The 243,422-nt window shown below is 37.1% G+C and overlaps 11 protein-coding genes, 2 long non-coding RNA genes and 1 pseudogene across 13 annotated transcripts; 3 read left to right on the top strand and 11 right to left on the bottom strand.

The window, feature by feature from the left end:
- Window positions 1-72,074: 72,074 nt before the first annotated feature.
- On the top strand, window positions 72,075-72,806 carry LOC146734978 (uncharacterized). The gene has a single exon (XM_085507297.1). It carries the CDS (start codon window positions 72,075-72,077, stop codon window positions 72,804-72,806), a length of 732 nt encoding a protein of 243 aa, XP_085363423.1.
- A 3,991-nt stretch (window positions 72,807-76,797) lies between these two features.
- LOC144346511 (uncharacterized) lies at window positions 76,798-152,626 on the bottom strand. Its single transcript, XM_085506904.1, has 3 exons — window positions 151,964-152,626; window positions 106,001-106,025; window positions 76,798-79,426 (listed from the first exon to the last, which is right to left on the bottom strand). The coding sequence occupies exons 1-3, from the start codon at window positions 152,615-152,617 to the stop codon at window positions 77,319-77,321; spliced, it is 2,787 nt and encodes a 928-aa protein (XP_085363030.1). The 5' UTR covers window positions 152,618-152,626; the 3' UTR covers window positions 76,798-77,318.
- On the top strand, window positions 106,062-148,733 carry LOC102807021 (CST complex subunit CTC1-like). The gene is made up of 29 exons (XM_085506811.1): window positions 106,062-106,068; window positions 109,066-109,227; window positions 111,279-111,409; window positions 115,978-116,050; window positions 116,560-116,692; window positions 117,337-117,405; window positions 117,706-117,781; window positions 118,142-118,228; window positions 120,487-120,579; window positions 120,892-121,089; window positions 121,568-121,629; window positions 123,297-123,396; window positions 125,219-125,299; window positions 125,459-125,586; window positions 125,912-125,953; window positions 127,770-127,929; window positions 129,705-129,884; window positions 131,764-132,202; window positions 132,689-133,125; window positions 139,055-139,216; window positions 141,003-141,112; window positions 141,556-141,677; window positions 142,162-142,300; window positions 142,525-142,635; window positions 143,132-143,290; window positions 145,393-145,494; window positions 145,654-145,822; window positions 146,544-146,682; window positions 148,630-148,733. Exons 1-29 carry the CDS (start codon window positions 106,062-106,064, stop codon window positions 148,731-148,733), a joined length of 3,975 nt encoding a protein of 1,324 aa, XP_085362937.1.
- Window positions 152,627-174,128: 21,502 nt separating the features above from the next.
- On the bottom strand, window positions 174,129-176,189 carry LOC146734977 (uncharacterized). Its single transcript, XM_085507296.1, has one exon. It carries the CDS (start codon window positions 176,187-176,189, stop codon window positions 174,129-174,131), a length of 2,061 nt encoding a protein of 686 aa, XP_085363422.1.
- A 20-nt stretch (window positions 176,190-176,209) lies between these two features.
- On the bottom strand, window positions 176,210-178,635 carry LOC102801369 (uncharacterized). The gene is made up of 2 exons (XM_006820878.2): window positions 178,597-178,635; window positions 176,210-178,102 (listed from the first exon to the last, which is right to left on the bottom strand). Exons 1-2 carry the CDS (start codon window positions 178,633-178,635, stop codon window positions 176,210-176,212), a joined length of 1,932 nt encoding a protein of 643 aa, XP_006820941.2.
- A 473-nt stretch (window positions 178,636-179,108) lies between these two features.
- Window positions 179,109-180,713, bottom strand: LOC146734976 (uncharacterized). The gene has a single exon (XM_085507295.1). It carries the CDS (start codon window positions 180,711-180,713, stop codon window positions 179,109-179,111), a length of 1,605 nt encoding a protein of 534 aa, XP_085363421.1.
- A 16,767-nt stretch (window positions 180,714-197,480) lies between these two features.
- On the bottom strand, window positions 197,481-198,864 carry LOC146734975 (uncharacterized). Its single transcript, XR_014931303.1, has 2 exons — window positions 198,788-198,864; window positions 197,481-197,756 (listed from the first exon to the last, which is right to left on the bottom strand). It is a non-coding gene; the product is annotated as an uncharacterized LOC146734975 (long non-coding RNA).
- Window positions 198,865-204,743: 5,879 nt separating this feature from the next.
- On the bottom strand, window positions 204,744-212,815 carry LOC102801304 (uncharacterized). The gene is made up of 6 exons (XM_006812023.2): window positions 212,373-212,815; window positions 210,859-210,908; window positions 209,165-210,484; window positions 207,944-208,085; window positions 207,051-207,112; window positions 204,744-205,170 (listed from the first exon to the last, which is right to left on the bottom strand). Exons 1-6 carry the CDS (start codon window positions 212,498-212,500, stop codon window positions 204,761-204,763), a joined length of 2,112 nt encoding a protein of 703 aa, XP_006812086.1. The 5' UTR covers window positions 212,501-212,815; the 3' UTR covers window positions 204,744-204,760.
- Window positions 212,816-218,800: 5,985 nt separating this feature from the next.
- Window positions 218,801-220,932, top strand: LOC146734974 (uncharacterized; annotated as a pseudogene).
- A 2,737-nt stretch (window positions 220,933-223,669) lies between these two features.
- Window positions 223,670-226,790, bottom strand: LOC102810032 (receptor for retinol uptake stra6-like). Its single transcript, XM_006812017.3, has 5 exons — window positions 226,669-226,790; window positions 226,348-226,511; window positions 225,248-225,370; window positions 224,040-224,212; window positions 223,670-223,946 (listed from the first exon to the last, which is right to left on the bottom strand). The coding sequence occupies exons 2-5, from the start codon at window positions 226,466-226,468 to the stop codon at window positions 223,881-223,883; spliced, it is 483 nt and encodes a 160-aa protein (XP_006812080.3). The 5' UTR covers window positions 226,469-226,511; window positions 226,669-226,790; the 3' UTR covers window positions 223,670-223,880.
- Window positions 226,791-228,146: 1,356 nt separating this feature from the next.
- On the bottom strand, window positions 228,147-228,775 carry LOC144357143 (uncharacterized). The gene is made up of 2 exons (XM_078011612.1): window positions 228,582-228,775; window positions 228,147-228,427 (listed from the first exon to the last, which is right to left on the bottom strand). Exons 1-2 carry the CDS (start codon window positions 228,761-228,763, stop codon window positions 228,277-228,279), a joined length of 333 nt encoding a protein of 110 aa, XP_077867738.1. The 5' UTR covers window positions 228,764-228,775; the 3' UTR covers window positions 228,147-228,276.
- A 409-nt stretch (window positions 228,776-229,184) lies between these two features.
- On the bottom strand, window positions 229,185-233,132 carry LOC146734973 (uncharacterized). The gene is made up of 5 exons (XM_085507294.1): window positions 233,031-233,132; window positions 231,892-232,039; window positions 231,406-231,481; window positions 230,040-230,112; window positions 229,185-229,202 (listed from the first exon to the last, which is right to left on the bottom strand). Exons 1-5 carry the CDS (start codon window positions 233,130-233,132, stop codon window positions 229,185-229,187), a joined length of 417 nt encoding a protein of 138 aa, XP_085363420.1.
- A 274-nt stretch (window positions 233,133-233,406) lies between these two features.
- On the bottom strand, window positions 233,407-234,442 carry LOC146734972 (uncharacterized). The gene is made up of 3 exons (XR_014931302.1): window positions 234,335-234,442; window positions 233,640-233,731; window positions 233,407-233,454 (listed from the first exon to the last, which is right to left on the bottom strand). It is a non-coding gene; the product is annotated as an uncharacterized LOC146734972 (long non-coding RNA).
- A 26-nt stretch (window positions 234,443-234,468) lies between these two features.
- On the bottom strand, window positions 234,469-239,436 carry LOC102801425 (stimulated by retinoic acid gene 6 protein-like). Its single transcript, XM_085507293.1, has 9 exons — window positions 239,295-239,436; window positions 238,147-238,232; window positions 237,347-237,660; window positions 235,681-235,801; window positions 235,374-235,459; window positions 235,088-235,230; window positions 234,819-234,951; window positions 234,552-234,600; window positions 234,469-234,507 (listed from the first exon to the last, which is right to left on the bottom strand). Exons 3-9 carry the CDS (start codon window positions 237,586-237,588, stop codon window positions 234,469-234,471), a joined length of 813 nt encoding a protein of 270 aa, XP_085363419.1. The 5' UTR covers window positions 237,589-237,660; window positions 238,147-238,232; window positions 239,295-239,436.
- Window positions 239,437-243,422: the final 3,986 nt, after the last annotated feature.

The raw sequence follows: 243,422 nt of genomic DNA, 5'->3' as shown, positions 1-243,422 counted from the left end.
TTCAAGATGGCTGGCCAATGTCCAATTTCCATGTAAAAGTGCTAAATAGTAATTTTTACATGTCCGTCGCTGTTTCTCAGAGATGACTAGGCCAATTTGGATCAAAGTTGGTATGATGATTATACATATTGGATTATAGTTGCATGTCATATATTTTTGTGATTCAAACTAATATGGCTGACTGATGGCCATTTTGTTTTTCATTATACCCATGCTACTTTATCTTGAACGCAATGAACGTTTCTGTTCAAATTTTGTATAAAGATAGTAACCAAGAAATATATCGGCACCAACATGATTTTTGTGATTGAATTCAAAATGGCTGGCCAATGTCCAATTTCCATGTAAAAGTGCTAAATAGTAACTTTTACATGTCCGACGCTGTTTCTCAGAGATGACTAGGCCAATTTGGATCAAAGTTGGTATGATGATCATACATATTGGATTATAGTTGCATGTCATATATTTTTGTAATTCAAACTAATATGGCTGACTGGTGGCCATTTTGTTTTTCATGATACCCATGCCTACATTTCGGTATCAATTTTGCACGACAGTATACCAATAGATACATCAACATGAACATTATTTGTTGTAATTTGATTCAATATGACTGCCCAATGTCCAATTCTCGTCAAAAAGCACTAAATCATAGTTTTTTTACAAGTTTATCTCCTATTAAATGTACAGACATTTTTGTGCCCATGTTAGTTCATAAAGTCATAGAACACATTTTTGGTTAAATTTCTAAAGTCTGTGTGACTGCGAGTTATTAAAAGATTCTGAATGTAATAAATCGATATGACAGTTTTTTCTGTGAATGCATCTCAAAACCACAGGTCTCAGGTCAAAGGTGAGACTAACTTGTTGTCATGATGTTTTCCAGTGATTTCTCTAGGTGCAATCCAAATACAGTAGGTGTGTCTTGTTTACCTGAGATTTGCAAGAGTTTGAGCCGGCCAACCTGTATTTTTCATGTAGTTGATTACTAACATGTTGATTTCCGATTTTAGAGCCAGGTTTTCAACTCTGTTTATCATTTTCATATAGCAATCTCCCCATATGTTCACATTGTCGTATATGGAGTTTCAACCTGTGGTATGAGACCCACAGTCATTCTATCACTGTGTCAAAATTAAAGGCAGTGGTAACGCTACGACCACTGTAACATTATCAGCTGTCGGCACTGCAGTAAATTTACAGGTATATACCGCTGCCGATATCTTAGTTTTCGGTGACAAAGTGCACACATTTCGATTTGCAAGTTGATTAAAAGTAAAGTACATCCAAGCACAGTCCCCAGAGGAACTGTGATCAAAGTAGGCAGCGTGGTGTTGTTTTTAAACACTGCGGAAAATCATGAATTCGGATTACCTCCATCAGAATTTTCAGCCAGCATGCATCGATCGCAATATCGCAACATGCATTGTGTCGCCCTCGGCGGTGGTCCTCAGTACAATACAACCTCAAGAATAATGTATTTCCTGAGTTCGTTTTATAAGCAGTCTCATCTGCAGTTGAACAAATTTTGCCTTGAATGAACATTTACAGCAGTTTCAGCGCAAGTCCATCATTTAATTTTTCGAGATTTTTTTTGATACTTTTTGCGACTGGCAATTAAACAATTAAAAACTGTAAATAACCTATGTGCAGCAAATCTGATTAAATCTTCATGGTGTATGCTGCCTTTTTTTAATTTAGCGATGTAGCATGAAAACAGTAGTAATGGTTTGAACAGTAAATTTCAAGTGCAACAACAAGTCTTCGTCTTTTGATACTTATTTGCTGTCAGTAACACATATCAATTATCCAGCCAAATCAAAAGTCCGGATTCACGTTCTTGGAGGCTCTGCTTAATTCGAGACTCGAGCGTAACAGTTCATCAAAACAAAACAATTTATTCGAAACTCTTTCAGTATTCTTCTCATCAGTATTTAGAAGATTGTTTTTTAGGCAAGACGCACTGGAAAATGAAGCTTGCACACAAATAAATCGGCACAATTTTGTATATATAGTCACAACGAGATTGGTTTGAATCGCTGTTTTTATGCAAATTTGTGTGGTCGTCCCGGGACGCACTGTCTAGACTTTGTAACCGCGGTTTTGATTAACCCAGGTTTGACCCAAGTGATTTCACCCCTAAATGGTTTACATCATTGAACACATACAGCAAAGCTTATTCCCACGTGGACAAGTGACCTTTGAATGTGTATCACCAGTAATCAATCAAGAAGAAACAGTAAAAACAAATTCTAAGATTTAGACTACTACTTTCTCAATTTTTGTATGATATTTTCACACAGGACATCTGTTGTTCGAACTAAGAGAAGATTTTATACTGATGATAGATGACAAAGTTTGATGACATTTGGAATAGAATTAGTAAAGTTATTCTGTACACATTAACATTTTTAACAATGACGTCGAAACCACGATGACAGACATTTTCCCATTAATATACCTTTCCTTTTCATCTTATATGATACGGGCAAGGTAAAAACTAAGGATGAAGACTATAAATTTTAAAAATCAAATGGCCATTTTTCCTGAATTAGATCATCAAATGAATTTACATATATGTGATATGATCAGTAATGTACATTGTATGTGTAAAATTTGAAAATGATCAAGCCACACATATCATGAGATACTGATGGATGTACATGTATGTACAGATACACAGAGATAAATCTATCCCCATTTATGAATTCTGTTTGAATTGCATTTTACAACAATGAGGTAACAAATAACTATTTGAATCTTCTTGTTTCTCAGTTAATAGTAAATGTGCAATATTAATCTCACTGTCATTAATTATATACATGTTCTATATTTCAGCAGAAAAATACTTTTGGTGTAAAATACTCGTCCAAGTTTTCTGGGACAAATGTATGTATACATATTGTTAAGCCATTGTCAATGCCAAGATGACATCCCATTAATATTTACACTCGTGTGACAGACATGATACAAAGTTAAACCAGTTTATTTGAGCCAATTCCTTCCTTTATTCTACCCACAATATTCATTTGACACACACTGTCACATTTTCGTACACAGTATTCAAACACAAATTGTATTATGTAAATTAAAATCATTGCACAATAATGAGTAGTATCGAAAATTAAATGTTTGAAGCAGCAGTTTTAGCCTCATTTCCTACTAAAGAAATCAATCAGCATGTTTTGGTTAGCTATTCTAAATTTGTATGTTTCTTTTTAAATTAATTGTGTCTCCTACACTTAGTAACTGTTCTAATAAATCGGAATGTCCCTGGGCTACAGCAAATTCTTCCAAGGAGAATGGAGAGGGACAGTTAGCAGTACTTTATTGATTCTACAACGTACACGAAAAGAACACTTATCTATTGTAGTGCTGGATCGCCTTCAGTTATGTGATAACTTCAAAGTTTCCTCCCAAACACAATTCCCTTAAAATTTTGTTTATTGTTTTCAAAAATCTTCCTGATTTACCTCACCTATGAAATGGTTGATCCCTCTAATCGAAACATTACTTTGCGCAATCGAAATCTGGACGACTTCCATGTTGGGCTCCAGTCAATTTCAACCTCGACCCCTCTTACCTCGGGCGAAACGGGGCGAATATGGGGCATTAGACAGTTTTACTGCCAAACTGTTCCGTGGAGGTGGGGTAATAGCCGTGTTTCGTGTCCCGTCATCGCTAGCTGCGCATGCGTATACGTTCATTGAGTAGCATGCTGGTAGCAAGCATGGAAGACAGTGGCGATCGGTGTGTGTGTGTGTGGGGGGGGGGGGGATTTGCCTATCCTTGGAGGTGGGGCATTTGGCAAATTTTACAACAATAATTTCCAAATCCCCCACTAAACCCCGAAGTGGGGAGGGTGGGGGTTGACATTAACACCCAACCTCGGCTCACAGTCACTTGGGGGCTGAAAATCAATAAATACTAATTTTCAAAAAAAATCATCCGCTATACGTATATAAATAAACAAGTTGTGAAACACGGCACCTAGTAAATCGACACCCTGTCGGTTTCAAATGTCGATTTCTTACCTTAAAATGCGAAAAAAATTTTTTAGAGGGGGTCAGGTGTTACGTTAATAACCATTGTTCATAATCGCTAACTTGGTTTTATTCAAAACTGCACAAATCCCGCGTTTTCAGATGATATCCGACTATTTCATGAACGAAAATGGCCAGCAGCCAGAATCAAGGGGGATTCGCACAGAGTTCTGGGTAAATGAAGGAAATACTCGCTGTTACGGCACGCCTGATTGGCTGAAAATGAGTATGCGCACTTGATTTACCCAGAACTCTGTGCGAATCCCCCTTGATTCTGGCTGCTGGCCATTTTCGATCATGAAATTGTCGGATATCACCATAAAACGCGCGATTTGTGCAGTTTTGAATAAAACATAGTTAGCGATTATGAACAATGGTTATTAACATAACACCTGACCCCCTCTGCACTTTTTGTTTCGCATTTTAAGGTAAGAAATCAACATTTGGAACCCACAGGGTGTCGATTTACTAGGTGCCGTGTTTCACAACTTGTTTATTTAAATACGTATAGCGAATGATTTTTTTTGAAAATTAGTATTTATTGATTTTCAGCCCCCAAGTGACTGTGCCTCGGCTGTAGTGGCGGAGATGATACTAGATTTGAACGTATTGTTGTTCATATACACGTTTCAAGTCATTCTGAGGAACAAAATATAGATACTTCACCTGGGTGTACTTCACCTCTGGCTTGTCTACTTTTGTAGTCATCTTTCGTTTATACGTTGGGGTATAATCTTGTCTGTTCGTTCTACAACAGTGCCTACCGACGCACGAGGTCACCTGGTATATCAGCTGTTTGACCTCGTCACAGGGTTCATGGCTGTTTGACCTCGTCACAGGGTTCATGGCTGTTTGACCTCGTCACAGGGTTCATGGCTGTTTGACCTCGTCACAGGGTTCATGGCCGTTGTCCAGCTGGAAAAGTGCCATGTATCTGAGTTGGTTGTTTTAGTATGATTTTTCAACAATATAGTATGGTTTAAAACATCATAAAATAATAATGAGTCGGGACTCCGAAAACAATATAACTTTAAAGCATATGTATTTATCTTTAATTTATACAATACAATGAACTTATCATACTTATTGGTAATATCCGACGCATTTACTTATGCCATTGTTTTGACTGCACCCCTTCCATCCGTTCTTTCCAACATTATGTTTTGCAGGATATTGCATGATATAAAGTGGAATAGATCGTACATCTCATATTTAAAAAAAAACAATATATATGAACAAAAAACTAAAAGTAAAAAACAAATATATAAAAAGACTTGACTTATAAATTCAATTACATAAGTTTACTGTACAGAACATAAAACTTCGAACATAAATGCGTGTCAGATGATTAAGCACGCCAACGATCACTTTTAGTAGACGTGTAGAAAGTGAAAAAAGTATGTTTCGTCTTAGAGCGTCAAATGTGGGAATATTGGAGGACGTTAGCATCAGTCCCTGGGCCGGCCCAGGAATAAACTAAATGCATTATTATATGCTCCACGGAGTTCATAAATATCTTACTATGTGTATTTAGTAATAAAACTACCACTAAAAGAGGTCACTGAAAGTCTTTGATATTCACACGGCGATTGTAATGAGTACCTTAGATCAGCTGAGCGAATGAGATCATGATGTCAGACAATGTCATAAAGCATCGTCCATGGTGAGTGACTTATTATTTGGCATTTCGGGACACATGCCTTGTGTTTCTTCTTATTTCCAAACAAAGCTTAAAATAACGCCAGAATTCAACTGTGCGTCGAGCTTTTGGTATTATTAGTCATTGTTCGCGTACAATTGGCATACTGTAATTTTAACAGGTATACCCTGTTCGCATGACCTGCTTAAGTATCACCTAATGAATATTCATGACTAACTCTTATAGTAAAAAATCCAATAACTAGCTTAATATTCTACGTAGCTCAATTGGCAGCGTGTGTCAGATCGTCGCAGTGTGAACTGTAATATCTGGGCCAACAAAAACGTATGTAAGTCCTAGATCATATATGACATGAATTTATGAGATCAAAGTAATTTAACTCAGAATCCAAAACACGATAATTACCGATAGTGTTTATAGATCATGGGTGTGTTCTAAGACTGTTTCTAAAACAAACTCCGAGTGGTTCTGGCTTCACATGTCGTCGCACTGCAATCCTGTTTTTTTTTTTTTGTAAATGAGTTTATACCCAGAAATGTGGGCTGAACGATGTTCAAATGTGGAACGCACACAGGTCACTTGAATGTATTATATAGTGGTGCAATTACTATGAGTAATATCTTCTTTTCAGTTCTAGCCAATTATCACATTTCTGATGCAATTTATTTATTTAATTAAAGTGAAACAAATAAATTGTGTTTTACAGTATCATTATATTTACATAGACATGTGACAGAAGGACTTTTGTTTCGTATATAACGTATGGCATGACATATTACAGTTTCATGTCGCCACAATATAACAGCAGTCGCCCTATAATCGATCAGATGAGAACACTACTTTATAAACTTTAATAGTAATAATTTTTGCACGATGCAAGGTGCAATACTTCGATTTTATCATACCGTTAATGCCCCAGATTTGTCATTTGTAACCGAATACAAACAGCTTACAATATAGATGCACCCATCTCACGGTGAACCATAACTAAAAAATCAGCAATATTATAAGACAGAATTTTGGTCCCTGCTCAATAATGATAAACTAATTTCCATCCTAGATTATGTGTCCTCTTGGGTAGTTTCATTACTGTCTTCTCTTAGTTATTTACAGACCCTAATTCTGGTTTCTGGGAAATATATTCACAAATTGATAATCTTTTCATTTTATCCACTATATTAAATACATGTAGATATTTACCATAGGGTAGGTTGTATTATGGCTTCATAGACTATGAAAAAGCTTTTGATAGAGTGGAGCATTATATTGTTATGAGGGGTTTGTCCTCTAAATTTAAAGTTTCCTCCTATGAATGTAATGTTTTGTTTCTAGGAGTTTAAGTTATTCCGACACCTGTGGTTCACCCTGAAAATCTTTTATATAGATACGCAAATTAAATCGACAAACAATGAAGACACAACACAAGTGAATTCTAGAATTTTCAGGATACATTAGAAAACATAATGATACCGACAAAAAAACACCCCCAAGCTACCTTACGACAAGTACGAAGAATGAATAAAGTTTTGAGGACGCCAAAAATTAAGCCGTTTCAACAATTACGTGGAGATAACGACCCTAAGAGTCCAGGATGATTCTTTGCACTTCAAGTGGAAGCAAGCGCTAAGACTTGATATTCTAATTTCCTTTGGGTTTTACATACCGGCGATCATGTCTACGGCAACTGTTATTAAATAGCCTTATGAGGTCCTTTATAATTGTTAATTTAAATATTGCTAAGTAGACTTCATTTATAATTTCCAAGTATTAAGAAAGGTGTTGTTAAGTTTTCAAGGAGATTTTATTGCATCACATGGCTTTAAAAAAATGCCAATTGTCAATTAATTAATGTGTCGTTTTTAGAATAGTTTATATATTTTGCGAGTTTAAATCTATTGATTTGAGAGACACTTTTATATCGTTTTGAAATAGAAGAGACGAGCATACGTGTCTATTGCTGCATAGATGAAAACATTTGATCATGTTCAACAGAATTATGTGTACCTCGGTAATATTTTATAATTATGATATACATTTTTCTATCTGATCTAGGAAACAGCTGAAAATATGTTAGGGAGGGCATGTGTCACCATATTGATAGACAATCACGTACATGATTTCACCTATGTTTGTTAAGCAATGAATCACGCGTATTATGGGCTTAACTCCCCCGAATCGGAAATAGTCTACCAAATGTCCTTGATTGATGTAAATATCTTACAAAAACATTGGTGCCCAATTTCCAGCTTTATTCAAAGTAATTCAGATATAAAATTTAGTATAAAACCAATGTAAGCCAAGGTCAGAGGCCAGTGACTCCAAAATGATGGCTGACAGATAAAGTTGTGTGTAAAGCTCTGTGAAAGTCGTCTGCTTTATTGCCATCAAGCAATCCTAATCCTGACTGGTTGAAAGTATAAGAATTGTGTTGGGTGCTGGGTCAATCTATAAATACGGTGAGAATACTATTCCTTGCAATTTGCTGTGTTTTATATGTGCTGAAACTTTCCATGCTGCTCGATATAAGTGCCTATTGATTATCATGCAATAACTTGTGCAGTGAACATTACATCATATAATTGTGTATGGTCGATTGAACTATCGGCTATTTACAGCACATTTATTCATTCTCGTTGATGTTACACTTGAATGCTTTATCAATTCAGTGTTTTCTGTGTTTATGTCAGATCATGCTCTGCATGAATATTTACTGTAAAAAAATAGTGAATGTGAATTTACCCGCTTGAGGGCGCTGTTTTCCAAGCCATGTAGTTTATGGTATGCTGTATTTTACTGTATGAATTGTTATGTACAGCAATTTGCTTATTGACGGTTTTTATTCGTTTGCAGTCAGTCGTTACTTGTCATGCGATATTTGGACTGGAATAAATTTGTTGCAAATCGCTACAACTAGTATTGTAAAAGCTCTATAATTCTGTTTTAATGGCTGAAACAAATTCCTGTGAATTTTGACTTTCGAAATTTATATACTCACTTGTTTTGTCAAATGACCTTTTGTCAAATACAGAATTGCCTTAGAACACGTTGCGACATCACATTGTTATTGTTATCATGTAGAATGCCTTGTGGTGTTTTTTTCTTCACCAATCTATTCAATATATTAAGTGTGGATGGAATAGCATAAGTATAAACACGTGTGAGTGCGTTTACGTGAGTAAAAGGGGAAGATGAGACTCAGTGTCTCATCGTGTTCTAATATTTATTTCCAACACACGTGGTCGGCGCCTCTGATTGCGTTTATTTTGTATTTTTATTCTCGAAATGTATTACTGACTGCATTCGTTTTGTCATTTCTCGCAACTGAAAGTCCAAACTGACTTTGTTTTGGCTGTATATGCATGATCAGTCATAAGGATAACAGATGCTGTTGTGCATTTGTCCACTAGCAACAAATCAACCTGTTTTACGTACTCTTGTAGTCTGGAGGACGTGATGGCTCTAGAAAGGTCCGTTGGTTTGTGTGCACAAAGTACGTGTTTCAGTGTTTGAACGGCAGTGTCATTAGAGAAAAAAAAACTATGTTACAGCACTGTGCTGTATCAATATGTGTTGAGTGAACAAATATTTCTCTTTTGTATACATGTGACTTTCTTTTGATGGTCAGTAAGCTCGTTCAGAGAAAAAACTAGCTACCCGTTCATTTGATTCCGCCATTTTAAATTCACCAAATAATGTGTTGTTTCTTTTGTGAGTTCTGATTGAGTGATGCAAATGAGCCGAAGTGAATCTTACAATCGTTTGAGGTCGTGCGACATACAGTAAATCGTGGTGAAATATGCCAAGGGTTAATGTTGAGGCTTCGGCCAAAAATGGTCATTGGCTGGCGAAGATGTTGAAATTTGAATGAAATTTGAATGTTAAAAAACAGGACAATCAAATGTCATTTGTTTGGGCTCTCTCCAACTGTGGCCTGCCTAAGGACTGCACTGTATTCTTTAAAATGAAATGACCACCAGTCGGCAAGTTTCTGCAATGTGTATTACGATTTTGATACATTGTGGCCTACAAATAGCTGCCATTTGGCCATCTTTAATCAGATCATGAAATAAAAGCAAAACACACATGGGAGTGCATACTGGTGAGAAACCATACACATGTAAAGAATGCAACAAGTGTTTTAATAGGAAAGGCGACCTAAAAACACACATGAGAGTGCATACTGGTGAGAAACCAAACCAATGTAAAGAATGCAACAAGTGTTTTACTCAGAAAGTCCACCTGAAAACACACATGGGAGTGCATACTGGTGAGAAACCATACCGATGTAAAGAATGCAACAAGTGTTTTACTCAGAAAGGCACTCTGAAAACACAAATGAGGGTTCATACTGGTGAGAAACCATACACATGTATAGAATGCAACAAGTGCTTTAACCGGAAAGGCGACCTAAAAACACACATGAGAGTGCATACTGGTGAGAAATCATACAAATGTAAAGAATTCAACAATTGCTTTAACCGGAAAAGCCACCTGAAAACACACATGAGAGTGCATTCTCGTGAACAGCCATACCAATGTAAAGAATGTGACAAGTTTTATAAAAACAAATGCAGCCTGAAAACACGCACGAAAGTGCATATTGTTCAGCAACGTCACAGTATTAGGAAGTTAGAAGAAACAGAGAATGATGGACAAGTACATGTATTTCGTGTAATATTTATGTAGTGTGCTACATTTCTTTCTGACCAGTTTTTCAATATTCATGTTGAAAAACTGATCAGAAAGAATGTTTGACATAACGGTTCAGTTTCAAAATGGTGACAAATATAGTTATCCCAGCATTACACTGGGCTTCATAAAGACTAAATATCCATCTTATCAGATTTGTTTCATTACAGTGATTTATTCACAGAAATACATTTAAAAGAATGCAAGTTGCAAGAACTACCACTATCGTTTGACACAAAACATTAAATTGCAAAAGTAAGTCAGTGTCAGAGAGCTAAAAAATTAAGCGACTACATGACATTCTGTACAGAAAGTATTCATCCTCTGACAATTGTGATTACCGTAGTAAAGTTGTTAGTCAGAAGCTCTGTGTAAGGGTCAAAAGTATAGCAGGCACTCAATTCTGAAAATGAACATTTTTTTAGCTCTGTTGTCGACTTTGTTGAGTGGAGCTTATCATATGAATGATTGTCGGAATCAACTATTTATTTGTTTGACTTCTTCTTAAAAATTACAATTCTTATTGCTTTGATACTCGGTGTATATGTACCTCAGGTATAACTCTTTCATATTTGTTCATTTCGTAATGATATCTTCAATTCTCGATTTATAATGAATATTTTTGTGATATTTGGTAAAAAGTGATATTTTCACTATTTGCATAATTAGTTAATTTTTGGATTTTACACTGATATCGCTAGTACTAATTATTCCATTTCATTGAATCTTGGCACATAGATGTTGTAGGATAATGCACAGACCTGATAGTTTTGGGTTAAAATCAGATCATATTAATTAACTAATTTGCATAATAAATCATAATGTTTGCTTCTAATCAAATTTAAATGAAAACTTCGTACATACATGAAGATGGTCTGTGACAGTACTTATCTTATCTTGGTACATGTGTGCTCTAACATAATGTGATGAACAAATTAGATTTATGTTCATATACATCTATGATAATTATCTAATTTGCATAATAATTTACTTTTCAGCTTTCCACTAATTTAGTTAGGATTAATTATAATATTAGAATGAAACTTTGTACATGTGCACCCTGAAACAATATGCAGACCTAAATGTATGCATAATAATAGCTTAATTTGTATAATACTTCATTTGGTTCATTGAAGTAATCCACAGACATGATTAATTTAATGTTGATAAACATGCATATTGAATATCTATTATTAGCACATTTCTGATATCTAAAAAAATCAGATTTAAATTGAATTCATCGTGCTCTGGAACTAATTAGATTAAAAACCATGGATGAAAAATCAAATGTATTTTCTATATGTATTATACTTAATGTGTCTCCAATACTCTTGGCACACGAGGGTGCTTTCTAAGCTTTCTTTGATTATATTTAAGTATACTAATCATATTTGTCATGTTCTGTGCAATACAAATATTCTGCCAAGTTCTATGTACCCCCCGGCCAAGTCTACCTTCTGTTTGATCCCAATGTTTACGTGTCTATTATATATATATAATAAACCATGTCATCGCTACGAATGTTTTAACTGCGTCAATGTCCATACTGTGTATGCATAACTGTCTACGATGCACATGAATTACAAAGTTCTGTTAGATAATTAAGTGGTAAAATGTCAAGCAGGTGATTATTTACAGTAAATGTCATGAGTCAAAAGGCCAAGATGACCATAAGTGTGTCTGTCCACGGGTTCGATTAACTACTTTATATAGGCTGTCACACTGTGACATCATTTGTTTGTTTTTTTCCCAACCAACAAGCGAATGTTAACAAATCTCACTCACTGATCAGTACGAGCTCACAATACGCTGCGATAACATTGCATGTAAGTTGCAGAGACAAATAGTAATGATTAAAATTTACGACTGCATATATTCAATATTTAGATCTTGTTTGTTCAAGGAAATTTTCATTATGCAGTTAACCGTTATGTCCTTCATTTCAGTTCATAATTGAAATTCCGGACTATATAATATTACAATATTATTTACATGCCATAAGAATGTATGATGTAAAAATGATCTTCATTGAATGTTTTCAATTGTACACGACATTTGATGTAATACCATTTCTGCTATGCTGTTGTCTTGCACGACTTGACACACAACATCCAATGGGGGGAATAGTACACATTTTTGGTGGAATAAAAATTGCGTAATGAGCTGCATTGCCATTGCAATTGCATTTCAGGAGTATTGTTACAATGATGAGACAGAAATGACCACAACAAATATGCACGTTTTATTACAATATTACTTACATGCCATCTTAATTTACGAAGCACAATTATTAGGGTCTGTGGGAAAACGGTCAACAGATCAAGTCAAGAGATTCATCATTATCTTTGTTGAATGTTTTCAATTGTACGCAAGTTCTCGCCTGACTGTTATTAACCAATCAGAATGCAGTGTTATACTTACTCAATTCTCCAGGAATCTCCGAATGCATTCTGCTAACACAATGATGAGTGAATTGTAGATGTCATAGTATGATCTGTTTGAATTATTCTATGCAGCAAAAAAACAGCATTTTTTTTCTTCAATTAGGGAAATTAACAATTGTTAAATGGTAAACTGAATATGGAATGAAGCATTGTTGACTGGTCATTGTCGAAGCGGTCACTATAGTGTACACATTTACACGATATTCACAACGGTCGTTATCAATGCTGTATAATATCAATTTGATTACTAGTATTCGGAAAAGTCAATACTCCAAGACCAGTAGTTTTTATGACCAACCAGTGAAATTTTGTGAGTTTTGGAAAGGACGCGGTAGTGGAAAAGTCCCCAAAGTGGTGTTTTATTAACAGAAACACATACTTGTATATTTCATATTCTAAATGTTCTTCATTTAATGAATGCCTCAGGGAGCTAGCTGTGGGGCACACATGCTGGACCTCAAGACCCAAGGTCTCTGGAACACCATTTAGTTAGCCAAACACGGCTCTCTGGACCTTTCAGACCCACATCGGGAGCAGATGGGTATTGGTTAGATGTGACAATGTCACGATGGTGACCTACCTCAACAAGCAAGGGGACACAACAGATTGACAGAGGGATCCAAAACACCATCATAGCTTATGCTCTATTGCGGACTCTGACCAAATTGGTCAAATTTCAGACAGCCATACATTGGTTATACCAATCATTCTTCCATAGAAACCACCAAACCATGGCGCACGTTTGGTATAAATTTCCATGTGGTACGATGTTGTGATAACAGGGACTTCACTTTCGGGTCTGACATGATCTTGTGGAGTTCGGTTGCAGCCGACATGAAAGTTGACGCATTATCTGTTATTAAAATTGATGGGGTTGAGCGCATGCTGGGAATCGTCTGAATGCGAGTATGAATGAATTAGTACTCATATCAGGGACAAGTTCGAGGTGTATGGCTCGAGTAACACCACAGGTGAACAGACATTCGTACGCCTTGGTAGTGGTGTTACAGGTAATGTTCTTCACATACATAGCTCCAGCATAGTCTATTCCACAAATAGAAAATGCAGAGGCTTCTTGGACACGGTACTCCGGAAGTGGAGTAGTTATAGGTTTACTATAGGGATGTCCGTCAACTTTCTTACACACAAAACATGCAGGACATAATTGGCTACATGGCGAATCGCAGTTACCACCAGTTCGTATCAGTTGGTCACTTCCGAGACAGTCACGACAACTCAAATCACACTCTGAAATTTTGCTGTGTATCGCTCTCAATTATTTGTATTATCAAACCAAACACCGACATTCACGCACTTTTTCTCGCCATGACCCAAAGCGTTAACCCACATTTCAACGAATGTCGGACGTTTCGAAAAGGGCGGACGTTTCTGCCCCTGGCTCTCTTCTGTAAAATAAACGATCTTCAGTATTTGCAATTATCGTTACAAGTAATGTTGCCGACATTAGTAAAGCCATATAGAAATATCTGCCAATCAGATCAAGCAAACAGTGGTGGTGACATATAAGAAAGTAACGGTATACCACTTTTATCGTTAATATACGGAATGAGCATAAAAGGTCTTAATGATTTACTTTCATTATGAAATTCACATCTATTGTTATATGTGTAGATATCAGTAATCTCATAACAATAAGTGCCGGTAGTATACGTATAAAGATATTAGGTTTATTCTGGAGTGGAAAATAGTGCTTTGTTAGCCAGTAGACGAAACACATTGAGTGACGAGCCATTTAAAATGGGCATTTAGATATCCATTGTTTTTTTAGTTGTATATATTTACTTGGTATTAATTTAAGTAAAAAAATACAAGTTCATAAGGGTCTAATATTTATGCCCCTTTTATTACGTCTATATTATTATTATTATTATTATTATTAAATTTTAACATGTTAATTCTTTCTTATGGTCTGGGTGAAGCATGGTACAACCAAAGGGTGAGAAATTCTGAATACTTTGTTAAGCTTTTCAAACAGCGTTGCTTGGACATTGATATTCAAAATTGGCAAAGTTGACTCGAGTTATTTCCGAAGTTGTGTTTTTATAGAAAAGTTAAATATATATTTGGTCAAGAGAATTATCTTAAAACAGTCCAAAAAGACAGGGAAGCATTGTGTCGCCTAAGAATTTCTGCCAATTGTCTACGTATTGAAACTGATAGAAAATTCCATAATACACGCACAGAGTTTGTATTTTATGTAATACTAATTGTGTAAAGGACGATTACAATTTTTGCATTATCTATCCGTTTTACCAAGAGTTGAGATCTAAATACATCCCAAGTTATTATTAAACATTTCCCTCACCCGAAAAATGTATATCGCTATTACAATTACAAAATGCAGTAATCTTGCGTAATATTTCGAATTTGATTTTTCTCGCCACAAAAAAGCGTAGTACAATTATTTTAGTCTGACAATTCATGTTTTTTTCATATTTTCTTGTTCTTTTTCAGTCACTGTAAATTGACATTGTCCTCTGTAAAATGGTATGTAATTACAATGAGTATAACTTGGGGCCGGAGGCCTGCAGTATTATGAATAAATTTATTTATTATTATTATTATTATGTTTACAGAAATATGTAACACAGTCTAATACGTGTCGGCATACAGTTGTTCACAGAAATATTTAGTACATGGTCTATTATGAGCTCTACTTAGGTAGAAACGTCCGCCCTGGTCGAAACTCTTGGCTGAAACGTCCGTCCACCCATTTTAACAGGATGTAAATTCACTTGCACATGGCTATCATTTAGTAACTGTGATTTACGAATTATAGACTCATTATATCATTTTTAATTATTTCTCTATTTCTCTAGCACCAGTCCCTGGGCCGACCCAGGAATAATCGAAATGCATTATTATATGCTACACGGAGATCATAAATGTCTTACTATGTGAATTAAGTAATAAAATTACCACTAAAAGAGGTCACTGAAAGTTTTTGATATTCACACGGCGATTTTAATGTGTACCTTACATCAGCTGAGCGAATGAGATCTTGATGTCTGTCAATGTCACAAAGCATCGTCCATGGTGAGTGACTTATTATTTGGCATTTCGGGACACATGCCTTGTATTTCTTCTTATTTCCAAACAAAGCTTAAAATAACGCCAGAATTCAACTGTGCGTCGAGCTTTTGGTATTTTAGTCATTGTTCGCGTACAATTGGCATACTGTAATTTTAACAGGTATACCCTGTTCGCATGACCTGCTTAAGTATCACCTAATGAATATTCATGACTAACTCTTATAGTAAAAAATCCAATAACTAGCTTAATATTCTACGTAGCTCAATTGGCAGCATGTGTCAGATCGTCACAGTGTGAACTGTAATATCTGGGCCAACAAAAACGTATGTAACTCCTATATCATATATGACATGAATTTATGAGATCAAAGTAATTTAACTCAGAATCCAAAACACGATAATTACCGATAGTGTTTATAAATTATGGGTGTGTTCTAAGAATATTTCTAAAACAAACTCCGAGTGGTTCTGGCTTCACATGTCGTCGCATTGCAATCCTGTTTTTTTTTTTTTGTAAATGAGTTTATACCCAGAGATGTGGGCTGAACGATGTTCAAATGTGGAAGGCACACAGGTCACTTGAATGTATTATATAGTGGTGCAATTACTATGAGTAATATCTTCTTTTCAGTTCTAGCCAATTATCACATTTCTGATGCAATTTATTTATTTAATATTTAATTAAAGTGAAACAAATAAATTGTGTTTTACAGTATCATTATAATTACATAGACATGTGACAGAAGGACTTTTGTTTCGTATATAACGTATGGCATGACATATTACAGTTTCATGTCGCCACAATATAACAGCAGTCGCCCTAAAATCGATCAGATGAGAACACTACTTTATAAACTTTAATAGTAATAATTTTTGCACGATGCAAGGTGCAATACTTCGATTTTATCATACCGTTAATGCCCCAGATTTGCCATTTGTAACCGAATACAAACAGCTTACAATATAGATGCACCCATCTCACGGTGAACCATAACTAAAAATTCAGGAATATTATAAGACTGAATTTTGGTCCCTGCTCAATAATGATAAACAAATTTCCATCCTAGATTATGTGTCCTCTTCGGTAGTTTCATTACTGTCTTCTCTTAGTTATTTACAGACCCTAATTCTGGTTTCTGGGAAATATATTCACAAATTGATAATCTTTTCATTTTATCCACTATATTAAATACATGTAGATATTTACCATAGGGTAGGTTGTATTATGGCTTCATAGACTATGAAAAAGCTTTTGATAGAGTGGAGCATTATATTGTTATGAGGGGTTTGTCCTCTAAATTTAAAGTTTCCTCCTATGAATGTAATGTTTTGTTTCTAGGAGTTTAAGTTATTCCGACACATTAGAAAAAATAATGATACCGACAAAAAATCACCCCAAGCTACCTTACGACAAGTACGAAGAATGAATAAAGCTTTGAGAACGACAAAAATTAAGCCGTTTCAACAATTACGTGGAAGATAACGACCCTAACAGTCCAGGATGAATCTTTGCACTTCAAGTGGAAGCAAGCGCTAAGACTTGATATTCTAATTTCCTTTGGGTTTTACATACCGACGATCATGTCTACGGCAACTGTTATTAAATAGCCTTATGAGGTCCTTTATAATTGTTAATTTAAATATTGCTAAGTAGACTTCATTTATAATTTCTCAAGTATTAAGAAAGGTGTTGTTAAGTTTTCAAGGAGATTTTATTGCATCACATGGCTTTAAAAAAATGCCAATTGTCAATTAATTAATGCGTTGTTTTTAGAATATTTTATATATTTTGCGAGTTTAAATCTATTGATTTGAGAGACACTTTTATATCGTTTTGAAATAGAAGAGACGAGCATACGTGTCTATTGCTGCATAGATGAAAACATTTGATCATGTTCAACAGAGTTATGTGTACCTCGGTAATATTTTATAATTATGATATATTTTTTTCTATCTGATCTAGGAGACAGCTGAAAATATGTTAGGGAGGGCATGTGTCACCATATTGATAGACAATCACGTACATGATTTCATCTATGTTTGTTAAGCAATGAATCACGCGTATTATGGGCTTAACTCCCCCGAATTGGAAATAGTCTACCAAATGTCCTTGATTGATGTAAATATCTTACAAAAATATTGGTGCCCAATTTCCAGCTTTATTCAAAGTAATTCAGATATTTTAGTATAAAACCAATGTAAGCCAAGGTCAGAGGCCAGTGACTCCAAAATGATGGCTGACAGATAAAGTTGTGTGTAAAGCTCTATGAAAGTCGTCTGCTTTATTGCCATCGAGCACTCCTAATCTTGACTGGTTGAAAGTCTCAGAATTGTGTTGGGTGCTGGGTCAATCTATAAATACGGTGAGAATACTATTTCTTGCAATTTGCTGTGTTTTATATGTGCTGAAACTTTCCATGCTGCTCGATATAAGTGCCTATTGATTATCATGCAATAACTTGTGCAGTGAACATTACATCATATAATTGTGTATGGTCGATTGAACTATCGGCTATTTACAGCACATTCATTCATTCTCGTTGATGTTACACTTGAATGCTTTATTAATTCAGTGTTTTCTGTGTTTATGTCAGATCATGCTCTGCATGAATATTTACTGTAAGAATTTAGTGAATGTGAATTTACCCGCTTGAGGGCGCTGTTTCCCAAGTCATGTAGTTTATTGTATGCTGTATTTTACTGTATGAATTGTTATGTACAGCAATTTGCTTATTGACTGTTTTTATTTGTTTGCAGTCAGTCGTTACTTGTTATGCGATATTTGGACTGGAATAAATTTGTTGCAAATCGCTACAACTAGTATTATAAAAGCTCTATAATTCTGTTTTAATGGCTGAAACGAATTCCTGTGAATTTTGACTTTCGAAATTTATATACTCACTTGTTTTGTCAAATGACCTGTTTGTCAAATACAGAATTTCCTTAGAACACGTTGCGACATCACATTGTTATTGTTATCATGTAGAATGCCTTGTGGTGTTTTTTTTGTCACCAACCTATTCAATATCTTAAGTGTGGATGGAATAGCATAATTATAAACACGTGTGAGTGCGTTTGCGTGAGTAAAAGGGGAAGATGAGACTCAGTGTCTCATCGTGTTCTAATATATATTTCCAACACACGTGGTCGGCGCCTCTGATTGCGTTTATTTTGTATTTTTATTCTCGAAATGTATTACTGACTGCATTCGTTTTGTCATGTCTCGCAACTGAAAGTCCCAACTGACTTTGTTTTGGTTGTATATGCATGATCAGTCATAAGGATAACAGATGCTGTTGTGCATTTGTCCACTAGCAACAAATCAACCTGTTATACGTACTCTTGTAGTCTGGAGGACGTGATGGCTCTAGAAAGGTCCGTTGGTTTGTGTGCACAAAGTACGTGTTTCAGTGTTTGAACGGCAGTGTCATTAGAGAAAAAAAATTATGTTACAGCACTGTGCTGTATCAATATGTGTTGAGTGAAAAATCGCCCTGCTCAATTTTCAACAAATATTTCTCTTTTGTATACATGTGACTTTCTTTTGATGGTCAGTAAGCTCGTCCAGAGAAAAAGCTAGCTACCCGTTCATTTGATTCCGCCATTTTAAATTCATCAAATAATGTGTTGTTTCTTTTGTGAGTTCTGATTGAGTGATGCAAATGAGCCGAAGTGAATCTTACAATCGTTTGAGGTCGTGCGACATACAGTAAATCGTTGTGAAATATGCCAAGGGTTAATGATGAGGCTTCGGCCGAAAATGGTCATTGGCTGGCGAAGATGTTACTATGCATGAAATTTGAATGTTAAAAAACAGGACAATCAAATGTCATTAGTTTGGGTTCTCTTCAACCTGAGGACTGCACTGCATTCTTTAAAATAAAATGACCACCAGTCGGCAAGTATCTGCAATGTGAATTACGATTTTGATACATTGTGGCCTACAAATAGCTGCCATTTGGCCATCTTTAATCAGATCATGAAATAAAAGCATGTGCACATGTCCGATAGGATGCATTGTGTAAGATACTGCTTGATACTGACTGATAGATGGACACACTCATGGAGGTTATTCCACATTTCTATCCAAAACTTTAATTTTGGTTGTATCCTTTAGCAATGTTTGACATGCCTAACAGTTTCATTAAATCTTGTAATGTAGAAAGCATTACACAGGGACTTTATTTTAATTTTCTGATCCATCCTCCCATAAGGTGAATGACATCTACCACTATTGTTTAAATTAGACAAACTGGGATCGAGTCAAAATCTGAGCCCAATTAAGACATAGTGTGTAAATACCAACTCTTAATACCCACTAATGATAATCTACAAAAGTGTGTGGGCATGATACATGTTTTTTTTACAGAAATACCTACACATATCTTGTAATGAACAGATATAACTTGAACGATGCATGATGCCTCATTGCAATTCAAAGAAGTAAATAGACTAATATGTACAATACAAAAAACTGAACATGGCCAATCTAAGGGCCGTCAGGGTAAAGGTAAGCTATCTGGCAGTGTCAAATAAATGGGAATTAGAGCTCTCAGATCAATCCTCTTAGCGGTAGCATGTAAAGCTGATCATCTCCAGAACCCATCTGGAAAGTGTGGTACAACTCGCTAGGACCTGTAGTTTTCCATCTGCATGGCCAGTGAGCCTGAGTACCTCTCACTCCTGGTAATTCAAGAGCATGTGCACCAAGCATGCAGCTGCTAGTCAGCCATCTTTGATTTGATCGCGAAACTAAACATAATAGATATGTTTCCTAACATTTATAATGTATTAATTTGAACAAAAACTGACAAAGCATGCATAAGATACCACATTTTCAAAAAACAAATTGTCAATCCGTCATCTTGGATTGAATCAGTTCTTTTTTATTGGACAGACATTTTTAACAAATATGATTATACTTCTTTGTAAAAAAAATGTTAAATCTTCTACAAATACAATAAAACCACAACTAGTTTCTTGGAATCCACAGTGACCTTCCAATGGCAGTGCATGCTTGGCCGGAAACAATTCATTGAAAATAGTGTACCGAATCAAGTGCGTACTATACCCTTTGACTTGACTTCACAAGCATTAGCGGATGAATATCATCTGTACAGAACATCACTGTAGTCAGTTAATCTTTAATCTCAATGACACTGACTTGCTTTCACAATTTAACGTTTTGTGTTAAACAGTCGTGGTAGTTCTTGTTAATTGCATTCTTTTAAATTTATCTCAGTGAATGAATCACTCCAATTTCAAGTGTTAAACATATCAAGAGCCAAAATGAATTTATAATGCATGAAACCCAGTGTATTGCCAAAGTAATTATATTTGTCTTCATTTTGAAGCTGTGTACCATTATGTCAAACTCAAACATTTTTTTCAGTTTTTTTGTCAATCAAAACATAACATTGAATCAGTTAATCTTTAATCTCAATGACACTGACACTGACTTGTTTTCACAATTTAACGTTTTGTGTTAAACAGTCGTGGTAGTTCTTGTTAATTGCATTCTTTTAAATTTATCTCAGTGAATGAATCACTCCAATTTCAAGTGTTAAACAAATCAAGAGCCTAAATGAATTTATAATGCATGAAACCCAGTGTATTGCCAAAGTAATTATATTTGTCTTCATTTTGAAGCTGTGTACCATTATGTCAAACTCAAACATTTTTTTCAGTTTTTTTTTGTCAATTAAAACATAACATTGAATTTTTTTATTTCAGGGCTTGTTGATAAAAGCAACACAACATCATATAAAAAGCCATTAAATTTCAACTCATTCAAGTGTATAAGGATCAAAACGAACATATATAGAGACTGTAGTACACTACATAAATATTACACGGAATACGTGTACTTGTCCATCATTCTCTGTTTCTTCTATCTTGCTAATACTGTGACGTTGCTGAACAATATGCACTTTCATGTGTGTTTTCAGGCTGCATTTGTTTTTATAAAACTTGTCACATTCTTTACCTTGGTATGGTTTCTCACCAGTATGCACTCTCAAGTGTGTTTTCAGTTGGCCTTTCCAGGTAAAACACTTGTCACAAACTTTACATTGGTATGGCTGCTCACCAGTATGCACTCTCATGTGTGATTCACGTGGCCTTTCTCGGTAAAACACTTGTCACAATACATTTGTATGGTTTCTCACCAGTATGCACTCTCATGTGTGATTTCAGGAGGCCTTTCTCGGTAAAACACTTCTCACAAACTTTACATTGGTATGGTTTCTCACCAGTATGCACCCCCATGTGTGTTTTCAGATTGCTTGTATTGATAAAAAACTTGTCACAAACTTTACATTGGTGTGGTTTCTCACCAGTATGCACTCTCAGGTGTTATTTCAGGTAACCTTTCTCGGTAAAACACTTCTCACAAACTTTACATTGATATGGTTTCTCACCAGTATGCACTGTCATGTGTGTTTTCAGGTTTTCATCCCGGGTAAAACACTTGTTGCATTCTTTACTTTGGTATGGTATTGCACCAGTATGCACACTCATGTGTGATTTCAATCTCTTTGTATTGATAAAACACTTGTCACAAACTTTACATTGGTATCGATGCTCAGTATACAAATTGACGTCACTCTGGTATGGTTCCCTGTTTGACATATTCCTGGTACTCAACTTTTCAAGCACTCCCTGCAAATAATAATACATTTCATTTCCTCAGAATGTATCATATGTGAATTAAGCGGGTTGAACACAGTCAAATATAAGTACCGGCAACGTTAAAATCCTAATATAAACCGTGGTTCATATTAAAATGTGTCAATATAAAAATTGGGATCAAAAGCTCAAGTTTGGGGTACAGTTTATATTAATCACTAAATGGGCGTGGTCATTTTCCTCTACAACACGTGCACAAAACAAACAATACACCGTACAACCTTTTGAATATAGTCGCAACTCCAATTTAGGCATTAGGGAAGAGTGATAAGCGTCACGTCACAGTAACATGATAAAAAAAATACTCAGTATATTAAATGTAATACATGTATGCAATTATTTTTTTTTATTTTCTTCGTAACAGAAAGTATATTCTGAGAGAAGTTTCAAATAAAAACAAAAATGAATGCATTGCTTAGTAGAAAACAATCATGGTACGGCAATGCAATCCGGCCATGCTTTGGCTTACAAGTGAATAACTTACTTCTTTTCAAAGTGTTGAAATTGTTGGTTATTACTCAGTAGTGATTATAATAAGGCACGAAAAATAAAATCGTTGAATTGTTATGAAATACAATTAAATTCAACTTATTTTCACCGTAGGCGAATGATTTCGGTCACATGTAAATGATCGATGTGATACGATATCCGCCATATTGTTTGAATGCACACGAGACGTGTTTCTTGACTGGATAAGGTCAAGTCGCCAATTAACCAATCAAAATGCTGGATGGTGCCAACATGTTTGAATTACCATAGCTCATTTAAAAATGTTAATGACAGTTCAGCAACTTCACGGTGAATGCAACACGGAAGAGATTTACCGATAATGTAGTGCGATCTTTTCGCTTTGATTTTCGTGGAAAAACAACATGATTATTTTTAAATCAAGAAATTAGTTGTTTTCAAAAGATAAACTGAGCATTGAAAAAGAATTTAACACTTTTACTGTGATAACAGCTCATTGTCGAAAACTTGCGAAACATGGACTTATTTATAAGGAATATTGACAAAGGTTGCCTTATTAATAAGTGTGAATATTTTTGGCACATTGTCAAAACAAATGAATAGGATTACGAACAATGCCGTTTTGGACCTGCTGGATGAAACAAAGTCAGTCATGCTTTTGTTGAATTGGGGGTGCGGTTAGTAATAGGTACTTTTCAAGTTTTCAACTTCTCTGCACAAATCTGTAGCCGAGACTGCTCTATCACCTATGGGCAGGGATCCTTGTGGCCGTTCGGGCTGGCTCAACAATCAAAGTTTGACCTACAACGACGGGACCCACCCTAAAAAGATCTTCCTCAATGGATTGCGTGTCTCTTAGGCAATAATTGATAATGACGATTTGCATTCTCTAAAAGCCTGGCCACAGAACATGTTCGAGGGGCACCTGACACAACAGCTAATGAGTTTGCCATCACACAAACCTCATGTGCTCGTACTTGATGTCCGTTACAATTTCTAGGTGGATCACTTAGACAGTGTTTGTGGTTTATGATTACACATGGTCGACATAGGGCCATAACACATAACCCTGCCTCGACTCTTTAGTATGTCTCTCATAGCAGCTCAAAGCTTTAACAGGGCATAGAAGAAACTCCTCGATGACGATCAATCCGTGTCTTTTAGCACAGCTTGATTGTCCATAAAGGCGATACAAACATCCAAAAAAAAAACAGGGCTCCTAATTACGCCTACCAGAGGCGAGAGCTAGTAGGAAAACTGTTTTCCACGTCAAATATTTCAGTGGTGCTGATTCCAGCGGTTCAAAGGGTGGTTCGACAAGTCCCAATTGGGAGGTTGCCTAAATTGGAAGCCAGGTCTTCGATTATGAAAAGCAGTAAACAGTCGCCCCCGCTGAATACTTGTCCATCCCCCTCTTGTTGCTGACATAAGCATCAAACTTGCTTCCTTGGGAGGTACCAACCAAGGAAGAGGAGGATCTACTACCTCATCCCTTCTTCCTGGGAGAGAGGGGGCACTCTTCTCACCCCAGGTAGAGTAGGGGCGATTGCTCCCTGGCTGCTTCTGGCCAGTGGGTGCTGATTTCGGTAGTTGAGTTTTCTCCTCTTAGGATTCCATCTGTACCATCTGGTCAGTGGCTTTCCGAAGCTCCAAGACTGCAACCTCTGACGTAACAATCAAAGTGGGTGGAAGAGGTCCGGTCTGCGTAACTGAGGTGGTGACTCACCCTGTTACTCAGTTCGACTGCATCCCGCTGCAGAGGTAGTCCCTGTCAAGAGAGCCAGATGACACTGCAGGATATCACATATAGCCGTGCAATACTGGTCTCAGAGGCTGGTGCGTTCTGCCTCTGAGACTGGGAACGCACTGTTTGGTCCAGGGGAAGAGTCTAGTCTTAAGATTACTCCCACCCTGGACTATATTCTTTCGCAGGGGACCAACACTCTCCCACCATCAACGTCTGTGCGCCCCATGCCACATTCAGGAATCTGCTCGACCAGGAGAGCCGTGTAGTCGGTGTTGCCTTTGATCTCACCGTCACGACGCTACCAGAGCAACTGCTTTAGGACCTAGGGTGAGAGTATGAACATCGGGTCACTAGGACCGATGACCTCCCGCATCACCCCAACGACGCGGTTCAACGGAGGGCTGCCTGCAGGATTAGACATCGTCATCCCCAGAGATCGCGCTGTTGTTCGTCAGAAGCCCAAATCGCTAAACAGAATTGGGAAACCGTAAAAACATTGTCGCACTGCAAGTTATAAATAGTATGACACAATAAGCTAGGAAAGCAAACCAGTGTTACTGCGCATGCGCCAATTTACAAATGGTAAGCTAGTGTGTCACTTTGTTTTCTGCCACGTCATTACAGCAATGAGTGACCGTCGGCCCGCGAAAACTCAAACTTCCTTTCTATGAACAGTCTATGAAGACAGTGCGTGAAAAGTCCCATCACAGAATTTGACAGCAGTTTGAGTCAGACAGGATTGAACTCTGACAAAAAATGAAACTACATTATCACAGTCTTTAGACTACAGTGCAACCGACCCCGAAGCAAAGAGACATCAACACCAAAGTCAACCACGTCGCCAAAAGTCTTGGGTATACAAGAAAATCAAAAAAATTAAATCAAAATGTTTTACTGACTTATATTCCCTGGCTACAGCACGATGGGGAAAAAAAGTGTTTTATTGTATGGTGTACCGGATAGCCAAAATGCTGAATATATTCACACTGGAAAAAATGCAAATGCAACCATTCACAAGTAAGATCACAAAGCTGCCGTCGTCGGCTCAAAACAGTACAGTGATATGAAACTTGTATCCGTTGAGTTGTACAATAAGGCGAAAGACACAATAATGTATGCTATGTGTAATGTTACTAGTTGGCCAAAGAAAACATTGCTAATAGGAAAGACTGGGAGTTTAAATCTCCTATGTCGAGAAATTCATGTAAGTTCACTGAAATATTTGCTTCCTAATTTAAATTAATTATTCAAAAATAATTATTATGGAAAGTTCATTGATTTATTTTTTATTTTATTTAAAGGACCTGAACTTCAGTATTCTGAAGGCATCTAATGTGTTTATTTTACCATTTTGTATTATTTGTAATATTTAAAACAAATATAGTTGCATGATGTTGATTGAACAAGAATTTTATGTTTCAACATAATTTTTATTGGAATTTTTTTTACTCAAGCTGTAATCAACAATTGCTCAACGAGTACATCAGGGTATGTGTGGATGGTTGACAGACTTTCAAGAGATAATTTCTGATCACATTGAAAATGATACACTGCAAAACCCTGGCAAGATGTATTCTTTGATGGTTGATGAATGTACAGATGTATCCGTAGAACAATACCTAATTATGTATTTGCAGTTCATGGAAGATGGCATTCCTGAAAATCATTTTTTAGTCCCCATTCGGACGCAGTCCGAAAATGGGGACTTATGTTTTGACATCTGTGCATTCGTGTCCATGCGTGCGTGCATCCGGGCCCGTATCTTAGAAATGCCTGGACCAATCACAATCAAACTTCAAACATACACCATACATGACATTATACATATGCACATCAATTTGTTTCACGATCTGATTCAAGATAGCCGAATAGCAGCTATTTTTGTACTGACAAATCATCAAAATTAAGCATCTCTCGGCTGTTTACAGATGGATTTTGTTGAAACTTGGTATATACATTGGATATTATAGGACTTTGATGTACATTATTGTGTGTTTCAGATAATATTCAAAATGGCCAACTGGCGGCAATTTTGTTTTAATGAATGTGGTTCTAGTGCCATATGTCTGACATGTTTTGACTGATAATGTTAACATTTTAAATACTCAATACATCATGTCATAGATATACAGATTATTGGTTTGACGATCCTATTAAAATGGCCACTAACCTCTACTGTGCATCAACCTCTACTATAGATCAACCTCTACTGTGCATTAACCTCTACTGTGCAACAACCTCTACTATGCCTTAACCTCCACTGTGTATTAACCTCTACTGTGCATCGACCTCTACTGTGCATCAACCTCTACTGTGCTTTCACCGCTACTGTGTATTAACCTCTACTGTGTATTATCCTCTACTGTGTATTAGCCTCTACTGTGTATTAATCTCTACTGTGTATCAATCTCTACTGTGCATTATCCTCTACTGTGGATCAATCTCCACTGTGCATTAACCTCTACTGTGCATGAACCTCTACTGTGCATGAACCTCTACTGTGCATGAACCTCTACTGTGCATGAACCTCCACTGTGCATGAACCTCCACTGTGCATTCACCTCTACTGTGTATTAACCTCTACTGTGCATTATCCTTTACTGTGCATCAACCTCTACTGTGCATCAACCTCTACTGTGCATTAACCTCTACTGTGCATTAACCTCTACTGTGTACTAACCTCTACTGTGTATCAATCTCTACTGTGCATTATTCTCTACTGTGGATCAATCTCTACTGTGCATTAACCTCTACTGTGCATCAACCTCTACTGTTCATCAACCTCTACTGTACATCAGCCTCTACTGTGCATGAACCTCTACTGTGCATTCACCCCCACTGTGTATTAACCTCTTCTGTGTATTAACCTCTACTGTGCATTATCCTCTACTGTGGATCAATCTCTACTGTGCATTAACCTCTACTGTACATCAACCTCTACTGTGCATGAACCTCTACTGTGCATTCACCTCCACTGTGTATTAATCTCTACTGTGTATTAATCTCTACTGTGCATTATCCTCTACTGTGGATCAACCTATACTGTGCATTAACCTCCACTGTACATCAAACTCTACTGTGCATTAACCTCCACTGTACATCAACCTCTACTATGCATTAACCTCTACTGTGCATTAACCTCTACTGTGTATTAACCTCTACTATGCATCAACTTCCACTGTGCATCAATCTCTACTGTGCATCAAACTCTACTGTGCATCAACCTCTACTGTGCATTAACCTCTACTGTGCATCAACCTCTACTGTGTATCAATCTCTACTGTGCGTTAACCTATACTTCCCCAACTATTTCTTTCACGCACTTACTCGCTTCGATTTGTATTTCTAGAAAAAATGTTTATTTGTGAGTTCTTATGACCATATTTACATACCATAGTTTATATTTGTCCCCATATGGTATTATGTGAATGTAGTTTTTCCATTGTTTGATCAGATTGTCAGTAAGGAATAATTGATTGATTGATATTTTGATTTCTCATTCCACAGCAATTCCGCTGCTTCTAATCTTAGCGGCAATGCGTGAGAGACTTGTCATGTTTTCTCAGCTGAGAATGCTGGTGATGATCATGGAGAACATTCTGTGCAAAAGACTTCGCGAGAGCTTAAGGACGCATTTCCTGAGAGGCAAGCTGTGCCAGTTTTACATGGAAAAACATCTCCTTCATATTGGTCAACTTTATGCCTTGGTACTTTATGCGTGATCCCTAAAGGTCACACAATCTGGTACTTTATGCATGACCCCTAAAGTCATACATCCTAGTACTGTATGCATGACCCCTAAGGTCATACATCCTAGTATTTTACCTTGTGTCATCACAGGAAGCGCTGTCTCAGAACAGTCCTATGTCATATGACGCTTTAATAGCCAATTTTGGCCAAAATAGCGCTATACACAGAACTTGATACATACTTCTATTTATAATTAAAGTTGCGTTTTAATCACATATTTTAGCGAAATATTGTTTAGTGAATGAAGCGTAAATTTCATGCATAATTCAATCTTTTGAGCAGCAGAAACTGACACATAATAGCGATAATACAATGTGTTTACCTTCCGAACCCAAGTTAAGGAGATCAGCTTCTTACAGGTCAATAACATGTTTGAGCAAGATTTCAATGAAAGGAAGTCTGAGGAAAAGATATCCCTGGAGGATAGACAATTTCTACAATTTGTTACAAGTGTAATTCATCAAAGACAAGATGACCATTTTGAAATATTCCTCCCATTCAGAGAACCTGAAATCAGTCTTTCCTGAGCTCAAGCAGAGAAACGTTTACAAAAGTTGAAGTACAGGTTACTAAAGGATGACCAGTAGAAAACAGACTATGTTGAATTCATGAATGATATCATAGATAGTGGTTATGCTGAAGCAGCCCCTCATGATAAAGAACATGAAACACAGGTTTGAAATAGTACACCCCCACCAGTGTGTTTACAATCCCAACAAGCCAGAGAAGGTGCGAGTTGTGTTCGATTGTAGTGTTGAATATCAAGGACAAGTGCTTAATCATCACCTACTTCAGGGCCTAGACTTCTTAAATAACATGACTGGAGTTCTGTGCCGTTTCAGAAAAGAACCTGTGGCAATTATATGTGACATTGAAGCCATGATCATGCAGATCGGTGTTGATTTTACGGATCGCAATTATTTGGGGTTTCTTTGGTGGAAGGATGGTAACATAACCCAAGAACCTTCAGATACCGAATGACAGAATTTAACTTTACTTTTGGAACTGGTCGATCACCTGACCACTCATCTATCAGAGTCATTTGAAATTTATTGAAATTGGTGGCCATTTAATGTTTGGAAATGTTTAAATAATCTATATCCTTCGAGGGCCATTGTGATATTCAAACGGCTTTTATGATATATTTATTCACTTTCGCGAACTTTTAACTACTGGTCTGGATAATGTAACAACATAGGTAATATTTCCATGTAAATCTGACAACTTTGCACGAGATTTTCACAACTTTGTATGCACTTTGTTAATCATTTTGCGCTTGGGTAGTGGAACAATGTAGTAACATAAATAGCTTTTAAAGACTTTTACATATTTTTGTTCTAAATTTAACTGCGGGGTTCCATACGAAATGACATAGGGGGGAATATACACGCAAATGAATCAAATTTTAAAGAGCTTTTCACATTCTCAGGGTGTGTTTGTTCATTTTACAGCCGGCTCGTATGACAGTCTGCTAACATGGGAGATTTCAATTGGATTTTATTCATTTTTTACAGTTTATAACTGCAGGGTTAGATATAACAACAATTTAGATAAAAAACATGCACATCTACCAGCTTTGCAATCGGTTTAGACAACTTTGCTCGTTCTTTCAAGAGGTAAGAGCAAAGAGGTGCAGACTGCAAAAAAAAGAAAAAAACTCTACGGCTGGTTTTCTCCGGTAGTCTCCCATGCAAGTACTAACCTCGACCGATTTAACTGTACTTTTGGAACTGGTCGATCACCTGACCACTCATCTTTCAGAGTCATTTGAAATTTATTTTAATTGGCGGCCATTTTATGTTTGGAAATGTTTAAATATTCTATATCCTTCGAGGGCCACTATGATATTCAAACGGCTTTTTATGATATATTTATTCACTTTCGCGAACTTTTAACTACTGGTCTCAATATTGTAACAACATAGGTAACATTTCCATGTAAATCTGACAACTTTGCACGAGATTTTCACAACTTTGTATGCACTTTGTTATTCACCTTGCGCTTGGGTAGTAGTACAATGTACTAACATAAATAACTTTTTTAGACTTTTACATATTTTTGTTCTAAATTTAACTGCGAGGTTCTATACGGAATGACTTACGGGGAAAATACACGCAAATCCATCAAATTTTCAAGAGCTTTTCACATTCTCAGGGTGTGTTTGTTCATTTTACAGCCGGCTCGTATGACAGTCTGCTAACATGGGAGACTTCAAATGGATTTTATTCATTTTTCATACTTTATAACTGCAGGGTTAGATATAACAACAACTTAGATCAAATAAACACGCAAATCTACCAACTTTGCAATCGGTTTGGACAACTTTGCACGCTGTTTCAACAGCTTAGACCAAATAGGTGCAGACTAAAAAAAACAAAAAAACTCACCGACTGATTTTCTCCGGTAGTTTCCCATGCAAGTACTAACCTCGACCGATTTAACTGTACTTTTGGAACTGGTCGATCACCTGACCACTCATCTATCAGAAGCATTTGAAATTTATTTTAATTGGCGGCCATTTTATGTTTGGAAATGTTTAAATATTCTATATCCTTCGAGGGCCACTATGATATTCAAACGGCTTTTTATGATATATTTATTCACTTTCGCGAACTTTTAACTACTGGTCTCAATACTGTAACAACATAGGTAACATTTCCATGTAAATCTGACAACTTTGCACGAGATTTTCACAACTTTGTATGCATTTTGTTATTCACTTTGCGCTTGGGTAGTGGTACAATGTACTAACATAAATAACTTTTTTAGACTTTTACATATTTTTGTTCTAAATTTAACTGCGAGGTTCTATACGGAATGACTTACGGGGAAAATGCACGCAAATGAATCAAATTTTAAAGAGCTTTTCACATTCTCAGGGTGTGTTTGTTCATTTTACAGCCGGCTCGTATGACAGTCTGCTAACATGGGAGACTTCAATTGGATTATATTCATTTTTCATACTTTATAACTGCAGGGTTAGAAATAACAACAACTTAGATCAAATAAACACGCAAATCTACCAACTTTGCAATCGGTTTGGACAACTTTGCACGATGTTTCAACAGCATAGACCAAAGAGGTGCAGACTAAAAAAAACAAAAACAAAAACTCACCGGCTGGTTTTCTCAGGTAGTCTCCCTTGCAAGTACGAAGCTCGACCGATTTAACTTTACTTTTGGAACTGGTCGATCACCTGACCACTCATCTATCAGAGTCATTTAAAATTTATTGTAATTGCGGCCATTTAATGTTTGGAAATGTTTAAATATTCTATATCCTTCGAGGGCCACTATGATATTCAAACGGCTTTTTATGATATATTTATTCACTTTCGCGAACTTTTAACTACTGGTCTCAATAATGTAACAACATAGGTAACATTTTCATGTAAATCTGACAACTTTGCACGAGATTTTCACAACTGTGTATGCACTTTGTTATTCACTTTGCGCTTGGGCAGTGGTACAATGTACTTACATAAATAGCTTTTTTAGACTTTTACATATTTTTGTTCTAAGTTTAACTGCGGGGTTTTATACGAAATGACTTAAGGGAAATATACACGCAAATCCACCAAATTTTCAAGAGCTTTTCACATTCTCAGGGTGTGTTTGTTCATTTTGCAGTCGGATCGTATGACAGTCAGCTAACATGGGAGACTTCAAATGGATTTTATTGATTTTTCATACTTTATAACTGCAGGGTTTGATATAACAACAACTTAGATCAAATAAACACGCAAATCTACCAACTTTGCAATCGGTTTGGACATCTCTGCACGCTGTTTCAACAGCTTAGACCAAAGAGATGCAGACTAAAAAAACAAAACAAAACAAAACTCGACGGCTGGTTTTCTCCAGTAGTCTCCCTTGCAAGTACTAACCTCGACCGATTTAACTTTACTTTTGGAACTGGTCGATCACCTGACCACTCATCCATCAGAGTCATTTGAAATTAAGTGTAATTGACGGCCATTTAATTGGTGGTAATGTTTCACAATTCTACATCCTTCGAGGGCCACTACGATGTTCAAACGGCCTTTTATGATATATTTATTCACTTTCGCGAACTTTTAACTACTGGTCTCGATAATGTAACAACATAGGTAACATTTCCATGTAAATTTGACAACTTTGCAGGAGATTTTCACAACTTTGTATGCACTTTGTTAATCACTTTGCGCTTGGGTAGTGGTACAATGTACTAACATAAATAGCTTTTTTAGACGTTTACATATTTTTGTTCTAAATTTAACTGTGGGGTTCTCTATGAAATGACTTAGGGGGAATATACACGCAAATCCACCGAATTTTCAATCGCTTTTCACATTTTTAGGGTGTGTTTGTTTATTTTACGGCCGCTTCATATGACAGTCTGCTAACATGGGAGGCTTCAAATGGATTTTATTCATTTTTCATACTTTATAACTGGAGGGTTAGATATAACAACAACTTAGATCAAATAAACACGCAAATCTACCAGCTTTGCAATCGGTTTGGACAACTTTGCACACTGTTTCAACAGGTTAGACCAAAGAGATGGAGACTGCAAAAAACTCACCGGCTGGTTTTCTCAGGTAGTCTCCCACGCATGTACTAACCTCGACCGATTGAACTTTACTTTTGGAACTGGTCGATCACCTGACCACTCATCCATCAGAGTCATTTGAAATTAATTGTAATCATTGACGGCCATTTAATGTTTGGTAATGTTTCAAAATTCTACATCCTTCGAGGGCCACTGCGATGTTCAAACGGCCTTTTATGATATATTTATTCACATTCGCGAACTTTTAACTACTGGTCTCGATAATGTAACAACATAGGTAACATTTCCATGTAAATTTGACAACTTTGCACGAGATTTTCACAACTTTGTATGCACTTTGATAATCACTTTGCGCTTGGGTAGTGGTACAATGTACTAACATAAATAGCTTTTTTAGACGTTTACATATTTTTGTTCTAAATTTAACTGCGGGGTTCTCTATGAAATGACTTATGGGGAATATACACGCCAATCCACCGAATTTTCAATCGCTTTTCACATTTTTAGGGTGTGTTTGTTTATTTTACGGCCGGCTCATATGACAGTCTGCTAACATAAGAGGCTTCAATGGATTTTATTCATTTTTCATACTTTATAACTGCAGGGTTAGATATAACAACAACTTACATCAAATAAACACGCAAATCTACCAGCTTTGCAATCGGTTTGGACAACTTTGCACGCTGTTTCAACAGGTTAGACTAAAGAGGTGCAGTATACAAAAAACAAACAAAAAACTCACCAGCTGATTTTCTCAGGTAGTCTCCCATGCATGTACTAACCTCGACCAATTGAACTTTACTTTTGGAACTGGTCGATCACCTGACCACTCATCCATCAGAGTCATTTGAAATTAATTGTAATTGACGGCCATTTAATGTTTGGTAATGTTTCAAAATTCTACATCCTTCGAGGGCCACTACGATGTTCAAACGGCCTTTTATGATATATTTATTCACTTTCGCGAACTTTTAACTACTGGTCTCGATAATGTAACAACATAGGTAACATTTCCATGTAAATTTGACAACTTTGCACGAGATTTTCACAACTTTGTATGCACTTTGATAATCACTTTGCGCTTAGGTAGTGGTACAATGTACTAACATAAATAGCTTTTTTAGACGTTTACATATTTTTGTTCTAAATTTAACTGTGGGGTTCTCTATGAAATGACTTAGGGGGAATATACACGCAAATCCACCGAATTTTCAATCGCTTTTCGCGTTTTTAGGGTGTGTTTGTTTATTTTACGGCCGCTTCATATGACAGTCTGCTAACATGGGAGGCTTCAAATGGATTTTATTCATTTTTCATACTTTATAACTGGAGGGTTAGATATAACAACAACTTACATCAAATAAACACGCAAATCTACCAGCTTTGCAATCGGTTTGGACAACTTTGCACGCTGTTTCAACAGGTTAGACCAAAGAGATGGAGACTGCAAAAAACTAACCGGCTGGTTTTCTCAGGTAGTCTCCCACGCATGTACTAACCTCGACCGATTGAACTTTACTTTTGGAACTGGTCGATCACCTGACCACTCATCCATCAGAGTCATTTGAAATTAATTGTAATTGACGGCCATTTAATGTTTGGTAATGTTTCAAAATTCTACATCCTTCGAGGGCCACTGCGATGTTCAAACGGCCTTTTATGATATATTTATTCACTTTCGCGAACTTTTAACTACTGGTCTCGATAATGTAACAACATAGGTAACATTTCCATGTAAATTTGACAACTTTGCACGAGATTTTCACAACTTTGTATGCACTTTGATAATCACTTTGCGCTTGGGTAGTGGTACAATGTACTAACATAAATAGTTTTTTAGACGTTTACATATTTTTGTTCTAAATTTAACTGCGGGGTTCTCTATGAAATGACTTATGGGGAATATACACGCCAATCCACCGAATTTTCAATCGCTTTTCACATTTTTAGGGTGTGTTTGTTTTTTTACGGCCGGCTCATATGACAGTCTGCTAACATGGGAGGCTTCAAATGGATTTTATTCAGTTTTCATACTTTATAACTGGATTGTTAGATATAACAACAACTTAGATCAAATAAACACGCAAATCTACCAGCTTTGCAATCGGTTTGGACAACTTTGCACGCTGTTTCAACAGGTTAGACCAAAGAGGTGCAGACTGCAAAAAACAAACAAAAAACTCACCGGCTGGTTTTCTCAGGTAGTCTCCCACGCATGTACTAACCTCGACCGATTGAACTTTACTTTTTGGAACTGGTCGATCACCTGACCACTCATCCATCAGAGTCATTTGAAATTAATTGTAATTGACGGCCATTTAATGTTTGGTAATGTTTCAAAATTCTACATCCTTCGAGGGCCACTACGATGTTCAAACGGCCTTTTATGATATATTTATTCACTTTCGCGAACTTTTAACTACTGGTCTCGATAATGTAACAACATAGGTAACATTTCCATGTAAATTTGACAACTTTGCACGAGATTTTCACAACTTTGTATGCACTTTGATAATCACTTTGCGCTTGGGTAGTGGTACAATGTACTAACATAAATAGCTTTTTTAGACGTTTACATATTTTTGTTCTAAATTTAACTGCGGGGTTCTCTATGAAATGACTTAGGGGAAATATACACGCAAATCCACCGAATTTTCAATCGCTTTTCACATTTTTAGGGTGTGTTTGTTTATTTTACGGCCGGCTCATATGACAGTCTGCTAACATAAGAGGCTTCAATGGATTTTATTCATTTTTCATACTTTATAACTGCAGGGTTAGATATAACAACAACTTAGATCAAATAAACACGCAAATCTACCAGCTTTGCAATCGGTTTGGACAACTTTGCACGCTGTTTCAACAGGTTAGACCAAAGAGGTGCAGACTGCAAAAAACAAACAAAAAACTCACCGGCTGGTTTTCTCAGGTAGTCTCCCACGCATGTACTAACCTCGACCGATTGAACTTTACTTTTGGAACTGGTCGATCACCTGACCACTCATCCATCAGAGTCATTTGAAATTAATTGTAATTGACGGCCATTTAATGTTTGGTAATGTTTCAAAATTCTACATCCTTCGAGGGCCACTGCGATGTTCAAACGGCCTTTATGATATATTTATTCACATTCGCGAACTTTTAACTACTGGTCTCGATAATGTAACAACATCGGTAACATTTCCATGTAAATTTGACAACTTTGCACGAGATTTTCACAACTTTGTATGCACTTTGTTAATCACTTTGCTCTTGGGTAGTGGTACAATGTACTAACATAAATGGCTTTTTTAGACGTTTACATATTTTTGTTCTAAATTTAACTGCGGGGTTCTCTATGAAATGACTTATGGGGAATATACCACTGCGATGTTCAAACGGCCTTTAATGATATATTTATTCACTTTCGCGAACTTTTAACTACTGGTCTCAATAAAGTAACAACATAGGTAACATTTCCATGTAAATTTGACAACTTTGCACGAGATTTTCACAACTTTGTATGCACTTTGATAATCACTTTGCGCTTGGGTAGTGGTACAATGTACTAACATAAATAGCTTTTTTAGACGTTTACATATTTTTGTTCTAAATTTAACTGCGGGGTTCTCTATGAAATGACTTATGGGGAATATACCACTGCGATGTTCAAACGGCCTTTTATGATATATTTATTCACATTCGCGAACTTTTAACTACTGGTCTCGATAATGTAACAACATAGGTAACATTTCCATGTAAATTTGACAACTTTGCACGAGATTTCCACAACTTTGTATGCACTTTCTTAATCACTTTGCGCTTGGGTAGTGGTACAATGTACTAACATAAATAGCTTTTTTAGACGTTTACATATTTTTGTTCTAAATTTAACTGCGGGGTTCTCTATGAAATGACTTAGGGGGAATATACACGCAAATCCACCGAATTTTCAATCGCTTTTCACATTTTTAGGGTGTGTTTGTTTATTTTACGGCCAGCTCATATGACAGTCTGCTAACATGAGAGGCTTCAATGGATTTTATTCATTTTTCATACTTTATAACTGCAGGGTTAGATATAACAACAACTTACATCAAATAAACACGCAAATCTACCTGCTTTGCAATCGGTTTGGACAACTTTGCACGCTGTTTCAACAGGTTAGACCAAAGAGGTGCAGTCTACAAAAAACAAACAAAAAACTCACCGGCTGATTTTCTCAGGTAGTCTCCCATGCATGTACTAACCTCGACCAATTGAACTTTACTTTTGGAACTGGTCGATCACCTGACCACTCATCCATCAGAGTCATTTGAAATTAATTGTAATTGACGGCCATTTAATGTTTGGTAATGTTTCAAAATTCTACATCCTTCGAGGGCCACTACGATGTTCAAACGGCCTTTTATGATATATTTATTCACTTTCGCGAACTTTTAACTACTGGTCTCGATAATGTAACAACATAGGTAACATTTCCATGTAAATTTGACAACTTTGCACGAGATTTTCACAACTTTGTATGCACTTTGATAATCACTTTGCGCTTAGGTAGTGGTACAATGTACTAACATAAATAGCTTTTTTAGACGTTTACATATTTTTGTTCTAAATTTAACTGTGGGGTTCTCTATGAAATGACTTAGGGGGAATATACACGCAAATCTACCGAATTTTCAATCGCTTTTCGCGTTTTTAGGGTGTGTTTGTTTATTTTACGGCCGCTTCATATGACAGTCTGCTAACATGGGAGGCTTCAAATGGATTTTATTCATTTTTCATACTTTATAACTGGAGGGTTAGATATAACAACAACTTACATCAAATAAACACGCAAATCTACCAGCTTTGCAATCGGTTTGGACAACTTTGCACGCTGTTTCAACAGGTTAGACCAAAGAGATGGAGACTGCAAAAAACTAACCGGCTGGTTTTCTCAGGTAGTCTCCCACGCATGTACTAACCTCGACCGATTGAACTTTACTTTTGGAACTGGTCGATCACCTGACCACTCATCCATCAGAGTCATTTGAAATTAATTGTAATTGACGGCCATTTAATGTTTGGTAATGTTTCAAAATTCTACATCCTTCGAGGGCCACTGCGATGTTCAAACGGCCTTTTATGATATATTTATTCACTTTCGCGAACTTTTAACTACTGGTCTCGATAATGTAACAACATAGGTAACATTTCCATGTAAATTTGACAACTTTGCACGAGATTTTCACAACTTTGTATGCACTTTGATAATCACTTTGCGCTTGGGTAGTGGTACAATGTACTAACATAAATAGTTTTTTAGACGTTTACATATTTTTGTTCTAAATTTAACTGCGGGGTTCTCTATGAAATGACTTAGGGGGAATATACACGCCAATCCACCGAATTTTCAATCGCTTTTCACATTTTTAGGGTGTGTTTTTTTTTTTTTACGGCCGGCTCATATGACAGTCTGCTAACATGGGAGGCTTCAAATGGATTTTATTCAGTTTTCATACTTTATAACTGGATTGTTAGATATAACAACAACTTACATCAAATAAACACGCAAATCTACCAGCTTTGCAATCGGTTTGGACAACTTTGCACGCTGTTTCAACAGGTTAGACCAAAGAGGTGCAGACTGCAAAAAACAAACAAAAAACTCACCGGCTGGTTTTCTCAGGTAGTCTCCCACGCATGTACTAACCTCGACCGATTGAACTTTACTTTTGGAACTGGTCGATCACCTGACCACTCATCCATCAGAGTCATTTGAAATTAATTGTAATTGACGGCCATTTAATGTTTGGTAATGTTTCAAAATTCTACATCCTTCGAGGGCCACTACGATGTTCAAACGGCCTTTTATGATATATTTATTCACTTTCGCGAACTTTTAACTACTGGTCTCGATAATGTAACAACATAGGTAACATTTCCATGTAAATTTGACAACTTTGCACGAGATTTTCACAACTTTGTATGCACTTTGATAATCACTTTGCGCTTGGGTAGTGGTACAATGTACTAACATAAATAGCTTTTTTAGACGTTTACATATTTTTGTTCTAAATTTAACTGCGGGGTTCTCTATGAAATGACTTATGGGGAATATACCACTGCGATGTTCAAACGGCCTTTAATGATATATTTATTCACTTTCGCGAACTTTTAACTACTGGTCTCAATAATGTAACAACATAGGTAACATTTCCATGTAAATTTGACAACTTTGCACGAGATTTTCACAACTTTGTATGCACTTTGATAATCACTTTGCGCTTGGGTAGTGGTACAATGTACTAACAAAAATAGCTTTTTTAGACGTTTACATATTTTTGTTCTAAATTTAACTGCGGGGTTCTCTATGAAATGACTTATGGGGAATATACACGCCAATCCACCGAATTTTCAATCGCTTTTCACATTTTTAGGGTGTGTTTGTTTTTTTTACGGCCGGCTCATATGACAGTCTGCTAACATGGGAGGCTTCAAATGGATTTTATTCATTTTTCATACTTTATAACTGGAGGGTTAGATATAACAACAACTTAGATCAAATAAACACGCATATCTACCAGCTTTGCAATCGGTTTGGACAACTTTGCACGCTGTTTCAATAGCTTAGACCAAAGAGGTGCAGACTGCAAAAAACAAACAAAAAACTAACCGGCTGGTTTTCTCAGGTAGTCTCCCACGCATGTACTAACCTCGACCGATTGAACTTTACTTTTGGAACTGGTCGATCACCTGACCACTCATCCATCAGAGTCATTTGAAATTAATTGTAATTGACGGCCATTTAATGTTTGGTAATGTTTCAAAATTCTACATCCTTCGAGGGCCACTACGATGTTCAAACGGCCTTTTATGATATATTTATTCACTTTCGCGAACTTTTAACTACTGATCTCGATAATGTAACAACATAGGTAACATTTCCATGTAAATTTGACAACTTTGCACGAGATTTTCACAACTTTGTATGCACTTTGATAATCACTTTGCGCTTGGGTAGTGGTACAATGTACTAACATAAATAGCTTTTTTAGACGTTTACATATTTTTGTTCTAAATTTAACTGCGGGGTTCTCTATGAAATGACTTAGGGGGAATATACACGCAAATCCACCGAATTGTCAATCGCTTTTCACATTTTTAGGGTGTGTTTGTTTATTTTACGGCCGGCTCATATGACAGTCTGCTAACATGGGAGGCTTCAATGGATTTTATTCATTTTTCATACTTTATAACTGCAGGGATAGATATAACAACAACTTAGATCAAATAAACACGCAAATCTACCAGCTTTGCAATCGGTTTGGACAACTTTGCACGCTGTTTCAACGGCTTAGACCAAAGAGGTGCAGACTGCAAAAAACAAATAAAAAACTCACCGGCTGGTTTTCTCAGGTAGTCTCCCACGCATGTACTAACCTCGACCGATTGAACTTTACTTTTGGAACTGTTCGATCACCTGACCACTCATCCATCAGAGTCATTTGAAATTAATTGTAATTGACGGCCATTTAATGTTTGGTAATGTTTCAAAATTCTACATCCTTCGAGGGCCACTGCGATGTTCAAACGGCCTTTTATGATATATTTATTCACTTTCGCGAACTTTTAACTACTGGTCTCGATAATGTAACAACATAGGTAACATTTCCATGTAAATTTGACAACTTTGCACGAGATTTTCACAACTTTGTATGCACTTTGATAATCACTTTGCGCTTGGGTAGTGGTACAATGTACTAACATAAATAGCTTTTTTAGACGTTTACATATTTTTGTTCTAAATTTAACTGCGGGGTTCTCTATGAAATGACTTAGGGGGAATATACACGCAAATCCACCGAATTGTCAATCGCTTTTCACATTTTTAGGGTGTGTTTGTTTATTTTACGGCCGGCTCATATGACAGTCTGCTAACATGGGAGGCTTCAATGGATTTTATTCATTTTTCATACTTTATAACTGCAGGGTTAGATATAACAACAACTTAGATCAAATAAACACGCAAATCTACCAGCTTTGCAATCGGTTTGGACAACTTTGCACGCTGTTTCAACAGCTTAGACCAAAGAGGTGCAGACTGCAAAAAAAAAAAAAAAAAACTCACCGGCTGGTTTTCTCAGGTAGTCTCCCACGCATGTACTAACCTCGACCGATTGAACTTTACTTTTGGAACTAGTCGATCACCTGACCACTCATCCATCAGAGTCATTTGAAATTAATTGTAATTGACGGCCATTTAATGTTTGGTAATGTTTCAAAATTCTACATCCTTCGAGGGCCACTACGATGTTCAAACGGCCTTTTATGATATATTTATTCACTTTCGCGAACTTTTAACTACTGGTATCGATAATGTAACAACATAGGTAACATTTCCATGTAAATTTGACAACTTTGCACGAGATTTTCACAACTTTGTATGCACTTTGTTAATCACTTTGCGCTTGGGTAGTGGTACAATGTAGTAACATAAATACTTTACTGTATAAATAGCTTTTTTAGACGTTTACATATTTTTGTTCTAAATTTAACTGCGGGGTTCTCTATGAAATGACTTAGGGGGAATATACACGCAAATCCACCGAATTGTCAATCGCTTTTCACATTTTTAGGGTGTGTTTGTTTATTTTACGGCCGGCTCATATGACAGTCTGCTAACATGGGAGGCTTCAATGGATTTTATTCATTTTTCATACTTTATAACTGCAGGGATAGATATAACAACAACTTAGATCAAATAAACACGCAAATCTACCAGCTTTATTTGCAATCGGTTTGGACAACTTTGCACGCTGTTTCAACGGCTTAGACCAAAGAGGTGCAGACTGCAAAAAACAAATAAAAAACTCACCGGCTGGTTTTCTCAGGTAGTCTCCCACGCATGTACTAACCTCGACCGATTGAACTTTACTTTTGGAACTGTTCGATCACCTGACCACTCATCCATCAGAGTCATTTGAAATTAATTGTAATTGACGGCCATTTAATGTTTGGTAATGTTTCAAAATTCTACATCCTTCGAGGGCCACTGCGATGTTCAAACGGCCTTTTATGATATATTTATTCACTTTCGCGAACTTTTAACTACTGGTCTCGATAATGTAACAACATAGGTAACATTTCCATGTAAATTTGACAACTTTGCACGAGATTTTCACAACTTTGTATGCACTTTGATAATCACTTTGCGCTTGGGTAGTGGTACAATGTACTAACATAAATAGCTTTTTTAGACGTTTACATATTTTTGTTCTAAATTTAACTGCGGGGTTCTCTATGAAATGACTTATGGGGAATATACCACTGCGATGTTCAAACGGCCTTTTATGATATATTTATTCACATTCGCGAACTTTTAACTACTGGTCTCGATAATGTAACAACATAGGTAACATTTCCATGTAAATTTGACAACTTTGCACGAGATTTCCACAACTTTGTATGCACTTTGTTAATCACTTTGCGCTTGGGTAGTGGTACAATGTACTAATATAAATAGCTTTTTTAGACGTTTACATATTTTTGTTCTAAATTTAACTGCGGGGTTCTCTATGAAATGACTTAGGGGGAATATACACGCAAATCCACCGAATTGTCAATCGCTTTTCACATTTTTAGGGTGTGTTTGTTTATTTTACGGCCGGCTCATATGACAGTCTGCTAACATGGGAGGCTTCAATGGATTTTATTCATTTTTCATACTTTATAACTGCAGGGTTAGATATAACAACAACTTAGATCAAATAAACACGCAAATCTACCAGCTTTGCAATCGGTTTGGACAACTTTGCACGCTGTTTCAACAGGTTAGACCAAAGAGGTGCAGACTGCAAAAAAAAAAAAAAAAAAACTCACCGGCTGGTTTTCTCAGGTAGTCTCCCACGCATGTACTAACCTCGACCGATTGAACATTACTTATGGAACTGGTCGATCACCTGACCACTCATCCATCAGAGTCATTTGAAATTAATTGTAATTGACGGCCATTTAATGTTTGGTAATGTTTCAAAATTCTACATCCTTCGAGGGCCACTACGATGTTCAAACGGCATTTTATGATATATTTATTCACTTTCGCGAACTTTTAACTACTGGTCTCGATAATGTAACAACATAGGTAACATTTCCATGTAAATTTGACAACTTTGCACGAGATTTTCACAACTTTGTATGCACTTTGTTAATCACTTTGCGCTTGGGTAGTGGTACATTGTACTAACATAAATAGCTTTTTTAGACGTTTACATATTTTTGTTCTAAATTTAACTGCGGGGTTCTCTATGAAATGACTTAGGGGAATATACACGCCAATCCACCGAATTTTCAATCGCTTTTCACATTTTTAGGGTGTGTTTGTTTATTTTACGACCGGCTCATATGACAGTCTGCTAACATGGGAGGCTTCAATGAATTTTATTCATTTTTCATACTTTATAACTGCAGGGATAGATATAACAACAACTTCGATCAAATAAACACGCAAATCTACCAGCTTTGCAATCGGTTTGGACAACTTTGCACGCTGTTTCAACAGGTTAGACCAAAGAGGTGCAGACTGCAAAAAACAAACAAAAAACTCACCGGCTGGTTTTCTCAGGTAGTCTCCCACGCATGTACTAACCTCGACCGATTGAACTTTACTTATGGAACTGGTCGATCACCTGACCACTCATCCATCAGAGTCATTTGAAATTAATTGTAATTGACGGCCATTTAATGTTTGGTAATGTTTCAAAATTCTACATCCTTCGAGGGCCACTACGATGTTCAAACGGCATTTTATGATATATTTATTCACTTTCGCGAACTTTTAACTACTGGTCTCGATAATGTAACAACATAGGTAACATTTCCATGTAAATTTGACAACTTTGCACAAGATTTTCACAACTTTGTATGCACTTTGATAATCACTTTGCGCTTGGGTAGTGGTACAATGTACTAACATAAATAGCTTTTTTAGACGTTTACATATTTTTGTTCTAAATTTAACTGCGGGGTTCTCTATGAAATGACTTAGGGGAATATACACGCCAATCCACCGAATTTTCAATCGCTTTTCACATTTTTAGGGTGTGTTTGTTTATTTTACGGCCGGCTCATATGACAGTCTGCTAACATGGGAGGCTTCAAATGGATTTTATTCATTTTTCATACTTTATAACTGGAGGGTTAGATATAACAAAAACTTAGATCAAATAAACACGCAAATCTACCAGCTTTGCAATCGGTTTGGACAACTTTGCACGCTGTTTCAACAGCTTAGACCAAAGAGGTGCAGACTGCAAAAAACAAACAAAAACTCACCGGCTGGTTTTCTCAGGTAGTCTCCCACGCATGTACTAACCTCGACCGATTGAACTTTACTTTTGGAACTGGTCGATCACCTGACCACTCATCCATCAGAGTCATTTGAAATTAATTGTAATTGACGGCCATTTAATGTTTGGTAATGTTTCAAAATTCTACATCCTTCGAGGGCCACTGCGATGTTCAAACGGCCTTTTATGATATATTTATTCACTTTCGCGAACTTTTAACTACTGGTCTCGATAATGTAACAACATAGGTAACATTTCCATGTAAATTTGACAACTTTGCACGAGATTTTCACAACTTTGTATGCACTTTGATAATCACTTTGCGCTTGGGTAGTGGTAAAATATACTAACATAAATAGCTTTTTTAGACGTTTACATATTTTAGTTCTAAATTTAACTGCGGGGTTCTCTATGAAATGACTTATGGGGAATATACCACTGCGATGTTCAAACGGCCTTTTATGATATATTTATTCACATTCGCGAACTTTTAACTACTGGTCTCGATAATGTAACAACATAGGTAACATTTCCATGTAAATTTGAGAACTTTGCACGAGATTTTCACAACTTTGTATGCACTTTGATAATCACTTTGCGCTTGGGTAGTGGTACAATGTACTAACATAAATAGCTTTTTTAGACGTTTACATATTTTTGTTCTAAATTTAACTGCGGGGTTCTCTATGAAATGACTTAGGGGGAATATACACGCAAATCCACCGAATTGTCAATCGCTTTTCACATTTTTAGGGTGTGTTTGTTTATTTTACGGCCGGCTCATATGACAGTCTGCTAACATGGGAGGCTTCAATGGATTTTATTCATTTTTCATACTTTATAACTGCAGGGTTAGATATAACAACAACTTAGATCAAATAAACACGCAAATCTACCAGCTTTGCAATCGGTTTGGACAACTTTGCACGCTGTTTCAACAGCTTAGACCAAAGAGGTGCAGACTGCAAAAAAAAAAAAAAAAAACTCACCGGCTGGTTTTCTCAGGTAGTCTCCCACGCATGTACTAACCTCGACCGATTGAACTTTACTTTTGGAACTAGTCGATCACCTGACCACTCATCCATCAGAGTCATTTGAAATTAATTGTAATTGACGGCCATTTAATGTTTGGTAATGTTTCAAAATTCTACATCCTTCGAGGGCCACTACGATGTTCAAACGGCATTTTATGATATATTTATTCACTTTCGCGAACTTTTAACTACTGGTCTCGATAATGTAACAACATAGGTAACATTTCCATGTAAATTTGACAACTTTGCACGAGATTTTCACAACTTTGTATGCACTTTGTTAATCACTTTGCGCTTGGGTAGTGGTACATTGTACTAACATAAATAGCTTTTTTAGACGTTTACATATTTTTGTTCTAAATTTAACTGCGGGGTTCTCTATGAAATGACTTAGGGGAATATACACGCCAATCCACCGAATTTTCAATCGCTTTTCACATTTTTAGGGTGTGTTTGTTTATTTTACGACCGGCTCATATGACAGTCTGCTAACATGGGAGGCTTCAATGAATTTTATTCATTTTTCATACTTTATAACTGCAGGGATAGATATAACAACAACTTCGATCAAATAAACACGCAAATCTACCAGCTTTGCAATCGGTTTGGACAACTTTGCACGCTGTTTCAACAGGTTAGACCAAAGAGGTGCAGACTGCAAAAAACAAACAAAAAACTCACCGGCTGGTTTTCTCAGGTAGTCTCCCACGCATGTACTAACCTCGACCGATTGAACTTTACTTATGGAACTGGTCGATCACCTGACCACTCATCCATCAGAGTCATTTGAAATTAATTGTAATTGACGGCCATTTAATGTTTGGTAATGTTTCAAAATTCTACATCCTTCGAGGGCCACTACGATGTTCAAACGGCATTTTATGATATATTTATTCACTTTCGCGAACTTTTAACTACTGGTCTCGATAATGTAACAACATAGGTAACATTTCCATGTAAATTTGACAACTTTGCACAAGATTTTCACAACTTTGTATGCACTTTGATAATCACTTTGCGCTTGGGTAGTGGTACAATGTACTAACATAAATAGCTTTTTTAGACGTTTACATATTTTTGTTCTAAATTTAACTGCGGGGTTCTCTATGAAATGACTTAGGGGAATATACACGCCAATCCACCGAATTTTCAATCGCTTTTCACATTTTTAGGGTGTGTTTGTTTATTTTACGGCCGGCTCATATGACAGTCTGCTAACATGGGAGGCTTCAAATGGATTTTATTCATTTTTCATACTTTATAACTGGAGGGTTAGATATAACAAAAACTTAGATCAAATAAACACGCAAATCTACCAGCTTTGCAATCGGTTTGGACAACTTTGCACGCTGTTTCAACAGCTTAGACCAAAGAGGTGCAGACTGCAAAAAACAAACAAAAACTCACCGGCTGGTTTTCTCAGGTAGTCTCCCACGCATGTACTAACCTCGACCGATTGAACTTTACTTTTGGAACTGGTCGATCACCTGACCACTCATCCATCAGAGTCATTTGAAATTAATTGTAATTGACGGCCATTTAATGTTTGGTAATGTTTCAAAATTCTACATCCTTCGAGGGCCACTGCGATGTTCAAACGGCCTTTTATGATATATTTATTCACTTTCGCGAACTTTTAACTACTGGTCTCGATAATGTAACAACATAGGTAACATTTCCATGTAAATTTGACAACTTTGCACGAGATTTTCACAACTTTGTATGCACTTTGATAATCACTTTGCGCTTGGGTAGTGGTAAAATATACTAACATAAATAGCTTTTTTAGACGTTTACATATTTTTGTTCTAAATTTAACTGCGGGGTTCTCTATGAAATGACTTAGGGGGGAATATACACGCAAATCCACCGAATTGTCAATCGCTTTTCACATTTTTAGGGTGTGTTTGTTTATTTTACGGCCGGCTCATATGACAGTCTGCTAACATGGGAGGCTTCAATGGATTTTATTCATTTTTCATACTTTATAACTGCAGGGTTAGATATAACAACAACTTAGATCAAATAAACACGCAAATCTACCAGCGTTGCAATCGGTTTGGACAACTTTGCACGCTGTTTCAACGGCTTAGACCAAAGAGGTGCAGACTGCAAAAAACAAACAAAAAACTCACCGGCTGGTTTTCTCAGGTAGTCTCCCACGCATGTACTAACCTCGACCGATTGAACTTTACTTTTGGAACTGTTCGATCACCTGACCACTCATCCATCAGAGTCATTTGAAATTAATTGTAATTGACGGCCATTTAATGTTTGGTAATGTTTCAAAATTCTACATCCTTCGAGGGCCACTGCGATGTTCAAACGGCCTTTTATGATATATTTATTCACTTTCGCGAACTTTTAACTACTGGTCTCGATAATGTAACAACATAGGTAACATTTCCATGTAAATTTGACAACTTTGCACGAGATTTTCACAACTTTGTATGCACTTTGATAATCACTTTGCGCTTGGGTAGTGGTACAATGTACTAACATAAATAGCTTTTTTAGACGTTTACATATTTTTGTTCTAAATTTAACTGCGGGGTTCTCTATGAAATGACTTATGGGGAATATACCACTGCGATGTTCAAACGGCCTTTTATGATATATTTATTCACATTCGCGAACTTTTAACTACTGGTCTCGATAATGTAACAACATAGGTAACATTTCCATGTAAATTTGAGAACTTTGCACGAGATTTCCACAACTTTGTATGCACTTTGTTAATCACTTTGCGCTTGGGTAGTGGTACAATGTACTAATATAAATAGCTTTTTTAGACGTTTACATATTTTTGTTCTAAATTTAACTGCGGGGTTCTCTATGAAATGACTTAGGGGAATATACACGCCAATCCACCGAATTTTCAATCGCTTTTCACATTTTTAGGGTGTGTTTGTTTATTTTACGACCGGCTCATATGACAGTCTGCTAACATGGGAGGCTTCAATGAATTTTATTCATTTTTCATACTTTATAACTGCAGGGTTAGATATAACAACAACTTCGATCAAATAAACACGCAAATCTACCAGCTTTGCAATCGGTTTGGACAACTTTGCACGCTGTTTCAACAGGTTAGACCAAAGAGGTGCAGACTGCAAAAAACAAACAAAAAACTTACCGGCTGGTTTTCTCAGGTAGTCTCCCACGCATGTACTAACCTCGACCGATTGAACTTTACTTTTGGAACTGGTCGATCACCTGTCCACTCATCCATCAGAGTCATTTGAAATTAATTGTAATTGACGGCCATTTAATGTTTGGTAATGTTTCAAAATTCTACATCCTTCGAGGGCCACTGCGATGTTCAAACGGCCTTTTATGATATATTTATTCACTTTCGCGAACTTTTAACTACTGGTCTCGATAATGTAACAACATAGGTAACATTTCCATGTAAATTTGACAACTTTGCACGAGATTTTCACAACTTTGTATGCACTTTGATAATCACTTTGCGCTTGGGTAGTGGTAAAATGTACTAACATAAATAGCTTTTTTAGACGTTTACATATTTTTGTTCTAAATTTAACTGCGGGGTTCTCTATGAAATGACTTAGGGGAATATACACGCCAATCCACCGAATTTTCAATCGCTTTTCACATTTTTAGGGTGTGTTTGTTTATTTTACGACCGGCTCATATGACAGTCTGCTAACATGGGAGGCTTCAATGAATTTTATTCATTTTTCATACTTTATAACTGCAGGGTTAGATATAACAACAACTTCGATCAAATAAACACGCAAATCTACCAGCTTTGCAATCGGTTTGGACAACTTTGCACGCTGTTTCAACAGGTTAGACCAAAGAGGTGCAGACTGCAAAAAACAAACAAAAAACTTACCGGCTGGTTTTCTCAGGTAGTCTCCCACGCATGTACTAACCTCGACCGATTGAACTTTACTTTTGGAACTGGTCGATCACCTGTCCACTCATCCATCAGAGTCATTTGAAATTAATTGTAATTGACGGCCATTTAATGTTTGGTAATGTTTCAAAATTCTACATCCTTCGAGGGCCACTGCGATGTTCAAACGGCCTTTTATGATATATTTATTCACTTTCGCGAACTTTTAACTACTGGTCTCGATAATGTAACAACATAGGTAACATTTCCATGTAAATTTGACAACTTTGCACGAGATTTTCACAACTTTGTATGCACTTTGATAATCACTTTGCGCTTGGGTAGTGGTAAAATGTACTAACATAAATAGCTTTTTTAGACGTTTACATATTTTTGTTCTAAATTTAACTGCGGGGTTCTCTATGAAATGACTTAGGGGGAATATACACGCAAATCCACCGAATTGTCAATCGCTTTTCACATTTTTAGGGTGTGTTTGTTTATTTTACGGCCGGCTCATATGACAGTCTGCTAACATGGGAGGCTTCAATGGATTTTATTCATTTTTCATACTTTATAACTGCAGGGTTAGATATAACAACAACTTAGATCAAATAAACACGCAAATCTACCAGCTTTGCAATAGGTTTGGACAACTTTGCACGCTGTTTCAACAGGTTAGACCAAAGAGGTGCAGACTGCAAAAAACAAACAAAAAACTCACCGGCTGGTTTTCTCAGGTAGTCTCCCACGCATGTACTAACCTCGACCGATTGAACTTTACTTTTGGAACTGGTCGATCACCTGACCACTCATCCATCAGAGTCATTTGAAATTAATTGTAATTGACGGCCATTTAATGTTTGGTAATGTTTCAAAATTCTACATCCTTCGAGGGCCACTACGATGTTCAAACGGCATTTTATGATATATTTATTCACTTTCGCGAACTTTTAACTACTGGTCTCGATAATGTAACAACATAGGTAACATTTCCATGTAAATTTGACAACTTTGCACGAGATTTTCACAACTTTGTATGCACTTTGATAATCACTTTTCGCTTGGGTAGTGGTACAATGTACTAACATAAATAGCTTTTTTAGACGTTTACATATTTTTGTTCTAAATTTAACTGCGGGGTTCTCTATGAAATGACTTAGGGGAATATACACGCCAATCCACCGAATTTTCAATCGCTTTTCACATTTTTAGGGTGTGTTTGTTTATTTTACGGCCGGCTCATATGACAGTCTGCTAACATGGGAGGCTTCAAATGGATTTTATTCATTTTTCATACTTTATAACTGGAGGGTTAAATATAACAAAAACTTAGATCAAATAAACACGCAAATCTACCAGCTTTGCAATCGGTTTGGACAACTTTGCACGCTGTTTCAACAGCTTAGACCAAAGAGGTGCAGACTGCAAAAAACAAACAAAAACTCACCGGCTGGTTTTCTCAGGTAGTCTCCCACGCATGTACTAACCTCGACCGATTGAACTTTACTTTTGGAACTGGTCGATCACCTGACCACTCATCCATCAGAGTCATTTGAAATTAATTGTAATTGACGGCCATTTAATGTTTGGTAATGTTTCAAAATTCTACATCCTTCGAGGGCCACTACGATGTTCAAACGGCCTTTTATGATATATTTATTCACTTTCGCGAACTTTTAACTACTGGTATCGATAATGTAACAACATAGGTAACATTTCCATGTAAATTTGACAACTTTGCACGAGATTTTCACAACTTTGTATGCACTTTGTTAATCACTTTGCGCTTGGGTAGTGGTACAATGTAGTAACATAAATAGCTTTTTTAGACGTTTACATATTTTTGTTCTAAATTTAACTGCGGGGTTCTCTATGAAATGATTTAGGGGGAATATACACGCAAATCCACCGAATTGTCAATCGCTTTTCACATTTTTAGGGTGTGTTTGTGTATTTTACGGCCGGCTCATATGACAGTCTGCTAACATGGGAGGCTTCAATGGATTTTATTCATTTTTCATACTTTATAACTGCAGGGTTAGATATAACAACAACTTAGATCAAATAAACACGCAAATCTACCAGCTTTGCAATAGGTTTGGACAACTTTGCACGCTGTTTCAACAGGTTAGACCAAAGAGGTGCAGACTGCAAAAAACAAACAAAAAACTCACCGGCTGGTTTTCTCAGGTAGTCTCCCACGCATGTACTAACCTCGACCGATTGAACTTTACTTTTGGAACTGGTCGATCACCTGTCCACTCATCCATCAGAGTCATTTGAAATTAATTGTAATTGACGGCCATTTAATGTTTGGTAATGTTTCAAAATTCTACATCCTTCGAGGGCCACTGCGATGTTCAAACGGCCTTTTATGATATATTTATTCACTTTCGCGAACTTTTAACTACTGGTCTCGATAATGTAACAACATAGGTAACATTTCCATGTAAATTTGACAACTTTGCACGAGATTTTCACAACTTTGTATGCACTTTGATAATCACTTTGCGCTTGGGTAGTGGTAAAATGTACTAACATAAATAGCTTTTTTAGACGTTTACATATTTTTGTTCTAAATTTAACTGCGGGGTTCTCTATGAAATGACTTAGGGGGAATATACACGCAAATCCACCGAATTGTCAATCGCTTTTCACATTTTTAGGGTGTGTTTGTTTATTTTACGGCCGGCTCATATGACAGTCTGCTAACATGGGAGGCTTCAATGGATTTTATTCATTTTTCATACTTTATAACTGCAGGGTTAGATATAACAACAACTTAGATCAAATAAACACGCAAATCTACCAGCTTTGCAATAGGTTTGGACAACTTTGCACGCTGTTTCAACAGGTTAGACCAAAGAGGTGCAGACTGCAAAAAACAAACAAAAAACTCACCGGCTGGTTTTCTCAGGTAGTCTCCCACGCATGTACTAACCTCGACCGATTGAACTTTACTTTTGGAACTGGTCGATCACCTGACCACTCATCCATCAGAGTCATTTGAAATTAATTGTAATTGACGGCCATTTAATGTTTGGTAATGTTTCAAAATTCTACATCCTTCGAGGGCCACTACGATGTTCAAACGGCATTTTATGATATATTTATTCACTTTCGCGAACTTTTAACTACTGGTCTCGATAATGTAACAACATAGGTAACATTTCCATGTAAATTTGACAACTTTGCACGTGATTTTCACAACTTTGTATGCACTTTGATAATCACTTTTCGCTTGGGTAGTGGTACAATGTACTAACATAAATAGCTTTTTTAGACGTTTACATATTTTTGTTCTAAATTTAACTGCGGGGTTCTCTATGAAATGACTTAGGGGAATATACACGCCAATCCACCGAATTTTCAATCGCTTTTCACATTTTTAGGGTGTGTTTGTTTATTTTACGGCCGGCTCATATGACAGTCTGCTAACATGGGAGGCTTCAAATGGATTTTATTCATTTTTCATACTTTATAACTGGAGGGTTAAATATAACAAAAACTTAGATCAAATAAACACGCAAATCTACCAGCTTTGCAATCGGTTTGGACAACTTTGCACGCTGTTTCAACAGCTTAGACCAAAGAGGTGCAGACTGCAAAAAACAAACAAAAACTCACCGGCTGGTTTTCTCAGGTAGTCTCCCACGCATGTACTAACCTCGACCGATTGAACTTTACTTTTGGAACTGGTCGATCACCTGACCACTCATCCATCAGAGTCATTTGAAATTAATTGTAATTGACGGCCATTTAATGTTTGGTAATGTTTCAAAATTCTACATCCTTCGAGGGCCACTACGATGTTCAAACGGCCTTTTATGATATATTTATTCACTTTCGCGAACTTTTAACTACTGGTATCGATAATGTAACAACATAGGTAACATTTCCATGTAAATTTGACAACTTTGCACGAGATTTTCACAACTTTGTATGCACTTTGTTAATCACTTTGCGCTTGGGTAGTGGTACAATGTAGTAACATAAATAGCTTTTTTAGACGTTTACATATTTTTGTTCTAAATTTAACTGCGGGGTTCTCTATGAAATGATTTAGGGGGAATATACACGCAAATCCACCGAATTGTCAATCGCTTTTCACATTTTTAGGGTGTGTTTGTGTATTTTACGGCCGGCTCATATGACAGTCTGCTAACATGGGAGGCTTCAATGGATTTTATTCATTTTTCATACTTTATAACTGCAGGGTTAGATATAACAACAACTTAGATCAAATAAACACGCAAATCTACCAGCTTTGCAATAGGTTTGGACAACTTTGCACGCTGTTTCAACAGGTTAGACCAAAGAGGTGCAGACTGCAAAAAACAAACAAAAAACTCACCGGCTGGTTTTCTCAGGTAGTCTCCCACGCATGTACTAACCTCGACCGATTGAACTTTACTTTTGGAACTGGTCGATCACCTGTCCACTCATCCATCAGAGTCATTTGAAATTAATTGTAATTGACGGCCATTTAATGTTTGGTAATGTTTCAAAATTCTACATCCTTCGAGGGCCACTGCGATGTTCAAACGGCCTTTTATGATATATTTATTCACTTTCGCGAACTTTTAACTACTGGTCTCGATAATGTAACAACATAGGTAACATTTCCATGTAAATTTGACAACTTTGCACGAGATTTTCACAACTTTGTATGCACTTTGATAATCACTTTGCGCTTGGGTAGTGGTAAAATGTACTAACATAAATAGCTTTTTTAGACGTTTACATATTTTTGTTCTAAATTTAACTGCGGGGTTCTCTATGAAATGACTTAGGGGGAATATACACGCAAATCCACCGAATTGTCAATCGCTTTTCACATTTTTAGGGTGTGTTTGTTTATTTTACGGCCGGCTCATATGACAGTCTGCTAACATGGGAGGCTTCAATGGATTTTATTCATTTTTCATACTTTATAACTGCAGGGTTAGATATAACAACAACTTAGATCAAATAAACACGCAAATCTACCAGCTTTGCAATAGGTTTGGACAACTTTGCACGCTGTTTCAACAGGTTAGACCAAAGAGGTGCAGACTGCAAAAAACAAACAAAAAACTCACCGGCTGGTTTTCTCAGGTAGTCTCCCACGCATGTACTAACCTCGACCGATTGAACTTTACTTTTGGAACTGGTCGATCACCTGACCACTCATCCATCAGAGTCATTTGAAATTAATTGTAATTGACGGCCATTTAATGTTTGGTAATGTTTCAAAATTCTACATCCTTCGAGGGCCACTACGATGTTCAAACGGCATTTTATGATATATTTATTCACTTTCGCGAACTTTTAACTACTGGTCTCGATAATGTAACAACATAGGTAACATTTCCATGTAAATTTGACAACTTTGCACGAGATTTTCACAACTTTGTATGCACTTTGATAATCACTTTTCGCTTGGGTAGTGGTACAATGTACTAACATAAATAGCTTTTTTAGACGTTTACATATTTTTGTTCTAAATTTAACTGCGGGGTTCTCTATGAAATGACTTAGGGGAATATACACGCCAATCCACCGAATTTTCAATCGCTTTTCACATTTTTAGGGTGTGTTTGTTTATTTTACGGCCGGCTCATATGACAGTCTGCTAACATGGGAGGCTTCAAATGGATTTTATTCATTTTTCATACTTTATAACTGGAGGGTTAAATATAACAAAAACTTAGATCAAATAAACACGCAAATCTACCAGCTTTGCAATCGGTTTGGACAACTTTGCACGCTGTTTCAACAGCTTAGACCAAAGAGGTGCAGACTGCAAAAAACAAACAAAAACTCACCGGCTGGTTTTCTCAGGTAGTCTCCCACGCATGTACTAACCTCGACCGATTGAACTTTACTTTTGGAACTGGTCGATCACCTGACCACTCATCCATCAGAGTCATTTGAAATTAATTGTAATTGACGGCCATTTAATGTTTGGTAATGTTTCAAAATTCTACATCCTTCGAGGGCCACTACGATGTTCAAACGGCCTTTTATGATATATTTATTCACTTTCGCGAACTTTTAACTACTGGTATCGATAATGTAACAACATAGGTAACATTTCCATGTAAATTTGACAACTTTGCACGAGATTTTCACAACTTTGTATGCACTTTGTTAATCACTTTGCGCTTGGGTAGTGGTACAATGTAGTAACATAAATAGCTTTTTTAGACGTTTACATATTTTTGTTCTAAATTTAACTGCGGGGTTCTCTATGAAATGATTTAGGGGGAATATACACGCAAATCCACCGAATTGTCAATCGCTTTTCACATTTTTAGGGTGTGTTTGTGTATTTTACGGCCGGCTCATATGACAGTCTGCTAACATGGGAGGCTTCAATGGATTTTATTCATTTTTCATACTTTATAACTGCAGGGTTAGATATAACAACAACTTAGATCAAATAAACACGCAAATCTACCAGCTTTGCAATAGGTTTGGACAACTTTGCACGCTGTTTCAACAGGTTAGACCAAAGAGGTGCAGACTGCAAAAAACAAACAAAAAACTCACCGGCTGGTTTTCTCAGGTAGTCTCCCACGCATGTACTAACCTCGACCGATTGAACTTTACTTTTGGAACTGGTCGATCACCTGACCACTCATCCATCAGAGTCATTTGAAATTAATTGTAATTGACGGCCATTTAATGTTTGGTAATGTTTCAAAATTCTACATCCTTCGAGGGCCACTACGATGTTCAAACGGCATTTTATGATATATTTATTCACTTTCGCGAACTTTTAACTACTGGTCTCGATAATGTAACAACATAGGTAACATTTCCATGTAAATTTGACAACTTTGCACGAGATTTTCACAACTTTGTAGGCACTTTGATAATCACTTTGCGCTTGGGTAGTGGTACAATGTACTAACATAAATAGCTTTTTTAGACGTTTACATATTTTTGTTCTAAATTTAACTGCGGGGTTCTCTATGAAATGACTTAGGGGAATATACACGCCAATCCACCGAATTTTCAATCGCTTTTCACATTTTTAGGGTGTGTTTGTTTATTTTACGGCCGGCTCATATGACAGTCTGCTAACATGGGAGGCTTCAAATGGATTTTATTCATTTTTCATACTTTATAACTGGAGGGTTAGATATAACAAAAACTTAGATCAAATAAACACGCAAATCTACCAGCTTTGCAATCGGTTTGGACAATTTTGCACGCTGTTTCAACAGCTTAGACCAAAGAGGTGCAGACTGCAAAAAACAAACAAAAACTCACCGGCTGGTTTTCTCAGGTAGTCTCCCACGCATGTACTAACCTCGACCGATTGAACTTTACTTTTGGAACTGGTCGATCACCTGACCACTCATCCATCAGAGTCATTTGAAATTAATTGTAATTGACGGCCATTTAATGTTTGGTAATGTTTCAAAATTCTACATCCTTCGAGGGCCACTACGATGTTCAAACGGCCTTTTATGATATATTTATTCACTTTCGCGAACTTTTAACTACTGGTATCGATAATGTAACAACATAGGTAACATTTCCATGTAAATTTGACAACTTTGCACGAGATTTTCACAACTTTGTATGCACTTTGTTAATCACTTTGCGCTTGGGTAGTGGTACAATGTAGTAACATAAATAGCTTTTTTAGACGTTTACATATTTTTGTTCTAAATTTAACTGCGGGGTTCTCTATGAAATGATTTAGGGGGAATATACACGCAAATCCACCGAATTGTCAATCGCTTTTCACATTTTTAGGGTGTGTTTGTGTATTTTACGGCCGGCTCATATGACAGTCTGCTAACATGGGAGGCTTCAATGGATTTTATTCATTTTTCATACTTTATAACTGCAGGGTTAGATATAACAACAACTTAGATCAAATAAACACGCAAATCTACCAGCTTTGCAATAGGTTTGGACAACTTTGCACGCTGTTTTAACAGGTTAGACCAAAGAGGTGCAGACTGCAAAAAACAAACAAAAAACTCACCGGCTGGTTTTCTCAGGTAGTCTCCCACGCATGTACTAACCTCGACCGATTGAACTTTACTTTTGGAAATGGTCGATCACCTGACCACTCATCCATCAGAGTCATTTGAAATTAATTGTAATTGACGGCCATTTAATGTTTGGTAATGTTTCAAAATTCTACATCCTTCGAGGGCCACTACGATGTTCAAACGGCATTTTATGATATATTTATTCACTTTCGCGAACTTTTAACTACTGGTCTCGATAATGTAACAACATAGGTAACATTTCCATGTAAATTTGACAACTTTGCACGAGATTTTCACAACTTTGTATGCACTTTGTTAATCACTTTGCGCTTGGGTAGTGGTACATTGTACTAACATAAATAGCTTTTTTAGACGTTTACATATTTTTGTTCTAAATTTAACTGCGGGGTTCTCTATGAAATGACTTATGGGAATATACACGCCAATCCACCGAATTTTCAATCGCTTTTCACATTTTTTTGGGTGTGTTTGTTTATTTTACGACCGGCTCATATGACAGTCTGCTAACATGGGAGGCTTCAATGAATTTTATTCATTTTTCATACTTTATAACTGCAGGGTTAGATATAACAACAACTTCGATCAAATAAACACGCAAATCTACCAGCTTTGCAATCGGTTTGGACAACTTTGCACGCTGTTTCAACAGGTTAGACCAAAGAGGTGCAGACTGCAAAAAACAAACAAAAAACTTACCGGCTGGTTTTCTCAGGTAGTCTCCCACGCATGTACTAACCTCGACCGATTGAACTTTACTTTTGGAACTGGTCGATCACCTGACCACTCATCCATCAGAGTCATTTGAAATTAATTGTAATTGACGGCCATTTAATGTTTGGTAATGTTTCAAAATTCTACATCCTTCGAGGGCCACTACGATGTTCAAACGGCCTTTTATGATATATTTATTCACTTTCGCGAACTTTTAACTACTGGTATCGATAATGTAACAACATAGGTAACATTTCCATGTAAATTTGACAACTTTGCACGAGATTTTCACAACTTTGTATGCACTTTGTTAATCACTTTGCGCTTGGGTAGTGGTACAATGTAGTAACATAAATAGCTTTTTTAGACGTTTACATATTTTTGTTCTAAATTTAACTGCGGGGTTCTCTATGAAATGATTTAGGGGGAATATACACGCAAATCCACCGAATTGTCAATCGCTTTTCACATTTTTAGGGTGTGTTTGTGTATTTTACGGCCGGCTCATATGACAGTCTGCTAACATGGGAGGCTTCAATGGATTTTATTCATTTTTCATACTTTATAACTGCAGGGTTAGATATAACAACAACTTAGATCAAATAAACACGCAAATCTACCAGCTTTGCAATAGGTTTGGACAACTTTGCACGCTGTTTCAACAGGTTAGACCAAAGAGGTGCAGACTGCAAAAAACAAACAAAAAACTCACCGGCTGGTTTTCTCAGGTAGTCTCCCACGCATGTACTAACCTCGACCGATTGAACTTTACTTTTGGAACTGGTCGATCACCTGACCACTCATCCATCAGAGTCATTTGAAATTAATTGTAATTGACGGCCATTTAATGTTTGGTAATGTTTCAAAATTCTACATCCTTCGAGGGCCACTACGATGTTCAAACGGCATTTTATGATATATTTATTCACTTTCGCGAACTTTTAACTACTGGTCTCGATAATGTAACAACATAGGTAACATTTCCATGTAAATTTGACAACTTTGCACGAGATTTTCACAACTTTGTATGCACTTTGTTAATCACTTTGCGCTTGGGTAGTGGTACATTGTACTAACATAAATAGCTTTTTTAGACGTTTACATATTTTTGTTCTAAATTTAACTGCGGGGTTCTCTATGAAATGACTTAGGGGAATATACACGCCAATCCACCGAATTTTCAATCGCTTTTCACATTTTTAGGGTGTGTTTGTTTATTTTACGACCGGCTCATATGACAGTCTGCTAACATGGGAGGCTTCAATGAATTTTATTCATTTTTCATACTTTATAACTGCAGGGTTAGATATAACAACAACTTCGATCAAATAAACACGCAAATCTACCAGCTTTGCAATCGGTTTGGACAACTTTGCACGCTGTTTCAACAGGTTAGACCAAAGAGGTGCAGACTGCAAAAAACAAACAAAAAACTTACCGGCTGGTTTTCTCAGGTAGTCTCCCACGCATGTACTAACCTCGACCGATTGAACTTTACTTTTGGAACTGGTCGATCACCTGTCCACTCATCCATCAGAGTCATTTGAAATTAATTGTAATTGACGGCCATTTAATGTTTGGTAATGTTTCAAAATTCTACATCCTTCGAGGGCCACTGCGATGTTCAAACGGCCTTTTATGATATATTTATTCACTTTCGCGAACTTTTAACTACTGGTCTCGATAATGTAACAACATAGGTAACATTTCCATGTAAATTTGACAACTTTGCACGAGATTTTCACAACTTTGTATGCACTTTGATAATCACTTTGCGCTTGGGTAGTGGTAAAATGTACTAACATAAATAGCTTTTTTAGACGTTTACATATTTTTGTTCTAAATTTAACTGCGGGGTTCTCTATGAAATGACTTAGGGGGAATATACACGCAAATCCACCGAATTGTCAATCGCTTTTCACATTTTTAGGGTGTGTTTGTTTATTTTACGGCCGGCTCATATGACAGTCTGCTAACATGGGAGGCTTCAATGGATTTTATTCATTTTTCATACTTTATAACTGCAGGGTTAGATATAACAACAACTTAGATCAAATAAACACGCAAATCTACCAGCTTTGCAATAGGTTTGGACAACTTTGCACGCTGTTTCAACAGGTTAGACCAAAGAGGTGCAGACTGCAAAAAACAAACAAAAAACTCACCGGCTGGTTTTCTCAGGTAGTCTCCCACGCATGTACTAACCTCGACCGATTGAACTTTACTTTTGGAACTGGTCGATCACCTGACCACTCATCCATCAGAGTCATTTGAAATTAATTGTAATTGACGGCCATTTAATGTTTGGTAATGTTTCAAAATTCTACATCCTTCGAGGGCCACTACGATGTTCAAACGGCATTTTATGATATATTTATTCACTTTCGCGAACTTTTAACTACTGGTCTCGATAATGTAACAACATAGCTAGCATTTCCATGTAAATTTGACAACTTTGCACGAGATTTTCACAACTTTGTATGCACTTTGATAATCACTTTTCGCTTGGGTAGTGGTACAATGTACTAACATAAATAGCTTTTTTAGACGTTTACATATTTTTGTTCTAAATTTAACTGCGGGGTTCTCTATGAAATGACTTAGGGGAATATACACGCCAATCCACCGAATTTTCAATCGCTTTTCACATTTTTAGGGTGTGTTTGTTTATTTTACGGCCGGCTCATATGACAGTCTGCTAACATGGGAGGCTTCAAATGGATTTTATTCATTTTTCATACTTTATAACTGGAGGGTTAAATATAACAAAAACTTAGATCAAATAAACACGCAAATCTACCAGCTTTGCAATCGGTTTGGACAACTTTGCACGCTGTTTCAACAGCTTAGACCAAAGAGGTGCAGACTGCAAAAAACAAACAAAAACTCACCGGCTGGTTTTCTCAGGTAGTCTCCCACGCATGTACTAACCTCGACCGATTGAACTTTACTTTTGGAACTGGTCGATCACCTGACCACTCATCCATCAGAGTCATTTGAAATTAATTGTAATTGACGGCCATTTAATGTTTGGTAATGTTTCAAAATTCTACATCCTTCGAGGGCCACTACGATGTTCAAACGGCCTTTTATGATATATTTATTCACTTTCGCGAACTTTTAACTACTGGTATCGATAATGTAACAACATAGGTAACATTTCCATGTAAATTTGACAACTTTGCACGAGATTTTCACAACTTTGTATGCACTTTGTTAATCACTTTGCGCTTGGGTAGTGGTACAATGTAGTAACATAAATAGCTTTTTTAGACGTTTACATATTTTTGTTCTAAATTTAACTGCGGGGTTCTCTATGAAATGATTTAGGGGGAATATACACGCAAATCCACCGAATTGTCAATCGCTTTTCACATTTTTAGGGTGTGTTTGTGTATTTTACGGCCGGCTCATATGACAGTCTGCTAACATGGGAGGCTTCAATGGATTTTATTCATTTTTCATACTTTATAACTGCAGGGTTAGATATAACAACAACTTAGATCAAATAAACACGCAAATCTACCAGCTTTGCAATAGGTTTGGACAACTTTGCACGCTGTTTCAACAGGTTAGACCAAAGAGGTGCAGACTGCAAAAAACAAACAAAAAACTCACCGGCTGGTTTTCTCAGGTAGTCTCCCACGCATGTACTAACCTCGACCGATTGAACTTTACTTTTGGAACTGGTCGATCACCTGACCACTCATCCATCAGAGTCATTTGAAATTAATTGTAATTGACGGCCATTTAATGTTTGGTAATGTTTCAAAATTCTACATCCTTCGAGGGCCACTACGATGTTCAAACGGCATTTTATGATATATTTATTCACTTTCGCGAACTTTTAACTACTGGTCTCGATAATGTAACAACATAGGTAACATTTCCATGTAAATTTGACAACTTTGCACGAGATTTTCACAACTTTGTATGCACTTTGATAATCACTTTGCGCTTGGGTAGTGGTACAATGTACTAACATAAATAGCTTTTTTAGACGTTTACATATTTTTGTTCTAAATTTAACTGCGGGGTTCTCTATGAAATGACTTAGGGGAATATACACGCCAATCCACCGAATTTTCAATCGCTTTTCACATTTTTAGGGTGTGTTTGTTTATTTTACGGCCGGCTCATATGACAGTCTGCTAACATGGGAGGCTTCAAATGGATTTTATTCATTTTTCATACTTTATAACTGGAGGGTTAGATATAACAAAAACTTAGATCAAATAAACACGCAAATCTACCAGCTTTGCAATCGGTTTGGACAATTTTGCACGCTGTTTCAACAGCTTAGACCAAAGAGGTGCAGACTGCAAAAAACAAACAAAAACTCACCGGCTGGTTTTCTCAGGTAGTCTCCCACGCATGTACTAACCTCGACCGATTGAACTTTACTTTTGGAACTGGTCGATCACCTGACCACTCATCCATCAGAGTCATTTGAAATTAATTGTAATTGACGGCCATTTAATGTTTGGTAATGTTTCAAAATTCTACATCCTTCGAGGGCCACTACGATGTTCAAACGGCCTTTTATGATATATTTATTCACTTTCGCGAACTTTTAACTACTGGTCTCGATAATGTAACAACATAGGTAACATTTCCATATAAATCAACAGTGAAGAATCATTCGAATTTACGATTTCCGAGTGCCGACAAACACGCTCATTACGCGTGAACTCAAAAAGAACCAAAATCTACGTAAAATTATTTCTGGTTTTGACAAATACCGGATCAACAGTCATACACAGACACTAATAATTTACGAATTTACACAGTGAATATTACAAAAGTTCGTAGTTGTTCAAAAAACAATCTCGGATCTGTAATTTGTAGTAAGTTCATGGCCATCTTCAAAGTCAAAACCCTCAAAGTCGAAGTCGGCGTCACTGTCGCTGTCTAACAAGATCCCTACAGCTTCGTCCTCAAGTTTGTCGATGTCGTCGCACACAATTTTGACTTAGCAAGATTTGTTTGAATCATTTCTATAATTAAACAGAAACCAAACCGCCCTGTTCAGGGCCATGACATATTTCAAAAAAAAGAACCATATACATTTTTGTTGACTGGTAAAAAATCTTGAAAAAACAAACAAATGTAAACTGCGTAAATAGTGGTGACCCAATGCGCTGCTCTATTTATTTCACAGCTATTTTGCGTTTACTCCTCATTTTTACGCAATTGACATTTATTTTTCAAAATTGTTTATCAGAATCACAACAGAATGCAAGGAAGTCGGCTGTTAATACAACGGACAAAAACAGTTTTTTTTTTATTTTTTATTATTTTATTACAGGTGTAGAAAACAACTGGGGGTATGCTAGTGTTAAACTTCAGACTGTGCACACAAAAAAGATTTAAATAAACAATAAGCTTTAACGTTGTATTTCCTTGATTCCGTATAATCCTGTAGTCTGGACTTGATAACAGTTGCGACCATAGAGGGCGCTGTAATCCAAATGATAATAATTATAAAAATATAACATGCAAAAACACATCAAATACATTGACCATACGTTTATTCGTTATTTGACACTGTCATCAATGAGCACATAGTAAATCACACAACACAATAATAATTCCTATAGCAGCTGATATGTCTCAAATATTCAGTGCTATTTGTCTCCATAGCAACAGTCAAATGGAGTATATATCCACTCCACAATATAGAAACAACATGATACATAAAATGAAATAGTTAAGGACTAGTTCCGTCACTAACAACTAGGTCAATCCAATGCAAACACTCCAATTATAACGTGGGGAATTGCCCGTTTTGTGGAATTCAAAAATAGCCAAACAACTAAATTGCAATACAATTCCTGATGCAACGTTGTAAATCCACACTCATGCTAAACTCATCCAATGTGATAGTGTAACACCAGGAAAAAATCATATGATTCAATATACTAAATAACCCACGCTCGTCAGTTGCGATTGTTTACAGTTATCGTTGAATTCAAACTACATGGAGTGGGAACACACAATCGTAGTTGCAGTTAGTTTGTACAAACCTCCAGCAAATCTTCTTTGTTGGTCAGCGATGAGCCACAGTTCCAGGAATACACTCGCCACAATTTCTCCAAAACGCTGGTCGGTGCTGTTGTTACGGCAATGCGATGGTTAGCAGTTCGTCTCGGCAAATGTCGGCGAAACTTGAAGCTGGGCGACGATTTCCATGGAAGGCGGTAGAAAGTTAATCAACGACTCTCACCTCCGGGTGTGCTTTAGCTGTTCAATCAGGTTACTTGCAGTCACTCCGGTGTTCGGCGCTTCCTGCAATACGGTCTGGCACTGATTTGATAGTTAATTCAGGCAGAAATTGAGATGTTTCTTGAATGCCCGGGTAAGAAAGTTTCTATCAATGGCGGTCTCGTGGCTTCCAACTGCGCGCGCACGCAGTACAAAATGTCAACAATTTGAAATTCCGTGGTTTATTGTGATGACGCGTTGGGTACATCTATGTGATTATGAAATATGAAATAAAATACGCAATCATCCAAACCTCTCATACGTATCGAGTGACCTAATAAACTACCAAAACCCTGTAAACATGGGACAAAATACAATGTTCCAGGATAAAACAAAAAGAACAAATCTCCTAATCTGTAAAACATCAGCCAATTAAATTGGGCTGAAAACAAGGTGTGACACTAGGATAGAAAGTCTACTTCAAAGTTTGTGTACAAGTCAACTGTCATGTCGACTTGTTGTTTTATTCTGCAAACAGTTCAGGCCAAACTTTGAAATGAATCAGAAAAACCTGACTAAGTGATTAACGTTTGCTGTGAATACAATGGACAAGATCATGTACAGTTTTACCTCTAGAAATTGTCTTGTGGTGTGAAATAGAGATTTCATGATTACTGTAGTGAGTCCTACGCATGCTACTTTTGAACTTGTTCTGGTTAATAGAATCACATGGATACTGTCAACAACTATAGAAAGGTTCATAACAGAAATGAGTGATGATATCGCCAAATTAAAAAAAGATATATATGTATATATTATTCACACAAATATGCAAGAACTCATGAAAAACGCCTGGGGACAAACACAATTTACTAACACATTTTTAGTTATTTTATGCCATTTGTGTGATTTCAAATAAGATCTTTGTCACATCTCATACAAGTTGTGTACCCTTTGTCTTATATATTCTTGATATAATCAAACTAGAAAGCATATATGTCATCAATGATAAACATTCGCTATAGTACGTCAATCACAACACAAGGATTGTTTTAAAATTTACTAGCCATTTGTTTCATTACAGATTATCCATTAAGAAGTTTTGGATATGGTCAAAAAAGATACCAAACTAAAGTCCTTCCCCGTGTATCTATTTTGTGTTGCCATGAATAAAATGTTCTACTAGGTCATCTCTCACAGTTCTGTATATATTTCTGTTTTTTTCTTCTCAACTGTTATCACCTTTTACAAAATATACAGTCACACATTCTTAGTTCCTATCGGATGTAGTCAGTATGGGAACTTATGCTTAAGGTCTGTCTGTCTGCCAATTTTGATCAGAGTTTGTACAAAGACAATCAATGCACATTGATTACTTTTTACAACTAACAACTGGTTGTTAAAAAGAAATAAAAATCAACCTATCTTGACTGATTTCATTCAAACTTGGTTTTGACTTGATTGTGTGACTGGTGACAAATGTTTTGTTTTTTACCATATTTCAGACATGCCTTATTTAATTTTTTTAAAGTTATTATTTAGACAAAACTTGTTAATTTGGACAAATACAAATAGGGACTAATATCATTGAAAAATTAATTGTTTTAGAAAAATGAAAAAAAAAATGCTTCGAAGAATTAGTTTTTAATACATTTATTCATTTCAACTTACGGTATTCATAGAATTATTATCATATGAATAAAAATGTGTAGGTGTTTTAAAACTTTAGAATTGTGTTCTTCTTCATGATTTTAGTTTTTGTATAATGTACTTCAACTCTTCGATAAGTAAATTGGATGTGATAAATAGAATTGTCTCCAACTGTGACCTATAGAACTGTATGCATGTAAAAGTCCACCAGTCAGCTATTTTGAATCAGAGGCTATTACATCCAAGATGATTGATCTGAGAGCTCTTACTCCCATTAGTTTTGTGATGGTGCAGCGTTAGACCATGGTGCTGGCATCTTGGGCACTGGAAGTCGTGTAAAGGTCAGACGATGATAAACTCACACACACAGTGACCTGTTACAAGACTTTGCTGTTGTGGAATAGTTCTTAGGGATTTACCAGGACACCGACAGTTAGCTTACCCAAAACTAGTGTTTGTGACACGTCCATTGCCAGACAACACTGGCATAGGAGAAACTGGCAGACTGAATTTTGCCCAATTTGGTCAGAGTTCGCAATAGAACATAAGCTATGATGGTGTTTTGGATGTCTCTGTCAATCTGTTCGAGCGTCTTGACCTTGTTTCCCTTTGCTTATTGAGGTAGGTCACCATCGTGACATTGTCATATCTCACCAATGGCTAACTGAGTGGGCTTCCGGAAACCTTGGGTCTTGAGGTCCGGCATGTATGCCCAACAGCCATCTCCCTGAGGCATTCATCAAATGAAAAGCATTTAGAATATGAAATATACAAGTATGTGCTTCTGTAAATAAAACAACTGCAGAGATACAAACCATTGCGATTTCAGTGTAATTATTATGGAATTGAGGGCCAAACTGCATTGTTTCAATACAGGGAATAATTACAATGATGTTACTGTACTCGTCCGACTCAGTGCCCATCCTCCACTTTTGGGGCATTTCTACTACTGATCCAGGGTTCACGTTCGGCCAAGTGCCAATCCTTTCCAAAATTTCACTGGCTTGTCATAAAAGCTGGTCTTGGAGCATTGTTTGACTTTTCCGAATACCGGTAATCAAATTTATATTATACAACATTTATAACAACCTAGACTATAGTGACTGTAGCCGCGATTTAGTTTTATTGTATTTTTATTGTACGTTCATATATGATATTTCACGATATACGTTCTTTTTCTGGAACATTTGGACAGAAAAGTCAATTCATCGATAGCACTCGACGGAGATAGATCCCAAATCGTTTTTACCTGAAAGCCGGAAAACTGAGGTCAGTTACTCCCTAGACAATTAGTAATAATGGTCTGATGTAGCAAAGTACCAACTATTGTAATTCAGTTTAGAAGTATTTAGAGATTATATTTGTATTGTTGAGGTGAGACCGCCTTTGTGTGTCAATTCTTTTCCTACTTCAATATACTGATGGTCAAGCTACGTGAGGGACGAGTAAATATGAATAGTATCTAATTAGAAAGCTATAAAGGTACAAGGGTGCGCGTATATGAGTGAAAACGGTGTGATCAACAGAAATTGTGATATAGGGCGTCGTTGAAAGACTGAAATGTACCGATATGGGAAGCGACGTTTGAGTTATTTGCGACGTCACGAAATCAAGAGTTTTCCGTGGATAACGTCACCGTCATTCAGTAAAATAAGAAGATATTAGAACATGAGTAAGTAGTTCATTATTAAGTGAGATCTGAAACTTGTTCTACGAACGCGAAAACGTATTTCTGCTGAGTTCCAATTCGCGTTCATAACTGATCGTTTTCTACAAACACTGGAACGTATTTCTGATTAATTACAAGTCGCGTACTAAACTGATCGTTCTAGAACACTATGCTTTGAAGTATTTCGAATTTGCGAACCATCTGTAATAGTATTTCCTGCTACCGATTAATTTTTGAGTATTGACTAGCGTGTATCAGCATATTTTATAACAGTGACATCTGTCCACATAGTGCATGTTAATCGTCAAAATGAGTAACATAGAAACACAATCGGAAATATACATATGTACTAAATCTAAACTGGCGGACAGCAAATCTAATGAGGAAAGTGGCGACATCAAAGCGTCATCATGATTATTTGGCAAAGGTGACCACACCACTACAATTATTAAAATTGATACAATACCAAAGTGTGTATCAATTAAAATACAAGAGTCTAAAGAAGACCAAATAAATAGATTGGAAGCTTCCAGGTCAGCATACCTTGATAAAGTTACCGAGAAATGGCATCAGATCTAAATTGTATTGCTAGATAAGAATCACGCTCCTCACGTTGAACATCAATTACAGGAATGGCATGGAATGGATTTCAAACAGGCTGATAATAAGTACAGACAGTTATAACCCCAAGAGAGCAAAATATTAGACTATGACGCCTGGGTAGCTCCACGAAAGTAGAGAATTGGTGGCGATCTTTCCAGAGATGTGGATGACATTAAACCATCAAGATTACATGGAATATGTACCAAGATCTCATGATAGTATTAGAAGTAAATTATCGTCACAAGCTGGTAGTCGTTCTACTCGTGTTAAAATTAATACGTACAAGGTAAGCATATTGGCTAAAAAAGCTGAGTTGATGACGCGTACTTCCACATTGAAAGAAAGACAACAACTACCTTAACGACGCATTAAGGCAAAACGGGAAATGGAGCTGTTTGATTTAAAAACTGAACAGGAAATATAAATGTTTGACATAAGGAATGAAATCGCTGTACAAGATGCAAAGCTTGAAGTTTATAAGGCATATGAAACAAGTTGAGAAGTCACAGAACGACAATATTTGCAAGCAGCATTTGAACCAGAAATAAAAGAAAATGCCACAAATCGTAAAATCACAAATACAAGTAATGGTGGTACATACAACACTGAAAAACAAGATGACAAAAAGAAAAGCCACGGTATTAATAATAGTGTATCATACTAAATAAAGGAAATCACTTGGATACCAGCAGTAATGGCTATATAAATTCACATGACAGTCGATTGTTGGAACTGACACAACTGAATTTCAGAGGAGACCCACTGAAATATAAAAGATTCATCCAGGCATTTAAGCATGGTATAGAAGTCAATACAGACAACCCAGAAGATAGGCTTTATTTCTTAGAGCAGTACACAGAGGGTGAACCAAAAGAAACCGTCAGTAATTGCATATATATAGAACCTATATATGGAAATGGTTAAGCTACAGCAAGAAAATTGCTAGATGAAAAATATGGTGACCCACACAGAATAGAAATGACATACACAACATACACAGGTGAAGTCAGAAGATAAAGTTCGACTAAATGATTTCTTGATATTCCTGACTAAGTGCCACAATGCAATGCAGGGCAAGGTACATTTAAGGGAGTTGGACAATCACAAAAATATAATGATGTTGGTGGATAAATTACCATATAGAGTGAAAGAACCCTGGAGACGGAAATCGGAGGGCATCATGTTAACCCGACCAGTCCAATTTAAAGATTTGCTCGACTTTATGGTATGACAGCTGAACGCAGTCAGTGTGAAAAGTATACTGCTTTTGCTTTTGTTTGTGTTGCTCAGACACTTCATACCAGATACAAAAGTGTAAAAGGTTTGCCAGTAAAAACAACAAAGACAAGAAGCAGCTGAAAAAGAAATTACTGGGAAGCCAGTAATCATACCAGTTAGAGTAAGAAGTAAGTCTACAGGTTTGTCAACAGAATCCTACGCATTCATAGATACTGGTAGCGAGGATCAGACAACAGCTGAATGTTGGTGGACACAAAACAAGCAGCCTATCAGCTGAGATAGCTTCGCTCAGCAATGCACATTTCAATTGAAGAACTGAATATATCATTAGCAAATGAACAATATCAGTATCAAAGCAACAGGACTTGCTGTTTTCAACAAAATTCAAAAATATCACTTTTCACCAAAAATAATTAGATAATTGAAGATATCACCACGAAATTAAAAACTCTGAAAGAGGTCCACATGTAGTACCTACATATGTGATATAAAAGCAATTGGACTTGCCGTTTTCAACAAGAAATCAAAAATATCACTTTTTACCAAAAAATACAAAATATTCACTTAAATTAGAGAATTAAAGATATCATCACGAAATGAACAAATCTGAGAGAGGTCCACATGTAGTACCTATATATGTAATATCAAAGCAATTGGACTTGCGGTTTTCAACAAGAAATCGAAAATATCACTTTTTACCAAAAATGACAAAAATATTCACAAAAATTAGAGAATTGAAAATATCATCATGAAATGAACAAATCTAAGAGAGGTCTACCCAAGGTACATATACACTAAGTATCAAATCAATCAGGCTTTTAGTTTTCAAGAAGTAGTCGATAAAGGAAAACATTGACACGGACAATCACTCATATGATAAACTCTGCTCGACAAAGTCGACAGCGGAGCTAACAAAGCTGAATCTACACACTGTAACTGGATGTAAAGGAACAGACAGTTATGCAATTAAGGACCTAGAAGTCATGAATTTGAATGATTGTGAAACTAGAATCAACTTTCCCATTGTTTACATACAGCGTGGGATACCTGTCTCTAAAGAGGATATTTTGACACAGCTAGACATACAGTGTTGTTAATACTTGAAAAAGTATATCTACCAAGTATAGATGCAGATATTGGCTTGTTGATTGGTAACAGTGTACCCAAAGCTTTTGAGCAATGGGAAGTAATAAACAGCGAAGATAATGGTCCTTATGCTGTAAAGACAGTTTTAGGATGGGCTGTTAATGGATCCCTGAAAAGGGCTCGTCACAAAGAAGACTCAAGTCAACACAGTTCGCATGCAGTTGTGAACAGAATTCAAATTGGACAAAACCTTAATCAACAGTTAATCAATTACCTAATTTAGAATTCCCAGAAAGAATTATTGATGACAAGCCAGAGAGGTCAATTAACGACAACAAGTTCATGGAAATCATGAAAGCCAAAGTACAAGACATAAATGGACATTACCAGGTACCATTGCCACTTCGTAATGAAGATGGCCAGATGCCAGACAATAGACCAATTGCCGAACAGCGACTGAAACAGCTGAGAAAGAAATTACAAAGAGATCTGTCATATCACCAGGAATATAATCAGTTTATGGAAACTGTATTTGCCAAAGTTTATGCTGAGTCAGTATCATTAGAAGAGATGCCGGGAAAAGAGAGCAAGAAGTGGTATATTCCACATCATGGTGTACGACATCTACAAAAGAAGAAACTGAGGGTTTTATTCAATTGCAGTGCCGAATTCCAGGGGACATCACTCAATAAGGAGTTGTTACAAGGTCCTGATCTAACCGACACATTAGTAGGTGATTGATACGTTTTCGTCTAGAACCAGTTGCATTGATATCCGACATAGAAAGTATGTTTTCACAAGTTAACATATCACAGAGTAGAAAGATTTTCAACGTTTTCTGTGGTGACCTGATGGTGATACAAGCAAGCCTGCAGTAGAGTATAGGATGAAAGTTCATATCTTTGAAGCAACTTCACCACCAAGCTGTGCCAATTACACTTTAAAAGGGACAGCTGAAGATAGTTCAAATACAGAAGCCTTAGTTCTTGATAGTATACGAATCAATTTCTATGGTGATGATATGCTAAAATCTGTGCCTACAATGAAAGAGGGTATAACTTTGGCTAAGAATATTATGACCACTTGTAAGGAAGGTGGCTTACCAAATGGATAAGAATTATAGATGGGTACTGGGAGCAATACCAAAAATAGAGAGAGCTAAAGAAGTTAAAGACTTGAACTTACAAATGGATGAGTTGCCAGTAGAAAGAGCTCTAGGCATGCAGTGGAATGTGGAAGCCGACACATTTGGTTTCAGGAACTGCATCAAAGAAAAGACAACTACCAGAGGAGGCATACTGAGTATTGTCAACTCTATGTTTGACCCATTGGGGTTTGCAGCTCCTGTGATTCTGCCAGCCAAAGTTATACTCCAAGACCCATGTAACAGTAAGTTGAACTGGGATGCTAAAATTCCTGCCAAACAGCATACAAAATTGAATAAGTGGCTGGAGGACCTACGTAAGTTGGAAGAGAACTTCAAGATTAATAGATGCCTGAAACCAGAAAATTTGGTAAACCAATAAATACCTAGTTACACCATTTTTCTGATGCCAGTGAATTGGGTTATGGTGCAGTGTAATACATTAGGATGGTGAATCAGAATGGACAAGTTAATTGTATTATTCTAACAGGCAAAGCCAGAGTGGCACCAATGAAACAAATGACTATTCCACGATTAGAGTTGACAGCAGCAACATTGTCAGTGAAACAGAATAAACTCATACAGAAAAAGATGGAAATGAAAGTGGATGAGACATTTTACTGGACCGATAGCATGACTGAGCTTCGGTACATAAATAAGAAGCATACAAGATTTCACACTTCAGTTGCAAACAGAGTGGCACTGGAACGAGAAGGATCAGTACCTGCGCAGTGGTCATATGTGAACACTAAGGACAACCCAGCAGATGAATGTTCACGAGGACAGTCTATAGATGACTTTCACGAGAATAGTCAATGCATTTATGGACCACGAGTCTCAAGAACAAATCCAATTGCTGAATTAATACAACATTACTCAAATTGGTTCCAGCTAAGGAAGGCAGTTGCATGGCTGTTGAAGTTCGAGAAAAAGTTGAATATCCGATGGGAGAATAAACACCAAGCTGTAGGGCTAATTAAGCAGAATGTAGATTTTGTGTTGACTGTACAAGACATATGTGATGCTGAACTGGCTATCATTAAATTTGAACAACACAGAGTCTTTGCAGAAGAAGTTGCCATACTTAATGGAAAAGAGAAGTATGTGAAGCGAACCAGTCGTCTCTACAAATTGAATCCTGCATTAGGAACATATAGTCTGTTATGGGTAGGCGGTTGATTGAGTCGAGCAAACCTCTCAGACGAGAAAAAACATCCACTGATTTTACCTAAAGATTTTACCTAGATGTATCTGAATTAATCCTACGTGATATTCATGAGAATGGTGGACACTTTAGGAGAAATTACATAATTTGCGAACTAAGAATCCGAAGAAATATTGGATTATATATCAGGGGTAAAATTCTTCTACTCGGGGGTTCTCCACACTTGTCAGGGGGGAAACTCGTCTCGTCTCTCTATCTCGTCCCCTTGAGGTACGGGATCGGGAAAGTCACTTATACTTTACAGTCAAATAAGACACACACAACGAAATACGTTTCAGCTCTCGTCTTAGTCGATCTGTGGAGCACTCTATAAGACACAGCGCCCTGGGGAAAAGTCCCCAAGACTCTCACTAGGCTGAACCAAGACTTGCCCAAGACTGGACTGCCTCAAGGCTCGCCCCTGGACTCTCTCGGACTCTCGACTGCCCAGGACTGCATTCGACTGCGTCTATCGTGGAGTATTCGCCAAGATCAACTCAAAACTCTCTTTATTCATTTTCAAAACTCTAACCAATTACAATGCAGTAAAAAGACTCTAGGGCGTAACCTTCAATCATAAAGCCATTCACACTAAGTACTGAATACGTCATATCTTTTGATTAATCGTTCACTACATTAATAACTATGGATATAAACTGTCAAAATGGCGATGATTATCTGGTAATTAGTTCCAAATCACTGAGCCAAGTTCCGTCCAAAACTTCAAATAGGCCTACACAATGACAGACATAACACAGCAATTCAGCTAATAATCAGCTAATTAAGTCAGTCAACAGATACGCGAAAACAAATTCATGACATATACATGCTAACTCTGCAACAAGAAGTATTGGAATTCAGAAGATGGCTGATTTACCAGTTAAGCGCGTATCTTCTAATGAACCACCATTCACAAGAATGGGTGTTGACCTATTTGGCCCAATTGAAAATAAGAGAAGAAGAAGTGTAGTGAAAAGATATGGAGTAATTTTTACTTGCTTGGCAAATTGTACTGCACATATTGAAATAGCTGAGTAATCGAGTACTGACATCAAAGCATTGAGGCGTTTCATAGCAAGAAGAGGACAGGTGAAGTACATCATATCAGACAATGGAACCAACTTCATCGAAGCCAATAAACAGTTAAAGGAAGAGATAGACAAATGAAATAAAGCAAAGATATCCGGGTTTCTTATACAAAAGGGATTAACTGTAGTTGTAATACGCACCATAAGAAAACTACTGAGATCCATTATGGAACAACAACTGTTAACAGATGAGAGTTTACAGACTTTTATGTGTGAAGTACAATACATAATTAATAGCAGGCCAATCAACAAGCTATCTGATGAAGCTTAAGACATTGAACCACTGACACCTAATATGTTAACAATGAAAGATGTATCTCTCCCACCTAATTTAACAAGAGTTGGCAGAGCCATCTCGATGCTGGGAAAATAAGAGTATTTAAAGGTGTGTTTTGGAGCAATGGATTGGCGAACAGGCAACAAATCACTTTCAAAAACTTTGACTTTGTTTTAATGTTAACTTGAAGTATACATGAGGGTACGTATTATTATTTATTTATTTTGGAAACTCCGGGTTCGGGTGCGTTTCATACAAGAAGATCGATACGAACTACACCGCTGAGTGTAGTAGACATAATCCCGATGGCAATAGGAAGTTCGAAGGCAGCTAATACAGTTGATTTATAACAGACGAAGTAAATGAAAATCACTTTTCAGTTCTCGTTGAGACACAAACGTAATTTAATACACACTACTACACCACGGTCAGTCACACAAAGTCCCCCAAATACAAAAGGGAGTTTTAAATGCACCGGGGAACACGAGACAAACAATTGTGCATACTTAGATGACGACTCCAGGCTATACGCAGCGCGAAAATGGTAATTTAAACTTTGCTCGCAGATTTTCTCGGGCAGATTTACATAATACAGTTCGATAACACGGCCAGTCACATAAAATCCATCAAAAGGGAACTGCATGTCGTATAATGCCAAAACAGTACCATGATTTCACAACTTTCGTAATACGTTTGCTTTTATCGACGTCCACTGTACAACAGTTTAATGTCTTCCCGTTCACAAGAACACAAAGCCTAAACTATCAGAAATTCGTAACACATTTGTAAATTCAATCTATCGAAAAAGTATAAAAAGCATTTTTATAAACAATTTTTATTATATAAATACACTTTGAAAAAAACAAGATTCATAAACATAAATCTATTTGAATACATTCTCACTACAAATTACACAATACTTATTTTCTAATGGAGTTTCTCCACAACACAAACTATTGGAATCATGCACACGTGTGAGTACTTCGGTGACACATTTTATAGCTACGTCCAAAATAGTCCATTATTTATTGCGCAACTGTGACCACACGACATCATTCTGTTAACATCCACACATTTTCATAAAATCTCCATGCAATTTTTGACAATTTATAAGTAAAATACACTACAATTTACTCCAGAAAAATAATTTTCTTGGTACATTCCTACATTCTTGCATACTAATGAGGGATTCAGACACATTCCAAGCTGAACAATTTTCTTGGACTAATAACAAAGCTGGTCAATCCTTTCCCAGCAACAAGACGGGTATATACTTCAAAAACAGAAGGAAACAAGTTCAGTACATGGCAGACTTGTTTTCGCGACGATGAATAAAGGAATATCTACCTTTATTGCAAGAATGACAGAAATGGTTGAGGTCAAAACCCAATCTGAAAGTTGGTGATATTGTTCGCATTAAAGATGACAACACTCTTGATGTGTTTGGCAATGGGCATTATAGTCAAGGTTATTGCCGATAAAAATAATCCTGTGAGAAGAGCAATGGTAAAGACCAAATATAAAATATTGGAACAGGCTTATGATAAGTTATGCGTGCTATTTGGAAGCGACAGCAAAATCGTCAGTTTGATAGCAATATAAAAAGAATGATAGAAAATCCTGACAGACTAAGAGTTGAAGTTTTGGTACATTAGTATGTATTTACATTGAAGTGGACCCATCAAACCCACTTTCTCAACCATAGAACATTCAAAAACGTTGCAGAAGAACAGAGTGCAGAACCATCATAGTAATAAAAATCTGGTAGAATTTCCTGGACCATTTGAAGAATACGTACATTTTTTTAAGTGCCTTTCGAATTTTATTAAGTTTCGTTTTCATTATTTATTCTGTATTTTTGATTTTTATTAGAATGTTATCAAGATCATAATTAGGGGCTGGAATGTAGCCGCCGTTTATTTATATTGTATTTTTATTGTACGTTCAACTTTTTGTATTTACGCCCTCTTGTGGCTGTAATATTTTACGCTCCGATATACATTCTTTTTCCGGAAGATTTAGACATAAAAGTCAGTTCACAGTTAGCACTCGACGGAGATAGATCCCAAATCGTTTTTACTTACGTTAAGACGAATGGAAGCTAGAAAACGTGTAACTGAGGTCAGTTACTCCCTAGACAATTAGTAATAATGGTCTGATGTAGCAGAGTACCAAATATTGTAATTCAGTTTAGAAGTATTTGGAGATTATATTTGTATTGTTGAGGTGAGATCGCCTTTGTGTGTCAATGCCTTTCCTACTTCAAGATACTGATGGTCGAGCTATGCAAGGGACGAGTAACACCAAATAGTATCTAATTAGAAACCTATACCATTACCATGTGTAAACTAATCTTCGACAATGACCTGTCAACAATATTTCATTCCATATTCAGTTTACCATTAAGAAATTTTTAATTACCCTATTTTGAAAACAAAATATGCTGTTTTTTTGCTGCCAAGATTAATTCAAACAGATCATACTTTGACATCTTCAATTCACTTCCGCATTGGGTGAGCAGAATGCCTTTGGGGATTCCCGGAGGTGCGTTGGTACAACACTGCATTCTGATTGGTTAATAACAGACTTGACCTATGGATGTTGTGTTGCATGTATTATTGCAAGAGGTGGTCACACCCATTTTGAAATGTTACATGAACTGAGATTTTCGATTTCACCCCTTCTCTCTTTTAGACCTCATGTAACGAAATGTGGAATGATTACATGCATTCCTTATAATCCGTTTCATTATGCAGATATTTCACATCAATTATGTGACCAAATGGGTTTATCTGAAATAAAGGATCTTGCTGTAACTGTGAATATTCAAGTGTTCCTTAAATTGTTTTGAGTAGAATATGTAATATCAAAGCAACCAGACTTGCGGTATTCAACAAGAAGTTGAAAATATAACTTTTTACCAAAAATATTCATTAAAATCAGAGACTGGAAGATATTATGAAATGAACAAATATGAGAGAGGTCAACCTGAGGTACATATACACCTGGATATTTTGCCTTTATGAAGCCCAGTGTAATTCTATAATAACTATATATATAACTATATAACATTTCCTTCTGATCAGTTTTTCAACATGAATATGAACACAGACTGTAGTACACTACATAAATATTACACGAAATACATGTACTTGTCCATCATTCTCTGTTTCTTCTAACTTTCTAATACTGTAACGTTGCTGAACAATATGCACTCTCATGTGTGTTTTCAGATTGCTTTTCCGGGTAAAACACTTGTTGCATTCTTTACATTGGTATGGCTGCTCACCAGTATGCACTCTCATGTGTGATTTCAGGTGGCCTTTCTGGGAAAAACACTTGTTGCATTCTTTACATTCATATGGTTTCTCACCAGTATGCACTCTCATGTGTTTTTTTAAATCGGCTTTCCTGGTAAAGCACTTGTTGCATTCTTTACATTGGTATGGTTTCTCACCAGTATGCACTCTCATGTGTGTTTTCAGGTCGCCTTTCCAGGTAAAACGCTTGTTGCATTCATTACATTGGTATGGTTTCTCACCAGTATGCACTCTCATGTGTGATTTCAGGTAGCCTTTCTCGGTAAAGCACTTGTTGCATTCTTTACATTGGTATGGTTTCTCACCAGTATGCACTCTCATGTGTGATTTCAGGTGGCCTTTCTCGGTAAAACACTTCTCACAAACTTTACATTGGTATGGTTTCTCACCAGTATGCACCCTCATGTGTTTTTTCTGATTGCTTGTATTGATAAAACACTTGTCACAAACTTTACATTGGTATGGCTGCTCACCAGTATGCACTCTCATGTGTGATTTCAGGTGGCCTTTCTGGGTAAAACACTTGTTGCATTCTTTACATTCATATGGTTTCTCACCAGTATGCACTCCCATGTGTCTTTTCAGGACACCTTTCATGGTAAAGCACTTGTTGCATTCTTTACATTGGTATGGTTTCTCACCAGTATGCACTCTCATGTGTTTTTTCACAGCACCTTGTTGGGTAAAACACTTGTTGCATTCTTTACATTCATATGGTTTCTCACCAGTATGCACTCTCATGTGTGTTTTCAGATTGCCTTTCCAGCTAAAGCACTTGTTGCATTTTTTACATTCATATGGTTTCTCACCAGTATGCACTCTCATGTGTTTTTTTAAAACGGCTTTCCTGGTAAAGCACTTGTTGCATTCTTTACATTGGTATGGTTTCTCACCAGTATGCACTCTCATGTGTGTTTTCAGGTCGCCTTTCCAGGTAAAATACTTGATGCATTCTTTACATTGGTATGGTTTCTCACCAGTATGTACTCTCATGTGTGTTTTCAGGTAGCATTTGTCGGGAAAACACTTGTTGCATTCTTTACATTCATATGGTTTCTCACCAGTATGCACTCCCATGTGTCTTTTCAGGTCGCCTTTCATGGTAAAGCACTTGTTGCATTCTTTACATTGGTATGGTTTCTCGCCAGTATGCACTCTCATGTGTTTTTTCAGGTCCCCTCTCCAGCTAAAGCACTTGTTGCATTCTTTACATTCATATGGTTTCTCACCAGTATGCACTCTCATGTGTGTTTTCAGATTGCCTTTCCAGCTAAAGCACTTGTTGCATTTTTTACATTCATATGGTTTCTCACCAGTATGCACTCTCATGTGTGTTTTCAGGTCGCCTTTCCAGGTAAAATACTTGTTGCATTCTTTACATTGGTATGGTTTCTCACCAGTATGCACTCTCATGTGTTTTTTCAGGTTGCCTTTCCAGGTAAAATACTTGTTGCATTCTTTACATTGGTATGGTTTCTCACCAGTATGTACTCTCATGTGTGTTTTCAGGTCGCCTTTCCAGGTAAAATACTTGTTGCATTCTTTACATTGATATGGTTTCTCACCAGTATGCACTCTCATGTGTTTTTTCATGTCACCTTTCCAGGTAAAATACTTGATGCATTCTTTACATTGGTATGGCTGCTCACCAGTATGCACTCTCATGTGTGGTTTCAGGTGGCCTTTCGTGGTAAAGCACTTGTTGCATTTTTCACATTCATATGGTTTCTCGCCAGTATGCACTCTCATGTGGCTTTTCAGGTGGTATTTCATAGTAAAGCACTTGTTGCATTCTTTACATTGGTATGGTTTCTCACCAGTATGCACTCTCATGTGTGGTTTCAGGTGGTCTTTCGTGGTAAAGCACTTGTTGCATTCTTCACATTCATATGGTTTCTCGCCAATATGCACTCTCATGTGTGGTTTCAGGTGGTCTTTCGTGGTAAAGCACTTGTTGCATTCTTTACATTCATATGGTTTTTCACCAGTATGCACTTTAATGTGTCTTTTCAGGTAGCATTTCCAGGTAAAACACTTGTTACATTCTTTACATTGGTATGGTTTCTCAGTATGCAGACTGTGTTGTTCCATGTTTGACATATTCCTGGTACTCAACTTTCCAATCACTCCCTGCAAATAATAATACATTTTATTTCCTTAGTATGTATCATATGTGAATTAAGCTGGTTGGTTGAACAAGTTCAAATACAAGTACTCAAATTGCCAGGTAATTTACATTTCCAAGGGAAAAGTAATGTATGATGAGTGTTTATGGTCAGAATTATTTAAGAAACTTGATGTAAACAAATACCAATGATATTGTTTACAAGATAGGAGGTGACCCCATATTCAAACACTTAGGTCATACCTGGGTTAACCCCGTCTGCCCTTTTCAGCCCTATTCAGACCTACAATATGCAAATTTGTAGTAGGTCTGAACCTCACTCCCAGATTAACAGCACATTAACATCCCCACTAAAATAAACAACCCGAGAACAAAGAAAGACAGACCAGGGAATTTCAGGTTTAGATTGGGAAAACCTGCATGGGTTTTTCTTACAATACAGTTTCAAGGAGGAAGATTCAAAAGAGATTTCAGTAGCAAAAAAAAATAAGTTGCATACTATGGAGCTCCATGTTCATACTGAGTGTGATATTTTGAAGTGTTATAAAGAATTCCAGCAGAGAGTTTTTTTGCAAGTCATGTAAATGCTAATAAAATCAAAGAAAGCTTAGAAAGAACTCCCATGTGCTGAGAGTATTGGAGACACATTATATATAATTTGAAATTACTTAGCTGAAAACTAATTATGCAAATCAGAAAATTAACATGAACAGATTTGATTGTAAAACTAATGAGGTCTGCGCAAATTTATGTAACAAAAACTCTATGTACCAAGTTTAATTGAAATGTGATTAGAACCAACAAATTATGAATTATTATGCTAATTGGGGAAATAATATGAACAGAGTTTTACCCCAAACTAATTAGGTTTGTACATTGTCCTAGAGCATCTTTGTACTAAGTTTCATAAAAATGGAAATTAGTACTTTAGATATCAGTGTGAAAGCTTAAAATTGGTTAATTATGCAAATTGGGTAATTAATATGTACAGATTTTAACCCACAATTATCCAGGTCTGTCTATTGTCCTACAGTATCCATGTATAAACATTCATTGATATGTGATGATTACGGTAGTACCTGAGATATCAGTGTGAAAGTTGGAAATTGGTTAATTATGCAAATTAGGTGATTAATATGCACAAATATTTACCAAAAACTAATTGGGTCTCTGCATAATTTTAGATTCATTGAAATGTGATGATTAGTACTTTAGATATCAGTAGAAAAGCCGAAAATTAATTATGCAAATTAGGTAATTAATATGCACAATTATTTACCCTGAAACTAATCAGGTCTCTGCGTAGTCCTAAAGGATCTATGTACCAAGTTTCATTGAAATGCGATGATTAGTACTTGAGATACCCGTGGAAAAGCTGAAAATTAACTAATTATGCAAATTAGGTGATTAATATGCACAAATATTTATCCGAAACAATCAATCTCTACATAGTCCTTGAGTATGTAAGTACCAAGTTTCATTGAAATGTAATGCTCACTACTTATATCAAAAGCTGAAAATTAATTAATTATGCAAATTAGGTAATTACATGTACTGATATTACCATAAAAACTATCAGGTCTGTGCAGTGTCATATGACATCTATGTACCAAGTTTTATTGAAATGTGATGATTAGTACTTGAGATATCAGTGGAAAAAACGAAAATTGACTAATCATTATGCAAATTAGGTAATTAGTATCCACGGATTATTACCAAAAACTAATCAAAACCTAGCATTAGTTCAGAAAATCTATGTACCAAGTTTCATCAAAATCCAATGAGTGGTTGTTTAGATATCAGTGGAACAGTCATGGAACCACTAAAAAATAGCTAATTATCATGCAAATTAGGTAATTAATATGCACGGATTTTTACCAAAAACTAATCAAATCTGCGCATATGTTCAGAGCATCTATGTACCAAGTTTCATCAAAATCCAATGAGTGGTTCTTTAGATATCAGTGGAACAGTCATAGAACAGCTAAAAATTAGCTAATTATCATGCAAATTAGGTAATTAACGAGCATGGATTTTAACCAAAACCTAATCAAAACCTAGCATTAGTTCAGAGCATCTATGTACCAAGGTTCATCAAAATCCAATGAGTGGTTCTTTAGATATCAGTGGAACAGTCATAGAATAGCTAAGAATTAGCTAATTATCATGCAAATTATGTAATTAACGAGCATGGATTTTTACCAAAACCTAATCAAATCTGCGCATTGGCCCAGAGCATCTATGCACCAAGTTTCATCAAAAACCGATATATGGTTCTTGAGATAGCAGTGGAACAGTCGGACACACATACACACATACACACACACACACACACACACACACACATACAGACACACCAACTGCAAAGACTCCCATTTTGTGCTTCGCACATGGGAGTCAAAAACCTTGCATTTGTTTCATAAATCTATTTATATTGTCATTTTTAATTGTGATGAAAATTGTATTTATTTATTTCTGTGATTGGTAATAATGATCAGTTTCCCACAACTTAGATTGTGATACAAGTCAATATATTTGTTAATGTGAATAATTAGTTAAAGTATCTGCAATTAATTACAGATACGATAGGTTTGATATAATTTATGTCCATATTAAATGTGAATTAAGTCATGAACCCTCTATTGTGATATACCCAGTATATGGTAAATTAATGTTTGAAACAGAACAAGGAAAAAATGCAATAGAATTTTAATGAGCAGTTTCTTAGGATGATTACTTATGTTATATACATGTATATATTTGGGATGGTCAGTAAAATATGTTTATCCATGGAGCTAAATGGTCAGTGAGACTGCAAGTTATCAAAAGATTATGGAAGTAATAAATCGACAATGACAACATTGTTTTATGTGCATGCATCTCAAAACCATAGGCATCATGCCGCTATTCAACCAATGACCATTTGTAGCCCCCAATTCAAATGCCTTGCAAGAAACAATGACATTTTTGAAATATTTTTTTCTCAGGTGCACCTTGTTTGAGGGCGTGCATCACCTGGGTCAAAGGTGAGACTAACAAGTGGTCCTTTATTTATATAGCAGCTGTATACTTGTGGATTTATTCTGTGTGTATTTGTTCTAATCTTGATGTATTTCTAGTGATTTTTCTAGGTGCAATCCAAATACAGTATGTGTGTCTTGTTTACCTGGGATTTGCAAGAGTTTGAGCCGGCCAACCTGTTTTCTTTTGTAGTTGGTTACTGACATGTTGATTTCCAATTTTGTAGCCATGTTTTCAACTTTGTTTATCATTTTCATACAGCAATCTTCTCATATGTTTACATTGTCATCTAAGGAGTTTCAATTAGTGGTATGAGACCCACAGTCTCTCTATCACTGTGACAAAATTGAAGCCAGTGGTAATGCTACGACCACCGTAAAACTGTCAGCTGTCTGCACTGCAGTGAAATTACGGGTATATTTTTACGGGTATATACTTTTCGGTAAGATTTACTTTCATTTTTTTTACAAGACATGAATGTCACAGTCCCCGTTATTTGATTATAAAGTAGTACAAGGAACATCTGCAAACAGGTGAATGAATATGTACTCTATGTGGGTACAACTCATCATGAAGTGATTTCCTGTAATCTAGTTTTGTACTGACAACTAAAAACTTCCACTGACCCATGTTCAGAATCTACTGAGTGCAACAAAACTATGTGTCATACATGTATACTTGCTCAAAAAATTGCTTTCATCAAAGTTCAAATATTTTTGTGAGGGTGTGATCATTATTGCCAAAAGCACATCTACTCATGCCAAGTGTAATCATACCAAATATGAATAAAACGACACGGTGGTGGTAAAGATAGCAGCAAATAACTGCATTGTTTTAATTTGCATATTTTTGGGAGAGCGTGGCCATTACTGTCAGAAGCACATCTACTTGTGTCAAGGTGTAATCCTACCAAATATGAATGAAATCAACTCAATGGTTGCTGAGATCAAAGGAAATAACTGGATTTAGCTAATTTGCATATGTTTTGGGTAAGGTGTGGTCATATTAATAATAACCTAAAAGATGACTTCTGATGATAAGAAAGCTATTTTGAAATTGGGTTCTGAGGTTCTGCAAAGTTGATTCTGAGTTCTGAAAAGTATACACTACCGATTGAATACATTTGGTGAAACTTGTGAATCAGAAATCAGGAATTCATGAATCTGAATTTAACAGAATCAATTATTCTGAGCATGCTCATTTGCTCTGTCAGTGCAGTAGAGAGAGGTAATTTTGGATGAAAGTCTTGAAAAAGACCCACTTAGGATTTTTCAGATCTGGGAAAAAAAAATACGTGCATATATAACACAGACATGTTCATCAACTTGCCAAGTTTCATTGACATCTTCTGCAGAGTCTCTGAGAAAATGTGAGAGATAACTTGAAAATAAAAAAAGAAAGTAAAACTAGTACTCCTCTTTCAGGCTTTGCCTGAACAGGGACTAACTAACTGGTCAAATCAACACAAAGATAACTCTGTTAATCCTAAAAATAAGTGTGTGAACGAGATCAGTTCGAATCGCTGTTTTTATGCAAATTTGTGCGGTCGTCCTAGGATGCACTGAATAGACTTTGTAACCGCAAAATTGGGCTTTATTTGTGTGGTTTGGGCTAACTAAGGTTTGACCCAAGTGATTTCACCCCTAATTGATTTACTTCATTGAACACGTATAGTAAAGCATATTCCCACTGGGACTAGTGATCTTTGACTGTGTATCACCAGTAATCAGTCAAGTAGAAACAGTAAAAAAAATTCTTTGATTTAGACTACTACTTTCTCAATTTGTGTATGATATTTTCACACAGGATATCTGTTGTTCGAACTAAGAGAAGATTTCATATTGATGATAGATGACAAAGCAGTGTTCTCCACAAGGGGTTTTAGGTTGGCGGCCCGCCCATCAAGTTTTACGGCCGCCTAGTAACTCTCAACACCCGCCCACCAACGTACATCCAGCTGAAATTATTTGTAAAAAGCTTGCATTGTTCTTCCCAAGCCTAAACAAAAGAGTAGTTGCCCAACTCTTTATTTTGCTATTGTTTCAAGAGTCCAAACATAAACAATGACCACTGGAAGTCTGCAAGCAGTTATCAAATGTATTCATGGCAATGTGTCAATCGCCTGAATTCATCGTCGCCCGACATTGTTGCCACTTATTGCTCACGATACGCAACTACAGTGGTTTAAATTTACAGCTGTATTTTTAATAATCCTCTTCCGATCACGAAAGAAAGAAGTAAATAGGAACGAAATGTATATGCACAGTAAATAAACAAATATATTAGCAGATTGCATGTAAACTCGAACAAAAATTAAAATTCTAGCCGTATTTACAACGTTCGCTCGATTTTCGTCGTAAAAACAGCATGGAGTAGGCAAACTGGTGACCTTTTGGCCTACCCCATTCAACGACCGCCGGCCACCCACCGTTGTTGGCGCTGTAACGATTTAATGTCTAAGTTGCATAGGGGAACAGCGCATTCTGGGTGTTCGTGTACTAAATTCGGAAAGCGGTAATAAACATCAAACATGGCTGCCGGATTAGTTTACCGCGAGTATTTGTAATTGAATAATATTTTAGTTATCTTTTCCATGTTTTTTTTTCAATTTATCCATTTTTTATGTCTAATCTTTCGAGAACATAGCAGATTCTTTTCTTTTGCCGATTGCTGGCATTTTTTCTTGAATTCCAAAACAACGTGTGAAAACGCAACGTATCGTGACCGTAAATGCGTAAATGCATCTTACCGTCCGTCAGCATGGGTGAGTACTGATGCCACAAATAAAAAATGTTATGAGTTTTATTTTGACAAATCGTCCGTTTTGGCGTCGGGGACAAATCATCTCGTATATTTTCTACATTATAACTCTTGTACTTGCTCTTGGTTACTCGAATTGCATTTCATGAACGTAGAATAATTTGCGAACGTGTAAATCACCGATTTCAAACTTTTTGCATTTCGTAAATAATAATAGTGACCAATCAGTTTGTATTTCAAAAAATTGTAACATGTTTCAATTAAATTAAAAAGAGAATAGTAAATAACTTAGTGTGTATTGCAGTTCATGACATAAATGCTAGAATGCTCTATGTAAATGACATGCAAATTAATATGCAAATTTATGCTAATTAGGCCGCCCACCAGCTATTTTGGATTGTGGAGAACACTGCAAAGTATGATAAAATTCGGAATAGAATTAGTAAAGTTATTCTGTACACATAAACATTTTTAACAACGACGACAAAACCATGATGACAGACATTTTCCGCTTAAATTTATATACTTTTTATTTTCATCTTGTATGATACGGGCAAGGTAAAAACTAAGGATGAAGACTATAAATTTTAAAAATCAAATGGCCAATTTTCTTTAATTAGATCAGCAAATGAATTTACATATACGTGATATGATCAGTAATGTACATTGTATGTGTAAAATTTGAAAATGATCAAGCCATACATATCATGAGATACTGATACATGTACATGTACATGTATGTACAGATACAGAGAGATAAATCTATCCCCATTTATGAATTCTGTTTGAATTGCATTTTACAACAATGAGGTAACAAATAACTATTTAAGAAATAATGAATCTTCTTGTTTCTCAGTTAATAGTAAATGTGCAATATTAATCTCACAGTCATTAATTATATAAATGTTCTATATTTCAGCAGAAAAATACTTTTGGTGTAAAATAAAGTTTGCTGGGACAAATGTATGTATACTACATATTGGAATTAGGCAGAAGGTTCTCCGAACGCACCTACATGTATTCACATAGTTCATAGCCACCATAGACTCCGGTCAGTCAAAATGACTATTTTGAACTGTAGGTATTAATCAGCGATTCTGTCAATGACGGAGAGATAGAATCCAGGTCAGGGGAAGCCCCATGTCCCCAAGATTTTTTTCCCTTACTTCACGAACCACATGACCGAGAACATATGGCCGCGCCAATACGGCTGGATATCCACTCTGGTTCCTTTCTCTTTGCATCGAGGACTTAGACCAACGCTACGGAAAAAGTGGGGTTGTTGGGGGGGCCCGGAGTGTATGGTGGGTATGAACTATGTGAATAGGCAGGTTCAGAGAACCCTCTGTCTAAATGCACTACGTTCAATTACCCACCATAGACTCCGGTCAGTCAAAATGACTATTTTGAACTGTTACCAGAGGCATACCTGCGGTGAGTGGGTCAAAGGGGGCCCCCTGTCCGAGGTTGGCCAGTGACGACCACCAGGGCAGGGCTTCCTTCACTTGGTTCGAGATCAAACCCCGCCTATCTAATTCCCATAGGAGAGCTTGGCATTGTAACAACAAGTGTTGTACCGGGCGGCTGCGTAGTACGGCCTGGGGAACCACCCTTCAAAACCGAGGTCATCATTCCGATGATCCGCATTAGTTCTCGGAGGGACACCGAGGGAGCGCTGACTAGGCGTTCGGCTAGGCTGCGACCCTGAACGTAAAATGGAAAAAAAAAAAACTAATGCACCACTTCCCAGCGCCGACAACACAGTTGAAATGTACCGACAAGTCTGAATGCAAATGTGATTGCCCATCGGACAACTGAAATAGTAAGGGTATTGTCTTTGTGGTTTTTTCCAGTCACATCAAATTTGCTTTCCCAAAGTGCTACATTGTAAAGGAAAATAGTTGATACAAATTGTTTTTCATTGCGTAGATAATTGCTTACAAGGTAGTCGTACGCAACCATTTAGAAGCAAGTAATAATCACATCAACAACCGGCTACAACAAGAGTTTTCAAAAGTTTTATTACACAAAATTAAATCTTAAAAATGCTCACAATAAAGATAATATAAAAGTGTTCTTACTTTCTGACAATATTAAGTAGGTTCAGTGATATGTAATAACAAATACGCGATATTTACATTGCAATTTTTCAAGTATCGGCAAAACGAAATGGCTGCCATTTCAAGACACTGAAAGTAGTTCTAAAATTGTAGCCCACAATTCGAGCATGAAAAATTACGTATTTCGTTTTAATTTTCAATAAAAAATATTAATTTCATGCAATTATTTAAGGTAGTCCAATTTTACAAATATTAACGAAATCTTAAACTAAAGCATATGTTGTATTTTCTACAACATAATTTTTAGTTGAACAAACACAGCAGCTGGGAAATGAGCGATAGGTGACAATTAACCTGGTGGGGTTCACCAAGGAAAAACAATCAAATTGTAGCTATGTGTGGCTTGAAGACGTTTCGTGATTCTGTTATAATAAATAAGTAAACCGAAACAAATTTTTATTTTTATTATTTGTTTTTTATACTGAACTTTTTAGTCCCAATTTATGGGACATGTAATTTTCTGTACAGGACAAGTGAAATTTAAAAGCTCCAAAAATCTGTACTCTCAGAGGAAGTGCTGTCGTGGATCCACTCTTTTTAACTTGCTAATGGTGTTACATGGCAGTTAATTATACTGCTGGTAAGTGCAAGTTTGATAACTTATGCTATGGCTGTAGTTATTAGTGACTAGACAGCCTTCTTGTTTTACTTTGTAACAATGATTATATTTCCAAACTACAAGTATCGAAAGATTATTTGACTTTAATTGCTGTCCATATATATCCCCAATTGCATGTACCAGGGTCATAGATGCACACATACACCGTGAGAACACATTTTAGTAGCAAAGACATTTAGTAACGTGTCAATTTTGAAATTTTCCGAGGGGTACTTTTATTTCAGGTGGTACTTCTATTTGAGAGGTGAGAGTAGCTATACCAAGCCTACCTCTGTGCCAAACTCCATGCCCAGGAACACCAACTGTGCGTTGGGACGAGATGGACTTGTCGATTTACTAAAGAGCCCAAGTGGTGAAGTAAATCCTGTGTTAGCCTGACGTATTTGGCTTATAACCCCTTGTCCGGGTTATGTAGTAACCAGTTGTCTAGGTACGGATTGAGGTGTACCGACATTTGGTGAAGCAGCAGCACTACCTGTTTTTTTTCACTCTGGTGAACACGTAGGGCGCTATGCATAACCCGAACGAGGGTCACTCGAAATTCGAATACTTGGCCCAGCTGGGTGATTCAAAGGAGATGGCAACTTGCTGGATGCATCAGTATGTGCAGGTAGGCCACGCTTAAGTCTAGCGGGGCTAGCCACGCGAAACGGTGGATGGAGAGAAGAACGCTGAATGGCGTCTCCATGCGGAACCGATCCAGGAGCACATACTGATTCAGTCTGCCTACATGTAGGTCCAGAACTGGATGCCCGCCACCTGTAGATTTGGTACTATGAACACATTTGGGTAGAAGCCTGGACTTAATGCCGGCTGATCTATCCTGTGTATGGCACCCTTTCCAACAAACTGCTACTTCCTGCCTGATTGCTTCTGCCTTGCGAGAGTCCCCCGGCAGTGTCCAATAGGGGAGACACCCTAAGTTGTGACCTGGCCACTCGTCGAACACATGCTTGTCCCCTCAGTACATGTAAGAGGTACATGTAAGCGTCAAACACGCTTCCTCCGCTTCCGGGGTGGACGACCACCTGGCCCTTTCCTCTCTGGGGGCGTGTCGCTACTTTTCCCTCCCTTGGTAGGGTATGAGCGCTTGCCTCCTGGCTGACACTGGCTAGCGGATGATGCCCAAGGGCGTTGTGTTTTCTGTGCTAGGGGTGCCCTCCGCTTACCGTTGGCAGGCCCACCTGGCTAGCGGATTCGGTCTGAACCCTCTGGTTCATTGCACTCCGAAGCTCCAAGACTGTACCAGCCATTCCCCGAGCAAAGTGGGTGGAAGATGTCTAGTCTGCGTCACTAAAGTGGGGACGTATCCCCTGACTCAGTTTACCGGCGAAAACAGTAATGACGCCGGCCTAGAGAGCCACGTGACACTAGAGAATGTCACAAGTAGATGTGCGGTGGCCCACCAGTAAATGTGTCGCCTGGTCTAGGAGGCTGTTGTGTTCTGCCTCTGAGGTCTCAGAGTTCTGGGCGCGCACAATAATGCGCTGAAGCAACTCTGCCCTCAGGGTGTGATTGATCGTCTCAGATTGAGCTGGCCTTTACCCGGTTTGCCGAACGGAAATTCGTGGTACCGGGGTCTGGGGAAGGAGCCTTGGGATCCGGTTGGGGGTGTTTTGGTCTCATCCCACACTTTGAGGTCTGATCCCGAAACCACACGGGCCGGGTAGCGTTTGGTCTAGCGGAAAGTGTTGCATAAGATTTTACCCCACGTAGACGTTAAGTCCTTAAGAGTTACCTCCTCTGCGGCTCACCAACGTCCGTCCATCAACACTGTTTGCACGCCCCGTGCCCAAGTTCCCACTCAGACGGACAGGGAGGGACGTGCCAATGGGGTTGCTTTGAATCCCAATGTATGTGATCCCATAAGCCGGGCTGGGAACAGGGGTTCCGCAAATGGGGACGCGTTTGAATGCAAATGATGCTTTCGTGTTTCTTCCTGCTTGCCCACCGGGGGGCCGCAGTGGAGACAGCTTGCTCGGGCTGCGTCTGATCTACCCGGCCTGCCGGGGACGAAACCCGCCCTGACAGTCCTTCAACCAAAGCCCTCATCTCCCGGCGCAGTGCGAGGAAGGATCCACAAAGTGACCCGCAACGGGACCCATAGGAGGAAAAGACCTCCAGGGGCACAGCTTCGCTGTAGCCGGTAAAATCGGGTAAATCATCGCCTGAAAACACATACTGTGAGGATGCCTTCCGATCAGTGGGGGGGGGGGACCGAGAACAAATATTGGTACCTCCATCATAGGGCCTCCTACTCGACGTATGGGTACACGAAGTACTTTTTACTCATGCCAAACTCGCAACTCACTTTAACCGATTTTCTTACTGGACATGCAGCCTTGGTGTGACAATACGAGCGACGTGGTCAGTCTCAGCGATTTTGATGGCTCTGAAAAAATATATCAGGCCTCAGAACTCCAGTGAAAAAACACACGCCTTCAAAGCAAAACCCCGATCCCCGCACACAGCTACATGTATGCAAAAGGCATTTGCAATGTGGGTTCTATGCTGATAAATTCTGAATATAACCACTGCAGAGTCGACTCAAAACAAGGAGACCAAAAAACAGCAGCAAGCCCTGGTGCTGTCATTACATCTACTCATTTCTAAATATGTAGATCAAGTGTAAAATGAAGACGACATGCATGAGGGAAGTGAATAACAGTAGGAAAAGGTGTTGTAACGAAATCAACAAGTGATTAAGCTACGACGTCCGGGTTTTATTTCTTTGTTGTGAAAAATGCTACACACAAAGGGGAAAACGACACAAGGGTAAAAATGACGGGTGCCGCGCCATCGGCAACAACCCAAGCTAGAAACCCGGACAGGAAAAAGCAAGTGATCCAGGCAGAGCTCGCAGACTTCATCTCCAGAGCAGAGTGGATATCCAGCCGTATGGGCTCGATCACGTGGTTCGTGACGTAAGGGAAAAGAATCTTGGGGTCATGGGGCTTCACCTAGATTCTATCTCTCCGTCATTGGCAGAATCGCTGATTAATGCCTATAGTTCAAAATAGTCATTTTGACTGACCGGAGTCTATGGTGGGTAATTGAACGTAGTGAATAGTCATTGTCATGGCCAAGATCACATCCCATTTTTAGTGACTGTAAACATTAGTGCTACACTCGTGTGACAGACATGATACAAAGTGAAGCCAGTTTATTTGAGCAATTCCTTCCTTTATTCTACCCACAATATTCATAATGCATTCCTAGCACAAAAATAATAATCAGCAATCTTCTATTACATTCTGAAATTGATACATGGGGATATAATTTCCAGTTTCATTCAAAGTAATTCAGATATTTTAGTATAAAAACCGAGGCCTCATCTCAGAAAAAAGTGCTGCATTTAGACATGCAGGATAACAGAAAATCTTAGCTGGATTTTGCCCAAGTATTTTGTACAGGTGTCTGTCAATAATTAATGATTTACTGAGACAAATATGAACTGCCTTATTATATTCATTGTGTGACTACTGCATTATTTGAAAAGTAAAGAAACACCCTCATGTTGCAAGCTCTGCTTTGTATGCAAATCAACTCAATATTTAGTTGGTGTTCAGTGGAGAAAGAAGTCAACTTTACTGTTGCCTCCTGAGAATCTACATCTTCAAACACTGTTATCTTTGTTTTTAAATTAGTATTATAAAAGCTCTATAATTCTGTTCTAATAGCTGAAACAAATTCCTGCGAATTTTTAATTTCAAAATTTATATGCTTGAACAAAAAAATGTTTTGTCGAATTACGTGTTTGTCAAATACAGAATATCTTTAGAACACGTTGCGACATCACATTGTTATTGTTATCATGTAGAATGCCTAATCTAATGATCAATAAAAATATATTGACTGTTGTGTTAATTCAAACTTTAAACTTTTTCCTTGTGGTGTTTTTTTCTTCACCAACTTATTCAATATATTAAGTGTGTCTAGAAAAGTATAATTATTAACACGTGTGAGTACATTTGCGTGAGTAAAAAAGGAAGATGAAACTCGATCCCTAACTGCAACATGTTATAATATATAATACACACGTGGTCTGTGCCTTTGATTGCATTTATTTTGTATTTTTATTGTCGAAATGTATCACTAGCTGCGTTCGTTTTGTCACATCTTGCAAATGAAAGTCCAAACTGATTTTGTTTTGGCTGTATATGCATGATCAATCATAACGATAACAGACGTATATGCATATGTCCACTAGCAACAAATCAACCTGTTTTACGTACTCTAGTAGTCTGGAGGACGTGATGGCCCTAGAAAGGTCCGTTGGTTTGTGTGCACAAATTACGTGTTTCAGTGTTTAAAAGGCAGTGTCATTGGAGAAAAAAAAAACGATGTTACAGCACTGTGCTGTGCCAATATTTGTTGAGTGAAAAATCGCCCTGCTCAACTTTCAACAAATATTTCTCTTTTGTTTACATGTGATGGCAACAAATTTACAATGCAATAAGGTACATGTACATGCAGCTTTGTTTCTAACCAGAAATATTGCATCGGGTCGGGGATATACCAGGTACATGTAAAAACTGTCTCAGTTGCTAAACCTCCATGTATCTTTTATCCAATGCGTACTTGTACTTTGAACATTTGCAAGTTTTCCTAGGTGGTGCGGGACAATGCAATTTTTGATAGGTTTTGTTGAATTATGAATAAACTATGATAATGAACACTACATGAAAATTACGCTGCTACTTGAAAATCATTCCACTACATGGAAATCGGTCTACTTCCATGGTTGCACTTGTGTGCAGTTGTAACACTTACTCTTGATATCAGAGACCCACTTTGTGACCTTTAATCACAACTAATATCATTGCGATCGCTGTAGCCGCCAAGTTAACAGTGCTTTCTCTGCTTACCCACCATATTCCCACCCTGGCTTGTAAGGGATTCTTTCCACTGCTATTTACAGCATTTAATATTTACTTTAATATGCCTTGACATTGTACAACATTCGTTATTTGTTTTTTTTTTGCTTTTCCTAATTATACTTTGAGATATTTCTTTTGCAATGTTTACAGTCTTTATATTATTAACTATGTAACAATAATTCCTTTCGTCTTTTATCAGTTACAAGTCTGCTGAATTCTGGTTTCCCTGTGAACATTTAAATGTAGAAAGTTTTGCTATTCTCTTTGTAATTTGACAGTACTTTTTATATTTTGTTTTCTTGCCAGTTATGAGATGTGTTTATTTTTTTCCTTTAGGGTGAATTTCATTCGTAGTGTTTTCGGTTTGTAGTACAGGCAACAGTTACCAGTGGTCTCCCCTGACTCAGCCTAGCAAATGATTTGAATATGACCTTTGACATTTCCACCGCTAGTTGTCAAAGGGGAAGACCACTGATCTCATCAGTAGTTGTTAATTGTGAATTTAAGATTAGTAATAAATACCCCCTACTGTACCCAAACACCGTCTCTGTGTGAGTGATATTGTGCTGTCCGCCCCCCTCAACAAACCCAGAATTAACTGTACGATTTCCGCAGCTGTTGTTTATGGGGCTCGTCTTAGGTCTTATCATGGAACTAGTTTATAGTTCCATGGTCTTATGTTTGTCATAAACAAGAACCAAATAAAGTATGAAGTAAGAAAAGCAGCTAAGCACAGTCACAAAACATGCTAACAACAACATCAGTAAATTTATGAACTTACCGAACACTAAATGAGAACTGGAGAAAAAACACCGTTTAAAAAGAAGCAGAATTGCTAACAAGGAACTGTTACTGATGGGACACATGCGCATAGAAATGCAGTTTTGAAAGATGGTTTACAAAATTAATCTAAACAACTTGGATTGTACCATTTATTTGTAGGAGTTCATCCTACCCCACCTAGGGCACGCCCAAATTAGCGATTTAATGTTTATATTGACTACACGTGAGTAAGAAAAAAAAGTAACAGAACTTCTGTCTAAGTTCGAAGTTATTACTTATCTCGGCAATAAGTCCAAACGAAGGTAATTCTCATTTTCACATATAGTTACGTGTTCCAACCCTATGCTATGAATGGTATGTCCCTGTCTAAACTGTGTGCATCGCGAAACAAGGTCATTGATGATGCATTATGTTGCTTGGAAAGATGTAGTGTAAATTTACCAGTTACGCGCCGTTTTCTGTGGATTACTAAAGATATTAGTAGAATAATAATTAATAGAATGACAAGATGGTATGCTGATTGGTGATGTGTTCCGCTCGGACATGAACGGTGAAGTGTCGTTTTATAACTGAAACTACAGGGCTCCCTGTGCAAACACTTGGGGCCCCATCACGGTTACTAAAAGCTCAGAGCTAGAAGTAACCGTGGCCCCATATGCAAAACTTGCAAAGACCATTCAGTCTTCAGTCACTTCACTTAAGCACTTTTACTACTAGCTCGACTCTTGCTGTTATCATTAACCGGGATCATTAATATATTCACGCACCCTTTGTCCTAGATTTCGATATTAGACAAACTTTTTATTTCCCGCCGTTTTGCGATTGTATTTTCTAGATTCTTTGATTGAACCACAGTCCCTCTATAGAGCACGGTTACTTTTTTAGTAACCTTGCATAGAAAGACTGTGATTGAACGCAGCCTTTACAGTTCATTCACAGGCAGTTGGACAAACTTATGTATTTTAATAAATTATTAGGTAATAAAATGTTATATAACTTTTCTTTTACCCCCCCCCCCCCTTCTGACCTTTGTTTATACCATTCTTTCCTTTATCACAATCTTCGTTACCCGCTAATGTTATATGCAAATTTGAATGCGCGATGTAGACACAACATTCGACACCCTATTATAGTATAATATCCCATTGGGTGTGAATGTTGTGTTTACATCGCGCGTTAAAATTTGCATATAACATTAGCGGGTAACTAAGATTGTGATAATAAGGAGGAGGGTCTATGGTATAAACAAATCTTCGCTAGCAAAGGTCTAAGTTTATTCCGTCGGTCTATAGGTCGAAGACACGAGACCGTGCGATTCGGACGATGTATAAACAAAGATCAGTGATTACTTGAAATCGATACCAGGAAGGGGGGGTAAAAGAAAAGTTATATAACATTTTATTATTTAATAATTTATTAAAATACATAAGTTTGTCCATCTCCCTGTGCTTCATTCAAAGTCAAAAGTTGACCGTGTCGGTGCCGGTCTGCAACTTGCCCGTAATATAAGCATGATCATGTGAAGGTAGTTAATACATTAATAAACGCTGCTCCTGTCACTGGTAGTATTTGCCATTTGATAGGAAGACGGCCACACAGTCATGCCATGTAGTCCCAAACATGAATATGACTTCTGTTTGCAAAAATGCACTATGTGTCCGCACTAGCACTTGCAATTTGTACATACAAAAAAAAGTTAGGAGAGACAACAGTGACATTCAATGCCCGGAACTGTCGCCTGGCACAAAAAAAAAAAAAAAAACATTTATAAAAATAAATCGGACTGCTCGGACTGATAAGTGTGATATATAGAAGATAATATTTGGTAATCGTAGTTCTAAGTAACTATTAAAAAATATCTATTTTCAATAGTAACTTAGAACTTACTTAGAACGATTACCAATTTATTATCTTCTATATGATCATGTGAACACTGCCTGTAACTCGATCAATTTAGCAACACGAAAAACAATTCATGTAAATATGCTCTAAATTATAAAACTTCATGTCCTACATACATACAACAAGCGACGTTCGCGTTATAACAGGCTCCGTGACGTTCGCGTCGCCGCAATAAGCTCGATGTGACGAACTTGTTGAGGTGCGTGTATTTAGTTCTTGCGACGTAAAAACCTGTTCACATCGTTGATATTGTTTTAAGCTTTTGCCATCCGTCAATAAAAAAGCTCTTTTCTAGAGAATTATTATATTATTAACGATGACTACTATACAGCCGACCAGAATTGCGCAAACCACCATTGCCCACATTCAACTACGTATGGTTGACGTCACAGAATCGCTTCCCCAATAGAGGGCATTACTAAAAGTTGAATTATCGCAGATTAAAACTTTTTTTTTTCTTACATTGTATGGGAACTGAAAATACAATATATATATATAAAGATCTCTGTTGGATCTAAAACGAATAAACCGCCAGAGAAGCAACCGATTTAAATCGACAGTTGTGCCAAAAGTCACATTCAGCTCAACAGTCAACAGCTCGACAGATAACTTGAAAACGAACTGCGCAAACAGAGTTGTGTATTGGAACGACATTTTTTGCACGTATCTACGTCATTTTGACGTCGCTTAATCACTTCGCCGATAGAGGGCATGACTCATGGGAAATGGTGAGAGCATGAGAGCAGAGGCACACTGTAACAGCACGGCAGAGAACTGAAAATCGAACTGCGCAAACAGTTCTGCGCACCCACAAGTATGACTTTGAGATATACATGGAAAGGTCAAGTTCTTCTAAACGAAACTATGTATATTGTATTCTGTTGGTCAGAATCGCAATCTATTAAATACTTAGATTGAAACAATAAATTTATTGCAAACAAAAAGATCCTGTTGTATTTTACATTGTGGTATTAAAGGGTGGTGGTCGTTGTACAGCGCGTGCTCGGTTTTCATGCAAACGAACAAATATAACCAGCCAACCAATGAGCACAGACCGTAATGACACCATCTAAAAATGTTCTAATGTGTTTCCATCGACCAACAAAAACCTCTTGTTTCGGTTTGAATTGTGAAAAATATTTATAAAAATAAAGGAAATATGGGTCATGTTGATAGATACTGAAATAAACATTTAGCTCATTACATTCTGAAGCCTGAATTTGAGAGACGATTTTGATCAGACTCCAGCTAACTGTTGAAAGTAACCACAGGTTTTTTTCTTTACCCCGATCATAGCAAGTTACGAAAATCATGGAGAATGCAGAGGCACTTATATTTAACTCTAGTACTATTGCTCAAAATGTTTTCAGTGACTTTTGTCAGTGACAAGTTAGTGCATGCGTTTGGGAACTGCGCATGCGCGGGTCTCTGCTTCAAAATATCCGCGCAGAGGCTTATGTACATTTTGTTCTGGTGTTTCGATTTTCATAGGATTTCCCTTGTTTTAGTTCGAATAAAGGGAATATAGTAAGTCGATCGATAGTTTATACCGATATCATGCTTGAGTTTGTGAAGCGGATCTAAATATAATTTCGAAAATCAATGGTGCCGGTGTGCAACTTAGCCGAAATAAAAGCATGATCATGTGAACACTGCCTGTAACTCGATCAATTTAGCAACTCGAAAAACAATTCATGTGAATATGCCTTAACTTATTGTAATCGAAGAAACGAAACGAAACGTAACGAAACGAAACGAAACGAAACTGGATGACAATCATAATAAAAAATAAACTGTAATCAGAGAAAATAGGTTTTATACGCACAATATTGACAAAAATATTCCGTTTCGTTCCGTTTCGTTTCTTCGATTACAATAAGCCGTTACAATGAACACTGTGACGTTCGCATAAAATAAGCGTAAATCCATAAAAAGGCAGATCTGGAAGGGACGTTTCGAAGTCAGTCGTCCGTGGGCCAACGTCGAATCAACAACGTCCCGTTTACGAATATTAAGCGTGTGATGGCGCTGTTTATTACGTTTCAACACAAAGGCGGCCATAGTAATCCCCTAGCTGAACGTCAAATGGCGGCTGAGTTGAAATTGAAACATGTACTGGTAACTTCAAACGGATTCTGTTTTGATATAGCCGGTAGAATAGTGTACAGAAGAGTGTGCGTTGAGGCGGCTGGGTCAAAATAGACGATGGATGCCTTATTAAAAAGGGCGACGAAAGAAGGACTTGGCAAGACGAGTGCGGTAGGTAAAATAGCGAGTCCATAATTATTGGGTACGAGTGTAGTTCATTTCTGTAGATATGGTTTATTACGTCCGACCGTATTCACTTACTTGTCGTTGGCTTCGATAGTGCGAAAATAGATCAAGACACTGTCCTGATGTATGACCCCGATATTACGTTGTCATAACCCAAATTATCCTCAGCTTCGCGGGCTGCTCTGAATGTCGACGTCCTCTGTCCTGATATGAGCCCCATATTAGGTGTGGGGGGGGGGGGGGCAAGGCAGAGCTCCAGAAGGAGTACCTACACTTTATGCAATTTTTTTTTAAATTATGCTAATTTATTCATGACGTAGCAGTTTCTGTGCTCATGAATATTCATTAATTTGTGGGTCATTACATTTTAAAAGGGGCGATATATTATTTTTGGGGGAAGAGTTAGAAAGGGGGATTAGCAATCCTTAGGGGGTCAATACAAAAGAAGGGACCCATTTGGAGAGCAGCCATGCTCCTCGTGTCTGTTGTTGCACGTGACCTACAGCTGTCAACTGTGTTAGTTCTTCGACTGTGTTCGTTCTTTGACGACTTCGACTGGCTTCCATGTGAGGTAGTATTCTTGTGTTCTGTTTTCCTGACTTGAGTTTTTGAATCCGCTGTTTATGATTTTAACGTCTTTCATGTCTTTTGTAGGAGTGTCCAATCCGTGATTCGAACTTGCGATCTTTGAGTTCCCAGCGCACTGTCTTGTCCACTGTACCACGAGTGTCTTCACACAGGAGTTAGGATTTAAGTCCTATTCATAGGACACTGTCTTCACTAGCATTCAAAAATCTAACTAAACATACTGGATTCGAACCAACGATCGCTCACATTGCTGACATAGTACAAATCAACTGAGCTATGTGGGTAGTCATGCAAATTAAATAATTTGTTGTCATATTTAGCTTTATTGCCAAATGGTGTTTGCGAAAAAAAGATGGGCAGGCAAGGGAATTGAACCCAGGTCCTCCTGGTCACTATGTAGAGAACTGACCCACAAGACCACAATGGATTGACTGGATGTATTTGCATTTGATAAGACTATATAGTGTGTATATATATAGAAATACAACATATTTCTATTATTGAGTTACAATTGTCCAAAAAATTGCCAATTTTGTGTTTTTACTTGTGTAAACTATATGCATGCCATAACCCGTTAGTGTACATCTTGCCAATTGGGTGTTTGCCATTTGCGTTGCCCATACCTGACCCGACCCTAACCCTAATGCCAAGACACGTTCCTGTTAATAATTCCGTTGCCCATACCTGACTCGACCCTTACCCTAATGCCAAGACACGTTCCTGTTTATAATTGCTCAACAATGATACTCTGTTGTGCACTGTCTGCGGGTAAGTTGCATTGATGTCAACTGATTAAACAAGTCGCGTTTAAGTAATTTCCACTATTAACAAGTGGTTAAATTGTGACAATAAATGTGTGGACAAATATTTGAGATTGATTTTGGTGTAGACAACTCTCGTTTAATTATTTTACACCATTACAAGTTGTTAAATTGAGAGAATAAATGTCTCAACAAATATTTAATACTTAGTTTGATGTAAACAACTCACGTTTGATTAATTCCCACAATTACAGGTTGTTAAATTGAAAGAATAAATGTGCGGACAAATATTTTAGACTTATTTTGGTGTAGACAGCTCTCGTTTAATTATTTTACACCATTACAAGTTGTTAAATTGAGAGAATAAATGTGTGGACAAATATTTTAGACTTATTTTGGTGTAGACAGCTCTCGTTTAATTGTTTTACACCATTACAAGTTGTTAAATTGAGAGAATAAGTGTGCAGACAAATATTTTAGACTTATTTTGGTGTAGACAGCTCTCGTTTGATTAATTCCCACAATTAAAAGTTGTTAAATTGAGAGAATAAATGTGCGGACAAATATTTTAGACTTATTTTTGTGTAGACATCTCTCGTTTGATTAATTCCCACAATTACATGTTGTTAAATTGAGAGACTAAATGTGCGGACAAATATTTTAGACTTATTTTGGTGTAGACAGCTCTCGTTTAATTATTTTACACCATTACAAGTTGTTAAATTGAGAGAATAAATGTATGGACAAATATTTTAGACTTATTTTGGTGTAGACAGCTCTCGTTTAATTATTTTACACCATTACAAGTTGTTAAATTGAGAGAATAAGTGTGCGGACAAATATTTTAGACTTATTTTGGTGTAGACAACTCTCGTTTAATTATTTTACACCATTACAAGTTGTTAAATTGAGAGAATAAATGTGCGGACAAATATTGACCATCATATTTGTGAGTAAATACCTGTTGTTTAATTAATTTCCACCTCTACAAGGTTGAGAGAATAAATGTGTCGACAAATATTTGATACTTATTTAGGTGTAAGAACTCGTGTTTGACCAACTTCCACCATTGCAAGTTGTTAAACTAATGAAATAAATATACTGGTATCATTGGATATTTGATTTAATTGTGAAACTTTCTAACAAAACGTTAACTGCTGGCTTCGAACCCTCAATCAACAATTCCGCAGACACGGTATAAATTCAACAACACCACAGAAGATATTCGTCTGTTGCCTGAATTGTTTTCGTAATATAGGGAACGCCATCGACACTTTAACAAAACTTACCTTGACTTGGGTCTTGTTTATCTCTTGTCACAATCTGGAAACTGTTGAACAAATTGCGCGTCGTCCAGTTTAAGACGTTAGTTATTTTATTATTTATTCATTCAGTTTTGTATGGTGCAGTTTTGTGAGGTTTATTATTTTTTGCGACGTTCTTTGTTTACTTGTTTACGGTTTGAGAGATTTCAGTTTATTTGATTTACGTTTTCACGGTAGCTCTGACCGGGACTCGAACCCACTGTCTTTTCAAGCTAATTTTGTTTTATTTTGATGGCACGCTTGTGTACCACGCCACGACGTTGGTCGTTAAGTGGTGTTCATTTTTCTAACTACTCCAGTGTTCCGATGAGTTGAACGGAAAAGCCAAAACGATTGCTGGTTTCTGATTGCTTCGGTTCTGGTGAGTGTGTATCTAGTGTGATTCGAACCCATGTCGTTTGTATTGGGCGTTTTTTTATTTCCCATGTTAGCTACGCCGTAATATGCAACCACTTCCCCGTTTTAGTGTGATTTTGAGTGTTTAATGATGTCTTCCTCACCCGTCACGCCATGACCCAGTTTCAACCACACGGCCATTTTGCAACACAGTTCGTGACCCTCGGCGTCACCCGACTGACTATATGAGCGTTCTCTTCAACTGTTAAGCTAGGATTTATTACCGTTATTATCATTATATTGTCACGTGATTTGTTTTACCTTATGTGTAATGTCTTAAGTATCTTTATTGTAATTTGTATATACCAATTCGTATATACCGAGGAAACGACCCCGATTGAAGGTCATGTATTTTATGACGTCACCAATTCGTGTGTAGGTACTGCTTCTAGATCTGTGCCGGGGGGCAATATTAAGTTTGGCCATTAAATCACTTATCTGATCATTGTCCTATATCTGTGTCTCTGTCTGCATGTGTTAAACATAATATGGTAGATGATCATAGCCTGCTTTCCCCTTTACCCGGCAAAATTATCTGGGATGGCGACAATCGGGAAAATTATATTAAAGCAATTTCTATTAAGAATATAGGGGAAAAACTTCAACATTATCAGATTTCTAATTTTGTTGATGTTGATGAAGCAGTGGCTAACTTCAATTCAATTATTATTAATGCAGCAAAGAGTTTTTTTAAAGTTATCAATTCAAAAAAAAAAAAAAAAGGCTAATAAACCAAAACATAAAAAGTGGTTTGACAATGATGTCAGTGAGGTAAGAAGAAACCTAATTAAATATTCGCATTTATCAATAGTATTAGACAAGAACGATATAAAATTAATAAAAAATACAAGCATCTAATTAAGAATAAAAAAAAGGAATATAAAGCTAATTTATGTAATAAAATCATTATGCTTAAAGAGTCTAATCCTAAGTGTTTCTGGAAGTTACTTGAGAAACTTGGTGATTTAGATAAAAACCCACAAAAGCATGACAACATCAGTGTAGAGTCATGGTTAAATCACTTTAAATGTTTAAATAATAAAGTTAACGTGGAAGATAAAAGCTTCTCACAGACTATTGTAAATGATATTAGTAGTATGGAAAGTTTAGATGATTACAAACACATTATTAATCAAGATTTCACTAATAAGGAAGTATTGCAGCATATTAAACTTTTAAAGTCAGGCAAAGCTTCAGGCACTGATATGATTTAAAATGAAATGTTGAAGCATGGGGCTCCCTTTATTATTAATTCTCTTACTAAAATGTCCACACAAGTTTTAAATTCAGGCATTATGCCATTACATTGGAACAGTAGTCTCATTATTCCTATTTTAAGTCAGGTAACCCAAAGGATGCTAATAACTATAGAGGCATTGCCATTTCTAGTTGTGTATTTAAATTATATATTATGATGCTAAATACTAGATTAACTAAGTACTTACAAGAAACTAATCAAATAGTGGATAATCAGTTTGGCTTCAAGAAAAACCATCTTACGACAGATAATATTTATATTCTTAAATCCTTAATTAATAAATATGTCAATTGCAAACTGAAAAAAATCAGGGAATTATTTTTTTTCATGTTTTATTGATTTTTCCAAAGCATTTGATTCAGTCTGGCGAGAAGGGCTGTTATATAAACTTCTTCAGTTAGGTGTGGGTGGAGATTTTTATAAGGCTATTAAAAACACTAAGTATAGCATTCAATTGAGTGCAGGGATTACTCCATATTTCAATTCAGAGGGGTAAAACAAGAGTGTGACCTCAGTCCTCAACTTTTTAATATTTTTGTTAATGGGATCTGTGACGATGTTAAAAATTTTGACCCTGTAGATTTAAATGGCTTGAAGCTCAATTGTTTGTTATATGCTGATGACTTGCTATTGTTTTCTACAACCCAAGAGGGGTTACAAAAGTGCATTGATGCAGTCCGAAATTACTGTAACAATTGGCATTTAAAAGTAAATATTAACAAAAGCAAAATCATTATTTTTAATAGACGAGGTAAAAACTTAGAAAACAAATTTCAGTTTTATTTTGATGCCACTAAATTACAGTGTGTTAATTATTATAATTACCTTGGCATTGTTTTTCAAACAAATGGAAAGTTTCATAATGCTATGTCTAGGCTACAAGACAAAGCCCAGAAAGCACTGTTCAAGATGTACAAAATGCTTTGGATCAGTGAGGAATGTTATTCTGTTAGTCTGGCTAAAAAACTATTTAACTCTATTATCAAACCCACAGCTTTATATGGGGCTGATGTGTGGGGAGGGGTTATGCTGAACATCTACAAGGGGTCTGGTAAAAATAAATGTACAGTTGACAATTGCAATTTTGAAACAAAACTTTTCTCAGATAAATTAATTCCTGAAAAACTCCACATGAAGTTCTGTAAAAGAGTTCTGGGTGTGCACAGGAAGGCATCTATTGACCCATGTAAATGTGAATTAGGTCAATATCCACTTATATTGGATATTTGTGTCTCAGTTATGAAATATTATCAAAGACTAGTATGTAAAAAAAAAAACAATTCTATCATTGATGCAGCCTATGATGAATCCAAAACTTTTGTGCATGACCCATGGCTTAACTTTATACAAAAATTACTAGTCATAACAGATCTAACTATTTCAGATCCACATTAGAATAATTTTTGTGATATTTTTAAAGAGAAGCTCAAATGTTTGTACCGTATGAAGGGGAAAAACAATTTGTTGAACAATTGTAAGCTTGACTTTTACAGGCGTTCTAAAGAAAATTTGAATTTGAACATTATTTAGAAAAAATTAAAAATTAAAATCATAGAATAGCTTATACTAAATTTAGAACTTTGCACATTTTCTTCCCATTGAATCCGGTAGCCACAAAAGCATTTTGAAGGAAAACAGGCTACGTAATCTCCATGAATGCAATGCAATAGGGAATGAGAAACATTACATTCTATATTGTAATAATTGTCAAATCAAAGAACAAAGATCTAGATTTCTTGCAGCTTTATACATCTATGCCCCAAAGCTGGAAGATTTTAGCATGGATGAATTATTTCCTATTATTGTTTCAAGTAATGATTTTTTCATTCTTAGCATTATTGCAAAATTTATTTTCTATATTCTCGATATGTTTTAGTACTGTAAGTTTTTGTTGTTCTGAATGTTTTGTTTTGTTATTGTTATTTTTGGACTTTACCCAAGATTTCATTGGTACGTTCCAAATAAAAAATTCTATCTATCAGAAATTCATAGTTTATTTACAAGCTGATAGCACCAATACCCATAAGCATCAAAGTATATAATAGGTCAGTCAGACTTGCTTCCACAGAGCACAGACCTGAGCTTCATAGGCATTCCGTAATGACTAGCTAATATGGAATGTGTTACAAATAGCATTGATCATTTCTTTGAATTACGTTTATTTCAACAATGGCATTCGTTTGAAATGCAGAATTAACATATCATATGTATTTGCCACCCTCTTATCATTGAACTACGATGACACAGCGATGACCATGATGCATTTATGCTTAGGGTGTGGATGTTCAAGCTCGTTACGGTCAAAAAAAAACATTCACTGCACGGTGTTCACACTTTCACTCGCATAAATGCTGCTACTGGAACGTGGCGACAGTAAAGATAGTAAAAAAAAGCCACGAAAAAGCCAGTAAATTAATTCGTACTGAGTCACATGTAATATTATTGGTCTTTCATTGGCAACTTTAGAGAGCATCTGGTCCGAGTCTCATTCCTGTTCCATTTACCGTCATATGCTGCGTATTTCTGAAATACGCTTTTTATCACAAAGTAACAGTAAACTACATGTATACTAAACACAGTATTCATTTTATTAAGGGACGAATAAGAGTATTTCTGGTTTGTATTTTCTTAGTAGCATGTCTCCTTTTCCGGTTCATGTTTTTGACGTTTATCCAACAAAATCTCAACTCGTACACTATTTATTGTCATAAATACTATATATAATCACTGCTGTGATATTCATAGTCACATACATCCATTTTGGCATGACATAATCAATCTGTAAGTCCGAGAAAACGCATCTTTACTTGAGCTTGGCTGGAGCTGTTTACTACAGCGTGACTTTCAAGCAAATAATCCTTATTGTTTAGAAGCGTATTTATAGTATACCTGAACCTTTAAAGCTTGGAATTCCTATGTGGATAGTAAAACTATTGTCAAATCTATCACACCTATAGTTGAAACTAAGAAGGATCCAAACAATTTACATGTAATTATATGGGAAATATATTCATGTACTTTATGGAGGAACACTTACCTAGGTATTTTCATGAAATCAATGGAAAATGTCGTCTTTGGGTGACATGCCTGACATGTGATCTAATTAAATGTACATAGATTGGTGAAGGCACTGATTTATGGTATCTACATGTACGGCATACGACCTGATTGATGTATATTAATTGGTAGGAGCCACTGATTGGATGGTTTCTGTAGGCATGTGAGGTCGGCGGGCAATCTGGTTGAACTTGATGCATAATAAATCTTGATTAAAACACATGTGCATACATGATCATAGGAGATAATTTAATTGTTTTCATATCACAACTTTTAACATTGCTCGGGTAAAGATGCAATCCATAACTGAGTTACAGCTTTTAAATAGTATTTTGTGAATCCCAAAGAAGTTTATTGATGAATGAATTCTTTGCAAACTTATTTTAACACCACAACTAAGAAGTAAGTCTTTTGCTCTTGTAGTTTTTATTCACAATTTCATTAATAATTAATCACATTTCATAATTTTGGGAGATCATTCATGCTAATATAGCGATGAAATCAAAATGTTAATGCTTTACTAATTTATCTGTTTCGTAAAATGGTGATTTTCAGGAGAAGAACTGGCTGACTAACGCATACACTAGTCTCAAAGAATGTGCCTTTAATGCAGACGTCGGTGTGAACGAGTCAAGTAAAGCTACTATTGGAATTGTCAAACAAATAATATCAGGTAATGACTGGTTAGAGGAGGTTGATATTTGAAAAATATAATAAAAAACATTCATGACATCGGTTATTGAAATTAGGTAATTTACATATTGTAATGTATATGTAAATTCCTTAAATTTGCATATGGTTGAAAATAATTATATATGTTGAAATTTAGATTTTCCAGTGATTATTGGTGGTAGTGCAACAAATATTTCTAGAAATATTGTCCACCACTCATAATGCAAGTGACCTGGCAGGTACATAGATAACTTTCTGTCAAAGGTTATATTTCATGATTATTGTACATTAAAAACCATTTAAACATTTCTGGAAATATTGTCCACCACTCATAATGCAAGTGACCTGGCATATATAACTTTCTGTCAAAGGTTATATTTTTGATTATTGTACATTAAAAACCATTTAAACATTTCTGGAAATATTGTCCACCACTCATAATGCAAGTGACCTGGCAGGTACATATATAACTTTCTGTCAAAGGTTATATTTCATGATTGTTGTACATTGAAAACCATTTAAACATTTCTGGAAATATTGTCCACCACTCATAATGTAAGTGACCTGGCATGTGCATATATAACTTTCTGTCAAAGGTTATATTTCATGATTGTTGTACATTGAAAACCATTTAAACATTTCTGGAAATATTGTCCACCACTCATAATGCAAGTGACCTGGCAGGTACATATATAACTTTCTGTCAAAGGTTATATTTCATGATTCTTGTTCATTGAAAACCATTTAAACATTTCTGGAAATATTGTCCACCACTCATAATGTAAGTGACCTGGCAGGTACATATATAACTTTCTGTCAAAGGTTATATTTCATGATTATTGTACATTGAAAACCATTTAAACATTTCTGGAAATATTGTCCACCACTCATAATGCAAGTGACCTGGCAGGTACATATATAACTTTCTGTCAAAGGTTATATTTCATGATTATTGTACATTGAAAACCATTTAAACATTTCTGGAAATATTGTCCACCACTCATAATGCAAGTGACCTGGCAGGTACATATATAACTTTCTGTCAAAGGTTATATTTCATGATTATTGTACATTGAAAACCATTTAAACATTTCTGGAAATATTGTCCACCACTCATAATGCAGATGACCTGGCAGGTACATATATAACTTTCTGTCAAAGGTTATATTTCATGATTACTGTATTGTACATTGAAAACCATTTAAACATTTCTGGAAATATTGTCCACCACTCATAATGCAGATGACCTGGCAGGTACATATATAACTTTCTGTCAAAAGTTATATTTTTGATTATTGTACATTAAAAACCATTTAAACATTTCTGGAAATATTGTCCACCACTCATAATGCAAGTGACCTGGCAGGTACATATATAACTTTCTGTCAAAGGTTATGTTTTATGATTCTTGTTCATTGAAAACCATTTAAACATTTCTGGAAATATTGTCCACCACTCATAATGTAAGTGACCTGGCAGGTACATATATAACTTTCTGTCAAAGGTTATATTTCATGATTATTGTACATTGAAAACCATTTAAACATTTCTGGAAATATTGTCCACCACTCATAATGCAAGTGACCTGGCAGGTACATATATAACTTTCTGTCAAAGGTTATATTTCATGATTATTGTACATTGAAAACCATTTAAACATTTCTGGAAATATTGTCCACCACTCATAATGCAAGTGACCTGGCAGGTACATATATAACTTTCTGTCAAAGGTTATATTTCATGATTATTGTACATTGAAAACCATTTAAACATTTCTGGAAATATTGTCCACCACTCATAATGCAAGTGACCTGGCAGGTACATATATAACTTTCTGTCAAAGGTTATATTTTTGATTATTGTACATTAAAAACCATTTAAACATTTCTGGAAATATTGTCCACCACTCATAATGCAAGTGACCTGGCAGGTACATATATAACTTTCTGTCAAAGGTTATATTTCATGATTGTTGTACATTGAAAACCATTTAAACATTTCTGGAAATATTGTCCACCACTCATAATGCAAGTGACCTGGCAGGTACATATATAACTTTCTGTCAAAGGTTATATTTCATGATTATTGTACATTGAAAACCATTTAAACATTTCTGGAAATATTGTCCACCACTCATAATGCAAGTGACCTGGCAGGTACATATATAACTTTCTGTCAAAGGTTATATTTCATGATTATTGTACATTGAAAACCATTTAAACATTTCTGGAAATATTGTCCACCACTCATAATGCAAGTGACCTGGCATGTACATATATAACTTTCTGTCAAAGGTTATATTTCATGATCATATAGCCGTATATATCGTAATTCTCTGTAAGTGTTAATTCTGCAAACTTTTTACTTTTTGTTGATTTTAACAATTTAAGTTTCATGAAAGTCACTGCAAGAGTACACTGCTACACAATATTATCATTTTCCAAAATTAGTAAACATTTAAAGCAAGAATGTCTTTACCTACGCATGCGTCAAATGGCCATAGCGTGTCATTGTTTACAAACAAGCATCTACCCATAAGCCTTCGCATTTTTAGCGTGTGTTGTTATCGTCGTTTTGGACTCCCACGCGTGCGCAGGTGACAAAACTCCCGCTTTAAGGGCAATTTAATCCATTGAGCGCCAAAGTCAATATTTGCCACTATCAACAAATTTTAAACCCACACAATTTTTTTTATAATTTTTCAAAAATGTTGATTAATACTTGTCGCTAATGGGAAATTAAGTCCATTTGGTTCAAAATTAAAAAAAATTCAGGGAAAATTATGACGCTCAAAGTGTTAACATGAATTTTATCTATATTTGTTTTTGAAGACCCTGTACCTTACTGAATATTAATACAAAAGTCACTGTTATTCGGTGTGTCCAAAGAAGTTTTCAAGTAAAGTTTTCTCTCTTCAAAATAGTGAGAACTTCCAGACTCATGAAATTCGCAAAAATGTGTCTGAAACGAAAGCAGTTTTACAGAAGAGGTTCTTTTTTACTTGACAGTGTTCAGTAAGCAACAAGAAGAAGAGGAAATCAAGTCATTACCGCTAAGATACAACATTATCTCTTGTAAGACACTGCTACAATCTCAGCGTACGCCATGTTTTTCAAATCTATCTATGTCAGAGAAGCAGCATAGAAAACTGATTCAAGATTCACTCACAGGTAAGAAATCACTAAAAACCACAGTGAACTAAATACAGTTCAGTTATTATTGTCTGTGCACGTTGTCCACATTTAATAAATTGTGTCCGCTGAACAACATTGAATGGTTATGTCAGTGATATGTTTAGTTACAGATCTTGTTATTAATTCCTATATCTTTAATACTTGAGAGATCTTTCATTCTTCCCACCAAAAATGTATTGCAATACTTCAAAAATGTATTCTTTGTTAATTTAGACCAAATAAGTTGGTTATACATACATTTTGAGAAAATTGTTTTTTTTTTTTTTTTGATATTATTGCAGCAGAGTTCATTACTCCCGTCTTCAAATAACGAAGTACGATTAAATGATTATCTGTCGTCATTTAATATTATATAATATTATGATAACATTGTTTTCCTGATTTATACGGTATTACTTTTATTGTAGCTGTTATTACACTGTAATATATTTTTCCACAAGATTAACTCACATGAACTTCTTCAGATACGCGAATGCTCACAATAGAGATTTACTCTAAGCTACGAATGACCAATGCTTTAGTATATTATGTCAATGTATCAGTGTCATAAATACATTATTGTGATTTGACGATACCCTGTTTTAATTTATAAAAAGAGTAATCTAACAATACAACATGAAACATTGGATTCAAAATCATCATTACGGCATTTCGGCTCGCCACTATAGGCAGACGCGATAACAGCCACGCCACACTCACTGTGTTAAACGAATGCTGTTCGAAATGACGTGCAGTGAATACCTGTCGAATGCCAGGCGAATATAGCGAATATAGCTATGTATTCAATGTTCGAATAAACATGTCTTAGTTACGTTTGATCTCGGAGGCCAGCAGAATCAACCCCTAGATTGAATCAATATATTGTACATGTAAACAAACAGACAAATGTTACATGAAACATAGGATTCGATCTCACAATCACGACATTCGACTCACTACTGCATGCAGACGCGCTAACTACCACGAAACGCACTACACCAAAACAACGTAATTACAATTACGTTAAGTAAACATCGCCCTACAGCGACTAGATGGTAAATAAATTCAATAGCTGAAATCTCATTCATCACAAACAATGTATATTAAAGCAGTGGAGATGTCACCTGTGCATGCGTCAGATGGCCGTAGCGTGTCTTTTTTTTTTTCTCTTTACACAATTTTATTTCATTTGATTACAAACATTACAGTAAACATTAATTACATAATACAAAACGACAAAGACAAGCAAACAAGAGTAAAAAAATAAAACAAAAACAAAATAATTGCTAATACACTGAAATCAAAAAAATTTACACACTATCAGAGATAATAGACCACTTCCGTAAATGTAATTCCAATTTGTTTTTAGATATAGCTATATGCTTTTCAATCTCGCATGCTTCAGTTACCACTTTATGAAAATATACATCACTCGGTAGACTCTTACTCATTTTACAATTATAAATATATTGCTTCCCTAAAAGTACCAAATAATTCGCCAACACTGAAAAATCAGTACAACCTAAAATTATCTGCCTGAGGGAAAGAGCATCTGGACCAAAGATGTTTTTAAATACATCACTAAAGGCAAACCAAAATTTTTTTGTATATTTACAATAATAAAAAAGTTGGTAAGTAGTTTCCGTTTCCTGATGACAGAACAAACAATTCGGACTACTAACCTTTGATGATTTCATTTTAAAAAGATCATAATTAGTAAACAAAATTTTATGTAGTAACTTAAATTGAAATTCTCTTGATTTCGTGTCGATTGCTGTCCTAAATGGTAAAACGTAATATTTAGACATTTCAGCAAAATTGAGTTTAAAATCTTTTATAAAATACTCTGAACTATTTGGATGAATAGTCTTTGCACGAAGAAAGTTATTTTTTATACAATTGGTTGGTTATACATACATTTTGAGAAAATTGTGTTTTGATTTTATGAAAGCAACAAAAGTTGACTTTTTTTTGTTTTTTCATTTTGTGAAACAGAACAAAATTTGACTTTGGTATTCTCCGAATTAATTATTTTTTATTTTACTTAGGTCCAAAGCTTTTAGATAGAACCCATTTATTGCTGATTGGCAAGCTGACTGCGAATCCTAGATTTTTGAAAGATAAAGATAAATGTGGTGATCTTTATTTAGAAGATAATACTGCTGCTGTACTTTGTGAGGTAAGAATACCTATGTAACCAAATTTGATTCCCTAAAAGGTAGCATATCCATTTACTTTCAGGTGCAACAGGTCATTATACCATTAATTAAAATTGTTTACAAAGAATTCTAAGCATTTGTCATTTGCAAAAATATAATTATTATCTTTACGAATCTGATCGCAAAAAACAAAATGAAAACCTATGTGATTGAATGTTACTATTACCCCTCAAAGTCTACTGCACATCACCCTATACTCCCCGCAATCTCTATTACCCCTCAATATCTTTACCCCTCAACGTCTACTGCACATCACCCTATACTTCCCTCAATCTCTATTACCCCTCAATATCTATTACCCCTCAATATCTATTACCCATCAATATCTATTACCCCTCAATGTCTATTACCCATCAATCTCTATTGCCCCTCAATATCTATTACCTCTCAACGTCTACTGCACATCACCCTCTACTCCCCTCAATCTCTATTGCCCCTCAATATCTATTACCCATCAATCTCTATTACCCTTCAACATCTATTACCCATCAATCTCTATTGCCCCTCAATATCTATTACCTCTCAACGTCTACTGCACATCACCCTCTACTCCCCTCAATCTCTATTGCCCCTCAATATCTATTACCCCTCAATGTCTACTGCACATCACCCTATACTTCCCTCAATCTCTATTACCCCTCAATATCTATTACCCCTCAACGTCTACTGCACATCACCCTATACTCCCCTCAATATCTATTACCCCTCAATGTCTACTGCACATCAGCCTATACTCCCCTCAATCTCTATTACCCCTCAATATCTATTACCCCTCAACGTCTTCTGCACATCAGTCTATACTCCCCTCAATATCTATTACCCCTCAATGTCTACTGCACATCAGCCTATACTCCCCTCAATCTCTATTACCCCTCAATATCTATTACCCCTCAACGTCTACTGCACATCACCCTATACTCCCCTCAATATCTATTACCCCTCAATGTCTACTGCACATCAGCCTATACTCCCCTCAATCTCTATTACCCCTCAATATCTATTACCCCTCAACGTCTTCTGCACATCAGCCTATACTCCCCTCAATCTCTATTACCCCTCAATATCTATTACCCCTCAATATCTATTACCCCTCAATATCTATTACCCATCAATATCTATTACCCCTCAATGTCTATTACCCATCAATCTCTATTGCCCCTCAATATCTATTACCTCTCAACGTCTACTGCACATCACCCTCTACTCCCCTCAATCTCTATTGCCCCTCAATATCTATTACCCATCAATCTCTATTACCCTTCAACATCTATTACCCCTCAATCTCTATTGCCCCTCAATATCTATTACCCCTCAACGTCTACTTCACATCACCCTATACTCCCCTCAATCTCTATTACCCCTCAATATCTATTACCCCTCAACGTCTACTGCACATCAGCCTATACTCCCCTCAATCTCTATTACCCCTCAATATCTATTATCCCTCAATCTCTATTACCCCTCAACGTCTACTGCACATCAGCCTATACTCCCCTCAATCTCTATTACCCCTCAATATCTATTATCCCTCAATCTCTATTACCCCTCAACGTCTACTGCACATCACCCTATACTCCCCTCAATCTCTAATACCCCTCAATGTCTACTGTACATCAGCCTATACTCCCCCCAATCTCTATTACCCCTCAATCTCTATTACCCCTCAATATCTATTACCCCTCAATGTCTACTGCACATCAGCCTATACTCCCCCCAATCTCTATTACCCCTCAATCTCTATTACCCCTCAATCTCTATTACCCCTCAATGTCTACTGTACATCAGCCTATACTCCCCCCAATCTCTATTACCCCTCAATCTCTATTACCCCTCAATATCTATTACCCCTCAAAGTCTACTGCACATCAGCCTATACTCCCCTCAATCTCTATTACCCCTCAATATCTATTACCCCTCAATGTCTATTACCCCTCAACGTCTACTGCACATCAGCCTATACTCCCCTCAATCTCTATTACCCCTCAATCTCTATTACCCCTCAATCTCTATTACCCCTCAATATCTATTACCCCTCAATGTCTACTGCACATCAGCCTATACTCCCCTCAATCTCTATTACCCCTCAATATCTATTACCCCTCAATGTCTACTGTACATCAGCCTATACTCCCCTCAATATCTATTACCCCTCAATATCTATTACCCCTCACAGTCTACTGCACATCAGCCTATACTCCCCTCAATCTCTGTTACCCCTCAATATCTATTACCCCTCAATGTCTACTGCACATCAGCCTATACTCCCCTCAATATCTATTACCCCTCAATGTCTATTACCCCTCAACGTCTACTGCACATCAGCCTATACTCCCCTCAATCTCTATTACCCCTCAATCTCTATTACCCCTCAATCTCTATTACCCCTCAATCTCTATTACCCCTCAACGTCTTCTGCACATCAGTCTATACTCCCCTCAATCTCTATTACCCCTCAATATCTATTACCCCTCAAAGTCTACTGCACATCAGCCTATACTCCCCTCAATCTCTATTACCCCTCAATATCTATTACCCCTCAATGTCTATTACCCCTCAACGTCTACTGCACATCAGCCTATACTCCCCTCAATCTCTATTACCCCTCAATCTCTATTACCCCTCAATCTCTATTACCCCTCAATATCTATTACCCCTCAATGTCTACTGCACATCAGCCTATACTCCCCTCAATCTCTATTACCCCTCAATGTCTACTGTACATCAGCCTATACTCCCCCCAATCTCTATTACCCCTCAATCTCTATTACCCCTCAACGTCTACTGCACATCAGCCTATACTCCCCTCAATCTCTATTACCCCTCAATCTCTATTACCCCTCAATCTCTATTACCCCTCAATATCTATTACCCCTCAATGTCTACTGCACATCAGCCTATACTCCCCTCAATATCTATTACCCCTCAATCTCTATTACCCCTCAACGTCTACTGCACATCAGCCTATACTCCCCTCAATATCTATTACCCCTCAATCTCTATTACCCCTCAATCTCTATTACCCCTCAATATCTATTACCCCTCAATGTCTACTGCACATCAGCCTATACTCCCCTCAATCTCTATTACCCCTCAATCTCTATTACCCCTCAATGTCTACTGTACATCAGCCTATACTCCCCCCAATCTCTATTACCCCTCAATCTCTATTACCCCTCAATATCTATTACCCCTCAAAGTCTACTGCACATCAGCCTATACTCCCCTCAATCTCTATTACCCCTCAATCTCTATTACCCCTCAATATCTATTACCCCTCAACGTCTACTGCATATCAGCCTATACTCCCCTCAATCTCTATTACCCCTCAATATCTATTACCCCTCAATCTCTATTACCCCTCAATATCTATTACCCCTCAATGTCTACTGCACATCAGCCTATACTCCCCTCAATCTCTATTACCCCTCAATCTCTATTACCCCTCAATGTCTACTGTACATCAGCCTATACTCCCCCCAATCTCTATTACCCCTCAATCTCTATTACCCCTCAATATCTATTACCCCTCAAAGTCTACTGCACATCAGCCTATACTCCCCTCAATCTCTATTACCCCTCAATCTCTATTACCCCTCAATATCTATTACCCCTCAACGTCTACTGCATATCAGCCTATACTCCCCTCAATCTCTATTACCCCTCAATATCTATTACCCCTCAATCTCTATTACCCCTCAACGTCTACTGCACATCACCCTATACTCCCCTCAATCTCTATTACCCCTCAATCTCTATTACCCCTCAACGTCTACTGCACATCAGCCTATACTCCCCTCAATCTCTATTACCCCTCAATATCTATTACCCCTCAATATCTATTACCCCTCAATCTCTATTACCCCTCAATGTCTACTGCACATCAGCCTATACTCCCCCCAATCTCTATTACCCCTCAATCTCTATTACCCCTCAATCTCTATTACCCCTCAACGTCTACTGCACATCAGTCTATACTTCCCTCAATCTCTATTACCCCTCAATCTCTATTACCCCTCAATCTCTATTACCCCTCAATGTCACTGCATATCAGCTGAAATTATCACTTTCCAAACCAGTCAACTTAAATATGCAAGCCAATTCAAATCTTTTAAAATTAAAATCCTCAATAACTTCAATTTTCTTTAATGTTCATTGGTTTTGAAAAAAAATTGCCCCCAAAATTGAAAAATGATTGGAAGAAAATTTTGTACTGCAAAATACTTTATTTTCAACTCATCAAAAATCAGTGAAAAATTCCATACAAAACATCCAAAACGTCTTTTCAGCAAAAATTGATTTCAGCGAAAATAAAGTATTTTACAGTAGTTCACATTTTTCTGATTTGTCTTTCTAAAAGTATGAAGTATTATGATGGAGCACAGCTTATGGTATTTTGTAACTTACACATGAATTTAAAAAAAAATTAACTTTTTTATAAACAGATTACCCGAGTGACAACTGGACTGTTTTTCGAGTGAATATTTTGTAGTATTTAATAAATCATTATTTCTTTGTTTTCTTTCTACAGTTTATCACTGTTGATTTTTCATGGTTAGATCAGTGGGTTATAATTCCTACCTGGAATTTTATTCTGCCAAAAGGTAAGTTTGTATAGCTTAGCTGAAATTAAAATAAGACAAATCAAATATCCACAGACTGGTGAATGTAAGTTATATGATTATGAGTGCTTCTTTAAATACCAAAGTCTACTTTCATTTCCTTTCACAAATTAATCTTGCATTACCAGAATATATTTTTTTTTCATATTCAAGCCAAATTTATATGAATCCATTTGATCCAAACATTAATGGAAAATTATTGAAAAATACACTAAAAAGTTTAAAGGATTAAATATGCTTTAAACTACAAAATGAACTATTAGGTCTCTGACTGCGTGAATATAAAAACAAAAGAATTAACAGCAAAATTAAGATTATTAAGTGTGCTCATATAAAAGCAAAAGAATCAACACTAGGCTCAGACAGAGCATATATTTAGTGAATAAAGATGATGATTGATTTATTTATTGAGAGTCTGATCCTCATGGCTTAAACTTCACAGAGGCATCAAAGAAACAATCAGTGTTCATTGTATTGAACGTATCTTCCAGGGTTTGAAGGCAGCTGTTATCTTGAAATATCAGACAGGTGTTTGCCTATGGAAATGTTACAAGAGAGTCACTCAAATATGAAAGGATTGCAAGTAATCTCCACCACACTAGCACTGCGTATCCTTGACAACAGGTGCAGCTATTCAATTGTTGTTTCACATACATATCTCAGAAAAAAAATCTTGTTTTTATTTTGTATTGCTTGAATTATTTTTCTTATGCTGTTTTTTATTTGTCACCCACATTTTTTAAATTCTTGAAAGTGAAAAGAATGGTTAGTAATTATAGCTAATTGGTCACATGACATGCATAGCAACTATCTTCTCAAAAACCACAGTACGAATTAATTAAAGTGTATAACGTTTACAGTCCATGTGCTTCAACATTCGTAATGGAAACTGTTTTGTTTTTCCCGTCCAAAATTCAGTGCAGATATTTTAATTTTTGACCAAAACATTTGTCAGTTTTCTTCAACATTTCATGTGGGGAGGAACAGACTGTACACAATGATTTTGATGCTGGTGCCAAAAGTTGACAATGGAACACAAAGGGTAATTGTATTTGTGTGAAAGTGATGGCATGTACTGGTAATAGAAGGTCATAGGAAATTTAACAGTCTTCGTACTGCTTGGTATGATACCCTGCACTGCATAAAAAGTCAATTGTTTGATTTACAAAATTCAAGAACTACAAGATGTTTGTGGAGCTTGAATTATTTATTATTTCAATGCTAAACAAATGTGAAATATTTAAAATACAATCTTCTGTTTATTTCAGAAATAATTATAATCTTACTAGGAGTGTTACATTACATGGTGAAATTACTGCACTCAGTCCAGTACACAGGTAAATGACCTCTGATTTTACTTTCAAAGCATGTAGGAACATTGTGAAATGATCTAGCTATGTAAGTGTTTTTAAACCAAATAATAAGGACACAGTACTTCCATGACTCAATCCCTTGCCACGAGAAAGAAATACTTTATACATAGACTACAGTTTTAACTTGTAATTTCTTGAATACCTGCCCTCTCAGGATCATATTTAGTTTCTTTTGTTTTTATTCACTAGGCCCAATAGTTGAATGTGAACATTCATAATTATTTATATGCAATCACAGCATATTCCTTTCCAATTTGTTTACAGAAAGCCAGATTCTGTGGTGTTTTTCGTAGAACTCACCTCCCAGGAGACAGAAGACAGAGTTTCATTGGTTCTTAAGGTATGAATGGACACATTTTATAAACTACTTGTTTGAACTTAATAAGATAAGGGTACAAATGTATGTGATATGTGGTGAAAATTACAATAAACAATAAACATAAAATAGCAAGAAAAACAAAACAAGTTGATGAATATATGTACTATACAATCCTTATCTTATAAATTTATCATTTGTATTTCCGATTCCATCCTTCCAAACTTTTCTGAAGGATTCATGAAAATGTTAAGAGAAACCTAAATGATTGAAACTGTCAGTCAATAAATTATATTCTCTGGGTTTAACGTGTGCTTTGAGATGTAATGCAAGGCGATGCATGCCTGTAAATTACAAAAATAAAACCGTGTCTTATCCATACAGGGTATCCAATTTTCACATTGGTATCATTTTCTGCGATTGAAAGAAGAGTTTGCATTCACCAATGTTGTTCCTACTACAGTCAGTAAGGTAGAGTAATACATTCATCATAGGCTACATTTACTGTCATTATTATGCATATAGTAAAATTTGAATTTTATTTTTTTTATCTCAAAGTGTGAGTCATCAGACCAGATCATGATCAGCAACGTATAAAATGCATTTAAGTATTGTTATATGGGGACTCTGTAATGTTTTAGATTTTTTTTTCTAGGTTCCATTGTATCTTTTTTTATTCACTGTTTTATTTATTGTTTTGCTTTGCATTTCACCATCCATTTTTCAATGACTTTAACTTTGAGTGTTTATATGTGAAGATTCAAGAAAGAAGGTAGTTAAATAATATTCTTAGAAAAGTAAGCAGTTAATGTGGTATTTTAAACAAGAGTAGAAGACTAGTTAGCTTGCTGTCACCTTCTGGAAATGCCTGGTATTATGGTCATTCTTCAAAAGTGAATCTGAGGGTGAGTTGTGTGGGCATACAGAAGCCATAACACTGATGTCTGCGTGTTGATCTGCGTGTATGTTCTGAGGGCACACAGATGCCACGCAAGACAAGTCTGCGTGTAATACCAATTCTTTTGCTTTATTACTATAAATAAAATCCATTAACCTAGCAGTAAAACTGGTTTTCAGTAGGGAATATTTGGAGATGTCAATAGAACGAATTAAGCAAGAAGCTAGGTCCTGGTTAAAAGTTGTCAAGGCCAATGTTCAATCTGACATTCAGTGTACTTAAATAATATTGTTAGAACATCGTGATTGAACATACATACTTTGTGATACCAGGTGATGAATAATGACTAGGTATTCATTCAATTCTGAGGATAGAAATCTAAATAAGTTTGATTGCGGTTGGTATTTTACAAACCCAAACCATTTCTTGGTGCGATTCAGGTGTTAATGATTGGCGTTGAAAGAATGCAATCTTCAGTTTGCTGTCCACAATCTTGAATGAGTTGGACTGTACTATTTTTGATTAACCGTAAGATTGTTACCAAACACATCAACACTTTTGTTCAGTGGCTACTCCTACATTCTGTTTTCAATGAATTTGTTTCACTGTCAGACTGTGGATTATTTAAAAAGTATAAAATGTTACAAATTTGCCAAAATGTATTAAGGAGAAATGAACTAATATAAAATTCGTTACAAATCTTACAACATATGGGATTTACTTTTTATAATACTCGTGGTGAACCTGGTCTGCTCCGACTGAAAGTGAACGGTATTAACTTTGGAGGTGATGCCGAACTCGATAAAATGATAAAATGAACAGTTAGAAGAACAGCAGCGAAGTATGAAAATGACAAGTGAACTGGCAGCGTAGCTGATTTTTACAGCGGGCACAAAAAAGTTGCATACATTCAACCCAATAAAATGTTTGGGCTTCCAAACACCACCAGACATTCGCCTGACTTGATTAACTGATTGTCAAAACACCGGTCGCGGTATATTTGATGTATAGTCACGATGACTGCGTATTTGGATTAATATTTGAACACAATATTTGAGTTCATCTCTGTTGTCAAAACTCAAAATGATCACAACGTCAACGGCATCTATGTTGTTTTCTTACCCCGACACAAGCCACGCCGTGACCTGTACCATGGACTTCTTGTTTATATGGTAATGCTACCCCAACTATCTAAACAAAACCCAATAAAAAACATTCTAAAATAACGTATTGATACCGAATTGATTTTGGTTTCATCGACCCATGGAAAAAAACTCGCAACTTGAAGGCCAACAGCTTCAATGGAATGTAACATTCACAACTTGTAGACATAATCTATGACAAGTGGTCGTCGCTTAATCAAACATTGTCAGCAGAGATGGATTTTAGCTTAACAGTTCAAAATAAGTGGCGTACAACTTATTGTTTTGTTTTATTTTATTTTGATGCATTCAAAAATATGAATGATGTCACTTTTCAAAACTGCATTTTTTTGGTCCTTGGCTTACTTCATAACGATAACGTAGAAAAGAATTGACAGTACACACAGACTTGATTTGTGTGGCTTCTGTGTGCCCTCAGAATGTACCTGCAGATCAACCTGCAGACATCAGTGTTATGACTTCTGCGTGCCCTCACAACTCGCCCTCAGATTCACTTTTGAGGCACCCGTAAATGAATGCATTATTGCATGTTTGTACCACACACACACAGAATGTTGTGAGCTTGATATGTATGGCTGCCTACTCAACAAATGCACTGCCAACTTTGCTAACAAGTTATTATTCTTATAGTAAGATTGACGCTTAATGTTCTTGTTGACATATTTCAGGGTAGCAATAATGCGTACTCTGTATTTGCGGCAACAAATAAGACAAAGTTTTATAAGATACGTAAAGAAGACTGCAAAGAAATTACGATTAAGGTAATACGAAGACAAAAGTTTAATTATGGCTGTAGTTACAGCTAAATATCATAAAACATTTTTTGAATAAAGCAATATCACCTAGCTCTGTTGGCTGATATTTTTGAATCGTGCTTGAGGTGTTTTGGACAGTTCATTTCATAGGAGGTGTGTCTGTATTAAATGTTGTCATGGCAATAGACCTGTATGAGAGCAGTGCCAATTGCAGTATTGCAAGTTTACACAACTTTTATAAGTAATTTGTAGACAACATCTTACATAAGTGCAATGTAAACCAATCTGGTTTTAAACACTTATTTTTGTCATCCACAGAGATTGGAAACTAGGTATTTGTGTAAAGGAAATATTGATGTTCCAAATACAGATACACCATGTGATGATAAAATTACAGAATGTCATAGTGATCCACCACCTTGTAGTCATGGTGATAGTGAGTCGCCAGGCCCGTCCTACAGTCATACTAGTAGTGTTAGTGGAAGTGTACAGCGGGAATCATTGTGTTCATATAAAGTAAGTATCATTTTACTGATGTAAAGTGAATAAGGGCAGGATAATTCACATTCATGGGCATCTGGATGTGGAAATAAAAAATAAAGCATCACCCCTATCCCCCCCCATAAAATTGGTCCAACCCATGACATGACATGACATGACATATTGACTCTGAAACTAAAGTATATCAATTTAATTGTCAAGTCTGATCATATTTGGTAGGTCACATATTAATATATTCAGAATGTTGTATATCAGCGGTTACATAGATGTGCCTTGTCGAACACCCTTGATGTAAGTTGCATGTAAAGGGTGCATATAAACACTACTAATGTACGTCAGTTAACACACCACTTAATTACAGCCAATTATGTGATGCTGGTGGAGATATTTACACTGGATTCCCAGAATACAGAATCTGAAATTGCCCAGTAAATCTGCACTGCACAGTTAAAGTCACTAGTCAAAAGTATTAGTAATTGTATTTGTCTTTCAGGGAACCATTACAGAAGTGGTTAATTCTGAGGCTGGTGTGTATGACCTTGACAGTAAAGTGCGGTAGGTGTAAATGAATGGCTTTATGTATATATTGGTTATCAACCCTGTCCAAACCATTATATTTCATGTAGGTTATATATTGGTTATTAACCCTGTCCAAACCATTATATTTCATGTAGGTTATATATTGGTTATTAACCCTGTCCAAACCATTATATTTCATATAGGTTATATATTGGTTATCAACCCTGTCCAAATCATTATATTTTCATGTAGGTTATATATTGGTTATCAACCTTGTCCAAACCATTATATTTCATGTAGGTTATATATTGGTTTCCAACCCTGTCCAAACCATTATATTTTCATGTAGGTTATATATTGGTTATCAACCTTGTCCAAACCATTATATTTCATGTAGGTTATATATTGGTTATCAACCCTGTCCAAACCATTATATTTCATGTAGGTTATATATTGGTTATCAACCCTGTCCAAACCAGTATATTTCATGTAGGTTATATATTGGTTATCAACCCTGTCCAAACCATTATATTTCATGCAGTTTATATATTGGTTATCAACCCTGTCCAAACCATTATATTTCATGTAGGTTATATATTGGTTATCAACCCTGTCCAAATCATTATATTTTCATGTAGATTATATATTGGTTATCAACCCTGTCCAAATCATTATATTTCATGTAGGTTATATATTGGTTATCAACCCTGTCCAAATCATTATATTTTCATGTAGGTTATATATTGGTTATCAACCTTGTCCAAACCAATATATTTCATGTAGGTTATATATTGGTTTCCAACCCTGTCCAAACCATTATATTTTCATGTAGGTTATATATTGGTTATCAACCTTGTCCAAACCATTATATTTCATGTAGGTTATATATTGGTTATCAACCCTGTCCAAACCATTATATTTCATGTAGGTTATATATTGGTTATCAACCCTGTCCCCAAACCAGTATATTTCATGTAGGTTATATATTGGTTATCAACCCTGTCCAAACCATTATATTTCATGCAGTTTATATATCGGTTATCAACCCTGTCCAAACCATTATATTTCATGTAGGTTATATATTGGTTATCAACCCTGTCCAAATCATTATATTTTCATGTAGATTATATATTGGTTATCAACCCTGTCCAAACCAGTATATTTCATGTAGGTTATATATTGGTTTCCAACCCTGTCCAAACCATTATATTTTCATGTAGGTTATATATTGGTTATCAACCTTGTCCAAACCATTATATTTCATGTAGGTTATATATTGGTTATCAACCCTGTCCAAACCATTATATTTCATGTAGGTTATATATTGGTTATCAACCCTGTCCAAACCAGTATATTTCATGTAGGTTATATATTGGTTATCAACCCTGTCCAAACCATTATATTTCATGCAGTTTATATATTGGTTATCAACCCTGTCCAAACCATTATATTTCATGTAGGTTATATATTGGTTATCAACCCTGTCCAAATCATTATATTTTCATGTAGATTATATATTGGTTATCAACCCTGTCCAAATCATTATATTTCATGTAGGTTATATATTGGTTATCAACCCTGTCCAAATCATTATATTTTCATGTAGGTTATATATTGGTTATCAACCTTGTCCAAACCAATATATTTCATGTAGGTTATATATTGGTTTCCAACCCTGTCCAAACCATTATATTTTCATGTAGGTTATATATTGGTTATCAACCATGTCCAAACCAAGGTAGAGGAATGAGAGTCGGCGTCAAAGTTGAGATTCTCAATGCTCATTTGAAAGTTTACAAAATGGTATGTATGTCTGAATTACATGCAGCGGGATTATCAAGTGATATGTAACATTCTATGAGTACACTATCTTTATAATAATCTAATTATTTAATTATACGTCTTTGAATTCTTGAACACTTGGTACTGGTATTGGAACCTAAAAAATAAATGGAATTTTCTCGCCAAATATAAACCTCCTATTGAAACATGTCTGCCATCATTGAAATATTGCTGGTCATTCGGAATTCACATTTCTTAATAAGGTATTATATTGGTTTCCAACCCTGTCCAAACCATTATATTTTCATGTAGGTTATATATTGGTTATCAACCTTGTCCAAACCATTATATTTCATGTAGGTTATATATTGGTTATCAACCCTGTCCAAACCATTATATTTCATGTAGGTTATATATTGGTTATCAACCCTGTCCCCAAACCAGTATATTTCATGTAGGTTATATATTGGTTATCAACCCTGTCCAAACCATTATATTTCATGCAGTTTATATATCGGTTATCAACCCTGTCCAAACCATTATATTTCATGTAGGTTATATATTGGTTATCAACCCTGTCCAAATCATTATATTTTCATGTAGATTATATATTGGTTATCAACCCTGTCCAAACCAGTATATTTCATGTAGGTTATATATTGGTTTCCAACCCTGTCCAAATCAATATATTTTCATGTAGGTTATATATTGGTTATCAACCCTGTCCAAATCATTATATTTCATGTAGGTTATATATTGGTTATCAACCCTGTCCAAATCATTATATTTCATGTATGTTATATATTGGTTATCAACCCTGTCCAAACCATTATATTTCATGTAGGTTATATATTGGTTATCAACCCTGTCCAAACCATTATATTTCATGTAGGTTATATATTGGTTATCAACCCTGTCCAAATCATTATATTTTCATGTAGGTTATATATTGGTTATCAACCTTGTCCAAACCATTATATTTCATGTAGGTTATATATTGGTTTCCAACCCTGTCCAAACCATTATATTTTCATGTAGGTTATATATTGGTTATCAACCTTGTCCAAACCATTATATTTCATGTAGGTTATATATTGGTTATCAATCATGTCCAAACCATTATGTATTCATGTAGGTTATATATTGGTTATCAACCATGTCCAAACCAAGGTAGAGGAATGAGAGTCGGCGTCAAAGTTGAGATTCTCAATGCTCATTTGAAAGTTTACAAAATGGTATGTATGTCTGAATTACATGCAGCGGGATTATCAAGTGATATGTAACATTCTATGAGTACACTATCTTTATAATAATCTAATTATTTAATTATACGTCTTTGAATTCTTGAACACTTGGTACTGGTATTGGAACCTAAAAAATAAATGGAATTTTCTCGCCAAATATAAACCTCCTATTGAAACATGTCTGCCATCATTGAAATATTGCTGGTCATTCGGAATTCACATTTCTTAATAAGGTATTGTTTGATACTGGGAAATTTTAAGATATCTGATGAATAATAATGAAATTAATGTCAGACATATAATTTTTTTGGAAAGTTGTTAAATGACTCATTGTTGATGTTTGTTATTTTCATTATATACATGCACTATCTAAATTTGTAAGGGTTGTTTATTCTGCCATATCATCACTGCTATACCTTGGGTAGATTCTTATTTTTGGTTTGATTGGACGCATGTTTTCTTGGCACTCCCAATCAGAAATCAGATTTGTGTATTTTACTGAGATTATGGGAAACCTTTGAGAAATGTTGACATCATTTAATATGTAAAGTTACTGTCCAGAAATAAATAATTAATGATTTCATGATATCTTTATATAGATTCCCAGGATTCGACTGTGTTGTTGTACTCTCAGTACTGTTTTCATTACGGAGTTCTCACCTTTACTGACAGCATACAGGGTAATAGATCGATTCATTCACTTGATTGCAATAATTTTTTTGAAACATTTTTATGTGTTTATTCATAATTTTCAACGAAATGGACATAATTTCCCATTACCCTTGAATTATTTGGTTTTTTTTATGAAATTAAAAAAAAATTCAATGGTTAATTTTCAGCCATTTCTGACCAACACAAGCGTCTACATGCACCTGTTGTACTCCAATAATCTTAGCCTTGTGTATTATCAATGGCTGGTTGACATGGCAATGCAGATGAAGAAGAAATTTGTACCTCAAATTTTGAGGTATGTTGTACCTACAGATTGTCTCTTTAGAATCAAGTTGCTCATTTTCCTCCAGTTTCCCTCTCAACATTCATAGTGTTGAGGTACTAGTAAAATCTGTCTTCACCAAAATTCTATGTAAATTGAAAACCAGTTTAAACTGAGTAATATTTCTAGTTTTCTCTTTGTATTTACTCATACCTGATTAAAGAACTCAATAAAGTGAACATGTTACATTGACTGGTATTCATACACATGTGTTTCATATATAGTAGTATCTGCTGATTTTAATTACTTTGTATTGTCAAATGTTTACGGTGTTATCTAATGTTTTTTTTTTATTCAGTGAAAAGCTGCTAATGGGCATGCATATACCAAAACACAACAAGTAAGTGAACTGAACCAGTGTGGTAACAATGTTATGCATAACTAGAGATAACAATGTGTGCCTAATTAGTGATGATAATGTATGCATAACTAGAGATAACATTGTGTGTCTTATTAGTGATGATAATGTATGCATAACTAGAGATAACAATGTGTGCCTAGTGATGATAATGTATACATAACTAGAGATAACAATGTGTGCCTAATTAGTGATGATAATGTATGCATAACTAGAGATAACATTGTGTGTCTAATTAGTGATGATAATGTATGCATAACTAGAGATAACAATATGTGTCTAATTAGTGATGATAATGTATGCATAACTAGAGATAACAATGTGTGCCTAATTAGTGATGATAATGTATGCATAACTAGAGATAACATTGTGTGTCTAATTAGTGATGATAATGTATGCATAGCTAGAGATAACAATGTGTGCCTAGTGATGATAATGTATACATAACTAGAGATAACAATGTGTGCCTAATTAGTGATGATAATGTATGCATAACTAGAGATAACATTGTGTGTCTAATTAGTGATGATAATGTATGCATAACTAGAGATAACAATATGTGTCTAATTAGTGATGATAATGTATGCATAACTAGAGATAACAATGTGTGCCTAGTGATGATAATGTATACATAACTAGAGATAACAATGTGTGCCTAATTAGTGATGATAATGTATGCATAACTAGAGATAACATTGTGTGTCTAATTAGTGATGATAATGTATGCATAACTAGAGATAACAATATGTGCCTAATTAGTTATGATAATGTATGCATAACTAGAGATAACAATGTGTGCCTAGTGATGATAATGTATACATAACTAGAGATAACAATATGTGTCTAATTAGTGATGATAATGTATGCATAACTTGAGATAACAATGTGTGTCTAATTAGTGATGATAATGTATGCATAACTACAGATATCAATGTGTGCCTAATTAGTGATGATAATGTATGCATAACTAGAGATAACAATGTGTGCCTAATTAGTGATGATAATGTATGCCTAACTAGAGATTACAATGCGTGCCCAATTAGTGATAATAACATTTACATAACTAGAGATAACAATATGTGCCTAATTAGTGATGATAATGTATGCATAACTAGAGACAACAATGTGTGTCTAATTCGTGATGATAATGTATACATAACTAGAGATAACAATATGTGCCTAATTAGTGATGATAATGTATGCATAACTAGAGATAACCATGTGTGCCTAATTAGTGATGATAATGTCTGCATAACTAGAGATAACAATGTGTGCTTAACTGATAATAATGTTTGCATAACAAGTGATAACAATATATGCTTAACTAGTGATGACAATGTACACCTAACTGGTTTTAACAAAGTATGCTTAAAGCGCGGTGGTCGTCGCGCAGCGCGTGTCCGAATTTCATATAAATAAACAATGTATTTTACACGCGTTGTATACGTCGCTATGAGTCCCATGTCGAACAGGACGCGGCACGACGACTGTCGCCCTTTAAACTGAAATTATTTCAACATTTTGCATTGTTATAATAGACAGGTTATGAGCTGAGATCCCAAATCTCAGCATTACAATGCCAAGTACACTTTATCTGCTTTCAATAAATGAACAGGATGCGACACGACAACTCCCGCCCTTTAATTGATGACAACAATTATGCCTAACTTTGGTAACAATGTAAATAAATTGTAAATAACTGTAAATAAGTTTGTATCATTTTTATTTTTTGTTATTATAGTGGTGATAACAACAAATATATGTCTATTGAAATAATTATTTGTTGTCTTCTTTTCAGACCAGAGCAGAAGATTCCTGGTGTCTTTTTTAATATATTAAGAATAGCATCTCCATCAGATCAGAAACCATTATTACCGAAATTATCTCGTAATATATATGCTGAGTTTCTTGATCCAAGACATCCATGTTCTGTGGTTGGATCAGATGCAGTTTCCAAGGTAACCCTTACCTTTGCAAGTTTCTCACACTTCTCATAGGTTTGAAAACATTTTCTCAATACTTTTCAGTATCTGGGAGTTTTCCCAATGTTTGTCAGTGATTGAAACAGACTGATTGGTTGTTTCAGTGCTCAAAAGACAGATATTTCCTTCAATTTTGACCACAGGTAATGGAGCGTTTGAAAATAATAATGATATTTTTTATTCACATAACACAAAATGCATCATTGCTCTGTTCTTAGTCCCTGTTAGGACTAAGTCCGAAAATGGGGACTTATAATTCAGTTTCCATCCGTCCGTGTGTCTGTCCATGTGTCCATACTTCCGGAGTCATATTTCAGAATCCTTTGGACCAATTCCATTCATTTTTTGCATGTGGTTAGTACTGTATGTGGGACATATGCACATGCGCAGTGGTTTAGCAATTCGATTCAAAATGGTTGACTGGCAGCCATCTTGTTTTTTGAAAATGTTGCATTTTGGACATGCTTTGTAAGTTTTCATTCAAATTTGGTACATAGATTATACATGTTAGGATACACATCCTCCGTCCATCTGCAAGTCTGTCCATCTGTTCGTTCGTGCATCAGCCTGTCCAGAGTAATATTTCAGAATCCTTTGGTAGACCGATTTCGTTTATTCTTTGCATGTGCTTAGTACTTTATGTGGGACATATGCACATGCAGTGGTTTAGTGATTTGATTCAAAATGGCCGACTGGCAGCCATCTTGTTTTTTGAAAATGGTGTTTTGGACATGCTTTGTCAGTTTTCATTCAAACTTGGTACATAGATTATATATGTTAGGATACATGTACATGACAATTTATTTCGCAATTGGATCAAAGATGGCCGACTGGAAGGCATCTTGTTGTTTTTTTATATGTTGTATCTTGGATATGCTTTGTCAGTTTTCATTCAAATTTTGGCACATACTTTGTACATGTCCATGACAATTTGTTTCAAAATCGGATCAAGAAGGGATGATTGACAGCCATCTGACTTTTTGGCCTTTCTACTATATTTCCAAGATTTATGTACCATTTTCATTCATATTTGGCACATACATCATACATGTCAGTGTCATCCATGTATCATTTTCATTGATATTTAGCATGTCATAAATGGATACATTGTACATGTCAATTCAATTTGCAATTTGATCAAATTGACTGGCGGCCATCTTGTATGTTTAAAATGTGATAACTTGGACATGCTTTCACTTGTGATCTATGTTTTTCTTTGCTATGTCTTAAACCGGAGGGGTCGTCATGCAACACACATTCAAATTTGATTTTGATTTGAATCTGTTGTATACGCCACTTGGGACTCAAGTTTGAAGGACACGCTCGCGACAACCTCTCCACTTTAATATGACAAGCACAAAGAGAACTTTCAAAAATTTAACGAGGACTGTGTCATTTTCATTGACTTGTTCACTTGAATATTTATTTATGAAAAAACAAAACAAAGCAAGCATGCATCTGATGAAAACTTTGGTCTTCTCACTTGCGGTATACGCCACAGAAATTAACAGGAGGGGAAACAGTGTGAAGAAGAATGAAAAAGGATTTTAAAGGGAACAAAAACAGTGTGAAGGGGAATGAAAACAAATTGAGGGGAACTCATTGTGGTTTCATTTCATTTTTGAGAGAAATGAATTTGAGAAAACTGTCTAATTTTATAACATTTTACTGAGAATCTCTACAGCAAATCACAGCAACTTTCTTGCAATTACATTAAATTATGCAATTTTCTGAACTGTTTTAATTCCTAGTCTGATCTGTACACAATTCCTACTATGGCTGAACTTAAACAAATGCTAGAAAAGATGGCATTTCGAGAAGAAAGCTGGAGACCTGTAGATTTGTTAGTATCGCAACAGACTACAAATTTGAATGAAGCGTTATATTGGCGCTATGACCTCATGGAACCTGCAGATTTCAAACCGCCATTGGTGAGTAACCATAGCTTTCTAGTATTTAATGGTAGACTCTGTTTTAAAATCTAATATTTCTTTTGAATAGATATTTGGGGTAAATATCGTACTCCCCCGATCATAAGCCCCTCTCCAAGTATAAGCCCAGCCCTCTGTTTTAGACATTTAACGAGTTTAGGACATCCCTGAGTATAGGCCAAGGGTGTTTTTACCGGGTGTCGATTCATTGTATAAAAATTGTTATTGGTGTGGTTCCTGCTTTTGCATTAATTTTAAAGTGCATGGCGGGCGAACTTACGGAACATGGTTCACATCTTTTCTATTCTGTTATTTACTCACGATGAACCCCGTTGTTGCAATACTGAAGTCCATATTTCTTTTTGGTAGTAGTTTTCAAAACGCCAAAAATGTAATCATCAAGTTGTGAAACCTGGTCATTGAACATCGTTTTACTTTTCTGAATAATTGTGTCCATTGAATGGGGGGTGAAAAAGCAAACTATTCTTCGACGTGACTTGTTAATGACCGTGAAAGGCTTAAATACTTCACCCACCCTCAGTTTACCTTTTGAAAATTTGCAAAAATTGTTTCTTTTTGTCAAAATCAGTGTTAATAGATCACATTTTAACATCAGGGTAATTCACTTCTGCATTGCGATGAAAAAATTACTTAATCGGAAAACTCCATATGTATGACACAGCATTTTGATTGGTTAACGAAAAATGTGACCTGTCAAATAAAGTTGTTTCAGGTCAAATCATGCTGAAAAACACAATGGCGGAAATTGCTTTGAGAGCTTGTGTACGATCGAAAACATTCCACACTGAAGATAATGATAAAGATCTTGTAATTAGTTTCTGAGCCTACACACGGCCCCTCTATCTCGGTCAAGCAACGCCAGACATTTTTGTTTGTTTGAATCCGGGTTGCGGTTAAACAAACTTCTTGTCCACGACAGGGATAGAGGAACTTGTCACACAACATGTACTTTATTTCTTCACATATACTATCAATTCATGTTTATGGTTTATCTCGTGTGTGCTAATTAACTCTGTGTCCGAACTACAACAGTAACAACCATCGTAGTTTTCATGTCCGTTGTGGCAAATTTAACACCTCTGCGAGGTGTGACTGCTTTTGAAGCCTTCCATTGTTTTCACGTAAGCGGCGGCGTGTGACACAGGAATTCTATTTTACAGTCGTGACCACGTATTTTTACTGACGTAAAATAAAATATTTACCATGGTAAGAAAATGGTGTGTTAGGAAGGCTTTTTTATCAAACAGTTTATTCAATAGTTTGCTTAGAACCGTGATCAGGGGAAGTGTAAAAGATGTAATATTTCTCCGAGACCGGTACTGTGAATGAAAGATGTAATTTGGATAATTTTTCATGGCTGGGAAGATGGTTACAATATTAAACCCCCCAACAAATTATCTTTTCTGAGGTGGTCCTCGAGCATAAGCCCATCCCCTAATTTTCCCGATTTTACATGTTCAGGCCCCTGGGCTTATGATTGGGGAAGTACGGTAAACTAATTTCTAGATTGTGAATCTCAATTGAGAACCAAAACTGCAAACAAGTTTGATGTAATTTTTACTCTTCTTTTGTATGGATATTTGGGGTAACTAAACTAATTTTTGGATTATAAACCTCAGTTCCATTTATTTTCAATTCAAAATGATCGCAAGTGTACAGTCGGCTTTTACATTATAGGGAAGTGATTGTTTTCATAAGATAGACTCTTTCATTCAGCAAAATATCAGGTGCTTTGTCATTTTCAGCATTTTACTGTATCTAACGTACTGTGTTCGTCCTTCCATTAACAGTTTACCAATTTAAAAATAATTGAAAGGCAAGGTTGTAATAGATTTGCTATGTTTTTTTTTTCTCTCAGTTGCTCATCGGTCACTTAGAAGTCTGTAATAAGACCGGACTCTTGCAGTTAGTGGACCAGACTGGTTCTATTGACTGTGTAATTGCTGATCTTGACGATTCAGATCACAGTCATACCTGCGATCCAACTTGCCTATACCAGAACACTCAGTCACAGAATCAAACAAGACGTTTCAACTGTCCATATGTAAAGTCTTGGTGTTTAGGTCAGCTACTTAGACTGAACAGATACCAAGTTGTGGTAGAACGTTTTCTCATCAGCAGCTTTCCGTCTGTAGAACAGTTGGGCTGCTCCAAGTACATTGAAAAGTCACAAATTCGTAGCTATGTGCAGTTTTCTATGTCTGATGCAGTTAATTTCCACAAGAAACTAAATCGAGATAATGCTGGATGTAATGACACTGTATCACTGAAGAGGAAGCGAGAATACAACAAGAGCAGTACAGTTTTGACAAGATCACGCAAGTGTCCTACATCTTCTACAACTGCAAAAATAGGGAGTCATAGCGATATTGTGATTTGTGAAACAACAACAATTTAATAGTTACACTATCGGTGATTAATAACTGACTTACGGATGGGATGAATCACAAATTTTGCTATGATCATACTAAATTTGCGAGAAATAATTTGTTTTCGAATTTTGCCAGTAAAGTGAAATTGTTGGGAAATTCATCAGTCAACAATCTCAAATTACCATGGACATTTCTGTGAAGAGAAACACCCTAGCTATTTCTTTCACACACTCACTTCCATTTGTATTTCTAGAAATATGTTTATTTGTGAGTTCTTGTAACCATATTTACATACCATAGTTTCTATTTGAACCCCCTATGCTAGTATGTGAACGTAGTTTGGCCATTGTTTGCTCAGATTATCAGAAAGAATTAATTGATTGATTGATATTTTCATCTCTCATTCCACAGCAATATCTACTAGTGTAGAAAGACCAGAAACAAACCACACTGGCATGAAACCAACAACTGATGTCGTGCAGTTATTTGTGGTCAATGACAAACAATTTCTGCATGTGAAACCAGTGACTGTCAATGGTGAGAAATCCATCCAGTTATCTAGTAATGTTGCTGTGACTCTTCTTGGAATGCCAGATATTGTGTCTCGTAAGCAGGGTATTGAGAGTATAACAAAAGTTGATACAGACAGAGACGCTGCATCTAATCCTAGCGGCAATGCGAGAGAGTCTCGTCATCATGGAGAACATTCTGTGCACAAGACTTCACTAGAGCACAAAGACTCACTTCCTGAGAGGCAAGCTGTGCTAGTTTTACAAGGGGAAACAATAAAATGGTATCATCTCCTTCATAATGGTCAACCGTATGCCTTAATAATGCCCAGATCACAGGTATGATACATTATGCATGACCTCCAAACGTCACATATTCTGGTACTTTATACATGAACTCTAAAAGTCACACATCCTGGTACTTTATGCATGACCCCTAAAGGTCACACATTCTGGTACGTTATGCATGACCCCCAAACATCACATATTCTGGTACGTTATACATGAACTCTAAAGGTCACACATTCTGGTATTTTATGCATGACCCCTAAAGGTCACACGTTCTGGTAGGTTAAAAGGTCACACATCCTGGTACTTTATGCATGACGCCTAAAGGTCACACATTCTGGTACGTTATGCATGACCCCCAAACATCACATATTCTGGTACGTTATACATGAACTCTAAAGGTCACACATCCTGGTACTTTATGCATAGCCCCTAAAGGTCACACATTCTGGTACGTTATGCATGACCCCCAAACATCACGTATTCTGGTACGTTATACATGAACTTTAAATGTCACACATCCTGGTACTTTATGCATGACCACTAAAGGTCACACATCCTGGTACTTTATGCATGACCCCTAAGGGTCACACATCCTGGTACTTTATGCATGGCCCCTAAAGGTCACACTTCCTGGTACTTTATGCATGGCCCCTAAAGGTCACACATCCTGGTAATTTATGCATGCCCCTAACGGCCACACATTCTCAGACTGGTACTTAATGCATGACCCCTAAAGGTCACACATCCTGGTACTTTATGCATGACCACTAAAGGTCACACATCCTGGTACTTTATGCATGACCCCTAAGGGTCACACATCCTGGTATTTTATGCATGGCCCCTAAAGGTCACACATCCTGGTACTTTATGCATGGCCCCTAAAGGTCACACATCCTAGTACTCATTGCATGGCCCCTAAAGGTCACACATCCTGTTACTTTATGCATGGTCCCTAAAGGTCACACATCCTGGTACTTTATGCATGGCCCCTAACGGTCGCACATCCTGTTACTTTATGCATGGTCCCTAAAGGTCACACATCCTGGTACTTTATGCATGGCCCCTAAAGGTCACACATCCTAGTACTCATTGCATGGCCCCTAAAGGTCACACATCCTGTTACTTTATGCATGGTCCCTAAAGGTCACACATCCTGGTACTTTATGCATGGCCCCTAACGGTCGCACATCCTGTTACTTTATGCATGGTCCCTAAAGGTCACACATCCTGTTACTTTATGCATGGCCCCTAACGGCCACACATTCTCAGACTGGTACTTTATGCATGGCCCCTAAAGGTCACACATCCTAGTACTTATTGCATAGCCCCTAAAGGTCACACATCCTAGTACTTATTGCATAGCCCCTAACGGTCACACATCCTGTTACTTTATGCATGGTTCCTAAAGATCACACATCTTAGTACTTATTGCATGGCTCCTAAAGGTCACACATCCTGTTACTTTATGCATGGTCCCTAAAGGTCACACATCCTGGTACTTTATGCATGGCCCCTAAAGGTCACACATCCTAGTACTTATTGCATGGCCCCTAAAGGTCACACATCCTGTTATTTTATGCATGGTCCCTAAAGGTCACACATCCTGTTATTTTATGCATGGTCCCTAAAGGTCACACATCCTGTTACTTTATGCATGGTTCCTAAAGGTCACACATCCTAGTACTTATTGCATGGCCCCTAAAGGTCACACATCCAAGTACTTATTGCATGGCCCCTAAAGGTCACACATCCTGTTACTTTATGCATGGTTCCTAAAGGTCACACATCCTGTTACTTTATGCATGGCCCCTAAAGGTCACACATCCTGTTACTTTATGCATGGCCCCTAAAGGTCACACAATCTGTTACTTTATGCATGGTCCCTAAAGGTCACACATCCTAGTACTTATTGCATGGCCCCTAAAGGTCACACAATCTGTTACTTTATGCATGGTCCCTAAAGGTCACACATCCTAGTACTTATTGCATGGCCCCTAAAGGTCACACATCCTAGTACTTATTGCATGGCCCCTAAAGGTCACACATCCTGTTACTTTATGCATGGTTCCTAAAGATCACACATCCTAGTATTTATTGCATGGCCCCTAAAGGTCACACATCCTAGTACTTATTGCATGGCCCCTAAAGGTCACACATCCTGGTACTTTATGCATGGTCCCTAAAGGTCCCACATCCTGGTACTTTATGAATGGCCCCTAACGGTCACACATTCTCAGACTGGTACTTTATGCATGACCCATAAGAGTCGCACATCCTGGTACTTAATGCATGACCCCTTACGGTCACACATCCTGGTAATTTATGCATGGCCCCTAAGGGTCACACATCCTGGTAATTTATGCATGGCCCCTAAGGGTCACACATCCTGGTAATTTATGCATGACCCCTAATGGTCACACATCCTTGGTACTTTATGCGTGACTCCTAATGGTCACACTTACTGGTACTTTATGCATGACTCCTGATGGTCACACATACTGGTACTTTATGCATGACCCCTAAAGGTCACACATACTGGTACTTATTGCATGGCGCCTAAAGGTCACACATCCTGGTACTTTATGCATGACCCCTAAGGGTCACACATCCTGTTACTTTATGCATGGTCCCTAAAGGTCGCACATCCTAGTACTTATTGCATGGCCCCTAACGGTCACACATCCTGGTAATTTATGCATGCCCCTAACGGCCACACATTCTCAGACTGGTACTTTATGCATGGCCCCTAAAGGTCACACATCCTGGTACTTTATGCATGACCCCTAAGGGTCACACATCCTGTTACTTTATGCATGGTCCCTAAAGGTCACACATCCTGGTACTTTATGCATGGCCCCTAAAGGTCACACATCCTAGTACTTATTGCATGGCCCCTAAAGGTCACACATCCTGTTATTTTATGCATGGTCCCTAAAGGTCACACATCCTGTTATTTTATGCATGGTCCCTAAAGGTCACACATCCTGTTACTTTATGCATGGTTCCTAAAGGTCACACATCCTAGTACTTATTGCATGGCCCCTAAAGGTCACACATCCAAGTACTTATTGCATGGCCCCTAAAGGTCACACATCCTGTTACTTTATGCATGGTTCCTAAAGGTCACACATCCTGTTACTTTATGCATGGTTCCTAAAGGTCACACATCCTGTTACTTTATGCATGGCCCCTAAAGGTCACACATCCTGTTACTTTATGCATGGCCCCTAAAGGTCACACAATCTGTTACTTTATGCATGGTCCCTAAAGGTCACACATCCTAGTACTTATTGCATGGCCCCTAAAGGTCACACAATCTGTTACTTTATGCATGGTCCCTAAAGGTCACACATCCTAGTACTTATTGCATGGCCCCTAACGGTCACACATACTAGTACTTATTGCATGGCCCCTAAAGGTCACACATCCTGTTACTTTATGCATGGTTCCTAAAGATCACACATCCTAGTATTTATTGCATGGCCCCTAAAGGTCACACATCCTAGTACTTATTGCATGGCCCCTAAAGGTCACACATCCTGGTACTTTATGCATGGTCCCTAAAGGTCCCACATCCTGGTACTTTATGAATGGCCCCTAACGGTCACACATTCTCAGACTGGTACTTTATGCATGACCCATAAGAGTCACACATCCTGGTACTTAATGCATGACCCCTTACGGTCACACATCCTGGTAATTTAAGCATGGCCCCTAAGGGTCACACACCCTGGTAATTTATGCATGACCCCTAATGGTCACACATCCTTGGTACTTTATGCGTGACTCCTAAGGGTCACACATACTGGTACTTTATGCATGACTCCTGATGGTCACACATACTGGTACTTTATGCATGACCCCTAAAGGTCACACATACTGGTACTTTATGCATGACCCCTAAAGGTCACACATCCTGGTACTTTATGCATGACCCCTAAGGGTCACACATCCTGGTAATTTATGCATGACCCCTAAGGGTCACACATCCTTGGTACTTTATGCATGGTTCCTAAAGATCACACATCCTAGTACTTATTGCATGGCGCCTAAAGGTCACACATCCTAGTACTTATTGCATGGCTCCTAAAGGTCGCACATCCTAGTACTTATTGCATGGCGCCTAAAGGTCGCACATCCTAGTACTTATTGCATGGCGCCTAAAGGTCGCACATCCTAGTACTTATTGCATGGCTCCTAAAGGTCGCACATCCTAGTACTTATTGCATGGCTCCTAAAGGTCGCACATCCTAGTACTTATTGCATGGCTCCTAAAGGTCGCACATCCTAGTACTTATTGCATGGCTCCTAAAGGTCGCACATCCTGGTACTTCATGCATGGTCCCTAAAGGTCACACATCCTGGTATTTCATGCATGGTCCCTTACGGTCACACATCCTGGTAAGTTATGCATGACCCCTAATAGTCACACATCCTAGTACTTTATGCATGACCCCTGAGGGTCACACATCCTGGTAATTTATGCATGACCCCTGAGGGTCACACATACTGGTACTTTATGCATGACTCCTGATGGTCACACGTCCTGATACTTTATGCATGACTCCTGATGGTCACACATACTGGTACTTTATGCATGACCCCTAAGGGTCACACATCCTGGTAATTTATGCATGACCCCTAAGGGTCACACATCCTGGTAATTTATGCATGACCCCTAAGGGTCACACATCCTGGTAATTTATGCATGACCCCTAAGGGTCACACATCCTGGTAATTTATGCATGACCCCTAAGGGTCACCCATCCTGGTAATTTATGCATGACCCCTAATGGTCACACATCCTTGGTACTTTATGCGTGACTCCTAAGGGTCACACATACTGGTACTTTATGCATGACTCCTGATGGTCACACATACTGGTACTTTATGCATGACTCCTGATGGTCACACATACTGGTACTTTATGCATGAATCCTACGGGTCACACATACTGGTACTTTATGCATGAATCCTACGGGTCACACATACTGGTACTTACCGCATGACCCCTAAGGGTCAAACGTCCTGATACTTACCGCATGACCCCTAAGGGTCAAACATCCTGATACTTTATGCATGACCCCTAAGGGTCACACATCCTGGTACTTTATGCATGACCCCTAAGGGTCAGTCATTCTGGTTCTTTTAAAGCTATAAATTCACTACCATAGGAATTTCTCAATTACTGTTGTAAAAAGACCATGTCTTTTACATACATTTACTTATTGCAATCAAACTTTACAACTACTGATACATTATAAATCATGTCATTCATTTCATGTTCTGATTCATTTCAGTTTTATTTATCATTGAACAAATAGGAACCCTGTCACTTTATTCATTTCTATGCCGATATCTCACTAAAATATCGGCTGAATCAGTTGAAACTTTGCACCTGATCAAATTTGTTGAATTGACAGTCTTCAAAGGTTTTCAGAGTCGTTTCTCACAGATGAACAGGACTTTGTATCAGAATCATACATACTGGGTTAAAGGTGCAGGTCATTTTTAACAACTGTTTCTCTGTGATGACTTGTTTGATTTTGTTCAAACGCAGTACAGTGATTTACATACAAGACTTTGGTTGCATGGCATTACATTTTTTACCTTGCCCTATTACAGTACATTGCCAGCAATGAGTAATTGCAGCACAGCACTATTTAACTAAAGGTACACCCACACTCCTTGATTGGTGGTAGTGATGGACAAGGACTGTGCATTGTGAATCTTATTGAAGTTGAAAAATGGTTTAATATTTAAAATTGAAGTAAATGTGCACAATAGTGGAAATTTCTGCTTTTGTAGAAAAACTGTACTGCCATTAAAGTGCCAGAATCTTTTAGGAGTCTGCATGACAAATTAACCATATGCATATGGTGAATGCAGTCACAATCTCGCTATTGAAAATGTCTCGTCTCATGTGGTGTCTCGTCTCATTTATTTAAATGATTTTCTTCAACTTTATATTTTCTAGGACCTCTCTGTGTTTGATACACAGTTACCAAGTGACAACAGTGTCAGTGGTCTACAGAGGGCAGGTCTGTCGATGACTGATAGAATGATCATAATGCCAGCAGCATATCTTCGGCTGTCACAAAATGTCAAACAAAGTGTCTTGGCAAAGGTAGCTAACCAGGTGAGATAAATCGTTTTTTTTTTTAAATTCCAATGCAGTATGGCCCTCATATAGAAGATGGAGAAAAGAAGTGTGTGCTTGGTTTTAGAAAGAAAGTGGTTGTTTTTTTGTTTTCAACCTGAAGAGTAAACTCAAAATAAAGTAGTTTTTTTCTCTCATATCCTTTCTCAAAAATTGTAGTACTTTAACTATTTTTGATTTAAAGTCACGCAAATTTTTGGACAAGCGACTTTTAACTAAATCTATTCAGCAATGATGAGCAAGAAAATAGCATTGTTATAGAAGTATTGTAAGGTTGTATGTAGATATAAAAACAATAGAAGCAGAATTATTGATTATTATTATAATTAGTCCTTTATTTCAGGGCAAAAAAGTCGCATAATAAATACATAACAAACACCAACACTATTAAACACAATGTCTAAAATTAGTTCAAAATTTGGATAAGAAAAAACTGTCAGAATTGACACAAGTACGAATTAAAGCATTATCGCTCATAAGTAGGCGCTGACTGAAGTTGTATAATGCCTTGCGCTGAAGAGATTCAAAGTTGAAAATATTTCTATTCACGCAATTACCACTGGCGCTGCTAGCCCGTTTAAGGCTAAAGATCAATCTTATAGCGTTATTATAAGCCACTCGCACTGCATTCACAATTTGTGTACGATAATCACACCAAACATTCAAACAATATATACTGTATAAATACGTTCTAAATAACATACACTTATCGTAATCTGAACTTTTTATAAATTTTCGTAAAATAAAATTTGCCCTAGCATAAATATACCACAATTGTCACTTCATATCAGCTTCATCCTTGCCATCTAATGACACCATATAGCCCAGGTACTTTTTCACTGAGACGAAAACCAGGTTTACCATACAAGTACAAGCTTGGAACCCTTGTCTGTCCCCACGTTTTTGCAAAGAATAACATGCATTCTGTCTTAGTAGTGTGGAAAAGAATGTCAAACTCCTCACCATAACATAACACTCGCAGATCTCAACGAGCTTTTTCAATGATTTGACAGAAGGTGAAACTAACAAAATATCATCAGCATAAAAAAGATGATTCATTATTTTACCAGCTAAATGACATCCAACACCCGCTTTTTGCACCCTAGTACCGAGATCATCAATATAAATTGAAAATAACATCAACGAAAGAATGCTTCCTTGTTGAACTCCATTGGTCACTCTAAAAGATGCAGATATTTCTGAAACCTATCGGATACAAACAGTTTGACCTTGATACCAATGCAATAGACAACAGACACTGAACACAGACATTCCCTTGTCAAGTAATTTTTTGAATAACTTCCAATGGTTTACCCTGTCAAACGCTTTTGTTGCATCCATGAAACAAGCAAAAACGGGCGAGTTGTGACTTTTATAGAAGTCAACAATTTCCTTCACTACGAAGATACATATTTCTGTTGAATGCTTGCGTTTAAACCCAAACTGATAATCACTAGTCACGATAAACTTTTCAATTCGATTCAAAATGCATGATTCAAATAATTTCGATAAAACGGTTACTATAGCAACAGGTCTATAGTTATTCACTCTTGTGATATCTTTAGTCTTATCTTTAACAATATGGACAATCATTGTATCCATAAAATAGTCTGTCAGGTGTCCATGTACAAAGAATGCAGTAAACCAAAAGGCTAGTAGAACAACACAGTATTTGATCCACAAATATATGTTCCGAGCACAGTCTGTCTTTTCCGAAACATTTTTCCTTTTCCAATTTATTAATGATTTATTGATTTCATTACAGGTGCATATAATAACTCAAGTTGAAAATAACAGAATTCAGAAAATTCAAGAAAGACTAGCGAGTAAAAAAGAAAATCATGTCTACACAGTTCTTGAAGTCAAGTCACAAAGGTAGTATTTAAACATAGCCAATCTAAAATGAATTATATTATGTGATGGTCCTTGTTCTGTGCTGATTGGTTGCACCATTTTGCTTGAACCTGAGTTTATTATCAGTGTGATGTTGGAGGAAGAAGCCAGATATTCATAATTTTCAGTGAGCTGTCAAGAATGAAATTATATGCACACCACTTTGGTTGTGATACAATTTAATTGACTTGTGATCATATTCATTCTTGAAAACAAAATTTTAAAATCTTATCAGCTGTTTTTTCCAGGCATGCCTGGGTTGACATGCGTTTAAACTTGATATGAACATCACACATAGTGGTTTACTTTATGCACAATATTTATCTATTTTTATCCATTTTAGATGCACGTTGGGTGAATGTTTAATACATTGACAATTGTAGACAGGGACTATGTCATTTACAATGAATCGTTTGTATTATTAGTTTCACAGCTAGTAGAGCACGTCAAATTGCAGTTCGATGTAAAATCATTTCGAGAACCATGGTTGAGGAAAGTAAATATGCAAAGTCATGTCAAGATGACAATGAACTGCTGTTGTCATTGGGTACGTGAGGTAATCATTACCTCTTCATTTCAAATTCCTTAACCATTCATCTTTTGGTAAATAAACCTTTTTATTTTGATTAAGACCTTTAGAAAATGGGAAATTTGCTTCAAAATTAATTAATGAATTATAGAAAATTAGAGAAAACTTTGCAAGATAAGATCAAAATTTAGGTGACTAAAGTTATGTTATTCAAATACTTAATGTACATGTAATCTAATTTTGTCGATATCCATATATTATTGTTTTCAAAATTTAGTTATTTCACTTGTTTTCTTAAAAACAAAATTGTCTTTTTTCACTTTTTATGTATTTTTCTATAATTTTGTTGATAATTTTGGGCCAAATAGACATGATGTTTTCAATAATTATGTCTTAATCAACAATATTATTTTATGAAAATTGACTTTTTGCTCAAAAGATTAATAATAGCATTTTTATATGAGTTATAATTATTAATTATGCATTATTTGTTATAACTCAGGTTCATCAACTCTTGGGAGGAGAAGTATACAGTTGGTAGTTTGTGATTTGTTAACTCCAGACAGATTAGATGTTTATTTTGATACAACTAAGTTCTCGTATCCACTCGGTTTGATGCCAGGAAGTCACGTGACATTCAGGTATTTTTAAACATCAAATGAATGTGGCAATTTAATTGTGAGTCATACCGGTACTTCTAATTTTGGTTACCTTGAGCTGTGGCATTTACCATAGAGGGCATACTTTACATTGATGTTTTAATTAAAAGGGTGGATATGTAGTACAAATTTTACAATTTTGTTTTGCATATAATGTATCCTGGTGATCTATTCAGTATTGTTCAATGTTTTTATCTATTAAACAGGAATCTTGAAAGATGTATATCCAGGAAATCTAAAGTTTATTGCCGATTTGAGTCCAACTCATCGGTCACAGTGGATAAGTTTCCAAATCTGCGAAGTCAGATGCAATACAGGTAGGAATATCATAAAGAGGTTCTACATGACTTTCAAACACATTAGGATATAAACTTGCTAGGGAGCCCTGTCCAGGCTCCCCAGTGTTGGGGGCTTTCATTCACCTTAATATGCTGGTGATGAGGCTAATCTATTTTCAAGTTAGTTCTGAATTTGTCAAATTGAGGCTAGTCCAGAAATTTTCAATATCTACTCTTATCGGTTGGTGTAAGGTAAGTGATTTCAACTATTTTAAAATGTCAGATGTTGTGAGTCTAATCTATTTTCTGCATCATTTTCAGAGATGACATTTTTCACCATCAATAAGTAGATATAATCTGACAATATTTTTCTTAGATTGACGCCAGGATTCATGAGTGATTACTGCCAGAGTTTTGTATCATACAGCATAAAAACATTTTGTTTGTGGTTTCTCGATTTCCCGTATTATATAATTTAATGTGAATAATTAATTGTGAGTAAATCAAGTTTTTCTTTTGTTTTTGCAATATACAGTGTTGATTCTAAGGAAGCTGTCGCTGAAGAATTTGATATCAATGAAATGGATAACTTAACCCTAAAATATTTATGTCATTATTTACATGAGAATTGTGATTACAAAAGTGTGTCTAAAATTCATGGTCACATTGCATTTATACAGTATGTGGCTTTCAGGTATGTATTATAATGTTTTTACATGACACCAAGAGGTCACTCATCCTGGTACTTATATACGACCTCAAGAGGTCACTCATCCTGGTACTTATACATGACCTCAAGAAATCCCTCATCCTGGTACTCATATACGACCTCAAGAGGTCACTCATCCTGGTACTCATATACGACCTCAAGAGGTCACTCATCCTGGTACTTATACATGACCTCAAGAGGTCACTCATCCTGGTACTTATACATAACCTCAAGAGGTCACTCATCCTGCGTGTGTTTCTAGTGCCAACTTAAGGTGCTTGAGTCCATTATGTGTTGTCGGGGAGTTCATTATTGTTATTATTTTGTAGCCTTGTGAATACCAGTGGATTTGCTGCCTCTAAAAAGCAACCAACCAACAGTGATTTTAATCTGACTGTATAAATGAAACAAGCAGCCTTATGGCTGAGATAGCTCCGCTGTTAGCAATGCACATTTCAATTAAAGAACAGAAGATATCATTAGAAAATGAACAATATGTATTGTATCAAAGCAATCAGACTTACAGTTTTTAACAAGAAGTCGAAAATATCACTTTCTACCAAAAATGACAAAAATAATCACCAAAATTAGAGAATTGAAGATATCATCACGAAATGAACAAATCTGAGAAAGGTCTACATGTAGTATCCGTATATGTAATATCAAAGCAATTGAACTATTTGTTTTTAACAAGAAGTTGAAAATATTAGTTTTTACCAAAAATGACAAAAATAATCACCAAAATTAGAGAATTGAAGATATCATCACGAAATGAACAAATCTGAGAAAGGTCTACATGTAGTATCCGTATATGTAATATCAAAGCAATTGAACTATTTGTTTTTAACAAGAAGTTGAAAATATTAGTTTTTACCAAAAATGACAAAAATATTCACCAAAATTAGAGAATTGAAGATATCATCACAAAATGAACAAATCTGAGAGAGGTCCACATGTAGTATCTATATATGTAATATCAAAGCAATCGGACTAGTGGTTTTTAACAAGAAGTCGAAAATATCACTTTTTACCAAAAATGAAGAAAATATTCACCAAAATTAGAGAATTGAAGATATCATCACGAAATGAACAAATCTGAGAGAGGTCTACATGTAGTACCTATATATGTAGTATCAAAGCAATTGGACTTGCGGTTTTTAACAAGAAGTCAAATATATCACTTTTTACCAAAAATGACAAAAATATTCACCAAAATTAGAGAATTGAAGATATCAACATGAAATGAACAAACCTAAGAGAAGTCTACCCAAGGTACATATACACTAAGTATCAAAGCATTCAGGCTTGTAGTTTTCAAGAAGAAGTCGAAAAAGTAAAACATTGACAAGGACGACGGCGACGACGAACAATCACTCATATGATAAGCTCCGCTCGACAAAGTCGACAGCAGAGCTAAAAAATACGCACCTGAAAACACGGATACTTTCTTTTGCTTATGCAAACTGTGCCCAGAATGACATTTACCGGGAGCCGGCGCGGAGGAAATACAAGTCACGCCGGTCATAAAATATCTTGTTTCGCAAATTGTGTGGTACTACTCACTACAAAAACAGAACAAATTCGTCTCTCTGTACTAGTAGACATACATTATACCCCCACTTCGTTTATCGCATTTGCTTGGATAAATCGCCTTCGGTTAACCTCACTTCATCAACACGATAGGGCGAACTAGTCGAGAGGCCACCAGGACAGCGGCATGAGTCACAGAATCTAGAAGCGTGCATACTAGATAGAGCGCTTCGACCGACCGCGCTTTAGCATACAGAGCAGACGATGATGCCCTCACAAAATTTTCTGATTTTGATATCTGCTGTTATTGGTAATGAACCGTTTTGTTTGATGCCGATTTTAGTATTAAATACTTGTTATCTAACAATTTCTCTTCTTTTTCAATAGTTTCTCCTTTATTCGTTTTTGAAAAAAAATTTGTATTCATATCCATGGCACAGGGCCTTGAAGCTCAATAATAATCTGCTGCAATGACGTCATAACATCCACTGGTATTGATAATGCTATAATATAATAAGAGATAAAGTTATACCATATTTGGTTATGATTTGTTTTAGGTATTCTTGCTCTACCTGTGGTGATCTATTCCAACAAGGATGTTGTAAGAATACAAAACAGAATTGCGATTCTACTACTGGAGTTTTTAAAGCTAAAGCAAGGTACAATCATGTTAAATTTCAATTTCAACCGTTTTTCGACTTTTACGTATGTCGCGTTCTATAGCGTCAAGACACTTCTGTGATGTACATGTATACGAATTATCGGTAAATGATGACAGTTCACTTTAAGCATCTTTTACCTTGTACACCATTCCACAGTTTTCTGATTGATGATGGTACCTATGAAGCCAACGTGTTCTGCAATGGGGATGTGGTTGCTATGATACTTGGTTTATCTAAGACTCAGTGTTCAAGTATACACGAGGTGGTTTATCAAACTGGTGAGGTGTCGTACACGTATCAAAGTAATGAATACTATAATAGTACTGTAAGTATGTTACTTCATTTGATAAGTTTTTATTATTTTTGGTGAGTGACAACACAGCAGTAAAATGTAGCGGTTACCATAGTCCGTTCATTGATTGGATCATGAACAAATAATGATTTGTAACTGAAACCTTTTTACAGTCAAACCCAACTTTTTGCACCTTCCACAAAATAAACCCACAGAATTTTTTTCATAATTTTGCTACAATGGTTTCATTGTCGATGACGCTAAAGCCGAACGAGTGCGACACTTGCTTTGCGGCTCTCAGTAAGATTTGCTTGAATCGTTTCTAAGGAAGTCAACTGTTAATAGTAATACAACAAACAAAAAATAGGTTTTTGTTATTTTTTTATTGCAAGTATAGAAAAAGACCTTCTTTATTGTATCAAAAGTGGAGGGTGGGCATTTCCCCAGGCATGGGTGCTTACCCGGATAAATATGGTATAGAAAAATACATATATTTGCAAAATTAAGGAAGGGAAAATTGTTCAAAAGATTAATAGAATTCCCATGAGATTTTGCAGTAGTCACCGAGCTGATATCTCCAAATTTTATCTTGCATAATAGATATGTTGCCAACTAATAAAAAGTTTCTATGAACTGTAAATGTGTTTAAAGTAAGATGTGATTAAATATTTTTGTTATTTTCCTTCATTGTCAGAGTTGTACTAAATTCCTGCTGGACTAAACTAATTGTTGTAACTATTTTGTTTGTTTCTAGTCACACAATGTTCACTGGGGAATGAACCCGTTAGAAAGTCTACTTCAAAGTCTGTGTACAAGTCAAATGTCATGTCGACCTGTTGTTTTATTCTGCAAACAGTTCAGGCCAAACTCAGAAATGAATCATAACAACCGGAGTAAGTGATCAACGTTTACTGTGAATACAATAGACAAGTGTACAGTTTCACCTTGAGAAACTGTCTTGGTGACATGAAATGGAGATTTGATTCTTAGTGAGTCACACACATGCTACTTTTGAACTTGTTCTGGCCAATAGCATAACCGAATTCTAACATTACTGTCGGCAACTATGGAAAGGTTCAATTGCGTGAAATTATCACCCAATTAAAATAGACAAAATAAGGTATATATTTCACACAAATAGGCCTGGGATAAACACTATTGACCACTTTGCTGACATATTTTTTACTCCTGTGTGCGAAGCACACAATGGGAGTCTTTGCAGTTACCCTATCTGTATGTGTGTGTGTATGTCAGTCGTTCCATTGATATCTCAAGAAACGTATGATGGTATTTAATGAAACCTGGTGCATAGATGCTTTGGGCTAATGCGCAGATTTGATTAGGTTTCGGTTGAAATCCATGCATATTAATTACCTAATTTTTAGCTGTTCCATGACTGTGCCACTGATATATAAAGAGCCATTCATTGGATTTTGATGAAACTTGGTACATAGATGCTCTGGACTAATGTACAGATTTCATTAGTTTTTGGTAAAAATCTAATTAACCTAATTTGCATGATAATTAGCTAATTGTTAGCTGTTCCACTGATATCTAAAGAGCCATTCATTGGATTCTGATGAAACTTTGTATGTAGATGCTAATGCAGTTTTGGGTAAAAATCCATCCATGTAATTAACCTAATTTGCATATTGATTAATCAATTTTCGGCTTTTCCACTGATATCTCAGGTACTAATCATCACATTTCAATGAAACTTACCTAGATACATAGGACAATGCATAGACAGATATGTAAAATATTAATTACCCAATTTGCATAATTAATCAATTATCAGCTTTTGATATTTCAAGTACTATCACTTCATTATTTTCATTAAAACTTGGTACATAGATTTTCTAGAACAATACAGAGACCTGATTAATTTTTGGGTAAAAATGTTTGCATATTAATCAACTAGTTTGCATAATTAGTTAATTTTCACATTTTAGACTGATATTGCAAGTACACATTATCCCATTTCAATGAATCCTGGTACATAAATGTTCTAGGACAATGCACAGACCTGATTAGTTTTGGGTTAAAATCAGTGCATATTAATTACCTTATTTGCATAATTAGCCATTTTTCAACTACATATACACTCTAACATAATGTGATGATCTAATTAGTTTTAGGTTTATATACATCTATAATAATTACCTAATTTGCATATTAATTTACTTTTCAGCTTTCCACTAATTAAGTAAGGATTGAACATCACATTGTAATGAAACTTTGTACATGTGCGCCCTGAAACAATATACAGACCTAAATCTATGCATAATAATTGCTTAATTTGTATAATGATTCATTTTGTTCATTGAGGTAGTCCAATGTTGATAAACATGCATATTGTTTATCTATTATTAGCCTATTCCAGATATCTTAAAAAATCAGATTTAAATTCATCAGAGGTACTAAAAACCATTTCTGTATATATTATAAATTTTGATAATGTAAATAACATTGTTTTTTATGTTGTGCATCGCAAATAGCAAACAAATATTAGTTGCTAAGCTTCTTGCTTTGAATTAATTTTAATGTGTCTCCAATACTCTCAGCACACAGGAGTGCTTTCTTTGATTAGTTATTTTATAGAAATGCATATTTTTATGGCAACGATGCTTGATTTCAAATGGGATCTTTGTCATATATCACACTAGTTGTGGACCCTTAATCTTATCCATCCTTGATATCATCAATGATGACCATTCACTGGTCAATGCTTAAGTCAAGGAAAAGCAAACCACACAATAAGCCATCATTCATATTGCTAGTACATCAAATCACAACACAAGGATTGTTTTAAAATTTACTAGCCAATTGTTTCATTACAGATTATCCATTAAGAAGTTTTGGATATGGTCACAACAGATACCAAACTAAAGTCCTTCGCCGTGTACATTTATTTTGTGTTGCCATGAAAGAAGTGTTCTACTAGGTCATCTCTCACAGTTCTTTATATATTGCTTTTTTTTTTTCTAAACTTTTACAAAATACAGTCAGTCACACATTTTTAGTTCCTGTCAGATGTAGTCAAAATGGGAACTTGCATTTTAGGTTCCATCTGTCTGCCAATTTTTTCGGATATGCCTTATCAAATTTTGTACAAAGATTTTATTTAACTGGCTGCCAGTTTCATTCAAAAACACTAAAAATAAACTTATCGACTGATTTCATTCAAACTTGGTTTTGACATGACTTGTTTCAAAATGTCTGACTGGTGGCCATGTTTTTTTTCCATGAGCACTTTACCATATTTCGAACATGCCTGAATTTTGTTAAAGTTGTAGACAAGACTTAAGATTGTTAATTCGGACAAATACAAACAGGGACTAATATCATTAAAAATACCTTGTTTTATATATTCTCAATTGAATTGAAAATTATTTTTATTTCATCAAAAATTATTATAATAGTAATTACAGAAACAAATTAAAAAATGCTTTAAAATGATTAGTTTTTAAATCACACCTACTGGTAGCAATTTATAGCCAAGTTGATACATAACAAAATTATAGCATTATTATTATCATATGAATATAAATTTGTAGATGTTTTAAAGCTTTAGAATTGTGTTCTTGTTCAAGATTTTAGTTATCTAATGTACATTTGTACTTCTTCAACTCTCCACAATATATTCGTAATGTAGACTTTTTATTTCTTTAATTTATTAATGTCGAATTTGTTTATAATAAATATATACTATATGATTTCAGTGATTTGTATTTTTACTTATTGTTAAATACAGCATTAAACAAATCACGTCTTAGTAGTGTGACCTTTCACCTGAGACATTAATTTGCTGCAGAGTCAAAATGATTATATTTAAAATATTTGCGATTATTCGAAGAGTTTTGAATACGTACATTCAATGAGTGAATTGGCTGTGGTTGAGAGAACGATACAAACTTGCGACACATATCAACTGTCAAACATTTTTGCCTAAAACTTGGGGATACTATCACAAAATGTATTAAAACTTGTATGTTTAGCATATTTATAAAGATTGATATGTGTCAATAAATCATTTTGAGATCCCATACTGTGCCATCATTAGAATCACTAAAGCAGGTAGGTCATTCATAACCGGCCCACAAACCTGTGCGTGATCGTGTTGGGCAAAAAGCTGTATTCCACTGCAGTTAAATCTAGTCATTTGATTGGGAATGCCAAGAAGCTGGTCCCACCAATCAGCGTTGCTGTATCATAAATGTGTAGGATGGGAGCTCATCACAGATTAAAACACTAACGGCATTTAGGCTTTGCACTGATTCACCTATGATAAGTTTCCAAAATTTATTTTCCAACATTGAAAATTGTTTGTGGGCAAGTGAATGAAGACGATAGAATGTCTAAATATTTGTGTAAACTGGTTTAGTAAACTGTCGAAACTGATAACATATCGACTTGCACGATCCGGTCGTCGTTACAACCACTGTGGTCGCAACAAACGCATCATTTTCCACTGATACAGCACTAAGCGCTTTCTTTTGATGGTCAGTAAGCTCGTCCAGAGAAAAAGCTAGGAACCCGTTCATTTGATTCTGCCATTTTAATTTCACCAAGTAATGTGTTGTTTTTTTTGCGAGTTCTGATTGAGTGATGCAAATGAGCCGAATGAATTTTATAATTGTTTGAGGGTGTGCGACATACAAACTGGTAAAACGTGGTGAAATCTACCAAGGGTTAATGTTGGTACTTCGGCAGAATAGTGGCTGGCAAAGATGATACTATGCATGACATTTGAATGTTAAAAACAGGACAATCAAATGTCATTTGTTTGGGTCCTCTTCAACTGTGGCCTGCCTAAGGACTGCACTGTATTCTTTAAAATAAAATGACCACCAGTCGGCAAGTTTCTGCAATGTGTATTAACTCTCTATGCACAACCGCATGAGATCTTGTTTCCAGAATGGTGAATGTATATACGATTTTGTTACATTTTGGCCATCTTTAATCAGATCATGAAATAAATGCATATGTGCAAGTCTGATATGATGCATGAATGCATGTGTGAGATGCGGCTGGATACAGACGGATAGATTGACACACTCATCGAGGTTATTCAACATTTCTATCCAATACTTTAATTTTGGTTGTATCCTTTAGCAATGTTTGACATGCCTCACAGTTTCATTAAATCTTGGGATATTATATGTAGAAAGCATTACACAGGGACTTTATTTTAATTTTTAAATTGTTTCATCCTCCCATAAGGTGAATGACACCTCTGGGGATTATGGGTAATACTTTTAAAATCTTCAGTTTCATGTGTTAAACAAATCAAGACCCTAATTTATAATGCATGAAACCCAGTGTATTGCCAAAGTAATTATATTTGTCTTCATTTTGAAGTTGTGTACCATTATGTCAAACTCACATTTCTTTCAGTTTTTTTTTTGTAAATCAAAACGTAACATGGAAATTTTTTATTTCATGACTTGTTTATTTCAGGGCTTGTTGACAAAAGCAACACAACAGCATAGAAAAAGCCATTAAATTTCAACTCATTCAAGTGTATAAGGATCAAAACGAACATATATAGAGACTGTAGTACACTACATAAATATTACACAGAATACATGTACATGTTCATCATAATATGGACACAGACTGTAGTACACTACATAAATATTACACAGAATACATGTACATGTCCATCATAATATGGACACAGACTGTAGTACACTACATAAATATTACACAGAATACATGTACATGTTCATCATAATATGGACACAGACTGTAGTAAACTACATAAATATTACACAGAATACATGTACATGTCCATCATAATATGGACACAGACTGTAGTACACTACATAAATATTACACAGAATACATGTACATGTCCATCATAATATGGACACAGACTGTAGTACACTACATAAATATTACACGAAATACATGTACATGTCCATCATTCTCTGTTTCTTCTATCTTGCTAATACTGTGACGTTGCTGAACAATATGCACTTTCATGTGTGTTTTCAGGCTGCATTTGTTTTTATAAAACTTGTCACATTCTTTACATTGGTATGGTTTCTCATCAGTATGCACTTTCATGTGTGTTTTCAGGCTGCATTTGTTTTTATAAAACTTGTCACATTCTTTACCTTGGTATGGTTTCTCACCAGTATGCACACTCATGTGTGTTTCCAGTTGAACTTTCCAGGTAAAACACTTGTTGCATTCTTTACATTCATATGGTTTCTCACCAGTATGCACTCTCAGGTGTGATTTCAGGTTGTCTTTCCATGTAAAATACTTGTTGCATTCTTTACACTGGTATGGTTTCTCACCACTGTGCACTCTCATGTGTATATTCAGAGTGCCTTTCTGAGTAAAACACTTGTCACATTCTTTACATTGGTATGGTTTCTCACCAGTATGCACTCTCATGTGTCTTTTCATGCCACCTTTCCAGGTAAAATACTTGTTGCATTCTTTACATTGGTATGGTTTCTCACCTGTATGCACTCTCATGTGTCTTTTCAGGTGGCTGTTCTCTGTAAAACACTCGATGCATTCTTTACATTGGTATGGTTTCTCACCACTGTGCACTCTCATGTGTATATTCAGAGTGCCTTTCTGAGTAAAATGTTTGTCACAAACTTTACATTGGTATGGTTTCTCACCAGTATGCACTCTCATGTGTTTTTTCAGGTCGCCTTTCCATGTAAAACACTTGTTGCATTCTTTACATTCATACGGTTTCTCACCTGTATGCACTCTCAGGTGTGATTTCAGGTTGCCTTTCCGTGTAAAATACTTGTTGCATTCTTTACATTGGTATGGTTTCTCACCAGTATGCACTCTCATGTGTGTTTTCAGGTTGCCTTTCTGAGTAAAACACTTGTCACAAACTTTACATTGGTATTGTTTGTTTGACATATTCCTGGTACTCAACTTTTCAGCCACTCCCTGCAAATAATAATACATTTCATTTCATCAGTATGTATGATATGTGAATTAAGCCAGTTGAACATGGTCAAATACAAGTACTCAAATTGCCAGGTAATTTGCATTTCCAAGGGAAAAATAATGTATAATGAGTGTTCATGGTCCTAATTACATTATTTAAGGTAGAGATGCAGTTTATTTGGCTTGCTTTTTAATTGAGTAATTAGACAATGAAGATGGTATTATATATCCAACATGTTATATATTTTCTGAAAGCTTATTATACAAACTTTGTAAAACTTGTCTTTATTTTAAATATCCAGAATGCGTTTTTGATTTTGGGTCAAAAATATGCTTTTTTGGACAAAAGTGGTTTAAAAAAAATTAGCTTAAAAACTTCAAGTCCGTTTGTGGGTAAAATTACATCACTGGATACCTTGGTATACTACTAATTCAAATGCGTCCACTCATCTCTCTAACGGCTTTCAAAGTCGCACAGCATGACCTCTAAGTTCACTCTTTTCTATTTTTGCATAATTTATATATCCATGTTAATTGCGGACTTGTTATTTTTGTTCCACTCGCTGTAATAAACTGTCCGGACGCATTTTGAAGGGGGAACACCTTGTCAATAATGTGTGAAAATTTCGAGGCAAATGGCCAAAGCGTCTATCAGCTATTTTAATTTAAAGCCCAAGAATTCACCAAAAATAGAAGACGAGAAAAAGGCTAATTTGCATATTTGCGCGTTAAACCGGGAATTACTGCTTTGTCATACTTTGTCATACTTTCTAGACTATTGAAATTGAAAGTTAACGTATAGACATAGACATTTTATGTAAAATCGTTGGACCAGAACAACTGCTCTTGAATATATAAATCAGAAACACGTCATTCATACCAGTGTTTTGATGGGGTCGGTAAAAACACGTGGCAATGCCCAGTAAATATGACGTCATCTCATGAATTATTAAACAGGGGGCGGTCCTAGGAAGGTGACCTTTTATCACGATCAAAACATCATGGCTTCTCTTCGATGTATTTTCAATAAAAAATCTACGAGTATTTCAGAGCCTATGGTTTACCGTGAAGAGAACAAAGTGGGATATTAAATTATTTATCCTTGATGATTTTTATGTAGTATTGAGAACCAACTCCAGGAAGCGAACGCACAATAATGAATAATCGCGTAATCCTGGAATCGAAACGCGAGGCACGGAAGTTTTGTTCATCGTTTCCAATCCAATTTTTTCCATTGCAACATATTTGTTAAAAGAAATATTTGAATTCTGTTCGTTTTTTAAGGAGGCATTTTTTTTATTTTTTCCGATTTTGGCAACGCCTTATTCAGGGATTTTCTAAGACAGTCGCAGACAATTAGCGCACGGATGTACGTACAAAACATGCTGTTGTACTACCGGCGACGGTCGCCTGCAAGAAGAGAGCTCCAGCTCCTAACGTAAAAGTTTTAAAATTTCGACCGGTTTTAAATAATTTGTGTTGGAAATCTGACATGTTTTAAGATTGCAAAATTAAGGTGCATTTTCGAGCGGTCGAATTTTTCTGAATAGAAATCGGCAAATGAAAAAAAAATGGGAGTGCTAAACAGTGTGCTTCGTTAGTTTAAAAAAAATGGAATGTCCGTCAAATTGACGTAAAAAGCAAAGATCGTGGCCGAGTTGCAGGCTAAAAAAACTCAAAAATCAAAACAAAATCATCAATCAGTAAGTATTATGACAAGGAAAACAAAACATCAGACGTGGAGAGGCGGTCAGCGCGTCAAAAGAGTTGTTACCGTAATGTATCAAGTTACCTCTCTCTGTGATTTATTTTTCATTGAAATTATTTGGTTGTTTTCAATTAATTTTAGCGTACCTTTGCAATTTATTTTAGCATTGTCAGTTGTTTGCTTCATTGAATTAAACAAAGTTCGACCGGTTGCAAACAAAGCTGTCTCGCACCACCTAGCAAAACTTGCGAATGATCGAAGTACAGGTACCCAATAGACAAAAGATACACAAAAGTTTGTATCTCCCCGACCCAGTGCAATATATCCGGTTAAAATCAAAGCTCACGTGTCCCTTATTTGAGGGACCAGATTCTGCCGTAAATTCGGGATGGGATTTAGAAAAAAAAATGGGACTTTTAAGGTGTATTTTGGTGTCATTTTCGGACATTTCAATCATTCCTGATGCCTAAAATAGAGTCTAAGTTTTACCGTAGTCATTGACGCCTATTCAAGAGTATGATGTTTATTGTGACTAGCGTGAATGGGTCAGCTTCGTTTCGACTATGAGCAGTTATCACTGTAAACAATGTTAAATTATTCTTCACATACTCAGTTTATTTTTTGAGAACAATTATTTAAAAATAAAATCTCTCAGTCAATCAGAAACTCGGATTGATGCCTTCAGGGAAAGTCATGTTTGGACGCTCACATCGATTTGTTTTTCGTTCGGTGGGCTGATGCCTTCAGTGTAGCTTTTGCCTCTTCCAACATAGAAATCATCTGAATCTTCTTTCTACCTCTCTTTCTTTTCACACCACGCATAATGTAATGATAAAAATTAAGAAAAAAACGCTGAGGAAATATAATGTTTGGTTTGCTAGCGAGCGAGAACTGATTTGAGAATAATTGCACATGCGCGTGAATTGAATGAACTATGACCCGTACAATCTCGATTTGCATATTGTCAATCACAGGTCTTGTTATTTGGTTACTCATGCAAATTAGGCAATTGGACATAAACATTGCCACGTGTGAGTGTTTTTTATTTTTAACCAGAAAATAAATAGCAATTTTAACAGTGTTCCAATAAGAATTCATTGGTCAAATTTTCACAGAATGTTCTTTAGATAAAAATCTATATAAAAAACGAAAAAAACTATTTTTGATTGAAATTCACAAATAAAGTGCATCTCTACCTTAAGGAACTTGATGTAAGCATAGTTGTCGTGCTGGGTTCTCATTGGATTTTTCAAAGTGCTAGTAAATTCATAACTTGGAAATGTCTCGGATTGTACCTTTTTTTTTGCATCTTATTTTTCTGGAAATTAAAAGTCAATTTCTTGTGCTTTTTTAGCCTTCCTTTCTTGTAGGTAATGTCCGTAACAAACATGTCTTGGGCATATTTCTAGTATTTATTTCTAATTGACAGTGGAGACAGTATAACTTGCAGTAAATTGCCTCAGAATGGTGATGGACTTTAAATCCAGCCAGCTTATTTTTGTTGTACTTGTTACTCTAGAACAATATTAAAATGAAATTGTAAAAATTACTGAACATATGATGTCCAGAGGGGAAACAATTGAGTAAATATTTCACAGCCACGTATTTATGTCCAACTGGTCAAAGACTGGCCAGCAATAGAAATCGAGTTTACCAAAATAACATTTTACTTGGTAGTTATATTCCAAAAATATAAAATAATGCATTATTTAATGAGACAAAAAATGAAATAGTTGATTTCAAACACTGATCTAGATGCCAGATTGATGGGTGCAAGGGTATCTGCTTAACGGCATCTGTAATGTTAAATTTACATATGAGGGTGTTTCCCCTGCCATGTTAAATTTCCTCAATTGCTTCATCAATTCAAATATACAATGGTTTCTTTTTTGATTAACTCATTTAGACTTGGTATCTCAGGTATGCCATGAGGTGCTGTTAAGTCTACAATAAGCCATTTCTTTTTTGAATATTTTCCCTCTGCCAAGCCCTGGAGACTTAATACTGTACATTAGTAATTAGCATAATTTATTTGCATAATAATTAATTACTCCAACAAACATTTTGATACAGTAACTGCAATAAATAAGAGATATTTTTATAGCTCATATATTTTATATCATTTTTATATCACTTCATTGTATTTTATGTGTGCATCAAGTCAAATAAAATTTGAAATAGAACAGCACGAACCATGTGACCTAGATAATGAGGCATAGTCATATTGCCTTCTAGATCACTCTGGTTCCTTCTTTCTTGGCAACGAGAACTAGCCAACGCTACGGAAAAAGTGGGGTGGTTTGGAGGGTCTATGATGGTTATGAACTATGTGAACCCGAGAACCCTCTGCTTAAATTCACTACGTTCAATCACCCACCATAGACTCCGGTCAGTCAAAATGACTATTTTGAACTGTAGGCAAAGTCAGACGCTGATAGGTGCGGGTTTCTGAGTAAACAGAAAGTGATGAAAAGGGTGTCCCAGTCCGGGATAATGCTCTCCAGTAATAGACTACCACCTACATTGTAGTTAAGACCAATGCAGGAAATGGTGTCTTACCTTGCCTAAGGGTTCTGCCCAGCCAGATTTGAGTGCCGGTCGTTAATTAATATTCATGAGGTCATTAATATTCATGAGCTAATTAATATTCATTTTTCCCATTCTACTAGCTACGATTTAACTACTTTAATTATTTTACCTTTTATTTTAAATGTTTCAATGAAAAATTAATCTGATTTGATAAAAGTGAAAAAATATACCGTACTTATCCGGGTAAAGCCCATGCCTGGGCAAACGCCCACCCCCACTTATGACACAATAAAGAAGTTGAGGTCATATCCTGGTACACGCCAAAAAAAAAAAATAACAGATGATTTTCTTGAAGTATGCCGTAATACTTATAAAATTGTTAATTGCGTAAAACAAGGGGTGAACGCAAAATAGCTGTAACAGCTTTCTACCTTCAGGGCAGCACAGTCACTACTGATTTTTTAAAGCAAATATTGCACTCGTTCGGCTTTAGATGAAACCAATGTTGCAATATTGTAGCAACCCGTACCTGGGAGAGTGGTTGAAATCACGTTATTTTGTTTTTATAAAATATTTTGTAGCAGCTTGCGAATCCATAACTGGGGCCAGCATAAGCTGCAGTTCTGTAGCTCACTTGGTTTCGCTGTCGGCTATTTTGTTGGAGTGGTGAACATGAAACCATGGAGCTACAGTTCCATCGTATGCAAGTTACCCTATTTTACCAAACTGAAATCAGGTCAGTTTTATTAGGGGCCCAAGCCTGTAGGGCGTGGCCCCTATTCTTATTGTTCGGTTTTTTCTTCATCTTCTTCTTTCTTTCTTCCGTAACTTTTTTCGTCAAGCCGTTTGAGAAAACCGCTGAACGGAATGGTCTGATAATGCTCTATACTGATAGTCCCTAATGTGAACTGGTGCAACATGCTTTCAGAATTTTGATTGGCCAATTAGTTTGGCAGCCATATTGGATTGAAATAAAACCGGAAGTGGCTGTTTGACCACTTTCTGAGGGTCTAGGCGTCTAGATTTTTTTATGGTATGTAGTACAACTCATGTGTAATAAATATCAGAAATAAAAACTTTAGCGGTCATGTGACTTTTCCCGCCATTTTGTTTTTCCTAAAAACGGCAAAAAACACTTTAAAATCTTCTTCTTCAGAACCGCCAAGTAAAATGTTCTCATATTCAGTACTTAGCTTCTACATATGGAGCAGATTTAGATTTGAGAAATTCATTATGATTGGTCACGTGGTTTGGCTGCCATTTTGGATTTGTTCTCAACAGGAAGTAGTTTTTTACTCATGCCACACTTGAGCGTTAATCTCAAATATTGCGTCATGGCATGTCTCTAACTAACCCTTTCAGAAACCTAAAAAAAATTCAGATCAGTCACATGGTTTGGCCGCCATCTTGGATTTTAAGCAAAATTGATTAAAAGTTTGGGCATTTGTTTCTCAGAGGTGATTCAACGAATCTACTAGATGTTTTTATATTTACCATGCCTGGCCTTAGCTCCATATGAGAAAAATAATATTATTTTGATCAGTCACGTGGTTTGGCCGCCATCTTGGATTTTGTGAAAATAGAAATTATGCAACTACATGTTTTGTATTAGTCCGATTGGAATAAAATTTTGTATGTGTATTCTACTCTTTAGATACATTCTTTCCCCTGAATGGCATATGGCTAGGTCATGTGGCTACGCGCCCATGGGGTGGGGGGCTTCTAACCTCATTAATATGCATAGCTGCTATATCTCAAGCACTGTTGCAGTTAGGAAGATGATTCCTGTGTTATCATGACAACAGTGAACAAGCAATTTCATTAAAATAACAGATTACCATATATGGTCATGTGAACTCATTAATATGCATAACTGTTATATCTCAAGCACTGTTGCAGGTAGGAAGATGATTGCTGTGTTATCATGACAACAGTGAACCTGAGATTTGATTAAAATAACATATGACCATATATGGTCATGTGAACTCATTAATATGCATAACTGTTATATCTCAAGCACTGTTGCAGGTAGGAAGATGAAACCTGTGTTATTATGATGATGTTAAACAAGAGATTTGAATAAAATAACAGATGACCATATATGGTCATGTGAGCTCATTAATATGCATAATCGTTGCATCTCAAACACTTTTGCAGTTAGGAAGATGAATCCTGTGTTATTATGACAACAATGAACAAGAGATTTGATTAAAATAACAGATGACCATTTATGGTCATGTGAACTCATTAATATTCATAACATTAATATCTCAAATAAATATATGAAACCAACTGCATGGGGTGGCGGCTTCTAACCTCATTAATAATCATAACTGTTATAACTCAAGCACTGTTGTAGTTAGAATGATGAATCCTGTGTTATTATGACAACGTTGAACAAGAGATTTGATTAAAATAACAGATGACCATATATTAATAACCTTTATATCTCAAATAAATATATGGAACCAACTGCATTTCGACCTCATGGTACTAATCATTCAAACTAATTGTGTATCATGTGTATCATTTGACATTATTTATGGCATGTATACTTGGGCCCCTGTGATGCTGCTTGCAGCTTTAATTTTCATTATTTTCGCCTCAAGTTTCTACCTTTCTACAGTCGATGGGTCCCGAAACTATTTCATCAATTATTTTGAGGGCGATGGTTCGAAATTAGTTTATTTCACAACGAAAACCGTGTGAAATGGGAAAACTATGACGCCTTGTGACGTCACAATAACTTATTCAAGATGGCAGCAAACACAGGGATTTCGCTATAGTTTTCTGTGGCCATCCCCCTTTACCTGCCCCACCGAACAAAAATTCGTGGTACCAGGGTCAGGGAAAGGAACCTTGGGATCCGGTCGGGGGTGTGGTTTGCCTCATCCCAGATTTTTCCGGAATCTGACTCCGATCGGGTAGCGTTTGGTTCAGCGTTTTGCATAAGATTACCCCAGCCAGGGTCCTTGGGTATCACCTCCTCTGTAGACTACCAACATCCGCCCATCAACACCGCTCAGCACTCGGCCGGACTAGGGGAGGTGTGCCGTCCGAGATTCTTTGGATCCTGGTGCCTGCGATTCCATGAGCAGCAAAGCAACAGTAAGCGACTGCGTTAGGGTCAAGGGTGGGGGTATGTACGTCTTGTCATTAGGTTTGATAATACTCCGCATCATCCTTACGGCATGGCTCACAGAGTCATTACGAATGAATGACTGAGGGACCACCCGATGACGTCTCCACTGTGTCTGACGCGGCCGAACCGCTTCCCCTCATCTTAAAAATGCGAGCGAGAGCGGGTTTGACTGAGCGTTTAATAGCCCGGTCGGTTCCCTCTGGAAACGCCTGTGGATCGGCAAGAAGGGAGTCGATACCCGCACCGGAAGCCAGACTTAAGGGTAAATTCATTATACCGGTTCCACATGGCGAACCCTAGCTGACTGTTCGCAGAGGGGAGGTGCAATGTACATCATGATCTGATTGCTCTGCCCCAAGATCGGAGGCATGGCTGCCAGCATCCCCGTCGACTTTCTGTGTCGGAGGTCCCGGCGGGGAGACTCAGTACCACTAGCCTGTGCCACGCCTTTATCCCAATAAACGGGAAAGTCGGGCTGGGAACAGTTGTGATCATAGGGACCTGACTTTTTGGTTTAAAAATACACAAATTTAGAATGTCTTGTAAACTAAAACGATTCATTGACGATTATCTTAGAAATTACATCAAAATCACCGACGAGATGTTGTTTTTAAACATTGCAGAAATACATTCACTCTGTGCCACCATCTTTGTTACCTGGATCGTAAACTAGCATGCATCAGTCATGATGTCACAACATGCGTTACGTCACTTCAGTGGCGTTCCTCGCTTATGAGGAACTCTAAAAATCAGGTATTTCTAGAGGTCAGGGCTATTTGTCTAAGCGATGCGGGTCTGCGGTGCTTGAAAGGCCTGAGGTAACACATAAGGTGCGTTTCACCACAGCCCTTAGAAAACAGGGACATGCTACTGTAGGTATCACTTTCATGTTTTCTAAGGTCTATGATTTCACGGGAGCTAAAAACATTCTCTTAGTCCACAATTAAAACAAAAGTCTGATTTGAATGATTTTCTAAGTACACTTCCAAATTTTCACTGTTGATGGTGTTGTGGCAGTTGTTGGCAGTCACTGTCAATTGATACCCATGATATACATTTAGTACATTTCTGAAGCAACCTTTCTCAAAATTAAAGTTATTACAATTTTCTTTTCCATTGTAGTAAATCCTGGGTTGTCATTTCATTACGGGGCTGGTACTGATAGTCACGTTGATTTTAATTTCATTGCCCTCTAAATCCACGATAATAGAGCGATTATCCGCTTTCTGATCAGGAATGCGACAAGATTTACATATTTACCTTGTAATATGTTACCTTTCATGGTCTAAGATACATTCATTGGATACAGTACAAAATTTCCTCCACATGTTAATTTGATTCTGCGTACCAAACTGTATCGGAATTCTCATCGCATTGTTCAACTGTTTAATGGTACCATGGAAATGCTTGAAATTGGTTAATTATCCAAGTAATATGCAAATTATAGTTTGTCATTGTGACATTGGATTCTGTTTGTAAATTGTATGGTATTTTACAGTTCCCAATAGAATAAAAGATCCAAAATATTTGTATGTGCACATGATCGAAACAGTGTGATGCAGCACAATAGTGCTTTAATTGTTTTACCACCATGCTAGTGTGACAACGCCAAGATGTGTCAATATGCCACTGATGACTTTTTTTTTAATGAAACTGATAAGGCGCACTTGTGTGCACAGGGAGCTGTACTCCCTGGTGTGCAGTTGTAACACTTACTCTTGAAAGCAATAACAGTTTTGTAAGTCACTAATTTTGTGCGTTGTATAATTGAGTATAAATTGAAGTAAAATATGTTACAACCATCTTGATTTAAATTTCCCAGGATCGCCATGCATGTGTGTGTGTACGATTTCCGCAGCGGTTGCTGATTATGGGACTCTTTCATAAACAAGAACCAAATAAAGTATGAAGTAAGAAAAGCAGCTAAGCACAGTCACAAAACATGCTAACAACACATCAGTAAATTTATGAACTTACCGAACACTAAATGAGAACTGGAGAAAAAACGCCGTTTAAAAAGAAGCAGAATTCGAGAATTGCTAACAAGGAACTGTAACATAGGACACATGCGCATAGAAAAGCAGTTTTGCAAGATGGTTCTCAAGATGGAATGTGCCATTTATTGTTCGTCTCACCCCCACCTAGGCACGTCGAAATTATTGTTTTAATGTTTATATTAACTAAACGTGAGTAAGAAAAAAAAATAACAGAAATTCTATCTAAGTTGGCTGTTATTACTTACTTCGGCAATAAGTCCAAACGAAGGTAATTCTCATTTTCACATACATTTACAGTTCCAACCCTATGTTATGAATGGTTTGCCCCTGTCCCGGCTGTGTGTGCGTCGCGAAGACAAGGTCATTGGTAACACTTGGCTGGTTCCCGCCTCAAGAGGCCGGTAACTAGTAACGGTTCCGGCATTCTGATTGGTCCGTCACTTTTTCGTTGTTTGTCCTATTACCCTTGGCACGGTTACTAACTTTTAACTTTAAGAACTTTTAGTAACCGTGCCCTTGGCTACCTGACGTCAGCGCTTACGCTCGTGGCCCTAGAAAAAATAAAATAAAACTGTTTCTTTTGTTATTTGCAATTACGTCACTTAGTCAAGTGACTTTGGGCCGGAATCCCGGCCCAGTGGAACAATATGGCGATTAATAGTCATCTGCGTCCTACTTGCCAATCACAAGCCGAGAGACGCCGGGAACCAGCGAATCTCCCAGGCAGAGTTCTATTTCTACGAATACTAGTATATTAACCGAAAGTAGCTCTGGGAAGAATAATGCCAAGTCGGTCGGCGAGGGCCTACTCACGGGGGGGGGGGGTCACTCTATATTAAAACTTTACACCATGTGCATTCTTGCTAAAAAAAATATAATAGGCCCCTGTGGCTGGCAGCACATTGGCTAACCTTGTAAATTCAGTATGCCCTAGAGCAGACATAGAAGAAGAAATACATCCCCTATTGCAGACATATATTGTGAACATCCTATTCTATTGCAAACATTCTCTGCCGTTTTTTGCACTCAAGTGGAGTGCGATGAACCCAAACAAGCTACTTGTGGTTGCTGTGTATGCAACTCCTGTTGGTGTCATTCGTTGTTTGATGAAGAAAGATGAGACTATTGACATGATTGTGAATATGAATATTTATTTGACAGTTTAATACACAATGCACACAACTTTGCCAGGATTCTTATTCCATCAGATACCAGTACACAATTTTATGTTCAGCTCCGAGTGACTTTGGCATGAATCGGGGCAGAAAACCCAGAAAACTAAAATCAGGAACTGAAAGACCCGGCCCTCACTCAGGAACTTTAGGGGTACTTATGCTCGCACCAAGATTTCAAATTAACCCCTCAAATGTGGGAAGGCCGTTACATTTATAACTATGGCCCTTATTGACGACACAATTAAGTGCAACAAGATATTCATTAACATTAAAAACATACTGCCATCCATTTAGAAAGGGTTTAAAATACCCAATTACCTATTTTTTAGGCACAGAAAGGTGAGAATATCATGGTAAGATAAAGATTGGATGCAGGATCAAAATGTCACCCTTTATGACAGAATTGCTCCGTACTTCATGGTCCGTAACGGGCTATAAAGAGTGAATATCATCCTGGGATTTCAGCCTGGTATTTTATGGCTGTTACAGTCTCAGGATTTCATAGAAGCAAAACCAATCCCATCTGATGATCAGATGTGATGCAAATATATAACATGGTTAATTTGGAAAATTGGGGCTATCAATTTGATTCAAAGACTACCAATGTCCGCCTTCGTTTTGATCATCGAGTGCCTTCCAATTCATTATCCGAATTCCCCTGGCACACATCGACAGTAGACATATTTAATACAGCCTGCTTCTAAAACAAAATCGGCACAATCCGGCCAAATTTGGCAAGAGCCGCGATTGATACCTCTCGAACCGGTAGCCATCTTATCGATCTGTGCGAAGCCGAGGCGCGAAAGGATTTTCGGAAGTGTGGATGACTCCGGGGGATGACTTTCCGTATGCTCGTGTTGGAAGTGGCGGGAAAGTCCGAGTGGGAAAGTTCAGGCGGGCGTTTGGGGCCTGGTCGAGGATATGGGTCTGCCAATTTGGGGCCTATGGCGGTGTATGGGAGTGGTCGTTGCAAGTGGAGGCCTACAGCGGGCGCAGCAACCCTGTGAGTTTATTACTGGGGGCCTATTGAGCCTATTGCAGACATTAGCATTTTAAATGGGCATATTTGCCTCCCGCGCGGGTCCGCTTTAATAGAAGGTGAAAAATACCCCCCTTTCCCGCTAAATTTGAATCGCACATGGGGTAGTAACGGCATATAGAGTGACCCCCCCCCCCGGGCTCACGTCTACATGTTAGGCTGAGGTAATACTACACATACTTACCAGTTACACGCCATTTTCTACGATTACTAGTTATTACTAGAATAATTGGCGATGCGCTGCCCTCGGCTGTTGCCTCGGCTAGAACATGAACGTGAAGCTATGGACGGTTTATAACTAAAACGAGGATGGACAAGGGTACAGGTTACAGAAAATAAAAAAAGGCATTTTACGTTTTTACAAGAAATAAAATGAAAGTTCCATTTACAGTAAAAAATGTGTTTTTACACTTCACAGATAAAACACTAATTACATTTTTTTTAAATATATTTGATAATTTGTGTTTGAGAATCAAACAATATCACACATTGAATAATCCTCCGGTCAACGCGTTCTGCTGTGATAAATCTCCTGGGCTTGTGCGACGCAACTTTGTAATTTCGTACGAATTACGACATTTAATGTGGACAATGCTTTATACGTACAACACATCTTTGTACGAATTACGGATGAATAAAATAGCTGATTACGTTTTACGCCATGCCCATGTCTACGAAATTTCGGGTTTTTTTTGTTTTGTTTTTTGTATTTCAATTACATTATTACGAAAATAAAAACAATTGATTACAGCTTACGAAAATACACTTTGCCGACCTTCTAAACCCACAGAACTCTCTGTGCTAAAACCTGGCCCCATTTTTGAAGTTCGCAAAGAGCATTCAGGCACTTAGAGCGCATGCATCAGATGGCCATAGCGTGTCAATGCTTACAAACAAGCGTCTACCTTTGCGTTTTTAGCGCGGGTTGTTATCATCGCTTGGGACTCAATTCCTGTGCGTGTGCAGGTGACGACCCTCCCGGTTTAACTTCAACACTTTTATTACTAGCTCGTCTTTTGCTGTTATCATTAATATATTCACGCACCCTTTGTCCTAGATTTCTATAAGATGACAAACTTTTTATTTCCCGCCGTTTTGCGATTGTATATTCTAGATTCTTTGAATGAACGCAGCCTTTACAGTTCATTCAAAGTTAAATCTCCCGGGTCTATATGTACACTCAAGCAGTATAATAATTCTTGATGTGACAGTCAATAACTTACCGCATGTTGTGAATGCGTCAGAAGACTATATTCTACAGCATAATTTTCGTGATATAGATGAGTATGACGCAATTTGATTAAAATAAGATCCTAGTTTTGGCTTTTTTCATTTTTATTTTATTTATTTACAGTCTTGGTAATTAACATAAAAAATGCAATATAATTAAACAAAATAGTAAAAGTCAAATAAATATAATTATGATTAATTTCATCCAATATCATATGCTCTCCATGCGGCACCATGTCAATGAGAAAATTATAGTACTACCACAATACATACAATTGTACTAGTGTGGGGGAAGGCGGTTGACTGTCATCACCGCCAATTTAATACCTTATTCTCACTAAACTGTAATTTTTCATACAGTGTCATACATCGACGTAGCAATAATGTCGTAAAACGAACAAATGCTGTGTTGAGCATTATATTTATGACAGCAATGTGTATACCAGGTGTATTCATCGATATAATTCAATCTGTCTGTGACTTAAGCCAAAAAATCATCCAGGTATAAATCTCATTTCAGCCAATATAAGCAACTTCTCATATTTGTTAGAAAGAAAAGTGTGATATCCTAATTGAAACTATATATAGTTTATTTTAAAAAGTTACTAACGAGCACAAAAGCAAAACAGAAGTTAAAAAACAGGTTGCCGTAGAAATATCAGGAAAGGGGCGGAATGTTGGGGGCGTCGCCCCGCCAAATCAAGCTAAACCCTTTGTGTGAGGAAAATTTGCCCCTCAAAGTGCAGGAAACAGATCTCGCCCCACATGCTAAATTTCGTGCCGCCGCCTCAATGGACGTGTTCATTTTTGTAACTTGATATCTGTAACTCAAACAATTTAGCAACACAAAAAACAATTCATGTACATATGTCCTGATCCGACAATACAACACGCGACGTTCGCGTTATAACAGGCTCCGTGACGTTCGTGTCACGTCACAATAGACGCCGCGCAACGTTCGCGTCATGGAACGTCACAATAGACGCCGCGCAACGTTCGCGTCATGGAACGTCACAATTGTAGAACAATTAAAACTTGTTCATTATGAAAACTATGTATTATCACCATTTCTAATTCGTACCGTAAGCGAACCACACTGACTTTTCCGGATATCCTCGTTATAAATCACTCCAGAAAAACATTATGGTAAAACCCAGCAATGAACGCGCCGTCAAGAAATCGGCACGGACGGGTGAGTAACTTATGTTATTGTTTAACTATCAACATGCCGTATCCCTGTATAAGCTCCCTGTATCGAGACTTTTCCTGCATTTGCATTTTTCAAGATTTAAATACCCGTTCTCGGATTGTATGACCACACTGTCACAATACAAGTCCCGTTGCTACGAATTCTGAACTGATTAAGGACAAATCGTACGGGAAAATCTAAGGTCGAATAAGATTGGATGACTTATTACAGTGTTAATCTTATTAGGTTAAGGTGAAGATCTGTGGACAAATATGTTGTAATAATCATACTATATATACCAAAATACCCGTATATGCTCGGCTATTACGTCTGATTAAGGAATACCGCGAAGTTCAACGCGATTCAGAATTAAAATGAAAACGAACACGGTGAACTGATCATTTTACGATCCACACGAGCAGTTTCTTGGTAATTTGGGATATAATTTCTCATTGACTAAATGTTTTGATCAAACGTGTAAAAAATTAAAAACATTCGGGATTATGCTATGATAAGCGTTTGATCACACTTTTCATGAGGCGACAAACATCAATCACCACCCGGCAAATGATGTTTCCACTGGGAACATCCATATCCGGACACAACGTGTCGCAATGACTGTGGAAGTACGAAATCTGACATGCTAATGTTATATACGTGACGTAACATACATAATTCTCATATGTGTAATATATATATATTTTTAATGTAAAATAGTTTTAACTATACTTTTAATTTTTTCTTTAGTCGCGAAAACACGCAAGTTGACAACACCCGCACTCAACAAGCCAAAACGCCCAATATCGCCGGTAAAGGCAGCACGCGATAAAGTTGTAAAAGTTTCACAGAAAAATGCAAGCCGCCGATTGAAAGCACTGCACCCTCGAGATGTGAGGCGCAAATTAGTGTTCGACGAATCCAAGGTATCGAAGTCAACTGACAAGAGTCGCGGTGGTTGTAAATCCTCGAAGAATTATAAAACTAACGACAAGGTACTAAACATATTGAATACACTTTAATGTGTGCAAACCTAATGAACATATGCTTTGTTCCTTGTCTCTCGCAGAGAATGCCGGCCGATGATAGTGGACACTTAAATACATGTAATCAGATATTTGTTCTAATTTTCAATACAGGCTCTTATGGTCACTGGAAAAGCAATATCCCTCAAACAGATGCGCGGTACCCGACGTGACGAACTTGTTAAGGTGCGTATATTTAGTTTCTTATGATGTTAGAACATATACATATATACATATCGTTTATATTGTTTTAATAAGCTGTTGTTTCGTCCGACAATAAAAGATATAGAGATTTTTAGTATTCTCAATAATGAGCGACTACACAGCCAACCAGAGTTGTGTATTGAAACGACATTCCTTGCACCATGGATGTACATCCATGCTTACACGTATCTACGTCACATAATTACTCCGCTTGCATGACTTGCGAAAAGATGAATTATCGCAGATTTTCTTTTCTTACATTGCATAGGAACTGAAAATACGAATAAAAAAGATCTCTGTTGGGCCAGGAACGAATAAACAATCAGTTCGCCAGAGAAGCAACCGATCTAAATCGGCAGCAGTTTCAAGAGCCACACTGAAACAGCTCGGCAGAGAACTGAAAAACGAACTGCGCAAACAGTTCTGCGCACCCACAAGCATGACTTTGAGAAATGGAAAGGTCAAGTTCTTCTAAACGAAACTTTGATTATTGTATTCTGTTAGTCAGAATCGCAATCTAGATTGAAACAATAAATTTATTGTAAACAAAAATTCCTGTTGTCTTTTACATGATGGTATTAAAAGGGTGATGGTCGTCGCGCAGCGCACGATCAAACAACGCATTTTACATGCGCTGTGTACGTCGATGCGCATTGTCCGCCTGCACGGTGCTGTTCCGTTCGGACATTCCTCGAACATTCACCTTGAAAATTCAAGATGGTCGATGCGAGTCGCATGTCGAACAGAACGCGGCGCGGCGTGGCGACGACCACCTCCCTTTAAGGTAGAAGCCTACTCATAAATAATAAAAAAAAAAAAAAAACAGAATTTATTCATTTTGCAATAAATTGTACTCCAAGGCAATATAAGGTTATTTACCTAAAATAAGTTGGGGGTCACCAGCCTTTTTTTGAGAAATTGATGGTTGTATTTTGACACCGTTATAACACTTTTACCATAGGTTCCCATGGCAGAGATATTATGCAATATCTCAAAATCTTATATTGTTAATGAAGGAGTACTTTTTGTGTTCTGAATTATTTAAAAAATCTGGGTTGTAAAAAGTGTCAAAAAATGCAATTTTTCTTCAACATATCGTGCTACACCACACTCCACAACTGACAAATCTCCAGCAGAATTGCTGAATGGAAGAAAACTAAGAACCACACTTCCAGAAATACAGCACCAGCATTACAAAAACAAAGATCTACAATCCAGAGATGCAATGAAGAAACAGATTATGAAAGAGTATGCTGATCAAAGAAATCATGCAAAACCGTCAGACGAATGAATAGGAGATCGTGTACTAATCAAACAAAGAAAACAAAATAAGATGTCTACGCCATTTAAGCCAGAGCCATATCAAGTTGAGCAACAGAAGGGAACAATGATAACTGCTCGTCGCGGAAATCATAAAGTCACACGCAATAGCTCTTATTTCAAGAAACTGAAATTCAGTGAGGGAGTTATTCCAGGTGAAGAGGAGTTAGAAGAGATAGAAGAAAAAGAATTTAATTCTTCAGATGTTGAAAATGTACCATCTACTCCACCGGACATACAACCACAAATCAATACGCAAATCAACCAGATTAAGACGTGAACCGGAATACCTCAAAGACTTCATGACATAAACAATAACAATGAGATCATTGACCTGATTGACACCTTTCTTCTCTCATGGTTTTGAGTTTAAGTATGGAATTTTCTAGTACATGTAGTTAGTTACAAAAATGTTGTTAGTTATATTGTTAATGTTTAATGGTACATTCTCAGGGTTTCAAGTTCAAGTTCAAGTATGGAATTTTCTAGTAGTTAGTTGGTTATTTCGTTAATGTTTAACATCGTTGAATTTATGCTTCATCGTTACTACTGCAATGAATATTTGTGAGATACCTATGTTTATGAACTTATATTATAACCTCTACAAGGCAAGTTAAAGGCTACCATATAGATTATACCAGAAGTATACAAACTCTGCAATATGAATTATTCATTAACATTCATAGACTGAATATCTAAAGAGGAGATGGATGTAATGTCCAGTACAGTAGTACACATTTATATTCATGTAATTGTTATATGTGAAGTGCGCTCTCACAGGCAATATGTAAAACAGTGGCTGCCATGTTCATGCAGTGAATAAATAAAGCTCAAGTTTGTGTTCCCACCATTGTATTAATTTCTGCCTCACGATCTTACACCTTCCAATTCATTATCCGAATTCCCCTGGCACACATCGACAGTAGACATATTTAATACTGCCTGCTTCTAAAACAAAATCGTCACAATCCGGCCAAATTTGGCAAGAGCCGCGATTGACACCTCTCGAACCGGTAGCCATCTTATCGATCTGTGCGAAGCCGAGGCGCGTAAGGATTTTCGGAAGTGTGGATGACTCCGGGGGATGACTTTCCGTATGCTCGTGTTGGAAGTGGCGGGAAAGTCCCGGTGGGAAAGTTCAGGCGGGCGTTTGGGGCCTGGTCGAGGATATGGGTCTGCCAATTCGGGGCCTATGGCGGTGTATGGAAGTGGTCGTTGCAAGAGGAGGCCTACAGTGGGCGCAGCAACCCTGTGAGTTTATTACTGGGGGGCTGTTGAGCCTATTGCAGACATTAGCATTTTAAATGGGCATATTTGCCTCCCGCGCGGGTCCGCTTTAATAGAAGGTGAAAAATACCCCCCTTTCCCGCTAAATTTGAATCGCACATGGGGTAGTAACGGCATATAGAGTGACCCCCCCCCCGGGCTCACGTCTACATGTTAGGCTGAGGTAATACTACACATACTTACCAGTTACACGCCATTTTCTACGATTACTAGTTATTACTAGAATAATTGGCGATGCGCTGCCCTCGGCTGTTGCCTCGGCTAGAACATGAACGTGAAGCTATGGACGGTTTATAACTAAAACGAGGATGGACAAGGGTACAGGTTACAGAAAATAAAAAAGGCATTTTACGTTTTTACAAGAAATAAAATGAAAGTTCCATTTACAGTATAAAATGTGTTTTTACACTTCACAGATAAAACACATTCCTAATTACATTTTACATTTTTTTAAAAATATATTTGATTATTTGTGTTTGAGAATCAAACAATATCACACATTGAATAATCCTCCGGTCAACGCGTTCTGCTGTGACAAATCTCCCGGGCTTGTGCGACGCAACTTTGTAATTTCGTACGAATCGTACACATTTAATGTGGACAATGCTTTATACGTACAACATATCTTTGTACGAATTACGGATGAGTAAAATAGCTGATTACGTTTTACGCCATGCCCATGTCTACGAAATTTCGTTGTTGTTTTTTTTGTTGTTTTTTTTGTATTTCAATTACATTATTACGAAAATAAAAACAATTGATTACAGCTTACGAAAATACACTTTGCCGACCTTCTAAACCCACAGAACTCTCTGTGCTAAAACCTGGCCCCTTTTTTGAAGTTCGCAAAGAGCATTCAGGCACTTAGAGCGCATGCATCAGATGGCCATGGCGTGTCAATGCTTACAAACAAGCGTCTACCTTTGCGTTTTTAGCGCGTGTTATCATCGCTTGGGACTCAATTCATGTGCGTGCGCAGGTGACGACCCTCCCGGTTTAACTTCAACACTTTTATTACTAGCTCGTCTTTTGCTGTTATCATTAATATATTTACGCACCCTTTGTCCTAGATTTCTATAAGATGACAAACTTTTTATTTCCCGCCGTTTTGCGATTGTATATTCTAGATTCTTTGAATGAACGCAGCCTTTACAGTTCATTCAAAGTTAAATCTCCCGGGTCTATATGTACACTCAAGCAGTATAATAATTCTTGATGTGACAGTCAATAACTTACCGCATGTTGTGAATGCGTCAGTTAAATAATAACACATGCTTGTGAGGGTAATATCACGATTTGTTGCCTGCCCAAGGGATGATGGTCATGACCATAATATTGATGATGCCAGAGCCGAATAACCATGTGTTATTTATTTTATCACATCGAACAGACATCTACCATGACAATCACAGCTACCATACATCACTCACACCCGCTCTCCCACAAAATAACAACACTTATATTTGAAGTATGCAATATTTTATTTTAATTATTATAACAAGTTTCACATTACCCAATAACATACATACATACATTGTTTGCTGAAAAACAACGAAATCCACTCAGTAAATGTTATTTTCAGCCATGGATAGTCTTTTTATTTGAACCGTGTTTCAGCAGTGTGGATCACTCAAATTATCAAGAATAACATTTTTAAAATGAATTGAGAAATTCTTAAACGCAAGTTATTAGATCACTCTACAGATAAAAATGTCAGAGTGCCGTGGAAATGACTGAAATTACTTTCTCACGAACATACCACACCTATTCACAAGCCACACAGCTTTAGAGTGTTTTCGGTTAGCATCGGCGTGGAACACGTAGAAATGCTCACAGCATAGAACGCGCTGCAGCGACCCCGGCTGCGACGTTTCAGTGGCGGCTTTGCCGTACATTTTTGCTCCATATAAAAAATACCCTATACATCAAAACAGAGAATCTTACTTAATATCCATTCTGGCACGTTCACTGTCTATTTCGGATGGCTAAAGTTCCTTCAAAACCCTGAAAGCAACCCCGAAAGCAACAGCGGCCAGAGCAACACCAGTGCAGCGAACGACAATTTGTTATGCGCAGTATCGTTGCGCAGTAGTTTCAGTGACGTCATCTATGTGATATACCCATGTAAAATCCACTTGGCGGGCAATATACCATGTAATATCCATTTTTACTCCATGTCATGTGACCGAGTCTCAACCAATCATAGCATGCGTAACAGCAGTGAGATGTGATAAAAGACTATATTCTACAGCATAATTTTCGTGATATAGATGAGTATGACGCAATTTGATTAAAATAAGATCCTAGTTTTGGCTTTTTTTTTCATTTTTATTTTATTTATTTATAGTTTTGGTAATTAACATAAAAAATGCAATATAATTTTAAAAAATAGTAAAAGTCAAATAAATATAATTATGATTAATTTCATCCAATATCATATGCTCTCCATGCGGCACCATGTCAATGAGAAAATTATAGTACTACCACAATACATACAATTGTACTAGTGTGGGGGAAGGCGGTTGACTGTCATCACCGCCAATTTAATACATTATTCTCACTAAACTGTAATTTTTCATACAGTGTCATAAAACGAACAAATGCTGTGTTGAGCATTATATTTATGACAGCAATGTTTATACCAGGTGTATTCATCGATATAATTCAATCTGCCTGTGACTTAAGCCAAAAAATCATCCAGGTATAAATCTCATTTCAGCCAATATAAGCAACTTCTCACATTTGTTAGAAAGAAAAGTGTGATATCCTAATTGAAACTATATTGTGGTTGAGAAAATATATAAGCTTGAGTGTGTCCCACAAAACACTTGATGGTTTCCCGAAATAGATAGGAAGCAGATCTATTATCAATGGATCTTTATTCAGCGGTGAAACGTACACGTCAAAATACACTGCTGCTAAGATGAGACAGAAAAAAGAGAGAGTGCCGCACGCGACCGGCACGCGACCAACTAGAAATTTTAAACAATGTAACAACGCTCAGGCGCCAACACGGACGCACGAAATATTAATGTACTCGTAAGCGAAGAGCCGCGTAACACGCAATAAATGTAACTAAAGCAATATTGAATGGAAATAAATGATCATTCGAACCCATCCCCGACATACTCCCGCCGCGAAAGATGCGTCTAGCATAATTTTCGAATGAGACACGTTTCATTTCCGTGATAATAAAGCGATAAAGATAATAACAATGTGCATGAATAACGCAAATATATAGTTTACATACAAAGCAGTTTGAACGAAAGTACATCATAAAGTCGATTATGAAATAAAAGTTATTATTATTAATGTCACACAAGATCACGCTGGATCAGATTTTCAATTCTTCGTTCAGCTATGCGAGCCGTCGCCCTTTTCGATCGTCGTGGCTGGATGGATTCACCACCGCTCCCATTGGAGCTACTTGCGTGTGGTCTTTGGTCACCGTCCCCGGCGGGACTGCTTGTGTGTGACCTTCTTCCGGCTTGTTCATCTCGTTGATCAATATTCATATTGGGTTTCGAAATCATCAAATCTCGGGTTAGATGTGATTCGGTCTCAGATTCAGTAGACAATTCTAATGGAATCAGTCGAGTTATAGATAGATCGATTTGTGGAACCGTTTTTGGTTGCTAGTTCCACAGCACGAACTATACCGTCGGCTCCCGGTAACAACTTTGTCACACGGCCCATACGCCAATGTACCCGCTTACGCACATCGTTGTGAATAAGTACTATGTCGCCGACCCGTACAGTGTTGATTTTAACTCCTCTGTGTTGATTAAGGTGTCGTTCTCGCAGTGAAACGATATATTCGTTAGACCATCTTTTCCAAAATGCGGTTAGCAAGGTAGTTAAATACGCATAGCGCCGGTTGGCTGACTGGTGATCTGTGGCGAAATTGGAGTTAGGATTGATGACTGTTTGCCTTGGTAAACAGCAAATATTTCTTCCGTTGACCAGGTGGGAGGGCGTAAGTGGATTTAAATCGTTGTCGTCAGTAGAAAGATGTGTAAGGGGACGATCGTTGATTGCTGACTCGATCTCCGTCACAATCGTTTCCATTTCGATATAAGTTACACAGGCGCGACCGAGAATTTTCTTTAGACTAGTCTTAGTGATGGCTATCATACGCTCGAAAAATCCCCCATTCCAAGGAGATCGCTTGGGAGTAAATTTCCAGTTGATTCGGTGATTTGTCAGGTATCGCTGAACTGCAGGATCGGACATCAGGGTTTTGAGTTCATTGGCGGCCGATACAAACGTAGTGGCGTTGTCCGAAACAATTAATTTAGGAGTACTACGTCTAGCTGAAAAACGTCGGAGGGCTTGAATAAATGATGTTGTTGTTAAGTCTGGCACAAGCTCCAAGTGAACTGCTCGTGTTATCGCACACGTAAACAGACAAATATAGGTTTTCACAACTGATTTTGAGATAGGATCTTTGACGAATAAATGTCCTGTATAGTCGATACCGCACACGGAAAAGGGGTCTGCTTCTTGAACTCGGAAAGTAGGAAGTGGAGCGGGGATCGGTTTGGAATAGGCTGGCCCATCTACTCGCTTACACACCACACATTTATTGAGTTCTATGTTCACATATCGGCGAATGGATATAATCCAATAGCGTTCGCGTATACTGGTTGCGGTTGCATTTGGTCCTGCATGTTGTAAACGACGGTGGGTATCACGTATGACCGCTGACGTGAAAGCGTGTTTCCCTGGTAGTAAAATTGGATGGATACTATCATAGGGAAGGGATGTGTTCTGGAGTCGGCCTCCTGCTCGTAGAATCCCGTCATCATCGAGAAATAACTTGAGTTGATTACAAAGTGGTCCAACTTGTTTCGCCTGGCGCTGTAAATAGAGTATTTCGTCCGAGTAGTGAATGTGTTGAACAGCTTTCAACCACCTGTGCTCAGCGTCATTGATCTCGGACGCAGTTGGTGCGTTTCCATGGAGACTAGAAATGTTCAATGGCCGTCGAGTTAGCTTTGCTTTAATATTATGTACGAAACGTAGTACAAGAGCCGTAATTCGTAATAAATGAGAGAGATCGCGATAATTATTGACTTGAAATATACTGTCAATACTGAATCCAACTTGGCGCGGAAAATTGTCAGTATTCACTGGAGTATCACGCATATTTGTAGCGGGTAGTATGTCACCGAATTCTGTTTGCAGCAAAGTTGGCTTAGTGACAGTTGACATATGATGTATCGCAGTTTCTGTGAGACATTTTGGCGCAGTCGCAGGATCCAATTGTTCGTTGACACTTTCGGTTATTTCGATAGGAAACAATTCACATTTCGGCCATAATGCGCTATTAGTTAACCAATCGGGGCCAAACCACCAAACACGAGACTCACTCAGTTGATGCGGAGAAATTCCCCTGGTTAAGAGATCAGCTGGGTTCTGTGAAGTGGGTACGTAGCGGTACTCTTGGTGGTGGGATGTGATTTCCAAAACGCGGTTTTTAGTAAAGACATCTTGTCTCCCTCGCCCGTTCAACCAGTGTAGTGTTATCTGATTGTCCGACCACAGAAGGCGTTTGGTAATATTGAAATTGTCTTTAAGGGATTCAGATACAAACTGGCCAAGCCGTGTTCCGATCAATGCTCCCATCAACTCGAGTCGTGGTAATGTCAACGCTTGTTTACAATGGGAGTGACACGTGTCTTCGCGATAACAAGTGTAGATTCTTGTTCAGAGACCAAGTATACTGAAGCACCGTAAGCACGTTCTGAGGCGTCTGCGAAAACATGAATTTCGACATTCTGAGGTTGTATTGTAAAGTACTTACGTGGAATTTCGCTGTTCTTTGTTACTTGATAGAGATCCGCTGCGATGCCTTGCCATTGTAGGAGAAATTTAGAATCGATGGCTTGGTCCCAATCACTGTTGTTTAACCATAGGGCTTGAATAAGTAGTTTTGCTCGGACGTGAACCGGAGAATACAATCCCAATGGATCGTATAAACTCGCGCTGTAAGAGGTGACGTCTCGTTTGGTAGTAAACTTTCCAAAATCGGGAGATTTCATTTTCTTTACCTGAAGATAATCGGAACTGGAATTCCATAGAATACCGAGAACTGAGACTGTTTCTTTGTCACTTGAACGGCCGTCGATTTTCGTAGTTTTCTTTAAGAGGGTGTCATTTGTACTCCATGATCGTAAGTTAAACTTACGTGTAGCGAGCATTTCAGTGGATTGTTCGTAAAACTGCAAAGCTTGCATTGGTGTTTCACAGCCAGTAACCACGTCGTCCACATATAAATTCTTTTGCAAATTAATTGCAGTAGGATTATCGGAATATGAATCGGTCAGATGTCGCAGTGCCGCGTTTAAAATAAAAGGTGAACTGGTTGCGCCGAACAATATTGCCTTAAATTGGTACGTCTTGAAGGGACTAGCAATGTCAGTCGGGTCGCTTAACCACAGAAATTTAGTGAATTTTCTGTCGGATTCATCCAGCTGTATCTGCAGAAATGCCTTCTCAATGTCTGCCGTCATAGCTATTGGGTTTGAGCGAAATCGAATTAGTATCGACGTCAGCGAGTTGTGCAGTGGCGGTCCGGTGACTAAACATTGATTTAAACTGGGTTGATCCCGTTTTGAAGTTGCTGAACAATCATATACGATTCTGATCGGAGTGGACTCGCTGTCCTTTGAGACCGATCGATGAGGCAGGTAGTGTCCGATTTCTCGATCGTCGTCGGTGACTTCCTCGATGAAGCCCTGCTTAAGTTGATCTTGTATGATGGTGTCGTAAACTTTCACAAGTTCGCTTGGCAATTTGTTGATCATATTTCTGGTGCGTGAGGTGGCTGACTGTAAGTTTGTCGGCAAAATATCATGATCTGGTCGCCATGGTAACTTAGCGATATACCTTCCGTCCTTGCTGGACAAGCAATTATCAACAAATTGGCGATGTTGTTCATCATGGGTGGCTTTGGTTTCGCTTACTTTGATGGTGTCATGGATGCCTACCGTTTCGAGGTCCCAGTAGTTGGCGACAAGTTTATCGAGCTCGGGGTCTGGTGTTTTGATCGAGGAAATATGAAATGTATTCGTATTATGGCCTCTTCTCTTAGTTGAATAGACTGGTCCCGAAAGTAAATAACCAAAGGCAGAGGAAACTGCTACAGGACTGGTTCCCCTTATAATGTGGTTTCCTACGTAGTCCCAATACCGATCCGCACCAATAAGTACATCTATAGTCAGTGTGGTGTCACTTGTGATTGGATGCGCTAGAGGTAGGTTTCGTAAGTGTGGTATGTTACGTAGGTCACCAGTAACGTTATTGTCAAGATTATCAGAAATCTCATCAAAGATGAGCAAGTCAATGGGACTTTTGTAGCCGTCTCGTTGTAGGAGAGCGACTGTAGTTCGTGGTATGGTTTTATACCCAGTTTTGCTATTCGAAAATGCCTTGAGATTTAGGATCTCCAAATAGTTAGTGTCCGCTTTAATCGAGGCAGCAGACTTAGTGGTTATAAAACTCCTGTCAGCCCCTTCGTCAAATAGGACTGTGGCGACCTGAGAATTACCATTACCAATAGTAGTAATTCGAGCTGTTTTGAGAAGCACGCGCGGAGGTGGCGCTGGGTCCGTTTTTGACGGCCCGTCGAGAAACGGTCGCCGATATGAATTAGCATGCGCAAAGTTTACGTGAGTTTCAGAAGTTTTTTGCGCTGCGCTGGTCGAGGAGTCCGAATGTATAGAGGAATGGTGTTTTTTCTTGCAGGTGCGACATGTCCACTGAGAGCGACATTCACGCGCTAGATGTGAGCCAAGACAGTTATAATAAAGTAAAGGCAGAGTCTTACCTTTATTAAGCTGTCTCTTGGTGAGATGATACACACGTTGAGAATGGATATCTAAACGAAACTAGCGAAGGAACGGTAGTTGAAGCTTGCGTTATTTCTCTAGGTTCCGATCAGACTGCCGAAGTTCCCGGATGTTGGAGAATGGGAACTTCGGTACCTGTCGGGATCCTTCGGCGATACGTAAATCACATAGGCCATTTATACTACACTCTCCTCCGTCATCTTTTTCGGTGATGGTTCCATTATCCTATAATCTTCTTTTCCAGTATCAAGCCCATGTGATTTAGGCCAGTATCGCCTAGGTGTCAAGTCAGTAACTCAGATGGTTATCAAATGCATTGTTACATGATATGGACTAACTAACAAAACGCAACTCAACATCCATCATGTTCCAATACATCCAAAATCCATCTGATCAGTTAGTCCGTCAGTCTATTTACCCCATATAGATGGGGAATGTGCGTAGTGCAATCAGTCATTCACTCAGTCAGTCAGTCAGTCAGTCAGTCAGTCAGTCAGTGAATTGTAAGCCACCCATAATGATGGGTAGACTGAGTCTTGTCAATGACTCCCCAATAAATGAACAGCCCAGTCTAGTCAATCGGTTGTAAGTCACCCATAATAATGGGTAAACTAAGTCTAGTCAGTCAGTTAAAAATTACCCACCACAGTGGGTACACCTTCCACCCAAATTGATGGGTTCTCCTGTGGTACTTCTACTCAGCTGGAGGTTGTTCTTCAGGGAACAAGTTCTTAAAATGTTCCCTCTGACTTGGCGTCAGCCGTCTCAGAAGGACCATGATAACTCTCCAGTGGATCAGCACCGCAGGGCTGCTCGGTGGGCGAAATGTATATCTAGGTGGGATCAGCCAACCATACTCTCTACAGATGTTGTTCATCTTCCGCTCATACGTGGGGGTCACATTCCAGTTGTCGGCAAATTCTCTATGGAAGTAATTCACCACCCAGATATATATCTTCTCCCATCTTGCTTCTCTTCCAAAAGCGAGAGATCCCAATGTGGTTATCGCAAAAGTAACCTTCCTCTCAGGGGATTCAGATTTCTCCCACAATACCACTGGGATGTGTTCTCTAAAACAATGCCATTTTACGGCTCTTGTCCAAATCCTACATCCCGGGAGTGGACACGGGGAAGTTCTCTCCATGGTTCTCCCTGGCTGTGGTGGTGCAGGAGCACACTTTGGGATCAACTCACTTTTCTTCTCTTCAGGACGAGCTAGCGTCACTATTCGAGTTGGCAGTGACGTCGTTGTCGAACCAGAAGCCTCACCGGCTGGTAATGCTGGCAGTGATGATGGGTCTTTTTCATCTACTGTAACCTCAATATTACCACCCAGCAAATGTGCTCTTACCCTCCTTTCCCTGATGTTTCCAGCTTCAGAAACCCCAGTTTCCTGGGATACTCTGCCTTTTCCTTTTTCTAATCTTGATTTTGTTACCTGTGGTTCTGGTCTTCTTCGTCCCTCCTTTTTAGATCTCCCAATTTGTTGGGACTCTGTACTCTTCACTGGCTCCACCCTAGATTTCTTCCAGCTGGGCTCAGAGGTAGAGGGACTCCCGATTGCCCGGGATATCCCTCTCTCTTTCGGTCGAACATCCTTCATTTTTTTATCCTGCTGTGTCACCTCGGCTGCATTTTCCCTTCTAATCTCCAGATCTTTGTCACTTTTTAAACGAACATCCCTACACAAACCAGCCGGGGTTTCCACACACCTAATAGCTTTCTTCTGCGGCACCGTGTTGTATCTCGGGTTTTGGTGAGGTATATTTTCTACAATCCACCTCCTGCCAAACAACTGCAAAGCTTCCTTGTGCATTTCACGCACCCATCCCCATCTGCCATATCTCACCGCCACCCGGTATTGATCTACTAGTGCCGCTTTCAGATTCTTTTCGCTGACTCCCTTGCATAGTGCCAGGTTTAGAATTACCTTGAATGGATCTAGTAATCTATCCCGACGACTTGCCCTATTTATCTCTTCTAATTTCTCATCCCTATTAGGGATTCTTGAATACTCACTAGCCTTGGTGCCCCCCTCAACCCTATTAGGGTCTCTTGGATCCTCGCCACCACAAGCTCCATCCTCAACCCCAAGGGGGTCTCTTGGATCCTCGCCACCACAAGCTCCTTCCTCAACCCCAAGGGGGTCTCTTGGAATTCCTCCTCCCACAGTTTCATCCTCAACCCCAAAGGGGTCTCTTGGAATCTCGCCTTCCGCAGCCTCCTCCTCCTCAACCCCATAAGGGTGTCTTGGCTTCTTACTGCTGCTTTTCCAACTCCTTTTCTCTTCGTCACTCATCCTGTAAGATAAAATATATAAATCCCTAATAGGGATCAGTTACTCTGAGTGACGATGTTTAACCTTAAATATTTTATTCCGGCCCTTTACAAGAGGGACATATATAATTATTACTGTTTAACTCCGCACGTGAAATACCCCCGACACAATCTCCATGAAACCACTCACAACATGAGTCACATTGGATCATGAGTTTACCATCGTCAGGTTTCCTACATAAACAGAATAATTTGTCTGACATTTTGCTTTGATCACCCAAACATCTATGTTGGTAACGCTTTATCCATACTGGTAATTCCTGTATTTCACAGCGCATTAATCTATCATGGTTAACAGTAATAATATCTTTTCTAATCTTGACCCTAAAAAGATAGGGTGTAAATTTTTTAATAATAATTCCTGGACCCTTCCAGGGTCTCAAAAGCTTACGGCTTTTCCCTTTAACCGAAGCTGTATCCAGAACATATACCTTATCACCTACACTGTAAGAATGTTCATGTGTTCTAAGGTCATAATCCCTCTTCATTCTTAATTGATTTGTTTTCAGAGTCTTACGTGCTATCACATGTGTCATCTGAATCGCTTCAATTAAGTCTATTACATATTCATCGTATGTCTTCATTTTTTCTAGATCCTTGAAGCCATATACCAAATCTGCTGGTTGATTTATTTCTCTCCCAATCATCATTTTATTTGGGGTGAAACCAGTACTCCTGTTGACTGATGAACGAAGAGCACCTGCTATCTGAGGAAGGTGTTTATCCCATTCATTTTGTTTGTTTTTCAAAAAACACCTCACTGCATCCATCAGGGTGCGATTGTATCGTTCTACTTGACCATTTGCAGATGGTCGATAAGCAGTGGTTCTTGTTTTATGAATATGCAATACTTCACAAATAGATTTGAAAAGATTACTTTCAAAATTTCTCCCTTGATCTGTGAAGATCTGAAAGGGATAACCAAAGCGTGCGAAAAATTCGTTGATCGCTCCTTGTGCAGTCACCTCAGCTGTTTGAGATGGTAAGGGAATACACTCTACCCATTTTGTAAATTGATCAACCATCATCAAAATATATTCATTTCCCAAGGATGTTTTGGGTAATGGTCCCAAAAAATCCATGTGTACTCTTTCCATTGGAGAACCCGCATGATATCTGGTTAATGGGTATCTTGCGTGCTTATTTCCCTTTTTACTTTCTCTGCATATCCTACACTTGGTTACGAAATTCTGAATATCTTGTGAAATACCATACCAGTAATATTTATCCTTCATACGAGCTCTCGTACGACCAATTCCCTGGTGTCCAGCTGCTGGGATATTGTGATTCAATTCCATTACTTCTTTTTTCAGAGATTCTGGAACCAGTAATTGTTGTTGAGTACCCTCCAACTTATTTTTCCAAATCACTCCATTTTCCAGGGAGAACCTTTCCCTATTAATCCAATAGTGTTTAACGGCAGGGCTAGACAAGAATAGGTCATTCTCGGATGGATATTTTGATAACTTCATCCAATCCAATAAAATTTTAAGATCAGGATCTTCTAACTGAGCCTGTTGTAAATTTTCATCCGGATATTCCTCTGTAGAATTGTTAATATTCTTTTGTCCTGCCCTAGTTGTTATGTACACACGTGGATACCATTGAATCGCATCCTCTTCGGTTGGATCGACCATGATCTCAATATTCGAATGCGTACACTTTCCTGTATCCTTAGGAATATTACAATCACCACTATTATTGTCAGACCATTCAAAACCTCCAGGGTCCCATATATTTGGGTCTAGATATTTTTGCACACCATCCAGCTCATCTTTTTCGGATGATGTACTCATGCTTCTCACCATCTTCCTATCTCTGGCTGATAGTGGGATAACATCATCTACATCACGTACAAAACCAAACCAATTCTCGTGGACTCTGGAACAATATTTACATCCTCCACATGGTAAATCTCTCAGAAGTTTTCCATGACGGTATTCTTCACATCCCAAATCATTGGGAATCCTTGACAACGCATCTGCATTGAGATGTTTCTTTCCAGGGCGATGCTCTACTGTCATATCATACTGACTTAATTCTTCCAACCATCTTGCCAACTGCCCCTGTGGTTCTTTAAATCGCAATAACCAAGTAAGACTACTATGATCAGTACGAACAATAAAATGATTACCCAGAAGATAATGGCGAAATTGTCTTGTAAAACGTATTACAGCGAGCAATTCTTTTCGCGTCGTACAATACCGTCTTTGTTCACTTGATAATGCAAAACTCCCATATGTAATGACTCTCTCTTCATTATTTTGCACTTGCAGTAACTCAGCTCCAATCGCCAAATTAGAGGCATCTGTATCCAGTATAAAGGGATCCCCTCTAGTCGGTAGAGCAAGTACTGGAGCTGATATCAATGCGTTTCTTATTGCGTCAAAAGCTGCTTGTTGTTCACCCTCCCATTTAAAGGGTTTCTTACCAGTAATACTATACAATGGGGTTGCTAATTTGGCAAAATCTTTGATAAAAGACCTATGATAATTTGCCAAACCCGCAAATCGTTCCACCTCTTTGGAGTTCCTTGGTACCGGCCAATCTCTGACTACATCAATTGAAGACTTTTCCAATTCCACTGTACCATTTTTAATGTTTCTACCTAGGAAATTGACCTCTCTTTGAAACAGCTCACACTTTTTGGGCTTAAGTTTAAGTTCATACTGTAGCATACGCTTAAACACATTTTCTAGATTTTTGATATGATGACTGAAATCCAGACCCAACACTAAAATATCGTCCAGAAACGCTAACACCACATCCCATGTCAATCCTCTCAGCACCAATTCCATGATTCTGGCATAGGTTGCAGGCGCATTGCAAAGTCCAAAAGCCATTTTACGGAAATGGAATAGACCATATTTGGTTGTGAATGCTGTTTTATGCTGACTGTCTGGTTCGATAGGCACTTGCCAATATGCTGAATTTGCATCTAATTTTGAAAACCATTTGTTACCAGATAACGTGTCTAGACATTCTTCTACTAATGGTAGAGGGAAAACATCTTTCACAGTGACATTATTCAAAACTCTATAGTCCACACACCATCGCACTTTACCATCTCGTTTTCTTACCAGCACTGGAGCCGACGCCCACTCAGACACCGATGGTTCGATAACACCAGACTCCAGCATCTTTTTGAGATGTGCTTCTTCTTCCTGTACAAAGCAGCGAGGAGTTCTTCGTAGATGTTGTTTTATAGGGTTACTGTCGCTTGTATCAATACGGTGTTTGATTGCAGAAAAAGTTCCTAAATCAAAATCATCCACCGCAAATGCATCTTTGTAGTTACACAATAATAACCTTAATTGTTCTGTCTCATGTGGATCAAGATGTGCACTAGAGCGTTGATACAATTCTTGAAGATGTTCAGGGATTTGCATAGAGTCACTCCCATCCCTTGAACATAAAGGGATATTTTCCACCCGTGTGTGGCAGACCAATTTCTCATCCTCCCCCATCATAGGGACCATATCGACTGGTACAGCGTTAGCTATTTCCCTACCAGGGCCCAATACCACTTCATAATTTGTTGGGTTCACCAAACAAACTGTTGGATTATTTCCACCACTATGTAGAGTTTTCATAAGCATTACCTCCAGATTGTTCAATGGCTCCAACATATATAAACCCATCTCAGTATTGATTTGACATTTCATTTTCACTGCATGGTTAGGGGGTATCTCAACCCTGGCAATTGAAATGACCCTATTAACCCTAGGGCTTGATTTGTTGACAGAAAATGTCATGTGAATAGCCTCATTACCAAACTCCAATAGATTTCTATCCATCATTACTCGCACCTTGTTTGGTTGTAGAAAATCTAGTCCCAGCAACATATCATCTTCAATCGGAGCCACATATACATTCATACCAATTTCAGTTTCACCTAAAGTTATAGTAGCTGGTCCCACGATTGCTGCATCCATCTTAAGCTCCCTACCAGCTGTCTGCATTTTCACTTTTCGAATAATGGAGGGTTTATTCTGCAATCGTTGAAACAGTCTATCTGAAATAATGGTTACCTCTGCCGCTGTATCTACTACCGCTTGAGTTGAGTACCCCTGTACTTTGATAGGTACAGAGTACATAGGTCCTGAGCTCAAACGGTATGTAACTACTTCTTTTGCTTCCGAAATCATTGCACCCCCATTCACCATAACATTACATGTCTTGGATTCCACATCATCAATGTTGGTAGATACATTATTCTCAGTGATTATCGGAAGGCCCTTATTTTGTGGCAGGGTCAAGCTTAGGCCTGATTCACTGACCCTTGTTCGTTTAAATCAACAAACTGGACCCTTTTGTTATCAGAATCTGACCTCCCAGTTAAATTGGGACAATCTCGTTTGAAATGACTCAAACTTCCACATGAAAAACATCCCCTGTTGGAAGGGGAAGGGGATCTACTACTGCTTCGCTGACGATTATTAAGCATACTAGTTACCCCTTTAAACTGTGTCACCATTGTCTCCATGGTAGATCTTAATGCTGACATATGAGCCTCCAGTCGTGACAAACATACTTCAACACCATTAGGATTCTCCATTTTTCTGTCATCACGACCAAAATCATGCTTATCACGTGGCAAGTTGTTACTGAACTGTCTAGATGGAGAAAACTGTCGTCCTATAGCCTTTACGGACACTTCATCACCATTACCATCGCTATCATTGCCTTCATATCCAATCTCACGCTTGGTAGACTTTCCGTATATTGCTTTATTGATGTGCTGATACCAACGAACTTGATCTATTGAATCCTCTACTGTTTTAGGACGCTGGTTGGCTGCATACTGTCCAGCCTCTTTATCAGCACAGCCCTGACAGAACCTCATCACAGCTTGTTTATACATATGTTCATCTGGAACATCCGCATAAGCCTGTGTCGCCAGGGATAAGACCCGATCTGCCCAGTCTTCCAGTGACTCCCCTCGTTTCTGTTTTGTTTGATGGAATTCAACTTGGGCAGTCTCTGGAAGTTCCCTGAATCCAAATCTCTTCTCCAATTTTTCTATCAATTCATTATAACGGATCTCTGGATCCCGGTCTACCAATAAGGTGTAGTGATCACTGGCCTTACCTTCCAAAAACCAACACAGGAAGTCTTTACACACCAGATTAGACCACTGTTGAGCTTTCGCATACTTGGTGAATTTGATGAAAAAGGTACGCCATTTAGAACTCCCATCATACATCAAAGACTTTGGGATACTGGACGGCTTAGGAATAGCCACTGATCCTCCCCTGTGTTTCCTCTCAGCTCTTTCATAAGGGGAAATAATTTGTATTGGCGATGCAGATCTATCCCCTGCCAAATGACTGTGATCATATTCTCTGTACATAGGTGCCTGGTCTGATCTATTTCCTCTCGCTTCACCCTTATAATGATATGAAGGGGGGAAACTATCTTCCCTTTGTCTAGGGAAAATTGATGTAGGAGTGAGATATTTGTTTGGTACCTGATTTTGTCTTCTAATTACCCCTTCCATCCTTTCTTGGAATTTGGAGTTCTCATCATGTCTCCTCCTTTCTCTCTCCTCTTCCTCCCTACTGTTTGAGGGATAATGGTAGTCTCTGTGATAATCTTCTCTACCACTATAGTCACGATTGAAATGACGTTCATCTCTTTTATCCCTCTCCAACCTTCTATCCTCATCTCTGTCATCTTCTCTATCACCATAACTTCTTCTTTCCTCCTCTAATACACGGTCATACCAATCATCAGGGGTTTTAGGACGATCTTCTACAATATTCCCAAAAGTAATCAATTCCCTCAGCTCACCTGACACTTGAAAATGCGGGATGTCTTCCAACATTGCCATGGTCAATTTTCCATTCTCCTCTCTCAACTGCATTATTCTGTCTGCTGTTCTTTGACCCACTCTGGGCAGACGTAACAATGTATCATAACTACAATCATTGATATTAATTTTCTTTGACATTTTGAAACAAGAAATAAATTTTAAAAATAACACAGTACAATTTTGAAATATAATACCCGTATAATAAGGGTAAACACTTAAGTACAATGAGAAAATATCAATGATGAACTCTTAAAATCTAGATTTAAGTATTCAAAATACTTCCTAAAAATACAGGAAAAATAAATACTATAAACCTCCGACTAAATTGTGAATGACACAATAAAAATTAAAAAATTGATAACATAATATACACAAAAATAATTAATATTGCAACCCTTAAACAGTACTAGGGTCCGAAGAAAATATCTCCTAAAAATGATGGAGAAAAAAGTATAATGGTTACAGTAAATTGACCTTCACTGTAATGTAAACACTCACAATCTAAACAGTTCGTTTGTTCATTAACAAAAAGAAATCCAATAAAGAAGGTCTACAACACACTGTATACAAAGATATTCAATCACAGCTATGAAAACTAGTTTACAGTGCATAGAATACAATGAATATACAACACCCTCTTACGTTACGAACAGAAGAACTTTTAAAATTGATTCTATTCAACGGCGTCTGCTCTCGTGAGACTAGGAACAGGCGGTATAAACAAATATACGTCCGTTCCACACAGCACAGAATTTTATGAAATACAACTAAAATTTTCACCAATTTACGAAAAATATCCCACGAAAATGTGGGAAAACAAATAAATATACTAAATAATATTCAAATTACTGTGAATATTCTCAGAAATGCTCACAAAGTAAGAAGAAAATTCGGGAAAATTGTTTTCCAGAAAAACGACGTCTCGTGACCCCAATATAAACAAACTGAGAGTGAAAAAATACTTCAAAACTCTCTAAAACGATAAATATTCAACAGAATTGTGCCGGATAAAAAATTAACAATACCGGACAAACTGAAGAAATGTAATATCCTACTAAATAACAGTAGAAATGTTAACAACAATAAAAAAACTTCAAAAACAACAAATCGAAGTCACGTGAAAATGGCGTCGATATATAAACAACGTACGTTTATGAAATTAACTCACATTGGTTAAAAAGTACGTAGAACCAAGAAATTGGTTTAAAAACAATAAATAACACTAACAATGTTTTGTTTTTTTAAAAAATCTAAGGGAATACTCCCTAAACTAAGCTCTCACGCTGGAATGTGCGAAAAACGCAATTCGTCTATCGCGTGACGATCGACTCTAACTATGAGACAACTTTCCACCAACCCTGTTTAAGAAAGGGTTAAAAACCAAAAACACAGGCACGAAAGTTGCTCGCAGCGCCAGTAAAGTAAAGGCAGAGTCTTACCTTTATTAAGCTGTCTCTTGGTGAGATGATACACACGTTGAGAATGGATATCTAAACGAAACTAGCGAAGGAACGGTAGCTGAAGCTTGCGTTATTTCTCTAGGTTCCGATCAGACTGCCGAAGTTCCCGGATGTTGGAGAATGGGAACTTCGGTACCTGTCGGGATCCTTCGGCGATACGTAAATCACATAGGCCATTTATACTACAATAACATAGTTTATTTTCGTGTATAAAGTTGAGTCCGTCGGGTCGAGAGCTTAAAACATGGCAGTCAGTTGTGTAGTGTTTACCTCTACAGTATATGCAGTGTGGCGGTTTGGACGCACGCTGTGATGTCTGTCGTCGGTCATTGTATCGTGTAGCAGCATTGTGTCGGTTATATTTCGATTTGTTTTTCGATTTGTATTGATTGTATCGATTTGTACCTTGCACTGTTGCTATTTGGTTACCTCCAGTAGTTTGACTGCTGGTAGTAAATGCAGAGATAGATGAAGGGTATGATGTATCGTCAACATCGTCCTCGTCCAGCCCGACTTCGAGTACGCGTATCTCGCGTATCATCGCTATGCTGAAAGTTGCCAATGTCCATGTTTGATCACCGTTTGATCGAGCAAGGTCACGTCGAAATTGGGCAGGTAACTTTTTGAGTAGAAGGGGAATTAGTAGCTCTTCGTATCCAGATTCAGGCTTTCCCAGAGCTCTGAGCGATCGCACAGTGGTTTCAAGGCTATCGTGGAAGTCTTTAAGCGATGTCGCATTATAACTCGGTGCTGGATGAGACCACAATGATTCCATATGTGCTTGTACAATTAATTGTGTATCACCGTAGCGTTTCTCTAATAGAGCGTAGGCTGACGTACAGTTTGCTTCAGTAGTCTGATAACCATCGATTAGTCGTTTGGCTTCATCAGTGACGAGAGACCGTAGATAAGTGAATTTTTGTATTTCACTGATCTGTGGGTTAGAGTCAATTGTTGCCTTAAATCCGTCGTTAAACTCACTCCACTTGAGAGGATCGCCGTTGAACTCTTTCATTTCCAGGCGCGGAAGTTGTACCGTTTTTAGACGGGGTTGCGAAGTAGCGTCGGGTTGGCTAGTTTTCGTCCATGTCGCGACTGCCGAGTGCCGTTGTTTCATCTTGAAGTCTTCGATGAACCTCGCGATTCGTGCATATCTTTTGGCAATATCCGTTTGAAAATCTGTGATTTCGTTGAAAGCATCATCGGAAGGATCGATTACGTCGATGACGTTTTCATCGGCTGCTATGAGGAGGTCTAGGAGGCGTTTGATGTGAGCTTGAGAATCGGCGATTTCCCCGTAATCGAGTTGTGGATCTCGTTGTTGTCCATGTTCGTGAATCATCGCCTCCGTGGGTTCTATCGCCTTGAGTAGAATTATCTTTGCCTTGTTCCGTTTGTTCCGTAAACTTTGTAATTTAACCATAGTTGCTGAGTCGAAATGACGAGGTGGTGCAAACTGGTTGAAAACGCTGACTTGAGAAATTCTGGTCTATTTCGCGGAAACCGTTGAATTCAGGTTGAATCCTGGTCTCGGCACCAATTTTGTGGTTGAGAAAATATATAAGCTTGAGTGTGTCCCACAAAACACTTGATGGTTTCCCGAAATAGATAGGAAGCAGATCTATTATCAATGGATCTTTATTCAGCGGTGAAACGTACACGTCAAAATACACTGCTGCTAAGATGAGACAGAAAAAAGAGAGAGTGCCGCACGCGACCGGCACGCGACCAACTAGAAATTTTAAACAATGTAACAACGCTCAGGCGCCAACACGGACGCACGAAATATTAATGTACTCGTAAGCGAAGAGTCGCGTAACACGCAATAAATGTAACTAAAGCAATATTGAATGGAAATAAATGATCATTCGAACCCATCCCCGACATATATATATAGTTTATTTTAAAAAGTTACTAAAGAGCACAAAAGCAAAACAGAAGTTAAAAAACAGGTTGCCGTAGAAATATCAGGAAAGGGGCGGAATGTTGGGGATGTCGCCCCGCCAAATCAAGCTAAACCCTTTGTGTGAGGAAAATTTGCCCCTCAAAGTGTAGGAAACAGATCTCGCCCCACATGCTAAATTTCGTGCCGCCGCCTCTATGGACGTGTTTATTTTTGTAACTCCATGTTTTCGTAACCTGATATCTGTAACTCAAACAATTTAGCAACTCAAAAAACAATTCATGTACATATGTCCTGATCCGACAATACAACACGCGACGTTCGCGTTATAACAGGCTCCGTGACGTTCGTGTCACGTCACAATCCTCGGGGGGGGGGACATCCGGGCATTTTCACCGCTTGCCAACCCCGGCGGTGAAAACAAAGGCCAAACACTCGCAGAAAACGGTACTTTGGGGTGGTTGTTGAGACTCCCCTGAACAATGTAACAAGATTAGCTCTACGTGTGTAACATATATAAATTTGGTTGTTCGGGATTACTTCAAAGTTGAGTTTGTGTTGTTTTCTCGAATTTTCACCGGCTCGACCAGCGTTCCACAGCAGCGCGCACAGAGCCCACAGAAATACATGTACAGTGGTGCGCACGTCTTAGCAACGTGGAACGTCTTGTGACGTAGCTCCGCCCCCGAGGATAGACGCCGCGCAACGTTCGCATCATGGAACATCACAATAGACGCCGCGCAACGTTCGCGTCATGGAACGTCACAATAGACGCCGCGCAACGTTCGCGTCAATGAACGTCACAATTGTAGAACAATCGCGTTAAAACTTGTTCATTATGAAAACTATGTATTATCGCCATTTCTAATTCGTACCGTAAGCGAACCACACTGACTTTTCCGGATATCCTAGTTATAAATCACTCCAGAAAAACATTATGGTAAAACCCAGCAATGAACACACCGTCAAGAAATCGGCACGGACGGGTGAGTAACTTGTGTTATTGTTTAACTATCAACATGCTGTATCCCTGTATAAGCTCCCTGTATCGAGACTTTTCCTGCATTTGCATTTTTCAAGATTTAAATACCCGTTCTCGGATTGTATGACCACACTGTCACAATAAAAGTCCCGTTGCTACGAATTCTGAACTGATTAAGGACAAATCGGACGGGAAAATCTAAGGTCGAATAAGATTGGATGACTTATTACAGTGTTAATCTTATTAGGTTAAGGTGAAGATCTGTGGACAAATATGTTGTAATAATCATACTATATATACCAAAATACCCGTATATGCTCGGCTATTACGTCTGATTAAGGAATACCGCGAAGTTCAACGCGATTCAGAATTAAAATGAAAACGAACACGGTGAACTGATCATTTTACGATCCACACGAGCAGTTTCTTGGTAATTTGGGATATAATTTCTCATTGACTAAATGTTTTGATCAAACGTGTAAAAAATTAAAAACATTCGGGATTATGCTATGATAAGCGTTTGATCACACTTTTCATGAGGCGGCAAACATCAATCACCACCCGGCAAATGATGTTTTTACTGGGAACATCCATATCCGGACACAACGTGTCGCAATGACTGTGGAAGTACAAAATCTGACATGCTAATGTTATATACGTGACGTAACATACATAATTCTCATATGTGTAATATATATATATTTTTAATGTAAAATAGTTTTAACTATACTTTTAATTTTTTCCTTAGTCGCGAAAACACGCAAGTTGACAACACCCGCACTCAACAAGCCAAAACGCCCAATATCGCCGGTAAAGGCAGCACGCGATAAAGTTGTAAAAGTTTCACAGAAAAATGCAAGCCGCCGATTGAAAGCACTGCACCCTCGAGATGTGAGGCGCAAATTAGTGTTCGACGAACCCAAGGTATCGAAGTCAACTGACAAGAGTCGCGGTGGTTGTAAATCCTCGAAGAATTATAAAACTAACGACAAGGTACTAAACATATTGAATATACTTTAATGTGTGCAAACCTAATGAACATATGCTTTGTTTCTTGTCTCTCGCAGAGAATGCCGGCCGATGATAGTGGACAGTTAAATACATGTAATCAGATATTTGTTCTAATTTTCAATACAGGCTCTTATGGTCACTGGAAAAGCAATATCCCTCAAACAGATGCGCGGTACCCGACGTGACGAACTTGTTAAGGTGCGTATATTTAGTTTCTTGTGATGTTAGAACATATACATATATACATATCGTTTATATTGTTTTAATAAGCTGTTGTTTCGTCGGACAATAAAAGATATAGAGATTTTTAGTATTCTCAATAATGAGCGACTACACAGCCAACCAGAGTTGTGTATTGAAACGACATTCCTTGCATCATGGATGTACATCCATGCTTGCACGTATCTACGTCATTTTACCGTCACATAATTACTTCGCTTGCATGACTTGCGAAAAGGTGAATTATCGCAGATTTTTTTTTCTTACATTGCATAGGAACTGAAAATACGAATAAAAAAGATCTCTGTTGGGCCAGGAACGAATAAACAATCAGTTCGCCAGAGAAGCAACCGATCTAAATCGGCAGCAGTTTCCAGAGCCACACTGAAACAGCTCGGCAGAGAACTGAAAAACGAACTGCGCAAACAGTTCTGCGCACCCACAAGCATGACTTTGAGAAATGGAAAGGTCAAGTTCTTCTAAACGAAACTATGATTATTGTATTCTGTTAGTCAGAATCGCAATCTAGATTGAAACAATAAATTTATTGTAAACAAAAATTCCTGTTGTCTTTTACATGATGGTATTAAAAGGGTGATGGCCGTCGCGCAGCGCATGATCAAACAACGCATTTTACATGCGTTGTGTACGTCGATGCGCATTTTCCGCCTGCACGGTGTTGTTCCGTTCGGACATTCCTCGAACATTCACCTTGAAAATTCAAGATGGTCGATGCGAGTCGCATGTCGAACAGAACGCGGCACGGCGCGGCGACGACCACCTCCCTTTAAGGTAGAAGCCTACTCATAAATAAATAAAAAAAAAAAAAAAAAAAGAATTTATTCATTTTGCAATAAATTGTACTCCAAGGCAATATAAGGTTATTTACCTAAAATAAGTTGGGGGTCACCAGCCTTTTTTTGAGAAATTGATGGTTGTATTTTGACACCGTTATAACACTTTTACCATAGGTTCCCATGGCAGAGATATTATGCAATATCTCAAAATCTTATATTGTTAATGAAGGAGTACTTTTTGTGTTCTGAATTATTAAAAAAATCTGGGTTGTAAACAGTGTCAAAAAATGCAATTTTTCTTCAACATACCGTGCTACACCACACTCCACAACTGACAAATCTCCAGCAGAATTGCTGAATGGAAGAAAACTAAGAACCACACTTCCAGAAATACAGCACCAGCATTACAAAAACAAAGATCTACAATCCAGAGATGCAATGAAGAAACAGATTATGAAAGAGTATGCAGATCAAAGAAATCATGCAAAACCGTCAGACATTCAAATAGGAGATCGTGTACTAATCAAACAAAGAAAACAAAATAAGATGTCTACGCCATTTAAGCCAGAGCCATATCAAGTTGTGCAACAGAAGGGAACAATGATAACTGCTCGTCGCGGAAATCATAAAGTCACACGCAATAGCTCTTATTTCAAGAAACTGAAATTCAGTGAGGGAGTTATTCCAGGTGAAGAGGAGTTAGAAGAGATAGAAGAAAAAGAATTTAATTCTTCAGATGTTGAAAATGTACCATCTACTCCACCGGACATACAACCACAATCAATACGCAAATCAACCAGATTAAGACGTGAACCGGAATACCTCAAAGACTTCATGACATAAACAATAACAATGAGATCATTGACCTGATTGACACCTTTCTTCTCTCAGGGTTTTGAGTTTAAGTATGGAATTTTCTAGTACATGTAGTTACAAAATTGTAGTTAGTTATATTGTTAATGTTTAATGGTACATTCTCAGGGTTTCAAATTCAAGTTCAAGTATGGAATTTTCTAGTAGTTAGTTGGTTATTTCGTTAATGTTTAACATCGTTGAATTTATGCTTCACCGTTACTACTGCAATGAATATTTGTGAGATACCTATGTTTATGAACTTATATTATAACCTCTACAAGGCAAGTTAAAGGCTACCATATAGATTATACCAGAAGTATACAAACTCTGCAATATGATTTATTCATTAACATTCATAGACATTCAGTATATATCTAAAGAATATCTAAAGAGGAGATGGATGTAATGTCCAGTACAGTAGTACACATTTATATTCATGTAATTGTTATTTGTGAAGTGCGCCCTCACAGGCAATATGTAAAACAGTGTTTACAATATGGCTGCCATGTTCATGCAGTGAATAAATAAACACAGTCACTTGGGGGCTGAAAATCAATAAATACTAATTTTTTTTTTAAAAAATCATTCGCTATACGTATATAAATAAACAAGTTGTGAAACACGGCACCGAGTAAATCGACACCCTGTCGGTTTCAAATGTCGATTTCTTACCTTAAAATGCGAAACAAAAATTTTAGAGGGGATCAGGTGTTACGTTAATAACCATTGTTCATAATCGCTAACTTGGTTTTATTCAAAACTGCACAAATCCCGCGTTTTCTGATGATATCCGACGATTTCATGAACGAAAATGGCCAGCAGCCAGAATCAAGGGGGATTCGCATAAGAGTTCTGGGTAAATCAAGGAATAACTCGCTGTTACGGCACGCCTGATTGGCTGAAAATGAGTATGCGCACTTGATTTACCCAGAACTCTGTGCGAATCCCTCTTGATTCTGGCTGCTGGCCATTTTCGATCATGAAATTGTCGGATATCACCAGAAAACTCGCGATTTGTGCAGTTTTGAATAAAACCAAGTTAGCGATTATGAACAATGGCTATTAACATAACACCTGACCCCTTCTGCACTTTTTGTTTCGCATTTTAAGGTAAGAAATCGACATTTGAAAACGACAGGGTGTCGATTTACTAGGTGCCGTGTTTCACAACTTGTTTATTTATATACATATAGCGGATGATTTTTTTTTGAAAATTAGTATTTATTGATTTTCAGCCCCCAAGTGACTGTGTAAATAAAGCTCAAGTTTGTGTTCCCATCATTGTATTAATTTCTGCCTCACGATCTTACACCTTCCAATTCATTATCCGAATTCCCCTGGCACATATCGACAGTAGACATATTTAATACTGCCTGCTTCTAAAACAAAATCGTCACAATCCGGCCAAATTTGGCAAGAGCCGCGATTGACACCTCTCGAACCGGTAGCCATCTTATCGATCTGTGCGAAGCCGAGGCGCGTAAGGATTTTCGGAAGTGTGGATGACTCCGGGGGATGAAATTCTGTATGCTCGTGTTGGAAGTGGCGGGAAAGTCCCGGTGGGAAAGTTCAGGCGGGCGTTTGGGGCCTGGTCGAGGATATGGGTCTGCCAATTCGGGGCCTATGGCGGTGTATGGGAGTGGTCGTTGCAAGAGGAGGCCTACAGCGGGCGCAGCAACCCTGTGAGTTTATTACTGGGGGCCTGTTGAGCCTATTGCAGACATTAGCATTTTAAATGGACATATTTGCCTCCCGCGCGGGTCCGCTTTAATAGAAGGTGAAAAATACCCCCCTTTCCCGCTAAATTTGAAACGCACATGGGGTAGTAACGGCATATAGAGTGACCGGGGGGGGGGGGCTCACGTCTACATGTTAGGCTGAGGTAATACTACACATACTTACCAGTTACACGCCGTTTTCCACGATTACTAGATATTAGTAGAATAATTGGCGATGCGCTGCCCTTGGCTGTTGCCTCGGCTAGGATATGAACGTGAAGCTATGGACGGTTTATAACTAAAACGAGGATGGACAAGGGTACAGGTTACAGAAAATAAAAAAAGGCATTTTACGTTTTTACAAGAAATGAAAGTTCCATTTACAGTAAAAAATGTGTTTTTACACTTCACAGATAAAACACATTCCTAATTACATTTTACATTTTTTAAAATATATTTGATAATTTGTGTTTGAGAATCAAACAATATCACACATTGAATAAACCTCCGGTCAACGCGTTCTGCTGTGATAAATCTCCTGGGCTTGTGCGACGCAACTTTGTAATTTCGTACGAATTACGACATTTAATGTGGACAATGCTTTATACGTACAACACATCTTTGTACGAATTACGGATGAGTAAAATAGCTGATTACGTTTTACGCCATGCCCATGTCTACGAAATTTCGTTGTTTTTGTTTTTTTGTTTTTTTGTTTATTTCAATTACATTATTACGAAAATAAAAACAATTGATTACAGCTTACGAAAATACACCTTGCCGACCTTCTAAACCCACAGAACTCTCTGTGCTAAAACCTGGCCCCATTTTTGAAGTTCGCAAAGAGCATTCAGGCACTTAGAGCGCATGCATCAGATGGCCATGGCGTGTCAATGCTTACAAACAAGCGTCTACTTTTGCGTTTTTAGCGCGTGTTGTTATCATCGCTTGGGACTCAATTCCTGTGCGTGCGCAGGTGACGACCCTCCCGGTTTAACTTCAACACTTTTATTACTAGCTCGTCTTTTGCTGTGATAACAATCATTAATATATTCACGCACCCTTTGTCCTAGATTTCTATAAGATGACAAACTTTTTTTATTTCCCGCCGTTTTGCGATTGTATATTCTAGATTCTTTGAATGAACGCAGCCTTTACAGTTCATTCAAAGTTAAATCTCCCGGGTCTATATGTACACTCAAGCAGTATAATAATTCTTGATGTGACAGTCAATAACTTACCGCATGTTGTGAATGCGTCAGTTAAATAATAACACATGCTTGTGAGGATAATATCACGATTTGTTGCCTGCCCAAGGGATGATGGTCATGACCATAATATTGATGATGCCAGAGCCGAATAACCATGTGTTATTTATTTTATCACATCGAAAAGACATCCACCATGACAATCACAGCTACCATACATCACTCACACCCGCTCTCCCACAAAATAACAACACTTATATTTGAAGTATGCAATATTTTATTTTAATTATTATAACAAGTTTCACATTACTCAATAACATACATACATACATTGTTTGCTGAAAAACAACGAAATCCACTCAGTAAATGTTATTTTCAGCCATGGATAGTCTTTTTATTTGAACCGTGTTTCAGCAGTGTGGATCACTCAAATTATCAAGAATAACATTTTTAAAATGAATTGAGAAATTCTTAAACGCAAGTTATTTGATCACTCTACAGATAAATATGTCAGAGTGCCGTGGAAATGACTGAAATTACTTTCTGAATTATTTAAAAAATCTGGGTTGTAAAAAGTGTCAAACATGGGGCCCAGGGGCACCGAAGTCCTTTGGCATTAAGTAGAACTTGGGAAGCAGACATACATGATTTTAACTGCTACTGTTCAAGATTCTGACTATTAATATGTTCAAAATTCAGCAAGTAATCTTCAGATGAATGCAAAGAATCATCTTTGTTACCCAGTATACATACACTGCTAGTCTTAGCACAAGTGCTATCAACTTGCTTTATATTTAGTTCCATTCAATTCATTATCAAGTACATTATCAGGTTCAGTGTCAAGTTTATTACAAGATATATTGCAAAGTAAATTATGAGATTCATTAGTAAGGGTTATACCCTCAATTTTGCATTTGGGATTGTTTCCTCATTAATTGTGTGACTCTTTTTTTGTGAAGGCAGACTCCTCATTAATTGGGTGACTGTTTTTTTATGAGGGCAGTCTCCTCAGTTTGTTTGGTTCATCTGCATGTTCTCTGAAAAAAAGAAGAAACACAAACAGGTTTAATGAAAGCACCATGTCATTCATACCTACAATGAATTTGTAGCACATAAATTTTGAGGCCTACTAGAATTTGAATAAAAATAATGATTGCACAAATAAAATACTGGCATATTTTTTCACCACGCATTCGTCGACTATCAAAACAATATGTAATTTAGCTATTAAGTTGCATATGCAAATCATCCACACTAGCAACATGACATGCAGATTACATCAAATCTGTTGAGATGTTCATTAGCTAATTTACATATACAAATTACTCCCAATAATATGACATGACAATTACATCAATGTATATGCCTACCAAATTTGATCCAAACCTGTTGAGTCATTTAAGAAATAATCCAAATTTAGTAAAAAAACAATATGCTATTGACAATTTACATACCCGGTATGCAAATTAACCCCAACAGTAATATGGCACACAGATTACATCAATGTACATCTCTATAAAATTTGGTCAAAGTCTGTCGAGTTGTTTAGGATTTAATCCAATTAGTGAATTATCCCTAATAGTGCATCTATTACAACAATGCATATCCCTATCAAAGTTGACTCAAAGGGCAAATATGTCGAATTCTTCAAGAGATAATCCCAATTTAAGAAAAATATGGAAATTAGATAAATTACATATTGTGCATATAAAACAGATTTAGCCCAAAAGGTGCGAGGAGTGTCCCAAAGCATGTGTAATGAATTAAATAATTATTTCTATTCATGACCGCGGTTACAAACGTATTTTAGTTTACCCCCACACCCACAAACACGTATACCGTTAAGCCGATCGAGCATGGGTGGCCACATCGGGCGTGAACAGCGAGGGGTCCAAATTGCTAAATTACAGGATTACTCAGAATATATATTAACAACATTAATTATCAGAAAAGTATTAACAAAAGTCGTTCGATCACAAATATTCATAATTGGACTCTAGAAAAAAATCCACGATAAAACGACACACTATTAAAATGGCAGAGGCAACGATAAATTCACGCTACTTACCAGGAAAGTTGGGCGAGAGTGAACTACTTCCGGGTCGCGACCAATCATGTCGAAAAATGACCAATCACGTTTCGCGTACTTCAAGAGTTCAGTGAGTTGACTGTCATGACCTCACGTGCGATGAAAGGTGGCTGGATGGAGTCCCCCTGCCTGGCATTACAGCTAAACAAGGTCAGCTTGGACGTTCAGTTGCGAGACGTATAAAAAATGCAGCCAGTGACACTTTTCGAAAATAAAAATACAAAATAACCGCAATCAGACCACGCGCGTTGGTAATAAATAGAACGCGTTGTGACACAGTCTCACCAGCCTCTTTCACTGACGCAATATAATTATGCTATTTCCCAACGCACTTGTATTTAATACATTGACGAAAAACACCACAAGCAAAAATGTAAATCAAGCTTGTAATTACAAGTAACTCAATTCGAACGCAATATTCATCACTGTAAAAGTGGATAAATTCGAACCAGCCAGCTCATGACCGGAGACGTCCGGTCGTCTTTGTCGATAACTTGCTAATTCACCATAATCGTGGTGGTAAACTGTTTAGCTGATTTTTTTCAGAAGATGGATATTCAATTCATTTTTCGTCTTAACCGTCGCAGTCTGCTTCATTGAATGTTTAGTTTGATAATTGATAAACATTGATTGATCCAGTGTGAGACTGTTGCTTTCAAGTTGTGTTTAATAATACAAAGATGATTTAAACTTGTTCCTTCCGTTGCGATCGTATTCAATATATGGAAATAGGATGTGTGTGCGTTTGCGTGAGTGAAAGATGCAGGTGAGATTTCTCGTCGCAACGCGTTCTATTTATTTCCAACACGCGTGGTCGGCGCCTTTGATTGCGTTTATTTTGTTCTTGCATTCGCGAAATCCATCGCTGGCACTGTTTATTTTGTCATGTCTCACAACTGAATGTCCAAGCTGATTTTGTTTTGGCTGTATTTAATAAAAGTACATTAGTCTTTACGAGTTTTGTATATATATATCAGCATAATGTTATCGTCAACGCTAGAGTTCGTTTTTTTTCTTCAAAATCTTTAATTTGAAAACGACAAGTTGACAACATCGAGTCGCGTTTCGATCGGTTTTTATGATTCACGGGGCCAAGAAAACAATGTCAATACCTACCGATGATGTTGAATAATATTTTTGTGTTTGATTCCATTTACCCAATGACATGATTGACCGCATTACGATTGTGTGTGCTTCGCACAGACTATGGAGCTAAAAAAAAATCCATGCACAGACCACCCACCTCAGGCGAAGCGAACGGTACTTCCGGTGAAATGTGTAGCCATGTGCAATGTGTACGCCACCCTACAGTTTTTAGCGGCTGTAACATCAGGCATTTACACAGGGCTGTGCAATGTCATACTGTTAGTAATATTCTCTCAGTTAAACTCCGTAAAACATGTCAGTACCTTCTGATGAAGTTGAATAAAATGTTTGCGCTCAGACACGACTGACATGATTGACCGCATTGCGATTTCATGTGCATTCGCACAGACCATCCACGCTCAGGCGATGCGACAGTACTCGGTGCAATGTCGCACTATCAGTACCGGTTTAATATTTTCTCAGTGACACGCCGTAAAAACATACTTATCTTCTAAATGCACTCTATGATGCAAGACACCCGGGATACGCTGGGAGTTATTACTAACATTGTATCGAGGTTAACCCTGAACACACGTTCCTGTAACCTCGTGTATTTATTCCATCGTGATTGGTTCATAGCTCTCTTGTCGGCGCACGTCTTTTTTTATTGCTCAACGGTATTAGTCGTCCCCAGAGGTGACTGACAAGATACAAAACCATACTACGAACATAAATAAAAATGTAAAAATCAGTTGTCAGTCGTACAAAAGAGCTATGGATATAGCCGCTGGTTGTTGCCTGTCAGTAACCAGTTCGTGCAATAAAACAGCGCAGCAAGTGTTCAATTCGTCCAATAACACACACTACTTTATTAAGACAGCGCCCATGTAATCACAAATACACATCACGCATTGTATTCTATCAAAACAATTATTATACTTTAATTTTCATAGCGAAATTTGAGACATCGAATCACACTGCCATATCGTCCAATGGTGATTTTATGCGTAACTGCGCATGCGTGATAAATTCGAATTAGTACTATTTAATCTATCATTAAACGAATAATTTATGCGATAAACCATCACAACATACATGAACACATCAAATAATATACATTCTTTATTATGAAACTACAATTTGATAAAAGAAGTGTGTATCAGAAAAAATAACGCAAAATGTTTACTTTGCAAATTGTGCCACTCACCATGTATGATAATTGGACAGAGATTACCTACACTAGAAAAGCCTGATTTTGGAAGGTTTTTGGGCCAAAAAGTAATTTTAAAATGATTCAAGCCAAATAAAAAAAAAATGCCCTGGAGATATTCACACAAGCTATCATAATGCCAAGTTTCAGAAAAATAGACTGAAGGGTTTTTGAGATATCTTTGTCTACAGCACACGGCCTACGGCTTACGGCTTACAAATTGTGATAGCATTAGTCCGTTGGTCCAAAGGACTAAAAATGCAATTTTTCTTCAACATTGTGTTCTATGGAATTGTTTTAAAAATAACAATTTTCAAGAAATATTAGGACATGTTTCTCAAAAAGCATAACTGTAACACACAAAATAATGCTATTTCATTGTACCATGGGACATTAGCTTCATGATTGTACATAATAAACTATTGAACATTGTCATGCGATTTATGACCAATTTTGTCAAAAATTATGACTAGGCTTCTACCTTAAGTGCTGACCATTTGAAATCGAGGAAGGATATGTTTACTACAAACACAAAATTGCGGAGTCACCCAAATAAATCACACTACTGAAATGATTCTGCAGTGATGTATGTTTAGTAACTTAACCTTTTGCAATCATTCTGTTGTCTAATATCATTCAGCATTTCAATATGTACACTTTTTAATTACAAAATAAACTTTCAAACGATGCCCTAGAGTTGAGCAGTCAACAACAATAGGCATTATGCATGACCCCTAAAGGTCAATCATCCTGGTACTTTCTGGGGGTTTTGTCCTAAATCATAATTCCCAATAATAAAATGTTTTTGAACTGATTTATATTCATATTTTGAAGAAATTCATATTGATAGGTACCCTCGAAAGTTATAGGATGTGTGACCTTTTTCGGACCATGCACACAATCGAGTAAAACTTCATTTACAGCTATGAGGATGATCGATGCACCTTACTGAGTTATTACCAAAATTATTATTAGAGATTATAAATAACAAGCAAAAGTACATATATATATATAAAAGATATATGCTTCTGGGGGAAATTAACATATATAGTAACATATATACTATGAAGGAAATTAACATATTTGGTGGGATATAATCACTAAGCAAAGTAATCACTATGAAGAAAATTAACATATTTGGTGGGATATAATCATTGAGAACAGTAATCACTATGAAGAAAATTATCATATTTGTTGAGATATAATCAATGAGCAAAGTAATCACTATGAAGAAAATTATCATATTTGTTGAGATATAATCAATGAGCAAAGTAATCACTATGAAGAAAATTAACATATTTGGTGGGATATAATCACTGAGCAAGGTAATCACTGAAGAAAATTTACATATTTGTGGAATATAATCACTGAGCAAAGTAATCACTGAAGAAAATTTACATACTGTAAAGGGGGTAATTATTCACTGGGTTTAAATTTAGCTTATTTCGCTGACTGGAAAAATGCGCTAAATTAAAACACAGTGAATATGTAAAATTTAGCATAGAACACATTATCTTAATGACGAAACCGTGAATTTAAAACCCACTGAATATGCCTGAAATGGTAATCAGTGAAATTTAAACCCAGTGAAAATTAGTCATTTTACAGTATTTGGTGGAATATAATCACTGAGCAAAGTAATCACTATGAAGAAAATTAACATATTTGGTGGAATATAATCACTGAGCAAAGTAATCACTATGAAGAAAATTAACATATTTGGTGGGATATAATCACTGAGCAAAGTAATCACTATGAAGAAAATTAACATATTTGGTGGAATATAATCACTGAGCAAAGTAATCACTATGAACAGTGCTTGCAGTTGTATAATCTCAATTCAGTTCAATGTGTGACACAGTTTATTCAGTTTTGGGACAGAAATACAGTTCTTTTAGTGTTAGATACAAGACTGCTTCAGCCAATCATATGGCTAGATTCAGACTATAGTATGTCATAATTACTGATACAATGATAGTATATTTCTGAATACTATTGTATGCAATTTCTGTATATACTTTTTGTTTATGCTCTGATTAAAATATTTTGGATATTTGATAATCAACACAATGGCAATTAATATTATAAAATGAGGCATTATTTGATACTTTGGCTTAATTTTGCGAAAGAAAAAATAATTTTCAGTCATCAAAAATTTTGACATTTTTTATGCAGTGTAATAAAAAAGATATTCATTGTCAGTTCATTTAGAGAAGGCATTCAATGTCAGTCTAGTGAAATATAAGAGACATTCATTGTCAGTTCATTTAGAGAAGGCACTCAATGTTAGTCTAGTGCAATATAAGAGACATTCATTGTCAGTTCATTTAGAGAAGGCACTCAATGTCAGTCTAGTGCGATAAAAAAGATATTCATTGTCAGTTTAGAGAAGGCACTCAATGTCAGTCTAGTGAAATAAAAAGATATTCAATGTCAGTCGAGTGCGATAAAAAAGACATTCATTGTCAGTTCATTTAGATAAGGCACTCAATGTCAGTCTAGTGTAATATTAAAGACATTCATTGTCAGTTCATTTAGAGAAGGCACTCAATGTTAGTCTAGTGCAATATAAGAGACATTCATTGTCAGTTTATTTAGAGAAGGCACTCAATGTCAGTCCAGTGCGCTAAAAAAAGACATTCATTGTCAGTTCTTTAGAGAAGGCACTCAATGTCAGTCTAGTGTAATATAAGAGACATTCATTGTCAGTTCATTTAGAGAAGGCACTCAATGTCAGTTTAGTGAAATAAAAAGATATTCAATGTCAGTCGAGTGCGATAAAAGAGACATTCATTGTCAGTTCTTTAGAGAAGGCACTCAATGTCAGTCTAGTGCAATATAAGAGACATTCATTGTCAGTTCATTTAGAGAAGGCACTCAATGTCAGTCTAGTGTAATATAAGAAACATTCATTGTCAGTTCATTTAGAGAAGGCACTCAATGTCAGTCTAGTGCAATATAAGAGACATTCATTGTCAGTTCATTTAGAGAAGGCACTCAATGTCAGTCTAGTGCAATATAAGAGACATTCATTGTCAGTTCATTTAGAGAAGGCACTCAATGTCAGTCTAGTGCAATATAAGAGACATTCATTGTCAGTTCATTTAGAGAAGGCACTCAATGTCAGTCAAGTGCGATAAAAAAGACATTCATTGTCAGTTCATTTAGAGAAGGCACTCAATGTCAGTCTAGTGTAATATAAGAGACATTCATTGTCAGTTCATTTAGAGAAGGCACTCAATGTCAGTCTAGTGCAATATAAGAGACATTCATTGTCAGTTCATTTAGAGAAGGCACTCAATGTCAGTCTAGTGTAATATAAGAGACATTCATTGTCAGTTCATTTAGAGAAGGCACTCAATGTCAGTCTAGTGCGATAAAAAAGACATTCATTGTCAGTTCATTTAGAGAAGGCACTCAATGTCAGTCTAGTGCAATATAAGAGACATTCATTGTCAGTTCATTTAGAGAAGGCACTCAATGTCAGTCTAGTGTAATATAAGAGACATTCATTGTCAGTTCATTTAGAGAAGGCACTCAATGTCAGTCCAGTGTGCTAAAAAAAGACATTAAATGTCAGTTCAATGCGATTAAAAAATACATAAAATCACAGTCTATACATCAAGTACACACAGTATGTGGGCTCTTTGAAACCTTTATTCATTCAATTTGCTATAATTTGAGTCTGGTTTCACAATTGGCCTGTATGTTTTCCCAGTCCTATCAATCATATTGTAAGGAGACTCATCCCCTCCATGTGTAGCTTCTTCCCCTGTACCTAAAATGTTGTATCCCCCACCACCAGTATCCCATGACCTTTCATATTCATTTTCTTGCACGTTATTTTCACATGTTTTTCTCGGTGGTGTCTTCTTCACAGCCGCAAATTCAGGAAATGTTGCCTCTTGCATGTCCGTGATTGTCTCATCTTCTAATTCTGCATACACAGGTTCTGCAATACTTGTATTCTCTTTGGAATGAACCACTTCAGGAACATCATACACCACTTCCCCATTTTTTGAGCCACGAGATGGATCCCCCATGTCAATAAAGAACTCTAACTGCTCTGCAATACCAATGAAAAGAAGATTGTTGCACAGTACTTCTCGTAGACTAACAACAATGACAACAAAGATGAGAGGACACTCTTTTGCTAACCGCTTGTGGTCATACAGTAAAGCTCTTAAAGCGAGAGGGTCGTCACCGGCGTACGCACGGGAATTGAGTCCCAAGCAACGATAACAACACACGCTAAGAACGCAAAGTCTCATGGGTAGATGCTTGTTTGTAAACAATGACACGCTATGGCCATCTGATGCATGCGCAGATGACGACTCCCTCGCTTTAAATTCCATGAGAGACAAATATTTGCAAATTTTACAAGTAAGAAAATTTATCACAATCATAAATTCCAACATATTACTTGCTGAAAACCTGCAGGGATTGCCAAGAAAAATAGGAAATACCTGTTCAGATAATAAAAAAGGATACATCAAATGTGACCTTGTTAAATATGGATGTGTAACTGCTGGTGACATTGTTTACCCCACATACAGTTAGGAACCGTGCCCCACATAAAGTAACAATCAAATGTTCTAACGAGTGTGAATATGCTGAGTTCAGCAATTACTTCAAGGGCGTGTTCGTCGACTGACTACTACAAACGAACAGCTGAAGAACCATAAGGTGCGTGAACATCGTCGACTGACTATCTCAACTCTGTAGCCAGAGAATTGCAAGGTGCAAGGACGTCACCGTCTCAAATACATATTTCTACGTTGCCGTTCCGGTGGTTGTGTATTTCCACATAACCGTAGCCAAATGTATTTCTTATGGAACTGACTGTGTTCACGAGCTGAGCTAAAGTGTTTGCGTACATATTATTATATTGAATCCCTATGATCTGTATTTGCATGACAGTATATTGTAATTGATCAACTGCAAGCATTCCGAATAATTGTATATTTCTATTGTTGTGTTTCCGAAGCCACTGTTTAAATATAATACTATTTGTTGTAGTGATTATTGTGATGTTTCGACTTTATTGTATGTAACTTTTCATATACTGTACAAGTGATACCTATATACACACACTATATACATTTATACGAATACAATATTTAGTTCTGATAACAACTTGTTTTGTGTCGTTTCTTGTTGCAATTCCCTTGTTTGAGTTTCGACTTTCGATTCAAACTCGACCGTAACAATGATAAATACGACTCAAATGTCAGGATATCATATATAAGAAATGATACAAGTAGGAAAATGCCATTGGGGGAGTAACTATTTTTGTGGGAGTCAAGCCGATGGCTTGGCAATAACATATATATTCCAAAATATTTACCTAGTTAGATTAAAAAAATAACAGAAATTTCAATTGATTCCCAGCAAAATCGCCAAAAAATGACTATTAACATTTTCTCCACTTTGACCTCACATAAACACACAACTCCCAAAATGTGAGATACAAGATTAGTGATTTGGTTGGCAAGCAGTGTCTGTGTAATATAAAACACTTGAACTGTTTTGACCCAGAGGTTTCAACCAATCTTTTGGAAGATAGGCATTTCTATGACATCAGAGTGAAAAACAGTGTTGTGTTGTTATTTTTTTAACACAGTCCTCATTGTTGTAGAAAACATGCATTCCTGAATCAAATGCCTATAAACATGCCTACACAAAATGTATGTGTGTCATAATGTGTTTATATGTAGGTGTCAACTTTAAATGTGCTAATTATTATACCATTTTTAATCTCGTCTGAAAAACAAACTTTTGAATAGAATATGTCCGTATATGATCAAGAATTAGTATACCAGTAGTAGCAGATCATACAGCAGTGATATGCCATATGTTAGATTTTTACTGAGAATGTGGACAAAATTAACTGCCCATCCCTCAAACAATGTATTTATCATAGTAGCTACATACAGTAATACATACCAGTTGCCGCCATGGTATCTGTTCTTCTTGTTGCCTTAACGATGCCTTGATAATTACCCTGCCTGAAGTAAATAAACAAAATTTTGATTTCAATTTCTTTTTTAATATAATTCTTCTAAACCTACTACACATGTAGATACCCCAAATACACCTGAATCACAGGTAAGCTTTGTGCTTGTTGCTCCTATTGAATCCATGGTGAGTTCAAATCGTACAGAGGGTTGAAGACCCCCCCCCCAAAAAAAAATTGACCCACATGCACAAAGCCATTGGATGAAATTCATTTACTAACGATAACAACCTTGGTTGAAGTCCGCAGATACATGTTGTCTGGCCTTCATTGACACCACCCTTTCACAACCAGTTATCTCTATTTTAAATTCACAAAATAATCCTGTTTACTTTCTTTAGAAGATTGCGACAAAAATAACAATTTTTTTTGAGTAAAACTGAAAATTTACTCAAATTTTGCTTTTTTGCTCAAAAATTAGGGTTCATTTCCAGAAATATTGAAGAATACAAGAAAAAAGTGCAGAAAAATGTGGGCATGAAAGTCTGACGGCGAAAAGATTAAGTTGCCATCATGATAAAAAAAGGTCACACACCTACGGATGTCTTGTACAAACGTTCCAAACATTTCATTAACAGTTACACAATATATACTATAAAGATGATTTAACAACTGGCACAAAATTATCCACAACTCAGATGTATACATGTGTACAAAGACAAATTGACAACACCTATTTTTACCTTTCACATAAAAAAAAAAAAAAAATGAAGCACAAAAATGAAAAATGAGAAAAAATGATTCTGCTAAAATTGATTACTTTCAGGAATAACAATTTTCAAAAAATGTAGATTCATTCATATTCTATCAGATTTCTTTTTACCTTTTTTTCATGCAATTCAATCTCTTAAATATAATCACTATTGCTATGGTGACTGCAATGATGAGCAGAAGAAAGGCTACTGTCAGACCAATGGCTAAGGAAAGATTGCTTGCATCTTGATTACCAGCTGGGATATGAGCTGCTGAAATGAACATGATAACAGTGAACATATGTCACATTCAATGTAGGTCCCATGCAACCCATGCAAGGCTATTGTATATATAAGTGAGCTTCACAACAACTTGGTCTTCAAAGTCAAAGTGAGAAATTTGGTAGTAATGATTATTTTATGGAAGGAAGGGGACAAAATGAGGTGTTACAGCGGCTTTCATAAAATGTTGTCATATGAACATTTTTAAAATTGCACTGTGGGATTAGTGAATAATAATAATTAGTGATTGTTATGCGTATTTTATATGATAATATGAATATGCATAAACTAAAGCCAATAGTTGAGGATTTTTCCTGATTCATACACCCATGTAACGTACCTTCCATAATACAACCTTGTTCCAAACTGCTGTCGTCCACAGTAATTCAGAAACTTCATGAAATTCATACAGAAATATCAGCAAATGAAATTTTAAGTTAATCAAATGGGTACCCAAACACGTGCGGAAAATCGTTAAAACTAAATCTTTCCTGCAATTTCCACAAATTCACACCATCATACTACACACATTAATCACAAAACCCCAATGCAACATTAGAAATGATATATCAAAGAGCAACTTTGAATCACCAAGAAAGGGAAAGCTTATAGTATCATACTTTAAACAGGTTAAATTTTGTGAGAGATAAATTCATGTTAATTTTGTGAAAATGTGTTTGGGGTTCTATGACATTGGTGTCTTTCACAAAAAAATAAAATCATACTAAGATACTAAGCAGTGAAAACAAGTAATTGCATTAAATAGTCCCTGTGAGTTATTAAGTTTGTATACAGTTTGAAGATGATTCGTCAGGGCATTTCAGACACATGGCTCAAAATCAGCAATGATTAAAACGAAATGCCTGACAGTTAGCCATTTTGAATCTGATTTGAAAAACGTAATGATGTGCATCAAGGTCCTATAATGTACAATTTTTGTTCGTTTTTTTGATTTGAACAGAATATCCACACAAACACAACCAAGATGTGATTAATTTTTCAGCACAGAACTGATCGCCAATCGTCAGGAACTTACAACTAATTACATGTTTTACAGCATTTATACTTACCGTAACATGTTCCATTTACACAAACCAAATTTTTCTGACACTGACATTGATCGCTGCAACTGAGTTCACATGGGGTGTCACACCTATCACCAGTCCAACCATTGCTGCAGATACAATTTCCATTTTGAGGACTACAGAGGGCGTCATTCTCACACTGGCATTTGTGCCGACACAGTTCACCATAGTGCATTCCATCACAAGGGGTTTCACATCTATCCCCCTCCCAGCCAGCAAGACAGAGGCATTCTCCTGATATATAATCACAGCTTGCATTGTTCATACACTGACATTTACTCTGGCAGTTTATTCCATAAGTGTTACTTGTACAGGGGGTGTCACACCTATCCCCAGTCCAGCCATCAGTACACTGGCATTCACCTAGGATGGAATGACATGTGTAACCATTCATACAATGTAAGCATCTGTCGCTGCAATAATTTGTCCCGTTCGCTAAAAAAATTGATTCGTCACAGTCTCCACAGCGAGGCCCAAGCCAACCGAGTGGACATTGGCATTGTCCAGACCGTTTTTCGCATACAGCGTCATTGTAACAAGGGCAGTCCTCTTCACAAGCTGACCCATATTTTCCTGCCTCGCACTGACAACCATTGAAATGATCACAGAACTCTGAACTCCCACATTGGCATTCGTTTTCACAAAACACGCCCCAATAATTCGGCAGACATGTACATGTGCCATCTCGAAGATCACAATGTGCGTTATTTTGACAATTACACTGATGTTCACACAAGTATCCGTAGTGATCTCTGTCGCATGTTTCACATTTATTACCCATCCAGCCTTCAGAACAATTGCAAGCACCGTCTGCATCGGGATGACAAGTATCACCATTTGTACAATGCAAACACCTCTTCTCACAAAATGGACGATCGGTATCTCTATACACCAGACTACGATCACAGTCAGTACAGTCACGTCCAGTCCAGCCCGGCGGACAGTTACAGTCCCCTGTATCACGATTACATCTTGGAGATGCACCATTATAACACAGACAGTGTAATTCACAATTTAATCCATATCGTCCATCTTGACACTGGCAAGTATTGTCAATAAACTCTTCATAAGCTTCGCATTGATGTGAGCAAAACTCTCCCCAGTACGTTGGCCGACATAAGCACTTACCGCTTAACCGATCACAAGTTGCCCCGTTTTCACACTTGCATTTGTTATCGCATGTTGTACCATAATATTCCATATCACTACACTCACATCGACCGTTGATGTGATCACAACTCATTGTATCACAGTGCGGACTGCATGGGTTTGAGCATTTATATCCATAATATCCAGAAGGACATTCTGTAGTTGAAACAAAAAAACAACAGCAGCTCGCTCATTCTGTTTGAAAACAGAGTGGAATGAGGGGGGTTGAAAGTAATATTGTTAAGGGTGAAGAGAAAACGTGAATAAAAAACTTGTAACCTGGCATATGTGAATATTTGCAAAAAAGAAAAAATATAATTCATGTGTTCCGAACATTTTATGGTAAAAATAATGTTCCACGATCATGTGTTTATTTGAGTGACTCAAAAAAATCTTAGCACATTAGAGCAAATATCATAAAGTGAAATCACCACATACACAAGATGTTGAAATAGTTTACTCAGAAAGTACCAGGATGTGTGACCTCTAGTAGGTCATGCATACAACCCCTGACAATCAAACATACTTACCAACACAGTTGGTTTCATTCAAATAAAACCCGGCACAACATTCCAAAACACTGAAATAGAAGTAAGCTATTAGTATTATAGACTATGTAAAAGTTTAAAGGGTATGAGTATGCTAATCGACTTTAAAAATAAGCAACCAATCAGAACTTGTGTTACAGGCTGCTTGGTTTGTAGAGCAACCATTGTCCTGTTCTAGTTCTAGCATCATGTTCAAAGCATGTAAATTATTTTAGTTTAGTTTAAATTTATCATTTTTTTATTGTTGAAACTTTTAATATTTTTTCTTGAATTTAATTTTCAACTTTGTGCTGTATGGTTGGAATAAAGCAATTTTTATCTTTACATTACAGCGGGTGGCAATAAACTCATCATGAAAATTACCGGTACCGGTAATATCTTCCTTTCAATTTCCTTAGGAACATTGCAATATCCCTTGGAAGATTCTCAGTTGTCTTTGTTATTCCACTGTTGAAAATTGGCATATCAAAAATACCACTGTATTTGATGGAGGTGTTTGAATTTGAAATTAAATTGCTCGCTTGTGGACATGCAATAATTTGTTGTGTTCAAATGTATACCACTTTATGAAACAAATATTAACCATTTTAGTGATAAACAATTCCTTTGCCTGAAATTTGATAGAAAACTGTCTTCACGGAGAAACATTGCCTACAAAATCAACCGTTCGATGGCATCATTTGAAAAGTACCCAGTAATAAAGAACAACGCTAGTAAACAGGTAAACAGTGAATATGGATGACAACGTATCATGATATTCATACATATTCACAACCATGATTTGAATTCTCATCCTCCAAATAACACATGTGTGAAATGAATAGTTGAAAAAATTGTGATATATATGATTTTTTTCCTTATTCCGCACCCCTGGTGACAATGTTTGTGATTAGGGTGCCGTCTGTAAAGACAGAAAGTGACAAAGTGAAAACAAACATTGCTAAAGGAAATTGCAATATTCTAAAGGAAATTGATAGTGCATAGTTGTTAGTTGGATCTGGACTTTCTCACCTACTTAATACATATTGCCCCTGGTTGCAGGTTAACCCATGCGTGTTACTTAATATTATACACTCAGTAATTGCCTATGGAAATATAAACTGTCTAAAAGCTGAATAAAAATGCTTCATTTTGTTTTAAAATTCAATTCTAGAACTGCTCTGGACCATAAAATTACATTGAGCAGACATGATAGTCTGATAGACTAGAAGTTACGCATTATTCAATATTCGGGGGACTGTACATGTGTCTGATTTCACTCTGATTGATCCGAATTTTGCTGAACAGTAGATAGTTCCACCTTCAGAAAGTCGTCCACCATCAGATATATATATACTGTTCAATAATTAATCATAATGGTACAACATAGCCTGACAAGTTGGCTTGGTGGGGATCGCAACAGTCCAGGGCGCCACCTACGCCAACTTGTCAGGCTAGGTACAACACAGAACATTTATAATTTACAAATAAAAACTATTATTGTAATTGGCTCTTACCCGTCATAATCACAGGCATGGGAGTCTGATGACGAAACTGGTGAAACAGGGAACTGGGACATCACCGAACTTAAACCAACACTTAAATAAATGAAACATAGTAGAGATGTCGATTTCTGTGTCCCCATATCGCCAGAAATGTAATATTACAATACTCAATAAACTTGGAGTCAATTTAGCATCACCAAATTAGAGAGTTAAAGCATGGCAGCTTGTACAGTGTCAGCTGTCACTTCAAAATCTTCAGACAATAGCTCCCAGACAGAGACAACAGCTAGTTTCCTCGGGCGTATTTTAGCACCACAGGCGAATACATAACACTCATATGGCGGATCTGCAGCAGTGTGACTCACACCAGACATCGACAATTACCTGCAGGGGCGATTTCATTTCCCTAACACTCAGACAACTGCAAATCTAGCTCTGTTATTGTTCGTCGTCCGTCTTTGTCTACTTCCGTGTTCTCTGATCATGTCGTAAGCGGGCGCTACGCTGGCGGGTGGCTCACGCTTTGCCGAATTTTGCCGAATAGCGAGTACACACATCGGGAATCTTCGGTCTCGCGTGCAGTATTTTGTTCAGATCACCAGTAACGAGAGAGTTTTACTTCCAGTTGTCGAATAATATATTTTTTAAGCCAAAATTGACCAAATCTTAGGCGAGTAACGGTTATTACCAAACGCTTCAGCGTGGTATTAAGATTTTGTTTTCAGGCTTGGGTGGTACCAAGGTGGAAAATGGTTGCACATATGGGGGGTAATTCCTGGAATTGCAATAGAGAGGGTTCAGGCCGAAATACATATATATAGTGTTTCCATGTTTCGTCTGATATTTCTGTGGTATTCTGCTGCTGTAAATAATGCAAGATTTGTTCCGAAATTCAGTGTGTTGTGTGCACTCCAGGGTTATTCGTTTTTTTGCTCAAAACACCCCTATTTTTTAATGGGAGAGTCGAATAGTTTCACTCCCACTGGGAAATCTGCATTGTTACTTGAATGAGAGCTAACTAAACACATTTTCCAGACCGGCGAAAGTGTATGCAACAGCCAATGTTAACAGCCTGTCACGTGATTTTAGTCTGATTGTCAACATCAAAAGAGGCTAATCCATTTACGCAGGTATAACTGGGAATAGAATATGTGAGGGATTGTATCAACAGAGATGTGTATAATGAAAAGTAACATCTATCCTTCTTTTGCATCGCTGAGCATTTCTGTTTTAGTATACTGGTTTGAAAATGTTGAATTTGCATGATTTGCAATGTGTTTTTTTACTGAAACTCCCCTATTGATCGAATCCCGGGTTTGAAAGAGAACGGCACACCACGTGATTCGTTTGAATACAATGGTGAAGGCACGCAAGCATGACTTACGTTGTCAGCAGTAGTCGCTGAGCTTCACGCTACAACTTCACTTGTGATGTTGCTTGTTAGCCGTGGATTGAATTAATCTTGATTACCGGTTAAAATGTTGCTTATTTGGCGTTGGTGATCTTTATTTGGAACTGGGTAACGTCGCCAGCAGAAACCTCCTGCGATTTTGATGTTGATGGTTGCGCCTCCATGGCAATCGCTAATTTTACTGCGGGTGGATCTTCCAAGAGCCCTTCGGGGTTTATAAAACTCATTCAACATACATAAAGTTCTCTCAATCGTAGTAGTCCATGTGATGTACAGCTAATATGCCAAACATGTTGCTGAACGATTTTGCCAATGAAAACAAGTCGGTTGGCGATCCACTCCACTAAAAAAAAACTAGCAATATGTTTTCGGCTGTTGCCATGGTAGGACATGAACGTGAAGCTAACGTCGGTTTATAACTAAAACCGGGCACCGTATACCAAGTTCGCAAAAAAACATTCAGTCCTTAGAAGTCATTTTATTTTATTGCTAGGACGTATGCTATTGTTAGAGATTGGTCAGTTACTTCGGCCTGGGGGTGGATCAGTAGGGGGGTTACCCTGGTTTTGATTTTGCGAATGGGGGGGGGGGTCACCCTGTTTTTCACAATTCACACACGCGCTTATGCATGTATTTTTTAAAATTTTATTTCAGAACAATAGATTAAAAAGTTAATCGTACAAATGTGTTCTTGATAATAACTATTACCCATATTGCCTATAAATTTGTTGATGCAAAAAATGTTATAGGCTAAATATTTTGGGGTTGAAGTTGACAAATAACTAACAGATTATGCAATGCGACAGAGCCCCATGCAATTATACAGTTAAGTTTTGAACACATCCCAAGTCCATGTGATATCAGATTATTTTATTTAAAGTCTGAAGTCACCATTGTATAAGATATTTACTGGATTTATCCAATTGTAGCTAGAGATGGAAAAACACAGCAATTAGTACAAAGAGCAGTGACAGTTTTTGTTCAGTAAATCAAAAAAGTTAAATGGATTCATGTATATGAATAAATAGTTTTTTTTGTTTTTTTAACTTTTAAATATGCATATTTTGCTCTGTAAAATACCAAAATCCAACACAAATTTATACAAAAATCAAAGTGTCCCTTGTTTTCATAAGCACAGACTGTGCTTCAGGTGTAAAGCTTTCCTGGTCTATAAGATATGAAAGATATATTAAATCCAAATTAGTTTTCAAACCGCCTAGATTCAAATCCTCTTTTCCTATCTTATAAGGGCGTTTATCAAGTGAGTACTCCACAGCTTTGTTTTTATTTACTATCTTTAGCAGCATAGATTTCCCTACTTCCTGCAGCCTTTTCTGTAGTCGTTTTTTGGCTTTATGCTTCCCCTCCCCTCCTAAGGTGACTGGTCTATTAAATGCAAACACTAACAATTACGGCAAACCACAATATTTTCAATGCACATCATACATTTTGTAATCATGTCAGAGCCAAAACTGTTAATGTTTCTTTGTTTTTCGGGGGGGGTCAGCATGTTTTAAAATATAATGTTAGGGGGTCGCCCACTTTTTGTTGTTGATAGGGGTGGGTCAACTGAGATTTACAGCTGACAAAATGGAATCTGCCGACCCCCCCCAGGCCAGAGTAACTGAACAATCCCTTAAATTTATTATTTCCAACCGATAGTATTTTTTAGATTGCAGGCAGCATTTACAGTTCATTCAAAGTTCAAAGTTGCGTCGGGATTACGTTGATACAGTGTAACAATGTCGGCGTCGGTGATCTCTTACCGGTGTGCAACGTAGCCAAAATAAAAGGCATGAATACAAGACTAGTGGGAGGTAATAAATTTGGGGTCGAAAGTATTCAAAAAACAGTTTTTGGCTGTTGCCATGGTAGCTGTGGACCAGGATTGTTTTGCCAATTAGTGACGGTACGACCTGCCTGTCAATTATAAACAAAATTAGCCAAGCCAAAAAAAATCTCAGTGAATTGTTGCCCACACTCAAGCGGATTAGAATGAGCTACGTCCATGCTTTTTAATCATAGAAATGTAGGGTGTGATACATTTGACGTGAAGGTATTAAAAAATTCAGTTGTTGGCTGTTTCCATGGAAACGGTGGTCAGAATTTGTTTTCAGATTTTACCAATAGTAACTTTGTGCCCACACTCAAGCTGAGCAAAATGAGCTATGTCTGAGGTGTTGTATCCACAATTTGTAGGAGATACATTTAAGATAACTAGGGTGAAGGTGTGACCTACCTGCTAAGTTTGAGCGAAATCAGCCAAGCCAAACAAATCACAGAAGAATTAATACGTGAAAACACTAGAAATCACACACACACACACAGATACACAAAATTAAAGTGATTTTAAGGGCAATCCAAGTGGAGCGAATCGCCAATACCATGTTCATTTGCATATTGACCGTGAAAATACCAAAAACATCATTGCATGGGTGATATGCAAATTAGTTTTAGTCAAAATAAGTTACTGCTTAGAAGTACCATTACTGTTGTTCAAATTTCATTTCACTCGGCAAATATATTCATGTACCCAAACGTAAAGTATTGTACTTCTAAATATTGTTTATTTCTGCTATGTTTCGAAAAACGCTACTCTTGAACGGACTACTTTATTCGCTCTCAGACCTCATTTGCATATGGGGTGTGGAAGTACCGATTTTGATTTCAGGGACGAATCAAAATAAACCGCAGTATATATGTAATAATGTGGAATACTTCCTTTCACTGTGAACATTTTTCCGCTAAAATAAATTCCAGTGAAAATGCCATTTCCCTCATACTCTATTGAGACTTGACACAGCACAGTGAAAATTTGATTCACACCGTATGCTTGAAAACTTTTCATCGAAAATAAATTAAGTGAAATTCTGTGTGATTTCATGAGAGTTGAAAATGAAAAAATTATATGACACCCAACCCTACCACTCCATACACAATGTAACCACACCTCAAAAACATCCTTTCACCAGTGTATTCTATTTGCATTCAGGAGAAATTATATGACAACGAACTTAATTATAATTTCAACCTCTAGTTCAGCACTGATTAAATAAACTACCTCGTCTTTATGCCAACTTGAAGTTATTCAATGCCTACACCAGTGACTTCAAAATCTATGTTTCAATTCCAGGAATTTCACTTGCTATTAATTGTATGGGAGTGCCAGTCTTTTATTTTCTATTGTAATGTCAATTTCTTGTGATTACTCGGAAAATGAAGCTGTAACCACAGACCACAGTGCTGCAACTAAATCCTGGTATAAGCACCGGTTAGGCAGTCTTGAACTATGCATGTGAAGCCAGCTGAGAGGTATATCCAATCCTATAGATTTCTCATTGTTTGGTAACTATTTGCTGCAAATGCAACAAAAATCAATATAAAAATATTACCCACACAGCATTCTACAGGTTACTTGTTTGAATGTATAGACTTTGTTTATAGTTATGTTCTTGAATGTATAAGGGATTGGTCAGTTACTTCGGCCTGGGGGGGGGTCCGGTGGATCAGTAGGGGGGTTACCCTGTTTTTTATTTTGCGAATGGGGGGGGGGGTCATCCTGTTTTTGATATCATGAATAAGGGGGTCACCATGTTTTCCAGAATTCACACACGCGCTTATGCATATATTTAAAAAAAATGATTTCAGAACAAAAGATAAAAAAGTTAATCATACAAATGTGTTCTTAATAATAACTATTACCAGAGGTACATTACTTGGGGTTTGCAACGCGCACAGTACTGTATGGTGACGTCATGTCAAGATCCCATTCAAGTCTCATCTCGTAGATAGCGAGACTGATGCTACGACCTTCTGACATGAGATAGGCGGTTTGTAATAAAATAATAAAACATGTATTACCACATTCGTAGTGAAAAAATGTATTACATCGAAAATGTACAGAAAATATAGTTATCGTAATCCGTCATATCGTAAGCAGCTATTTTGATCCACTTGGACATTCTAGTATCCTAGTTACCTTGGGCATGCGCATTCACATTTTTTTGAGTTGGAATGCTTATGCGAAAGTGAGATTGAAACGGGATCTTGGTATCATGTCACCGTAGTTGCAAACCCCAAGTAATGTACCTCTGCTATTACCTATATTGCCTATAAATTTGTTGATGCAAACAATTTTATAGGCTAAATATTTTGAGGTTGAAGTTGCCAAATAACTAACAGATTATGCAATGCGGCTAGAACCCCAATTATACATTTAAGTTTTAAGCACATTAAGCTATTCATGTCTAAATGCATCACTTTTTTTCTGAGATGAGGCATTTGTTTTTATACTAAAATATCTAAATTACTTTGAATAAAGCTGGCAATTATGTCCCTTAAAATAATTAAACAAATTAGGCACCAATGTTTTTGTAAGATATTTACATCTATCAAGGACATTTGGTAGACTGCTTTCCCAAAACTTGTTTGTATTCAAATCTAATTATGACAATGCTTATTCATAAAACAAACTATGACAAAGGGTATAATATTATATAACAAATGGCAAGGTCACCAGAGTTCAACTATGTTTTTACTGGAGCTTTGCTGGAGCTGTTCACTATGGAGAGACTTGCAAGGAAATAATCCCTATTGTTTAGTAGCATATATATATATATATATATATATATATATATATATATATATATATATATATATATATATATATATATATATATATATATATATATTTAAACAATCTAATGAGAGCACAGCACGATCACCACATGGAACTAGATTTTGTAAAGCTGTGATTTGGACAATGAGCGATCACTCGAATGTTTGCAAATTCTCTTACAAATGTATTTGTCCTTATCATTTGCATACTACCCTGCAGTATTTGACCCGTTGACCAACTTAATATTTTACTTATAATACAAAACATGAAATGTATTATTATTTGCAGGGCGTGATATGGAACTGTGGAGTACCAGGAATGTGTCAAACAAGGAACATTACCAGAGAGATGTCTGTGAGAAGTATTTAACAACAGCAGTGTTTTACCTGGAAAGGCCACCTGAAAACACACATGGGAGTGCATACTGGTGAGAAACCATACCAGTGTAAAGAATGCAACAAGTGTTTTACCGAGAAAGGCAATCTGAAAACACACATGAGAGTGCATACTGGTGAGAAACCATACCAGTGTAAAGAATGCAACAAGTGTTTTACCTGGAAAGGCCACCTGAAAACACACATGAGAGTGCATACTGGTGAGAAACCATACCAGTGTAAAGAATGCAACAAGTGTTTTACCTGGAAAGGCCACCTGAAAACACACATGGGAGTGCATACTGGTGAGAAACCATACCAGTGTAAAGAATGCAACAAGTGTTTTACCTGGAAAGGCCACCTGAAAACACACATGAGAGTGCATACTGGTGAGAAACCATACCAGTGTAAAGAATGCAACAAGTGTTTTACCTGGAAAGGCCACCTGAAACACACATGGGAGTGCATACTGGTGAGAAACCATACCAGTGTAAAGAATGCAACAAGTGTTTTACCTGGAAAGGCCACCTGAAAACACACATGAGAGTGCATACTGGTGAGAAACCATACCAGTGTAAAGAATGCAACAAGTGTTTTACCTGGAAAGGCCACCTGAAAACACACATGAGAGTGCATACTGGTGAGAAACCATACCAGTGTAAAGAATGCAACAAGTGTTTTACCTGGAAAGGCCACCTGAAAACACACATGGGAGTGCATACTGGTGAGAAACCATACCAGTGTAAAGAATGCAACAAGTGTTTTACCGAGAAAGGCCACCTGAAAACACACATGAGAGTGCATATTGGTGAGAAACCATACCAATGTAAAGAATGCAACAAGTGTTTTACCTGGAAAGGCCACCTGAAAACACACATGAGAGTGCATACTGGTGAGAAACCATACCAGTGTAAAGAATGCAACAAGTGTTTTACCTGGAAAGGCCACCTGAAAACACACATGGGAGTGCATACTGGTGAGAAACCATACCAGTGTAAAGAATGCAACAAGTGTTTTACCGAGAAAGGCCACCTGAAAACACACATGAGAGTGCATACTGGTGAGAAACCATACCAGTGTAAAGAATGCAACAAGTGTTTTACCTGGAAAGGCCACCTGAAAACACACCTGAGTGTGCATACTGGTGAGAAACCATACCAGTGTAAAGAATGTGACAAGTGTTTTACCTGGAAAGGCCACCTGAAAACACACATGAGAGTGCATACTGGTGAGAAACCATACCAGTGTAAAGAATGCAACAAGTGTTTTACCTGGAAAGGCCACCTGAAAACACACATGGGAGTGCATACTGGTGAGAAACCATACCAGTGTAAAGAATGCAACAAGTGTTTTACCGAGAAAGGCCACCTGAAAACACACATGAGAGTGCATACTGGTGAGAAACCATACCAGTGTAAAGAATGCAACAAGTGTTTTACCTAGAAAGGCCACCTGAAAACACACATGGGAGTGCATACTGGTGAGAAACCATACCAGTGTAAAGAATGCAACAAGTGTTTTACCGAGAAAGGCCACCTGAAAACACACATGAGAGTGCATACTGGTGAGAAACCATACCAGTGTAAAGAATGCAACAAGTGTTTTACCTGGAAAGGCCACCTGAAAACACACCTGAGTGTGCATACTGGTGAGAAACCATACCAGTGTAAAGAATGTGACAAGTGTTTTACCTGGAAAGGCCACCTGAAAACACACATGAGAGTGCATACTGGTGAGAAACCATACCAGTGTAAAGAATGCAACAAGTGTTTTACCGAGAAAGGCCACCTGAAAACACACATGAGAGTGCATACTGGTGAGAAACAAGAATGCAACAAGTGTTTTACCTGGAAAGGCCACCTGAAAACACGCACGGGAGTGCATACTGGTGAGAAACCATACAAATGTAAAGAATGCAACAAGCGTTTTACCTGGAAAGGCAATCTGAAAACACACATGAGAGTGCATACTGGTGAGAAACCATACAAATGTAAAGAATGCAACAAGCGTTTTACTGACAAGGACAATCTGAAAAGACACATGAGGGTGCATACTGGTGAGAAACCACACCAATGTGACAAGCGTTTTACCTGGAGAGGCACTCTGAAAACACACATGAAAGTGCATATTATTCAGCAACATCACAGTATTAGAAGAAACAGAGAATGATGGACATGTACATGTATTTCGTTTAATATTTATGTAGTGTGCTACAGTCTGTTTGACTTTGATTCTATAGTCTTAAATCAATTGAAATTCATAATTTACAAGCCCTGTTTTACAATAAACAGTTCACAGCCTCAAAATGTTCTCAAATATAATTACATTCACCATTGATATTCAATTGATTAATGTTATCAGTGCATCGTGAATGCACCTCTAAAACCATAAATATAGCGGCGACATTTACATACCGGTACTTCAAGCATTTGTTATGTCAATGCAGGAATGGTTTCATGGCTGCAAAAGTTGAACGCTGTTTGAGTGATTGATGTACATGTATGAATGTATTCATTATATCATATTTAATTTACAGTGTATAAATTTCTTCGTTTTGATTGTCATGGATGACATGATGCGTATTAGAAGTGTCACTTTTACCCTTGAAACAGCACAGCTATGATGTAACAGTGACATTTTATTGCATCTGTAGAAAAAGAACATTTATTTTAGTTGTTAGCAATAAATATATAGGTACCAAAAAGTAATACATGTAAAAGTAACAACAAAATAAAAATTATGCAATATTTTTTTGTGTTATGAAGCATCTGTTTACAAAACTTCCAATGCTTTTGATAATTTCCTCATTTTTTTTTTAAAGTAGATATCAAAGTATCTGTCATGTTCAAAATGAGTGAGATTGCAGGGAATCACTATCTAGATGTGTTCTCTGTCTAAACAATATTTAGGGCAAAGTGTAATTCAACCTCAATCTCATTTAGCGAACATTGTTTACAAATCCTAATTTCTAAGGGCTTCTTTGGCTGGTTATGTCTTTCTTTCTGTATTGCTAAATTGCGGTTACTTGTTCTGAATTTAAACATAATAATTCTTTGTTTGGTATTCAATGTCGCAAGGTTAAAAATTGCAATTGTTTATATTTTTCTGGCTGATATGTCAACTTTCTTTGTACCATCAGCTTTTTCACTTTGTGAGTATTTTGTTGATATTCTGTATTTTTTTTGTGTGTTGATAAGCCATTTTCTATACTCTTCACCTTGTTTGTCAGTTTATTTGTTGTATGTGCTCATTTCTTATTATGTCACATTAATTGTTATCGATCTGCTGAATTGATTTGTACTTATATTTTTAGATCATTTTGGTTGTAATGTTCAGTTTTAATTTATCTTGAATGTTCATCAATAATAAAGTTTCTTCATTCATTATCTAAGTTTGATAAGAGTTGTCCTGTATGTGTCACTGTGATATATTTTGATGGTTACTGCATGTCCATTTTTACATGTTAATCCAAGTTGTGTAACTTACTTGTCATTTTTGTTCCTGTATGCAAAAACTTGGAGGCTTCAGAATTTTCACTCATGCTTCTTTTATTGTAGTGTCAGATGTAAGAGTTTCTGAGGATTTGTTAAATTTGACATGTATATTGTTGTCTTAAGTGATTTCAAGTTCCACTAAAAAAAGATTGTACTGGGTAATTCTTCTTCATCTTTTTTTATTTTGAATTGCACAAGCCATTATTGTACAGCTTAACTTTGGAAGCTTGGATGCGATTTTTTGTAATTGCGACCCTTTTTTCTTATCAGATTGTTAGTTATTTAATTGTCATAGATACGGTAGCGTTAATAACATGACTTGTCTGCTATAGGCTGTGGTAGTAAAGCTTGGAATTCTTGACCCATTGGTGTCAAGGAGTGGAGTGATATCATTTATCTAAATACAAAAGCCACTATTATTCAGTGTATTGTTGATTACATCGCGTGACAGCAAATGTATTCTATAAACGTCTATTCCAACCAAGTACCTCAATAGGGGTTATAGGTGCTGATCCAAATACCATGGTTTAAACCTATCTATTTTAATAGTTGACGATGAACTCCTATTCACCTCTGGTATATTTCAAACTTTGATAATTGGCCAACCTCTGAAGAGTCTGACACTAAAGAGTGCTAATTCTGAGTTGAAAACTGTAGTTGTTACTAATAACCACAGTCAGCTGGCGCACGTCTGGGTTATTTGAAACCGAAATTGTCATCTAAGCGTTAGGCCGTCGCTGATTGGCTGCTGTGCCGGAATGCCAATTTTTAGTTTCAAATACCCCGGCTTAGTATGGTTCATATACATACATATATGGACGATTTGCTCAATGTCAAAGTTCGGTATACACTTTCTACAACGATATTTACAGTTGTGAAAACAAATAAAATATACAATTTATATATGAACACGTGATTGTGTGTGTTACACCGAATCGAGGCACACTCTCTACTCTTGAGTACAACGTCTCAGTTCGTAATATTTTCTTTATAAGCGAGTTACAATAACGTGTAACACATTTGCCGTAAGTTGCGACGAAGCATCTCGAACTTATGGATATTTATGAGGTCATTTAAAAATAAATCTCTTGTTTGTTTTTTATTGGCGGGCGATTACTGATCAAACAATAGTGTAACGATAGGAATGACCTTCCTTTCTGTTAATTTGCGTTGGTTGGGTTTGGTTCTCAAACGACTTAATATATGTACAGACACATTCAAAGTCGGATGAACCTACATCAATTTGGATATTGTCGATATAGATGCTCGGTGGTTAAGATGTGCATATCGGTTGCCACAGTAACAATGCCATCAACGTATCAATTACAGTTTAGCAATAAACATATAACCGGCACTGATCATAACCATCGTCTACGTGTTCTGATTATTTAACAAAATTCATTGTATTCGCATTTTCTTATCGTTTACTCTCTTGATTTTTAATTTTATAATAAACATGTGAACTTGTGATTGTAAATTGCCATTAAAATTACATAATAAAAAACAAATTTATATAATTCAATATATAAACAGGTTACGGTTTCCTTTGTTTTTTACGTCAGGATATGCCAGTGTAAAGGTTTCCAGCCCCGATTTTGTTAACATTCGGTAACAGCCAAACAGTTAGGACGTAGCAGCCTCCACTGTTACCATGGCTGCATTTTCAACTGCATCACCAAATGTTCTCATCTGAAAAAAAATATTGAATGTAAGCTTTAAACGCTGTCCGGTTCAAACTGGTTTATCTTTTGTTGGCAAATCCCATGTAACGAATGATCTCACCTCCATATCCAACTCCTCTTCTTTCTTTTCCAACTTTTCGTTTCTATGACGACTACGATCACCGACGATCCGCATACCAATCAAGGCAGGGTTTCTGACCAGGGTTCGCGTTACTAACCATTTATTTCGTATTCTCTTACTTTTCAAAAACGACTCTTCATGTTCTTTACTTTCTGCAAAAAGAATATAATGATTGGAAAAAATAAGTGTACATTAATTGTTTGTGTCAAGGTCAACCTTCTCTCGATAAGATGGATCCAAAAATTTGGCAATGAGGGCGCGCTACTGCTATTGACGTGGCTTATGACGTGGCTTGGGTTTGTCAATTGATTTGTCATTTGTTGTGTTTACATGACAGCATTTTATCCGAGCCTAACGACTGGAACCGGCTCGAGCCAACGAAAATGGCCATGTATACGCGTTCGGCTCCAATCCCGGGCTCCAATAAACCCGCGCGGTTTGAGCTCTGACAGGATTGAGCCCGAAATTGGCTCCGCGTGTAAACGCAATCGAGGCCGAAATCACGTCCTAGATCGTCTTCATTATTTCAGTTATGACGGAGACAACATCGCTTGTAATTTCTGGCTTGACGAAGAGGCACGCGCCCTAATATCTATTTTGGCAGAGTAAAGAAATACCGTGACAGATTGATAGCTCAACGACAAACGGTGTACGATATTGTGCGAGAAAAACTTGAAGGGACGACTGGACCGATCCAATGGCAATTTAAAAAACTTTTTTTTAAAGACACTTAAAATAAAAATAGTAGAAGCGCCACGGTATGGCAGCGTGTTTCTAGTAATACTCTGACATGCATCTGTCATGTGAAGAAACACAGTCCCTCTATGGATAGAAGGACTGTGAAAGAAACAACAACATAAGCACGACACTAAAATCTTTTTCAATCATGTTGTTTTCATACTAAGTAATTGGTGGGCTGTTCCGCTCGGCTCTGAAAGAACTGGATTGAACTCGAGCGGATCTCGGCTCTCGGCCGGCCCCGATTATGTGAACGCATTGCAGATAATCTCCTGTTAATCGATGGAAGGAGCAGTAGTTCGGCTCTGATAGAATGCTGACGTGTAAATGTAGCAATTGTTTTTATTTTTCTGGCGCGCCTCCCCCTAAATCTGCGCATGTGCCACGCTTATTTCGCTAAACACTAACTTTCCAAACTCAGCACAGATTCGAAAATTCATTAACATTACCTTCTTCTACCCTATATTTTCCATTGTTTTCATCAGTTTGCATCAGTATGTTGCAGAATGTAACTAGTACGGGATGGGTGTGGTACTCTTCGACAACAACAAAACCATAATATGCTTTAAAACCTGCAGATATGAAAACATATTATTTATATGTATCATGCAATATGCGTATACATACAAATGACAATGACATCACGATAATATTCACGAACGTTGCTGTGGTATGATCGTATTTATGTCCAATCAAAAACTAAAATGTGTTTGGAACTGGATGTTGTCATGGCCCAGCCAATCACTCGAAATTGGGGTAAAAAGATTACAATGCTGAATTGTATCCTGGTATATTTTAAGATATACTAGTAGGTAATAGACCATTTTCCGTTCACTGCGAGATCCCGCGTTATGCGTGAAATCGAACGTAACAGCAAAACAAACAAAGGTCCTAGCGTCGCTGTGGCATCAAAACATCGCGTATGATTCGACAAACTGAAAGTATTTTAAGAGCATTTCAGTGCTTATTAACGTGCTTTTACACACGTTTGATGATGGTTAATTTTAATGAAGTAGGTATGCGCAATACTCCTCTCTCAAATATCCGCATTTCGACATAGAGGTATAAAATAAAAATTCCAAATCAAATTGTTCGATGTTCGCTATGGACGTTAGGTACGCGCATTCGAAGTAATGAGTGAGATCTCGCAATAAACTGAAAATCACTTATTGTACGCCAAATAAGTGCAGTCATGGTGACAGGTGATCGTTACGTCGACTTCTATATATATAAAATAAAACTCGCATTGCCTTGGCAACCATGCAGTGTGTTTTCGATCGATTATTCTATTATCGAAAACTGAATCTAACTGTTGGTTGCTTGTGTCCCTCGGAAAAATATTTCAATGTGTTTTTTCGTTTCATGAATAATTGATATGCGGTAATGCTTTGTGACGTCATTCGTGACAAACGTCATACCACCTAGCGCCACGACACGGCCACTTAGTTTGTTAGTTATTCTTTCCTATGTATATTGCAGAACAGGTTTATTATTATCATCAGCGATTCATATATGTGAATATAGTGTATGGGTCTGTGTAGTTACTTACCCGGGTCCCATAATTCAAATTTACGCATAAGAACACTATGGTCTGTTCGTCCAAGAAATAACATACCAAACATCACAGAATATATAATTCGCATCAGACAAGAGAATAAACCAATTAACATATCATAGTAAAATAGAAAATAGAACAGTACACCGAACACACGACTGAAACAAAAACAAAACAAAAACATAACTAAGCAGGAACGAGAATGCATATCCCGGGAAACCTTGACGAGATCTCGCGAGATGTTCCCGAAATGGTATTGTACGTACCTTTTATTCGAAGACGTATTTGACTAACTTGATTCATTTTGAAACCTACCGGTTGTCAATTCCCAAGACTGCTCCACGATTCTGAAGGAAAATTATTTTTACCAGAAATACTTGAAAATATAGAAGTATGAAACCGACTACAACCGTTAACCTGAGGAATAAATTATAATAAATTTAAGACCAGATGATAGTTTTTCTCGCATGGTATTTTGCTGTGAATTATAAAACGTTTAGATACATAACACATAAAAATGTGTACCGAACCCAAACATTTCCTGCTATTTCAAGTTGTACATTGTACTAGTATTCAAAACTTTGACCATCGATATGATACTGAACATACTTGAGTTTGATGACGTCATACCAAGGGCGTACATTACCCGTAAGTCTTTATAAGCTGCAATATCATTGACGTTTCGTTGTCTCTTATCGGGAATATTATACCATATACAAATATAAATCCAACAATCCAAACCACGATTTGCATGAGAATCCAACCTTTGAGTGAAAAATAGAACCAGAAACGATTTTTAAAAAATCGGCCTCCATAGAAAACGGCATACACGTTTCTTATTTGATAAAAGCAAATGACGAATGCAAGTTGGATAACAAACGTTCTATACTTACTCCACGCAAGATACGCAGTTTGATATCCTGCATAGCGCCAGCTATAGACCTACAAAGTAAAAAGGGGCATCGTGTAATCAAAGGTAATACGCCATGGCAACAAATGTAATTAAGGCTGGTTTACACGAGTCAATTGATGAGGTAACGCAATGAGGAGCGCACGAAGCGTTGCGCCATGGGACGCTCCCTTTGTATGCTATAACTGCGCCACCAAGACCAGTCAAACAACATTACTTGTCCGCAATGCCGGTTTTTGGCAACTCGTCCTCCGATATCCACAAGTTTCCCTTTGCCCGTAGTTAACATTCTTCGCCCACTGTGTGGTCGTGTTGATAATATTGCCAGCCCACAAAAACACATCACACACTGTTATTCCCAACTGGGGAAGTCTATTTTTTCTCCCACCCGCTGAATGAGTTTAAATTTATCTGCCAACTGAACACCTTTTGACGAACAGCTCCGTCGGCCGCCCCTGATTATCGTTGTCGCGTTGCCGCATACGTTGTTCGGCTGGTTGGCCTCATAAATCCACCTCCTTTTAAAACGGAGCCTTACGCAGCCAAAGTCACAGGGTGCCCATCACTCACTCGAGGCTCAGCACGATTTAAATCAAAGTAATACAAACATAATAATAAGTAGTCGTAACATTATTTCACAATGAATATACACCTCAAAATCAAGATATTTGTACATATAGAAATATATTTTAAAATCCTGATTTTACGGTCATAGTCCATATTTATTTTTGGTGATCATAAATATATTAGCGAACATGTGATACGTTCCACTTCGTATCACGTGATATAAGATGTAATGACGGATCATAACTTCATTTCACAATTGTATCACTACGCGGCATGTTTATCACACATTTACATTCACTACACTATTAATTACACATTATTTAAATTAAAAAAAAAAGAATTTATTCCTTTATTTTTTTGTATTCTTTACATGTTTTTACATTTTTTTTCGTTTTTTTCCATTTTTGAATATTTGCTATGTTTCATTTACGTGTACATCACAGCTACTAGTTGACAGGCAGCTGTGGCAGGCGACACGTACGACGCTGTCTTCTAGATTCCACCTCCATGTACAACACATGAAGATCGGGACGACATTTCATGCAATGACAGTCGTTGACGTCATTTAAATTCATCCAATCACCGCTCGGTCTGAGCCTAAAGATAAAAAACAAAAAAAAGATAAGTTATCGAAATAAACACTAGAGGGCGCTATAACAACCCCGATTCATGACGCCACAAGTCGAACGTGTTCCAAACGCGGCAACAAAACGACGCAGAATAAATATTCTCGAAATAATTTACTACACACCTTTCAGAATGATTCTTTTTTGAATTAGAGGATGTTTCAACATTTCTATTGGTTGGCCTTTTAGATCGTACTTTGCGACTGGCATTAACTCTGTTTGCGTACTTGTAAAGGGTTCGTCCAGAATAGACGCGCTTTGGCGGCGAATCCGAGACGGCTTGCATGATGCTGATTTTCGTCGCCATGAAAATAAACGGGACGCACATGACAGATACCATCATCTTGAAAAGCGAGTAAAACATCTTTGATGAGTAGCGTTGACGATTCGTGGGTAATTTGTATTGCCGCAGTGACGTCTCGGTACGAGTTGTCTGTCTGGGAGATAGATCAGAAATGACGATGGTTCTTTTACAACTTCGTTCCACGGCACGCATAGAACGTGCACCATTATGTTATTGTGTTACGTCATGACGCGTTTGCGCCGACGAATGGCGTTCGTACGCTGGCGCTAAATAGATGTGATGATCAGCTTTCACGCAATTAGGTGTATTTGAGTTGGCCTTTACAGTTTGTATCGTAGTTTGTATTTGCTAAACAAGAACAATTACCGAAAAAGTAGCGTGTGACTCGGGCTTGCAGCTATCGAAGAGCGGCTGGCACAGTGACTTAGTGGCCGGCTAAAGCCTGAGTTTGAAATTGACAAGTATGTTATTATTCAAACAACATAAATTACTTACAATTGTCTGTCCTCACTATAATGATCTGAGGTGACGTTTTATTATAAGAACTGCACAATCTATGCTGCCTGTTTACAAGACACATTCACCAATCTCAAAACTAACAAGAATCTACAAACCGTCAGAAACTGTGCAAACTATTTATTTTACGCCTTTCGTGCGTGAGATGCCGAATTGTTTGACTTGCGGACATCGAGTTACGAAATCATCGAGTCACAAAAATGACTACGCCCATATTTTTAAAATCACGCCCACTTTTGTGAAACCACGTCCAAATTGTAACTCGATGTTCAATTCAAACTGTAAATTAAAGTTCGAGTTCCAAAACAAAAAACGTATGTTGCCCGTAACTCGAAGTTTGGTTAACTGTTATTTAAAGTTCGAGTTACTGAATGTGGACGTTCAACAAAAAACAAAATGTATGTTGCCCGTAACTCGGAGTTCTGTTAACTGTTAATTGAACATCGAGTTACAAAGTGGGCGTGGTTTCGAAAATATGGTCGTGGTCATTCCTGTAACTCGATGTTCGTAACTCAATGTCCGTAACTCGGACAATTCAGCATCTTTTCGTGCGTAAGTGGTAAATGTTGATAGATACAGGTGTAAATTTTATTCTTTGTACATATCATGTATTCTTTGATCTCAAATTTTCATTGGTATATCTTTATTTAAATAAGTGAATATTAAATAAACACTCATATACAGAGAGTTAATTACTATTATGCTGAACACGTGACCAGAGGTTACCTTATACTGGTAATTATATTCAACGTTGCATACTTACGACTGCATTAGGGTTACCGAGGGGTATTTTTGGAAAACTTTTGTCCCCTCGAAATAACGCCAACATGTGCTGCCTGTAACAAACAAAACGATATATAAATGTACGATATGTACGTGTTTTGTATTAATACGTCCGGCACCGTGTCGCAGTTACGGCAGCGAGCTGTTTTGTGGTATTGCACGGGGTATCTGCATCCTACCATTTTAGAGAACGATTACCCGGTATTTCTTAGACCGTGAGGCGGGCGCTGGTGAAAATGAAGTTTATAGCGAGAAAGTTCTAATAATTTTCACTATTGTGCTCAGTTCTGGCATATTAGTCTTCTGTGTTCCAAGAATACTGTGTACAATTCGAGAAATATTACGGCTTTTAAAAATAATCTATTTATGTTAAATTACCTGGCCGTACATTTTCTTAAATGTTATGTTTGTATGCATAATATTACTCTCAGCGCAACAAATGCATTCTTTTCATCTTCATATAAATATTTATAAAAATGAAGGGAATGCCATTCTTGCACTGAGAGTATTTTATCTCCGTGCAATAAAATAAAGGATATCTCGCAAGTCATCACACAATATCAGATTATTTGCATTAAATTTCATTTGGCGAATTTAATTTATTCCATATATACATTTCACAATTTTTAAACGCGCATAAAAAAAATGCCAAAAGTATCATTGTCGTGAGAGCGTATTCGAAACTTTGGAAACATTTTGAGTTTCACGAATGGAAGTTCTTCTAAATTAGCTTGCGTCCGAGTGAATCTGTCGATTAGGGCGTAATAAATATCACCGACCAAGTCCGGCTTATGCATACCATACTTGCTTTACTTTGTATGTCAGCAGCTACTATGAGGTTACAATTATTTCTCTCATCACTAATTCATATCGTACGTTCCGGCCAGTGTGGTGTCGCCCGTTTGCGGCTACGGCGCAAAACTAAATGCACTTTCTTCTTCACCGAAACCCGAAACGCAGGAATTAGTGAGAAATGACAACACGAGTGAAACAAACTTGCGTGCGCGGACAGGTTGAAGTCGATAGAATAAGTAATGCTGCCCATCTCATATATATGCGACCTTATGAAATATTTACGTTAGCTGATACATAACACTATCAGAGGTTAATATATTCAAGTTATGGGCATACTAACGTACAGGGACGCGCAGTGAAGATGATAATGTTATTCACCAAATGGGGCGCGCACATATCCGGTTATTATCAAGATGTTTATACACTGTTAGATACAGTGAGATGACACGAGTCCGAATTATACACGTTGTTTTTGAGTGATAATATTATATTGTTCGATAACTAGCGATTTACGTAACGTCGGTATCATTACTACTGTATTTACATCTTACCTGTAACAAGCCAACATGTGGAATAGAAAGACGTAATGAAGAGTTGTAACAAACTTGGAACTGAAGTCAAAAGTACCTGAAATATATATCAACTGTTGTGAGATATAAGGCATATTGTGGTTGGTGTGATGTGCATTTCATTGTATATGGCGTGCAGTTGGAGATTTACGTATTTATGCAGTCTTGGTAAAAATCCAGACAGTGATGTCTTCGAATGGTCTTAAATTGTACACTTTAAAAAGTGATGGTTGTAGCCAACATATGATCGAAGAACTTGGATCTATATGTAACAGCCTTTTTAACGCCAACGCCAACTTATTATGATGTGTATGTAGCTATATTGTCGTCTATATCGTCGACGCGCAAGTTAATCCCCATCACTTCTGATTTGTTTACGTCACCCCACAGCTGTTACTGTGTTGTCATGGCGACTTATACTGTTACAGTATCACAATATCTAGCGTAGACAATAGAACATCAACTTACCACTAACTACTTTTACCAACTCTACGATGTTGTGGTAGACTGCCGTGTGATTGGTTAATTCAAATGCAAGTTTCACCCTGTTATCCGTAAGGTAGAACAGCAATTGTTTGAATAAATAGCCAAATATTGCAGTCCAAACAGTAGATAACTAAAACAACAAAATAACAAATAAAACAAAACTGTAAAATTATCAAATGGATAAATAGTAAAAAGAGGAATAGTTAATGAAATAATAGTTTTTGCTCCTCAAACAGCATTCCATTCTCCCGTCATCACACCCACTGTTTTAAATGCCATGGTTACATTGGTCAAGAAAACAGCGCAGTGGACGCGACAGAAGGAGACAGTGAACACATTCTCATTCCCAGAGTTCCTGGCGGTTAGAAAGTATTGTGGTGAAACGCCATTTGTGTTGATTTCTACAAGTTTTAAATGTTATATATCTATTCGTAGACGCAAAAAAGGGTGAAATAGTTATAATGTACAAAAGAAAATAATTTCATCGCGGTTACTAATGTGTTACTCGTACTCCAGCTGACCGTCATGGTGGTTGACAGGCGAAGAAATATAAACAAACGAAAGCACGTCGTGGTATTGCCGGCTAACTCATTCTACGACCACTCAGTTTGTGTTATGGAAAGACAAAAATTAGCTTCTCACTTTGAAAAAAGCTAGAATCTACAAATACCATTTACGTCGGGTGGACGTTTTTGAGAATAGTACCACTGTGATGCATCGACCAATCAACGGCGAGCATAAGATCACGTGATAACTGAGATATATTCGTAGAAATATTCTGCATGGGAGATTGAGTGGAACACTATTAGAGGTGCGTTTTTTAAAACACAAATCTCGTGACACTCTCAACCTTCAGTGGCCATTTGCGTATGGTCTATGGCACAAATCTCGCGACACTCTCAACCTTCAGCGGCCATTTGCGTATGGTCTATGGCACAAATCTCGCGACACTCTCAACCTTCAGCGGCCATTTATGTATGGTCTATGGCACAAATCTCGCGACACTCTCAACCTTCAGCGGCCATTTGTGTATGGTCTATGGGTGATTAAAACAATGTTAAAATAATAGGTCTGTCCACGACCCGCAAATATATTTTGTAAAATCTCGTAACACTACTTACCTGTAATAAGACCACTCCAGCAACCACTATCGTACACACAATTCGGGTTGAATATTTGAAACCTGGCAAAGAAGTAAGAATGGCGGCGTGATGTAAATGCATGCTTTGATGTGTTATGCTAATATGAATCATTCTGACCTTTTATCTCAAGTTAAACCATCATATTGATATCATGTTTGGATAGAAACTTCTCCTCTAATGATATTCGCGGTTACGTTTGATTTCATTCAATATAATTGGAAGAATAAACACAGTTCACAGTCGATGCAGTGACACACAAAGAAAGTCAAATATTTATGAAAAAAAGAAAGAAAATATATAAATAATTTTATATATATAATACTAGTATGCAAATACAAGTAATTTACCTGGCTTATTCTGGTATAAATATGATCGTAATTTATTCCAACATTTACATTTCGTACTAGGATAAATACAGACAATGATTTCAAGATTAATTCGTGTATAGAAAGTATCCTTCGAAACAGATGGAAATGAATATCATGCGAAGCACATGATTTTTGTTTTTAATATTTCACAACCAGAGCATTTATTATGTACCGACTTTGATTGGTTTACCTTGTAACTAATTCAGGTAGCAGTACTTACGGTTTAGACTTAGGATATAACAGATGTTTTACATATGTGTAGTGATGACCATCTTTGTAGTCTATCGCGTTAATCCAAAATGTTTTCGAGCTCTGTAAATAACGAGATAAATCATTATACAAGCAGTACACAACAACTCAAAACTGAAATAATAGAATAGAATAGAATAGAATAGAATAGAATAGAATAGAATAGAATAGAATAGAATAGAATAGAATAGAATAGAATAGAATAGAATAGAATACCAAAAAAATGAAGGTAACATCACGCTATGAACAAATCTGTGGACGAACGTGCCACATGGCTAACGCGAAAGTAAAAATACAAATAAAGTTAGCGACAATCAGTATTATATAAAATTCGAAAACAGCTGAGCTAACAATAGACTATGATATAATACAAGATAATGTACTTCATGATCTTTGCTTCAAAACAGTGTAAAGTTTTTGATCGCATGAATGACTGTAGTTAAAATTGTATTTACGTTAGTTGATTATCAGCCCCGCTGATTTTTAGAATCACGTGACGCTAAAACAAAAACAATGTTCACAAAATATTAATAATAGAAAAGTACAAGCCAAGGGTTTTTCAATCATATATAGATTGTATGGTTTCTTGTAAAATTTATTCCGATTATAGATGTTTTCCATGCAAAAAAAACCTACCTAACTAGCTACCTTAAGCAAAATACTCACCTTATTGCAAACAAGCGATCCTACATTTTGAATGAAACCCAATAAATAACGGACTGATAATATCAATAAGCAGAGAATATTTGGCCCTCTCACTAACACCACTACCAGGTCTATTTCCTGGAACAAAATATAAGTTACGTCATCAACAGCTGTGTAAAATAAAATAGTTTAACCTGAGAAAAAAGTGGGTAAACTCACTTAATAGTCGTTGACTTACCTCATATTTTCCCTGACACTTTATAAAATCATAAAGATAGAATACTGTCCTGAAAAAAAAAAACGTTGTGTGAATATTTTTACAATTAATATATGCTTTATCTAACTCGTGAACACATTCCCCAGTTTGACAAATATCTAGTGATCAGAGTAGTTGTGGATGGTGCAACTGCAAAAAGCATTCGAATTTCTTGTAAATGAAACAACGTATTTCTAATGTTCGTTAATTCGAGACATTGTTACTAACATTTGGACGCTCCATACTCACCAGCCTCCCGTGTATATTATTCCAATACAATTTCCAATGATACGAATGTCAGTGGTGAGTGATAGAAACATTGGCAAGTATACAAGCCCGATAAATATCACATTGATCATTTTAAGTACGATGAGGATGGTACCTGACATAAAATAAAATATTGTATAATAAAATAATGCAATCACTTTAATTAAAAAATATATATAACTATTCGTTGCGTTGTTTGCAAAAGTATTTAATAAACCATATAACGCATTAAGACCAGTCAATCTACTTACCTCTCAAGGCAACATGTACCTGTGATAGATCATAATCGAAAAGATAACTACCACTGAATAGACCCAGAACACACACCGTCGTTGCGCCGAACGCACACGCATAACCCAGTCGGTCAGGCTGGGCGTCTATAACATTGACAGGACTGCGCAGAGATGTAACGGAGGAAAGAAAAATACATACAAATTTCAGTGTTAATTAGCACGATTTAACAACATATATAAATAAGCATATTGTTTTTATTAACAATGATTTTAAATGAGTTGAGACAGCAGCACACATACTTACTAGGCTATACCTGGAACCCCTTTACAACATTGAAGACAGGCCCGTTTTCTTCTTTGGAGAAATATGAATACGAGGAAAAAGAATCCCTGGTATGGTAAAATATGAAGCAAAGATATGTTACATCAGCTGAAGGCGCATTTTTAGTGGAAATGGTTGACTGGAAACTGTAAATCATCCCTTACTTGTATTATCCGAACTTAAAATCAAATTACTACCGGTTTACAACGCATTTACGACCCGATATACATAACACTACCCATAACTGGAAACAGTTTTTGCTAGATTCTGTATCAAATAAATATCTTACCGATGGTATGAAACTTAAAACAAACCAGAATTCAAACAGCTCTTCCCTCTTTTTAGGCGAACACGAATCTGTATTATTCGGAAACAGCACAGTTCTATTGAAGTCGGCCATTCGTGACATACTGTGAACGACAGGCAATGTGTTATTATTTAATATTAGACGTTGACACTCATTACATATTTCAAATATGAATTTGTGACATTACATAGTCGGCAATATTATCGTCAAAAATAAGCGAGTACACATGTGCTGGCAATGAGATTGTCTATGCGATGAGCAATACGCCTTTCCTAGAAAGCGCGCCCTCAAGCGACGAAGCGACGTAAACTTGTGTAATGGTCGTCGCTCATAGAATAGTGTTTTGATTTTTGGTTGTTCGTCAATAACAAATACTGTTCCTTAAAGATTTACTTTATCTTAAATGACAAACGTGTTCAAAGCCGAACAGAGTTGTATGTTTGTAACGTCTATGCTAACAGCGATCATACGCCATTTTGACGTCAAACACGCGCGCCGTCGTTAAATGTGGTTTCAGCCACAGGGGCTTGTCGACTGAGCGCGAAAGCCCCTTGTCGAGAACGAAGTTCGAGAAGGGAGGACACCAGAGTGACGTCATAGCATTACAATTATTCGAATTTAAACAGTAATCAATCATTTACCTTAGAAAAAACAACACAAAAACTGAATACAGTTAAGTGCTAATCTATTCAAACCACCATCACGACCAAATTCGGCAAATTAGCGACAAAATACACGTTTTCCCGAGTCTGAATGACTACCGCTGTATGTCAATTGCCGGCCGCAGCCATCTCAAATGCATGCTTGGTCTTGATTGGCTAATAATGTGGGCGTGTCTAAGACCGCTTATTTCAAAATTCCGTGTACTATGGCTGCCAGCACTATGGAGTCGGTGAATTCTGGCAAGTTTCCATTGGTTTCTTGGTGAGCAAACGGTACATTTTTATGTAGAATTGACACCTTTATTCTTGTTATCAATTTAGTTTTGCCCGTGCCTGCTTGGCCTAAAATAAGAAAGTTGTGGCCCTCATTTACTGCGGTCACAATGTTTTCCTCTACAGTTGCCATGTTGTTTAAAATCAACAGTGAGTTAAGGGGTCTTTCACACACACACACTTTATTAACCAATTAGAAACAACCCAACAATGACTGACGTACAGCGGTAGTCATTCAGACTCGGGAAAACGTGTATTTTGTCGCTAATTTGCCGAATTTGATCGTGATGGTGGTTTGAATAGATTAGCACTTAACTGTATTCAGTTTTTGTGTTGGTTTTTCTAAGGTAAATGATTGATTACTGTTTAAATTCGAATAATTGTAAAGCTATGACGTCACTCTGGTGGTTGAGTGTCCTCCCTTCTCGAACTTCGTTCTCGCCAAGGGGCTTTCGCGCTCAGTCGACAAGCCCCTGTGGTTTCAGCGACCATTCCGTGCCAACGTCGAATCAGGAGAACGTGGACGTACAAGTAGAACCGGGTGTGCGCCATATGACATATTCTCCAAGTATTTCTTCGAAAGCACGCCACCATCGACAAGCTCAGTCGATATTTGCATCGCCAATTTTGTTTCCAGCATGTTCAAATTAATTTGAAGTCTCAGTAGAATGAACACAATAACGTTAGATCATTCCTAAAACGACAGAGCATACCTGTCTACTGGATTGCCGCTAATCATCGAGACTAACGAATTCAGAAAGTGTTTAAATATCTCTAAAACATCAATCATCGGATCCTCAGACACAGAATTAAAAAATAAACTCTCCACGACTGCCTGTGTGGCATTGGTACTGAGGTTGAAATTCATCATAATATAGTTTTCCAGTTCGTTGATTGTCCAGCCGTTGGCACTAGCCGGTAGAACGTCCACAATATCTTGGATCGTCTCCTTCATATTGGATGGCCAGTAGGAATGAACACCTTCAGCGGGGGCTACTCGTGTCTAGTCTGTGGCATCAAATTCGTTCTATGAAAAAAATGATATATTAATGCTTGTTACACTATAACGGTGTTTTCATTATCCTTATTATTTTGAACATATTTTCAATGCAAGTAGAACGGGATCTGACAAGTTTGCATCGGGCGTCGTTTTGGACAACCAATAGAAAGACTGACAACAAAGGGGTGATAATCAGAATATTTAAAAGTTTTGAAGCTAGTTTGGAATTAATATTTAGTAGAATACTTAGAAAAAAATATTTGATCATGATACTAAACATAATCACCACCCTTTGCCACATATGATGAACATCACCAATTTAAAATTTATGTATCAAAGTGTTGTGTATAATTACACTGCGTGTATACATTTCTCATACAGACGAATGAGACAAATCTGAAAATGATACCTCTCAATTAAATTTTTCGATTTTTTTCAGTATGTGACACTGCGAACAAAACTTTACTCAGCATAAAAACGAGAGTATGTAGTTTACAGAATGAAAACAAATACCTTAGTAGATTACGTGACTAAAAAGTGCATCTCTCCTTGAGTCTTTAATCAGTGTACCCAATTTATTTATTATTCACCAAAACGCCCTTGAGAATAAGAAGAGAACAAGGTTGTGTTAAAAATACAATCCGCCAAGTCACTGATTTAAAAAAGAATAACTTTAACCATGTTTGGTCAGAATGAACAAAGGACCACAATCATACAACACATAATAATCAATGTTAATAAGCCACTGAGTATCTAAATTAGGACATGCATACTTCAAAGCACAGGTACCATATTACATAAAATGCCAGCAGTTCTTCTCAATAATGCGTTATCGTAGTTGAGTTCAACCCCTTGAACACGACAGTCAACTTTCACTTATTGAATTCCAGGGTATGCACATTAACGCCTGGAGATGATCAATTACAAAGGACAAGTATGCTAATTAATTGATATGTCGTGTTCGTGTAAACATGGAAAGTACATGGTGTAAAAAAAGTGTATGTTGTACGCTGTACATACGTCGCATGGGACCCGCACCGAACACGACGTGGCGTGGCTACATTAATCGACCTTTAATTATCAAAATAACTACAGCTATGAGACAGCTTAGGATAGCGGCCATTTATAGCTTTCAATTTTCCCTATTGTGCACACACAGGCGTGTTCTATTTATCGTTGAACGTTGAACTGAACGTATAGTTGAATGGTAATCCGACAGTGTCAAAGGTCTAGTCTTAGAAAGTGACGGACCTGCACTACGCTGCGATAATACGATAATAGGTCCATTGTGTTGACGCGAATACTAGTACTTGCTTGGTCGCGGGTTGTGTTAAGATTATGCGGGTTTTACGTGTCATACTCCGTCGACTCCACGTCCTTCGAGTGGATTCATGTTAGATTGCACAGTGGCTGATCGTAAGTCATCTGCTTGCCTGCCTGCCCGCCTGCCTGCCCTGCGCGCTGTACACACTTAAAATACAGGACTGACAGGTCTTAGTACGCGTATTAATACATTCACGCCACATCACACCCAGTGAACAAAGTACCTCATAAATGCACTCTCCAATGACTCGCTTATGTCACCTAGAAATCACCCAATTAGTATACACGACCAAAATTAACATTAACCACAGTATTAGGAGTCTCTTATTCTCTATTACCTGTGATAGTCGCGTACTTGTTCATTGCCGCTGTCCCGAGGGAATCGCCATAATCCATAGATGTCACGGTTGTAGGACCATGTCAGAATGTTATATCACTATGAACTGTCACCTTCTGTGTTAGCCACATGGTCTCGTAAACGCCGCGGTCTCATCAAAATGTGTGGGCTACATACCAATGGGTAAATTGCACGGCACATGCGCAGATAAGTATTGCTTGCACAATACGTATGTTCATTGAATTGAACAGTGGCTCGTCTGCAACACATGTGTATTCTATTGCAGTTTATAAATTGCGGATTTAACACAATGAAATAAATATTTGGGTTCTTAAATAGACGCAAACCTCTTTGTAAAAACAACTGTCAATGAACTGTGTTGCACGCATTGAGCTATTTCGCGTTGTTTTACGGAGGTTTGGGACGATTTGAAGAGTATATGTCTTATTTGAAATGTCACAAAAAATGGCGCAATTTAACATTGGTTTGTAAGACGAAATTATTTCTTCATATCAAAAAATGTTTATGTCATAGGATAACAAGTCATATATTATTATTGATCTAAATCCTAATATTGTTAAAATATCATTTCAAAAAATTGCATTTCATTTAGTCAGTTTTCAGGGTTGTAATAGTTCTATTATACAAAATGTCAGTTTCAATCCCAAAATGCTTTGTGTATATTAGCAGTAACATTAGACTCGGTAGTAGAAAAAATAAATTTAGATTATTTATTATATTTATATTTTGGCTCTTGTGAGGAATATATATTGGTAACATGATATGTATATCGTTGTATTTACAGTAATAATTTCGCATTCACAACTTTGAGTAATACATCGAAGGACAGAAGTAGCATGACCGTAGGGTGTCGCATTGTTGTGTCGCTGTTGTGTCTGGTTCAACGTGTACTCTGAGTAATTCATGTAGAGCTCGTGAAATTAGAAAGTACATGTACTGCCACTTAAATGACACGTGACTGCCAGACATGGCGGTAAATAACTAAGCACAAAGACAGTATTATAACTAATGTAATCTCTAGATTTGCAGCGTACATATGCACACACTATTTTGTCCACGGTTGTTAATGTACGCATGCTACAAACCGCACATGACACAAATTGCACACTATCTGGTTATTTTGATTTCTCCTCTCGTGCATTGATTTTTTTTCCGGAATACAATTATTGCTACAATTCTGTTGTGTCTGCTTATACATGAACTTGAAATATCAACGAAACAAGCATGCTCTAATTCTATATTAATTAAAATTATTGATATTCATGACTTGTACCATAACACTAATGAAAACTTTCTAATTGTTTTAATTTTCTGATTCGATCTTCATATAATACTATCATTTAAGTGCTGTGCATGGATTGGCAGACAGACAAAATATATGTGTTCAATGTGACCAACGGGTGTTTACAAATAAATAAATAAATAAATAAATAAGTCAACGCGGGGCAAGGTGGTTAACATATTAAATATTATTATTCTGATCTCACAGAACTACCAACAATGGATATGCAACGCAGATGAGCAATAATTTTCGCAATAAATAATGTTGTTTTAAGCAAAGAATTCGAGATTGCAGTGGCATTTTTTGGAGTACTACTAAATTCACACAATTTCAGAAATCGATGTTATAGAAAATGAATAAACATTTATAAAACATTTAAAACGAGGGAGTCGTCATCTGTGCATGCGTCAGACGGCCATAGCATAGTGTCAAAGTTGACAAACAAACGTCTACCCACGAGCCTTTGCGATTTTAGCATGTGTTGATATCATCGCTTGAGACCCAATTCCCGCGCGTGCGCAGGTGACGACCCTCCCGCTTTAAAATGGAAGACGCTATCGTTATATTCAAATCAGCAAAAATGCTTGGCTTGAGAAGACTTTTTGTAACACTGTTACCCACTTTTGCACTAACATCATACTTTCAAATTTTAAAACTTATTCAGCAAGGCCACACTGGTCGAATTGTAAACGGACAGTATTCATCAACTAAGGCAATGTGATTGGTTCAAGTGATTTTCAACCATCGTTTGAAATTGATAAATGGTTAATGAATTGTTTAAATATATCAAACGTTCATGAGTTCTAAAATTCATTAGTAAATGGTACATGAAATATCATGTCAGAAATGATTTAATTTGTACTTACATTTCTATTCCAATTATGAAATCAATATTACCCTATTTATTTCAAGGTCATATGTGTGTTCCATTGTTCCACTCCCATAATTCGCCCTCTAACGACGAATCTCTAATGTGGCATCATGACGTAATTGCTGGGGAAGAAGCAATGTCGTTCAAAGAAAAAACAGTATATAGTTGTTTAGAATATAGCATATGTATTTGTTATTGACGACAACAAATTAACGTGTATATATCGACACTGCGTTAACACCGTATTTGTATAAGCGCCTCGTCACTGATAGGCGCGACTTTAAGCTTCTCGACCAACCAGAATGTTCTACGGATTTTTTGCACGTTCAATGCATGGTTATTGTGTTTGATTCGGCGTTTTAGTACTAAATAACAACCCAAAAATTTTGGTACTCTGTAAATATGACTACCCATGGAGGGACTGTAAACTACATAAAGGACGTGATGTTGAAAATTAGAGCAGACGCAAGTGATACTGGGTCAATGTAGGCGTATGCCTCCTTTGAGCAGACTATGATTTGTGGACACGAGACTTAATAACTCTTTTTTTCCAACAAAGAGTTTGCTTGAGTAATTTTGTCTTGGTGCACCTCTGACCCATATCGTCGGTAACCACGGCGTTTGTAACACAAACAAACCTCGCTAACCTGGGACTGCCTCGCCTTGTCTCCTAAATTCAGAGTTTTATTACATTACAGCTTTTAGATGTGTGAAATTTATCATCAATCGTTCTCCATATATATTGTACGTATGTTATAGCTGTTATTGGTGGTGTGGCAAAAACCTCTGCGCAGTTGACTAATTCTACGTTGAACCAATGAGCTTGTTTCGACATGAGGTAAGCAAAACTTGTTTATCTTCCTGCGAAATGCTGGGATTTGTACGAAAGCCGAGAGGAGCCTTCCTACTTCCTATTTCGCAGTTCTAACTTCCTACTTCCGACTTCAAACTTCTGAGTTCCGACTTCTAACTTCCGAGTTCCAACTTTCATGGAGAGCAAAGCATTGTGGGATATTGAACACATGCACGTGCGTGGATGGCTAACAACATGGCCGTCAGCAGCCAGACGAGTTGTGCTGGGTAAGTTTATTATTCACGAATTATTTAATAATATGTTGGCATGTAAGGGATTGCATTTGTAGTATTATTGTTACAAACCGCTGCACAGAATGTGCAATTTGTGCACAGAATGTTATTATCATGATTTATATTTCAGTCAGTTTGACAGTGGTTGTCATGACATATACTGATAAAGGTTAATGACAAGACCAGATGGCGAGCTGGTCGAAATCAACCAAAAACATCTTATGACTCTGCAGTTTTTAAGATACAAGACAGTAGCTGTAATTCTAAACCAATGTTGTTTGCGAGTTTAAAAAAGGTAGTATCTTGGTGGAATGTTAGTGCGAGATTATTACCCCATCAATATTAGTTAGTGTTGACAATGTATAGAAATGTTTTCTCTAGACAGCTTGACGAGTAATTAATTGATTATGATGTGTAAAACTTTCATGTGATTGGTTGTTTGTTGGAAGGAAAGGCCTTGGAGTCTCTTATACTGATTGTAATTGGTTAAGGGGTGACAAGAAATAAAGATGGATTTAATGCTGTCTCGGGTGAAAACCAGGGACTTGGCAGAGAATCGTTTTGGGAACATGAACGAAGCTTGTGTGTGTCTTTTGTCAGCCTAGCGTGGAAACGACCGAATCCCGGTTACCTAAGTGAAAGGTTTTTAACCATCAAAAATACCTATCACACGTGGTGGATAACCCTTGGGCATTGTGTTCAACACAAAAATCATCCTGGGAACACTGTATGATTACAAGACAAAAGACATACATGATGGAAGGGATTCGTGAAGTTTTAACGGAACATCTTGGACAAATGACACAAGCCATTGCTGGAGACCAAAGAATGACACAACAAGCGGTAGAAGGAATTCAAGAAGTGGTGGA

Source organism: Saccoglossus kowalevskii, chromosome 13, assembly GCF_978046115.1.
Source record: "Saccoglossus kowalevskii chromosome 13, keSacKowa6.1, whole genome shotgun sequence".
Lineage (NCBI taxonomy): Eukaryota > Metazoa > Hemichordata > Enteropneusta > Harrimaniidae > Saccoglossus > Saccoglossus kowalevskii.
Note: the sequence above shows the minus strand (reverse complement) of the source record. Positions and strands in the feature narration are given on the sequence as shown.

What these genes read in the sequence shown, in the direction of transcription:
- LOC102807021 (XM_085506811.1), top strand. An exon ending in CTGCTGCTGTACTTTGTGAG is followed by an intron (nt 111,410 to 115,977) that starts GTAAGAATACCT and finishes TTCTTTCTACAG; the next exon opens with TTTATCACTGTTGATTTTTC. An exon ending in CAGATTTCAAACCGCCATTG is followed by an intron (nt 129,885 to 131,763) that starts GTGAGTAACCAT and finishes TTTTTCTCTCAG; the next exon opens with TTGCTCATCGGTCACTTAGA.
- LOC102801369 (XM_006820878.2), bottom strand. Translation starts at nt 178,635, where the DNA reads ATGGAACCATCACCGAAAAAGATGACGGAGGAGAGTGTA. An exon ending in AGATGACGGAGGAGAGTGTA is followed by an intron (nt 178,103 to 178,596) that starts GTATAAATGGCC and finishes GGTAATTCTCAG; the next exon opens with GTCGCCACAGTCCTATTTGA.
- LOC102801425 (XM_085507293.1), bottom strand. Translation starts at nt 237,588, where the DNA reads ATGAAGGAGACGATCCAAGATATTGTGGACGTTCTACCGGCTAGTGCC. An exon ending in AGCGGCAATCCAGTAGACAG is followed by an intron (nt 235,802 to 237,346) that starts GTATGCTCTGTC and finishes TGTCGTTCACAG; the next exon opens with TATGTCACGAATGGCCGACT. An exon ending in TTTTAAGTTTCATACCATCG is followed by an intron (nt 235,460 to 235,680) that starts GTAAGATATTTA and finishes TTACCATACCAG; the next exon opens with GGATTCTTTTTCCTCGTATT.
- LOC102801304 (XM_006812023.2), bottom strand. Translation starts at nt 212,500, where the DNA reads ATGGGGACACAGAAATCGACATCTCTACTATGTTTCATTTATTTAAGT. An exon ending in CATGCCTGTGATTATGACGG is followed by an intron (nt 210,909 to 212,372) that starts GTAAGAGCCAAT and finishes CTTCTATTTCAG; the next exon opens with TGTTTTGGAATGTTGTGCCG. An exon ending in TGTAAATGGAACATGTTACG is followed by an intron (nt 208,086 to 209,164) that starts GTAAGTATAAAT and finishes TGTTCATTTCAG; the next exon opens with CAGCTCATATCCCAGCTGGT.
- LOC146734976 (XM_085507295.1), bottom strand. Translation starts at nt 180,713, where the DNA reads ATGAGTGACGAAGAGAAAAGGAGTTGGAAAAGCAGCAGTAAGAAGCCA.
- LOC146734977 (XM_085507296.1), bottom strand. Translation starts at nt 176,189, where the DNA reads ATGGGAGCATTGATCGGAACACGGCTTGGCCAGTTTGTATCTGAATCC.
- LOC146734973 (XM_085507294.1), bottom strand. Translation starts at nt 233,132, where the DNA reads ATGCATTTACATCACGCCGCCATTCTTACTTCTTTGCCAGGTTTCAAA. An exon ending in CTGGAGTGGTCTTATTACAG is followed by an intron (nt 232,040 to 233,030) that starts GTAAGTAGTGTT and finishes TTGTTGTTTTAG; the next exon opens with TTATCTACTGTTTGGACTGC. An exon ending in GTTGGTAAAAGTAGTTAGTG is followed by an intron (nt 231,482 to 231,891) that starts GTAAGTTGATGT and finishes TATATATTTCAG; the next exon opens with GTACTTTTGACTTCAGTTCC.
- LOC144357143 (XM_078011612.1), bottom strand. Translation starts at nt 228,763, where the DNA reads ATGGCGACGAAAATCAGCATCATGCAAGCCGTCTCGGATTCGCCGCCA. An exon ending in AAAAAGAATCATTCTGAAAG is followed by an intron (nt 228,428 to 228,581) that starts GTGTGTAGTAAA and finishes TTTTATCTTTAG; the next exon opens with GCTCAGACCGAGCGGTGATT.
- LOC146734978 (XM_085507297.1), top strand. Translation starts at nt 72,075, where the DNA reads ATGGTGAATCAGAATGGACAAGTTAATTGTATTATTCTAACAGGCAAA.
- LOC102810032 (XM_006812017.3), bottom strand. Translation starts at nt 226,468, where the DNA reads ATGTTAATTGGTTTATTCTCTTGTCTGATGCGAATTATATATTCTGTG. An exon ending in AAAATATAGGGTAGAAGAAG is followed by an intron (nt 224,213 to 225,247) that starts GTAATGTTAATG and finishes TTCTTTTTGCAG; the next exon opens with AAAGTAAAGAACATGAAGAG. An exon ending in AAGAGGAGTTGGATATGGAG is followed by an intron (nt 223,947 to 224,039) that starts GTGAGATCATTC and finishes ATTTTTTTTCAG; the next exon opens with ATGAGAACATTTGGTGATGC.
- LOC144346511 (XM_085506904.1), bottom strand. Translation starts at nt 152,617, where the DNA reads ATGAGAGTGCATACTGGTGAGAAACCATACCAATGTAAAGAATGCAAC. An exon ending in ACAAGTGTTTTACCTGGAAA is followed by an intron (nt 106,026 to 151,963) that starts GTTCAACTGGAA and finishes TTCCAATAGTAG; the next exon opens with CTTTACTTGACTCGTTCACA. An exon ending in CTTGACTCGTTCACACCGAC is followed by an intron (nt 79,427 to 106,000) that starts GTCTGCATTAAA and finishes CACACATGAGAG; the next exon opens with TGCATATTGGCGAGAAACCA.